Raw genomic sequence first — 274,145 nt, 5'->3', positions numbered from 1 at the left:
CAGCCAAAAATAAAAATAAATATAATTAATTAATTAATTAATTTTAAAAGGCATTCTTAATATCCTTTAAAACCCTAGTATCTATTTTCTAATGAGTCAGATAAGTGTCAGTTTCATTTTTAGAATGTACACACAAAACCTGTTAGCGTTGTAGTGTAGTTCCCTGCCCCAGGTTAATTTTGTGGCTATTTCAGAAACCCATAGCAATTCAGTTTTTCTTCTTTCTGTAGTTACTTAATTGAAACATGTATAAAGCAGATTAATCATAGAAAGTACTGCTTCCACGTTGAACAAAACAAAAAACACAAAAAAACAGACGTTTGAATAGATGTGTATTTAAAGCTTATTTGGGATATTTTTCCTTTTAACAAACTAGTATAACTTGAATTAAAAGTACTATACGTATTTTAAATTATTAACACATAGGAAAGGAAAACAGTGTCTTCTGGCTAAGTACCGTGGTTCTGTCTCATTATCAGCACCTTAACTGCTCTCATCATCTGTGTCAGGATTACTGACGATATTTCTAATTTCTTCCCTCATCTTTCTCCTGAAGTCCATTTTGCGAATAATGTTAGATCTCTTTCCCCTGCCCAAGTGTCTGTGGTGGCTCCCAAATGCCTACAGAAATAAAAGACTATTCATCGGAGTTTTAGCACCCTCTGGAGTTGACTGCTTGGTTGCTCAGTACAATTTAGTGTGTGTGTGGCCCCACCATTGGCCATTGTCTTCACTCCATACCCATGTCTGCTAGTGTGCCTTTGCCTGAATGCCTCACCCTGTTCTCTACCAAGCTGGGCCTTACACATTCTTCAAGAACTAATTGGAGTCCTCTTTCTTCCAGCCTTTCTTGAAGACTCCAGCACCTGCTCCACCCTTTTCTCCCTCAACTCCTCAGCACTTTTGTCTCTAAACCATTCAGTTAAGCACTTAAATGTTTTGCCAATGTTCTGTGGCTCTTTAGACTGTAAGCTCCACGAGAGCAGGGACCACTCAGCCTTTGTAACCTTAAAGGTGCCTAGCACTGTGCTGGGAACATCATAGGCACGTCAATAAGCATTTGTGTATAAATTGACACACACGTAATGTCAAAGCCACCTTATTTTTAAAGTTGCATGAAGCATTAATTCTACTAGAAAATGACTTGGAGATAAGGTAGGGCTGTCCTCTATTTAAAAGGATTTGCAGAATTTTTCCATGAATATCATTGCTCAAATATTATTCCAGTCCAGGTTATAATCTATTCTTTGATAATGAAGAATTCTGATATATGGAGTTAAACCTGTTTCCTTCCACAGAAAGTCACTGCAGGATTCTCCATTTCTACAAGACAAGACTTTAGTGTGAAAGGCTTTGTCTAAGTGCTTTGCATATAGTAATATTCAGTAAGTATGTACTTAAACTTGGTATTTTTTTTAAAAAAAGAAATCTCACATTCTTGACTCATTTAACATATCTTATGAATTATATCCAAGTAGATGGAAATCACATCCAAAAGAGAGCTTTTGCAGTCTGGTTTATATCAGCTGAAAGTTTGCTTCTCTTGGACATAATGGTTTTTTTGACACTTTGTTTTTTAAACTAAAAAAGGTTGATATTATCATTTCTTGGTCTGCTGTCTTTAACAGGCCCTCTGTGGCTTCTCCCTGACTCTCTGTTCCCTCCAGCCCCACTTGAGGATATAGTTTTGTCCCATTTGACCAGTCCACTCTGTAAGCCAACCTTCTGGGACTAAGGACCTACCTCAATTGTGCTGTCATGAGGATAAAAAGGTATACCTGGCACAGACTAAGTGTTCTACAAATGCTGTCTGTTGTCATTACTATCCATCCTATTTGGAACCTTACCATCTAGAGGCAGGGACCTGCCTTACCACTAGAATATCTTGGGGTTCATTGTTGCAGAACCACACAGCCTGTTCCTAAGGGCTCTTTCATTAAAAAGGAAGGAAGCTAAGCCTTATTGATTGCCTATTTATGTCAAGCACTATTTCACTTATCATTTAATCTTTCCAGCAAATCATAATACCAAAGGATAGATAGGTCTCCAAATTTGCAGACCTATTAACTGTTCTGCTACTGGGGCCATAGTTGTCTTTGAAGTGGGATGTGGTAGAGCATATTCCTGCCACCAGAGGGCAGAGGTGAGCTACATAAGGGAGACAATTCAGCCAACTGAAGAAACTAGGAGCAGCCACTTGTAATTTCTCTTAGTAGAGACTGAGAAAGTAGTCGAGGAAAGAGAGAAGAGACATGGGATGTGGGACTTGTTCAAACAACTGACTTTGAAATAACTGTACCTCAAACTACCCAATTCACCCCATTATACACACCTATCCCTTCACCTACTGATAACCACAGGCCATGTAATTGACCCTGGGCAGATAATTGATGTGCCCTACAAATGAGCCAGTGTTAGAGAAATAGCCACCCATCAAACATATCCATGCCTTCAGTAATCACTGAAATATTGGACCTTATAAAATACCCACTGCTGGCCAGAGAGGCTCTAAGGATGAATTAAGTTCATGACCCTACCCTCAAGCAGTCCAGTAAGCAGAGGAGATAGATGAGAGGGAAAAAATAATAATACAGAGTGGTAAATGCCATTTTAGAGAATCATCAGAGAATTTACAGGAGTAGAGATAGAGCCCAAAGGAGCCCCTGCATGAGAGAAGAGGAATTCAATAGGAAATGTTGCCAAGAGCAAGGGACACTTAATATGAAGTATCTGGAAGGAGGAGTAGGGAGTTAGGTATATGGGGTGGGGAAGCAATTCCTGGCAGAAGGAACAGCATATATAAAGGTCTGGGGTATTAAAAAATGGCCCGTTTGGGAACAGTTAAGGTCAGAGGTAGGCATGTCAAGCAAAGGATGTGTGGTAGGACAAGTGACTGGAGATGTAAACAAGATCATAGTTTTTAAGGTCTTGTTGGCTAAAGCATTCATTTTGAACTTACCCTGAAAACATTGGAGAACGACTTACAAGTAGCAAACGTCAAATTATTTTTTAGAAATTAATTGATAACTAGTGTGGAGGCTGAGCTGTAGAGATACAGGTAAACTAGTTAGGCTATGGCATCATCCTGAACAGAAATGATACACATTGAGGGCACGAAAGAGATGTTGGATTTGAAAGACTCTTGCCAGGTAGATGGATTTGGTGTGTGAGTTGAAGAGGAATATCCTAGAATTTCCCAGGATTCTGGCTTGAGTAGCTAGCTCATGCCATAATCAAGATAGATAAAACAGGAGGAGTTTGGGGGTATGTTGCTTATGAAATGCCCCTGGGCATCCAGGTTGAACTGTCCAGTAACAGCTGTGGAGATTTATATATAGACAGACAATGCTGGTTGGTGTTCTAGAAAGGTCAGGCTGGAAATCATGTTTGGCTGCCGTTAGCATGCATACAATAAGGTAGTTGAAGCCATAAATGTGGATGTAGTCATCTGGGGAGAGCTTACAATGCAAGGTGTTTATGATATGGGGTCCATGAACCAGACTTTTTAATAATCACGTGTATGTATATACATGCACATGTGAATATATCTCCAAGAAAAGCCATACTTTCATCAGTCGCAACTGGATCTGAAAATTAAAACCTTAAGCAGCAGTGCTATATGAGAGACAAGGCCAAGGACATAAGCATTGAAAGGACAGATGGGATAGCACAATCCTCCAAGTTGGTTGGAGGAGATGCTAAAGAATGAGTGTGTGAGGCGCTTCAGGGGCTCTGGATCCCAGATGCTGCATGCAGACAGAATGGGTGCACCCTCCTTCATTCTGTGGGTAAGGATGAGGTTAGAGGCAGAATGATGAGGGTTACAGAAGTACTGCAAAAGGAAGACTGAAAACTATCCTTAAGCCTATACTCACACTCCCACTTCTACAGAGTTGAGAAGCAGAAGAGGGAGGAAGGACATTCGAGAGAGGCTCTCGGCAGGTGTGGGGCGGGGAGGGGGTGCGGGGGGGCGGGCGGGGGTGGTGCTTATTAGTCCTTACAAAGCCGTGTGCTCCAGTTAGGAGCTGCACGCCCACTTCTCTCACTTAGCTGGTATAAGGTGTTAGCCTCAATGTACTGATGGGGAAAATTGTGGCTCAAAATTCAGTGTTAGGACAGTAGTAAAACCTAAGCCAGATTTGGGTTTTCTGATTTCAGCACAGTATGGAATAGGAGTCATGCAACATAAGAACTTGAAGGGTCTTCGAGCAATCTAGTTCTCTTCCCGCTTTCACCGATGGAAAAATTAAGTCCCCAAAGGGTTAACTGACTCACTCAGGACCCCAAAGCAAAAAGGAAAGAACTGGGTTTCTTTATGCTTTAAGACTTTCTGTAAGGACAGATACTTTTGTCTGATGGGGAAAATGAATGACTGAATCACCCTCCAAATGTAAAGAGATGGTATTGTAAAGCTCACTGGTGACCTGAATGTGTTTCTTAGTTAGAAACCCTCCCCCCTTGCACTTGAATAATTTATACACAGTAGTATTTTATTAGCATAACAATTTATTAGCAGACAAATGAAATGACGCCTCTAGATCAAAACACATATAGGATCTTATATAATAAACATCACAAATAGATCCCAGATGAAAAGGATCTGCTATTAACCAATTCCCTCTCTCCTGCAATAGGCTGTAATCCATCAATAACTCATCCTCATCTCATAGAGGGTTAAGCAAGATTTATGTGGAATAGCATCAAGGCACTTGCTTTAATTTAAAAAGATATACATGGTATGAAACATATTCCCAAAAGTCATTAGCCTTAAATAAATTGGAAAAAAAAGGCAGCATACTTTTTTAGTGAATAAACAAGACTGAGATTTTAAGTTCATTCACCTCTCATCCTGATATTGTCTTGATTTGTATACAAAATTGCAGAGGAGACCAAAAATGGTAGCGTTTTATACAGACTGGTTTGTTCACACTAATTTTTAAGAAATCATGGCAGCATCAGAACTCAAACAGTAACTTCCCAACTGATTTGAATTGAAAAGGCAAGAGCAGTTTCATTCCAAGTAACTTATTATTTTAGGGATGGGGAATGGGCTGTGGGAAAAGAACCTCCCTAAAATAAGTTTTTTAAAACTGCAGTTAAAAATCCTTTCCGGCTAAGGCTGCTTGTCTGTTTGCCAAGTAAAAACCTTCAGTTAGAAATTCTGTCATTGGTATTTTTAATAAGATTATAATTATTTGGCCTATTTTGGATCCATAATTCAAATCCAAGAAAGGTTATACAATGTTCCAGCGTAGATTTACAAACATGGTAGCTCCAATAAAGGCATTTAGTGGCCTTCATTATTCCAGTTTTCATAATTCAATATTTCCTTCCTATTTTATATCACTAGGAGAAAAATAAAATACACGCCAAAAAATCCACTATTTGGTATAACTGTATTTAACATGTTTACTTTAAAATTTCAGGTGCAAAACCCTTTTTTAAAAAATAGTCCTTGTCAGGATAAAAATAACCTTATAAAAATAAATTTCCCCCACTCCTACATCTAAATTCTCCATTTCTAAAGTTACTAACATTAAAAAAAAACCCTAAAATTGTATACTTACAGTATTTCAATAGTATTTTACTTTAATAATAGGCTATGATAACAAACTAGCTGGTATATTATTTTGGCCTATTGCATTATAATTTTCATTCTTGCTATTAGCACTCAAATGAATGATTCCACTCATGATTATCTAAAATCCTTCCACCAAAAAAAAAAAAAAAAAGGCAAATTAGTTCAGAGCCTAAAAGCCTTCTAGATCCAATTTCTTCCTTTTTGCAGTTCTTAAAGCCCAGTTTCAAATAAGGCATCACTAGAACAGATAAAACCGTAGAAGAAAAAGAGAAACATTAAAGAACAGAAAAATTGAGCAAAGTCTAAATCCTATTGATTGGATTCTTACCTTGTCACTGTGCAATCATTCCTTGAATAGACCAGGGGCATCCTTGTTTGCCTCAGCTGCCTGCCTCCTGCTCAGACCTCAGTCCAGGCTCAGCTTAGTCCCTCCATAAAGCACCTCCAAGTGTCGCCATGTGTTACTAAAAGAGTTAGCATATAGCCCACCTACTGGATTTAGTACTGTAGTCCCAGCACCTGGCCCAGGGCCCTAGACTCCTGCATAGGTCCTCAGGAAGTATTTGAGGTATTGTCTACATTGAAGTTATGGCTCATCTATAGCAACATATAGAGGAAAACAATTCATTAAGAACATTAATAAGGATCACAAAGCTTGAATTTATCATTATAACTTCTAGGCTCAATTTAAGTTCCCAAGAAATTCACTGTAACACTTTTCTTACTTTTATATTAAGATCCAGGCTAACACCCAGACTGTGTGATCTTAAATGACAAATTACTGAGAATACCCATGCAGAGAATTACTGTTCTTGTTAAAATGTGGTCATTAGCATTAGAATAGCCTAATGAACTCATCTGACACCCTGACACAGTTCAAAGATCACCATTTACCATGCTGTAAATTTACCAACAAATTTTGGCTTCAGTCTACTAACGTTTAAAAGCTAAGTCAGACTAGCCAAATTGTGTTTTCCTTTGATCCTTCTTAAAAAAAAAATTTTTTTAAGTCAACTAGGCATCTGTCAATTTTACTACCATCAGAGGCTACGGTCACTCAGTCTAGTGCTCTGGAGTAAGTCAACCCCGGCTTTGGCCCCAACCTTGGCTACCAGCTCTTTCAGCTTTGGTGAATCTGGCCCTCCTCTTCTGGAAGCAGAATCCAGTTCTGAGCTTGCTTTCAAACTAAGGTGTGGCTCTTAATCCTGGTCTTCCTACTGTTGTGCGTGGCTAACCAGGGATTGGATCCTATTCAACTGAGTCCCTCTCTTTTATCCCTTGTTTGGTCAGAGACAGTCTTTGCAATGGTCTATTCCCTTCATCTCTCTCTTGAATGTTACCCTTAGTCTCTCGGTGCACTGGCCCACTCCACCCCTCTGGTTGTTTTAACCATCAAGAGTGTACACATATTTCAATTAAACGACCATTTTAAGATATTCAGAATTTTGTACATTTATCAATAAGCAATGAAAATATGCTTCATTTAGACTCTAAAGTTTAGAGTAAGCATGATATCTTCGTATCAGTAAAGTGTATAAAATATCACCTAATGAATTAAACTCCAAACCCTTGAGTAAGAAAGCAAACAAAAAATATTAGTTTTATTGGTGAATTAGATTTTGGTTTCAGGTTTGATTCCTTTAAATACCAGCAATAAAAAAATCTGAACATGTAAGTATAGGCAGACTTCAAACCAAGCAGAGAAGGTAAGATTTAAATTCTAGTGATACCTTAAATATTTTTACAAATGGCTTTCAAAAGCAGAATCTCGGGGCTTCCCTGGTGGCGCAGTGGTTGAGAGTCCGCCTGCCAATGCAGGGGACACGGGTTCGTGCTCCGGTCTGGGAAGATCCCATGTGCCGCAGAGCAGCTGGGCCCGTGAGCCATGGCCACTGGGCCTGCGCGTCCGGAGCCTGTGCTCCGCAACGGGAGAGGCCACAACAGTGAGAGGCCTGCATACCGCAAAAAAAAAAAAAAAAAAAGCAGAATCTCTTGTTTGTTTGGGTAGGTGGGAGAAGAACAAACCAGAACACAATTCAAGAATCTGCTAACTGCATAAAGTTCCAGAATTGCTTATATCCACATTATGGACAGAAACGGCAGGTAAAAGACAAACCCTGTTACTCTGTTCTTTTAAGAGATTTTCCAAATTCTATGGGTTTTTTTGTTTTGCTGTGGTAGGGTTTGCTAAATTATAGAGTCGTCTTGAACATGTACTCATTACTCTGTCACATGGCATTGGATATCTACAATGATCTGGATTCAAACCTGGCTTGGGGAGGTACAAGAGGGGTTGAAAACAAATGACAACCAAGACACTCTGATTTTACTATTACTATTCATAAGACTGGAGAGAAACAGCAAATACTGGCTACAAACAATAAGCAAAAGACACGAATACAAACAACAGTTAACATTTCTGAAATTCTAGACTTAAGTTCTAAAAGGATGTTAAAACTCAGGACACTATTACATTTAATCATGATGTCAATCACCTCAAAGACAGAAATCTAGCTCCTAAGAAAACTGCTTTGTTTTAATAACAGAAAGGCATTTTTCATGTAAACTGATGGGCAGAGCTCTACCAAAAAAAAAGCAACACTTGGAGTTTATGGAGCCAGCAAGAAAGATGGTTCAAAGTCTTCCACTCCAATAGATGCCCTACACATAGGCTTTGCTTCTTATAAATATTTAAACCGTTTAGAATGTAGGAGTGGGTTAAAAATGGTTTTTCACTTTTGCAATTTTTATCTTGTTTGTTTAAAATGGTGTGCTAAGTGTTTCAAGTTCACATCAACTAGTCTCCTAGTCCTAACTTTGGAAAACCTGTTTTTTTCCCCTCACCCTTAAAAGTACAGATACAGAACTATAAGCTTTCAATGTCAGACATACTTGCTTTTCAAAAGGAAGTACTTCTGGGCCAAAACCTGTGACCAGCTATCATAAATAATACACCCACAGAACTTAGGTCGTTTAAGTGTGATGCTTCTAAACTCTCTTACATAATAGTTTGAGGTGGCCTAAAGAGTTAAACGCTGTCACTGTCATCCATATTTATTGTACATCAATAGGGTACATGGCAGTAAGCATTAGCTTTGTTTCACTAAAACATCTACAATTATTGATGTTCTTTTGGAAGCACTCTTATCACTTCTATGCATTCTTTTCCATTGGTTATAATAAATTTTTCTTGCAGAGTAAAGATGAATAGCAGCTTCTCAAATATGAGAAAGACTGTCAATTCCCAGCTGACCCTTGCTAAAATACAATGGGAAAGAAAAAAAATTCACTGCTAAATAAACAAAGTCTTAAGGGAAGCTGTCAATCATTCCTTTTTGTAATTTGTCCTGAACAGTTTGCCTCAAGCTCATTTAAAAGGCTACATAAAATTGCTGAGTTAGCATTTTGCCTTTTCTCTGGCAAACTCATCACTCACTGGTAATCAGACATAGCAGTTTAGGACAGATTCCATGGGAAACACACTAAATGACTGAAAGTTAAAACAGAGCTTAATGGTAGAGAAATACTCAGAAACAGGGACAGATAGGGATCACAGAAGAGACAGAGGGGATTCTCATTATGTTGGATGATTATGAAGAGCTCTTTTCTTACCTACTTACCCTAAACAAAAACGCTGACTAAAAACATCAAATGTATCACCAAGAGCGTTCTGTATAATATGGGGCTGGCTGGTAGGATTTCACAAACCTGCTCAGCCATCAGACTCCTGATAAGACTGTGCCCGAGAGAAATGGTGCTTTCTTATTAAAAGCCAGAGATCCGACTGCCATCTGGGGGGCAAAGCCAGGGAATAGAGAATTACAAGTGAGAACAAGCTTGTCTAGTTACTACCCTGTACCCCAGAAGCCTCTTGACCTGCTGTTAGGAGAGCACACACAACATTCTCTCCCTACTTCCTTTCTACTCCCTCTCCAAAGAGCCATGCCAAACAGGCTCCAGCACTTCTCATGTAAATGCCAACTTTACCCCTTTACCTCCTGGAGAAGGAACAGTCCAGATGCAAATCTCCTAAAACAGGATGGTAATTAAGTTTTGGGGCTACTTTACAGTTCAATTCAATAGATATTTATTTAATTCCAAGAATATCTCATATTTGCAAGAAAGCTTCAAAGCACAATATTTTCTTCTTTTTGATTCTGCCTAACTAAAAGCTCTGCTGCATCTGTGTATCTACAAAGTCCATCAGTTTCAAAGGAAGAATTCTGTCGAGCCAAAAGGTTAAAATTTCTAGTGTGCAACAATTTCCAGTTCCATAGTATAAAATGTTAAAAAACTTGAAATTTTAACCTCTGGAGCTAGACAGTATTCTTCCTCCTATTTACTTTCTCAGTCAGTCACTGGAAAAACTCAGACCATTGGGAACATATATATCTTTCTGATTTTGAGAGTCTTCTGCAAAAGCCATTGCTTCATATATACTATAAAAGAGAAGGTTTTCTTCTTCCTTTTTGCAGTACTCTCCCCGGGCCAGCGAATCCCTCACAGAGGGATTGCACTGAGCCAGCAGAACCTGGATGCCAATGGCTTCATAATCTCTGCGAACTTCTTTCAGTGTGTGGATCCCTGCTGTATCTAAAAATTGCATTGCACTACAGTCAACCACTATGGTATGGAACTCTAAGGGATCATGGGAAAGTTGCACTGAAACTTCATCCCGGACTCCACTGAGAGTTGCTGTTTCCTTTTTGGTCTTTTTCTTTGCTGCCTTCTTCTGAGCTGCCTTTACTAAGACTGGGTTGACAGTTTTTTTGTATAAGGAAGATTTAAAATATTCTTTGTTTATGTAGTAGAGAGGGGCTACAAAGCGGAAAATCTTGATGCCTGACTTAGCCTGAAGGTTCTTGTAGGCAGACATGGATTCAAAGATTTCAGACTCTTCCACCACACCAAGCAATGAAGTCTTTGGCTTCTGAGTGCGAAGGATGACACAAAACATAGAAAAACAAACCCCAACAAGCAGGCCTATTTCAGTACTTATCAGTGCAGAGGACAGCATAGTAACAAGCCAGATAACTGTGTCCATTCTGCTAATCCTCCACATCTCGGGCAGATCCTTAAATTTACGTAGGGCTCCCCGGAGATTTACAATAGTGATCACACCAAGGACACTTTTCTGAAGGGAATAGAATAAAGGAGCTATTACCAAGAGGACCAACAAAAGAACCAGAGCTGTGACCACACCAGAAATCTGACTTTGACAGCCTGTGGATTCTTTAACCAATGTCTTTGCCAGAGCTGCACTAGTAGCAAAGCAGTGGAAGAAGGAAGGAATGATATTGCAAAAGCCGATGGCATACATTTCCTGATTAGCTTTGACTGTGTAGCCATGTTTCTTGGCAAACATCTCAGAAAGTGATACAGTAATAGCGAACCCAATGATAGAAATAGCTATTGCATCTACAGCCACGTTAGGAATTAAGTTCCAGTCCGGTGCTTTGGGTGGCAGAAACCCAGTGGGAATATGTCCAGCAATACTGGTATTGTATTTCTCATTTAGTTTTCCAAAATGAGAGGCTAATGTGGCTGCCACAACAACAAAGAGTTCAGTAGGAATAGGTGCCTTAAGTTTGGACTTGAAGCGCTCATTGAGTTCTTTGGTTGGCAAAAGAACCAAAAGGCACAAAAGGCTGGTGATGAGATCACAGATATTGGTCTTATGGATGTTTCTGAAGATATGTATCCAAGTAGTGATGAGTGATCCCACGCCACTACTCCGAGGAAGGCTGAGTCCAAGGAGATACTTGGCCTGAGATGTAAGGACTGTGAAGGAGGCACCAGTGACAAATCCACTCAGCAAGGCATCTGAGAGGTAAACTGAAACAAAGCCCACTTGGAAGAAGCCCATCGCTACCTGGAAGGAAGGATATACAAGTGTTAAACATAAATGGAAAAGAGCTTCTAAATCCTGTATTCCCCTGGTATTTCTCTGTATGGAGACATACCATCAGAGCACCACAGAATGTCAGAGCTAGAAAAAAAAACATAATCATGTATCAATCCTCTCATTTTACAAAGAGAGGGCTCATTTTACTGACACTCAGAGGGCTAAGCAACTTGCCCAAGGTCACAGTGTTACTGGCTAGCCCAGACAAGAGCTTAGGATTCCTACCTTCTTGCACAATGTTTCTTAAACTTGAATAAGGTTCAGATCGCTTTGAAAAAGAAAATATTTCTCAAGGATCCATGAGAAATCATAAAAACACAAGTTGGAAAAATTCTAATTTAAAAAACATGTATTTTTCTTTAAATTACGTATCATTACCGTAAAAGTAAAGTTTTAACTGATAAGAAACTAGATTCACATCAAAATAGAATCACACTTTAAAAATTATTATAGAATTCTTTCATCTAACTTCAAACTGAGAAACTCTTTTCATGCAATGCCTATGTGCTTATGCCATACTGCCTCCCGTGTTAATTCTATATCCTCAAAGATATAACATTTTCTTTCTTTCTTTTTCCTCTTCCCAATAATTCCTCAGAATTCTACTGCACCCTTCCTCATTCTTGGTGAGGCATACTAACAAAAAAGCACAAATGAACTCTGAGGAGCACAACTCTTCTGCACACCAGCCCCTTCTCCCTCTCCTTCTATCCAAGCACCGAATAAAGTGAGCTACTCTTCCCCCTCCTATATTGGTTCCACATGTCTGTAACAGAGAAGAGGTTTAATGTTGGCACTGACTCCTGAATGCCAAAAGGCAGAGGCATGATGAAAATGGCAGATTAGTGGATTCTATGGGAGAGAGACCCAAAAGAATTTCATTTCTAATCCTTCTCCTAGCTGATAGCATGAAATAGTGGTCCCCAACTTCTTCCCTTCCTGGCAGTCCAAGAAAACTACTGTCTTTAGTGAGAGTCGCTCATTAGAGCAGCAATTCTAAAACAAGGGGTGAAGTCATCTGTAGTTTGAAAAACTCTTGCACTCTTCCTCTCCCAACCCCCACTCTGTTGCCCTCTTCCCTGTTAGTGCTGATTCCGCCAATAACCAACCACAAATAACTTCAAGCAAATCTGATAGTTCTCGACATACAAAATTAAGAAGTTGTACTAGGTGGTCTGAGGTCCCTTTCTGGTCTGAATTTTTACAATCAAAAATTAAATTCTGGCTGACTGAAATTCATTGGTTAAGAGGCTGCCTAGGGTTGAGAAACTAGAAGCAGCCGTATCTTACCTGTGGAGTCAAACCGGGGTTTAAATTTTGGCTCTACCTCTTCCATATCCTGAGCAGTCAATAAACGGTAGCTTTAATTATTACGATTGCTAAGTTCCCTTAGAGATCTGAGATTTCATGCATAGTGATTTCTTTTGCCAGAAACAACCACTTATTCCACAGTTTCTTACCTGATAAACTCCAGCCATAAAGGTTACAGTGCTGCCAACTATAATTGCATAGCAACTTTTGTCACATATCTTGCCTGATGTCTGGCTTAATAATGTGCTCTCATTTGAAACCACTCCTAAAGAAGGAGCAATGTAGGCAGTGTCATAGCCAGCTTTGTATAGTTCTCGGTCAACTACTTCACCAATCATAAGGCACAGTACTCCAAAAATGCCCACAGAAATGTGACGGGAGGTACCCAGTAGGAAATAAATGAAGCTGGCAAAAAAAGATGTGTACAGACCATAGACAGGTTCTTGGCCAGCCAGGAGAGAATAAGCAATGGACTGGGGCACCAATAAGATGCCCACAATCAAGCCAGACATCACATCTCCTAAAATGTTTTTCTTCAGATTATATTTTGGGAGCCACTGCAAAACAGGAAGGAAGCCGAAAACGGTATTTCTGGCTTTGGTTGAACTGCACTGGCAACTCTTCTCTAGTTTTTTGATGACAAGTTGCTTGAAGTTAGTATCCGGTTTCTCTTGAGGCTCCAAATGGATCCTAGGATAAGGTCTGCATTGATCACTGGTCTCAAATTGCTGGAAGTCATTACGTGATTCCTCTTCATGCTCCAGATGGATCCTAGATGGAGGACTGTATTGGTCATCTTGCTCTTTATTTTTCAAAGACATTTCTGGAGATAGATGTTTCAGCCTCCTACCCCAGAGAAAATACAAGGGTTAACTGATTAAGTAATTCTCAGTACTCACACATTTTAACAGTCCTACTTGTCATTCATGAGAGTTAAGAGGAGTTCACTTGGGGGTAGTATCTTATATTCACTTTCCTTAGTTGAGCCTCATTTGTCTTGATCCAGGAAAAAAGAATCAGACCAAGTTAAAGCAAATAATTCACTGAGTACAGGACTTCCCAAAAGTATAAACTATCAAGGATTCTTCTCCATCTCTGCCTGGCTCACCCTGAAATTTTTTTCTCCAGAAACGGTATTGGGGTAGCCTGTCTTCTCCATTCTGTATGCTACTAACAGTCTTATTTTCAGATTTTTCACTCCCACGAATACTGCAAAAGAGGACCTGGTCTCAAACCTTGACACCTACCTTACCTGCAAAAGTCCCTGAAACAAGGAAGATGGTTTCTTTGTTTTTGTTTTTGTTTTTTCAGGGGGTGGGTCCTTTTTAAGATAACCTACCAGTTGTTGAAAATAAACAGAAAGAAAATGTGAGTGACAGAGTAAAGATACGTTTTGAGAAAAAAAAAAAAACAGCACAGAATACATTTGTGTCTTTGAACAACATGCTCTGGTTTGGTAGGAAAGAAAAGAGAGAAGCTGATAAGAGACTGTTGAAGGAAACAAACATCAACAGCATGCAGTAGGCTAATGGGGTAAGTGTCTGATCTCTGAAAGGTTTTGTTCTATTCAACTTTGTTCGAGTATAGAGTCATGTCTGCCCTATGGGCAGGATCTATATTCATGCAAAGAAAGATTTGCTTTACTATCCTAAGTATACACTCTAAAACATAAACTGAGTGGAGGAATAATGTTGCCCAACACTTCAACTCGGAGGAGATCCAGGTGATCCTGCATCTCCGGGTCCTAAACTATAAAACTACTGCCATAAGACCTACCGCTAAGAACTACAGGAAAACAAAGAAGGTAAAAATAAGCAAAAAGAGAGGAGGGACACCAAAAAATAAGTCTTGTAATAAGAGTAAAAGAGAAGGAAGAAGAAACAGACCTTCAGAGGAACAGAGTGTAAACTGCCAAACACTTCACAAATCAGTGGCTTTGCATTGGCTGTTTGCTTAGCTTAGAATGGCCATCCAACTCTCTATCAAGACCCCAGTCATTTTTAAAACCCTGTTAAAATGCTATCTCTTCTTCAAAGCACTGACCCCAGCCCAAATGAATCTGCGTCCCATAGCACTTCATGCCTCTGTTACAGGACTAACCATACTTCTGTATTAGTTAAGGAAGAGTCTCTCCAGGTCCTGGAGGAAAGGATATCTTGTTCATCATTGTAATCATCAACAATGTACGGTAACTCTGAGATAGCAGGCTTACAAAATGTTTGAATGAAGGAAATAATAAATGAATAAACAAATTTATGACTGTGGCCAATAAGAGATAAAATATATTAGACAAAGGACTCGGGTAGTTTCCTGCCTCAGAACTGACAGGAAGATAGGCCCTTGTGAGGTTCTATAAGCCTAATATTGCCAAGATGCCATAATCCAGAACCCACAACCCACTCAAGAACACAATATTTGTAAAAGTAACCCACATTAATTTTGTTTAGGATAAGAGGGCTATAGCTGGTCATCCCACTGAACAAGAGTAACAAACAGTACTTACATTGATGGTCTTGTTAAATAGATAAGGAAGAAAAGAACAGATTTAGATGACCACTTACCCTGGGCAAGTCAATCAGATTGGTGAATACACACAGCAGCTCTTCATTCCTCAATGCAACTGGTCTATAACTCTCTTCTCACTTCCTACTTTCAGGCCAAGCTAGTCTGAGTGCATTCCTTATGTCCTTCTATTTTGGAATAGTTCTTAGTGAGTTCTGGGCCAAAAGGCTTTTCCAAACCTAAAAGAGGCATAAGAAAAAACTAACAAAATTCAAATCTTGCCCTATATGGCAGCTAGCTGGAAAGGAAAAAGATAAAAATTAATACTAGAAAGTAAAACAGGATGACGGAAACTGTAAGAAAGAACTGAAATGTAATACTAAAAGTGAAAAACATGGTAACAGAGATAAAGAATGCCTCTGACAGGACCATCAAACCTGACAGAGCCAAAGAGAGAATGGATGAAATTGAAGATAGGTCGATAAAAATTACCCAAACTAAAACAGAAAGAGAAAAACAGAATTTAAAAAAATGAAAAATAATAATTTAAGAGAACATCCAAGAGCTGTGGGATGTATTCAACAATCTAACTTATGCATAATTAGAATCCCAAAAAGAGAAGACAGAGAATGGGTGGAAGGAATATTTGAAGACATAATAGCCAAGAATTTTCCAAAATTAATGACAGATACCAAACTATAGATCCAAGAATCTCTGAGAATACCAAGAAGGACAAATACAAAATCAAACCAAACAACACAGTACCACACACCTACACATATCATATTCAAACTGCTGAAAACAAAAGACAAAGATAAAATTCTAAAGACATCCAAAGGGAAAAAAAAAAAAAAACAACACACTACATACACAGGAACAAAGATATGAATTACAGCAGACTTCTTATTGGAAACCATACAAGCCAGAAGATGGAGTGATACCTTTATCACACAAATATAACTGTCAACCCAGAATTCTATCCCCAGAGAAAATATTTTTTGAAGGATGAAGAAGAACCAACACTAAGAGAATTTATTGACAGCAGACCAGCACTACTACACACACACACACACACACACACACACACACACACCAGACAAAAACTCAGGCCTACATAGTACACAACAAATAAAGTCTAAGAAATGGAACAAATGAAAACTATATATATATATATATATATATATATATATATATATTTTTTTTTTTTTTTGCGGTACGCGGGCCTCTCACTGTTGTGGCCTCTCCCGTTGTGGAGCACAGTGCTCCGGACACGCAGGCTCAGCGGCCATGGCTCACGGGCCCAGCCGCTCCACAGCATGTGGGATCTTCCCGGACCTGGGCATGAACCCATGTCCCCTCCATTGGCAGGCAGACTCTCAACCACTGCACCACCAGGGAAGCCCAACAATACTTATTTTTAACTAAAAAAAATATATATCTAATTGCTCTAAAAAAAATAACTGTCTAAAGCAAAAATAGAAATGCATTTTTACAGCACATGCAAAATAAAATGCACAAAACAAGAGCACAAATAATGGTAAGGGGAATTAAGAATTGTAAGGTCTTATACTATATATGAAGTAATATAATACTATTTGAAGGTAGGCTCTGATTAAAGATGTACATTGTAAACTCAAGGGTAACCAATAAATTTTTTTAAGATATAAATAATAAGCTAATTGTGGAGACAAAATAGAATAATAAAAAATTCTCAATTAACTCAAAAGAAGAATGAGACCCAAAACAGACAGAACACATTGAAAACAGCTAGCAAGATGGTAGAATGTAATCCAAACATATAAAAAAAAATCACATTAAATGTGAATAGTCGGGGCTTCCCTGGTGGCGCAGTGGTTGGGAATCCGCCTGCCAATGCAGGGGACACGGGTTCGAGCCCTGGTCCGGGAAGATCCCACATGCCACAGAGCAACTAAGCCCGTGCGCCGCACCTACCGAGCCTGCGCTCTAGAGCCCGTGAGCCACAACTACTGAAGTCCACGTGCTGCAACTACTGAACACTGCACGCCTAGAGCCCATGTTCCACAGCAAGAGAAACCACCGCAATGAGAAGCCCGTGCACTGCAACGAAGAGTAGCCCCCGCTCACCGCAACTAGAGAAAGCCCGCGCGCAGCAACAAAAACCCAATGCAGCCAAAAATAAAATAAATAAATATTTTAAAAATGTGAATAGTCTAAACATGCCAATTAAACAGATTGCCAGATAAGATTTAAAAAATAAGACCCAACTATATGCTGTCTATAAGAAACCCACTTTAAATATAAAGATATAGATAGATCATAATAAAGTGAAATGTCTTGACCAATTTAGTAATTCATTTAGCTTGTGTAAGTGACCGAGCCAGATAATAAATTCCAGATTTTAAGACTCCAAGAATAGCTTTTTGAGCATGTTACTATTCCTATCACCTACCTAACTAGCTTTCTCTAACTTCAGGTACTTCTAAACACTTTGAAATTCAGTTATCCTACACATCCCAGTTTCACCTACCTACTAACCAAAATGACCTGGCACTGACATCTACAAACTTGTACCCAGCTCTCCTTTCTCTATACTCATGGCCATAGTCCTTTTCCATCTCCAGCTCTCAAAAAATTAGGTATTCACTCACAAACAGTCCTAGAAGTGGAAATGATTTAGCCATCAGTCTGAATCCAAAAACCGTCTATAGTCTTTTACTGACCCTAGTCACCCCCTAAAATTCTCCTCAAAACTACTTTTTTCCCCTTTTTTCAAGCCTATTTTAAAACCCCAAACAATATAAAACTACATTAAAAATTATCTTAAACTAAATTGTAGGTATGACCTCCATACAAATTAAGCTTCTTGAGAGCAAGCTCCATTCTGTTTCATCTTTGTATCCCCTGAAGTGTCCAAGTATATGCTTTCGAAAATAGGAATGAAAATATTTGCTAAATAAATAACTGAAATACAGAAAAAGTAGAATGCAAAGCAATATTTATTTTCAGGTGGAAATATCTACTCTGGAACAAATTTTTCAAGTATCCCTTTTTGCACAAAAATCCTCTCATTCCCCCAAGCCTGTTACTGCTTTCAATTACAGTATTCACCAATTGCTTCATGAAGAATGAAGTTACAGTGTTTATCCTTGAAATATAGTCTATAGCCAGACTCCCATTTTCAGAAAGTTGGAATACAAACTACATATTCCATGAAATTCAGTAAAATAGGATTCTCCTGTATCATCTAGGGTAGTTTCTCCCTTTATCAACATTGATAATTGGGAGTGAAGAAGAGAAAGGTTCAAGAAGAAAACACTTGAACCTTCCACATTACCTTGCAGGAACTGGAGGAAAAAACCAACAAAACATTTGAAAAATACATTTACATATTCATATATTAAAGTATAATGGCAGTTCAGGCAACACAAAAAGGAAAAACATTTCTGTACTTTCTTCTTTAATTAGGCACATGCAGTGTGACTACTTAGAAAGCTGTCTTATCCTGGTGACTAAACAGCAGCACTGGCACTGTTTCCCGTGTGAATTACTGAGGGTCTAAGAGAACTGAACTAAAAGAGAGGGGTATCCCTTCTATGTAAGCCTGACAGCGCTCAGCCAACTTCTTTTTGAAATTTTGCAGATATAAGAGAAACAATGTCTACTTTTGGTAAGTAATTACAGCATATAATTTTAACCAATAGTGCATATGAAACAGTTTTGCAATTTGTGAAACTGAAATGCCTGTTTGGAAGGCAACAGTGTTCAGAGCCTGGTAAAGTCTGCCTCTGAAACATAACGGTTCCATATTCATGCTCTGCTCTGTGTATGTATGCCACAACTCACTGCTAAATAAAACTGAAGCTGCCAACTACTGGGATCAGAGCATCTAAGCAGGGAAGAAATCTGCAAGAGACAGCAGTTTAGAAAGGCTTCCAGGGAACAACATATCTCACCTGCGATCTGAAGTCTGGGTCGGAGATGAAAGAATGAGGGAAGGACTTGGAAAACGGATGAGGGAAAAGAAAACACAAATAGCAATAGTTCTGGGGTTGGAGGGAAAGAATGAGAAATAGTATGATACGTTTAGAGCACCAGATGCATATGGGAGATCAATGAGAGAGAAAGTGATAAAGGTACCTAGGGGAGATTCTGGAAGGCTTTTATGCCAGGTTAAGAAAGGTAGACTTTCACCTGCAGACAGTGCATAGGCACTGAAGGTTTTCGAGAAAATCACTTACTGTATCACTCATTTGACAATAATTATCTTATTACATCTTCTGGTCTGTTACGTTATTCAATTCTTTTTCAAGCAAGCAAGTAATATTTTCCTTTTTTGCCCTTTATGAATAAAAATTAGTTTAAGATTTTTATTTTTATAAATTTATTTATTTATTTTTATTTATTTATTTTTGGCTGCATTGGGTCTTCGTTGCTGTGCGCGGGCTTTCTCTAGTAGCGGCGAGCGGGGGCTATTCTTCGTTGAGGTGTGCGGGTTTCTCTCATTGCAGTGACTTCTCTTGCTGTGGAGCACAGGCTCTAGGTGCTCAGGCTTCAGTAGTTGTGGCTCGTGGGCTCTAAAGCGCAAGCTCAGTAGTTGTGGTGCACGGGCTTAGTTGCTCTGCGGCACGTGGGATCTTCCCGGAACAGGGATCGAACCCATATCCCCTGCATTGGCAGGTGGATTCTTAACCACTGCGCCACCAGGGAAGTCCCTAAGATTATTTTAGGAAAAAAAAAAAAAACTAAACCATAAACAGGTAAAACCAAGACAGAATCTCCATTTACACTGTCCCATCTGATCCTCCAACTCACTGTTGTCAGACAAGTTCAGGGAAGATAACAGCATTGTAAGGCCCGGAAAGCTAAGGATGAGCAAAGACTTCTGTATCCATCTCCATCCCACTTACAGGTGCCTGCAACCAGGACGGCTGGAGCCCAGGCCACTGTTCCTTTGCCCTAGACTAGGAAGTTAATACTGTGAGAGGACTGCCCCCTGCCAGAGATGAAAATTCAGACCCATCTTTGTTCTGTGAAGTGCCAACAAGCCTTCCAAGGATGGATTGGTTAACTTTCTATGTGAGCTCCTAGAGACTGGGTACTGGCCTACTTATTACTGTAAGTTAACCACTGTGCTAGACACAATGCATCAGAACCTAGACTACAAATCTAGGAGTCAATATTTCTTTTCCTTATACCCCCCGACTCCCACATACAGTCCGTCAGTAAGTCCTGTCTTCTCTCCCTTGAGTAATATATCCATCCTCTCCCCACTGCCCAAAGTATCTGGAATCCAATCACTTCTCACTACCCTCCACCATCAGATCTCACGTGGGCTACTCCAATAGCTTATAATATCTGAACCCTGCCCACCTCTCCACTCTCATTTCCTACTGGCCTTCTTGCTGTTCCTGGAACATGGCAAGTTGATTCCCTTCTTAGGGTCTTTGCACTTGCTCAAGTTCTCTGCCTGGAACAATCACACCCTCAGATCTCTGCAGGCCTTTTCTCATCCTTCATGCCTCAGCTTATATATCCTCTCCATACAATGGCCTTCCTTGACCATCCCAAATAAAATAATACTGCCACTCCATCATTCCCTAAACCCTCATCTGGCTTTATTTTCTTCAGAGCACTTTCACAGAGACTTTTGAAATTATATTATGTATTTAAACTTTTTAAAAACTATTATTTATAGTCTTTCTCATATCTACTGTATCCCCAGTACCAAGAACAATGTTTAGCACATAGTAGGAGATCAGTAAATTCTTACGATAATGAATAAGAAACCCAGTTTCTACCCACAGTCAGTGGGTTAAGACAGATTTATAAACAGATAAACTATAACATTCTAAGTGCCACAACAGAGGTTTGGCATACTCTGAGAGAGCAGAGAATAGGCTGCAGGCCAATGTGTGGAAGTTGCAAAGTAAGAAAAGAAAGGAAACTCAGACAAGTGAAGGGTCCCAGGAAAACCCAAGACCCAGGAAGAAGTCACCTAGATTGCCAGATTCCTGGGGTGAAATTGCATGAGGTAAGACTGGAGTGAGGGACTTCCCTGGTGGCGCAGTAGTTAAGAATCCACCTGCCAGTGCAGGGGACAGGGGTTCAATCCCTGGTCTGGGAAGATCCCACTTGCTGTGGAGCAACTAAGCCTGTGCGCCACAACTACTGAGCCTGCAACCCTAGAGCCCATGTGCCGCAACTACTGAGCCCACATGCCGCAACTACTGAGCCCGCATGCTGCAACTACTGAAGCCTGCATGCCTAGAGCCCGTGCTCTGCAGCAAGAGAAGCCACCGCAATGAGAAGCCAGCTCACCACAACGAAGAGTAGCCCCTGCTCGCCGCAACTAAAGAGAGCCTGCATGCAGCAATGAAGACCCAACGCAGCCAAAAATAAAATTCAAAAAAATTTTTTAAAAAGACCAGGTGAAAGATCAGTTTCTTATGTAATCCTTGTCAGCCTGGACTTCATCCTGTAAACTATGGCTGACAAAGGCATAAATTCCAAGACAGGGCAGGAATGGAGGTTTGACATTTCAGTGGTGCGATGAGACACGAAATGGTGCTTAAAGGAGATGGACATGTCTAACATGAATTCTGAGGTGGACCACACAAAAGGATGGTGCACAAGAATATGGAGGAGGAAATGGAAAGATAAGAGGCAACAAAAAGTTTGACTTACATTTCATAGGTTTGAGATTTCTATTAGATATCCAAATGAGAATGTCCAGTAAGCAATTAGAAATGGGGGTGTCTGGGCTTCCCTGGTGGCGCAGTGGTTGAGAGTCCACCTGCCGATGCAGGGGACGCGGGTTCGTGCCCCGGTCCGGGAAGATCCCACATGCCGTGGAGCGGCTGGGCCTGTGAGGCATGGCCACTGAGCCTGCGCGTCCGGAGCCTGTGCTCCTCAACGGGAGAGGCCACAGCAGTGCGAGGCCCACGTACCGCAAAAAAAAAAAAAAGAAAAAAAAAAAAGAAATGAGGGTGTCAAGCATAGGAGAGAAGCCAAAATTGAAATAATAAATGGGGAGGGGAAGAGTATATAGGTTATCAGCACATAAATAGTATCTCGTTTTTCTCTGAATTCCCATTGTTTAGATGCTCAATGTCAGATGAATGTATGCTTTATCTTCCTAACTAGATTAAAAATTATTCAAGGAGATATTTTATGCTTTTTGTGAACTCTCACAACACCCTACATAGAACTGGGCACCCAGGAGGCACTTAATAAGTCTTCTGTTGTTTTTCTCAGGGCACTTTGCAAGGGTACTAGACGTGAAATTGCAAGAAGTCAGCAACTGCAGTTGCCGCCGTTTTGTCTTCAGCTTCACGATGTTTCTCTTGGCCAAAAACGCACTAAGTGGTCTCAGAGTTCGAAGCATTCCGCAAACAATGGCAAGGCAGAGCCACCAGAAGCGGGCACCTGATTTCCATGACAAATATGGTAATGCTGTATTAGCAAGTGGAGCCACTTTCTGTGTTGCTGTATGGGCATATACAGCAACACAAATTGGAATAGAATGGAACCTGTCCCCTGTTGGCAGAGTCACCCCAAAGGAATGGAGAGAACAGTGATCATCCCAGCTGGTTTAATACTGAATTGTTTCAAAATCAACTCATAATTGATGCCAAGTAAAAGCATTATGTACCCATTAAAATATGGTGTGATTGAAGAAATAAAGTACATTTGAAAACCTCAAAAAAATAAATAAATAAGTCTTCTGTTGAAGGATAGAGTGGTTTTTATTTTTAGAAGTTATTTTAACAAAAAAATTTTTTTTCAAAAAGAATTAACTGACTTTTGAAAGATAATTAATACATTGCCCTGGGAATGTAAAATGGTACAAACACTGTAGAAAACAGTTCGGTAGTTCCTCAAACAGTTAAATGGAATTACTATATGACCCAGCAATTACACTCTTAGGTATATCCCCAAAAGAACTGAAAACAGGGATCAAACAAATACTTGTACACAAACATTCATAACAGTATTATTCACAATAGTCAAAAGGTGGAAACAACCCAAGTATCCATCAACAGATGAATGGAAAAAAAAATTATGGTCTAAGCCACACAATGAAATATTATTTAGCCATTTGAAAGCAATGAAGTTCAGGGATTTCCCTGGTGGTCCAGTGGTTAAGACTCCATGCTCCCAATGCAGGGGGCCCAGGTTCAATCCCTGGTCAAGGAATTAGATCCCACATGCCGCAACTAAAAAAGATCCCGCATGCTACAACTAAAGACCCAACACAGCCAAATAAATAAATAAATATTTAAAAATAAATAAATAAAAGAAATGAAGTTCTGATACTCTTCATCTATAACACAGATGGGTGAAAGAAGCCAGACACAAAAAGACAAATATTATATAATTCCACTTATATTAAATATCTAGAATAGGCAAATTATTTTTATAGAGACAGAAAATAGATTAGAGGTTACCAGGGACTGGGAGGAATGGAGAGTTATTGCTTAGTGGTTACAGAGTTGCTGTTTCAAGTTTTGGGAATAGATAGTAGTGATAGTTACACAACATTGAGAATGTACTTAATGCTACTGAACCATACCTTTAAAATGGTTAAAATGGCCAATGTTATGTTATATATATTTTAACATACACAAAGCCAGGAGAGAAAGCATAGTATTGCAAGGTTCTTACACTATACATGAAATGGTATACTATCACTTGAAGGCAAACTGTGATAGTTAAAGATGCCTACTATATTGGGACTTCCCTGGTGGCGCAGTGGTTAAGAATCCGCCTGTCAATGCAGGGGACACGGGTTTGAGCCCTGGTCAGGGAAGATCCCACATGCCACGGAGCAACTAAGCCCATGTGCCACAACTACGGAGCCTGTGAGCTACAACTACTGAGTCTTCATGCCACAACTACTGAAGCCCATGTGCCTAGAGCCTGTGTTCCACAAGAGAAGCCACCACAATGAGAAGCCCGCGCACCTTAACGAAGAGTAGCCCCTGCTCGCTGCAACTAGAGAAAGCCTGCATGCAGCAATGAATATCCAACGCAGCCACAAATAAATAAATAAATAAAAATATAAAAAGATGCATACTATAAATTCTAATGCAATCCCATTAATAACGAAGAGTTATGGCTAATAAATAATGGAGATAAAATGGAATTACAGAAAATACTAAATAATCCAAAAGAAGACAGAGAAGGGGATATAAACAGCTACTATATAAAATAACCTCGATCTAAGGTTTGCGGAAAACTTGAGAAGTTTTTTTTTTTTTTTTTGGCTGCACTGGGTCTTTGTTGCTGCGCGCAGGCTTTCCCTAGTTGCAGCGAGCAGGGGCTGCTCTCCATTGCGGTGCGCAGGCTTCTCATTGCGATGGTTTCTCTTGCTGCAGAGCACGGGCTCTAGGTGCGCGGGTTTCAGTAGTTGTGGCAGGCAGGCTCAGTAGATGTGGTGCACGGGCTTAACCGCTCTGCAGCATGTGGGATCTTCCTGGACCAGGGCTCGAACCTGTGTCCCCTGCATTGGCAGGCGGATTCTTTTTTTTTTTTTTTTTTTTTTGTGTGGTACTCGGGCCTCTCACTGTTGTGGCCTCTCCCGTTGCGGAGCCTGTCCATGGCTCACGGGCCCAGCCGCTCTATGGCATGTGGGATCTTCCCGTGTCCCCTGCATCGGCAGGCAGACTCTCAACCACTGCGCCACCAGGGAAGTCCCGAGAAGTCTTAGCATTAACCTAATATTAATGTGAACAAGTCATCTACCAAAAAAATCTCTTCTCCTAAGTGGAAAATTTCAGTTAAACTAGGCTGGAATAGGTGTGGACTATATAGTTCAGAAATAATTTTCCAGTACTCACACAGCTTTTAAGCAGTAGAACCATGACGAGAATCAAGACCTGTCTGATTCAAACCTACTCTCTGTCTCTGGATTGCTTATTTGAAACTTTTCAAATATTCAGAAAAGTTGAAAGAATGATACATGGAACACCTTATTCACAATTCACTCATTTAACAATATACCAATTGTTAATGTTTTGCTACATCTGCACTACTTCTGCACTCTTCATACACTCAGGTTGGTTTGTTTGGGTTTTTTTTTTTTTCCCTCAACTATTTGAAAGTTGCAGACATACTTCAGCCTTAAACACTGAATTGAACCAATGTTTTTAACCACCATCCCATGTTGCCTCTTCTTCAAAAGAAGCATTCGTTAACAACAAGGCGTCAAACCATTTGGATACATTCTTCAAAAATCTGCAATGGCTCTCCACCTCCTACTGAAATATAGTCAAATAACTTTAGTATAGTCTTCTCTCTGTGAATAAGCCTGCAACTGCCTTTCTCTTGCTTCTTTTCATGCACCAGTGTTCCAATCACCAGTCCATGAAAATATTAATAAGCATCCTTTGCCCTTTGGGGCCCTTGCTCATGTCGTTCCTTCAGTCGGGGATGTCTTTCCCTTCTATCTCCATCTATCTTGGTCCTTTTTCTAATCTTTTAAGTCCCACCTCAAATGACGTAGGAGAAGGGGGCTGAAACTTCTTAGGCTATGCTTCCCCAACACATGACATATAGCTATTTAGCACTCAAGTTTACATGTGTCTCAAACGAGAGTATCACTTTAGGGCAGACACCAAGTCATCCTCGTGTCTACATAACCCAGAACCTAACACAATGCCTCCCACTTGCTATGTATGGTTACAGATCTATGTTTATTGAAATGAACAAACAGGTGAAGTTTCAAGTTAATATAATGAAGTCAAAAAAAAAATTCCTTGTTTTCCATTTATCACAAATGATTAACAATGCCCATTTATTTCTGTGATGCAAAAAGAAGAACTACCACAAGGCTTATATCAGTAGTATAAGCACTATGATATACCTTTTCTTGTATAAAGCCCAACATAAGACAAAATAATAAAATACCCAAGAGGAACATAGCTTAATGTAAACCATGGTGAAATAATTAAATAGTTCCTTGCATAGTAATTCACTGCTTTCAAAAAGATTTCATCTAAATAAAAAAACCAAAAACAGAAAGAAAAAAATTTTTAATAAAATTTTAAAAAAGATTTCATCTACAACTCCCACTTGCCTCCTCAGTAAATCTGAGAATCAGAGTATGAATTCCTATTCTCCAGTATGAAAAACATCAAAGTTTAGTCACTTGCTCAACTGGTAGGACCAGATTCTCAGTCCTCATCTTCCAATTTCCAAGCTTAGATCTCTTCTAAAATACCACATGAGGGCTTCCCTGGTGGCGCAGTGGTTGAGAATCTGCCTGCTAATGCAGGGGACACGGGTTCAAGCTCTGGTCTGGGAGGATCCCACATGCCGCGGAGCAACTAGGCCCGTGAGCCACAACTACTGATCCTGCGCGTCTGGAGCCTGTGCTCTGCAACAAGAGAGGCCGCGATAGTGAGAGGCTCGTGCACAGCGATGAAGAGTGGCCCCCGCTTGCCACAACTAGAGAAAGCCCTCATACAGAAACGAAGACCCAACACAGCAAAAATAAATAAATTAATAAACTCCTACCCCAACATCTAATAAATAAATAAATAAATATACTTGCTAAATGAATGAATATCATTAAAAAATAATAACAAAATAAAATAAAATACCACATGACCCCCAAATTTATTTCCTTGATAAGAGCTCTTAGGAGCTAGTTCAAAGCAATAATTTTATGGCCAGTGCTCACCTCATTTCTGAGCCTATTATTAAGTTTAATAATTAATACAGTTCACAGTTGTATCCCCAGTACCTTGAAATATGTAGAGCACCTAATAAGTGCTTAACAAATATTTGTTGAGTGAATGGACGAATAATAATTTAAGAGCTATGTGGTAAAGGGCTTACCTGGCGGCACAGTGGTTAAGAATCTGCCTGCCAATGCAGGGGACACAGGTTCGATCCCTGGTCTGGGAAGATCCCACATGCTGTGGAGAAACTAAGACCGTGTGCCACAACTACTGAGCCTGCGAGCCACAACTACTGAGCCCGCATGCCACAACTACTGAAGCCCACGCACCTAGAGCCCATGCTCCACAACAAGAGAAGCCACTGCAATGAGAAGTCCAGCACCACAGCAAAGAGTAGCCCCCACTCATTGCAACTAGAGAAAAGCCCGCACACAGCAACGAAGACCCAAGGAAGGGAGGGAGGGAGGGAGGAAGGGAGGGAGAGAAAGAAAGAAAGAATCCGCCTGCCAATGCAGGGGACATGGGTTTGAGCCCTGGTCAGGAAAGATCCCACATGCCACAGAGCAGCTAAGCCCGTGCGCCACAACTACTGAACCTGCGCTCTAGAGCCCACGAGCCACAACTACTGAAGCCTGTGCACCTAGAGCCCGTGCTCCACAACGAGAGAAGCCACCACAGTGAAAAGCCAGCGCATCGCAATGAAGAGTAGCCCCTGCTCACTGCAACTAGAGAACGCCCGCGTGCAGCAATGAAGACGCAACGCAGCCAAAAAAAAAAAACAAAAGACAAAAAAAGAATAAATAAAATAAATAAATTTTAAAAATATATAATACAAAAAATATTTTTTAAAAAAAGAGCTATGTGGTGAAGAAAAAGCAGTTACTCCTCCCCCTCCACCCCCATACACCATAACCAAGTTTGTGTCAAGAAATTAGTCTGGGGCTTCCCTGGTGGTGCAGTGGTTAAGAATCTGCCTGCCAATGCAAGGGACACAGGTTCAAGCCCTGACCTGGGAAGATCCCACATGCCGCAGAGCAACTAAGCCTGTGCGCCACAACTACTGAGCCTGTGCTCTAGAGCCCGCGAGCCACAACTACTGAGCCCACGTGCCACAACAACTGAAGCCCACGTGCCTAGAGCCCATGCTCCGCAACAAGAGAAGCCACCACAATGAGAAGCCTGTGCACCACAACAAAGAGTAGCCCCCGCTAGCCTCAACTAGAGAAAGCCTGCGCACAGCACCAAAGACCCAACACAGCCAAAAATAAATAAATAAATAAATTTATAAAAACAAACAAACAAACAAAAAACATACTAAAAAAAAAAGAAAAAGAAATTAGTCTGGCAATCATCTACCTGGGGGTTTATACTCATAAAAAGTAATATCAATGCACCAAATGACCCCTAGTGAATCTAATCTAGTCACCAAATCCCTGAATAGGTAGTCTCTAGATCTTCCTCCAGGAGGCAGCAAATTATAGTACAATACAATGATATCAAACATGAAGATCTGTTAAAATGCAGATTCTCAGACAAATCCAGGGATGAGATCCAAGACTGCTCCCTGGGTGATTCTGAGTCAGTGGGCTGAGGGCCTATTTGGAGAATCACTAGGTATGCTCTGGAGTCAGACAGATCTCTATTCAGATCCCAGCTACACTGTTCAACAGCTGTATAGCACTGACTGAAAAATTTCATTTTACTCAGCATTAATTTCTCACCTGTAAAATGGGGATAACATTACTCAACTTGCAGTGTTGTTCTAAAACTAACCCAAGTAAAGTACCTAGCACAGCGCCTGGCACATAGCATTTGCTCAGTAAATGACAGCTACTAGTCTCCGTCCCTTGAGATTACTGAAGAAAAAAAAAAGGGTTTATTTCTTGCCAACAGCTTTGGCACTCCATTTCTTCTTGACTCAACTTTCAAAGACAAGAACTTCTGCTTAACCCAACACTGGATATCGCATTAGTTCCAGATTTCACATAAAAAGCCTTAGGGACAAGGAGGAAAAACGTACTAGAATGACTGCCAGAAAGGAGTTTAAGTCCTGAATGCGTCTAACTCACCGTGGTCCCCAATGTGTGCAAGGAAGGGCCCAGCCTAATAGTCTATGGGTTTGGTAAAGCTGGGTACAAGTCCTAGTTCTGCAAATGACTTGCTGTGTAATTTTCGGCAACGCTCTGTCCCTCTGTGTCCTTTCAGTGTCTCCATCTATCCAGTGAAAGAATTTCAACTTAGGTCTATGCGTCTCGAAAAACTACAGGTCCTGATTTGTACTTAACCAGGTGTGTAGTTTTAAAAAGCAAGGTAATCAAGTCCTCTCTCCTGCCCAAGCCTCAGTTCCCCCATCAGTCTAAGGTTGTGGTGGCGGCTCTTATCTCCTTGGTCCTGCTCCCAGATATCTGGGTTCGAGAAGGCGCTTCGAGGACTCTGGCGGAAGAGCCGCACCGTTATCAGCGGGGTGTGGGGCACCCGGCGCGAAGTGTGGGGTGGAGGGTGGGCAGCCCTCTGCCGTCGGAGTTGGGTCGGGATCAGCCGGGTTGGGGGAGTGGGGCTTTGACGCTGGCCCTGCCTCCGCCCCTGCCGACAGAGGAAATAACTCCTACGCACACCCACCTCGCACGGCCCAGCCACGACCGCCCGCGGCTACCGTTGGTGCGCGCTTCCTCCCACCACACCTGGGTCACAGGCGAGGACGCCCCCGAGAGGGGCCCGCTGATCATGGGAAGGCCGGCACCGCTATCTCCCCCGCGTCTCGAGTCCCTCCCCTCTCCTCACCTCTCGAGTCTCGGCCGCCCTGTGCGACCAGGATCCAAGGCGCGTCCTCTGCCGCGGTGGGGCTGAGGGGATCGGGTGGCGCGGGCAGAGGCAGCCCACTCCCGGGCCCGCCTCCCTTTAACCCGCCAGCCCCCTTGCCCGCCCATCGCCCGGCCCCTGGAGGAGGCGGGGCTCAGGGGAGCTGCGAGAAGGAACCGGCGGGGAGGGTCTGTAGGCGACTCTAACAGCGAAAGTTCGGCATGCACAGTCACGTGGCACGGCGGAAGAAAGACGCGGCTGTCAGCCAATGACGCGGCCAGGACAGGCAAGGGTGCTGCCCCCTGGCCGCTTTCCTCCTTGCGATTGGCTGCCCTGTACAGAAGGAGCCACGCGTCCCTGATTCTAAATGGAGATTCCTTCTGCGCTTTGCATGGCGATGAATCATCTCCGAAGTGGGCAGATTCCTGGTTCTCCGCCTTAACCCCGAGGGTATTGCGAGGAATCAGTATCAAGGGAATCGAAGAAATGCTCTAACGAGAGCTGTAAGCTGCTCTTTGTTTGCGAGGGGTATCATCTTCATCTTGGGACCCGCGTTCCCACCCACCCTCCTTTATTGATAGAGAAATGGAGGCCATGAATGGGAAAAAGGTCTGCTAGAAAGTTAGAGGGGCTCTTGCCCCAGTGTAACTTACTTTCCACCAAAGTTCCCAATAGCCAGAGGCTCTTTTTAAGATGTAAAAGAAAATATAAAAATAAATATGAAATGTAATTCCAATCCTCATTTAAAATCCTCAGTGGCTTTCCTTGACATTTACAGATAATATCAAATTTCTCCCTATGCCCCCGAAGCCCTGAATGCTCTGGGCCCCAGCCCCTTAGGCCTCACACACCTCACGTGGCATCTCTCCCTCCCTCAGCCCTCTCCCACCCATCCTGGCCTCCTCTGCTTGCCAAGCTTGTTCTCTTTCCGGACCTGAACACTTGTTCCAGTACCTGGTTTCTACTTGTCTCTCGGGTCTCAGGCTAAACCCCCAACCGCCCTTTCCTCAGCGACTTCCCTGCTAGTCACTTCCTAGCAGGTAGTCTTGATTTAATTATCTGCCACGAACTGGGCACTATCCGATATAGAGTAATATGTTAATTTGTTCATTTTTCCTCTTGTACTGCCTGCGGAGGCCCACAGATGATAGGATAGATGGGAGTGGAAGAGGACCAATGAAGGAAGCAACATGGTTAACTTCCTTTTCTTCCCTTGCCCATGAACTTCTTCATAGTCGTTTAAGGAACTCCCTTTCTTAACCTGAGATGAGCCTCAGATTCTGTCACCCACCAGATTCAGAACTTCCAAAGTCACAAGCCATATCAGAATCAGAACACCTGGGTTCTAATCCTGGTGCTGTCCCTTACCACTGGGGACAAATCACTTAATTGATGTTCTCATCTTTCCAAGGGTAATTAATGGTCCCACACTCAGAGTCCTGGAGGGGATCAAGTAAAACAATGGGTGTTAAAATACTTTGTCAACTCCCTATAAGCTGCAAAACAAGCAGAATGACAACAGTTGACAGTTTCTGATATTAATTTCTGGATGCACAAAACTTCACATTTATAATCTTAGTTAAGCCTCACAGAAGATTTTGAGGAGGTGCTAAATTGTGAATCTCCCTTTATAGGTGAGGAAATGAGACTCAGAGATGTTAGGTGACTTGTCCAAGTTAATAAATGACAATAGAATGATTTTAACCCAGTTACATCTGCCTGCAAAGCCCACTGTTAACCTCTACACTCCCTGTGTTAGTCAAATGTAAGAATCGATCCCCATCCTTGCATGTAACAGACACCACTAAAGACTGGCTTAATTTAATAATGGCTATCATTTTCTCTCTCTTATTCCATACATTCTAATCTACTTTACAGATGAGGAAACTGCATCTTGGAATATTGTTACTTAACAAGGCCACTCAGCCGACAAGTAGTGGATTTTGCGGTGGGACAGAGACGGGTTTTCTTACTCGTAGCTGTCAGTCATTGGTGCCTCTCTCCCTCCCAATTCAGCATCCCAGGCTGCTATTTAATGTTGTGGTACCCCCACCTTCCCACATACATATCCCCAGAGACCTCATAGAGCTAGATTTTGGTCTGCCACTCCTACCTTACCTTCATCATGCTCCAGTTCTCTGCAGCAGGAACCTAAGGTGTGAAACAGATAGCCAAATCCCTGCTAATGGAGAGCTGGCTAAATAACAATCTGCTTTTCCTCAATAACAGTACGTCAGCAGCCAGCCAGCCAGAACCCAGATCTCTTCACCCCTCCCAACTAAGCCTGGGCATTTTCCCTCCTGTTGGTCTCAGGGTTCACAGAGGTGACTGGCAGCTGGAGGGTTACATATGGTAGCCATTACTCTGTCCCAAACTGCTTTCCAAAGAGTAACTAATGATGTGTTAACTAGGGATGTTATGGGCCAGCAAAGAAGTCATCTCAGGTTAGAGACCACTTCAGGATTCACTTCCTGAGCCCTTTCTGGCTACCCACTCTTCCCAGGAAGGTCACCTCCTCTGAGACCCCATTATTGAGTGGACTGCTCCGATTTGCTATTTGGGATTCATTCCTGCTGCTATAGCTATTTTTTAAGTTAACTTGATTTTTGGGACTTCCCTGGTGGTCCAGTGGTTAAGACTCCATGCTACCAAAGAAGGGGGTGCAGGTTCGATCCCTGGTCAGGGAACTAAGATCCCATACCCACATGCCATGTAGTGTGGCCGAAAAAAAAAAAAAAAAAAAAAAAAACTTGATTTTTCTTAGAAATAGGTAACATGTGCAAGTAAACAAATTTAAAATATCAAAGAGTTTACAATTAAAAGTAAACCTCCCTCCCATACTATCCATTCTTACCCAAGCATCCCTTTCTGGAGGCAAACACAGCACCAGTTTCCTGTGTTGCCTTCCAGGTTAGTCTGTACCAGCAGTTCTCAACTCTGGTTGCACATCAGAATCTCTTGGGGAAGTTTTAAAAGATAAAGATATTTTGTTCTCATCCCCAGATATTATGACTGAATAGGTATAGAGTGGGCTCAGGCATTGATATTTTTAAAAAGCCCTCCAGAAGATTCTAATGCACATCTAGGGCTGACAAACCAGTGATCTATGCATGTACAAGACTCCCCCAATCAATCAATCTTTTTCTCTCTCTCTCATATATATGCTTTTTTTAAAAAAAATAAAATGGGCATTCAATATATCCTATTCTATACTCTTAAAAATATTAAACCTTGAAAATTGTTCCATCTGAGTGCATAAAGAGCTTCTTTATGGCTATCTACTGCTAAGTAACAAATCGCTCCAAAACTTAGTGGCTTAAAACAACAATAATCATTTTGTTATTTCTCATGTTATAATAATCATTTTGTTATTAGAAATTTGGTAAGAGCTTTAATGGGTCGTTCTGGCTTGGGTCTCTCATAGATCTATAGTCAGATAGTGGCTAGAGTGGGGACAGGGGATGGGGCTGAAGCAGTTGAAGGCCATCTGGACATCTCTCTTCATGTAGTCTCAGGGCCTCTCCCTGTGTCTCTCTCTGTGGGCTAGTTTGGCCTTCCTCACCCATGGCAGTTTCAGGGCAGTCTGTACTTAAAAAACCTCCTAAGGTTTCAAGAGTTCCAGCAAGCTATAGCCTTTTAGGATCTAGCCTCAAAAGTCACATACTTTCAAGTCTCAATGGGAGACGTGTCAAAGTCACATTGTAAGAAGGACTTGTGGGGTGGGAAATATCACTGTGGCTATCTTTGGCCATAGCAGCTGCATGGTATCCCACTCTTTGGGGGAACCATCATGTATTTAAGCATTGACAGACATTTATGTTGTTTCCATTCTTTTTAATATTACAGATAGTGCTTTGGGACTTCCCTGGTGGCGCAGTTGTTAAGAATCCACCTGCCAATGCAGGGGACATGGGTTCGAGCCCTGGTCCGGGAAGATCCCACATGCCACGGAACCACTGAGCCTATTTGCCACAACTACTGAGCCTGCACTCTAGAGCCCATGAGCCACGACTACTGAGCTCATGTACCACAGCTACTGAAGTCCACACGCCTAGAGCCCGTGCTCCACAACAAGAGAAGCCACTGCAATGAGAAGCCCGCACACCGCAACAAAGAGTAGCCCCCGCTCACCGCAACTATAGAAAGCCCGTGCGCAGCAACAAAGACCCAACACAGACAAAAATAAAAATTAATTAATTAAAAAAAAACAAATAGTGCTTTGAACAATTGTAGGTATTTTTCTCTATCCCCTCTCCCTCAATTCCTAAAGGGGGCTTGGCCCTTCGTTTTTGGGGTTTTTTAAATCTATTTACTTATTTATTTTTGGCTGCGTTGGGTCTTCATTGCTGTGCAAGGGCTTTCTCTAGTTGCGGCGAGCGGTGGCTACTCTTTGTTGCGGTGCACAGGCTTCTCATTGCGGTGGTTTCTGCTGTGGAGCACGGGCTCTAGGAACGCGGGCTTCAGTAGTTGTGGCTTGTGGGCTCTAGAGTGCAGGCTCAGTAGTTGTGGCAAATGGGCTTAGTGGCTCCGCGGCATGTGGGATCTTCCCGGACCAGGGCTCGAACCCGTGACCCCTGCATTGGCAGATGGATTCTTAACCACTGCACCACCAAGGAAGTCCTTGGCTTGGCCCTTCTTGATCACTTGCCTCTCAGGGCTGCTCTGTGGCAGGGCAGGAAGTAACTATTCTCAGACTCAAGAAGAGATCCCTTCTTCCTTTTGGCCTTTGAGGGAAATTAGACTGAATTGTCCCAGAGAGGGAAAGAATGGAGGGCCAGGAGTCAGGAGGAAAGGAGATTTTTGAACGCTTCCCCCATGAGGGCTAGGCTTTGCAGAATCTTTGAGTGGCAAGGACCTGGGCCCCTTCCTGCCCTGGAGATGTGGGAGGGTTTGCCACATGGGTGACTGTTGGTGGCTCTGGGAGCCTGGAGCCACAGCAAGAACCTTGGAACCCTGGCAACGAGCAGGACTGTTTCAGGGGCCTCACCAGCTTGGACGAGGGGCACATTTGTGGTAGTAGGATGGATCAAATAAAGGTTACAGGGCTTTTCTCCGGCTGGACTGAGTTAGACCAACAGGTCTTCACGTGACCCTGGGGCGGGGCAGTGGTCACAGTAATTATTGGGATCGGATATCCTGCCAGCACTGTGGGATGGGGGCTTGGAACATACAAAATTTGATTTGGAGAAAGAAAAGAAATGTGACTCTTACACCTGGAGTGAAGCAGTACAAGTCAACCTTGCTATAATATTTAGGTACAGAAAGTGATCTGTTAGTTGACGTTTCATGGCGATCACAAGCCCTGGCATCCCAGATTTGTTCTTTCAGGATTATGAGCTAGATGCTGTGGGAAATGGCCATTCAAAATGTAACATGACCTTTGTGCTAAAATATTGACTTCTCAATATTTCTTTACTTAAACTCTTATATCTTTTGGATAGCCAGGACATCATCTTAAAAGATTAGTAGTTGAAGTTGTTCTTTATGGCCATGTTTTTTATTAAGAAGATAAGAAAATAAGCAAGTGTACAAAGATTTAACAAATGTTCATTAAGAATATCAGAAAAAAATAGAAGCAGCCTAAATAACTGAGAGAAGTATATTAAATAAATTATGGTTACAGCCACCCAATGGAAGTCTATGAGGCCATTAAAAATCATGTGGTAGGGGCCTCCCTGGTGGCGCAAGTGGTTGAGAGTCCGCCTGCCGATGCAGGGGATACGGGTTCGTGCCCCGGTCTGGGAGGATCCCATGTGCCGCGGAGCGGCTGGGCCCGTGGGCCATGGCCGCTGAGTCTGCGCGTCCGGAGCCTGCGCGTCCGGAGCCTGTGCTCCGCAACGGGGGAGGCCACAACAGTGAGAGGCCCGCATACCGCAAAAAAAAAAAAAAAAATCATGTGGTAGGGGCTTCCCTGGTAGCGCAGTGGTTGGGAGTCCGCCTGCCGATGTAGGGGACGTGGGTTCGTGACCCGGTCCGGGAGGATCCCGCGTGCCGCGGAGCGGCTGGGCCCGTGAGCCATGGCCACTGAGCCTGCGTGTCCGGAGCCTGTGCTCCGCAATGGGAGAGGCCACAGCAGTGAGAGACCCGTGTAACACACACACACACACAAAATATCATGTGGTAATGGAATATTTAATAGCACAGAAAGATATTTACATATATTGTTAAACAAACAAAATATATATTGCACAACCACAGTTTTGCTTTAAAAATTATATTTATATGATTGGGAAAGAAGGATATATATCAAAATGTTTCTCTGGATGGTAACTGTTATGTGCTTTTTGTTTACCTGTATTTTCTCAATTTTCTACAACACAATGATATATTACTTTATAAAAAGAAAAATAATAAAAATAGGAAAATAATTATATTTGCATTACTTCTGCTTTCTACCGAATATCACTGCTTCATACTAAGCTTACATTATCATTATTAATGACTACATTTCTTGAGAACTGGCCACGAACCAAGTTCTGTACATATACTGCCTCTAAGCCTCACAACAGTTCTATAAAATAAGTATCATTGGGCTTCCCTGGTGGCGCAGTGGTTGGGAGTCCGCCTGCCGATGCAGGGGACACAGGTTCATGCCCCAGTCCAGGAAGATCCCACGTGCCGTGGAGCGGCTGGGCCCGTGAGCCATGGCTGCTGAGCCTGCGCGTCCGGAGCCTGTGCTCTGCAACGGTGAGAGGCCCGCGTACCGCAAAAAAAAAAAAGTATCATTATTACCCACAATTTGAGACCAGAGATTAAGAAATTAGCCCAATGTAAAAGTCTGAATTACAGGAAGAGGATTCAAATTCAGTTCACTCTGGTGCTAAAGCCCAAGGATACCCTCCTGCCTGTTGCCTTTCTCCTTACTACTGTGGTTACAAAGTATGTATTTAGGACTTAACTATACCTGACTTTTCAGGATTCCCCAAGCTCCTAACTGTTTTTTGTTTGTTTGTTTGTTTTTTTCGGTACGCGGGCCTCTCACTATTGTGGCCTCTCCCGTTGCGGAGCACAGGCTCCGGACGCGCAGGCAGGCCCAGTGGCCATGGCTCATGGGCCCAGCCGCTCCGCGGCATGTGGGATCTTCCTGGACCGGGGCACGAACCCGTGTCCCCTGCATCGGCAGGCGGACTCTCAACCACTGTGCCACCAGGGAAGCCCTCCTGTTTTTGAATCACAGATTGCTTTCAGAATCCAGGCTTTAGAAGAATGATGTAAAGGTTAAAATGCACGTAAGGAAAAACTTTTACATGGCTCCTCCATCACCCAGCTGAGATCATCAAAGTAAAACAAAGAGAACTTCACAGACTAGCCATGCTCCAGAGACAGACTCAACAGGAAACCCAAGTAGCTGAATAAAATCACAAAGTCAATAGGTGGCCAGACACTTAGGAACTGACATCAACTCTAGGTCAGGGTAAGAACAAATGAAATATGGGACAGAGCCAAGGTTAAGTATAAAACGAGGGTGGAGGCTGTCCCACCAGTTCTAAGGCCTAGCTGGTGGGGCCAGAGAAACTCTTCCCTTCTGTGGCTTCACAGAGGACGTGGGGTTTGGCAAGCCAGAGGTGAAAGTCCTCTAATCAGAAAATAGAGACTAAATCAACATGTAACGCCAGTGAAATGTACTGAAGGGGGACACTCAATGCCCAGTGACATGCAAATTACCCAGGCTTGCAGCACTGTTTCTCAGGCCTCCTCCCCAAGTCAATGTCTTCCACACCTTCTTTTTTTTTCTTCTTTAATATCTTTATTGGAGTATAATTGCTTTACAATGTTGTATTAGTTTCTGCTTTATAACAGAGTGAATCAGCTATACATATACATATATCCCCATATCTCCTCCCTCTTGTGTCTCCCTCCCACCCTCCCTATCCTACCCCTCTAGGTGGACACAAAGCACCGAGCTGATCTCCCTGTGCTATGCAGCTTATTCCCACTAGCTATCTATTTTGCATTTGGTAGTATATATATATGTCCATGCCACTCTCTCACTTCGTCCCAGCTTACCCTTCCCTCACCCTATGTTCTCAAGTCCATTCTCTACATCTGCGTCTTTATTCCTGTCCTGCAGGAATAAAGGTTCTTCAGAACCTTTTTTATTTTTTACATTCCATATATATGTGTTTGCATATGGTCTTTATTTTTCTCTTTCTGACTTATTTCACTCTGTATCACAGACTCTAGGTCCATCCACCTCACTACAAATAACTCAATTTTGTTTCTTTTTATAGCTGAGTAATATTCCATTGTATATATGTGCCACATCTTCTTTATCCATTCATCTGTCTATGGACACTTGGGTTGCTTCCATGTCCTGGCTATTGTAAATAGAGCTGCAATGAACATTGTGGTACATGTCTCTTTTTGAATTATGGTTTTCTCAGGGTATATGCCCAGTAGTGGGATTGCTGGGTCATACAGTAGTTCTATTTTTAGTTTTTTAAGGAACCTCCACACTGTTCTCCATAGTGACTGTATTAATTTACATTCCCACCAACAGTGCAAGAGGGTTCCCTTTTCTCCACACCCTCTCCAGCATTTATTGTTTGTAGATTTTTTGATGATGGCCATTCTGACCAGTGTGAGGTGATACCTCATTGTGGTTTTGATTGGCATTTCTCTAATGATTAGTATATAATGGAGAAAAGACAGCCTCTTCAATAATCGGTGCTGGGAAAACTGGACAGCTACATGTAAAAGAATGAAATTAGAACACTTCTTAACACCATACACAAAAATAAACTCAAAATGTATTAAAGACCTAAATGTAAGGCCAGACACTATGAAACTCTTAGAGGAAAACATAGGAAGAACACTCTGTGACATAAATCACGGCAAGATCCTTTTTGATCCACCTCCTAGAGAAATGGAAATAAAAACAATAATAAACAAATGGGACCTAATGAAACTTAAAAGCTTTTGCAAAGCAAAGGAAACCGTAAACAAGACGAAAAGACAAAGACAACCCCAGAATGGGAGAAAATATTTGCAAACGAAGCAACTGACAAAGAATTAATCTCCAAAATATACAAGCAGCTCATGCAGCTCAATATCAAAAAAAGAAACAACCCAGTCCAGAAATGGGCAGAAGACCTAAATAGACATTTCTCCAAAGAAGACATACAAATTGCCAACAAACACATGAAAGGATGCTCAACATCACACCTTCTTCTTGCTTCTATGCCCACATCCTTCCCTCCAGTCTCTCAGTCCCCATCCTAGGCCAGTTCCTCATTCCTCTGGGAAAATTGCAAATCAACTATACTCCAGTAAAGATTATTAAAAAAAAATTGTAACAGCTTCCTTACTGATTGACTAGATTCATCTTCCTATTTAAATGCTGATGTTTGAATCCTCTTTGCCTTGTCCTGGGCTTACCTACCTTCTACGACAGGGACTTTGCTATCTTTAAGGTAATCCAGTTAATCTTAGATAGTTATGATAACTAATAATGATTGAATGACTACTATTAAATTGAACAGTATGAAACTGCTGTCCCTGTAGGAGAAAAACAGTCAAAGAGGGGCAATTTCATATGGTTCCACTTAACATGCACTGGGTGCATAGCTGTGCACTGTACAATATATTATCTCATTTAGTCTCCACAACTGCCATGTAAAAGAATTCTAATTTTACGGCTAAGCAAAGTGAGGTCCAGGGAAACTGAATAATTTAAACACCACCTCTTAAGCACTACGGGTATTGCCTCTTTTTTTTTTTTTTTTTTTCTTCTGGCCTCGCTCTGAGGTGATCTTAGTTCCCCACCCAGGGATCAAACGCAGAGCCCTGGCAGTGATAGCGCCAAGTCCTAACCACTGGACCACAAGGGAATTCCCGGGTGTTGCATTCTTATAATAACTTGTGTCTCAACCTGCTGGCTTGTCTGGCTCTCTGGACCCTCCCTGAACAATCTGGCCCACTCCACCCATGACAGCCTTTCAAAGCTTCCTCCTAATTGAGCATACTCGGTTCTCTCACCATTGATATTAACAGGAGTGATGAACAGTTGGGGGCCTGTGGAGACCTCTTCACCCAGCACTGGGATTTGTGGTGGCCACTGATACGCTAACCAGCCCATTCCCATTCAAGCAGGTCCTGAATTTCCAAAAAGGTGCCTTACAAAACACCTTTCCACAAATACCTCTCCTTCACCCAGCTGATTCCTTGCTGTGTCCTATTTCTTTCCTTTATTCCCCCTCTTTACCTCCAAACTCAGAGTCTTAAAATCACCTGTGGACCTAGCAGTTCCACTCGTGGGTATATACTCAAAAGAATTGAAAACACATGTCCACACAAAGACTTGTACACAAATGCTCATAACAGCCCCAAAGTGAAAACAACCTAAATGCCCATCAACTAATAAATGGGAAACAAAATGTGGTATAATCTATAAAATGGAACATTATTCAGCCATAAAAAAGAATGAAGTTCTGATACATGCTGCAATATGGATGAACCTTGAAAACATTATGCTAAGTGAATGTAGTCAGACACAAAAGGTCACATATTGTATAATTCTATTCATATGAAATGTCCAGAATAGGCAAATCCATAGAGAGAGAAAGTAGAGTAGTGGCCACCAGGGGATGAGAAAACAGATTAGTGGTGGCACAACATAACGAATACACCAAAACCCACTGAATTGTACACTTTAAAAAGATGAATTTCCCAGGCAGTCCACTGGTTAGGACTCCATGCTTCCACTGCAGAAGGCATGGGTTCTCTCCCTGGTTGGGGAACTAAGAGCCCACATGCGGTGTGGCGCAGCCAAAAAAAAAAGATGAATTTTTATGTAATGTGCATTATAGCTCAATTAAAAAAATATTTTAAAATCACCTATAATTTGAGTCACCTAACTTTTCAAAGCTTTCCAGTTTTCTTATATGTGAAATGTGGATCTTAGAGTAGAGATGATGCTAAATAAATAGTTCCAGCTATTCTTCCGGGAGGATCTTTTGGCAAGGCTTGTGGTCAGGAACAGAGAAGTCAGCCATTCCCTGTCAGTCCTGCCTCACTCTCAGCCCACCTGGAGTCAGGCAACCAGGAGTGTTAGAGATATGTTATTCAACCCTCTTGTTTTGTTCTTAGGAAAATCAACAAAGCCTTGAGAGAGGACAGGACTTTTTTCAAGGCCATAGAATGAGTCAGTGGCATTGTTGGGTCTACAGCTGTTTTCTTTTTTCTAGTAGAACATGTTCTGTAGGTCTGGACTACAGAAAGCACTCTCTCCTACCCATACCGGTAGCCCCTGCTTCCAATGAAAGAAGCTTCAACTTTCTTCCACTGACATCTGAAATCAGGTCCATTGAACAGGCATGTTAGGAGGTGACCTGCTACAAATACCAGCTTACCTGTACCTACCCAATAATTAGGACTGAAGTTTTTTAGCAGGTTTGACTGTCTCATTCTGGCATATTGAAAAATGAGGTAAAAGTAGATTTCCTGCAAAACAGTTGTTTATATTCCCAGCCAGAACTAAGCCTGGTGGGCATATTATGGGAAAGGACCTGGGCTGGGCTCTTTTGGAGGTTTTTTAAAAGGGGTAAAGCTTTACCCCTATCCTCAAAGGGGTTGAGTTTGGTGAGAGTACAAATATGTAGAAATAACACAGCCTAGAATGTAGAAACTCCCACTGAAATGGAAGCAAACCAAAGGTTTGGGGTTCTAAGTAAGAAGAGTCTAACTGGAGCATCAAAGAATCCATGGAGGGAATGGCATTTGGACTGGGTAGTAAGGGACAGGTTGAGGTCACAGAAAGAATGAAGGGCAAAAGCCAGAGGGAATGAGAAACACTAGGGTGGAGCTTAGAGTATGTGTAGAGAAACTGTGCAAAACAAAGTAAGAAGGAATATTGGGGCCAAATTTTGGAGTGCTCTTAATGCCAGGATTAAGAAAGATGGCTCAATTTTTGAGGGGTAGGGTAGCGGTAAGAACAGCTTCATGCACTGTGATACAGCCTTGGAGAGCAAAATTTGAATTATTTGCCCAAACACTTAGACAGCTGCAAGCTCTTTGGGCCTGGGATTTCACTTCTAGATGTTTTCACTAAGAAATATGAGTGCTCATTACAGCATTATTTACAATACTAGAAAATTAGAAACAACATAAATATCTAACTGTGGAGCAGTGGTTCTCAACAGGAGTGATTTGACCCCCAGGCGACATTTAGAAACATCTGGAGACATTTTTGATTGCCACGACTTGAGGGGAGGTGGTACTGGCATCTAGTGGGTAGAGGCCGGGGTGCTATACTACAATGTACAGGACAGCTTCCCACAACAAAGAATTACTGAGACCAAAATGTCACTATGGGGACTTCCCTGGTGGCGCAGTGGTTAAGAATCCACCTGCCAATGCAGGGGACAGGGGTTCGAGCCCTGGTCCAGGAAGATCCCACATGCCGCAGAGCAACTAAGCCACAACTGCTGACCCGTGTGCCACAACTACTGAAGCCCACGTGCCTAGAGCCGGTGCTCCGCAACAAGAGAAGTCACCACAATGAGAAGCCCGTGCACCGCAATGAAGAGTAGCCCCCGCTCATCGCAACTAGAGAAAGCCTGCGTGCAGCAACGAAGACCCAATGCAGCCAAAAATAAATAAATAAAATAAATTTATTTTAAAAAATTGTCACTATGCCAAGGTTGAGAATATATATATATATATATTCTCCAGGAAAATATTTTAAAATATACATAGAATATTGGTAATGGTAATATCTGGGATTATGTTTGATTTCAATTTTTTCCTTTGTGACTTCCTGTATTTTCTAAATTTTAATCAAGAATATACAGCACTTTGTACTAGCCAGGGGTCTCCAGACAATTGGCTCATGTGGCTATAGAGGTCGAGAAGTCCCACAGTCTTCTGTCTGCAAGCTGGAGAGCCAGGAAAGCCGGTAGTATAATTCAGTCTGAGTCCAAGCGCTGAAAGTTTAAGTCCTGGTCTGAGTCCAAGAACCAGGAGTGCCATGTCCAAGGGCAGGAGAAGATGGATGTCCCAGCTCAAGCACAGGGCCAATTCACCCTTCCCCGATCTTTTTGTTCTATTCAGTCTCTTGTTGGGTTGGAGGATGCCCACCTACGGTGGTGGTGAGTGTGAAATTCATTACCTTGTCTACTGACTGAAATGCTAATCTCTTCTGGAAACACCCTCAATGACAAACCCAGAAGTAATGTTTTACCAGCTATCTGGGCATCCCTTAGCCCGGTTGACACATAACATGAACCATCACAAACATAATTTAAAAAACATTACTAAGCACCAAGAATTATGCCAGGCGTGTATAACTGATTCACTTTGTTATAAAGCAGAAACGAACACACCATTGTAAAGCAATTATACTCTAATAAAGATGTAAAAAAAAAAAAAAAAGAATTATGCCAGGCAGCCTTGCAAAGCCTCAGGAATCATCCCTGAGAGGTGCCTGCCCTCACTGGATCTCACAGTATAGATGAGAAGACACATAATAAACAAGGAAACAAAAAACAAGCAAAATACCTTTCAATAGTAATAAGGGAAATAAATGGATGACATGACAGGCAGGAACTGGGGAGGGGGTGGTTGAGATAAGACAACTACGGGTGACTAGCACGAGCTGAGACCGTGACGCTGAGGAGCTGGCGAGCTGGGGAAGTGCGTTCCAGACAGAGGGCTCACGTTAGTTATGGAGGGTGTGTTTGGAAAAGTTGCTGCCGTGGTCCGCCAGGCCAAGGGGTCACCTGCGTACACAGTGCTGAATGGGCACAGTATATTTATTACACTCTACAATAAAGGAAGTAATCTACTTTCCACTGAAGTTCATTCACACAGTTCAAAGTGCCAGCCACAGTCTACGATCCTGCATTCCACAGTGTTTACAACACAGACATGCCAGGCTTTCACATATATATCCATAGTAACTAAAGTGTATTTCATCCAGGAAGAAAGTGCTTTTCTCTTCCTGCCCTAGTGGGTTCGGAGAGACACTCCAATGAGGATTCTGGTATTTTGAGATTCACTGGAGCTGATAACATCCATACTATTGTGTGCATTTCTGACTGACAACCCAAGAAGGTACAGATTGTAGCCAGAAAAAAGCACCTTAAAATGCCAAAAGAAAGATCAGGGGGTTGAAGGAAAATAGATTAGAAAGTTAAGCCTCTATGGAAAGGAGAGAAATGAAAATGTTAACTAAAGGTTACCTCTGAGTGGCAGGATTATGGGTGACTTTAACAGACTTCTTTGTGTATTTTCTACAGTAAATATGTATTTTGTAGTAGAAGAAAAAACTATGAAAGGTGTTGTTTTTATTTTATTTTTAAATTATTTTTTATTTTTTCAAGGGAACTTTATTTATTTATTTACTTACTTATTTAGTTAGTTAGTTAGTTAGTTAGTTATGGCTGTGTTGGGTCTTCATTGCTGCGCGGGCTTTCTCTAGTTGCAGTGAGCGGGGGCTACTCTTCATTGCGGTGTGCAGGCTTCTCATTGCGGTGGCTTCTCTTGTTGCGGAGCACAGGCTCTAGGCACACGGGCTTCAGTAGCTGTGGCATGAGGGCTCAGTAGCTGTGGCTCACAGGCTTAGCTGCTCCGTGGCATATGGGATCTTCCCAGGCCAGAGCTCGAACCCGTGACCCCTGCATTGGCAGGCAGAATCTTAACCACTGCCCCACCAGGGAAGCCCGAAAGTATTTGAATCTCAAAATACCAGAATCCTCATTGGAGTGTCTCTCCGAACCCACTAGGGCAGGAAGAGAAAAGCACTTTCTTCCTGGATGAAATACACTTTAGTTACTATGGATATATATGTGAAAGCCTGGCATGTCTGTGTTGTAAACACTGTGGAATGCAGGATCGTAGACTGTGGCTGGCACTTTGAACTGTGTAAATGAACTTCAGTGGAAGCCCGAAAGGTGTTGTTTTTATAAAGGTCCTTCAAATTCTGAAATCAGAGAATTGTTGAAATCTAAAACTGGGAGAGGCTGTGATGTGGAGATTGCAAAATCAGGGCCCATAATGTACACAAGGCAAGCAGTCTGAGTGGTGAGCATTCAGGGTGAAGCCCTGTACTGGGGAGGCCCTGGGAAAGGGGCTGCAGAAGAGTGGGGCCAGAGGACGGGAGGTGGGTGGGCAGTCCCTCTCAGCTCTAGCCATTCCTGCCATGGAAGAACTGGACACGGAGTTGACTCTCCAAGAGAAGCCAAACGGATCTCTTGAACAGTAAATGTAGGCTTCCATGTCGAATGTTGAAGAAAAATACCATACGGGGCAGAGAAAGCATGTCTATAACAGTCTGATGTCTTGTGCTACCAGTTTGCAGCCTCTGTTTCAGTGCTTTCTTTTAGTTGAGCCCACCTCCTGCCCTGTGCAGAAACCTCTTCTGTTAGAAGACCAAGGTGAAAAGAAAGCTCTCACCTTCTCCCATCTGGTACCCAGAAGCATCTGGAACACCCTGATCCTCATAATCCTTGTTCTGAGGAAATATTAATGATTTAATCTCCCAAGCTCACTCTCTCTCCTCTGCAGCCACACCAGTGAGATTCACAGACAAGACCCAGAGAAGTCTGGGTTGGAGCAGAACGCATCCTGACTCAGTATTGTCACAAAAAAAGAGGCCAGCCTCAGCCCCCTCCACAGAAATAGGCAGTAGAATTCCCAGCCATGGGCGAGGTGACGGCAGAGGAGGTGGAGAGGTTCCTGGACTCCAATGTCAGCTTTGCCAAAAAGTACTACAACCTCCGCTATCGGGCCAAGGTCATCTCGGACCTCCTGGGGCCCGGGGAGGCAGCCGTGGACTTCAGCAACTACCACTCGCTGAGCAGCGTGGAGGAGAGTGAAATCATCTTCGACCTCCTGCGGGACTTTCAGGAGAATCTGCAGGCCGAGAAATGCATCTTCAACGTCATGAAGAAGCTGTGTTTCCTCCTGCAGGCAGACCGCATGAGCCTGTTCATGTACAGGGCCCGAAATGGCATTGCAGAGCTGGCCACCCGGCTCTTCAACGTCCACAAGGATGCTGTCCTCGAGGAGTGCCTGGTGGTGCCCGACTCAGAGATCGTGTTCCCCCTGGACATGGGAGTGGTGGGCCATGTCGCACTCTCTAAAAAGATCGTGAACGTCCCCAACACAGAGCAGGTAACCTCTTCCCCATGAGAGGGAGGGCAGGGAGGCATTATTCCATGGGGTTCTGGGGTGCAAGGGGGATGCGGAGCTGCTAGCCACCAAGACCGGGCTGGTGACAACTTGGCACTTTTCTTTCTTTTTTTACTTGTTTACTGATGACTTTCTGTTTTGAAAAAAATAATCAAATGTAGAAGAGTTCAAAAATAGTACCAAGAACTGTATATTTTTCATCCAAATTCACCAGCTATTCACAACTCACCACATTTGCTTTATGTCTCCATTTTTTCCGACCCATTCAGGAGTCAACATATCCTTTTAACCACAGGTACTTTGCTGTGTACTTCCAGAACAGGGACATTTCTTACATATCCAAACACAATGATCAAATTCAGGAAATGTGACACTGATACAATACTATTATCTAATAAACAGTCCATATTCAGTTTTTGCCAATCATCTCAATGATACCCACATAGCACTGTCTCTTTAGTCTCCTCTAATCTGAAACAGTTTCTTGATCTATCTTTGTTTTCCATGATGCTTATGTTTTTGAAGGGTGCGGGCCGACTATTCTGTAGAAATGTACCTCCACTTGGGCTTGTCTGAAGTGTCTTCATGTTTAGATTCAGGCTATGCATTTCTGGCAGGTATATCATAGAGGGGATGTTGTGTTTTTCTTCATGCTTTGCATCGAGGGACATAGGATGGCAGTCTGTCTCATCAAGGAAATGTCAAATTGACCACTTGGTTAAGCACTTGGCTCTGTCTTCTAAGAGTCCAGTGTTCCATGGGATTCTCCTGGTAGCTCTGACAAAGACTTCTTTGATCACCTAGAGCAAATCACTTAATGCAGTTCTCCCCATAGCCCTCTGCCAGGGTCAATTCCTACTCATCCTTCAGATCTCAGCTTAAAGGTCACTTCCTCAGGGAGACCCTCCCAGGTCCCTTTGTTAGTTTCCTTCCTAAAACCATCTATCACAATAAGCCCTGGAGGCCAGGGACCATGCCTGTCTTATTCTTCACTTTATCCCAGGAGCCAGCAAATGTCTGGGACAAAGCACATGCTCAGTGAACACTTGGCAAAAAGACTCACAATCAAGTAATTATGCAATAATCCCTTTAACACCTGGGCCTTTGTGGGAAATGGTTTTCTTTGAAGCACACTGGGCTGGATCTCCCATGGGGTTCATCTCTCCTTGGCCCTCCAGGGGTAAGGGTAATAGTTCTGCACCCAGGGGGCTTCCCTGAGGACTCATCCAACTGGACTGGAGTCTGTTTTCCCTTCGATTCTCTCTAGACTTTAACTGTAGCCAACATGGGTTGTCACAGTCTTATAACTGATTATCCCTGTTTTACAGATGATGAAACTGAAATCCAGAAAAGTTAAGTCACTTTTTCTCCGAGTCACAGAGATAAAAAGTGGCAGAGCAGGCATCTGAATTCAGGCGGCGCTCTGGCTGGTGCCCACACCCTTCACTCCTCTGCTGTTCTATACCTCCGCCTTATCTAGAATACGAGAGCATTAAAGGAAGTGCAGTTTACAACAGGTCATTTCAAATTGTATGGCAGAAGGTTAAGATGTTAAGCTTTGAGGTCAGATCCGGGTGTGTATCAAGACTCAGTCACTTTCTAAGAACATGGCCTAGGCAAATTGTTTAGCCTGTTTGGGCTCACTTCCTAATTTATAAAATGGAGGGAGATACCTAGTTTCTCTAAGTGCTGTTGTAGGATCAAATGAGGGAATTATTTCTCATCTAGCAAAGTTCTTGGCACATAGAAATGGCTTTTACTGGCAGCTCATCTTCCTTGTTAATATAATTACTATTTTGTTGTTGCTGTTAAGGGTCTATTTATTCTAAGGGATGAACGCTGTACCAGGTCTGCGTGGGATTTGGAGAAGAATCCAGTCCTGCTCTTCTGGAGCTTTCAGTTTAGATTCTATTTGTGGGGAAAACAGAGAACAGAGGTGCCGAAAGCTTCTATGGACCCTGGTGTTGAGGGACTGAGGATTTAGGAAGGTTCTCTAATTCTAAAATATCCCTAAGAGTTTGCTGAGCCCTGCGCTAAGGAACAGCTTGCTGTTTCCTGTTCAGCCCTGAAGTTCACTCTGGATGTGATGGCTGTGCTCCCCCAGAAGATTTCTGGACATGCAGCCTCCTTGGTGGGTGCCCTCAGGCTTGGAATGAAGTCAGTCCAGGTCAGCAAGCCTGTGTCCTCCACATGTGCATGTGTTCTTCCTTGAGATATCGTACTTTATTTGGGCCTTTGGATAGAAACTGGGAGTTGGATGGAGAAGGGGCAGGAACATGGTGTAGACTGGGGTCTGGGTCATCCCTGAACCACCAACAAGTGATACTCTTAGCCTTTAGCCCCACCCCCGCCCCCCAAAACCTGGGACATGCTTATAATCATTGAATTTTAAAAATGTGAAACCATGAACGGAGTTTCCCAGGGTTGGAATGTGGTTCCCATGCCCTAGCACATTCCTACTTATCCTTGGGATCTCCTCAGGGAGACTTGTCATTAGGGCTGCCAGATAAAATATAATATGCCCAGTTAAATTTGAATTTTAGATAAGCAAAGAGTACTATTTCAGTATGTGTTTTGTGCCGTCTCAAACTGCCAATAATCAATGTTGTGGTTGGACCAGGCCTTGTGGTTCTTATGATGAATGCAAGATACCCTTCAGCACTAACCATCAGGAAACTTTGAAAAAATAAAGGTTTATTACTTACAAGACCTGGAAATTATATAGCACACCTGGGGCCACACAGGGAGGTCTCAGGTAGAGAGGGAGAGTGGGGTCCAGCCTAGGGTTTTTATGGGGGTCGAGGGTAGGGGCATAGGCTTCCACAGGCTCACTTTTTATTAGTTAATTTAAAACATAAGAGCAGAAATTTAAATCATGGTAAGAGAAATTAGAAAATAAAAAGTGGCCCCAAATGATCAGTTATCGAGATCAACCAAGATCTTCAAAATAAAGGAGCCTCAGTGGGAGGAGGTGGCCTGGCTCTTTATCTCGTGTGTGGCTGACAGCGTGTTTATTTGAGATAGCCAAATAGCCATATTTGAGGTGGATGTCTCAGCAATCAAAGCCTAAGTCATGCACTTAAATTACAAAAGTGAAAATAAACAAAAACAAAAAACTACAAAAAGTGTCAAGCTCACACTACCGTACACCTCTGCAATATTTACGATATACTAAAAAATTACTTACCTGAAATTCAAATTGAATTAGTCATCCTGTGTTTATCTGCTAAATCTGGCAACCCTACTTGCCATTCAGTATTTGTTTGTGTATTTATTCTTTACCCTTTCTCCTTAGGAAAGCCCACAAGGCCTGTTTGTTGCTGTGCGTCTTCTTTACCACTGGTCCCCAGACCTAGTCCAGTGCCTGGGACAGAGTGGGTACTCATTACAGTTTATTGAGTGAATGAATAAATGATGGCCCTGTCCCAGTGGGCTGTGATATTGTGATTTATAAAAAGAAATATTTATTTGGTCTTTGTCCTGGTTCCTGGCACAGAACTGATCCTTGTAATTTCCTGAGTGATAGAACCACCTGGCACTGAGCTCCTAAATCCTTTGGAATTTCCTAGGTGGTCAGTGGTCTTTTGTTCTAATGTGGGGACTCTTGGTGGGCTCCTGGATGGGGGCCAGTCATGAGAAAGATCAAGGCATGATTAGACACTTGAAACTTTCAGCCCATCCTCCATTCTCTTAAGAGGGGAGAAGGGCTGGAAATGGAGTTAATAATCTATCATGCCTTTGTGATGAAACTGCCATAAAAATCCATAAAAGTACAGGGTTCACAGAGCTTCAGGATTGGTGAATACATGCATGTGCTGGGAGGGTGGCGCATACCCCAACTCCAGGGGGACAGAAGCTCCTGCACGCAGGACCCTTCTGGATCTCACCTTATATATCTCTTCATTGGACGGTTCACCTGTACCCTTATTATACAATAAACCTGTAAACGTAAATACTTCCCTGAGATCTATGAGCTGTTCTAGCAAGTTATCAAACCCAAGGAGGAACCTCGATTTATAGTCAGTCAGGCAGAAGTACAGATGGCAACCTGTGACTTGTATTTGGTATCTGAAGTGGGGGCACTCTTCTGGGACTGAACCCTTTCACTGGTAGGTTCTGATTCTCCAGGTAAACAGTGTCAGAACTGAACTGAATTGTTCGATACCCAACTAGTGTCAGAGAATTGGCCAGGGTGGAAAAAAACACCTACTCATCTAGTTTGAGAAGTGTTGTGAGTGTGACAGTAGTGTGAGAGTAAAGGAGAACAATGAGCTTTTTCTAGACACTGACAAATCCCACTTCTGAAGACTGAACCTGAAAACACTGCCATTTCCAGAGAATCTTACATCTGTTGTCTTGCTCTCCTTCCCTCACTATGGCACCTGGAACCCAGCATGCCAGGCCGGAAAGAAACCTCGAGGAGGACCTACCTGGTCCAAACACTCCAACTTTAGCAAAAGGAAAACTGAAGCTCAGAGAGGTTTCGGCTACTGCCAGTTTACTGACTGGCTCATGAAGCCACTCAGACAACAAGTCCCTCCCTCCTAGGGCCCCAGGACATCACCCATCTGGTGGGGGCCTCCTTCACACTATGGTTTGAATTGTGAGTGCATGTTTTACATGATGTCCCCACTGTACAGTGATAACCCATTGATAACTCACCTTTCTTACTGATCTTGGCATATCTAATGCCTCTCACAGAGCCAGTGCTCAGCAAATATAAGTGAATGAATGAATCAATCCAGCAATGAATCAATCAGTGTATCAATGAATAAATTAATTAATGAACACAGTGGCTGTGCCATTTACCAGCAGGGAGATAATTGTCTATAAAACATGGAAGGAGAGAATTCTGTGTGACAGGGCAGATGTGAGGGTTAATGAATTGTCTGGCTCTGGGCCAAGTACATCATTATTATCCAATAAATAGATGTCATCATGGGATGCAACAGAGCTTGGCACTGCGAATGTTTGAAAAGAGGAACTGGGGTTTCCAGGAATGAGAAGCAGTCTTGCATTACATTGGAATAAAATCTAAGCTCTTTACAGTGGCCCTGTCAGATAAGGCCTCTGCCCAGCTCTCTGACTTCCTTACCCTCCCATCTCCCTCACTACACTGGTCTTCTTCCTGTTTTGCAGATCAGCCAACTCACTGCCCTCTCCTGGCCTTTGCATTCTCTGTGCTCTCTGCCTGGAATGCATTTCACCTGCCTGGCTCCTCTGAGCCTTCAGCTCTCCGCTTACCTCCTGGAGAAGCGTCCCTACCCACCATGACTGACCAAAGCAGCTTCAATCTGCCACCACTTCCATCACTGTCTATAGCATCATCCAGTTTCTCTCCTTCAAAGCAGCTGTTTACTTGCTTTTTGTCTGCCCACCCCATTTGAATGGAAGCTTCACTAGGGAAAGACATCCACCCTTCTTGTTCACCGCCTAACCTGAGGGTCTAGAACAGTGCCTAGCCTACAATAGAAGGCACTCTGTTAATGCTAACTGAATGAATGAACAACTTTGGGCTTTCCTTAGCTCGACTTCTGATTCCTGGGCTTTAAAATAAACAGTTTGAGCTAAATTGTTTCTAAGGCCCCTCCGTCTCTGATACGCTGAGGTTCTATGACACGGTTGTTTAGAACACTGTATATGCTGAAAATACAAGGATGACAATGGCAATGTAAACACCAGTCAATTGGCAGCTGTACTATCTGTGAGAAAGTTCCAGGGCCAAGAACTCAGTGGGAGAGAAGGTACTAGTGGATTTAGTAATCTCTGCCTCAGATGAGGGTAAGGCCCAAGTACTGTTTTCCTTGATGGAAGTGAATATTGCAAGACTGAACTGACTTCATGAAATGAATCTGAGCATGCCCCACTCAGGCCTGTGTTTAGGGATTCATCAGTGTCCTTAGAGAGAGACGTGGAAAACCTCTGTGGCTAATGCCTCTTTAGAGATTTTGCTTAATCCTTGAACACTAATTCAAGTAGGGCACTACAGGCTTCTCTTAATTCCTTTACCCTTCACCTGGTTTGAGACAGCTTCCTTGACAATAGTGTCTGCTTATTTAATCCCACTCCAACTGGAAGAAATTAACAGATGCAGAGCAGCACACTCTGAACTTCTACATTGTGGAAAAAGTACCACACACCCGGTTCTAGCAAAGCTCTGTGAAACTGGCTCTATGAAATACATTTCCCTTCTCAGAACAGCATGAACTGTATATGTCTGGGCTGGCTTGTGTCCAAGCAATGCTGACCGTTGGGAAACTTCACAGTGCTACCAGGAAACAGAAAGGTGGATTCTTTGGGATTTAAGACAATTCGGGTTCTGTCTCCCCTTTTTCTGACCACCCGGACTGCAACGCCCTGTACTGGCCTCCATGTTTGCCTTCAGGGTGAGGTGTGTGGGGGGGTGTGCTCCTCTGTACTTCCACTACTTTGAGCCAACACTTATGTCCTGCATTACTATTACTGATTTATCTGTGTGCTGGCCTGAATCTTAGTCTTCTCTGTATCCCTAGCGCTTAGCCTAAGGCCTGACACAAAGTGGGACTTCCATTAAGATTTGTGAAATGGGGGCTTCCCGGGTGGCGCAGTGGTTAAGAATCCGCCAGCCAATGCAGGGGACACAAGTTTGAGCCCTGGTCCAGGAAGATTCCACATGCCGCAGAGCAACTAAGCCCGTGTGCCACAACTACTGAACCTGCCCTCTAGAGCCCGCGAGCCACAACTACTGAGCCCATGTGTTACAACTACTGAGCCTGTGGGCCACAACTACTGAAGCCCGCGCACCTAGAGCCCGTGCTCCGCAACAAGACAAGCCACCGCAATGAGAAGCCCACACACCGCAACAAAGAGTAGCCCCCGCTCACAACTAGAGAAAGCCCGCGTGCAGCAACGAACACCCAACGCAGCCAAAAAAAAAAAGATTTGTGAAATGGGGATATCCATTGGACTGGCTGTGTGGTGCTAGAACTGGATTGGGAAAAAAGCTGAAAGTAACAAACTATTTGGTTCAATGACCTAGACCCAGGTCTGCCCTTATCCAGCCTTCCCTGAAAGGCAGCAGAGCTGAGGGCAGGTTCTGGAATCACACACACAAACAAGTAGTAAGTAACGTTAACTTTCTTGAGTTTCAGTTTCCCCTGCTGTAAGATGGATTACTAATGGTCCCATCTCACAGGCTTTTGGGAGGAATAAAGTGAGCTGATGCAGGCAAAGCGCCACACACAATACCTACTAGCAACTATGATTATTATACTCACTAAGGTCTTTTCCGCACTCAAGTTTCTATTTTGGGCTAAACTGCCATCACCTCAAGAGAGCCTTCTCGAAAACTTCCTCCACAGATAAAGTCAACCCTCCACCCCCATCCTTGGGCCCCTACAGTGCTGTGCTCACTTTGTCTCCACAGCCCTTAGTGGGTCGTATTTCAGAATTTCTTCTACTGGATTTTGGAGGCTTCCAGGGCAGAAATCATCTCTAATTGCCTTCCCCCACTGAAGCGGAGTAGATGGAAATGTCTTCATTCTTTTGTCAACAAGAGAATGGGGAGCCCCCTTACCCTACCCCTACCGTGGGCACCTGGGGCTCTGTGTTGTTTTACTGTCTTTGCTCTTCATCTGCCCACTCAGGCTTGTCTCTGTCTTCCTTCAGGATGAGCATTTCTGTGACTTCGTGGACACCCTCACAGAGTATCAGACTAAGAATATCTTGGCTTCTCCCATAATGAATGGGAAGGACGTGGTGGCCATAATCATGGCTGTGAATAAAGTGGATGGGCCCCACTTCACCAAGGGAGATGAAGAGGTAAGAATGCTTTAGAAATTGCTGGGGTGGCCATGCTAGCACATTCTCCCAGCTCACAAATCCTCTGACCCTTGCTATTTGGCCTGGCCTCGGTTTTCCCATCTGTAACACAAAGAAGTTAGTAGTCTGATGCTCTGTGAGGAAGGCAGGGCAGGATAATCATTAAGATGTTGGACTTTGGAGCCAAGAACGTAGGGAAAATTGTTCTGGTTCTGCTAATATCTGTTTGACTTGGGCATGTTGCATAATTTCTCTGAACCTCAGTTTTCTTATTTGTAAAATGGAGATGATTTTTTAGTATCTCTTATATAGAGTATCTATAGTATCTCTTGAGGTAGTTGTGATGACCAAGTAAGATAACATACATAAGTGACTTATCACAGGGCCTGCGAACTCCATAAATAGTAGCAATTTTTCATGAATACACCCCTATTAACGTAGACATTCTGTAAGTTTTTCCCTCTTATAATGCATCATTTTATGAGTCAGCCTTCCATGATCCATCTGCTCAAACTGTCTCAGATGAAGCTTTGAAAATGTTCAGACTTATTTGCTGATGGTGGAAGTGGCCAGAGGAGGAATTTCTCCTTCTCATCTGTTTCCCCTCATGCTGTTTGATTTTCAGATTCTTCTCAAGTACCTCAATTTTGCAAATATAATCATGAAGGTGTTCCACCTGAGTTACCTGCACAACTGTGAGACTCGGCGCGGCCAGGTAAAGGGCTTGGCTCATTGGAATGGACTGGATGTGTCCTTTTACTGAAGCATTGATATGCTCAACTGGAAAGGCAGTGATAATAAAAGTGCCTGGGAACCATCATACTGTCTCTGCTCAGCACCTCTGGGGTTCATGAGGTAGTAGATGTTTGTAAAGCTGTATCCCAGACTGATTGCATGAACACGCTTTCAAGTCAGGCAGCTTGGATTTGAATCCCTGCTAAGCCATTTACTAGCCCTAAGAGCAAATCACTTAACCTCTCCGAGCTTCAGTCTCCCCATTTGAAAAATGGGGAAACTTATGGGATAATGTATGTAGGGCACTTGTGCTCAGCCAATGTTTGTTATTATCATTCTTATTAACAACCTAGGAGATAAAAGAAATGGGAAGAGTTGGACCCAGTAGAAGCTGCCCAGTTATTCACCTCTCTGAACCTCAGTTTCTCCATCTATAAAATGGGGACAATTATTGTATCTCTTGGTTATTGTGAGCTGCTGCTCTGTGCCTCAGAAACACTGACTATGTTTTTGTATTTTTTCAGATACTACTGTGGTCTGGGAGCAAAGTCTTTGAAGAACTTACGGACATTGAGAGGCAGTTCCACAAAGCCCTGTACACAGTCCGAGCCTTCCTCAACTGTGACAGATACTCCGTGGGGCTCTTGGACATGACCAAGCAGAAGGTGAGAAGACCTCAGGAGCAGACATTTCCAAGAACAGGTTAAATATATAGAACAGGTTAAATAGCAGACATTTCCAAGAACAGGTTATATATTTAACAGGTTAAATATAACAGGTTAAATATATACATTTCCAAGAACAGGTTAAATATATACCAGGTGGAGCCCAGACTTCTGTCACAAATTCAGTTCTCAGGGAAGAGTCTGGGAGGATGTGGATGGTTGTGAAAAGATTTTCATAGGTCTTTTACACTGAGAAGAGGACTACCAACCTTTAAAGAGGAAAAGTCATTCTAGGGCACAGGGGAGTAAAAATAACCTGTATCTTCCCTAGTCTGTTGGAAAAAAAATGAGTATGTGAGAAGAAGGCGTGATGAGGTGGTGAAGGTAGGTGATAAAGAAGTTTCCATGCAGGATGAAAGTCCAGAAAGAAGAAAGTTGCCAACTTCAGGAATTCTCAGAAAATTCACTCAAAGGTGGGCAGAAACATTTCCTATGGTGTATGGAGCCCAAGGCTCATCCAGGCAATTGAAGTGGATGCATATGCTTAGATCTGGTCTCTCAGAATGCTCTGGGGTCACATTGGCTAAGGCGGCAGAGACTCAACTGGCCCCCAGTCATGTTCTTCAGCTAGCTTTTCCCAAACCAACTCTCCCATTGCTCTTTCTCTACCTGTCCCTGCCTCCTGGAGCTAATCATTTTCTGCCTTGGAACGGAGTTCCAGAGTTATCTAGCTATGTGATTTCCTCTCCCAAAGTCCCAAGATCCCTGTCAGTTTCATTTTGCGTGTTTTATCGTGCTGCGTGTGGTACACAGCCCAGTGGAGACCCTCTAAATATTTGGTCGAATGAATAAATGAATTGCAGAATCCGGGGTTGGAAAAGAACTTAGGTCTAGTCCAGAGGCTCCCAAATGTGACAGTAAATTAGAATCTTCTGAAGAACTGTTTAAAAATTGCTGGGCTAATCATCAAAAAGTCTACAAACAATAAATACTGGAGAGGGTGTGAAGAAAAGGGAACCCTCCTACACCACTGGTGGGAGTGTAAATTGGTACAGCCACTATGGAGAAGAGTACGGAGGTTCCACAGAAAGCTAAAAATAAAATTACCATATGATCCAGCAATCCCACTCCTGGGCATATATCTGGACAAAACTATAATTCAAAACGATACATGCACCCCTATGTTCATAGCAGCACTATTCACAATAACCAAGACATGGAAGCAACCAGAATGTCCATAGACAGAAGAATGTATAAAGAAGATGTGGTACATATATACAATGGAATATTACTAAACCACAAAAAAGAATGAAATAATGCCATTTGCAGCAACATGGATGGACCTAGAGATTATTATGCTAAGTGAAGTAAGTCAGACAAAGACAAATATCATATGGTATCACTTATATGTGGAATCTAAAGAAAAAAATGACACAAATGAACTTATTTATGAAACAGAAACAGACTCACAGACTTCAAAAACAAACTTATGGGGCTTCCCTGGTGGTGCAGTGGTTGAGAATCTGCCTGCCAATGCAGGGGACATGGGTTCGAGCCCTGGTCTGGGAAGATCCCACGTGCCGTGGAGCAACTGGGCCCGTGAGCCACAATTACTGAGCCTGCACGTCTGGAGCCTGTGCTCCACAGCAAGAGAGGCCGCGATAGTGAGAGGCCCACGCACCGCGATGAAGAGTGGCCCCCGCTTGCCACAACTAGAGAAAGCCCTTGCACAGAAACGAAGACCCAACACAGCCATAAATAAATAAATTTAAAAAAAAAAGAAAACTTATGGTTACCAAAGGGGAAATGTGGAGAGGAGGGATAAATTAGGAGTTTGGGATTAACATATACACACTAGTGTGTGTATGCAGGGGACACGGGTTCGTGCCCCGGTCCGGGAAGATCCCACGTGCCGCGGAGCAGCTGGGCCTGTGAGCCATGGCTGCTGAGCCTGCGCCTCCGGAGCCTGTGCTCCACAACGGGAGAGGCCACAACAGTGAGAGGCTCGCGTACCGCAAAAAAAGAAAAGAAAAGAAAAGCCCACAGCCACATATTTTCACGGATGAATTCCACCAAATATTCAAAGAAAAATTAATGCCAATCCTTCACAAACTCTTACAAAAATAAAAGAGGATGGAACATTTCCCTACTCATTCTATGAGGCCAGTATTACCCTGATACCAAAGATATCACAAGAAAAAACCCTACAGACTAAAAACCCTACAGAATACAGATGCAAAAAATCTTCAACAAAATACTAGCAAAATAAAACCCTGGTCACATATAAAAACCATGGTCAATTGATTTTCAACAAGGGTGCCAACACCATTCAAAGGGGAAAGAATAGTACTTTTAACAAATGGTGCTGGAATAACTGGATATCCACATGCTAAAGAATGAATTTGGGGTCCTACTTCACATCATATACAAAAATTAATTCGAAATGGAGCATAACCCTTTACATAGATGTAAATCTTTGTGGCCTTGGATTAGGCAACAGTTTCTTGGATATGACATCAAAAGCACTAGTAACCAGAGGAAAACCAGATAAATTGGGCTCCATCAAAATTTAAAACATTTGTGCTTGAAAGGACACTAATGAAGAAAGTGAAAAGACAATCCACAGAAAAGGAGAAAATATTTGCAAATCGTATGTCTGATAAGGGTCTAGTATGTAGAATATAAAAAGAACTCTTAAAATTAGGAGTATGGACAGACTTAGAGAATGAACTTATGGTTACCAAGGGGGAAGGGTGGGGAGAAGGAATAGTTAGGGAGTTTGAGATAGACGTGTACACACTGCTGTCTTTAAAATGGATAACCAGGTGGGTCTCTGCCGGGGACATGCGGAGAGTGAGGGGCCTGCGGGCCTGGGTGCACCAGGCTGCTGTGAGGCCCACAGGGGAGGCCACGCCCGGCCCCAGGCCCCCACATGGGAGGCAGCCCCTCTGCAGGCCTCGGCTGGTGGAGTCGGGGGGGACGGAGTGGCATGAATGCCAATGTCTTTGCTGGGACCACGAAAGACCCCAGTGCCTTGGTGCTGAAGATGGGCGTGGACGCAAGGGGCATCACCTCCATCAGGAGAGGTGCCGAGGCCAAGGCTGTTTTGCCCAAGAAGCAGAAGCTGAAGCTGAGGCATAAGAGGTGGCTGTAGAGGAATGCAGTTTCAATCCCTGGTCTGGGAACTAATCCCATATGCAGCGGGGCAACTAAGCCTACGCGCTGCAAATACTGAGCCTGCGTGCTTGGCGCCACAACCAGAGAGAAGCCTGCGCACCAAAACGAAGAGCCCATGCGCCGCAAGGAAGAGCCAGCGCAGCCTAAATAAAATTTTAAAAAAGAAATAAAATAAAATAAAATAAAATGGATAACCAACAAGGACCTACTGTATAGCACAGGGAACTCTGCTCAACGTTATGTGGCAGCCTGGCTGAGTCACTCTGCTGTGCACCTGAAACTATCACAACATTCTTAATTGGCTATACTCTAATATAAAAGAAAAAGTTTTAAAAAAATTAGGAGTATGGGATTAACAGATATGAATTACTATACGTAAAATAGATAAGCAACAAGGATTTACTGTATAGCACAGGGAACTATACTCAATATCTTGTGATAACCTATAATGGAAAAAAATATATATATAACAATCACTTCGCTGCACACCTGAAACTAACACAAAATTATAAATCCACTATACTTCAATTTTTTTTTAAGTGTGATGTTTTGCTCATGAAGAAAAAAAAAACCTCCTACAACTCAAGAATAAAAAGATAACCCAATTTAAAAAAATAAAGTAAAATGAAATAAATAAACATTGCTGGGTTACACGATAGTCTGCCTTTTTTTACATAATGTTCTGTGAACATAATTTTTATCAGTATATGTGGATTTTTTTAAGTCAACATACATACACATAACACACACAGAAAAGAGCACTAATTACAGGAGAATACTTCGATGAATTACCACAGAATGAACATCCCACTTAACTACCACCAAGATCAAGAAATAGAACATAACTGGCCCCTCAGAAGCCCCTTTCTTACCCCTTTCTAGTAACTCCCACCCCTTCCTCCCTAAAGATAACCACTATCTGACCTTTAAAACCATGTTAGTTTTGCCTATTTTTGAAGTTCATATAAATGGAATCATATAAATACATACTCTTTTGCATCTGGATTCTTTTGATCAACATTTGGGTTGTAAGATTCATTCTTATTGCTCCTCATAGCATTAGTTCATTAATTTTCATTCTTGTGGAATATTCCATTATATGAATAATCTGCAAAGTATTTATTTATTCTACTGTTGATGGACATTTGCATTTTCATGTTTGGGCTTTTATGAATATTGCTATTATGAACACTCTAGTACATAGTTTTTGGTACACAGTTGTACCCATTTCCCATTTCAGTTAGGAATTTACCTGGGAGTAGAAATTCTGGGTAATAGCTTTTTTTTAAAAATATTTATTTATTCATGGCCACGTCGGGTCTTAGTTGCAGCATGCAGGATCTTTCCTTGTGGTGCACGGGCTTCTCTCTAGTTGTGGTGCACGGGCTTCTCTCTAGTTGTGGTGCATGGGCTCCAGAGCACATGGGCTCAGTAGTTTGCGACACACAGGCTCTCTAGTTGAGGTGTGCGGTCTCAGTAGTTGTGGCACACGGGTTTAGTTGCCCCGTGGCATGTGGGATCTCAGTTCCCTGACCAGGGATCGAACCTGCGTCCCCTGCATTGGAAGGCAGGTTGTCAACCACTGGACCACCAGGGAAGTCCCTAGCTTTTTTTCAATTGAAGTACAGCTGATGTACAATATTATGTAAGTTACTGGTGTACAATATAGTGATTCACAATTGTTAAAGGTAAGAATTACCTTTAATATTACTTCTCTGGGTAATAGTTTTAATAGATATTGCCAATCTGATTTTCAAAATTATTGTACCATTTTACCCTCCCACCAGCAATGTAGGGGGCGTCCTCACAAATACTTGGTATTGCCATCTTACTAATTTAGCCATTTTGGTGGGTGTGCAGTGTTATCTCTTTGGGTATTAATATGTGTCACCTAATGACCAGGAAGTTTTATGTTTACTGACCATTTGGATATCTTTTGTGAAGTGCCTGTTCAAGTCTTTTCCCCATTTTTTTTTATTCTATTGTATGTTTTTATCTTACTTATTTGCCAGAGTTCTTAACAAATTCTGGATATGGGTCCTCTGTTGAATGCAACATTGCAAATATCTTCTCCCATACTGTGCTCTCATTATCTTATGTTTTTATAAATGTAAGTTTTAAATTATAATGTAGCCCAATTTATCAATCTTTTCCTTTATGGTTATTGGTTTTTATGCCCTATTTAAGAAATCTTTCCTGGCCCCAAGGTGATAAAGATATTCACCTATGTTAACTTCTAAAAGCCTTATTGTTTGAACTTTCACATACAGCTCTACAATCTACCTGATGTTTCTAAAATGTATAGCATGAAGTAGTGTCAACATTAATTTTTCCCATATAGATATCCTATTGACCAGTACTTGAAAAGACCACCCTTCTCCCCCACCGTTCTACTGAAAAGACCATCTTTCTCTATCATACCTCTATCATCAATCAAGTGTCCATATATTGGGTCTGTTTCTGGACTCTCTATTTTGTTCCCTTGGTATATTTATCTATTCTTCTGCAATACCATACTGTCTTAATTATAGTACCTCTATAAAATATCTTGATATGCAGTGGTAAAAGACCTCTAAGTTTGTCATTATATACTAGAGTTTTTCATCATGTTTTACATCTCTTACACTCCTTTCTGTATTTCCTGCCCTCTTATATTTTTGATTTTAGTTTGAATATTTCTTCTGATCTATCCATGAATCTTCAGTTGTGTCTAATTGGCTGTTAAAACTATCTATTGAGTTCTTAATTTCAGGTATTTTTCAATTTTAGAATTTCCATTTCATCTTTCTTGAGGTTTCCAGTGCTCTTCTAAAATTCTCTATTCTGTATTTGATTTCTTGGACAAAATCAATTATTTTAGAGTCTGGGTCTGAGAGCTATAATAACTGTAGATATATTCTATGGCTGTCTTCCTATAGTCTGTTTTATCTCTTGATTTTCAGTTAATCCTTATCTTGTACATGACTATTTATTTTTGTTTGAACATTAGAGACATGTATAAACATTTTAGAGATGATTTGAAACTCTGGGCAATGTTATATTCCTCCAAAGAGGATTTATGGTACTTCTGGCTAGCGATTGAGATAAAGGCAGAGCATCTGAATCCAATCAGGGATTGAGCTGATTTGAAGCTGGTCTTCAGTTTTTGCAAGGGATGTTCTGTTTCTGATTCACTTTTACTACTAGGGTATAAACCTTTAAGAAGGGCCAGCTGAAACCTGGGTTGATTTCAAGGGTCCCTCCTCCTTGGCAGGCCCTGAATTCCAATTTTATCCTACTAGCCCAGTAAATCTGCCCAGCTTCCCAGCTGCTCCACAGCATCTTTGGTATCAGCAAGGGGATCAAGAGGAAAAGCTGAATCAGACATTAGGCTCACATCTCTGGGCTTTCCTTCTCTGGGGGATCTTGGCCCATCAAGTCCTTGCTGCCTTGCTAGCTCTATGATTCCTTCAAACAAATGTTTATATACACATATGCACACATACACATATACAGTCCAGATTTCATAATAATTCTCAGTTGGAGGACTGGTCTGAAACAAACTGGCCACTATTAATAGGAGTAGAAATCCTCTTTCTTTGTTCTTTAGTCCACATAGATTTACCTCATTCTTCTAAATAGTATGGATATATCATAATTAATTTATCCTTTCCCCTATTTTTGGGCATTTAAATCATTTCTAAATAGTCTTGCAATTAAAGGCAATGCTATAATGAACAACCTTGGAGTTAAATTCCTGCACACTTGACAGAGACTATCTATAGGACAAAGCTGTGGAAGTACATTACTAGGAAAAAATTTTTATTTTGCTTTCCCAAAATTTTCCCTCTAAAGGCTAAATCATTTTATACTCTCACTCGCACTGCATGAGAATTCCATTTCTCCAAACTCCTGCCAATTCTGTATATCATAAATCTTTTTATTTTTCCTACTTAAATGGGCAAAAAATGTTATTGGTTTTTTTCTAATTGTTTTTTCACTGATTACCAGGTGAGGGTAAAACATTTATATGTTTATTTGTGAGTTAACTTAACTTTTTTTCTTCCATATATTGCCCAGATTTTTCTGGGCAATATATGCCCATTTTTCCACCTTTAAAATTGAATTCTTTATCTATTTCTTATTAAAATATAGGAGTGCTTTATCCATGATATAGACTATATCTCTGTCACATAGGCTGCAACCATATTTTCCCTTTCTATGGATTATATTTTAACTTTGTTTATGGCATCTTTCATCATACAGAAGATTTAAAATTTCTTTTATGGCTTCTGCGTTTTGAATTTTGTTTAAGAAAGACTTCCACAACCTTAATATTATAGTCTGAAATAATCTGATGTGTTTTGATTAATATATTTTCATCTTTCACTCATCTTTTGAAATTATCGATGTTATGGTATAAGGTAGGGATAAATTTTGTGCCCCCCTCATAATTCCCCATTTAAAGAACAGTCTACCCTATCTCCACTGTTTTGAAATGCCACCATTTTGATATGCCATTTTACCATATAACAGGTTTCCATATACTCATGGGTTTATTATTCTGATTTTTGCCTTTAAAATAGCTCCCTAAGTGATTCTGGTGCAGTTGGGCCATATACTGATTTTAGGGAACCTCTGGTTCTAGTGCAACTGTCCATTTGATTTTTATAAATTCTTGAATCAAGTATTTTGCCAAATATGGCTAAATCCAGCAATAAGCACTTTGATACTCCTTCAGGAAGTAGCAAATGAATTCATACGAATGAATGGCTCTTTTTTTTAATCAAAAGAATTTCTGAGTAGTTGAATTCAAAAGAAATTTGGAGGTGCAAACTGAGCACCATTTTAAAGCATTCAGTTTGCACCTTAAAGGATCTGAACACAGCTCTGAGCTGCAGTGTTCTGCCCTCTGTTTCTTTTGAACTCCCCCTCAAAAGGGAAAGTCCCATTTAAGCAAGAATATCCTGACTTAGTCATCCCCAATAGATGGAACAATCTAGCAATGAGAAGTGGGCTGGGCTGCCTATAATCACTCTAAGAACCTATGCTCCTCCATCTCCCCCCACACCACCCTACCCCAGGTAGCTAAGTTCTTACCTGAAGTATGGACATTATGAAAAAAGTGAATAAAGGTCAGTGAATTGTACACTTAAACTGGGTGAATCATATGGTATATGAATTATATCTCAAAAAAGCTGTTTAGAAATAAGAGAGAGAGAGATTGAGACAGAGGAGGGCAAGCGTAAACATGCCCCACATTCCACCCAACCCTTGGTTGACAACATCTGCTTCTCCTTGGGACAATCTTCAGAATCCCTCAGAGTTTGACCCTGACAGTGTCAGCCCCATGTCCTTCTTCTGGTCTCCTCTAACATTTGTGTTCTCCTTTTATTACTGTTTTGGTTCTTACCCCATCTACCTTACTAAAGTTACTTGAGGGCTTAATTCTCTCCTCCATGACATAGCAGATTCCTCCAGGGCATAAACTGTGCCTTGTCCATCTCTATCTAACAGCAAGCATGTTGTAGAGCTTAGATAAGTCCCCAGTTCACATTTTCACCCAGAATTGAATTGCTTCCTGTTGTTGGTAGTCAAGAGAAGAGCCCAGCTGGGCAGAAGGGTGAGGATGTGAAATCTGAATTTCATGTGGAGTCCCTTCTGCTTGCCCTCCGGATGATATTAGAACAAACCACCATGACAAACATGTTCAAACAAGAGAGAGAGGTCAAGAAGCATCCTGCCCACAATAACCCAGAGCTAGTGGATCACGGTCCCTAAATACCAGCAGATAAATGAACAGAGAGGCACTGGAGGACAGAGGCCTCCTTCACCAGGCCCAGATTTGGCCCAACACAAGCTGTGCAGCTGCGTGTGCGGTAGGAAAACCAGCGGAGAAGTAGCAAGGGAGCGCCTGCATGGCTTCCCAGTTCCTTCTCCTGGGGCTGTGTGACGATGCAGAGCCTTTGCCAACCCTTTTCTCTCCTCTCTCTGCCCCTGACTTTGCCAGGTGTCTTACAGGTGTCATCCTTTCCTGTTGGAGCCCAGATATGGGTCTATCCATCCAGATTTGGCACCATTGTTTGTCCTTTCTTTCTTATCTGGAAAAAAATTTTTTTCCCTATTACAAAAGCCATAAATTTTATTAGGGAATAATTGCTAAATAAAATATAATCTCATTCCAATCCCCCAGAGAAAACCAGTTGTTAATGCTTTGTTGTGAATTCTTTGACAGCATTTTCTATATAAACACTGGGGTCACATGATTTATCTATTTTTGTCACCTCACATTTTTTACTCATCAGTGTATCATGGACATCTTTTTGAATCAATACCTACACAACTGTAACATCATTGTTACTAGATATACCATAATTGATTTAATAAGTCCCCTCCTACTGGACACTTAGGTTTTTCTGATTTTTCACTGCTATAAATGATACTGCAAGAAACATTGTTCCAGCTAAACGTTTGCTCACATGTTTAGCATGTATTAATACTTAAGGTAAATTTCTTAGCCATAGAGTCCCCATTTACCCTCTCATGTCCCACAGCACAGGGAGTATGAGGGTGCTCCAACCTAACTCCCATTTCTTGGTTATTGATTAGATAGATCCAGTTCTTTTTTTTTTTTTTTTGGCTGCGTTAGGTCTTTGTTGCTGCGAGCAGGCTTTCTCTAGCTGCAGCGAGTGGAGGCTACTCTTTGCTGCGGTGCATGGGCTTCTCATCACAGTGGCTTCTCTTGTTGTGGAGCACGGGCTCTAGGCGCATGGGCTTCAGTAGTGTGGCTCGCGGGCTCTAGAGTGCAGGCTCAGTAGTTGTGGTGCAGGGGCTTAGTTGCTCCGCGGCATGTGGGATCTTCCCAGACCAGGGATCGAACCCATGTCCCCTGCATTGGCAGGCAGATGCTTAACCACTGCACCACCAGGGAAGTCCCTAGACAGATCCAGTTCTGATGATATTGATATATCTCAAAGTACAGACATGACTGACATTCTCCAACTCTAGTGAATCTTGTAGCCCTTCCAACCTTTGGTTTCACTGAGCTCTGCCCATCTTCCAGATTTCAGTGATAGATGACTCATACAGGTAGCCTTCTCTTCTTAATCTTTTTCTGACCTACTTTCAAGACACATAATTATTGTTTTTCTCATTCCTAGGAATTTTTTGACGTGTGGCCAGTCCTGATGGGTGAGGCTCCACCCTACTCTGGTCCCAGGACTCCAGATGGAAGGGTAGGTCTCTCTCTAGCCTGTCCAATATGATCAAATGTTTAATGAAATGCAAACGAGTAAGGCACTGTAGGTCCTGCTGAAGTTTCTTTACCACTTCGGTATTTATCTTCTCTGGGTTGGGTTGTCTCCCTTGAAATTATGATAATTCCTCACAATTGCGCAAGCCCTGTAATTTGCAAGTTATTTTAATATCTCACTGGAGTTTCACAATAACCTGGTGGGACTGACAAAGGAGGAATAAATATTCTCATTCCATAGATGAGCAAAGAACTCCAGAAAGATCAAGCAACCTGCTCAAGGATTCACCCAGCAGGAAAACTGTAGACAATTAAAGCTGCAAATAATCTTAAAATCTAATCTAAAATGTACAAATTGATAGCCAGAAGGTCAATTCCAGCCAATAGATAAATATGTTTGGCTACATAAGATTTTTTTAGTTTTTCTTTGTTTTTACTTTAAAACAGTTTTGAATTGGCAGCTTAGCACTTAAAAATCAAGATATTTCTGATAAACATCTAGATTCTCAGTTTCTTTTCAAAAGGTGGCAGATCAGTCAAAACTGGACCCACAGTCCTGCAGGGTAAATTTCATTGGAGCTGAGTAGCGGCCGCCTCCTTGCAATGTGTGGCCTGAACTCTCTAGTTTGCACGGTGCCCCGGACTCCCTCTTGTACACCCCTGGCCTCCTCCTCTCATTTATGTTTCTATCAGGTCTCTCTTGGCACTTCAGTTTGTGACCTCTGGTTTCCTACTATTGCTACATTTTAAAGATGAGGCATGAACACTTTAGAGAAGCTGAAATGAAATGTGTGGGGATGTAAAGATGGAGCAGGGTAAACAGACCTGGCAGTCGAATGGCCTATAGAACCTGTAGAATGACAGAATGACTTTAGCTGAGGCCACATAGAATAGGTAAGCAGCAGAGTCGTGTCCTGAATTGAGTTTTAGTCCAGCATTCTTCCCACAAAACCTTCCAGCCTGTCTGAAATGGTATGTCAGTTTCTGCTAGGAGGCCTGATTCCCCCCAGCCAACACTAACCCTACCCAAAATAAAGATAAAGGACAGCGTGTGTCTGTGTCTGTGTGTGTGTCCGTGTGTGTGTGTGTGTGAGTGTGTGTGAGAGACAGAGTTTTTTTAACCTTAATTCAAACTCTAGGGATTTAGAATTAACACACTGGCCTGTGAGCTTCATATACACACCAGAAAAGATTTCAACCTTGGAATCTAAACTGTCTGTTCTGCTTTACCCAAAATGACCTTTATAACCTGACACTGTCCAGTTTCAAACTACTCTTTTGCCCACACAATTTCATGATTTCATCTGGGAAGACTGAGTCTTCAAGGCTTACATCATGTGCTGCTGTCAGAAAACTATTTGGGGACATTTTTCCTTTTTAAGTACAGTTTTTGTGTCGGCAGAGTTGAGATGTTACTACTGAGCTTTTCATCTAATTCACATATGAGCTGGACTTGTTCCTAAAATTTAGAATTCTAGGAACTATATAGAATAGAGATCACCATAGCTTTCAGACACCACCAACTTCAATTAATTTCAGTTTCCCGGGCTGCTTTAATATTCAGCTCTCTGAGCTGAGCCCTGAGGTCAGAGGTCATCTCCAATTCCAGGACAGCCAGAGAAATATCAGGCTCTATCTAACTTATCCTTTTGCCTTCTAACATCACTCTCACACTTTATCTGCCACATTCACATTAGAAATACAATCTTCATCTGGATTTTGACCAATTAGCTCCCCAAATCTTGGTTCTGAAGTTCCCCCAAAGCAACTACACCTCACTTCATCTCCTCTGAAAAATAAAGCGTTGTGTGTGTTTTTTAATTATGAAAAAGGCTAAGTAGACTTCATGGGGAAAAAAAAAATAACACTTCTTTTAAAACTGGTATATTTCCATGCATGATGATTTGGCTCTGGCTGTATGTGGCTCTTTCAAAGACCCTGTGTTACAGCGTCAGCTGCTTAGGTGCGAGGTGACAAAGGCACTCATTGATGGCTTGGTTTTGACTTTCCAAAGGCTGGTGAATTCCTACATGAATATGGCCTTGAAAGCAACTTGGCTGAGCTACAGGGTGTGGAAAAAGTTCTATTTACCTAAAGCACACTGAACTTTCTGTTGCTTTCTGTGAAAGCAAAATTGATTCTCCTGTGGGTTTAAAAGAAAAAAAGTCCATTTTTCACCTTTCTAAAAGAATCTCATGGAGACCCCTGGGTAGGGCAGTTTACCAGGCCCAGGGAGCCAGCAGCTTCCCTGGGAGAGCAGTGAACAGCCCAGGCCCAAGGACAGGTGGCCCTGAAGCAAGAAGGCCCTCTCGCCCTCCCAGAAGGAAACAGCTCTACCAAAGTCCCAGCAGATAATGTGGCCACCTTTGATTTCTAGAACCTCCCATAGGATATGACCTCACTGTTTTAAAATGTTCTTACCGCAATGTATTTATATTTATTGAAAAAGTAATACATGAGCACAGAGAACAGCTCACACCATACAAAAGAGCACAGCACAGAAATCCAGCCTGCCCTGAGGCAGCCACTGTGCCACTGTGAGTGGTCTACCTTTCCCAAATGTCCATGGACATTCCTGGGTGTGTGTATGTACGTGTGTGTATATGTATACATATATATGTATATATATGTGTATATATATATATATATATATATATATATATATACACACACACACACACATTCCACCACCACCACTGACAAGGGTGATGATTCTATTTTGTGCCTTACTTTTCCCACTTGAGTATATTTGGCATCTTTCCCTATCAGCACAGATACAGCTAGTCGCTCTGGAGACACGCGAAGTATCCACTACCTGCAGGCACTCAGTTTGCTTAACCATCTCCAAGTGATAGCTATCAGCCATCTCCAGACTTTTTAAAGCAGTCTGGTTGAGAGCCCTAGATGGGGAAAATAATGCTGTTACCTACATTTGGGAATATATCTATAGGATTTATTAGCATATGTAGAATTACTGGGTCAAAGAATATGTGCATTTTAATCTATGAGAGACTATCTATCTATGCTAACTCTCCAACCATAGTCTTAGAATCATAGCTGGAAGGGGCTTTAGGGATTCCCTAATTCAGTTTTTTAAATTCCCGGATTATCTTTAGAACCCAAGGCTCCCACAGTGGCTGCCTGGGCCAGGGGTGAATGGGGGCAGAGGAGGACAGGACAGGGAGTGAGGGAAAACCAGGAGAGATGCAGGATCTCCATGTACTCAACTCTGCTTCCATTAGGGCGGCATTACTTTCCTCTGCTTTAGATTAGGGCCCATGCTTTGTTAGGGGAAAGGGTTCTGTTACTTGACACCAACGACAAACAAACACCACCGATTTTACAGCTGGGGAAACTGAGGCCCAGAAAGGACACATAGTGGAACCAAGACCAGAGCCTGAGTCTTTGCACTCTAGATCTATTCCTAACTCCATTTCACTGTGCTGTGGGGTTCACCCGGTCTTCCCCTGGATGCTTCCTACTGCAGGGAGCTCTTACCTACCCTGGAGCAGCCGATGCCCTGGGAGCCGCTCTAGAAGGGTTCAATCGCTGTAGCTGCTTCCAATGCTGGGCGTTGAGGAGGAGAGCCTCTCTCTCCCTCGTGAGCCTGAAGAAGGTCACGACTGCCCGTCAACTAGACACCCTTGACTAGATGAGGAATTTCCTTTTGTGGAGGTTCTGAGTCAGGAGGCCTTGATGGGGCCCAGGTATCAACATTTAAATCTCGAGGGCAATATTTCTCAAAATAACCTGTAGTAGAGGAACAATTTTTTTTTAATTTCCAATTTATCTTGGACTGATACTTTTCAAGATATGATAAAAGTCTATTACGCAAAAAATAAAAATTTTAAAAGACATACAAAACTTGTCTTTTTTAAATTATCAGTTTCAACAGACCTAACCTAACTCAGTCAAATTGCTGTAAAAGTTTCTAAACACTGACTGTCAATTTCTGTTTTTATCTCATCATGGAATAGTAACAAATAGTTTGCAGACTGGTACCAGTCCAGGGACCACACTGTGAGTAGCCCCCATGCTAGGTGAGAGTGCTACAGAGAGGAAAACACTATTTTAAGCTCTTAACCTTAAGTGACAGTAGAAAGAGCTCTGAGCACAGGAGTCAGGGGCCAAGGTTCTGGTCCTGGCTTACTGTCTTACTATAAATGAGTCCTTTCCTCTCTCTGGGTCTCAGTTTTCCTATTTGCAAAATGATTATTACTAACCTGCCCATCACGTTCCAATAAGGTAATGGATTTTTCCCTGGAGAGCTAGGGAAAAGGAACCACCTGCCAGTATCCAACCCCATGTTAGGAAGTCATGTAATTGAACAGGTCTAATTTAAGAGAAAGGGGGTTTTAATGGTGTAAGGAGGTGGGAGGGATGGAAGAGGTGGAATGTGAGTGGGGAAGCATGAGGGATGATTGGGAAGGCAAGTCTGGAAGAGCTGATGCAGCAAAGAGCAGCTGAGTGGAGGAGTGAAGGAGAAAGGGGTCCATGACCATGGAGCTGACCCCACATGGACGATGGCTGGGTTGATGATGATGCTAAATGGGACAGAAGCCTCCTTCCACCTCCCTCTCTCACTAGACTACACCAGCAATCTTTCTCTCTTTTTCCTTATACTGAACCCCCAGATTCCCTTGGAACACTTCCTATGTCTCTACCCAGCCCCAGATCCCAGCCCCTGCCTGGCCACTGTGGGCTGGTTCCAAGGAGGAGCACACTGAACTCTGAGAGTCAGCTGAGGACAGTGAGCTCCAGGGGCAATGGAACACATCCTTAGAAGGTCAGGCTGGTGCTTCTGGAAAACCACAGGGCACAGGGTAAAGAACAAAGCCTTTCTCAAGGACACACTCCTGCTGAAGTAGTCTCAGACTCTGAAGAACTTTCTCTATCTCTTTTGCCTAGGAAATCAACTTTTACAAGGTCATTGACTACATCCTGCATGGCAAAGAAGACATCAAAGTCATCCCGTAAGTCTCTTCTCAAAATATGTAGAATTGCAGGCACATTATCCGTGTCCATAAGATACTCATTCCAAGATCGACACTAACCAAACCCAAGAAGGCCACACACTCTGTTCGAGGCAAGGAGAGCAGTAAGGAGGCAGTGTGGAAGGGTGGAAAGACCATGCAGTTTGGAAAATGAGGCTGGATTCTGACTCAGCTGCTGTGAGTTCAAGTCCCAAGTCCAGTATCAATAAGTGGCCTGGGGACTTCCCTGGTGGTGCAGTGGTTAAGAATCCACCTGCCAGTACAGGGGACATGGGTTTGAGCCCTGGTCTGGGAAGATCCCACATGCCACGGAGCAACTAAGCCCGTGCGCCACAACTACTGAGCCTGCACCCTAGAGCCCACAAGTCACAGCTATTGAGCCCACGTGCCACAACTACTGAAGCCTGCATGCCTAGAGCCCGTGCTCCACAGCAAGAGAAGCCACCATAATGAGAAGCCCGCACACCGCAATGAAGAGTAGCCCCTGCTCATAGCAACTACAGAAAGCCTGAGCACAGCAACAAAGACCCAACACAGCCATAAATAAATAAATTAATTAATTAATTTTTAAAAAAATAAATAAGTGGCCGGTTTGGGCCTCTCTATAGAATGAGGCCACGGTGTCTGATCAGGGCTTTTCAATGATTTTTCTATGGAGGCATATCTGGGGCCTAATGCAGAAGGTGAGGCAAAGGCAGGAAGCTGGCAAAGAAAGTGACTCAGCCCCCAAGGAAAGCTTATTCTCTCTCTCTTTTTTTTAAATCTTTTTTTATTTATTTAGGCTGCCGCAGGTCTTAGCTGTGCCACGCAGGATCTTTAGTTGCAGCATTCGAACTCTTAGTTGAGGCATGCATGGGGAATCTAGTTCCCTGACCAGGGATTGAACCCGGGGCCCCTGCATTGGGAGCGCATAGTCTTACCCACTGGACCACCAAGGAAGTCCCAGAAAGCTTATTCTCTAATGTCTTCTTATATGACCTAGGCGGATAATGAAAAGGCAAGAACTCCCAGAGGGTGAGGCCTCCAACCTACCTGCAGGTGGTGGAGGCTCAAAGGCCATTTAAAGATTTCAACAGTCAAGAACGTTTTTAGTATCAGCTTGTACTTTTTGCTGAGTAGAGCACTCTCCAAAACGTAGCTCTCTTGTTACCTATGTGAATCCTCTGTGGTTACTAAGAGCCACCCCACAGTTCTGTCTGAGGCTCGGCTCTCTTTCCCAACTGAACTGCAGACTCCATGAGGCTGTGATCAGCCTCTGTGGGAGAGCCTCACCTTTGGTCTCTTCTCTGGTCCAAATGAAGGGATTTATAGCAGGTCACCTTAATCCTTAGATAGTGGTTGTGAGAGGTCACAACTGTTGCCAAACAAGTTTGATAATCCTGTCACTCAGTTCTCTGGTTTATCTTTTACTGGTTGGGGATGAGAGACTGCTTCAGGTTCCTGAGTTTCTGGGTTCTCTCTGTTCAGTCTTGTTTGCATGAAGACTGAGTCTTTCCTAAACTCGTCTCTTTCTTTTTCTTATTTTTCCTTGTCAACTGCATACACTGCCACCATTCTGTTTTCTAACCACTTCTCTAGAGGTGCCAGTTTATCAAACTCATTGTCTGTATTCTGAGTTATCACAGATCACAGTTCTCCCCAATGTCTCACCACTCCTCACCAAGTACCACACCCTTCTAGACTCTGATAACATCCACCTTGCTGCCTTCTACAGTGTACCTGTATCCGCATTGAATTTAATATAAATTCTTAGAAGTAACTTAAAGAGATTATACTATGATGCAGCACGGAAACAAAAAGTGCCTTTGAATGGCACAAAAAGCCAGGAAAAAGGTATGAAATATGATAAAAAAATCTATACCTAAATGCTAAAAGAGCTCTGTTGATATTCATAAAGTAATAATTATAAGTTCAAAAAGCACTGCATTACAGATTAATTGGCAGAATATTATCTTTCTCAGTTGCATATAAGAAACGGTTTTTGGGAATTCCCTAGCCATCCAGTGGTTACGACTCCATGCTTTCACTGTAGGGGACATGGGTTCCATCCCTGGTAGGGGAGCTAAGATCCCGCAGGCCACAGAGCACAGCCAAAAAAAAAAAAGAAAGAAAAAAAGAAAAAAACAACCAGTTCTTGTAAGAACTGATGAGCTGTGAGATATGCGTAAAGAAATACCATATATCTTATTTACAAGAGAACTATCTAAAAGATAAGAATGCAGAGAGAATGAAAGTAAAAGAATGAACAAAAGATATGCCTTGCAAATGATAATCAAAAGAAAACTGATGTAACTATGTGACTATCAGATAAAAATAGGTCTCAAGGTGCATTAGTAGAGGGACTTCCCTGGTGGCACAGTGGTTAGGAATCCTCCTGGTAGTACAGGGAACACAGGTTCGATCCCTGGTCCAGGAAGATCCCATATGCCGCAGAGCAACTAAGCCCGTGCGCCACAACTACTGAGCCTCTGCTCTAGAGCCTGCGAGCCACCACTACTGAGCCCACGTGCCTAGAACCCGTGCTCCGCAACAAGAGAAGCCACCGCAATGAGAAGCCCGCACACTGCAAGGAAGAGTAGCCCCCGCTGACCGCAACTAGAGAAAGCCCGCATGAAGCAACGAAGACCCAGTGCAGCCAAAAATAAATAAATAAAATTTAAAAATAAATAAATAAATAAGATTTTTGTTATTAGCGAAAATAACATATTTATAAACCACTAGCATATTTTCACTGTGACCAGAGGACACCTCTGTATGATTTCAATCGTTTGAAATGTATTGAGGTTTGTTTTATGGCCCATTATATCACCAGTTATTGTAAATGCACAGGTATTCTTGAAAACACTGAGTGTCCTGTAGTTTGGAGGTGAGGTGCCATGTTCTATATATATCCATTAGATTAAGTTTGTTAATTATCTTATTCCAATATTCTCTATTCTGTGTGTTTTAGTCTGCTCTATCAATGAGCAAACATGAATTTATCTATATATTCTTATATTTCTGTCAGTTTTTGCTTTTTTCTTTTTTTTGAGGCCTTGTTATCAAGCATATACACATTTGTAAATTCTTCCTGAAATTGAATTGACCTCTTTATCATTAAGAAGTGACTATATCTCTACTAATGCACTTTTTTTAAAAACTAATTTTATTTATTTATTTATTTTTGGCTGCACTGGGTCTTCATTGCTTCACGCGGGCTTTCTCTAGTTATGGTGAGCAGGGGCTACTCTTCCTTGCACTGTGTGGGCTTCTCATTGCGGTGGCTTCTTTTGTTGCGGAGCACGGGCTCTAGGCACATGGGCTTCTGTAGTTGTGGCCCGTGGGCTCAGTAGTTGTGGCCCATGGGCTCTAGAGCACAGGTTCAGTAGTTGTGGCACACAGGCTTAGTTGCTCCGCGGCATGTGGGATCTTCCCTGACCAGGGCTTGAACCCATGTCTCCTGCATTGGCAGGTGGATTCTTAACCACTGTACCACCAGGGAAGGCCCCAGAAAAATCTTCTTATGCTTGGAAACTAGAAACTATTTTTCTGAAAAAAATAAAAAAGAATACACTTCCATATAGTCCATGGGTAAAAGAAGAAATCAATGGAAATTATGACATATTCTGAAAGAATGAAAATATTACATATCAAAACCAATGTGATGCAGTGAAATCATGCTTAAGGTGAAATTTACAGTCTTAAATATTCATATGAGAAAAGAATACAATATAAAGTAATAAACTCTGTACCCACTTGTATCAGTCGGGGTCCCAGCAGATAATAGGCATCACATTCAAATTAGGGTAATTCAAGGAGGCTTTACTTATAAAGGGATGAATTATAGAGGTGTGGGTGGAATGAAGGAAACTGAAAGAGAATATGCTAGTACTGAGGTTGTTGTGAGCATTCCTGGGCCCAAAGGAAATTTCTAGAACCTGGAAGGAGAAAGTGTCATGTAGAGCAGGGCATCTTGAGAGAAGTGTTGCCTTTCAGTCAAGAGACGCAGCAAAAAACAAAACAAAACAAAACAAACAAACAAACAAAAAAAGAGACGCAGCAAACCCAGAGCAACCCTGCCAGGGGGAACCCAGGGAAATAAATAGCCTGACCTAACTGTTCTACCTGCCTCTAGTTTTGGCCAGGTCTCCTCACTGGGTTAAATTCAATCAGAAGCTGGAAGGCCAGGCACCCTATTGATGGAGTCCACACAGATTGGCCTCCTGGGACAGGAAGGAGCAGGTTGGAGAGCGGATCTGGAGGGGCAGACAGAAGCTATCCATCACATCATCTCAAGAAACTAACAGCAAACAAGCAGATAAATAAACCCTCCCCAAAAGAATAAAGATAAGCCCAGAAATTAATGAAATATTAACAGAATAATGAACAAATGCCAAAAGCTGGTTTCTTGGACAGATTAACAAAATTGATGAATTCTGGCAAGACCGAGCAAGAAAAATAGAAAATCAAATGAGCTGTATCAGGAAGAAAAAGGGGGATAACCACAATGACACAGAAATTAACAAGATAGTAAGAGGATATTATGCCAAAAATATTTTAAATCTAGATGAAAGAGGCAAATTCCTGCAAAAATAAAACCTACTAAATATAAATCACAAAGAAATAGAACACCACAATAGTCTTATAACAATAAAATACATTAAAACTTTCCCACAAATACATTCCAGGCCCAGATGCCTTCAGGGGTGAGTTCTACTAAATATTTAAGGAAGAAATAATGCAATTCTCATACAAATTATCCAAGAGACTAGAAAAAGAAGTGGCTAGCATAAACTTGACGCCAAAACTCAACAAAGACTGTATGAAAAAAGAAAATTCAGACCAAGCTCACTTGTGAATATAGATACAAATATGCTAAATAAAATTTTAGCAAATAATAACTAAAAAGGATTATACATCATGACCCAATTGGGTATATTCCAGGAATGCAGGGCTAACATTAGAAAAATGAATAAATACAATCTGCCATGTTAAGAGAAACATGACATAATTATCTCCATAAAGGAGAACTTTCTTAATCTTCTAAAAGTAATTTTTCTTTTAAGGTCTGAAAATACTAAGTATTGACAGAGACGTGGAGTAAAGGAAGCTCTAATATACTGCTGATGGGAGTAAAAATTGGCATGATCACTTTAGAAAACAGTTTGGTCTTACCTAGTAAAGTTGAAGACATTCACATCTTAGGACTCAGTATTTCTACTCCTAGAACTAGCACATGGAATTGAATGCATATATACACCAGAGTGTTGGAAGCAGCAATGCGCATATTAGCCTTGCACTGAGGGAAATGTCCATCAACAGTTGAATGCATAAATTATATGCAACCTAACCAGGGAAAACGGTTGAAGTCAATCAAACAAATGAATTACAGCAACATGAAAAAGAAGTCCAATGAAATAATGTATGCACATTGATTCTACCTAAAACAGATGAAACAGGCTACAGGAAAACAGGCCACAGAAAAAGAAGAATCATAACATTGGGACAATGGTTACCTTTGGGGTTTGGGAGAAGGTTGCGAGTGGCAGGGGGTCAGGTCAGGGATTTCCAAGGTACCAACAAGGTTGTTCTTTCTTGTTTTTTTTTTTTATAAATGTATTTATTTATTTATTTGTTTTTGGCTGCACTGGATCTTTGTTGCTGCACATGGGCTTTTCTCTAGTTGCGGCGAGCAGGGGCTACTCTTCCTTGCTGTGCGTGGGCTTCTCATTGCGGTGGCTTCTCTTGTTGTGGAGCACGGGCTCTAGGTGCGCAGGCTTCAGTAGTTGCAGCACACGGACTCAGTAGTTGTGGCACACGGGCTTAGTCGTGGCTCGCAAGCCCTAGAGCGCAGGCTCGGTAGTTGTGGCGCATGGGCTTCGTTGCTCCGCGGCATGTGGGATCTTCCCAGACCACCTGGCTCGAACCTGTATTGGCAGGCGGATTCTTTTTTTTTTTTTTGTGGTACGCGGGCCTCTCACTGTTGTGGCCTCTCCTGTTGCGGAGCACAGGCTCCAGACGTGCAGGCTCAGCAGCCATGGCTCACAGGCCCAGCCGCTCCGCGGCATGTGGGATCTTCCCGGACCGGGGCACGAACCCGTGTCCACTGCATTGGCAGGCGGACTCTCAACCACTGCACCAGCAGGGAAGCCCAGCAGGCGGATTCTTAACCGCCGCGCCACCAGGGAAGTGCCAGGTATAGTTTCATAGGTGTTCACTTTCAAACAACTGATGAAGTTTTTAATGCATTTTTCCATGTGTGTATATATTTTTTGCAATAAACAAGTAAAAATAATACCCAATATTGTGATATTGCTGTGTGGGATAAATAAGTATGTAAAGCACCTAGCTTAGTGCTTGGTATGTGGTAGGAGCTCATCCTAGATGGGTTTCCCTCACTCTACATGATATTAAGCTAACTCTCTGTATGTAAGTACTAAATGGAGGGAAATGACAGCAACTGTTTTTGCTCAGCAGCCAATAACAATCTGTTGGATGAATTTTGTCTGTTTTCTTTGGGAGTCAAACTCAGTGTGAAATTAATAAAACTGATTTATCACTTTTTTCTCAGTGTCTACATTTGGACATTAAGATGCTTAGCCAAGATTTGGGGCTTGGTCTGGTATAGTAAGTGGGTGCTTGGAGCCACCAGAGAGAAGAGGGAGGGTAAGATCCAGTTTTAAGTTTTTAGTCCAACTGTCCCTACATCAGAAGTTACCACTGGGGGATTCCCTGGTGGTGCAGTGGTTGTGAATCCGCCTGCCAATGCAGGGGACATGGGTTCGAGCCCTGGTCTGAGAAGATCCCACATGCCATGGAGCAGCTGGACCCATGCACCACAACTACTGAGCCTGCACTCTGGAGCCCATGAGCCACAACTACTGAAGCCCACATGCCACAACTACTGAAGCCTGCATGCCTAGAGCCTGTGCTCTGCAGCAGGAGAAGCCATCACACCGAGAGGCCCTCACACCGCAGCGGGGAGTGGCCCCCGCTCGCCACAACTGGAGAAAGCCCGTGCACAGTGACAAAGACCCAATGCAGCCAATAAATGAATGAATGAATGAATGAATGAATAAATAAATCTATTTTTAAAAAAAGAAGTTACCACTGTCTTTGGCCTTTACAGGAATCCACCTCCAGACCATTGGGCTTTAGTGAGCGGTCTTCCCACTTATGTTGCCCAAAATGGCCTGGTAAGTAATACAACTTTGAAGGGGGAGAGTTTTGAGTCAGGTGGAAAGGTGAAGGGATTTCAGATCAAGAGAGTGGGAAAAACGATGGGAAGTGTACATCTCTAAAAGCCTGGTTCTCCCGTTTCTCAATTTACTTGACGGTGGTCCAAGGGGATGCGCAGAGAATTGACATTTGAAGAAATATGAAATACACAGAGAAAGAATCCTCAGATGGAAAGGTGCATAGTCTCAGTGACAACTAAAGATACTTATGCAAATGTCAGGGATAAAGTCACAAGTAGCTGGTCCACCAGGCTCACCATAGAACAAGTCCCAGCCTCTCATCCCAGAGACTTAGTTGCCACTCCCAACACCCCACCACCGTCCCTGCCACATTTCCAGCCACACAGCAGAGCTCAAATGCTCTATCTCCCCCCATGCCCTACCCGCTTGGGTTGCAGGGTAGAGTGAAAGTATCCCCTACCTTAGAGAGAAGGGTCATAGCTGCACATCACCCCAATATTTGAGCCTGCTTATCTCTGTATGCTTCCCCAGGCACACACACTACACAGTGCTGTTCATGTATCAGGGTGTTTATTTATTGGGCATTTTCTATGTGCCAGGTGCTGTGGTTGGCTCTGGGGATACAATGATAGATGAATCAAATAGTTTCTGTTCTGAAGCTCATCATCAAATGGGAGATATCTTTATGAACAGATACTTAGACTATAATGTGATAAGGCCAGATAGAGATGTACATGGTATATTCTAGGAATACAAAGTAGGAAGCATCTAAACCAGCTTTACTTGCCAGAGTGTTTTGGTCTGAGTTTTAAAATAAATAGGGGTTAGGGGCTTCCCTGGTGGCGCAGTGGTTAAGAATCTGCCTGCCAATGCAAGGGACACGGGTTCGATCCCTGGTCTGGGAAGATCCCACATGCCGTGGAGCAACTAAGCCCGTGTGCACTCCACAGCTGCTGAAGCCCACGCGCCTAGAGCCCGTGCTCCGAAACAAGAGAAGACACTGCAGTGAGAAGCCCGCGTACTGCAACAGAGTAGCTTCCGCTCACTGAAGCTGGGGCATGCCCATGCGCAGCAATGAAGACCCAACACAGCCAAAAATAATAAATTAAAAAAATTTTTTTAATAAATAAATAAATAGGGGTTAGGCAGGTGGGGCAGGAAAGGGGACTGCAGGTGGAGGAAACAACATGGACAAACAACTAGGGCTTGGAGGTTTGAAGCGACACAGAGTGTGCAGTTCCGTGTTGCTGGAGTATTAGATTTGAGACAGGAAGATGGCAAGAGATGAGGCTTGAGAGGGAGGGAGGGGCCAGATCACAGTAGCCTTGGACACCAGGTCAAGAGGGTGGAACTTTAATCTACAGGCGATGGGTTTTTAAGTAAGACGTTGGCACAATGCATTTTCATTTTAGAAAGAAAACTCTGAACGCTCCCTAGAAAATAGATCTGAAGGGACTAAGACTGGAAGCAGAGCGAAAAGTGTGTCCTTACAAACAAGAGATGAAGAACACCTCAACAAAGGCAAAGGCAGTAAAGAACACTAACTGTCTTCATTGCTGACAGCCATGGAGTGCTTATGATGAGCCAGGCAGTGAATACATTTGCTCATTTAATACTCATGACTCAGACAGAGATGAGGTGGAGAGAGGGAGATCAGGGCTCAGATCTAACACTGAAAGGGCTTTGTGATTGGTTGTGAGCAGAGAGGGAGGGAGAGAAGGACCAAAGCCAATTTCAGGCTTCTAGACTGGACAGATAATGCTGCCACCAGGTTTGCATGTAAGATGCTGAGATCAGTTTCAGACAAGGTACAACAGAGACTTTTTTTCAGAAGTAAGTGTCCAGCAAGTAGCTAAAGAGATGACTCTGATGCTGTGGAGTGAGAGGACGGATGGAGGTAGAGATTTGTGTCAACAAAAGGTAGAGATCTGTACTGACTACACTACAGACAATATGATAGTATATCTGGTTCTTGACCACTTTGCTCCTAGGAGCAGATGGTACTTGAAACCATGAGTGTGGATGAAGTCACCAGGGAGAGTGAGGGAGACTCGGGTAGAATACTGGAGGATGCCAGCATTCAAAGATTGGGTGGAGGAAGAAGAGTGTGTGAAGGAGAATCAGAAGAAGGGTTGAGAGGTGTCTGGAGGCCCAGGAGAGGGTAGTGTCATGGAAACCAAAGAAGTAGAAAGTTTCAACAAAGAGAGAGAATAACAAATGCAGCAAAAGTGATCCAGTGAGATAAGAACCAAAAACTCCCATTGGGCTTGGCAGTTAGGAGGTCATTGATGGCCCTGATGAGAGCAGGCTTGGTGGCAAGGTGGAGGCAGAAACCAGCGGGTGGTCTGCTGAGGTGTGGATGGGTAATGAGAAGGTAGAAAATGCAAGAGAAGGAGGAGAAAACCTGATGGTCACTACAAAGACCACATTGGGTCAAGGGAGGATTTTGTTTTCAAGGTTGGGAGAGAATCAAGCATGCCCATGGACTGAGGCTAAAGAGCCCTCAGAGAGGTTAGAGATCAGGAGAGAACAATAGCAACTGATGGAATTGGCCCAAGGAGAGGCCAGAGGCGTGGTACAGTGGGTGGGCAGTCTTGAACAGGAGCAGGGACAGCTCATCCTCTCAGACAACAGAATGGTCTGATCTACTGGGATAGGCAGGGTCAAAGCAAGCTCACATGGTACCTTTTTGAGAACTAGAAAAAGGTGTCCCTTCTTGATGGATGAAAAGAGAAAGGCTAGGGCCATTGTTCTGAAAGTCAAGAACAGGCTGGATTTCAACTCCCAGTCACCCCCTCAGCCAGATGCCTTTGTGCAGTGCACATGCTACACAGCTGTATACAGTGGCCCCATAGGCAGGACTCTGGAGGGATCAGATAAGTGTTATCTGCATGATAGGGTAAACTGGTCCCATTTTCAGGAGAGGAATCTTGCAATATAAATACAACCAGAGCTACAGCACCTTTTACTTCTTCATCTGCTGTGAAGTTTACAGCACAAGGAAAAACTCCTTCCTGACAAAACAAATATAATTGATTCAAAGATGTTTAGAGTAGCATTATTTACATTAATTTAAAAAAACTGGACATAACCAAATACTCAACAAAAGGGGGCAATAAAATGGGACACCTTACTATAAAACTACAGTCATCAAAACAGTATGGTACTGGCACAAAGAACAGGAGAGAAAGCCCAGAAATATGCCCACACATACATCATCATACATCATTGTTGTATGATCAATTAATCTACAACAAAGGAGGCAAGAATATACAATGGAGAAAAAGTCTCTTCAATAAGTGGTGCTGGGAAAACTGGAAAGCTACATCTAGAAGAATGAAATTAGAACATTCTCTAATACCATATACAGAAATAAACTCAAAATGGATTAAAGACCTAAATGTAAGATCAGACACTACAAAACTCCTAGAGGAAAACATAGGCAGAACAGTCTCTGACATAAATCACAGCAATATCTTTTTGGATCCACCCCCTAGAGAAATGAAAATAAAAACAAAAATAAACAAATGGGACCTCATTAAACTTAAAAGCTTTTGCGCAGCTAAGATAACCATAAACAAAACGAGAAGACAACATACAGAATGGGAGAAAATATTTGCAAGCGAAGCAACCAACAAGGGATTAATCTCCAAATTTTACAAACAGCTCATGCAGCTCTATATAAAAAAAAAAAAAGACAACCCAATCAAATAAATAGGCAGAAGATCTAAATAGACATTTCTCCAAAGAAGACATACAGATTGCCAAAAAGCACATGAAAAGATGCTCAATATCACTAATTATTAAAGAAATGTAAATCAAAACTACAATGAGGTATCACCTCACACTGGTCAGAATAGCCATCATCAAAAAAAAAAAAGATACAAATGAACTTATATACAAAACAGAAACAGACTCACAGACTTAGAAAACAAACCTATGGTTACCAAAGGGGAAAGGTGTGGGGGGTAGGGATAAATTAGGGGGTTGGGATTAATATAGACACACTACAATATATAAGATAGATAATCAACAAGAACCTACTGTATAGCACAGGGAACTCTACTCAATACTCTGTAATAACCTATATGGAAAAAGAATCTGAAGAAGAATAGGTATATGGGTATGTATAACAAAAAAAGACATAAAAGATGAATGAGATATGAAAAAAGCTAACATTAAAAAGAAGAAAATGAGACACTATACAGCTATTAATAACAACAACTTGTAGCCTTAACTTTCTCAAAGCTTGGAAATGACTCTGAAGTGAAGCAAATGGTAAGAAGCCATGTTTATAAGGCAGTTTTCCTGTTCGGTAGCCTCAGTTAATAATTCGAAACCATCTTAAGCATGTCTGCCTGATGAAAAGAATGTGAATGCCTTGGATAAGGACGTGATATTTCTGAAAATAGCATGCCCATTGCCCTCAATGGGTACTCTATCAAGTCTGATCATAACTCCATTATTCCTCTTTATGGCTTTCAGATTTGCAACATCATGAATGCACCTGCAGAGGACTTTTTTGCATTCCAGGTAAGTTATTTTTTATTTACTCTCTCAGTCATATGATATTTTTCCCCCCAAAGAAGATTCAAATACATTAGAATCCATCTACTTTATTGGGAAGCAGTCTCAACAAAGTCAAAATTTGAGTGCAAAAAAGTCATGTGCCCATGGAAGTGGGGAGAGAGTTAATTTGGTAAATCCAAGGTCCCATTTGGTTTTAAGGTTTACACCCTTTGCTTTCTGGCCTCAGGACCTTTGCTTATGCTGTTCTCTCCCTTACTACCATCTCTTGTCCAAATCCCCTCTGCCCTTCAATGATAACCCCAAATGCTATGAAACTTCTATGAAGTTTTATTCTGCTTCCCCTGGCTGAATATCATTTCTGTCTCCTTAGGATTATCATGGAATGTTGTTTAGTATTCCATTTGATTTTGTTTGTTTGTATTTTTAAAAAATGTTTGCGGAGGGCACGCCCTGGGCCAGGCATGGGCACGATGCTACACCAGCTACAGAAGTAGACCAGACAGGCATGGTCTTTGTCTTCAGGAAGCTCATGATCATATGGGGAAAGAGGCATGTGGAGTGCTGGTCAGGACAAGAGCAGAGAGACAGAGGAGGGACTCTCCCAGGGGGGCTTGACTTCATCTGGGGAGAGTCAAGGAACATGTCCCTGAGAAATTATGTTTGGGCAGTAAAGAAAGGAGAGAGGATTGCAGGAAAGAGAGGGCTTGTTGGAAGGAACCAGAGTAGACCAATGAGACTGAGGGGAGAGTGGCAGGACGAAACTCTAGAGAGGTAGACACAGGCCAGGTCACACAGGGCTTGGAAGGCCATGCCAAGGAGTTTGGCTTTCTTACTCTATTTCCCTTACATCATCTTTCATGATCCTTCCTTGTCTTTTAGGTTAATTCCTCTTGGCAAAATATAGACTTCCTTTGGTCAAAGATCAGAGCTCATCTTTCTTAACATGTGCAGCTCTGGATGCCCTGTCAATATTTCTTGAGTTTAGCATGCTAGGTTTATGAAAACCAAATCATGAGCAGTAAGGAAATAATTAAGAAGGAAATAAAAATGACTCATAGCAAAATTAGTGGGTTTTTTTAACTCCTTAAATGACATTATGAAAGACCTTAGAGAGAATATCCTTCCAAGGTTAAAACCGTATGTCTTGTGTTGTGATGTTGACCACATCAGTGTGACAAGGCAAATTGTTGCTGAGAGTTGCTAACCTGATTATAACCACAACAGAACTTGATCTTTACCCAAGTCATCTGATTAACTGTAGTTTACCCACTTTAATAAATAAAATCTAATCTTGTTTTTAGATTCCAGTCTTCTGTCTCCAACTCATCCTCCACAAAGTAGCCTGAGTGATTTTTAAAAGAAAAAACATAAGATGCATCAAGTAACTTCGCTCCTTAAAAATGTTTAATACTAAAAAAAAAATGTTTAATACTTTCCCATTTCACTTTTATTCACTTCCAATAAAATCTGCTTCTTTATCATGGCCTTCAGAGAGGCCATGATAGAAAAGGTTAGGGAGAGAGCTGGGAACTTGAACTCAAGTTTTCTGACTGACAGCCCTATGCTCTTTGGACTGTATTCCACATCCCTCTGAAGTCACTCTCCTACCAGGTGCTGAGTTCAAGAGCTACTTAAATAATAATAATTATCATCTCACCACCTTTAAAATTTTGGAACTTTCGAGCTAGAAGACTCTCCAACTCCAGGAAGCCTTCCTTGACTTCCTTCCCTCCTCTGGCTCCCACAGTACCTTGCAGAACTTCCCACATGCAGTGTGATTGCCTGTTTACCTTCCAGATGTGAGCAACCTGAGGACAACACCTCTGCGTTATTTTTCTTGGTTCTCCCATCTTCTAGCTCAGGTTCTTGTACATTGTAAAATACTTGATAAATCTTCAGTGAATCAGTGGAAAAAAGGCTAGAAATTGTCTAGTTATCCCCATTTTATAAATGATGAAAGTGAGGCTCAGAGAGATGGGAAATGACTCACAAATGGTACCTTATGATTGATCAAGATATTTCACCTCTATTTTCTCATTTGTTCCATGAGGTACATACTCTTACTACCAGCCCCATCTATAAATGAGAAAATTGAGGCTCACGGAGATAAAACGACATGCCAAAAGGAACACAGAAAGGCAGGTCGGGAGGCAAAAGGTACAAGCTATATCCAGTTGATTAGTTCAAAGTTACAAGCATCACCCACATGGCCCCTTTTAAGCCAGTCCCCTGCAGTTAGCTCCTGTATCTGAAAGGGAAACACTACCTCCCTGGACTGTTTGTTTGCATCATTAGATCCCAAATACACAACTCGCTGCCTGGCACATGATGGCCCTGACATTTTGGGGATGAAAACAGTATAGCTATCTGGCTTATGGCGCTCCCACCAGATGGGCAACCTGCTCATGGCGTTTGGCGACTAAAATCATGCAAAACCCAACAAGGTCTAACCTCTTGCCACCCCCTCAGCCAATCAGGGTCCTAATGCAGCATGAAGTCCATTACAGATGCCTCTGCAGCCTGGTACCTGAAGCAAACTTACTCTGGCTCTTCTCTTGCAGAAAGAGCCTCTGGATGAGTCAGGATGGATGATTAAAAATGTCCTTTCTATGCCAATTGTGAACAAGAAGGAAGAAATTGTCGGGGTGGCCACGTTTTACAATCGCAAAGATGGGAAACCCTTTGATGAAATGGATGAGACCCTCATGGAGGTACGGTTTTTGAGGAGGCCTCTAGACGTGGTATTCAGAGTCGGCTCACCAACGAACTTGGCTTCCAGAGCCGCGTGGTGGGGCCCTTGCGTGCCGCTGCCCCAGCTCAGGAGGGATGGGAGCTCACCTCGTAGACACTTTCCTGACTCAACATTTATTCTCTTTGCTCTCTCTTCTGTACTGCAGCAGTTGTCAGAGAAATCTATATTCCCTTTTTTAAAAGATTAATAAATATTAATAAACTTTACCTTTTAGAGAAGCTTTAGGTTCACAGTGAACAGAAAGTACAGAGAGTTCACTTATATCCCATGTCCCCACATACGCACAACACTTTCCCTTTTTGTGAAATTATTAGACATCAGGATGGTGCTTCATGTGTGTTAGAGCTTTATTCAAAGTGCATTCCCATCCATTATTTCATCTTATCCTAACAACACCTCTTTGAGGAGGGCAGCACACAGCGAATCAAACCCATTTTGTAGCTGAGAAAATGGAGGTTTAGAGAGTCTTGCCCTAAGTTACAGAGGCAGGATCAAACCTGGATGTTCTGCCTCTGATTCTTCCTCTTTCCTTTCAGTCTTTGACTCAATTCCTGGGCTGGTCTGTCTTAAATCCTGACACTTATGAGTCAATGAACAAACTTGAAAACAGGAAGGATATTTTCCAAGACATGGTGAAATATCATGTGAAGTGTGACAATGAAGAAATCCAGAAAATCTTGGTGAGTAGTGTTTTTTTCCTGTTTCTACTCTAGAAATGGCTTCTCTGGGGACAGCTGTCCCTTGCAGGGTTATCTCAGTCTTAGAACCAGACCTTGGCTTAACAGCTCTAGAAACTCCATTTTTCTCTGTGCTCAGGGCTAACATGGTACTAGAGATGGAGTCACCAACCACAGTCCCTACTCTGAGAGAAAGCTCTATCTGAGAGACCAATGGACATGGTCAGTTGCTCAGAGCCTCCCTCCATGAGGTCAGCTCACTTAGAAGACTCAATCTTTCTGAGCAAAGAAATAGTTCAGAGGGGGTTAGATGTTTGTAGGAAGCCCTCACATAGTTTCATCACTGTACAGTATATAAGGTAATTTCACACTTATGATGCTTACAATAGCCCAGTAAGGTGGGCAGAGAAAGGATTTTTTTTTTTTTGGCCGTACCACATGACATGTGGGATTGTAGTTCCCTGACCAGGGATCGAACCCATACCCCCTGCATTGGAAGCTCGGAGTCTTAACCACTGGACCGCCAGGGAAGTCCCAGGGTAAGAATTTTTACCCCCATTGTAGAGATGAAGAAATTGAGCCCCAGAAGGGGGAAGTAATTTGTCCCCAAATCACCCAGCTTGTTAAATAGGTCTCATTTAGCATTCAGGATAATGAGCAAATTATCACTATGCTGAAAGGGCTGCCTTGGGGAGGTAGTGAGCACCCCATCATGAGAGGTATCTAAGCATAGGCTGGGTGATCATATATCAGGGAAGCTATAGAGGAAAATCCCACCTGGGTGGGAAATTGGATGACAGACTTTCAAAGATATGTGAGAATCAGTGATCCACCATCCCTGGGATTTTGGTCTCAAAAAGATTAAGATTTTAGAAGTAAACAGAATTAACCAAAGGGCATTGGATATGATGCCCAGCTGAGTTCCCAAGACTTTGGTTTATACACTGCACAAGTTGAAACAACATAAACCAATGTTTTCAGAGGGCATTTCTTAAGCTGGGAAGATACAACAAATTTGATCATTTTGATCCCAATAACTGATAAATCCAAAGGAGAAAACATCCAGTATGGATGAACTGACCCATGATTTGCTTGTCTCAGTCCATAATTTTAAGCCAAATGATGGATATGTAGACCCTATGGAGGCATAGCTTCAGTGAACCAGTTAAAAGTTAATAGACTATACTCTAGATCAAGAAATCTGAAACCAGTTATTGGGTCCAGCTTCCCCCCTCCTGTAGCACATGGGGAAATAGGCCCAGAGAGGGAAGGAACTTGTCTCAAGTCACACAGTAAGTGAGAGGAAGAGCCAGGACCATGAGCAAGGACTCCAGACCCCCAGTCAGCAATAATAACAATATCAACAACAGCATTACTTAATTTTAGCACTATGTGCTAAGCACTGCTCTCGGTGATTTACATGCGTTATTTAATTTAGTTGCATATATGTTTTTGGAAATGACTTTGCATAAGGGAATTCCCTGGTGGTCCAGTGGTTAGGACTCTGCACTTCCATTGTAAGGGGCATCAGTTCGATCCCTGGTCTGGGAGCTAAGAACCCACGTTTAAAAAAAAAAAAAGTAATTTTCACAATGTTGATTCTTCCAATTCAAGAACATGGTATATCTCTCCATCTATTTGTATCATCTTTAATTTCTTTCATCAGTGTCTTATAGTTTTCTGCATACAGGTCTTTTGTCTCCTTAGGTAGGTTTATTCCTAGATATTTTATTCTTTTTGTTGCAATGGTAAATGGGAGTGTTTTCGTGGCACATATATACAATGGAATATTACTCAGCCATAAAAAGAAACGAAATTGAGCTATTTGTAATGAGGTGGCTGGACCTAGAGTCTGTCATACAGAGTGAAGTAAGTCAGAAAGAGAAAGACAAATACCGTATGCTAACACATATATATGGAATTTAAGAAAAAAAATGTCATGAAGAACCTAGGGGTAAAACAGGCATAAAGACACAGACCTACTAGACAATGGACTTGAAGATATGGGGAGGGGGAAGGGTAAGCTGTGACAAAGCGAGAGAGTGGCATGGACATATATACACTACCAAACGTAAAATAGATAGCTAATGGGAAGCAGCCGCATAGCACAGGGAGATCAGCTCGGTGCTTTGTGACCACCTAGAGGGGTGGGATAGGGAGGGTGGGAGGGAGGGAGACGCAAGAGGGAAGAGATATGGGAACATATGTAGATGTATAACTGATTCACTTTGTTATAAAGCAGAAACTAACACACCATTGTAAAGCAATTATACTCCAATAAAGATGTAAAAAAAAAAAAAAAAGACTTCGCATAATCTAATTTTAACTTGCCAGTTAAGTACTTTTATTATCCCCATTTTACAGATGAGGAAATGGGAGATCCAAGCCAGTAACTGGCAGAGCTCGAGTATGCACGAACGGCTCCATGGCTCCAAAGCACATGACCTTGAATTTACTTGTCAATAAATGTTGAATGACAGCCTCTCTGAGTTGGTAGCTCTGTTGCAAGAACTTTAGTGGAAGAAGAAAAAAGGAAATGGAAAAGTAGAGATATATTTAGACCTTAGATGTAGTAAACTAATTCTTTTCTCTGCTATTTTGGGCCCCGGCAGAAAACCAGAGAAGTGTATGGGAAGGAGCCGTGGGAATGCGAGGAAGAAGAACTGGCTGAGATTCTGGTGAGCTGGGCAGCAGCACTGGCCCTGATCTGTTACAAGCGCAGGGTGTGCCCCAAGCATGGGCGGGGAGTGTCTCTGCCAAGCATGACCCTTGCCACTCTGCTCTGATCCTTCCAGCGGACTCGGGATAGGGACAGGGCTTGGGTGGGGCGGATAGGAGAGGGACCCAGGAACTCTTCGTGTGTCCCAGTCACTTGACTCCATGTTTCACACAGCAAGAACAGCTGCCAGATGCAGAGAAGTATGAAATTAATAAATTCCACTTCAGCGACCTGCCCCTGACGGAACTGGAGCTGGTGAAATGTGGAATACAGATGTACTATGAGCTCAGGGTGGTGGATAAATTTCACATTCCTCAGGAGGTGAGGTCGAAACAAATGTTTGATTTCCCTTTTTCTTTTCCCTGTTTCTTTTTTGCTTGCCTTAAAAAAAAAAATCTGTAAACTGCCTTAAAAAGAGTGTACCCTCAGCTTTTAGGATTTAAAGCATTAGTCACATCACACAGATGCGTCATTTATCAGAAAAGAGACACATGGTTCCTCTGAACTGTGGTGTTTCTCAAGGTGGGTATTGAGGCATTGAGTTCTGAAGACTATGGATAAATGGGATGCCAAAAACGGTCCTACAGTCAAACAGAGTGGGAAAAGTGGGTTAAATCCATTTAAACAGGACTTTTTCCCCTGCAGGATTACTTAGGTGTGCTGTGCATCTAGGGGGACGGGGATGGATCAAAAGGTGGAGGTGGGGGGTATATCGCGTGCAGAATTTCCCAGACTTCTTTGATTAAAGCAGCGGTTCTAAATGTATTGCCCCAAAGCACATCAGCATCACCTGAAAACGGATCAACACGGGCGCATGGGCACGTGCGCCCCACCATCCCCCGCCCCCCCCCCCCACACACTCCTAGCTGTAAGGAATCAGAAACTGTTTTCACAAGGCCTCCCCACAGCCCGGAGCGATTCAGACGTGCACTCAAGTCTGAGAACCAGTGATTTAAAGACCCCTTTGATTTTTCTCCCGTAGAGATCCTTTAAGCTCCTCCCAGGGCCTTGTTTCATAACCACGTCCATTGTCATAGTACCTAGCAGTCTGCAAAGTGCTCTCACAGCCTATTGCATCTATTGCTAGTTCCCACACGTGGTCCAGGGTGGGCGCTGGAGCATCTGGGGTTCAGCAGGCAGCATCCCCCCCGCCACCCAGCCTTGGCGCAATGCTGCTCCCTCACTGATGTGCATGTGTTCGCAGGCCCTGGTGCGGTTCATATATTCCCTGAGTAAGGGCTACCGCAGGATCACCTACCACAACTGGCGGCACGGCTTCAACGTGGGGCAGACCATGTTCTCCTTGCTGGTGGTACGGCGGTGGCGGCATCTGGGCAGCGTGGTGGGTGGGACCGCGGGTGGCTGCGAGCTCCTGCCACACTGGGACGACCTTGTGCAGCTCCCCTAGCAGCAGTGGCATCATTCTTCTACTTACTGCTTTTTTAAAAAAAATGCGAAAAGAGTACATGCTCAGCATAAATGAATTCCAAGAAGAGAGAAGTATATAAAATAAAAAGTAAAAGAAAGCTACATTCTTCTCCCACCCCCAAGCCAGTATTTGGAGAAAACCATGACACAACTCCTTCAAGATTTTCTTCTAAGAAGCATTGAGACATATTTGTTCACACACACATACACAAAGTTGATTTTGTTCATAACCAATTAAATATTATTATTCTGTAACATGCTTTTTTCATTTGAAAATATATAAATATATTGATCACATTCTTTAAATATATTTTTATTGTGGTAAAATATACATAACCTAAAATTTACCATTTTAACCATTTTTAGGTGCACAATTCAGTGGCATTAAGTATGTTCACAATATTGTGCAACCATCACCACTCTCCATCTCTCAAAATTTCCCAACTTCCCAAATAGACACCCTGTCCCCATTAAACAATAATTTTTTTTTAATTAATTTATTTTATTTTTGGGTCTTCGTTGCTGTGCACAGGCTTTCTCTACTTGCAGCGAGCAGGGGCTACTCTTTGTTGTGGTGGCTTCTCTTGTTGTGGAGCACAGGCTCTAGGGACTCAGGCTTCAGTAGTTGTGGCTCGCGGGCTCAGTAGTTGTGGCGCACGGGCTTAGTTGCTCCGCGGCATGTGGGATCTTCCCAGACCAGGGCTCGAACCCATGTCCCCTGTATTGGCAGGCGGATTCTTAACCACTGCGCCACCAGGGAAGCCCTAAACAACAGTATTAATTCAGCTCCCCATTTCCCCTGTCCCCAGCCCCTGGCAACCACCATTCTACTTTTTCAGTCTCTACGAATTTGATTATAGGTATCTCACATAAGTAGAATCATACAGTATTTGTCCTTTTGTGTCTGACTTATTCCACTGAATGTTTTTAAGGCTTATCCATGATCTAATTTTATGGCTTCAGAGTATTCTGCATTGTTTAAGTAGACCATAATTTCTTTACCCAGCTCCCCTATTGTTGGACATGGGGGTTGTTTTCGATCTTTCACTGTTACACACAGTGCTACTGTGTCCTTGGATGGACATACCTATGTGTATGTGTCAGTCTTTTTGTCTCAGAGGGTTTGCAGTTTCTATATTTCATTTAAAAGTGTTTTCCCATCCAGGTTATGACACACATCTCTGCCCTTGCCCAGCCTCCTCATCCTCATTCCTTTCCCTTGTGGCCGGAATGGTCAGGGCAGAGTAAGCTCTAGGGCCAGGAGGCAGGAATTTTGGCTAGGCTGTCATTGAGGGTGAAAAACACACCCCTTAGACTTGATTTATTTCTTAGAGTCACAGAGTTAGCATCACCTTCCCAGGGCTCTTTCCACCCTTGACTCCAACACCCTGCACAAGGAGTTAAGTACTTGCAAGATGCTCAGGGAAAAATTCTTCTGGGCTGAGCTTGAATCGGTAGACCAGGTTTGGAAGGTTCACTTTACCAGTCTGGTCATGTTCAAAAACACTCTAAATCCTAAAACTCGAGGGCTGTCAGTTTCTCAACAATCATCCAGTCTGATGCCCTCCACCTTGAGCGTGCACAATGAGATACTGAGGCCCAGAGGGAGATGCAACCAGCTAAGGTCACTCAGGAGTAAGGTGACGCACCAGCCCCATTTACCTGGGACTGTCCCAGTTCTAGCACAGAAAGTCCCACATCCCAGAAAACCCCTGAGTCCCGGCAAACATCTGGTCACCCTGTGGCGCCAGGGGTCGAGCCAAGATCAGACCTATGTTTCCAAGCTCCAGGCCCTCCCCCTCACACCTGAGCTCTCAGCCCTGCTTCTGACCCCCACAAGAAAGGAGTGAGTGCTATCTCTGACTGCTCTTCCAGACTGGAAAGCTGAAGCAATACTTCACAGACCTGGAGGCCCTGGCCATGGTCACCGCCGCCTTCTGCCATGACATTGACCACAGAGGCACCAACAATCTCTACCAAATGAAGTGAGTCAGTGCTTACTGGCCCTCCTCTCTACCTCCTGCCTCCAGGATTGATTACCTAGATCTGAATGGGTCTCAGATAGACTCGCTTGCCAAGGAGAAGTCCGCAGTCCACAGCTTCCCACTTCCTCCTGCCCTTTGGATCTGGGTAAACTCCTGTGATAGACAGAATAATGACCCTCCCAATGCCTGGAGCCTGGGAATATGTTGCCTTACATTAAAAAAAAAAAACACTTCATGCATGTGACTAAGTTAAGGATGTTGAAATATAGGGATTATCTTGGGTTATCCCAAGTGGGCCCCACATAGTCAGAAGGGTCCTTATAAGAGGGAGGTGGTGGGGATGTCAGAGAGGACAGAAGATGCTACACTGTTGGCTTGGAAGATGGAGGATGGGCCACAAGCCAAGGAATGTAGGGGGCCTCTAGAAGGTAGAAAAGGCAAGGAAACAGATTTTCCACTACAGCCTCCAGAAGGGAAGCAGCTCTGCAGACCCATTTTAGACTTTGAACTCCAGAGCTGTAAGATAATAAAATTTTATTGTTTTAAGCCATTCAGTTTGTGGTAATGTGTCAGAGCAACAACAGGAAACTAATATATTAAACTTCTTCACTCTTCTCCTTCCCTTCCTACCTGTTGAATTAATTCAAGCCAAGATGTTAGCAAAAGAACGGTTCATTTATTCACCTTGGGTTTACAATGCTCCTAACACCATGGTGGTAGGCCCTAGGCTAGGTAAAGGAGGTACCAGGGTGAGCAAACCAGACACAGTCCCTGTCCTCACAGAGCTTATATTCTAGATAGTCTCTGAAGCAGAGTCCTTGAACCATGTTCTGGGGGACCCTCATGACCACCTTGTGGGCTGGGCAGAGCAGGGACGAGTGTGATACCCATATTATAAATGAGGAAACAGGCTCTTCCCAGGGCCCACAGCCTGTAAGTCATTAACAAGTCCTAGAACATGCTTCTCTGAGTCTTCTCAGTTCTTGCCTGCTGCTCCAAGGTTAGAGATTGTGTTTACATTTTACCTCGTGGGAAGCTAAGTACTGATCTCAGTGCTTGGCGCATAAAAAGGGCTCAACAAATATTTATTGAATAAAGACATGAATAAATATATTGCTTGTGGGAATTCAGTGGCTTCTCCTAAGGATCAGGTATGGAGGATCTGGGGCTTTGTGATGTTCAAAGTACGGCCCAGTGCCAATGTCCATGGATTGGCACTGGGCCAATAAGTTTCTAAAATTGCATGTGGCACTGTGTTTGTGTCTTTTTCTGGGGATAAGGGTCCACACTTCTAGGGAGTGCACGACCTCAAAGAGGCCCAGAGTCAAATGTGGAGAAAACTAAAGCCTGAGGGTCAGGACACCCTATATCTAGTCCTATTTCCCACTGTCCTACTGTGTGGCAAATTCCTTCTTATTCCTGAACTTCAACCTCTCTGCCTGCAGAATTAGGAGGTGACAGGAATGGATGATGTTTTTAGCCTTCACCTCAGCCATTTCATACTGATCCTCATTCTCTCTGTGTCTCTCTCCTTCTCTCCCATTCAGATCCCAGAACCCACTGGCCAAGCTCCATGGGTCCTCCATCCTGGAAAGACACCATTTGGAGTTTGGCAAAACATTGCTGAGAGATGAGGTAGGATGAGGGCCCTCAGCACTGGCTTTGGGGCCTGAGAAGGAGCCCCCATCTCACAAGAAGCCTGAGTGTGGCCAGGCATTGGCCTGGGCTGCCTCTCCCATCACCTGGGGCGGCCATCAGTAGTTGAGCAACTTTACTGCCAGCATCACTTCTTATATCTCTCCTATGGTTTTCTCTTTAGAGCTTGAATATCTTTCAAAACCTCAATCGCAGGCAGCATGAGCATGCAATCCACATGATGGACATCGCGATCATTGCTACAGACCTCGCCTTGTATTTCAAGTTGGTGTTTCTTCTTCATTTTAAGAGTAACAATGATTAGGGAATTCCCTGGCAATCCAGTTGTTAAGACTGCCATGGGCCCGGGTTCCATCCCTGGTCGGGGAACTAAGATCCCGCAAGCCACCCAGCGTGGCCAAAAAAAAGAATAGCAATGATTATAATGATAATGAACGCCACAGTTCTAATTGATTTAGTATATGCTCTGCGCCAGGCACCATACTTTTGCTATGGACACATCGACTCTCACTACAACTCTTTGAGTTAGATATTTTTATCCCCATTGTACAGATGGGGAAACTGAGATCCAGGGGAAGATTAGCTAAGATCAGATAACAAATCCATGGTAGAGTCTGAGTTAGAACTTAGGTCTTCACTCCCAGGCGTTGGTTCTTTTCACCTTTTTTTAAAATTACGTTGTTTTAATTAGCCTCTGTCTGAAACAGCCAACATTAGAAGGCCAGGGGTTGCCTTATTCTAAGATGTGCTCCTTTAACAAACTGGTGTGTTTTGTAGGAAGAGGACAATGTTCCAAAAGATCGTGGATCAGTCTAAGACATATGAGACTCAACATGAGTGGACGCAGTACATGATGCTGGATCAGACACGGAAGGAAATCGTTATGTGAGTTGAGACAGGGCTCAAACCCTGATCCCCTTAAGCCCGGGGTCATAAGGAAAAATTCTGCACTGACAGGCCTTGCTGCCTTCAAGAGAGCCCTGGGACACTTTCCATTATGGAGGCCTCTGACATATGAAGCAAAGAAGTTATGCCAAAACAGCACTGCAGAAATTATATGTTTAATCTTTACTCTAACACAAAAATACAAGACAGTATACTATCATTTTACTTCTTAGTATACAAAAAGTACACTATTTGAAGTATTTATATCCTAAAATGCAGAATTTTTGTGGTAAAGTGATGTAACTTTAAAGTTTTTGATAAAACATAGAGCATTATACCAATTATGGTTTGAGTGATAGCTAAATGTCACTCAAAATCTGTAGGCTTAATTTCTTTTTTTTTTTTTTTTTTTTTTTTTTTTTTTTTTTTTTTTTTTTTTTTTTTTTTTTTTTTTTTTGCTGTACGCGGGCCTCTCACTGCTGTGGCCTCTCCCGTTGCAGAGCACAGGCTCCGCGGCCATGGCTCGCGGGCCCAGCCGCTCTGCGGCATGTGGGATCTTCCGGGATCGGGGCACGAACCCGTGTCCCCTGCATCGGCAGGCGGACTCTCAACCACTGCGCCACCAGGGAAGCCCCAGGCTTAATTTCTTAAGTGTTCTTTTATACATGGCAATGGCCTGCAAAACAGCTGTGCAATTCACAAATTAGTTCCATGATTTGTGTGATATTTAGTGCTTTACTGGCAGAGGTCTGGTAATGGGATGCAACTTTAAGTTTTCTGGTGGATGTCTTCTTTTAGTTTCTCTCAGTGTGCTTCCATGAGTCACTTCAATTGATGATGGGGTGAGAAGTGTAAATCTGAGGCTTTTTTTTGAATATGTGGCCCAAGCCAAGGGGTCCCTGGCTCCCCTGTGACAGGTCCTGGGTGTTGATGTCAAAGGAAACAAGTCCTGACCCAGTACCCAAAGAGGTGTTGTTAGTTTATCCCCAGATGCTTCTGTGGAGATGAGGTTTAATTAAGTCACAAATGCTAACGAGTCCCTGCAACAGAGAAGGGGCAGCTGCTGGGACAGGCTCAGGGAAGACTAGGCAAGTGGCCAGTCTTTCCCTCAGCTTTGAAGTTGTCCAAGCAGGCCTCCCCAAAGGTCCTCCTATCCTGGGGAGCAGGGCGACCTGCACCACTGAACAAGGAGGCACACACCGGCTATAGCTGCTCCCGGGCAGACCAGGAGCTGCCCTGCGGGACATTTCAAAATGGTGTTGCAGAAGAACTGAATGACTAGAAAGAACACCAAGTTCTTGGACAGGGGGTCTTATTATTAGAAAAGCTGTCTATTCTCCCTATTTAGTTATTCATTTAAAGTGATTCCAAGGAAAATATCGATTTTATTTTGGGAAGAATTAGGAAGCCAATTCCAAAATCCTTATGAGAAGTAAGTATGCAAAAAGAGCCAGAAAATTCTGAAAGAGAAAGGAAATAATAGGGACCAGCAGAACTGAAGGCAGTTCCATCCTAGGCATGAGAAGGACAGGTCAATGAACAGACTCAAAAGACAATGCCTATGCTAAAAGTGGATTTTCTGCCAGTGGAGAACAGGATAATTTCATAAATGGTGTTGGGACAATGAGGTGGTCTGATTGTTTTTTTTTCCAAGACCAGCAAGCAGTTCTCCAGTTCTCAGTAAGCACTGACTGGTTGTCCTACAAATTTCACTCAATTCTCACACTATCAACCCAGAGATAGTGTCAGACCCCACTTACTAAGGGCTCAGCCCCACGAGACTGGCTTCCTTTCAGACACCAATGGCAAGTTCATGTTGCCTGTGCTTCTGATTGACTAGCTATAAATTGGATGTTCCCATGACCACCTCCTTGGGTTCGATTAATTTGTTAGAGTGGGTCACAGAACTCAGAGAAATGTTTACTTACATTACCAGTTTATTATAAAGGTTATTATAAAGAATACAGAAGAACAGCCAAACAGGTACATAGGGTAAGGCCAGAAGGGTCCTGAATGCAGGGGCTTCCATCCCCATGGAACTGGGGTGTATTCACCAACCCTGAAGCTTATTAAATCTCATAGTTCAAGAGTTTTTATAAAACCTAATCTGCAGCTCCTCCCAACCTTTTCCAAGAGGCCAGCAGGTGGGGGTGAAAGTTCCATCCCTCTATTCACTTAGTCTTTCTGGTGACCAGCCCTACCTGAACCCACCTAGGGACCCTACCCTAAGTCGCCCTATATCACCTTATTAGCATAAATCCAAAGGGGGCTTCTTGGGAAGGGTAAGACACTCCTATCACTCAGGAAATTTCAAGAGTTTTAGGAGCTCTGTGGGCGGAACCAGGGACAAAAACCAAATATATTTCATATTCTACCATATATTTCATATTCTACCACAGAGGTAAATCCCTATTTCACTCCTATAGCAAATAAATTCCAGATGAATCAAGGATTTTAAAATAATGAGAAAACAAACTAAAAATATGGAGAGAGGAAAAAAGCATGGGAGAATTAAAAAGAGTAAGTTTTTCTAAGTGTGACATAAAATTCAAGACATGAATAGATCGATAAATTTGACTACATAAAAATTAGAGATTTCTGCACAACACACAAAAGAACACATAGCTAAAGTCGGAATGCAAATGATACACTGGGGGAAAATATGTGCAACACTTCTGACAGAAAAAGAGCTAATTTCCTTAGTAGTGTTAATACAATTCAAGAAAAAGCCTAATCCCACAGAAAAAAGAGCAAATGGCATGAATAGATATATCCCAGAAAAGGAATTACAGTGGGACGTAAACATATGAATAGATGATGACCTTACCCATAGTGAGAGAAATGCAAAATAAAAGTACCTCGAGATATAATTGTTCATCCCTCTTACTGGCAAAGATTAAATGTTTGCTAACACATGGTGTTGGGCAGTGAGGGGCAACAGGCAATCCTATTCACTGTGGTGGGAATGTAAATAGGTGCAGTTTTTATTGTTTTGTGTGTGTGTGTGTGTGTTTTAAAGTTTGCTTATCTTTGATCTTAGTTCCCCGACCAGGGATTGAACCCAGGCCATGGCAATGAGAGCGCTGAGTCCTAACCACTGGACCACCAGGGAACTCCCCAGTAGGGACAGTTTTACAGAGGGCAATGCCTATCAAAATTGTAACCGGCCATACTCTGACCCAGCCATCCCACGTCTAGGATTTACCCTCCAGATTTTCTCCCACATGTGCTTCAAGGAGTATGCACAAAGTTATTCATTGCAGCATTATTCGTAATCACAAAAAATATTGAAAAAACCTTAAATAACCATCATGGGGCACCAGGTTAAATACATTATGGTATTTTCACACAACGCAATGTCATGCAGACTTTACAAAAAAATGATATTAAGGGTTTCAAAAAATTTTGAAAAGCCAGAGGCAGGACTTCTTCAATCATTGTAAAAGCCAAAGTAGTCTTAAGCGGAAGTCTTCACTGAGCACACATACCCCTCCCAAAGCCTTCCAAGACAAATATAGGCTTGGATGGCCTCAAGGGAATCAGTGTTCTCTCTCTTCACATTATCTTCTGGAGAAAGCACAGTAGGTGAGGCATGGTCAGTTCCTCACTCTTCTCCCATGTTACAAAATAAAGGCAAACTCAACCTTTTTGAAGTCTATGGTGCAAAGACCTCTGGGGCATCATACAGAGGGACAATAAATACTGGTGTCCTCAAAGCTTCTTTTAATCGTGGCATTATAAACCCAAGGGAGGGCTTCTGATAGATAAATTTGGAAGAATTTAAAGAATGGAATGACATTGCGACAAAAATTCCATTCCCAGGGTTTCTAATTATTGCATCTAATCAGTCTTGCAATAAGAAGTATTCATTCATTAACTGATTTTTTTTTTTCTTTTTGGCTGCACCACGCAACTTGCGGGATCTTATCCCCAACCGGGGATTGAACCCGTGCCCTCAGCAGTGATAGCACAGAGTCCTAACCACTGAACCGCCAGGGAATTCCCAATTTGTTAACTGATTTAAAAAAAATAGTCCCATCCTATCTCATCAATAGATGAATTTCCAAAAATATTTGAGTGTTTAGTAATTTATAAAAATAGGTAATATATTTTATTGTATTGGTTAAGCATGTAATAATAATAACTCAATGCAAAATAAAAGTTTTCAACACTTGGAGACCTATGGTCAAAGACAGCATTGTTTAGTTATATAATTTCAACAAATGGACATATTTGGTTGCAAATAAGTATGAAAGGGTAATCAATACATTTCATATATATATATTTTTGAATGTCTGTGATGTGTACAGTTATACACATATATACATACACACACAAAAAAAAACATTAGGATAAAAATCTGTGGGGGAGGGCCTCCCTGGTGGCGCAGTGGTTGGGAGTCCGCCTGCCGATGCAGGGGATGCGGGTTCGTGCCCCGGTCTGGGGGGATCCCATATGCCGCGGAGCGGCTGGGCCCGTGGGCCATGGCCGCTGGGCCTGCGCGTCTGGGGCCTGTGCTCCGCAGCGGGAGAGGCCACGGCAGTGGGAGGCCCGCGTACCGAAAAAAAAAAAAAAATCTGTGGGGGAAGTCAACTGGAAATACAAGTTTATGAAGTAAAGGAAGAATGCAAAATTCCAGACTTTTTTTTTAAATTGAAGTATAGTTGATGTACAATATTAATATGTTACAGGTGTACAATATGGTGGTTCACAATTTTTAAAGGTTATACTCCATTTATAGTTATTATAAAATATTGGCTATACTCCCTGTATTGTACAATATATCCTGTAGCTTATTTTTTACATAGTAGTTTGTACCTTTAATTCCCTACCTTTATATTGCCTCCCCCCACTTCCCTCTCCCTACTGGTAACCACTATATCTCCAGCTTGTTCTTCATATCTGTGAGTCTGCTTCTTTTTTTATCACATTCACTAGTTTGTTGTTTTTTTTAGATTCCACATTTAAGTGACATCATACAATATTTGCCTTTCTCTGACTGATTTCACTTAGCATAATACTGTCCAAGTCCATCTATGTTGCTGCACATGGCAAAATTTCTTCATTTTATGGCTGAGTAATATTCCCTTGTATATACATACCACATCTTCTTTATCCATTCATCTGTCGACAGACACTTAGGTTGCTTCAATACCTTGGCAATTGTAAATAATGCTGCTATGAACATTGGGGTGCATGTGTCTTTTTGAATTAGTGTTTTTGCTTTTTTTGAATATATACCCAGGAGTGGAATTGCTGGGTCATAAGGTAGTTCTATTTTTAGTTTTTTGAGAAACATTCATACTGTTTTCCACAGTGGCTGCACCAATTTACATTCCCAGCAACAGTGTACGAGAGTTCCCTTTTCTCCACACCCTCACCAACGTTTATTATTTGTGTTTTGTTTTGTTTTGTTTTTTTATGATAGCCATTCTGACAGGTGTGAGGTGATATCTCATTGTGGTTTTGACTTGCAGTTCCCTGATGATTAGCGATGTTGAGCATCTTTCCATGTGCCTATTGGCCATCTGCATTTCCTCCTTGGAAAAATGTCTATTCAGTTCTTCTGCCCATTTTTTAATCAGGATATTTTGTTTTGTTTTGTTTAGGTTGCTTATTTTTTTGATGTTGAATTGTATGAGTTGTTTTACATTTTTGGATATTAACCCCTTATTGGTCATATCAGTTGCAAATACTTTCTCCCATTCTATAGGTTGTCTTTTTGGTTTGTCAACGGTTTCCTTTGCTGTGAAAAAGCTTTTAAGTTTAATTAGGTATTATTTGTTTATTTATATATTTTTAATATATATATAATTTATTTTATTTATTTTATTTATTTTTTTTGGCTCCATTGGGTCTTCGCTGCTGTGCATGGGCCCCCTCCAGCTGTGGAGAGTGGGGGCCACTCCTCACCACGATGCCTGGGCCTCTCACTGTGGTGGCCTCTCACGTTGTGGAGCATGGGCTCCAGAGCGCAGGCTCAGTAGCTGTGGCACATGGGCTCAGCAACTGTGGTTCACGGGCTCCAGAGCGCACGCTCAGCAGCTGTGGCGCTCAGGCCCAGCTGCTGCTGGCATGTGGGATCCTCCTGGACCAGTGCTCAAACCCATGTCCCCCGAATTGGCAGGCGGATTCCCAACCACTGCGCCACAAGGGAAGCCCCATTTGTTTATTTTTTGCTTTTATTTCCTTTGCTTTAGAAGACCAATCCAAATATATATATATATATATTGCTACAATTTATGTCAGAGTGTTCTGCTTATACTTTCCTCTAGGAGTTTTATGGTTTCTGATCCTATATTTCAGTCTTTAAAATTCCAGACTCTTAAAGAAAAGCTTGTCTCTTTGTTTTTAAATGGGTGATGTGCTGATGGTTGATATGAAAATGCTATGCTATTTAGATTCCTTTATACTTAAAGAATGATGTAATCATTTTAATAGCAAGATGTCAACTTAAAAATGTACAAGAAGGTAAACATTTTTCAGAATTCTTCAGCTAGGCACTCAGTGAAAAATGTTGAAGATCTATAAAGCAGGTTTCTCAATCTTAACATTATTGACATTTGCGGACAACAACTCTTTGTTATAGGGGCTATTCTGTGCATTTTAAGATTTCACTTACTAGATGAAATCCCTGGTTTCTGCTCAGTAGAAGCCAGTAGCAGCCCCTGGTTTCTGCTCAGAAGCCAGTAGCAGCCCCTGGTTTCTGCTCACTAGATGCCAGTAGCAGCCCCTCCTCCCCAGTTGTGATGAGCAAAAATATCTCCAGACGTTGCCAAATACCCCCAGGGGCAAAAACTGCACCTGGTTGAAAACCACTGCTGTAAAGCAGTCTTGGAGTTGGTCCATCGATTAGGAGATTAGACACATAATTAGAGCTGCTTCATACCTGGGTACATTGTACCTGTTACACACTTGTGGCTTCGGCACCATAGAGTCTGGGTTCAAGTCTCAGCTCTCTCACTTTTTGTTGTTTGACCTTGAGTAGTTTACTTCACCTCTCTGTGCCTCAGTTTTCTCATCTGCTGAAAGAGGGTACTGGTAGTACCTACCTTATGGATTATCACAGGGGCTGAGCTGAGACACGTGGAATGCTGTGCAGCGTTGCTCACGGGGGGTACGGTGTTAGGCTCTTCCTGTGGTATAAAGAGATATACGTATTTGGTCTTTATCCCCATTTCCCAACACAGAGCTCTAAAACCCTTGACAGCAGTAAGAGTCATAGGCTTGGCAGGAGTGTCTTTTGTTCTAATGAAGCAGCTCTTGGTGGGACCCCAGAGGGCTTCATGGTAGGGGCTGATCACCAGAAAGATAAAGCCTTCATTAGAAGCTTGGAACTCTCAGCCCCAGCCCAACCTCTGGGGAGGGGAAAGGACTGGAGACTAAATTAGTTACCAACGGCCAGTGATTTAATAAATCATGCTTATGTGGTAAAAGTGCCATTAAAAACCTCTAAACAACAGAGTTCTTAGAGCTACTAGGTCAGTGAATACATCTACGTGCTGGGAGGGTGACATGTCTGAAAAGGGCATGGAAGCTCTTGTAGGCACCCCTGACCCCATACCTTCTCCTATGCATCTCTTCCACTTGGCTATTCCTGAGTTATATCCTGTATAATAAGAGTTTTCCGAAGTTTTATGAGCTGTCCTAGCAAATTTTTGAATCTGGGGGCTGTGGGAACCCCCTGACTCTGCAGTCAAGTCAGAAGTCTGGGTAACCTGGGAACCTGATACTTACAGCTGACTTCTGAGGCAAGGGTAGCTTTGTGGGACTAAGCCCTCAAACCTAGTGTTAGAAGTGTCTGACGCTAGTGTCAGAAGTGAATTGTATTGGGACTTCCCTGGTGGTCCAGTGGCTAAGATTCCATGCTCCCAATGCAGGAGCCTCAAGTTTGATCCCTGGTCAGAGAACTAGATCCCACATGCCGCAACTAAGAGTTCACATGCCGCAGCTAAAAGATCCCACATGCTGCAACTAAGACCCAGAGCAGCCAAATAAATAAATTAAAAAAAAAAAAGAAGTGAATTGTATTGAATTGAATTGAATCGAATCAGAGGACACCTAGTTGGTGACAGAATTGGTTGTTGTGAGGAAAAAACCCAACACCCCCCTCCTGTGCTCTGATTATCTTGGAGTACTCACCTCAACCCTTGAGGCATCTTAAGCCAATTGACTTTTGTGAGTCTCCTGCATTGCTATCTCTTGGGTCACCCCACTTTAGTGTGTTTACTGTAGGACCAAGATGTTACAGTACCTCCACAATCGGGGTGTGACTTTCACTCGTCATTAAACCCTTTACGTCTCCACCTAATTGCAGGTCTCACACTGGATAGTCTGACCAAACCATGCACTGGAAGGTTTCTGTGCATGGATTAGAGATCCTCTAGTGGTAGAATGTGAGGCCTGACACCTGCCACGAGCTCAGATGGCGATTACAATTTGAAATGGTTGGGAAAAAAAAAATCAAAAGAATAATATTTCCTAACAAATAAAAATGATAAGAAGTCAAATTTCAGTACCCATAAATAAAATGGTATTCTTGTATGGAGGGCCACACTATGACTTTTGTGGGTCATAGGCACCTTTGCCTTCATGGCTTCTTCCTCCATTTAAATAAGTAAATAAAAATAATATTTTATGACTGTGTTGGTATAAAGACAAATATAATCGAGGCTGAAGTCATTCATTATTCATAAATTTACTATATTCTTTTTTTAAAAGAAATTAAGACTTAAATATTTTCATGGGCCCCTAAAAGTATCCTGAACCCTAGGCACTGCCTAAGAGATAAGTGACCCTGTCTTTTTTTTTTTTTACTGAGCAGCCCGTCCTCCCCTCCCCCATCCATCCTTCCATCCATTCATCGATCTAGTAATGAACATTAAGAATTTAGAAACAGTTGCTTGCCCTCTGACGTGGCCCACACTCTGTCTGTGGACTGTTTCTCCCAGGGCCACTCTCACCTTTTGAGATGGACCGCATTCCATCTACGGAATGTGTACCTCTCTAAATAAATCCACTTCTTATCTATCACTTTGTTTCCCACTGAATTCTTTCTGCCACGAGACATAAAGAACCTGAGCTTCAGCAAGTCCTGACACCAGGAACTAAGGCTCCCACCCAGGCGAAGGATGGAATGAGGATGTGGACCCTCCTGACTTCAACTAAAGCTTGGTCTCTGTCTACCTTCGCCCCGATTCTATGCTGAATTCTCCTCTGCTTAAGCCTTCTCATGTACCTTTAGTTTACGCATGCACCCTTAGTTTCAAACTTCCCCAATTTTGCAGTTGGGGGAGACACTACTTTGGGAAAAGATCCCTGGTGTTCTCCTTACTTGCTGCAAGTCATAAATCCTTCCTTCTCCCCCACATCCCCCCTCCAAAAAAAGAATTTAGAAACATTGTTTGCGCTTGAATCCAAAAGGCAACCACTGTGCTAAATACATACTCTAATATACATCTGCCAATAATGAAATAGTGGCCAAGATTCTCAAAATCCTAAATCACTCTCCTCAAGCAGCTGTAGTCAAGCAGCAATTAAGGGCCACTTTAAACCCAATGAGCTCATCACGGCTCCAACCTCAGCTGCTATCTGACATTAGGCACTTACTGTGTTCAAGAGAGTGGAGCTTTGGGAAGGGTTGGACGGAAAGTATAAAAACCACGAAGACACGGAAAACACTGCAAACCAAAACTCATAAATCCCCAACAATGTGGGGCTAATGGATTAAGAATTGTTTCAGTGGTAAACGCCTCCAGGGTGGCGCTCCTGAATCCTCAATCCTCAGAATCTATCTGGGGCCTGGCATGCAGTAAGCACTCAGCAAAGTGTGCTTGGTGAGTTCACAACCTCCAGCCCCTCTCAAACCCTGGGCCACGCAGCTCAGGCCTCACCGGTCACCTACCCAGTCACCTTTCCGGTGACTGGATGCCAGGCGCCAACTGACCTTGTCTTGACTTATGTATGGCTGTTTTCACATCGCGATGATGAAACTGAGTAGCTGCTATTGAGCCTACATGCTCTGTAAAACCTAAACTATTTACTATCTGGCCCTTTACAGAAAAAGTTTGCCAGCTCCTGCTTTAGTGTTTTACAAATGAAAAGAGTGAGGCCCAGAGAGACAAAGTGACTTACCTAGTGTCACACGGGCATTCCTGGAACATCAAGGACTGGAATCCAAGTCAACCCACCCCTCTCCCGGACACCCACTTTCTCAGGCTCCCTTCAAACTTTCCCCGCAGGCTACAGCCTCCAGGCCAGGTGTAATTCCAAGAAGAATCTGAATGCCTCTCAAGGGCGGCTGGGATGCTTTCAGGGGTCAGCCAAGGGTCAGGGAGAAGCGCCACTGAGCATCCCAGCTGAGCAGAAGTAACATTTGCTTTGGGCCAGGTGAGCGGGAGCCCATCCTGGTGATTGTGATGAAGGTGATAACGATGAAGATGAGGACCATGGGGCACTTATAAAATCATCTTATGTGATGGTCACAGTAACCCCTAGGACAGACAAATTGCATTGAACCCTGTGAAGTTGCTGACTTACGACAGTTTTTGACCCACAAAATCAGAATTTCATATGATCCAACCTAATATGCTTATCTCATTTCACCAAAGAACAGAGAAAGACTCAAAGACATTAAGTCACTTGCTCTAGATATGGCAAGTAAGGACAAGAGTGAGAATCGAATTGCTCTAATTCCAAAGCCTTGTACAGAGTTATATACTGTTCTCCCATTCAACTCCACCCCTCCTCTCCTCTCGATGACTCTCACCTACCTTGGGGATAAGGTTCAAATTTCTCAGCAAGTCTTCATGACTTACCCTTGCTCTCTTCTGCATAATAACCCTGTTGTCCTTTACTATCTTTCATCCTAAAATCTTCCTCTTCCTCGCTTTGCATGTCTAATCTATCCCCAAACCCTGTTGAGTTTACTTTTTTTTTTTCTTCTTTGTTTTTTTTTGCAGTACTTGGGCCTCTCGCTGTTGTGGCCTCTCCTGTTGTGGAGCACAGGCTCCGGACGCGCAGGCCCAGCGGCCATGGCTCACAGGCCCAGCCACTGCGGCACGTGGGATCTTCCCGGACTGGGGCACGAACCCATGTCCCCTGCATCGGCAGGCGGACTCTCAACCACTGCGCCACCAGGGAAGCCCGAGTTTACTTCTTAAATGCCTTGTCTATCTGGACACTTCCTTTTATTGCCACGTACATCTCTTGTCTGGATCCTGAAATGGCTTCCAAACTGGGCTCCAGGCTGGCATTCCTTCTATGTTCCTTAAGTGACTATGAGCTCCCTGCAGTCCCCTCTGGATCCCTAATGTGTAGCATAGCATCTTGGCCTCGGAACACCTAAGGCAGTGGTGCTGAAGTGAATGTAATGCCTTGTCTTTAGGGCACGAGGCTTTGGATTGGCTTTTCTGGTGTCCAGGTGTGTCCTCCACGCCCCCTTCCCCACCACATCCCAGGAACGTACCAAATCTCTATCTCTAAAACACTTAGTTGTTTCCCTAATTGCTGGGAGTGATTTTCACATGATATCTCCAGCCAAGGAAAGTAAACCTCCAATGCTCTCCTGAAGCCACACCTGTGGGCTTAAAATGTAGACACTGACGGGTAGCAGGGAACCAGTGACTCCTGGATTCACAGCCAAACATTCATTTGCTTGATGGTAAACATAGCGTCTACAACACAACATGAAGCATCAGGCATGTGTTCCTAAGTTATTACAAAGTATAAAGGTGTTTCTAAGAGATGTATGCATTCCTGAAAACTTACTTAAAGATTTCTATGAGTTTTTGAGGGTTTACTTAATCAAAGATAGTTAAGGGCTTCCCTGGTGGCGCAGTGGTTGGGAGTCCGCCTGCCGATGCAGGGGACATGGGTTCATGCCCCGGTCTGGGAAGATCCCACATGCCGTGGAGCGGCTGGGCCCGTGAGCCATGGCCGCTGAGCCTGCGCGTCTGGAGCCTGTGCTCCGAAACGGGAGAGGCCACAACAGTGAGAGGCCCGCGTACCGCAAAAAAAAAAAAAAAAGATAGTTAAACCTGTTAATATTTCATAACTCCTCAGGCTGTCCAGACCAGCTTATGTAACCTATGCCAGATACAGCTGGTAAATTGTAAAATCATCCAAGCCACTAGTTAGGTTCAGAGCCCCAACCTTCTCCAACTATTCCCTCCCCAGCCCATGCCCATCATCTCACCAAGTCGGGTTGACTCTACCACGTGAGGTTGACCCCATGCTCTTCCAGCCCGCGGGTATTGCTGCAGGTCAGGTCCTCCTGCCATCCTGCCCACATTGCTGCAGCGTCTTCCTTCCTTCCTTCTTCCCTCCCTCTCCTGTCTGCTCCATCCTACAGGTGCTGCCAAGCAGCTCTGATGAGGTCATGACCCGGCCCTCAACCTTCAAAAGCTCTTTCTGCTTATTGGATACACCTACACTCCCCAGCATGTAATTAAGGCCCATAGTACATGGCCCGGCATTCCCATCCCAGATGCTCATGCCACTACACCCCGACTCTGAAACACATTCTCAAATTCCTCCCTCTTTCTCCAATTCTTTTGCCATGTCCCCTCCCTTCTGTCTTATATTATACCTACCTATGTAATAATACCTGTCTTACCTTCCTATTATTGTGAAACTCCTTTAAGAATTTATCTTTTAGGGGCTTCCCTGGTGGTGCAGTGGTTGAGAGTCCGCCTGCCGATGCGGGGGACACGGGTTCGTGCCCCGGTCCGGGAGGATCCCACGTGCCATGGAGCGGCTGGGCCCGTGAGCCATGGCCGATGGGCCTGCGTGTCTGGAGCCTGTGCTCCACAACGGGAGAGGCCACAGCAGTGAGAGGCCTGCATACCGCAAAAAAAAAAAAAAAAAAGAATTTATCTTTTAGAGACTTCCCTGGTGGCGCAGTGGTTGGGAGTCCGCCTGCCAATGCAGGGGACATAGGTTCGAGCCCTGGTCCGGGAAGATCCCACATGCCATGGAGCAACTAAGCCCGTGTGCCACAAATACTGAGCCTGTGCTCTAGAGCCCACAAGCCACAACTACTGAGGCCATGTGCCATAACTACTGAAGCCCGTGTGCCTAGAGCCTGTGCTCCGAAACAAGTGAAGCGACCGCAGTGAGAAGCCCATGCACTGCGACGGAGAGTAGCCCCTGCTCACCGCAACTAGAGAAAGCCCGCACACAGCAACAAAGACCCAACACAGCCATAAATAAATAAATAAATAATAAAATAAATTTATTTTTAAAAAAAGAACCCACCTGCCAATGCAGGGGACACAGTTTCAAGCCCTGGTCTGGGAAGATCCCACAGGCCACGGAGCGACTAAGCCTGTGTGCCCCAACTACTGAACCTGTGCTCTAGAGCCCACAAACCACAACTACCGAGCCTGCGTGCCACAACTACTGAAGACTGTGTGCCTAGAGCCCATGCTCTGCAACAAGAGAAGCCACCGCAATGAGAAGCCCGCACACCACAACAAAGAGTAGCTCCCGCTCGCCACAACCAGAGAAAGCCTGCACGCAGCAACGAAGACCCAATGCAGCCAAAAAAAAAAAAGAAATCAAAATCAAAATATTAAAAAAAAAGTGCTTACCTTTTAACCCTTTCTTTCTTTCCTCAATCCCTTCCTCTACTTCTTAACGTAAGGCTTCCTCACAATGACCAGGGTCGCCCTTCTCCCTGCATCATGCATTACTCAATGGGGCAAAAAGCGGTTCTTGGGAGAGGAGCAAAAAACCTTAGATATTACAATGGTCTGTGGCCCTCCAAACAGATATACAGTATGTCTGTGTTATTAAAATTTCATGGTACAACGATTATAGGAAAAATGTCTAATAAAAAATCTCTTTGACGGTGGAGCAGGGAGGATGATGAGAAAAAGGTTGAGAAACATTGTTCTATATTAGACAGGAGAGAAGGAACTCCAAGGATGTGATGAGATTTAAATGAAATTGATGTCTACAAAATGCCTAGAACAGTGTGTGGCACATAATAGAAACCCAATATATGTTCCTGATCATCGCCAGTGTTTATTGTGCACATACTATATCCAGGCACCATACTAAGATTTTTCACACATTATCTCATTTAATCTTGCACCCACTCCATGAGGGAAGTACCAATATTATTACAGATGGGAAACTGAGGCATAGAGAAGTTGGTTTAATTGCTCAATGTCAAACCCCTGGTAACTGACAGAGGCAGGATTTAAACCTCTATTTGATTTCAAAGCCTGACCTTCAGATGCAATGGGGAAGTGACCCCTCTTCTCACCATGGGATGAGGTCACCTACTAGGAGGGGCAGAGAAAGGAGAGATAGATGGAATTACCCAGATACACAGCCATGACTGGTTCCCGACTGATGGAGGGTGTGCTTGTGTGCAGGGCCATGATGATGACCGCCTGTGATCTCTCAGCCATCACCAAGCCTTGGGAGGTGCAGAGCAAGGTGTGCGCTCCTCCTGACCCGAGAGAAGAGCATCCCAGTACTGGTGACAGCAGCTAATGTGGCTTGGATTCTCCAGCTCCTGAGGCAGCCCACCTTTGCTCCATCCTCCTCTGCCAAGACATGGCAATCACCTGAGGACCTCTCCCATGATGACATAAAGTGGGGTGGCAGGGCAGGAGTGGGGTTCATGTCTTTGCTGAGCTGGAAACCCACGTGGGATGGGAGGATGGGTAGGAGGATTGGGGCTGGGGCTTGACTCCATGACGGGTGTCTGCCTGTTGCAGGTGGCTCTACTGGTTGCTGCCGAATTCTGGGAACAAGGTGACCTGGAGCGCACGGTGCTGCAACAGAATCCCATTGTGAGTAGAGAAGGGACTTCAGCCTGATACTGGGCATGTGATCTCATCCTGGTGGAGAGCAGTGACCTTGCCGTGATGGAGAGATGTGCCTCCTCACCCTTGACACAGGGATGTGTGACCTTACCACAGAGATGACCTTTCCTTAATGCAGTGGTTCTCAAAGAATGGTCCCTGGAGACCACCATCAACCTCGTTACTTGGGAACATATTACAGATGCAAATCCACAGACCCACCCTGGACCTACCTGAACAGAAACTCTGGGGGTGGGCCAGCAATGTGCTCTCTCCTAAAGTTTGAGGGCCCTGCTTTAAGCTGTGTGTCCTTAGCACACTCAGCTAAGTAGTGATTGACAAGTGAACACCAAAACTTAGATTTCCCTTTCAGTTCCGACAGTCTAGGAGTCCACCTCCCCTGGCTCTGTTCTAACAGCACAGACCATGCAAGGGGATGACCTGGTCAAGCTGAGAACCTATGGACATTGAAAATAAACTTGGCTGAAACTGTCAGCGGGCTCCCCACCAGACACAGGGAGACCAGTTAGAGGGTTTTTGTTTTGCAAGAATCTTTCATTAGTAGGGTGGGTCCCGTTGCAGCATCAGGCCAGGAGGAGCCCAGTGCAGTTAACTCTTTCTCCCCCCCCTGACAGCCCATGATGGACAGAAACAAGGCGGCCGAACTCCCCAAGCTTCAGGTCGGCTTCATTGACTTCGTTTGCACCTTTGTCTACAAGGTAAGTCCTTTGCTTTCAAAGGCCCAACAAGATGTCTTTGATGAGCCTGGGATTCCCAAAGGACATCAGGAATTAAAAAACCCTGGCAAGTGACGAGTGATACTTTACAAAGCACTTCTCACCTCCAATGGCATTTGGTCCTCAGGACAGCCCCATAGGAGCTTGTGTGACTGCATACCCAGGCCAGAGCCCGGAGCTTCGTATATCCTAGTTGCTCAATAAATAGTTGCGGGACAAATGACACATCGTGTTTTCAGGCAGAGAAATGGGGAGCATAGCAGATGCATGCCTTCCTAACTTCCTCAGCTTGTGGGAATATGACAGGTCACAGTTACTCAATTGTCAAAAGATAATCTAGAACTTCGTAGTCTCTCTCTTGAGAAACCCACCACGCCCCAATCCATGTTATCTGTGCCACCCCCCTCTCATTTGTTATTTTTATTTTGGCCACGTTACATGAGGAGACAGAGGTCAGAGAGGAGAAATCACAGGGCCAGGTCACTGGAGTCAGCTACACACAGCATCAGAGCCGGGATGCCTGACCCCTAGTCTAGGGCTCTTTCTGCTGCATAAGCTGCAGCCCTTCTGCTCCCAGAGGGCGCACAAGTGCATCTCTGACATAACGCAGACTACCTGGGGTCCTCTGAGCAACAGGGCAGCATAGCTGACACTCTTCATGATCATCAGTAATATATAAAACAACAAAGACTGGGCTAAGTGCTTTACGTGCATTATCACAGCAACCCTCTGAGGTACTGTCCTGATTTCATGGTGTCCTGCCCAAGGTCACACAGCTGGTGGCAGAATCTAGATCTGAACCCAGGCAGCTTTGAGCACAGCTGGCTCTGGCTGAACTCCACGGTAGACCCTGGATTTGCCATTCTTACCTTGTGCAAATCTCCACCAACCTGCATCTCCATTTCTTCACCTAAAAACCTAGGAGTAACGAGTCTCATTTTCCCACCTCGCAGGAGTTTCTGAGGATCAAAGGAGATAAAGCACTTCATAAACTGTCATGTGCTGTGCTCAAAGGCATTACTTTTATTCTTAGAGCTAAGAGACCTTAAGAATCCTCTTCCTATCCCGATTTCACTCGGCAAATATTGACTGTCTTTGTGCCCCAGACCCTGTACTAGGCCAAGGCCACCCCCCAATGAATGAGCAGAGATATCCCTGCCCTCTCCAGCTCACAGCTCCGGGGGCAGACTGGCAAAGGGAGTCATTACAGTGAAGTGAGATGTAGGAAGAGAAGGTTTGGGGAGCTGCTAATAGAGGACCTGACTTACCTTGGGGATCAGAAGAGGCTTCCCTGAGGAAGTGATGTCTAAGTGCAGGCCTCAAGGGAAAAGAAGAGCTAAGTTAGAGTGTTCCAGCAAAGGGAAGAGCAGGCACGAAGCCCACAGAAACTGACAGATTTGCAACGTCCGGAGGCTTCAAGTTGGTGACGGGGAAGAGCGCCGGGTCTGGAGAGCTTGACAGCCTTGGGAAGCAGCTTGCGCTCCATCCTGAAAACCAGGGGGTGCCACAGGAGGGTTTCAAGCGGCAGAGGCATGGGACCTTGTGGCCAGAAGCCCTGCAGTGTCGTCACACACACCGCTGGGGACGGAAGCTGCAACGCGCCCGGGCAGCTCATTCCAGTGCAGACACGGCCCACTGTGCTTCACCTGGAACCCGGACCCCAGGGCTCGACTCCTGCGCCAGAGGCTCTGTCTCTCTCTTCCAGGAATTCTCCCGGTTCCACGAGGAGATCACTCCCATGCTGGATGGGATCACCAACAACCGCAAGGAGTGGAAAGTGCTCGCCGACGAGTATGAAGCCAAGATGAAGATGCAGGAGGAGGAGAAGCAGAAAGGGCAGGCAGCCAACCAAGGTTTGTGGCAGGGGGAGGACGGAGAGCCCCTACCGCACACACACCGAGCTCTCACGGCGTGCCTGGCGGGGCCGCAAAGCCTCACACACGTGGACCTGTTCGGGCCTCCCCTCGACCTAGCTGTCCCCATTCTACATATGAGAGCACTGAGGCCCGCAGAGGTGAAGTGTCATGGCCAAGTCACACTGTGAGCAGTAGCAAAGCCTGGTTGCCAAGACTGAGGCTCCCAGCAAGGATTCCCTGACTGCCCTCAACCAGTGTAGGACAGATTCCAATAATAAAGTGGTAGACATAGGGCCCCTGAAAGCCCTTGAGTTTGCAACTCTTGGTCCAAACCAGGTCAAAGGGAAAGCCGGCCGCAGCCTCCTCTCATCTGGTGTGTTCTCTTTCTTGTCTGATTGCAGCAGCCGCAGGAAATCAGCCTGGGGGAAAACCAGGCTCAGCTGGAGGCGCGCCTGCATCCAAGTCCTGCTGTGTCCAGTAGCGCAAGCGGGGATCCACGCCCAGACGGGCCCCACCCTTCACTGGAGGAGGGTACCCAAGCCAGTGGGAAACCATGAACCTGCTTGAGAAGTCAGAGTTATAGGGTTTGAAGACTGAAGAAGAATTTAGTTTACATCTTCCCTAGTGGCTTTCAAGGCTCTTATCAGCTGTGAGCACTTTTTATTGAGCTACAACCAACATTTTGCCTTTCATAGACTCAGTTAAACATTAGCACCAGACTCACCTGCTTACCTAGAATCATTTTTGTTCTTACACTTTCATTTTACAGTACACAAATTTGCAATCATCCTCAGAAGTAGAGAACTGAACAATGAATCCCCACCTACCCATCACCCAGATTCTAATATCGAGAGTTTTGCCACATTTGCTTCGTCTGTCCTTTTACATTTTTTTCATTTTTTCTTAGCTGAAATATTTAAAAGCAAATTCCAGACATATCATTTACTCCTCCATTATACATCTTTAAAGACATATGGGCGTTTTCTAACATAACGACATCCTTATCACACGCAACACACGCACCCCTAATATCCAGCTGTAGCAGATGCTGTAATGAGCTGCACAGACCCTTTACTGAATGTTGCAGTTGTTCAGTCAGGGATGAAAGTGAGTCCAACACATGAGATGTATGCGTTAAAGCACAGTGGTAGAGGGCTGTTGCTCGCTCAGGCAAAACAGCCAAGCCCTCAGTCCACTATGGCGTATTTATTTAAGCTTTATCTTACATCTATTATACTTTTTGTAATTAAAAGCACATTTTAAGAGCTAGATGTACTTTACTTATAACTTTATCTAATACAAAGAGTTCTATTTAGCGCAGGCTGTGCCTTCCTTGAACATCTAATCAATGCACCTCCTTATTTCCTTATGTTCCCGATTATACTGAGGACATGCGTGGGTCAGTGCCCAGAACAATCAGCACTGCTTGCAGTCCTGAAACATTCGCACGCGCCCAGCTTGCTAGGTGAACCGATTCTTGGGTCACGTCTCTTCCCATGTCCTCAGTTACCCTTCTACAACTGAAGACTTGTGTTCCCAGCAGTGATGAGTGCTGTCAGCAGACAGCTCTCGGTGTCAGCCCCTTCGGGGATTACCTCATCCGCAGGGAGACAGTTGCCCAAGGGTGGTGGCCTGCACCCAGTGACTGATCCATGCCAGGTGTTAAGGCCTGGCCATCTTGGCCCAACACAGGACAACTCCGCAGCAACAGCACACACATGCAAGACGGAAAGTCTTGGAAGATGCCACTCTTCACTGCTCTCACTGGGAGTAAGTGAGCAAAGGAAAATGTTTCAAGTTCACCCAAATATGGCACACAATTCAAGTTTTCCATATCCTCCGACCAGAAACCGTTTCATACTCATCAGTTGGTGACTGTCTTTGTCTGAAACCAAAATGTCAAAATATCTCTTTGAGCACATATATTTAGTGTGCTTGTGTGAAAAAGCGGATATACCAAAACAAGGGAATGGAACAATGTTATGTGAGGCAAGTCTGAATGGCTTATCATGATCCACAAAAGGTGCTATGAAGAAAGGACTAGTGAGTGAGGGGCACACCTGGACTGGGGTCTTCTCTGAGAGATGACACGGCAACTAGAATCCTTTTCCCAGTTAGTAGCTGGCACGACCCTCAACAAGCACGTAGGACCAATAAAGAAAGACACACCTGGGCAGGGCTGTGGGTGGTATTTTCTTTTTAATCTCCATAGTGTATTTGTTAAGTTTATTTATAAGCAGATCACTTCACTATTTACAGTACATGAGCATAGAGATTCTACAGTTTTTGTGATGTAAACAATAACTCCACAGTGGGAGTTTGAGAAAAGAAGCCAGTTCTGAAGTATTTACAGACGTTAAAATAGAACTTTATACTCACGGAATAATAATACATAGAGCAATTTGGTTAAATTATCTATGAAACTATAGAATCTGACAATGTACAAATACAGGAAAACATTTTCTCATTTAGAAGATAAGACAGATAAACCACACCAGAAATAAAATGGGGACGATGACAACCACAATAATTAAAAGCAAAGAAGTTTTCTTCCTTGCCCTCACGGATAATGTATTTATATAAATAAGGACACAACCCAACAAAATGGAAAAAATATATAAAAAATCCTCTACCAATTAAAAAAAATAGCAAAACTAAAAACTTGATTCTCAATCATCAGCAGTGTCCTTTAAAAAATTAAATTTTAGCTTTCTATTATAAATAACAAAGCAGATGTGTCCCTCTGTGTAGGTGAAATTCTTGCACCTTTCTCAAGAAATGCATCAATGTAATTCCACACACACACAAACACAGGCGTGCACACATGCATACACACACACACACACACACACACACACACACACACACAACCTTGCGCTCACGCACCCCAGGCTGTAGTTACCTTGTTGAGCTTCCTAATAAATAATGCCCCCTACAGTAGTACCCCTGGGGATGCCCAAACCTCACAAGGTTAGCCATTCCCTGGTTTGACCCTGTCACAGAGCCAGGGAAAGCCCTGGCTTCCTATTGCTCAGAATTCTCTAGGCTGCATGGTCACACTAAGAGAAAAGGATTTGAGTCCAATATTTGGAAATGCTGGAAGGGACCACAGGGACCACCTTGCCCAGTCGATTAAGGCTAGCTACAGACACTGTTTCTTTAGAAACCTGGGGTTGGGAAGAGGAATCTTGTGTTGGTTTCGACATTAGCAGCTGCCTCTGGAAGAAGCAGATGCTCCAAACCAATGCTAATACCATGGCACAAGTAGGTGAAGGGGGTGGGTGTGAATTTCTGGAGCAGACTGCACTGAGCCAGACTTCTGGATGGTCACCTTCCCCAGAAACCATTTGGAAATCCAAGTGGTCCACTTCCCTGGTCCACTGACCACTCTGACCACACACCCCTTGAGATTTCCAACCTCTTTCCATTGGAATCAGAACATTCCTCCAGAAACAAAGTTGGGAGTAGTTTACGACTTTTTATTCCTAACACAAAAACATTTGACAAGATTTTGAAATACAAAACCAAACAAACAAAAAAATCTATTTGGCTATTCGGTGGACCATACCAAAGGCCATGGCCAGGCCCCCCACAGAATCCTCACACTCAACCTCTTTGCTTGTCCCGAGGGTCCAGTGGGGGGCACAGAGCAGAGGTTCACTTAACAAGGTCAGCAGCTGCGCTGCCAGTATTGCAGTTACAGTAAACCCCTCCTGGGCACCTGGGCACAGGGTCCACTCCTGTCTCTGCTGCCAACAGGATAGCTAGTGTGTTACTTCTCAGTCTGCGTGGCTGCTTCTGGGGCTTCTGACTGGTGTTACACTGTGCTCTAAACACACAGACAGTTTGCTCATGACCTTGCATTTCATTCCCAAAGTTGGTGTTGGACAGCAAGGTAGCCAAAAGGATTTATTTGCCTTCCATCTAGGTAGCTGGTAGATACAGTCTTTGGCCACTAGATGGCGGCTAGACGTTGATAAGGCAAAGTGCTGAGGTGGAAGATGACCAGTCCCTTCAAAAGTCACCCATGAGCAAGGCTGGCAAAGTGAAAAAGGAGGCTTGGAGGATCCTTTGACAAAACGTACAGCAGAGAGGGGGTTCTGGCTATAAAACATGTCTTTGAGACCCTGTTGCACAGCCCAGGGAATGACCACCTACAAAACCCTATTTTCCGAGCCCCCAGTTCAGGCAGTTGGATTTCTGTGCTGCTTCTGAATGTGCAAGGCATTCTGATGAAATGGAGTACCTAAAACTCTGTCCCCTGATCTTGCAGCCTCAGTCACCGCTGCTATAATGAAACAAAAAACAAAAGTTGCCCTAAACATATGCAGTGTGATCCATGCCTCCTGTTGCCCCATATGTTTTACAATCATTTGAAAGAAATGTGTGAGAAGTGCCTACGTTAAGCTGTTTTGAAAAAACAAGTGTATTGCTAGTATTGTCTGCGAGCAAGAGAGAAACAGCCAAGTGGTCACAACATTCGGACTGAAAGCTGTTCGGCGGGGACAATGACGAGGCTCCTGTGAGACTCGACATCGCCACCTAGCCAAGCTGGGGTTTACTTCTCACCACCCCACCAGAAACTATGGCTTAGATCTGTCCTGAGGAGCTGGCCTCCTCAGATAAGGTAACTCGGCCAGGACCATGTGGGTCTGAATCCACCGCGGGTTGGTGACCTTGCAGAGAACTCTCACCTTGAATGTGAGCTGGGCAGTCAGAGAATGGAATTGGTTTCGTGGGTTAGTGATGGATTCCCGATGCTCCAGGATGGGAATCTGAGTCTATCAGAGGTGAAAGGGACTTACTTTAGTGCCCATTCCATCCAATATTCCCATTTGTAAATGAGGAAACAGTGGCCCAAGACCACATAGCAAGCAAGAAACTCTGGGTTTCTCACTTTGAGATGGCTTATAGATAAATGACTTGCTTTGCTAACCCATTTCAATCAGCTGTGTTGATTTCTTTCTTTCTTTCTTTCTTTTTTTTTTTTTTTTTACAGAAATAGGTACCAAGATCGAAAAGCACCACTCCATTTTTAGGGCCTCCAACAAAGAGGCCAGCAAAGGGCTGGCCCTAGAATGGGCTCTCCTGTGGCTGATGCCTAGAAAGGCATCTCTGCTCTCTCCTCCCTCACCAGCCCCTTTCCTGATCCCCTGTTCCAGTCCCCAGGAGAATGCCTCACGCAGCCCAAGGAGATCCATATTCGCCAGTGTAGAAACACGGAGCCAGGCTAAGTGCTGTGGTTTTCTCAAAGTGCTTTTATTGGTTCCATGCAAAGTTAGCCTCTGCCTACTTTCCTGGACATTCTACAGCCGGCTCCCAGGGACCCTCCACCTCAAGTCTGTTTTGGGCCAAGGGCTTCGCTATGCATGAGGGTTTCCCAGCTCCCGAGCTCTCCCTCCATTTACCCCGTACCCCTGGACTCGGCAGACAGCCCTGGAGCCCATCTGTGTGTGCAAATGTCTCAGGGACTTGGGGACCAGCTTAAACATATTGCACGTAAACACAAACCAGTTTCCTTCTGCCCCAATGGGAAGGATCCCTTTTCTTTGGCCATTGAAACCATTAGGTTCACTTTATTTGCTACTGTACATTCAATTTCTTGCCTTGGTCATATCTGAAGACAACTGCTAAATCTCAAATGGTAAGAAAATACTGCAGTTTTGACGTCAGTGAGTCAAATCAACAAATCCTTTGGGGTTGATTCTGCTTCATAGCTGGGATGTCCCACCTCTCAAGCTGCAGGCTCAGCTGTCATTTCAACTGAACCTAAGGCCTGGGATAGGGTTCCAAGCCATCCTTGCAGAAGGGCTGCACTGTCATGCCTTCCCTGCCCCCTCAGTACGTACATTGCATACACCTAGAAAAAATCGCTCTCCAAACATCAACAAGCACAGGCTTTAGGCGAGAAAGATTTCTTATTGCATGTCTTCCCACATTAGGACCTGGGTACCGAGTCTTCGCAGCTTAGAGCATTCCTCCCTTCCTCTTCCCGCCCTGGAACCCCTGAAGCCCTGCCTCTCTGCTGGGCACATTTGACACGCAAGGCTGCGAGAACTCACAGCAGATGCAGACACTTGACTGGTGCTTTGGGTCTCAAAGCAGTGTTCTGGTTGGGGGGCAAGGTATGATGGGGGGAAGGGGGTCACCGCCGTAGCTGCACTCCATCCACTCATATTCTTTACCTCTTTGATGCATTTTCCTTCAGTAACCAGAGCCCCCAGGAGTGAGGATTCTGATTCAGCCTGTACCGACTGAGGAAGGAGATGGAAGAATTCCACTTAGCGTTTAGATCGGACATATTTGGAAAACACCAGCACGGCACAGAGATGGACAGTACAACCTGCCTTGCGTGGGTGGCTACCAACACAGTCTACTGTAAGCTTTTATGGCAATCACATGTAAACATGATCAAGAGCAAATACTAGGACAGAGCTACAATGAGATGGTTGCCAATGGCAGCTGCTCCCTCTGGGTTACTCCTTAATTTGGTAGGAAAGAGACCAAGGTTGACTAGTTGTCCTGGAGAGACCTTGGAGTCTCCTTGGTAAATAATACAGAGCACCGAATGAGTCCTCTGGATGGAGGTTGTCTGCAGGGTTGATCAATTTTAGAACTTGCAGCCTTTTATGTACAGGATGGAGAGAAGAAACTTCTTGATGCCTTTGGCAGGCACCCTCTCCCATCAGCGGGCCCCAGCCCCGACCTTAGGCATATCACGTCCCAGTACTACACTCAAGAGCCAATGTCTAACTACCTTCAAGGGCCTTGTATTAATCTGAAGTGAAAGGGCAGCTTCAGCTGACCCAGAAGAGGGGACAGACTTGTCCTTCACTAAAAATCTGCATTTCTTTACCCTAAGGTACCATCTTCTCATGGTAGAATCTCTAGGCTAGTGCAATCAAGGAAGAAGCAAATAGGAGGGGCTTAGAGATCATCTAGACCGACTCCTTCTGGCACACCAAGGCTCAGGGAGAGGAAGGGACTCTGTGACTTATCAGTCACAAAGATAGTTTTTGGCAGAGCCAGGACTCAACCCAGTTCTCCAGACTCTGAATGTAGAGTTCCTTCCTACTTTTTCCACAGGATGAAATCTCAGTTTACTCCTTGGTGCAAATCAGGACTTAGGGGAGGCATCGGGTGGATTTAAATTCTATTCCATTCCATTCTATTCCGTAACCATTTATTGTGTGCCTACTGTATGCTAGGCAGTGAACAGCTATAAAAGGAATTTAGAATGTGCAGGTCCGTGCTGTGCAAAGTCCCCTTTTGGTCCATCCTCATAAACCCTGCCTTCCCCAAACATGTTCCTGCCCAGTATTCCACTTGGCCCCCACCCCCAAGCGGGAGAGTGTCCGAGTAGTATTCGGAGTCCTGTGTCAAGGAAGGGCTTTAGGGGAATTTTCTCTCATAGATCAGTGGTGGGCCAGCATGAAACCCAGCCACCATATAGTTCTGTATAACAGAAACCATTCAAAGATTAGACCAGAAGGTTAAACAGGTTAAACTTTTATCAGTTAGTAATGGCTGCTTGGAACACTGTGTTGAGGATTCTAATAGCATGACCAAACTCAAAGAACACGAGTACTGTGGTTGATTAGTTATGTCTGCTACTGGCCAAGGATATGGGAGTAGTGGCCCATATGCCACTATGTATTTGCTAGATACCACCTTAGGAGAAGCTAAGACTATCAGACCTGGCAAGGACCTTAGAGATCAGCTTGCCTAATTCTTCCCCTCAGCTCATTACACAGAAAAGACAATTGGGGCCCAGAGAGGTGAAGTGACTTGATACACAGGAACTCAAATTCCCTGTTCCTCTAACACCTGTCTCCTCCAACCTTCTCTGTGGGCTTGGAGTATGCTCACCTCTCAGGAGAGGTTCATCGGCCCAGTTAACCTACTGAGGTATTTTATAATCTTAAAAACAAACAAACAGGGCTTCCCTGGTGGCGCAGTGGTTGAGGGTTCGCCTGCCGATTCAGGGGACACGGGTTCGTGTCCCGGTCCGGGAAGATCCCACATGCCACGGAGTGGCTGGGCCCGTGAGCCATGGCCACTGAGCCTGCGCGTCCGGAGCCTATGCTCCGCAATGGGAGAGGCCACAACAGTGAGAGGCCCGTGTACCGCAAAAACAAACAAACAAACAAACAAACCAAAACCCCGTAACTACCAATTCCCAAAGAACTAGGCCCGGCGTTAATAATAGATTAAATCACCTCGTTTAGTTAAATGAGTCAAGTTCAAACTTTTTTTAAGCAGCAGGAACTTTTTTCTTTTTTTTTCTTTTAAACACAAAAATTTCCCAAGGAACCCTGATGTGTGAAAGAGACCAAGTTGGAGCCACTCTGTCTGAAGCAGAAGCAATGCACTCTTACCCTGCCTGGCCATGCTCTCCCTCACAAACGGCCCCCAAGGCACCTGCAGAACATCCAAGCTGGACATGGCTTTGACATCACTCAAGAACACAAATTTTTAAGTAAAGCCCAATGAACGTTTTCTAAGTCGGAGAGGAGCTTGGAGATTGTCTTGTCCATCCCCATCCCTCATGTCTCCCTCCTGCTCCCCTTGCCCCATGCCACCAAAACAACTTTATAGGTGAAGAAAAGGGACGTCAAGCTGAAGGAGGATGGGCTGGTGACTGGCCCAAAAAGGATGAATGACCGCTCCCAGGTTGCCTCTCTGTGTCACCCCAGATGCGTCACTGAAGCTGTGATGGCTTGTCCACAGGTGTAAGCAAACCACAGGACCCCTTGGATCAAGACTGGTGCCAGAGCCTAAACTTGCCCCATGCTGGTGAGGCAGCCATTGACTTACCCCCACAAAATGAGCCTGGAAGCGTCTAGCCTGTTGTCCTTTTTAGCTGAACCCACCTCTACCAGTCCTTGCAACTTTGCCTCTTTACCCTAGGATAGGCCCGGGCTGGGCCATTCCTCTGTAGTCTCACTGGTCGTGGGACCCTGGGCAAGTCATTTCGCCTCTTGGGGCACTGCCTGGAAAACAGGAATAACACAGCTCACCCCACCTTCCTTCCAAGGTCCGCAAGGATCTGAGCACTCATGGCCAGGCACAAATCCTAAGCGTGTGCTGGACACCAGATGAGGGCTCTGATTGTAAATGGACCCAAACTTGCTCAATGAGAGACAAGGCAGCGCTCAGCAGAAGAGGCCCAGAAACCTCTCTCCATTCCTCCTAGCTGTGGCTGCATGCCACACCTCCCCGGTGACCAGGCTTCCGGCCACCCAGCACCTCTGGGGTGTTCTGGCAAAGGGAGCAGTGCAGCTCAGTGGCAAACACCTCACGACAGTGCATAGTTAAAAAATCAAGGAAGCAATACAATAATCCCAGGCACAGTACATCTGAGCCATAAATACATTAAGGATATACTTTTTTTTTCTTCAATTAAAAATGAGTTTATAATCCTGATTCTATTCACAAGTAACGATTTCATCATCACACACTACAGACAAGAAATGGTATGGTGAACACAGCTGCACGTCTACGAGGGGACGTCGGTCGGGGAGGAGGGGGAGGCGGGTGACGGACTCAGCGTCTGGAGCGCACCCAGGACAACGCGTCAGAAGCGAGGACACTAATGTGGCAGTGGAACGTCAACACCATGGAAACTCACAGACAGAAGCAGCTTTGTTCAATGTAAACATTGATTTTTTTGTTTGTTTTAAAAGGACAGCAGTTCCAAGTCTCTCTCTCTCTCTCTCTCTCTCTCTCTCTCTCTCTCTCTCTCTCTCACACTCCCTCTCTCTCCTTCTCATATACTTAATTTCTTTGAAAACGTAAACATATTGGAAGGGCCTTGTCTGAGGTATTGAGGTATTCCTCGAAGGTTAAGGCTGTTATCAGTGCAGGCTCTGCTGGGCCTCCTTCAGTAAGCTGTCAAAATCCATGGCTTCGTACTTGGTTTTCACTGACGCAGGCAGGGCCTCTTCTGAATTAGAATCTGGGTGGGGGTGGAGGAGGCAGTGAGAGGGGAAGGCAGCGAGCAGCTCAGAAAGGCCTGCGGACCAGGAAATCTGCTGCCGGGGCCAGCACCACAGAGCGGATGCGGCCCGAGGCCTCAGAGAGCTCTGGGCTCTGCCCTCCTGCTGGGACACCTCTGTCGTGTGAGCAGTGTCTCAGGGCCTCGGCCGCCCTGGTTGTAGGATGAGGAGGTCTGAAGCAGAGTCCCCCAGAGCTCCTTTCCAGCTCCTTTAAAAGCCTCTAATTCTACTTCCCTTAACAGTTTCTTGCCCATTAGGAAACCAGTGCGGAGGTCACGTAAGGCAGCCAATGAAACTATGAATCCCTCAGCGCATGGCCAGGGAACTGGGTCCCCGCGGGGGACATGCAGCCAGGAGTGCAGCCTGGCCGGGCGCCTCCGGGGTCTCCTGACACTCAGCCCTGCGCTCTGGAGGCTGCACCGGACTCTCCCCTACAAAGAACTCTCTCCTAAATGGTACTTTGTCCTTCTTCATTGACTTGTCCCCAGACGGCTAGGCATGGTGACAATAGTTTCACTGCGGCCCATTAATGGACAAGGCTGCTGCCTGTCGGGGCCGCCATGGATGCCCCTCAAGGGGGCAGGTCAGCTACTGGCCCTGTGAGGTCAAAGAGACGGTAGCCCTGGCTCTGCCAGGTGGCTGTGAACACGAGATTGGACCTTCCAAGAGGCCACGAGAGGCTTCATCTCTTTGGTAGCAGTCCTGGCACGGGACAAGATGCACCAGAGGCCAGCCTCTGGGCCAAATGGCTGCCAAGTTATACTCACCAGCACAGGGGAGTCCGGGTGTGGGAGCCGTGTCCAGAGGGGGCTTTAGGTTTCAATAAAGGAGGTCACTGCCCCTGACGTTTTGGGTCTGCCTGGGATGTGCGGGGCCTACGTACTCACCGTAGTCAGTGTAGCGGGGCCAGCAGAAGTGCTGGAGCCCCCCGTAGCTCAGCTGGAAGGAGGGCTCGCTGCGCTTCCGTAGGGCAGCGCCGTTCCTCAGAGAGAGGGCGGCGTGCTCAGAACACCGGTAGGTGATGAAGCCGTACTTCTCGCCTCTGGTGGGGAGAGGACAAGGGGAGCGTGTCACTGGGCCAGCTCGGTTGACATCGTCAGACCACCCGCCACTAGGTGAGGAGTGGAAAGCCACGAGGACGCCATAACTGTCTTGCATGGCCCCTTGATAGACACAATGACAGTCACGGGGCTGACCTGCACAACGGAGTAATAGTAAGAGCAGGCAATTTACTGCATGTTTGCCCGGGGCTGGCCACCACCCATCGCCCCACACGCTCTTCAGACCCCCCTGTGATGGGGGGCTGTTGTCATCTCCCCCCTCTGGGGTGAGGAAACAGGCTCTGAGTTCAGAATTTGCCCAAAGACAGGTGGCAGAGCAGGGAAGTAAACTCAGGCCTCCCGCCACAAACACTGATCCTCTTCACACTCCCCTCTATTTCCCTCAGGATTCCCATTTTCTAGGATTTGCCACACCTATGCCCCCATCCTACCAGTCCCGCACCCTTCAAAGCCAGCCTCAGCCAGCCCTTCCTTGGCTGCTAACTTGGCCTTCACCTTCCCTGAGATCGATGGTACTCCGTACACATCTCATCCTTCATGGGAGACGTGTCGTGCCTGCCTGCTCAGCCTCTACTCCCCCTCCTCTGACAACAGCACCCTGTGCTCAGCTGGGCTCAGGGCGCCAGGGTAAGTCACACAACGGTGGCCCTCCTTGGCCACAGTGATTTGTTCAAGGATGAACCTGTCAGCCAAAGCAGAACCCCAAAGACTCCATCCCACGTCTTTGCTGGAACCGTGAGGGAGACTCCTGCTTCCCCGAGGAGGAGACAAACTTAGAGCTGGAGGCAGCCACTTTGCTACCAGGAGGGAAGCCTGCCTGAGAAGGATGCCGAGGTGAGGGGGACCTAAAGTCAGCTCTACCCCTGACTCATCAGTTCCACAAACAAGAGAACGAACCCCGACCTACCCATCTGCCAGACAGACTCCTCACGGACAGCGACCATGTGGACCCTCCTATTACTTAGCACAGGCCTAGGGACAGCAGATGCCTTGTAAACACTCAGTTGTATCACATTTCCTGACACCTCTCTGAACCAGGCCAAAGTTGGGACCCTTCTGATTCTTTAAATGTCTGAGACTCATGCATGCTTTTTAAATCTTAACAAATTGACCCTTCTCCTTAGAGATTAATTTGATTGCTTTGTTTTTACAGGTTATCTTCATTTGACATCCTGAAGACTGCACAGAACTTAAAACAGGTCTATTTGTGTAATGACTTTTTAAAAAAATTGTGATAAAAACACATAACATAAAATTTACCATCTTGAAGTGTACGGTTCAGTTGTGTTAAGTTTGTGTGATGGATCTCCAGAACTTTTTCATCTTGCAAAACAAACCCTGTAGCCATTAAACAACAACTCCCTATACTCCCTCTTCCCAGCCCCTGGCCACCACCATTCTACTTTATGTTTCTATGAATTTGACTACTTTAGATCCCTCATGTAAGGGGAATCACACAATATGTGTCTTTTTGTGACTGGCTTATTTCACTTAGCATAATGTCTTCAAGGTTCATCTATGCTGTAGCATGTGACAGGACTGATGCCCATCCTTTTTTAAGACTGACTAATATTCCATTGCATGCATATACATTTTGTTTATCCATTCATCTGTCAACGGACACTTGGGTTGTTTTCACCTCTTGGCTATTGTGAATAATGGTGCTATGAACATGGATGTGCAAATATCTCTTCAAGATCTTCCTTTCAATTCTTTTGATTATATACCCAGAAGAGGAATTGCTGGATAAAATGGTAATTCTATGTTTAATTTTTTAAGGAATCTCCATACCGTTTTCCACAGTGGCTGCACCTTTTATATTCCCACCCATAGTGCGCAAGGTTCTAATTTCTCCACATCCTCACCAACACTTGTTATTTTCTGTAGCCACCCTAAGGGATGTGAGATGTGTAATGATTCTTATGCAGAAACTGTTTTCTCGCCGAAGTTTTTGAAAATTATTATTAAATTAGAATTTTAAAAATTTAATAACTTAGTTTGCAAGTATAATGGGAGATACTTTAGAATTATTTCAAAACCGACAAAGCTTTGACATCTAAGTTGTGCATTTATATGCAACCTACTCTTGCAGATCCCCTGACAGATGAAACACTGCTTCCCCAGGTGAGTGAGATACCTGGGCCGTAGCTGCAGAGGAACAGAGGGATGGAGCAGCGTGGGGCTTGCAGCGAAGTAAGACTGCAATGCAAGCGTGCCTTCAGCCACCAGGAGCTTTTTGCAGCCCTGTACCAGGGTCTAGGATGGAAAACCAGAAGCTGACACATGGGCTGCAGATCTGGCTCTGCCACTAGGTAGCTATTCAGTTAACTTGTCTGAGCTCCCCAGAAAGGAGAGCAATAGAAAGAGTAAGAGTGCATACATCACAGGCAAGTTGGAAAGTTAAGTAAAAGAATGCATGGAAATTGGCTCGCACTTTAGCAAAATATCAGTACATGTTCCCTGCTATTACTGGGTTGCATGATGGTTACCGGTCCTTCCTTCCCCTGAGCTGGCAGTAGATTTGTTCTGCAAATCTTCTCAGGCATCTTTTATGCTTCCAGACCTGAATTGGAACCTCTGTGCCCTCCACTCCCCTCCTCTGCGAGAGCCTGACTCACCTCTTGCTTCTCGTGAGCACCTGGCACTCCACAATCTCGCCAAACACCTCGAAGCGCCTCTTCAGTTCACGGGAGCTCATGTCTCTGGAGAGATTTCGAACGTACACCACGCGGCCTTCACCCTGCCCGAGGGGGACACAGAGGGACCCGTCATCATTGCCTGGCTTCCTGGAGCCCCCTTGGTGGCGGGCTCCCATGGAGTCCTCGTCCCCAGTCCACATCACCTGGCTAAGCAAGCGACACCAGCTGGGGCTGGAGTCAGAGAGAGGACAATGACAGTCACTATCCCAGAGGACCTGCCTTGTGAGAGGAGGGGGCTGTTTAGCATCGGATGGGGAAGTGGCCCCAAAGGAAGCAGCTGTTTACTTGAAGGGAATGAGCAGAGACTGGGCGCAGACGGGAGAGGGAGCCATCACTATTGATGTAACTGCACACTGAGTGGCTTCTGTATTTGTTCTGAGTCTGACTTTTTCTGGTAGTGGGGGAGGTCCGAGGATGGTAATGGACGAGCACTGGGGGCCAGGTCGCTCGCTACGGGTTAGAGTGGGCTGGGAAAAAAGCAATGGGACAGGGGCATAGGGCTTGGAGCCACCATCATCTTTGGTTTTGCCAGGGTACTGTGTAGACACTGTGACCAAGAGGTGACCTTCAGGTGAGCTTGGTGCCAGGCCCCTAGAACTGCCCAGCAGGGGGAGGGGAGAGGGGAAGCCCAGCTGGAGCCTCCCCTCCTCCTCTACCGTCTGTGATTGGAAGTTAAAGCCACAGCTATGGGAAGAGTGGCTTTGATTTGTTGGAGAAACTCCAGCTGTGCTCCTGTGGGCACAATCACCAGGTTCTGGTTTAGATGGGCTTTCTCCGGAACAGGTTAAGGCCTGTGATTCTCTAGCCATCCCCTTCTGTGCCACTGAGGGCAGGGAGGAAAGCAAGGGCCCGCAGCAGGGCGCTGCTGTACGGTCACAGGAACTGTGCACGCTCCCTAGGATGGCCTAGGTTCAGCTGCGTATAGCAATGTCCTCTCCCAGCCTCCTCCGGCACCTTCAATTCCCAAGGCTCTTTCCTGCCTCTGCCCCACTGTCCTCCAGAATTTTTGCTTCATTGGCTCCTTTCATCCCTTGGGGCCCAGCTCCTTGAAGATGCCCCTCCTAGACGACCATATAAATACATCAGCCCCACCAGTCAAAACACGACTGTTTCAGACATTTTAGTCATGACATGATTAACTTCATCACCTCCCAGTCTGTAGTTACAGTGTTTATTGATTTGTTTATGAGTCTGTTGTCTCTCTCTCCCTTCTGGCCCAACCATGGGAAGTGGGGACCTTGTTTGTCTCGTTCACTCGTGTCATCCAGCACCTAGAACAGGGCATGTCACAACTGCTGAATGGCCACACATGGATTCCAAGAAGACGCCCCACATGGTTTTAAGTACCTGCTTCGAGACAGCTGCATGCGTACCTCTGGGGTAGGCATGCCTCATGTGTTCCCTTCCCTGAAGCACCATACTGGGGCGGAGGTGGACAATCCAGTGAGAGTCTGTCTGTCTGTTCGTGCTTCTGTCTTACTTTCCCTTCCCTCCTTTCTAAGTGATATGGAGGAGATGAGTCCAGCTCCTCACCGCAGCTTCCTGATGAATTTTCCCTACGGGGTGCTTTGCAGTGGGTCTACCAGGCACAGCCTGGCCTCTGGACTAACTCTGGGAGAAGATTAGGGAGACGGATCAGGAGGAAGGGACAGTCTCTCTTGGTCCCTTAGCCCCGATCGCACCAGGGGACCCTGTGTACAGATGAGTAAACTGAGGCTCAGGGAAGCTGGGGAGCAACTGACGGTCACACCGAAGTGGAAGCAGGGCCGGCTCTGCTCCCCCATCACCGCCTGTCCCCCGGGCCCTGTCAAGCCTCTGATGCTGAGCCCTACGTGCTCACCAACTGCACACCTCCCAGCCAGTCCCTTGGCTGCATTTTGCACGGTGCCACCTTTGATGCCCTTTGGTGACCCCTGTGCTTTTTTAAATGAGAGAAATATAACTACCTCTTGCAGGCCACAGGTGACCTCAAAGGGCTTCAGGTCTACGAAGCCCTAGCACTTCCTGACGCCCCTGCTCATCCCCATTCACTCTGGCCTCTGGGGCCCCATTTCACTTACAATGGCCTTTTCCCGCCGCTTCCTGGTGTGCCGGGCACTTGGCGTTCTGTCTGAACACGACCCTCTGCTCTCACATCTGTCAGTGAACAAGCAAAGCAGAGGCACTCACTCTCGGCAGGAACCACAGGGGGACGGGGGAAGGGCTTGCTCAGGAGGCAAGGGATGCTTCCTCCGCTTCTTTCGGACTCGTTCGTGAGGGCAGAACTATGAGAAGGCCCTCCTGAGGGAGCCCGGCTTTCCCCCTCAGCGGTGACCGCCCGGGGTCGCCTGTGGGTCTGAACACGTGACTGACACATACCTTCTGCCAGCTTCTGGGACGAGATCACTGAGAACCACCACTTTGCTAATCATAACCCTTGTGAACCTTTCTATGCCAATGGGGGTGGAAAGGCCCTCTCGCTTCCTTATGGTATTTGACCTAATGAAAAAAAACCATCCTCTGAGGTATCATGTTTCCCCACTTTCCAGATGAAAATCCTGAGGCTCAGGTTCCGTATGAAATTCACGCAAAGCTAAAAAAGTAAGGAAGCCAGAGCTAGCAGGAGGTCTGCTGATTCCAGACCCACTGCTCTCCCTCCAGTGGTTGGAGCCTGGCCAGGCAGCAGCCCCAGTAGCCATCACAGCCCCCCAGGTCTTGGGGGCCAGCAGGCCAGTCAGCCCAGATGCACAGCCTGAGAGGCTCCTGGGTGCCGCGCGCCTGCGCCCTCCTGACTGTCTGCACACTGCCCTCTCCTCCTGAGGGCCAGGCTGCTGGAGTGGAAGCAGCAAGGCGTGTAGGGCGTGGGTGAGTCCCAACTCGGCCACACGCTGTCTGCGTCCTTGGGAATAAAGCAGAGGATGAGAGCAGGGGCTCCGGAGTCAGAGAGCGTTCTAATGCTGACTCTACCACCTCCCTGCTGGTGACCTTGGGCTGGCTACTTAAGCCACCTCAGCTCCAGTTCTTCACCTGTAAACTAGGGAGAATCAATTGTATTTGCCTCCTAGGCCATTTGGGAGGATCAAATCAGAACATGCCCATAAATGCTTAGCCCAGGAACAGCTCAATACTTGCTGGCTATATTTTTCTATTGAACGTCTTTGAGCCTCAGCTTCCTCATCTATAAAATGGGGATAAGAGGCAGACACACCCTTCCAAGTGCATCTGTGAAGCTCACATAGGGTAAAGGAAAGGGATGTGACTTGCAAACTTTAAAGTACTATACAATAATAGTATCATCATCCATTTGCAATGGAATTGGCAGCCTCCCCCCATGAAGAGCTGAGAGTGACCGGAAGGTGCTGTAGGGCTTGTTAAACCAGCTCAACGTGCTTCCTGTTGACTGTTGTTTGGTAGCAGAAGCACAGGTAAAGAAATGCTGGTCTGGAGAAGACTGATGACTAGTTTTTCAGGTTTACCAGCCACCCAGCTCTGCCAGGCAGCTGAGCAGGAACCAAGTTAACCAATTAACTTTCTCCAGTGGCCGAGAAAGCCAGCCCTGAACTTGGCCCAAAAGGGAGAAGAGGAAGAGGAGAATCCATGGGGGTTTCAAGAGAGGCCCCCAACTCTTTGCAGACAAGCCCATGGGTACAGGCCCTGAACAGCTCAGGAGGGGAAGGAGGCCGAGAAACTCCAGCTCCTGCCTTGGGGGATGCGCTTCAACAGGACAAGAACCGTAGCAGCTTCTGAGCAGATGCTGCAGAGGAAACTGCCTAATGAGAACACAGATGGGCTAGCTCATAGCGACCCCTGGAGAAAGGAGAACGGAGCTGGAAGGAGGGCTCAGAGACGTCTGACGGAAGATGGCTGGAAGGAGGGCTCAGAGAGGTCTGACGGAAGATGGCTCTGACTGATCGTCCTGGCTTATTACGTAGAAGGGCTTTTAGAGAAATTGCTCAAAATAAATTCATTTCGAGTGACAGATAGTTCAGGGCTTCAGCACGTTAGAGAGTCTGGGGAGTCCACAAATCCCCTAAAATTGAATGCTCAGTTAGACGTCTATGCTCATTTTAATGGGGAAAGGAGGCCTTGCTTTTAATCAGATTTTCAGTTAAGTGCTACTGGTATAGATAAGGAAATATAAAGCGGAATTTTCCTAAGAAAAGCTATCTTTCTATTACCTGAATTCTGCTTCTCAGAGCATGGCACTCTGGCAACGTCATCATTCCCTGGGAACTTGTTAGAAATGCAAATTCTCCACCTCCACCCCCAGACCTACAAAACCAGACATTCAGGAGGTGGGGCCCTGCCATCTGCGTGGTAACAAGGCCTCCTGGTGACTCTGCACTGCTCCGGATCCAAGAGCACCATCTGGTGGTCACTCAGGTGCATCTCGGGCAGAGGGTTTGGGACCTGCACCCACCCTCCTCAGGCCTCCCCCAGGAAGAGCCAGGTCCTGCTGTGAGCAGGGAGAGAAGCAATCTATCTCCACCAAAATATGCCAAACTTCCATTCTTTCTGCCCAGCCCCCCACGGAATTCTGGACCAGCTCCTTCTACAGTCCGGCTCAGTGAGCAAAGATGGTAAGAGCAAACAGGCTCATGACACATCATCCCTGTGCGAAGGTAAAAGAGCTCCCACGGGGGCGGCTGACTGCCGGAAGACACCGTGCAACGCAGCAGCACTGAGAAATGGGAATAAAACTTATCACTGCTTTAAATCCCGGTACTTTTTTTTTTTGAACATAGATTAGAATTATGCTAATCTTTCTTTCACATGTAAACATCACATAGGTATTACACTGTGTGGGTATTTTGACCCTTGAACAACATGGATGTGAACTCTGTGGATCCCCTTACACTGGGATTTTTTTTCAACAGTAAATACTACAGTACTACACTGTCAGCAGTTGTTGAATCTGTGGATACGAAGGAACCTCGGATAAGGAGGGCCGACTATAAATTACACGGGATTTTTGACTGTAGGGAGGATTGGTGCCCCTAACTCTCCCCTTGTTCAAGGGTTAACTGTATATGTTTACACAAAAACCTATCCATTTTACAAATATAAAAACAGAAACAGATGAATAAGGGGCATGTTCATTTAGATATCAGGCCACAATAGGCCAGAAAGTGGGTTTTCTTCCTCCCCCGAGGCCAGGAGATTTGGGCCGCTCCTGACTGCCACACAGTAGGCTTTGCCTGGATACAGGACTTGCCCACAACTCCCCAAGGAGTCCACCTCCAGGGCTCCGACCAGGACACTGACCACACAGGGAGACGCAACCCCAGTTTCAGGGCTCCTCTCTCCCCTGACATCCTGAAACTGGGGGGTCCTCAGGGGTCCACCATCCATCCTGAGGCCACCCGTCTATCCATACCTGAAGGTCCTTCGCGTGGCTGGTGACCGGGAGCGGCAGGACGAGGAGCCAGAGCTGGAGCGGCTGCGAGAACAGAGCTGCCGACTGGCCTTGTTTGGTGGGCTCTGGTAGGGGCAGTGGTCAGAGCGAGGGGGACTGACCCCTGAGTCCTCTTCATCATCCTCCTCCTCGTCGTCCTCCTCTAGGAGGAAGTTGCTCTCGCCACTGCTGCTGCTGCTGTCCTCAAAGACGGTGTCGTATTCGGGGCTCTTGCAGGAGGCCAGGTCTTCATCCTCCAAGGCTGTCTCCAGGAGGCCAAAGTGCTTGGTGAGGCTGGCGCGGATCTCGTGGTCTCTCAGCAGCGTACTGTCCTTGGTGGGGGCACCGACATCACAGCTCCCGTCTTCCTCCCTGCCAGAGGCCTGTGCCTCAGCCCGCGGGGCCCCTTGCTGGGGCCAGTCCTCAAGGTGGACCCCAGATGGCTCCCAGGACCTCAGCACCTTCCTCTGCAGGGCGCCGTCTGGCTTGAGCACCTGGCAGTAGTCGTGGTCTCCAAAGGAACAGGAGAAGGGGCGCTTCTGACCAGCCTGGGAGGCTGGCTGGGCTGTGGCATGCCGCAGGTGGGACAGGAGCTCGCTCCGCTCTGGGTGCTTCTTTGGCAGCTTGTGGGCAGCCTCTGCGGCGGCCCTGAGCTGGGGAACCTCCGGGGTGGGAGCTATGTCTTTGCCTGAGCTGTGCTTGATGTCTGGCTTGAAGGGGTCTTCCTCTGTGGGCTTGTACGGAGGCGTAGTGGGCGGAGTGAGTCCTACCCAAGCAAGAGGAAACACATGTGAGGCAGAGACAGATCACTTCTCCAAGGAACACTGAAACCCTAGTTTGGGATGGCAGAGAAGTAGCGTATGTGTCACCACTCCCCAGAGCCAATGGATGGCAGGCATCACTAATCGATCACTGCACTGCTGACTTGAGCCTGGACGTAGCCTGGGACTCCTTCTCACACAGTCCATCAGTAATTTTTCAGAGCTGGCATGTGATGAAAGCCCTTTGCCATCCCTTCTGTAGTCTGGCAACGGCAGCCAAAGCCTCCAGATCATCCAAGATCTCTCTTCCTGCTCCACATCCAACCATTCCACGAGCCCTCCCACTGGTCATTCCAAATGCCTCTGAAGTCTCCCAGGGTGCAGAGGGGGCAGGTACCATAGGTAAAATCTCCCACCTGGATTTGACCACCACAGTGACCTTAGTGGTCCTGCAACTGACCTTGGACTCCATCATCCCCTGGGCATCAGCCAGAGAGCTCTTCCTTTCTGGTGCTCCTGAAGCCCACAGGATCTAGACGAACCCCTTCGGCCTGGCATTCCTCTCAGCCTTTGGTGGTTGTGTTTGCCTGACCCCCCAGTTCTGCCACAGAGCAACACCGGGTGGCCAGTCTCCTCTGATGCACCTATACTGCCGCTCCTCGGTGCCTCTGATCATGCCAATTCTGCGGCCGGGGATACCCTTCCCTTTTTTTTTTTGTCTCTCCAACTTCTACGCATCCTGCAAGCCCAGCTCAAATGCCTGCTGCTCTGGGTACTTTGTGAATCTTCTCAAGCCACATCCTGCCCCTCCCCACTCTTCCCCCTCGTCTGTGCTCCCAGAGCTCTTGCACGGTCTCTGGAACAAGCACATATCAAACAGTACTTGTCATGGTGTGAGTCTGTCACCCACATAAGACTGTGGGCTCCTTCAGGGGAAGACACGTGTCTCTTTTTATGTCAGGTCATGTGCCAACTGTTGGCAGCTAAACAGCTGAGCCTGGGCCCTGACTCTCCTTATAACGCCCTCAATGTGTAGCTCAAGACCCGGCGTAGCCTGTGCAGCGGTGGCAAGGAAGGCTTGATGGGGTACTCCCTAACTGCCCGAGGGGCTGCATCCCCAAGAGCACCCCACCAGCTGAGCCCCCGGCTCACCTGCCGTGCCACAGAGCTCCACCGTCAAGGTCTGCTCGAAGCTCTTCTTGCCAAAAGGAGGGTCGCTAGTGGGGCTGGGGAGCACAGGAAGGAGAGAAGTCAGTCAGCAGCAGGCTCCACCTCCCCGAGCATGGCAGGAAGGCAAGGGGACATTGTGCCAGACCCTGGTTCTGCCGCCCACGAAAGCGATGCCTGGGGAGAATTTTCAGGGGAACTCTCTCCTGGTTGTTGGAGGAAATCAAAGCTGTACAGCTCTTTTAGGAGACACGGGAGAGACTTGAGGGAGGTAGAGACAGGACAAGCATTGTCAGCCTCCTTATTTTATGATGGAACACCTGAGGCTCAGAGAGGAGAAGACACTTGCCCAAAGCCACACAGCATTATCAATTTTTCCCCATGAAATTCTCCATCTTTCCCCTGGGCCTGCTTCTAAAAACAAACTCCCTTTCAAGGGAGCCCAGATCCTAAGAGTCCCATATGGCAATGAGGGCAGGGGTGTGGGGACAGGACCAGGCTCAAGGGCCGATGAACCACCCTACACCCAACAAGATAAGGTGTCCTGGAGTCATAAATCAACAATTTCTAAAAATCTACCTTTGCGACAAGGCCAGCATGAGGCACCTGGGAGAGTCTGAAAAGAAGACAAAAAAGAAAAAAATAAGATTTTCCCCAACATGGCATGGCTAGCAGATGTTTCCCTCTGAACTTCATTGGTACCAAGCACAGCTTCTTTCAGGCGTGTGACCCAAAAGCCTCTGCCACTTTTACAGACTGGCAGGAACAACTCAAATCCACCTTCATTCCCCCAGACTCAGCAACATTAACAGCTGGCAGATCTATTGATTCTGCAGAGTTGATGGGCACCAGGGCGACCCCTTCTGGCCAATCAGTGTAGCACAATGGTGAAGCATTCCAGCTTCCAAGGCCAGTGGCTACCAACCATTAGCTATCTCTGTGCCTTTGCTTCTGTGTCTTAAAACGGGAATTAAAACAGCACCCACCACATGGGCTTCCTGTGAGGATCAATGGGGATAATCCGTGTTAAGTCTTAGACCAAGCCTGGCATAGCGGAGTGCATAACAGATAACTGCTGTATTATTATCCCCACTATTGCTACCATTTAAAATGTCACTTCATTGTGGAGCTGAATTTATAGACTCACACCCTCCATCACATTGCTACCCAAGAAGTCTTCTTTAGAGCACTTATCACAATTTATAATCACTTTTCCTTTCTTGTTTTTTTTTTTTTTTTTTTTTGGTGGTACGTGGGCCTCTCACTGTTGTGGCCTCTCCCGTTGCGGAGCACAGGCTCCGGACGCGCAGGCTCAGCGGCCATGGCTCACGGGCCCAGCCGCTCCGTGGCACGTGGGATCTTCCTGGACCGGGGCGCGAACCCGTGTCCCCTGCATCGGCAGGCGGACTCTCAACCACTGTGCCACCAGGGAAGCCCCCCTTGCTCACTTTTTGATTGCCTGTCTCTCCCACTGAAACACAAGCGCCAAGAAGGCAGGCATCTTGCTCCTCGTTCATTAAGGACACCTGGCCCATGCATGATGAGAAACTCAGAGATGTGTAGGAGGTTCCTGAAGATCTGCCCAACTAGCCTAATGTATAGGAAGGGAAGCTGAGAGCCAGAGAGGGAGAGGAATTTGCCCAACCCAGGGCTCCTGGCTCCCGGGCAGTGGGGTCTGCCACACCCTGGCCCTGCCCCCTCTCTCGGACCACCGACTCCGACTACCTCCAGAAGAGAGCTGTGGACAGCTGGGGTCCTCATCGGTGTCCCCACACCCACTCTCACAGGGGCTCTCCAGAGCTGAGATTTGGGGTCCCCGTCGGAGCTGCTGGTCTTCGCAACTGTCCTCGTCCGCGGGGCTGCCCAGCTCCCCCTCCACGTGGTAGGCCTCAGGGGCCAGGCGCAGTGAGGGCAGAGCGCCTTGGGGCTTCACAGGGACCATCGGCTCATCGGTGAACGTCAGCCAGGGGCCCAGCTCCGGGTTCAGCCTCCTGGAACGCCGCACGGGGCACACGGAGCTCTCCTGCTTCCTCCCCAGCTTGGTACCCGGCAGGCCCCGGCCTGGCCTTTTCCGGCCCCACTCCTCCTCCTCCTCTTCCTCTTTTTCTTCTTCTTCCTCCTCCTCTTCCTCATCTTCCTCCTCAGTCTGCAGCCTGCCCAACCGGCTGATGTGCCCTTTCACCTCCAGCCGCAGCGGGCGCAGGCTGGGTCTGGGCCCTGAGCTCTGGGGTGAAGCCGCGACCCGCACCTCCTCCACGGGGGAGGGGTGGCCCACAGAGGCCTGGCTGTCTTTGGGCCTGGGCCGGGCCCGGGGTGTGAGGGAGGCGTAGACAGGCGTGGCCAGGCGGTAGGGTTTGCTGACATCACAGAGGATATCTTGAGCCAGAAGTTCCCTCAGGATGGAGAACTCAGCCCAGGTGGCTTTGGAAGGGTGCTGGCACCGAGGCCGGGGTCTGACCTGCTTGGCGGGGCTGCTGCAGGGCTGGGGGTCTGGCTCTGGGGCCTGTGCGGGCAGCTTCCTCTGGGGAAGGCAGTAGGTGTGCATGTAGCGAATGAGCTGCACCATGGCCTGCATGTCCTCCTGGGAAACCTGGGCACCAGGGTCTGCCCTGCCCGGTGCTGGGGAGTCCCAGGGAGAGGCTGGAGCCGGCTGGGGACTCGGGCAGTCCTCACCCGCCTCCTCATCCTCTTTGGCAGAGACCCAGGGACTCAGGGGTGGTGGTGGCTGGAGGACCCTATCAGGGGAGCGGGCTTTAGCCTGGGGGCAGGACGGCACCGAAGTGAGGTGCTTATGCAGCTCTGTGCAACTCCGGGTCTGAGACTGCATCATGGGGGCCTTCCTGTCTTGGGCGCTGTCCATCTGGAGAGGAAAAGAGGCCAGAGTGAGGAAGGAGACCCACACTGCTTCTCCCCGCTGCCCACCCCTGCAGCCACTGGCCAGGCCCAGCGTGTCTCACCTGGATGGTCAGAATTGCCAGGTTTCACCACTTCATCCCCAGCTTCCAGCACAGAGCCTGGCACTTAGCAGTGCTCAGGGGATGAGGAATGAAGGAATGGCCAGCCTCCTAACAGGTCTCCTAGCTATGGATTTCGCCTTTTCTAGATTTACTGCCAAAGCCCTGCTCTGACTACCCCACTCCCCTGCGCGGAGCCTTCAGAGAGCGCCAGGAAGTACATTAGTGGTTGCCTGGGGCTGGGCGTGGGAACAAGGATTAACTGTAAACAGGGACACTGGGGATCTTCCTGGGATGATGGAAATGTTCTAAAACTGGATTGTGGTCGTGGCTGCACGACTCCGTAAGTTTACTAAAAAATCACTGAATCATACTTTTAAAACAGGTGCCTTTTATGGTATATAAGTGGCACCTCCATAAAGCTGTTAAAAAAAGAAAAAGAAAAAGAACAATTCAGTAACTTCCCAGTACCCGTGGGGTAAAGGGGAGGCCCCCTGGCCAAGGGCGCTCTGCAGTGTAGCCCCACCCGACTGCTGCCTCCAGCCTTATCTGCCCCCACTGGTCCACACAGGGGCTTTGCTCCCAGTGCAAATGTTTCTTTGCTGGGGCCAGACTGGCTATCAAGGGTGTCTCACGCCCCTGGTGTGCCCCCTAGCACTCCAGAGGGCAGGCTGGCTCAGGAAGGAGCTTAGCTGCTGCCCTGTTGACAAAATGGAACATGAGGGATGGACCTCTGTTTTGGGAGGTCAGCCAGGACAAGTAGGGAGAGGGGGCACAGGGACAGGGTCCACCCCTCCAGGGGAGCCCAGGCAGGGGACAGACTCCTACACAGAGCCACTGTCTGAGAAAGATGCCATCCTGATTCTGCCCCAAGGGGTGGGACTCTCCACAGCAGTCCCCTGCAGCAGTGTCTGGGGACAAGAGGGCTGGGTGCAGGCTTTGAGTAACAGGAACGCTGGGAAATTACCTCTAAAACCTCTCCTTGGAAGTCTCAGAAGATGGAGCCCAAGGAGGAAAAGGGACTTGCTTCCCTCCTGGGTGTTCAAGATAAGCTTTCAGCTCTCCGATGGCTCCCCACAAAGAGAAATCCAAGCTCCTTATGGCCTCCATGGTACCAGTGAGGACCTTATGTTTCCTTCTGTCACCTAATTAGCATAAGCTTCCTGAGGGCAGGCCACATCCTCCTTGTCCCTGCTCTAACCCAACATCTAACAGTGCCTGGAACACTGAGGTACAGTTGACTCTTGAACAATGTGGGGGTTGCAGGGGGTAGAACTGCTGCGCAGTGGGAAATTCACATATGACTTCTAGTCAGTCCTCAGCAGCCACGGTTCCTCTGCATCTGTGGATTCAACCAACTGCGGATCCTGCAGTACTGTAATATTTACTACTGAAAAAAAACCACGTGTAAGTGGTCCCATACAGTTCAAACCCACGTTGTTCAAGGGTCAACTGCACATGAACAAGCCCAAGGCTCTTTCTAGAACCCCAGGCTGGCCTGGGTCTCAAGCAGTGCCCAGCATATCAGCGACAAGGGTTGTGTGATGAGCAAAGGGGGAAGCTGGAAGTGGATTGAACTTGAGGGCCTCTAACAAGAGCGGAAAGGTGCACACCGCCCTCCCCAGAGACCCCCCAGAGGCCTGGGTGGGTCTGGGGGCCTATGCAGAAATACCTTGACCCAAGGCCGCTGACTTCTGGACCTGAGGCCTGCCTGGCGCCAGGCGGTCCCTTCCTTCTGGCTGTCAGAGGTCGAGGCTGGGTAGGACGTGGTGAGAAGGAGTTTCTGCAGCTGTGGGAGGAACAGAGAGGAGAGGAGCCGGGGCTGAGCTGCAGCCAGAGACAGGGGAAGTACACCTCAGGGAGAAGCCTGGCCCAGAGCCAGCCCCTTAGGACCAACCACACCCTGACCCCAACATCACAGGGCCATGGCGGAACACAGGGAGGGCACTTGATGACCTAGAATATGTTCCCCGTATATTAAGTACAGAAAGCAGGTTGTCTAACAATCCCAAACCCACACAGGCATCCCAATAAAATGTAAGTCCTTTTGAGAGTTAATAACCTAAGGGGAGTATCTGTGATCTTGAGAAACCCAGACAGATGTTGGGTGATGTCTACCCATCCTACTGTTGAAATATGATGCACACACTTGATTGGGACATTCTGCATATACTCGTAGTACACGTACACCACTTTCTGTGACCTTTCATGAGCTGGGATTCAATCATACAAGAATATATATATATATATATATATATATACACATCACTTCCAACCCAGCCAGCTGTTTTCACACAAGTGGAAGCTGCTTAAGCTTGTCTGGCTTTTCTAAATTTTCTATAAAAGTTGCTGAGCTTCTGTACCCGGAGGAAAAGTGCTCAGTGTATCCCAGCCAAGAAAGCAGGGAGCTGAGTATGCCTGGGGGTTTCGCCAGGGATCCTACCACAGCCAAGGTTGAGAACAAGTCAAGAAGCATGATGGGCTTTTGCTACAGCATCAAGTGTTTCCTCAAGGGACATGACCCACAGGAGGACTGCCAAAGGCCTGGGAACCAAAGTAAAGGCCACTCCCCTAGGAGCTGGATGAGCCACACCACCTTACCTCAACCCCAGACCAACACACACATCTGTGATTCTCTGGCGTGGACAGGAAAAGATTCTTAGACCAGAGGCAAGGGACCTGGTTCTGATTCAGTTCAATCCCAGCTCACTGTGAGACCTTGGGTGAGTCCTTTCCCTCTCCCAGCCTTGAGGAAGAGGGAAAGGACTGGGAGAAACCAGCCTTGGTTTCTCCAAGGTAGTGTGTGTGTGTGTGTGTGTGTGTGTGTGTGTGTGTATGTATGTATGTATGTGTGTGTGTGTGTGTGTCTCTCTCTCTCTCTCTCTCTCTAAATGATTGGGTCTCTTTTGACTCAGGGGTCCCTCTAAGAATATGAGAGAAGCTACTGACCTCAGAAAAACACACATATATGTAGAGGTCCACGGGTCCCCATTAGTCCAGAGGTAGACTCTCTGGGACCCATGTCTCCAGGTTAAAAACCGGGTGTCTGTATAAATTCTCAGGGCCTTTCTAGAACTCTGTTGGTATGCGGGGAGTCTCGATGGTGAATCTGTTGCCTGTGTGCCTAGCCCAGTGCCTGAAACAAAAGTGCCGTCTAAGGCATGAGAGGGAACAACCGGTGACCAGCAAGGGTCACTCTCTACCTCTTCCAGGGTGGTCCCTCTCCAGAGTCCCATACAGAATTCCTCTTGTTCCATGACCACCACCACCAGTTGTGCTGGGACTATCACTCAGATAGCACTTTTTGAGCCACTTCTTTGTACCAGGCACTGTTCTAAGTTCTTTTTTTCTTTCTTTTTTTTTTTTTTTTTTTTTTTTTGCGGTACGCAGGTCTCTCACTGTTGTGGCCTCTCCCGTTGTGGAGCACAGGCTCCGGACGTGCAGGCTCAGCGGCTGTGGCTCACGGGCCCAGCCACTCCGCAGCATGTGGGATCCTCCCGGACCAGGCCACGAACCCATGTCCCCTGCATCGGCAGGCGGACTCCCAACCACTGCGCCACCAGGGAAGCCCGTGTTCTAAGTTCTTTATATGTATTAATCTGCTGTACTCCTCTCAACCGCCTTTGAGATAAGCACTATTATTAACCCCACCTTACAGACCAGGAAGCTGGGTCAGAGAGAGGCTAGGTGCCTAAGGGACACATAAGCATTCATTGGTGGGGCTGGGAATCAAACCCAGGAGGTCTGATTCTAGTCTGAAAGGAAGCACAACACTTATCAACAGGAGCCACAATGTGGGACTGAACATATGCTTGTATCCGGCACACATAGGTGCTTACTAAATATTTCACACTGCTTTGGGGAACTTGCAGGCAGTGGGAAAGAGGGAAAGGAGTCCTGGACCAGGAGTCAGAGTACCTGAGTTCTAGTCCTTGCTGGCACACCAACTTGCTGTGTGACCCTGGGAGAGGCCCTCCCCTCGCTGGGCCTCAATTTCCCCAGAGTCGCACTTTATGGTCACCAAGGGCCTGTCTGGCTCTAACTCTTCACGACCGAAGACCCCTTCCACCTCCAACAGGCTCTGATTTTCCAGCTAAGTCTTGCCAGCCCCTAGGAGCTACAGTGTCAAGGTGAGGAACCCAAGACAGATGAGCTATTCTTCACAAGACAGGACATCTGGCTTTCTGGCACCCTAAGCCCGAGTCAAGGGCAACTGCTTTCAGCAACTTCTGAGGTCTGGAACCCTTTGGAATCTGAAAAAGCTGAGACCTTCTCCCTAGAAACCTGCAATGCCATGTGTACGTTTCTACATTCCACGGACACTCAGGTAGCATTTAACTTTTGCTGGTGGAAGTACGAACCGGTCCAACCTCTTTGGAGGGCAGACTGGAAGTATTTGTCTAAACTGAAAAACCACATATCCTACGACCAAGGAATTCCTTTTCTAGGACTGTATCCACTTACAAGTGGCAAAGGCCAGTAACAGGACACAGACTGAAGCAATGGAACAATAAAGGAGTTGAAACAATGTACATATCTGCCAACCAGGGAACTGGTTAAAGAAGTATGGTACATCCTTATGAAGGAACACTATGTAGCCAACAAAAAGGATAAAACAAAGATACCTCTGCTCATTTGAAAGAGTTCCCAAGACACAATTCACTTGAGAAAAGCAAGGTGCAGGGCAGTATATAATGGAGGCTTCCTTTTGTAGTTAAAAAGAAAAGTGGAAGAGGAAAGTCACACAACAGATCAGTAGCCATGGTTACTTCTAAGGAAGGAAAAAAACAATTATAAGATGGGTAAGGAGGTTTTGCTTTTAACTATCCATACTTCCTGCTTGAATTTTTACTGTGTGTGTAAGCATAATCTTTAGGAAAATGTTTGCATTTAATTTCAAGGGTTTAACACACACTTAGGGTCAATCCATGAAATCCCAAAGGGCCTACAGCATTGCAGGCGAAGCCCAGGGAGGCCTCCCATGGCCAGTCCAGGCTGCTGCCCTGAACTCTTGCCAGTGATGCACAGAGATCCCTGCAGGGGCTGGAGCTGGTTTCCCAGCACCCACCACCTCTACCACCAGACACCACATCTCAAGCCACCACCATCACTTCAGTTGGAAACAGATTCTCACCAGCGAGAGCTCATCCACTTCAGGGGCCGAGGCCGGGGCCCTCTCCAGGGAGGGGCTGGGGGGCGCAGATGAGGGGACAGGCGAAGCAGAAGCGCAGGAGGGTGCGTCTCCATCATCCAGGGCTGGGAAGGCGGCCAGATGCACAACATCTTCAGGGATGTCATCCAGGGTTTTGGTGAGTGCTGCCAGGAGGGCCTCATTGTCACTGTCGATTATCTGCAGTGAGCAGAGAGGCAGAGAGGGGACATGCTTAGTCAATGCCTTGGGCTCAGCGACTTTGTGTAGAAATCTGCTCTGTACACACAGCTGCACTGCCATCATGCTCCCGCCAAATCCACTCAGATCCTCTCAGTTTGCTGGGACGGCAGATGCCCAAGAAATGTGCTATGGACTCCAAGAATCAAAGAAGTTTACGAGAAGGCAGCAGGTGGAAATGGAAAGGGGCTTGGCCTAGGAGCCCCAGTCTGGACTCTGCTGCTCATCAGCATGTGACCCCAGGCCCAGGGCTGTGCACGTGAGGGACGCCCATCCCCTCCTCTAAGAACAGCCGCTTCACACCACGGCCTCCTGCGTCCAAACCCCTGGACAGAGCCCTGAGGCTGGTCTATGCCAATGGTAGCCCCAGGTCAGTCTCTCTGACCCTGGGGCCCAGGCAGGTGGTAGAAAGGCTGGAAGCTTCAAGGTTCAACCGTGACAGTGAAAGCAGAGCAAGAGGAAAACAGCTACCATTCCCTTGTGGGTTCCTGGGGCTTGCTGCCTCATTCACTCATGGAGGGGCAGTTAGTGCAGTGGCTAGGAGCCTGGGCTCTGGAACTGGGGCTGAATCCCAGATCTCACATTTATCAACTGTTAACAACAGTACCTACTTCATAAGGTTATTGTCAAGGACTGAGTTAACATATGTAAGATGCTTAGAAAACAGTGCCTGGCACCTAACAAGCACTCATTACTACTACTACTACTACTATGATTCCTGCTATGATGATGATGATGAAGAAGATGGGGATGATGATGTTGGTGGTGGTGATGATGGTGGTGGTGATGGTGGTGGTGATGATGGTGATGGTGGTGGTGGGGATGATGGGGGGGTATGATGGTGATGGTGGTGGTGGTGGTGGTTGTGGTGGTGATGATGGTGATGATGGTGGTGATGATGGTGATGTTGTTGTTGGTGGTGGTGGTGATGATGATGGTGGTGGTGGTGATGATGATGGTGGTGGTGGTGGTGGTGGTGGTGATGGTGGTGGTGATGTTGGTGGTGGTGATGGTGGTGGTGATGATGGTGATGGTGGTGGTGGGGATGATGGGGGGGTATGATGGTGATGGTGGTGGTGGTTGTGGTGGTGATGATGGTGATGTTGTTGTTGGTGGTGGTGGTGATGATGATGGTGGTGGTGGTGGTGGTGATGATGGTGGTGATGGTGGTGATGATGGTGATGTTGGTGGTGGTGGTGATGATGGTGGTGGTGGGGGGGGATGATGGTGATGATGATAATGATGGGCAATTCCTCCCCTCCTCTTCCCCCTCCCTCCCTTCTCCTAGCACATATGTACTGAATGGCTACTCTGTGCCTGGTGCTGTCTGGGCACTGGTGACACAGCATCCCAAGACTGATACAGCCCCTGTCCTCATGGAGTCTACCCTCCAGTGGAGAAAAGAATTAAACAAGGAAACAAAATCAGATCATTTCAGAGAGTGAGAAAGCCTGGGAAAAAAATAAAAGGAAGCTGTGATGGAGAATAAGAAGGCGATGAAGATTCATAGGCTCTTTACAGTGGTCAAAGAAGGCTGTTCTGAGCAGCTAATACTGAAACTTAGGCTTGAAAGATGAGAAGGAACCAGCCAGGCAAAGAGCTAAGGAAAGAAGATTCCAGGCAGAGAGAAAACCTAGTGCCAAGGCCAGGGACAAAGAATTTGGCTGACGAGAGGAATAGAGAGGCTTTGTAAATACTGCCTCAGGTAAACCCCACAATAACCTCTGCGGGGAAGGATACTACTCCCATCACCATTTTGCATTTGAGGAAACTGAGGCTCATAGAGGTTGACCAATGTGTCCTGGGTACGTTGCATTCATCCACACAGCAAATCCAGGGCAGAGGCAGGGCTTACACGGAGCACAGCACACACACATGAACCAAGAAGCTTCCTTCCCTGATGTCTCAGACATAACACAAGGGTCAGCGTGCACACTCCCAGCCCACCGACAGATACCAGCCCACCGGCCCTGGGGCACAGAGATCACACTGCTATTAGGTGAGGCACCAAGCGCCTCATTCAGTAAACCCTGGCTCCTGGGCCTGTTCTGGCAGGAGGCAATTCTGTCACATGATGCCTTCCCCAGCACTCTTTCCCATCCCAGGTCAGGATGTTTATCCTTTCTTCAGGAAGTTCATTCGAAATACGCATGTCGTGACGGCCTTTTGGCTACACGAAATCTGTTCCAGGCCTTGCAGCCGGATCAGCAGCTGAGTAATTCGAAGGGGGGACATGGGGAGAAGAGAAAAAATGTGTTTGTAATTTTGGAACAGAGCTAAGAATAAAAGAAAAGGTCAAAAAGTTTTGGTTGAGCCTGACCTGGGCCCTGGGGATGGGAGTCCAAGGGCAGATCCAGGCCCAAGAACTCTGGCTCGGGAACGCAATCGGGCTCAAGTGGCAGCCTCTCATCCCCATCCTCAGGCCAGAATCCCAACCCTGTGTTCCCAGAGCAATCTGCCCAGCCTGATGGGGAGTTAAGATCTTGGGAGCTGGGGCTCAGGGACGACTCTTGGGGCTGACCGTGGCAGCAGCTCTGCCACTGACAGGGTGATCCTGGGCAAGTCATTTCCCTCTTCTAAGCCTTGCTGATATCTGGTCAACGGGAAGACAGGATCCCTGGTTGGCTTCCCTCCAAAGGCTACTAGGAAGGCCAGTTTGGAGGCAGTGACACAAGGGCTCTGTGCAGTGTTCCTGGGTCTAGCTCAGTGCCTGGGGCATGGGAGGCTCCAGGCAGATCTGCTGAATGGAAGAATGAGTGAACCAAACAATGAACTCTGACCACCGGGGAGAGACTGAGATTAGTGTCTCAAAAAACAGATTCTAGAGGGAAGTTATTCAGAAATGATGTCATCAGCACTGGATGGAATGAGGGTTCCCTCTTTCACAGGAAGAGAAGCATGGCCCAGAGATATTCTGAATTATCACAACTATCAGAGCTGGAAGGGCCTTCAGGGATCACGTAGTGACCAGGGATGTCAAACACGCAGCCTGCGGGCTTCCCTGGTGGCGCAGTGGTTGAGAGTCCGCCTGCCGATGCAGGGGACACTGGTTCGTGCCCCGGTCCGGGAAGATCCCACATGCCGCGGAGCGGCTGGGCCCGTGAGCCATGGCCGCTGAGCCTGCATGTCTGGAGCCTGTGCTCTGCAACGGGAGAGGCCACAACAGTGAGAGGCCCGCGTACCGCAAAAAAAAAACAAAAAAAAAAAAACAAAAACATGCAGCCTGCGGGCTACTGTCCCCATCCCTCCCCCCAACTCTGCCATGTCGCTAACCAATGCGGCTCTTGTTCCTTCCACCTTTCTGACCACAACCCTCCAGGCAACACTGCCGATAGATACGTCTCAGTGGGAACTCATGAGGAAGCCTGTTTGCCATTCTTTTGGGGGTGGGGGGAATGAAGGTCCAGGAAAGAGACTTGCCAAGGTCACACAGCAAGTCAGGAGGGGCTGGGGAGGATGGTCAAGGACTTACTAGGTGCCAGGCATGGTGCTGAAAGGAATGCCAGATGGCAGAGACCCCAAGGAGCCCCAATAGGTTGAGTAAAAACAAAATGACTGACAGAAGGTCTCCCCGCTCTCTCCTCAGCCCTCCCTGGGCTGCTCCAGCCCTGGAACAGCCAGGCAGGGTTGGGGGTCCTGACCCTGTCTGGGAAGAAAGTCCATTCGTGCCCTTGGCATCATGCCATCAGCACCCTAGGACAATACATCACAGGGAGCCGCCCCTCTCCTCTTCCCGGCCCGTTAGCTCAGCTCTCCCGGCTCCGCTTAGAAACAAAGTGCAAATTAATGGAGAGTTAATCAGCTGAGGAAGGGATATTAATAGACTTGGCTCCACCCCCAACCTTCCTGAGCTCTCTTAGGCTGAAGGAAAAGGAACCTGCAAGAAACCTGAGGGAGAACGCTTCATTCTGGGTGCCTAGAGGAGCTTGAAGGAATGACACAGGACAGAATTTAGGCTATCAGGGCCAGAAGAACACTCAGAAATCGTCTGCCGTTCCAGGGCTTAACTGGGGTGCAGGAAACCCAGGAAATCAGTTTCCCTTCCTTTTTTCTCGGGGTGGGTCCACCGATGTCATCAGGGTCTAAAAGGACCCAGTGACTCTCTCCCTACAACAGATTTAAGGATCACTGATCTGATCCATGCTCGTTCCTCATTTCTCACCTGGGGAAACTGAGGCCCAACAGTGAGGAGGTACTAGCCCAAGGCCACGTGGCTCACGGTGATAGAACCAAACACCTGCTTCCTCCAAAAATACTTACTAAGTTTAGCCTATTGTGACCCTGGCCCTAGGACTCTGGGCACACAGAAACGGAAGGCACTGTCCCTGCCCCCAAGCAGTTGTCAACTCTTGTAAGGGTAGCTGTTCTCCACTCTGTCTGTTTCCATAGTGATGGTACCACCTGACTTGTGAGAACACAGCTCTGACACAAGGCAGCATGGCTCTATGATTGCCACTGGTCAGATAAGGACTCTGTCCCAGTTACTGGCAGAGGGGGTATTAGAACCTCTGGCCCCTGTATCCCAGCTCAAGGACTCTGGAATGGGTCGTGTCGGGTCCTTGGCAGGAAGGAAACTATTACAATCAGTTTCTTCATTCAACACGTATGATTGAGTCTTTTCGCTGAGCAAGGGCCCCACAGAAGAACAAAACTCTATTTGTGCTCAAGGAGCTCGAAGTCTGAAGGTCACAGGCATGCACATACACAGGATGGGAGCCCAGAGAGGAAGTGACTGACCACCTGCCTTAGGAGGGGCTAACATGACAGCTGGGTGTGGAAGGATTTATTCATATGACAAATATTTTTTAAGCCCCAAGAAAGTGCCGGGCTCCATGCAGAGCCCTGGGGATATAACAATGCACAACGCTGTATCAGCCCCCAAGCTCAGGGGGTTTATGATGGGGGAGTGGGGCAGGGAGGAATCAGGCACTAACCACATAATCACCGCACAGAGGCGCACCAGTGTGTAATGGGTGGAGCAGAGGTGGAGTGCGGGCCATGAAGGGGAGAGGGGCTGGGTGGGCAGAGTTCCAGCTCAGTCCTAACCATCTGTGAAGATTCTCCTACCTTCCTTGCTGTGCTAAGAGCCCAAGGGCCATACCAAGGCTGACTTGTGTCTGAGACCACTTCATGCACATAGTAGGACCTTGGCAGGAGCTTACTAGTGGGTCTGGTCAGTCTCTGAGTAGGTGAGGCCTGTACAGTTTAGGTGGGGATGGTCTCCCCGCAGCATCTAAACCCCTCTCACTCATCAGCTCTCCATAACATGAAAGCATTTCCTGGAAGTTGGCCCCCTCTGAGGGAGGGGTAGCATAGCGTAGCTAACCTCATTGTTGTGAGAAAGAATGAAGGTCCTGGAAAAGAGCCAGAATCAGAGCCCAGCCCTGCTGATCCTCATAGGGTTGGCAAAGAGGTTATACAACAGCGAGGGGTTTGGGGTCCTGTGTTAGAGTCTACACTCTGACCCTTCCTAACTGTATGGCCTTGGGCAAGTTACCTAACCTCTCTGAGCGTCACTTTCCTCACCTGTAAAATGGGTTACTAATAGTTTTTCTACCGACAGGTTAGAATAATCTTGGGAAAAATCCAACTCCTTAACATGGCCCGGAAGAGCCTGCATGATCTGGCCCCTCCTAGCCCACCTCCACCCCCCAACTATTGCCTGGCACTTTCCCCTTAGCTACTGCTCCAGCCCTTCGGGTCCCAACACAGCAAGCTTTCCTGCTTCCTGGCTCTGTGATCATCACTCATCACATGGCTCCTCCTCCTTCAGCTGAAGCATCTGCTCCTCGGAAAGGCCTTTCCTGACCACCCAGCCTTTAGATGCTCTTCTCATCCCAGGTTTATTCTTACTGTGCCCATGTCACAAGTGACCACTGTTTGTTTATGTATTACCTGATCTAGGGTCAGTCTTCCCTCTAGACCATAGAGTCCACTGTTGAACACAGTGTCTGACACATACAGGGAGTTCCGTAAACATTTCTAGAAGGAATGATACAATCTGTCAGGAGTACTATTTGAGATGGTGCTCATGGCACACTGACTTAGCACATGGTATGTTATTATTATTGTTTTTGCTATTGTTATTATTATATTGCCAGGCATCACCATCATCATCATCATCATCATCATCATCATCATCATCTTGCCAGACAGACACAGGGAACTATGGCTTCTTCCTCCAATCTTTACAGGGGAGCATATTTCAAGGAAAGAATAATGAGTCCAAATGTACCCATCACCCAGCTTCAACGTAGCCAATCATATTTCACTTATTACCCTCCATGCCATGCACCCACACCCACAAACGCAAATGCATGTAGGGATTACTTTATTCTGATGCAAATCCCAGACATCACATTACCCCATGTTCGAGGCCTTCTTAAAGGAAATGCGCCTCCAAAGCTGAGAACAGAGGCGGATGCATAGATATGCACTGCAGTTCTTGGCACTGCCTCTTGTTAAAGAATTGCTAGGCTCCAATTGAAAAATGGAGATAACTATACTCCTGTGTGTGAGTTGTTAAGAAAATTAAGCGAGTTAATATACACAAACAGAGAATGTGAGTCATTCCCATTATGGCTTCAGCATGGTTATAAAGCTCTGGCTCAGGAGGCACGCAAACTGGTTTTAAATCTAGTTCGGCTACCGACGAGGTAAATCACCCTAGACCCATGACTAAACTTCTTCAAGCCTCAGTTTCCTCATCTGTAAAATGGGGGAATAATCTCACCTGCTTCACAGGGTGGGAATGAGAGTTCACTGTGACCATACAGGGAAGGGAGGCCTTGGAACCCGCTCTGGCTCACAGAGGGACTCGGTTCTGACTGGGGACATAGAGAGAGCAGCTCTTCCGAGCCCTCACTTCCCAGGGGCGATAACACAGCCTGGCAAGGGGGGCAAGAGCTGCCCAAGATCAAGTGCAGACCCGGGACAAGAGACAGGGTCCCAAGAGCTTTGGTGGATGAGGAGACTTCTTTGCATGAGCAAGTGTAGAAGATGGCTCAGGGCAGAGCCGGGCTTTTAGGGGGAGAGAGAGGCAGCGAGGTTCCAGAGGGCATACCTGGAAGAGCTCCGGATCGTCGGGGCTGTACTGGCTGGATTCGGTCTCGGAGTTCTCCGGGCGCCACTGCAGCTCCTCAAAGCAGGTGGCCGAGTCGAAGTCGCTGGCGTCCAGCTGGGAGAGGTCTAGCTCTGGAAAGTCAGCGCAGAGTTGCTCCTCCCCAGATCCCCCGCCCTGAGGAGACAGGAAGGAAGGAGGCGGGTCAGAGCTGAGCTTGGTTAGACCCCAGCAGGGACCCTCTTACTCAGGATGCTGCCAGTCTGAACCTGTGGCTGCCTTTGTCCGAGGCCCGATTTTGCCAAGCGACCAAGAAATGTAAAGCCGCATCCTCTTGCAACTGTTGAATCTACCACGAGCTAAGTCAGGCCCTGGCAGTACAAATCCCCCTTCCTGCTGCTCCGTCCCCGCCTCCTCTGCACTCCTATACACCCCTCAAAGCCCTGCCCGCATAGCACCTCTATTCTCTTACCAGAAATATTTTGTTGAAAACTTTATTACAACCTATAAATAGAGATCTATTCCTTTATACAACTGCTTCCACCTGAAAGGGGATTTCCGGAAGGCAACAACCCCTCTATAGGAATAATGAAACAACAAAAAGCAATAACAACAAGAGATGACATCATTGAATGATTGCTGTGTTTTGGAAGAATGCTCACCCATGTTCCCAGGAATATTTGTAATGTCTAAAGTGTGGAAGACCATCCATCAGTAGACAATAGGTAAGTAAAGCTATAATCACCTATATCATAGAACAGTGCTGTTGAAAAGAATGAGGCCGTTATGTATGTCCTCCATGGCATGTTAAATAAAATACTAAACTGCAGAATATCAGCAAGTAAAATATTACCCCACATGTGTAAAAAGAATGGGACAGACTCAAGCTACACATTTCTCACGATAATACGTATGAGAATACTGCGCCAGTACACAGGAAAAGGTCTAGAAGGCCATAAACCCACCTGCCAGTGGTGGGTGGGGTAGAATGGAGGACCTGGTAACAGTACCGACCGAAACTGGTGCTTCTCAGAGGGTGGTCCCAGGACCGGCAGGGGCAGAACCACCTGGGAACCTATAAGAAATAATGCAGATTCTCAGGCCTAACCCCAGACCTGTGGACTCAGAAGGTAGTCACCTTCGCACCCCGGTCTCCCAAGTTTAACAGTTACCAACAGAAGGGCTGCCTTGCAGATTCAGAAACAGCCTGAGTAGGGAGGCTAACACAGAAACAGGACACTACAGGCGCTGGGGTCTGGCAGACCTGAATCATAATCCCCATTCACCAGCTGTGATGCCTTAGGCAAGTCCCTTCACCTCTCTGAAGCTCAACTGACTCATCTGTAAAATGGAACAACAATTGTCTCCTACAGTTAATATTAAAGGAGGCAATGCCGTAGCCTGGCTTGGTAAGTTGCTCAATAAATGCAGTAATGACAACAAATTTTTAAAAATAATAACAACAGAGTTTCATGGCAGGCAGAGGAGGGTGGAACCTCTTTAGAGAACAGAGACAGGCTTGTGTGACACTTAAGAGAAATAGGTTTTATCCAGACCTTTTCCTTAATTGTTCCCACTTACTAGGCCTCATAAATTATGAATAAATGTATATTATTAGCTCAACTTGACACAGGAAAAAGGCTTTTATCCGAATTTGGGTCAAATGTCTTAATTGGCATTTTGCAAGAATCCTGCACACACGGGCAGCACCGGGGCTGGGTTCTCCCAAGCGGTCAGTCCCTGCTCTCAGGCCAGGCAGCACGGTGCCCAGAGAGTATGTCTCCAGGGACATCCCTGACCACGCCTGCCCTCCATCTGCCCGGTGTTTCTCCTATCCACTTGTGTTCAACATCCATGAATATTAAGTCCTGCGTCGCTCCTGTGAGGATTCGCAGCTCCCTCCGGGGGCTGCGGATCTTCCCCTGCCCAGTTGGACTATGGCGGTACAGTGGTCTTGCCTGTTCTAGACGGATGATTGGTTTGTTTCTAGTTTTTGCCTGTGATGAACAAGCCTACAATACGTGTGTACAAGTCTTTGTGTGGACCTATGTTTTTATTTCTCTTGGGTGAATCTCTAGGAGTGGAATTGCTGGGTCCTGTGGTAAGCGTATGTGTGACTTGATTAAAAACTACAAAATCGGGGCTTCCCTGGTGGCGCAATGGTTGAGAGTCCGCCTGCCAATGCAGGGGACACGGGTTCATGCCCCAGTCCGGGAAGATCCCACATACCACGGAGCGGCTGGGCCCGTGAGCCATGGCTGCTGAGCCTGCGCGTCCAGAGCCTGTGCTCCGCAACGGGAGAGGCCACAACAGTGAGAGGCCCGCGTACCGCAAAAAAAAAAAAAAAAAAAACTACAAAATTGCTCTCCAAAGTGGTGGTGCCATTGCACACTCCCACCAGCCATATGAGTTTCTATTGTTCCACGCCCTCAACAGTACTTGGTGTTGTTAGTATTTAAATTTGAGGCGTGCATGATAGCGGGGGCCTACAAGCATTTATTAAATGCTACTGTGAGCCAGGCACTGTGATGTATAAGACTCAGGTCTTTCCTTCATTTGTTGACATCTCAGTGGGGGAAGAAAACACATAAATATTTCATTACAGATTGTGCTAGTGCCACAAAAGAAACAAACCAGGTGCACTGATGGAGGACAAGAGGAGGGGAATCTACTTAGATGGGGTGACAGAAGGCTTCCTGGAGGAGCTGACGTCTGGTTTGAGACCTGAAGGAGGAGCCAGGCAGTGGAAAATGTGGAGAAGAAGCTTCCAGGCAGAGAGCTTCCAGCAAAGTCAAAGATCCAGGTGGGGACCAAGCGTAGAGAATGGGGTACTGACCAAAGCCCAGTGAGGCTACAGCTCAGCCCTAGAGTAGGGGGAGGGAGAGGATGCCTTCAGAGAGGCAGGTGGAGGCCGGATCAGGTAGGGATTGAAGGGATTTGGGTTTTGCGCCAAGTGTGATGGGGGTGGGAAGCAGGCAGATGGGTTAGGCCAGTGTAGCATCCAGGAGAGGAGCAGGTGGCGGGGCTGGGAGGACAGCACCGAGGGCCTGTGGAGCAGGAGGGAAGGCCAAAAGTAGACAGACAAGGATGCTAGGCAGCCAGAGCCTCCCTGGCCAGCAAAGCCCCAGCTATAAGCTCTCTGGGGAGCTCTTTCTATATGTTCTAGAACCAGCCTGTGCTAGAAACTCAGAGCAGCCACCTCTACAGGACTTGCTTTTTGAGTCTTAGAAACAGCTTTTAAATCAGAGTTCCAGAATCCCAGACCAGCCAGGAACCAGCAGCCCTGAGAGGTTGTCCATGCAAGTCTTTGTGGACAATTCAGGAGACCGATGCACCTTCAAGAACTAGCTATGGATACGTGTGCACAGTGCATGTGCGTGCAAGGAATTTAGACTTAACTTCTAGCCCTTCACAGACACAGCTAAGAACTCCTGACCTGGTTGGTCTACCTCCTTCACTTTGCACCTATGGAAACTGAGGCCCAAGGAGGATAACGGATTTGCTCAGGGTTATCCAATGAGTGTCCTTCCCATGAAAGCCATGCCACCTCCTTTACAAAATGCCCATCAAGTGGCCATGACTACTGCACTTAATGATTACCCAGAGCAGCTTGACATACTCAAAGTGTACCCAGGGCATAAAAATAAAGAAACCTCAGGCTTCCCTGGTGGCGCAGTGGTTGAGAGTCCACCTGCTGATGCAGGGGACATGGGTTCGTGCCCAGGTCCGGGAAGATCCCACATGCCGCGGAGCGGCTAGACCGGTGAGCCATGGTCGTTGAGCCTGCGCGTCCGGAGCCTGTGCTCCGCAACGGGAGAGGCCACAACAGTGAGAGGCCCGCGTACCGCAAAAAAAAAAAAAAAAAAAAAAAAAAGAAACCTCAGCTTCAAGGCCTTGTCAATTAGGGCTGAGGCCACTCTCCAGCTAAAAACCATTAAGGATTGCATTAATAGTGATTTCTCTGGCCCTCTCCATATTTAGAGAGGCTTTTGAAGGGGTGCCTCGGGTGACCCAGCTCTCTTTGAAAGGTCTGACTTGAAGCCTTCCTGTTCTGTACCGGGCAGCCCCAGCAGGACCCACCCACGGAATGGGAGGTAGGGGGGTCACAGCACAGGCTAAGCCACTGCTATTACTGAGCACTTTCTATATGCCAAGGGCCACACTAAGTGTCTTATATACATCCTCTCAGCAGATTCTTATAACGATGCTACAGGGCAGGGGTCACTGTCCCCATGTTACTAATCAGGAAACTCAGACATCCAGTCACTTGTATTAGTTTGCCAGGGCTGTCGTAAAAAAGCACCACAGACTGTGTGGCTTAAACAACAGAAATATTTTTCTTCTCCGTTCTGGAGGCTAGAAGTCTGAGATCAAGATGCTGGCAGCGTTGGCTCCTTCTGAGGCCTGTCTGGTTGGCTAGTGGATGGCATCTTGTCCCTGTGTCTCTTCCTATTGCCTTCCCTCTACGTGCGCCTGTCTGTCCAAATTTCCCCTTAGATTAGGCCCACCCTAATGACCTCATTTTAACTTGATTGCCTCTGTAAAGACCCTATCTCCAAATAAGGTCGCATTCTGAGGTACTAGGGCTTAGGACACCAAGATACCTTTGTATGGAGGACACAATTCAACCCATAGCACCCAGGGTCCCAGAAAGGTAAAGCTGAGATTCAAACCCCAGGTCTCCTGGCTCCCTAACAAAGCCTGTGCCATTGCCCGACATCCTGCTTCTGAACGTGAGAAGGAACGTTTAAGACCATTTATTCCCATTTATGGATGGGGAGATGGAGCTTTGGGAAAAGTTTGAGAAAGACCCAAGTCACAGGGCTAGTTTGTAGCTGAGCAGGGACAGGTCTGGGGCCACATGTGCTGCATTGTGCACCAGCCCCGCATGCACAGCCCCCTGTGGTCCCCACCACCAGTCTGCTCACACCCCTGACACACTCGGGACACCCCCCTCTGGTTGCAGAACCTTCTGTATCCATTCCTCCAGGGACACCACACTGCTGATCTGAACGGGCTGTAGCTGCCCCAAGCCAGGGAGATAAAGGCCCCGGCAGTGGATTAATGGTGCTTCATCCAGATTCTAAGTTGCTTCACTGGAAGCCTGGGTATCTAGTCGCAAATCGATTCCCTGTTTAAGAAAGAATGCATCTTCAGGAAAAATTGGTGGCTCCGCTTTACTTACAATCAGCAAATCACCTAGCTTAGCGCCTGGCCCAGAGCACATTCTCAGAGTTGTGAGTGGAAGGAAGCAGGAGAGGGGGAGGGGTGGCTGCACTAACAGAACTTGGGTTCTGGGCCTGTCCGCACTCACTAGGCATCCTTCAGTGGGTCACCTCCTCTCTCGGGTTCTCACTGCCCCCTCTGGAAAACAGACCATCAAACACAAAGACCCTATGGACCCCCTCTTGCACAAGCATTTGCAAGTACAATTCCGTACTGCACTTATCCAGTTTCTGTGACCCACATAGGCTTGGGGTAAGTATTTAGGTAGAATAAATAAATGAATTTACAGAGGGAGAGACAAAGACGCAGAGAGAAGGTCTGTATAGAAATGGAAGGAGGCCTAGAGAAGAAGGATAAAGGGCTAGGCCTGGCTTGGCTACTAACACTCATCATTTGCGGTCAGGAACCTAACTTTTGCTGGCTTAGTTTCTACTGACAAAATGGGGATAATAAAAAAGCATCCTATCTCACGGTGTTCTTAGAAAGATAAAACATCACAGGTCAGGAGCCTGGCACGTGTCAGACACCCCGTGAATGGTGGTCACAGATACAGCATTTATAGTTGACATTCAAGAGATGTTCACAGCTATGGTCTCATTGGTACCTTCCCAAGATGCAGGAAGTAGGCAGTGGTCAACGTCCCCACTTGACTGATGGGAAAGCAGGACATTTCAGAGGGTCAGTGCTTCACGACCCATATGCTCAGTCCTAAACCCGCTGATGCCCTCAATCCTACGTTCTTCAACCTCCACCAGCCCCCATTCCAGCGTTACCATCGCTCATGGTTTCTCTTGGCGGATGATCTTGCCCTAACAGCCAGACCACGCTGGCTCTCTCTGGGCCTGCCCTGGAGGGTGGGAGCAGGCCTCCCACCCAGGCCTCACACACTTCTTCTTTTTTTTTTTTTTCTGTGGTACACGGACCTCTCACTGTTGTGGCCTCTCCCATTGCGGAGCACAGGCTCCGGACGCGCAGGCTCAGCGGCCATGGCTCACGGGCCGAGCCGCTCCGCGGCATGTGGGATCCTCCCGGACCGGGGCACGAACCCGTGTCCCCTGCATCGGCAGGTGGACTCTCAACCACTGCGCCACCAGGGAAGCCCCTCACACACTTCTTTACTGCCATCTTGGATGCCCTAAATACTGCCCTACAAAGCGTCCTTCACTGACAAGAAGTTGTATTTGATGGTCTGGGGCAAGTTTTCCCTTTAAATTACTGTTAGGAATGCCCAGACTGGCCTGGGCATGAGATCTGATAGGGTGGTAGGTACCTGGCACTCAGCTCACCTTTCCCGCCTCCCTAACTTGGCGGATACCAGTAACCAAACAGGGCTCTACCTGCCACTGAGCCCCGAGCCTTCGCAACCCGGAGCCTTACCTGCCACTGCTGATTCATTAGACCCAGCCTGCTCTAGACCTATGACCCTGTACCTCTCCTTGCTTTCTAGGAAGGAAGTGAAGTAAGTATTCATGATGTCCCCACAAAGCCATTTCATTACACAGATGTTTTCCTTTTTCTCCTCCTATGTCTGTTATTTGGCTGGCCTCCCACCCATTCCCCTTCCTAATGGTGGCAGCCCACTGATCTCCTTGGGGAAGTCATCCCTCCCCCGAATCCAGGTGGTCCAGGTAAGCACAGCCTGGCCAATTAAAGGGTCTCATCCAGTGATCACAGCAACTGGTTCACAGGGGTGGGTCAGAGTGAACACCAGGAATGTGCTGGAGCATGTGGACAAGGGTGCTCAGCTGGTTGGATTTAATTCTGGAGACGCTGCGAGCCATCTTTGCTTCCACCTGGGAAGAGCCTGCCCAAGAATGAAGCCAGCACAGGGAGTGCAGAGTCAAGAAGCAAAGAGAGATGTGTTCCCGATAAAAATAATTTAAACACTTGGATACAGCTGTGCCTGAAGCCAGTCTATTCCCTGTACTCCACAATTATGTGAGTGAATAAGGTCCCTTTCCAGATTATGTGCCAGCTGGAGTTTGTCACCTATCAATGAAAAAGTTATGACTGATTCATCTCTTTTACATCCAAAAAAAACAAAACAAAAAAACAAAACCTAAGCTTCCCACTGTCTTCCAAATTAGTACAAAACTCCTGAAGATGCTTCCAGGAGAACAGTAGGAAGAGTAATTGATTTTTAGACCTCAGAGAAATACTACAGCATCCTCATAAGCCTCAGGAGTCACAGACAAAATTAAGCTCCAGGAAGAATAAGTAGAAAACACAGGGGCTCTGAGCTCAGCCTAAAAGAACAAAACACCCTGAGCTTAAAGATAAATCAGACCATTGAAAGGATCTCCCGCCAAAACACTCAAGGCTAAGTGTCTCAAAACATCATGGAGGCCCTTTCCACGCAGGAGCATCTGGCCCCAGGCCTGCCGAGCACAAACTCAGTGATGCTCAGCGCTTTTCAGCGGGGCCCCAAGCCCCAGCTACGCAGCTACCCGCTCAGGGCTTAGCGTAAGGTGATCCGACAGAAGGTCACCAGGCCTGGCAAGAGTGTGTCCTCCAGCCCAGAGAGCAAAATGGGTCCAGTGCTCAGAACTGGACTACAAGGCCAGGCTGAGAGGACGACCAGTTACCAGTGACCTTGGGAAGGCAGCTCTGCTTGGTAGGCGAGGCAATAGGATGGAGGAAGTGGGGTCCCTGATATTTCTAAGTGCCAATCGGCCCTGGGATATCCACCTCAGTACATGAGGGAGGACTCAACGTGGAGCCTGTCAAAGTCTTCATCATTTGGGGCAGTTTTCTGTTACTTGCCACCAAACCTAATCCTAACCAGGCCCTCTCAGGCCTTTGGTACAACAGACACTCCCCTGAGCAACCGCCTGGGTTAACCAACACTCTTCATCCCCTCCTGTAACAACACACATTACTAAGGCCCAAGGCGCCCCAGAGTCTCAGAGACAACCCTCCAGATCATGCACACATCTGTCTCCAGCAGCTGGGTTGTTTGTTCAATGTCATTTGTGTTTCTTCCCAAACCCATTTGTTACTATAATTACAAAGTCTTGTTTTTTGGTTTTTTTTGGGGGGGGGGGGGGCGCTCATGCCACCTGCAGCATCCTAGTTCCCCAACCAGAGATCGAACCTGTGCCCCCTGCAGTGGAAGCGTGGAGTCCTAACCACTGGACCACCAGGGAATTCCAATAATTACAAACTTTAATGAAATGGTTCATCAACAGAAAATCTGAGTATAAAAGAAGAGAATGTGATGGAAACTAAGTTGAAGGCTGTGGAAGGACTCAATAAAGTTGAGCTGTTTTAAAAAAAAAAAAACATACAAAAACCCTGCTGTCAAATTATGTGTGGGTGAGCTAACAGTGAAAGATTAGGGAGGCCCTGGCAAGAATCTGAAGGATTCTGCACTTAGATTGCTTGAGTCTAAATTCTTAATCCAATTGAGTGAACCCCCAATCTGGAAATAGGAGCCCTGGCAGCGTGGGTGTGGACCAGGCAGGAGAGAGAGCTTGGGATTTCAGTGTCGGCAGCACAAGCAGTCCTAGAGCAAAAGACTGGCAATAATGAATGTGCATGCCATATGGCTTCATTAAACAACAACGTTAGGTATTATGTTTTATGATTTCGTACTCTCACTGACTTTTTCCGAGGAATTCCCCTCTCCAGCCCTCCACCCACCCCACCAACCCCCAGCTGTAGTTCCTGCTCTTCATCGAATAAGGTGGCTATTGGACATGGATTGCAGCTTGCATTGTATAGGAAATAAATCCTTACAATGGACTCCCAGAACACAGAACTGGGGCTTTTGGCACTGGAAGAGCCTGTGGAAATACTTCTAGAGATGACTCTCTTATTTTGCAGATAAGGACACTGAGGCAGACAGTCTCCTGGGACAGGTGTTATCTTGGGCATCTCCTTTTCTCCTCCCTGTTGTCTGCAAGCAGCCCCTTATCCAACAGAGATCCCTAAGGTCTCTCAGAGCTGTGCCTGGGCCAGGTTACCTGGGGTGGACAGCTCCTGGCTGTCTTGGCAGGTGGTGGGCACTGAGGTCTCAGAGGGCGCCACTGGCGCCCCACACCCCTGCACCCCACTGTGGCTGCACAGATCCTGGCACCTGTCAGCCAACACGGGCTGCCCCTGGCCCAGGAAGGTAGTGATTTCATTTCTTTTAAAACAGTAAAAGGGTGAAGTATATTCTGTGACACGAATGAGCGAGAGTGAGTGAAGGTGTTTCAGGGGCAGTGTCGTCCGCATACTGTGTTCGCCTACAATTGCCATCAATTTTAAGCACTTGAATTCAAGGGCCTCTTCAATTCACAGGGGAGCAGCAGGAAAAGCGCTTTGTGAACTGCGAAGCGTGTGCAGGTATCCACCTGCTGTTAAGACTGGTTAACAGTCCCTTTCCAACTCCAGAGACCAGCCTCCCTCATGGAACTGCTGTGTGGCTTGAGTTTCCACCCTGGGGCCTCTGTGCTGGCAGCTCCCTCGGCCTGGGATGCCTCCTCTATCTTTCTTCTGCGCATGGCTGGTCCTTTCTTATCAGCCCCATCCCAGATTAAATGTCCCTCTGAGATGAGCCTTGCTGACCACTGTATCCTAAAGTGGCTGCCCATCTCGCTCCCATCACCTGCTCTAAGTCCCTCAATTAGCACGTTTCACTCTCTGATATCCCCTCCCCCCTTTGCCGGTATTTTTTTTAATTGTGGTGAAATACACATAATATAAAAATTTCCATTTTAACCATTTTTAACTAGGCAATTCAGTGGCACTAAGTATATTCACATTGCTGTGCAACCATCACTGGCATCCCTCCCTCTTCAGAACTCTTCCCCCTTTTTCATTTATCTACTTGTGTATTGTCACCTCCCCCCGGCTATGAGTTCCATGCGGGCAGAGGCAGTGACTGTCTTGTTCCCCAGAGGCTCGGTGTCTGTCTTGTTCCCCCCCCCCCACCGCTGTTTCCCAGCGCCTAGCACAATGCCCAGCATATAGTAGCTGCTCAATAAACAAAATGAGATCCATGTGGAAGTGCCCTGTAAACTGGAAAGGGTGGTACACAAGAGCAAGAGACTGCAACATGGACATTTTTTCTGTACAGTCCCAAGACAAGGCCAAATTGCCTGGCAGCCTCAGTTATTCGACAACGATTTTGAGTTTTGTCCAACTCTGTGGGGGCAAAGGCATTGAGAGCTCCTTTTCTTTCCTGGTTCCGGGCCCCTCTGAGAGGTCAAGAATGAAGATATATGATCACACAAACCACCTGACATTGACACTCACCATTTCAACACATCAGCTCTACCCAGAGCAACATTTTATTAGTCGCTGAAGGGCAGGCACAAAAATAGACTGCAGGGATCAAATGCCGCCCTCTACAGTGGTTGAAAGGCCCTGGCATATGATGATTTGAGGCCTGGAGACCTGGGGAGGGGGTCCTCTGTCACAGGAGTGCACAGACATTGGAAGCTAGAATCAGGGCTAGGATTAGGCTGAGGTGAGGGTACCAGCCTTGGGCACCAAAACATTCAGCAATCAAGACAGATCATATTTAATGCAATATTGTGAAAACAATCAAAATTAATGCCCCCTAAAAATCCATGATGAGCAACATATCAAAATTCTAAATAAAGACAAGGTCAGTGGTGCTGATTTTTCCTTTTGCTTCAGGTGACTATTTGGCTCTGCATGGCATTCTTCCCTCCTTTATTTAAAGATGTGGTGTGTTCAAAATGGATATTTTGGCACTGACTATTAACATATTAACTATTGCAACATATATAAATGTTGCAGTAAAATATGATTTATCTTGATGACTGAGCTTTTTGGCATCTCCTTAAATTTTGTGTCTGAACCAAATGTCTCCTTTGCCTCACCCTAATCCCCACCTGGGTGGAATGAGGGTGAAAGAGTTACTGTATGCTCAGGTGACTGAAATGAGATCAGATCCTGTCCTACACCCCTTCTCCCTGGGGCCTCAGTTTCCACATCTCTACAATGGGGCACACGACCCTAGGGTAGCTGTGGAACTGTCCCAGTCTTGTCCAATGAGGCATTTGGGATGGGAAGTAGGAAAACTCTAAAGTGTTGGCTGTATGTGAGGAACTGTTATTACATTTTTATCAAAGGTAGTAAATGATCCATCACAATGGTGAGCAGCATTCAGCTTTGAGATGAGTTGCAACACACTTGCCTGATTTATAATGAAAGGAGTGAAGTTTGCTAAATAAATAGGTTTTACTTAAGAAAAGAGATTAGAGCTGATTCATGGATCTCTCAGCAAGTAGGAGCTCCCCTCCCATTCCAATGCCTTTACTGAACAGGAAGGAAGGCAGAGGGCTACTAGCCCTGGGAAAGCACCCATTTCACGCAGCTGAATGGGGGGACCCCAACTCCCTAATCATGCTGCGGGATCATAACCTAACAGGCGCTTTCCTTTCCCCGTCACATTTTGCGGGGTTCCCTCAAAATCAGAATATGCCCAAGGGCAGGGCAAGAGGGACTGGCATGTGTCAGCCATCCTCAGGTGTGAGATGCATGAAGAAATGCCTGGGAATGGATAGTGGTGACGTTTGTACAAAATCATGAATGCACTTAATGCCACTAAATTGTACACTTTAAAATGGCCAATTTTATGTTATGTATATTTTACCACAAAAAAATAAAAATACATTTTAAAAGTTCCGGAGTCCTAAAATAAAGTGCCTGGCACACTCCTTCTGGAGGTGTTCTCCGGGGTCCTACAGTCTCCATGTTCTTTGGTTCTATTTATGTGTCTCTTGCCGTGGCTGGCAGGAGACACGGGGGGAAGCTGGGCCAGGGCTCAGCTGAGAAGCCCTTTTGCCTGTTAACACTGTTATAAATAACGCAGAAAGAGGCAGAAAGAGGGTCCTGGCATGAGAGTGAAGGTCAGGCAGCCCCTTCATGGCATTTGAGGAAATGTCATGCCCATCGGGCCAGCAAGGTGCTTGCTGGCTCACATCTCCAGCCCCACGCTGCCCAGGGCTGATGGCAGCCGTGCTGGGGAGCCCATGGAGCATCACTCCCACTCAGGAAGCGCAGCCCCAAGGTGGCCGGCTCCGGGGGTTTGAGCAGAGAGGGGACCACGGGGTGGATGGAGGAGCAGAGGGTAGCTGAGAATCCCCCAGCCCAGTGGGCAGGGGCTAAAGTCAGCTTCCCAAGAACCCAGGCCAGGGCTCAGCCACCAGCACACCAGCCTCAGCTTGTCAGCCAGTACACACAACCCGCCGAGGGAGAGATGACTCAGCAACGCTCAACCCACAACTGCCCCCGCTGGGGCCGCTGCACAGCGTGGGAGCCAGGAGGGGCCTCACGGCCCATCTGGTCCTGTGGTTCCCATGCTGGGCTCCCTGGGGAACCCCCTGCATGCTCTCCACCCCCGCGGCCCACCAGCACCCTGGGCTTTGAAGTGGGAGGGGTTATGAGGGAGTTCATTAATTAGGTTTTCCATTTTTATTAACTAAAAACCATACAGTGGCAACCCATCCTACTCCTATTTAACCTGGGTGAATTCAACATTATGAGCCTGGCAAAAACCAAATTTCTGTTTCTTTCTTACATGTTAGAAATACGATGACATTCTATTTTGCACAGAATTTTATATTTTCCCATACCCACACACTCTTACCTATTGTTCATACACGCTATTTCATCAGCAATTTAAGGGCTTTACGGAGTTCATTTGAATCCTCAGAGGAAGAAGCCACTTCCCAAGTAAGTGGGATCCACCACTCAGAAACCAGCAACGTTGGTATTTCCCCATTTTACAGATGAAGAAGCTGAGACCCAGTGAGGTAACGTGACTTGCTAAGCAGAATATGAATGTTTGAGAGTCTTTATGGGCTCAGGAAGCCCAGGTAACAAGTTGCTGTGTAGACCACAGAAGAGAGAGTCGAAGCTGGGTCTCGCCCACCATCCCCAGGATGCCGGAGGCGTAGCTGAGACTAGGGGCCGTCGCTCACTCGCCTGCTTACAAGCCTTGACTTGTCACTGCCCTTGACAAAAACCCAGAGTCCTCACCGGGCCTGTGAGGCCTGGCGCGGCCTGAGCCTGCGGCCTCTCCCACCATTTCCTGGGCCCTCCCGTCCTCCCGACGCCGCAGACACAGCAGCCTTCTTCTCCTGGAACAAAATTCTCTCGGCTTGGGGTCTCCAGCTGGGACACTTCCTGCCTGGTTCTAGGCCACTTATCCAGCACTGGATCTCAGTGAGAGAGGCCTTCCCCAACATTCAACCCCCTGAACACTATGGGTTATGTCCCCACGTGCTATCCACAGCATGAACCCAGGGACTGTCTGTCTCCCCTCCAGAATACCAGCTGCACGACGGCAGTGGTCCAGACTTGTCCTCTGTTGAATCCCAGTGCCCGGAACAGTGTCTGGCACAGAGTAGGTGCTCACTAAGTCTTTGTGGGATGAGTGGAGGTGGGCCGGGAGAGTAGAGCTCCGGTTTCCCAGGTCAGTTTAGGCATCGCTGCCCCACACTGCCGTGAGGCTTGCAAGGTCTCCCTCTCACGCACCCGCCTTTCCTGGGGAGGGGGCGGGGGAGGCAGGGGTGTGTCCTTCTGCATCCATTTATTCCCTTAAGGAAATACATTTCACAGTGGTCAGATGATGAGAAACCCAGACCCGTGGGCTCCCAGATGAAGCTGGTGGGAAACAGATTCTCTCTGGCCCCAGCAGGCCCTCCCTAGTCATGTGGTCAGTGAGGGCCCACTCACTCACGCCCCCCATGCCTGAGGCACTGGCTGCCTCCAGCCACAGTAAACCTGCCTCACGTAGAAGTATGTTCACCGGGCATGTAAAGTGAATTTGTGTCAAACAAATCATACCTTTCCATTGCCTTCTTCTTAAGTAACAGGGAGGTGGCCCACAGGGTGATATTGCCACTGGCTCCCCAACCAAAGCCAGGGCCCTAACGGTGGAATAACAGGCACCTGAGCTAGAAAATGGACGCCATCTGACAATGCTTGGTTATCACCGCAGCTTGCAGAGAAACAGGCAGGAAGTGGGGAGCTCTCCAAGAGAGAACAGTGAGATCTTTCAGGGAGTGAAGTTCCCATCACCCCTGCATGTAAGTGCCACCTGAACCCACATCTCTGACCTACTAGGTTCCTTCCACCCTGCCAGGATTAGGAATCCTGGGGCTCATAAAAATCTTTTATGCCTGTAAACTAGACGTTCTCCCATTTGATCCTCACAACAGGGCAGAGGTTAAGCCATTTTTCTGATGGGGGAGCTGAGGTTCATAGAGGGGAAGTAACTTGCCTAAAGTCACTAAGCAAGTTAAAGAGAGGAACAGCACTAAAACTCCCAGACCTCTGACTTAGTTGAAGCAAAAATATCACTGATTAGGAGGCACAACCTTGAACTCTCTGCACTACTGGCAGTGGGGAACTTGGACGAGTCCCTCTACTTCTCTGAGCCTCAGTTTCCCTATATTCCCAAACTGGGCAGGCTTGGAGACCGTGATCAGTCAGCTGGGGCTTCAGGACATGCAGGGTCAGCCTGTGACATCCTGGGCATAGTAGCAAACCTTCAGGTGCCCCATCAGCAATCCCTAACAAGGGGGAAAGATGGTGGAGATGGAGGTGATGATCACTGAGGGACACGTCACATGGTGTGTGTCTGCCATGGTGTCACGGGAGGACATGTGGGAGATCTGCTAGCCCCTCACTCTGCCGCTCAAAGAGCGGTCCACAGACCAGCAGCATCAGCAGGGCCTGGAGCTTGTTCAATTCTGCAGAATCTCAGGCTGAATCCTCCTGAATCAGAATCTGCACTTTAATAAGATCCCTAGGTGATTCGTAGGCACATTAAAGTTTGGGGAACAAAAGATTTTAAATCAGAAGACCAATTGTAACATGTGACCTTTGGTTCAGCACCTAAATCCTTCAAGCCCCAGCGTCTGCATCTGTAGAGTCAAGATAATAATGTGTACACTTCACGGGACTGCTGTGAGCGTTACGTAAGATCACACATGCCAACAGTCTAGCCCAGTGCCCCGCAGGTGACAGCTGCCCAGATTGCTAGTTTCTTTCCTTCCTGAAAGGCCAGAAGGAAGAAGGCCTCTGTTTCCATTCCAAGTCCTGCCTGTACATCTGGGAGGCAAGGAAAAGACCCCCATGGGGCAGCAACAGATGGGGACAGGGTGGGAGCAAAGGGAAAGGAGGAGAGCAGAGGAAATAAAGAAGCAAAATAAAGACAAGCAGCAGAGACCATCTGAATCCCCAAGAGGCAGATGAACATGTGAAACCCAGAGACACAGCCGTTTCAGCTCATGTCAGAAGCCAAAGGGCTGAGGATGGAGGAGCAAGGGCCACTGGGTTGTGTCCCCTCAGGTCACATACTGCCTTTCCAGCCCAGCTCTGAATCAGTTCTTGTGGCCAGGGTGGACACAGCACCAAGGGTCACTGGAGCAACCAGACAGAAGCTGGGGGCTCAGGCTGCGCCCTGAGAAGGGTCAAATTTGGCTGGAGGACACCAATCCAAGGGACTGTCAACCCAGAGGAGCTGGACAATGGGGGGGCTGAGCTGTGTGATTTAACCTCTCCGGGCCTCAGTAAAATGGGAGATAGTAATAATAGCCTTAGGGTTCTTACGAGGATTTAATGAGAAGAGCTTGCATTGTGTCTGGTGCAAAGTAAGTGCTCAAAAGATAACGGCCAATTCCTGAGATTATTACACAGGCGACCTGAAGCAACTGCTGGAATAGAAGCAGCCCTCTGGGCTTCTCGAACTTCCTCTACAGCCAATCACTGCGTTAACCCTTCAAGCTCAGACTGTCCCAGTCCACACCACCATCAACTCACAACTTATCGGCAGCCACGGCTTCCTGCTTTCACCCCAGCCCTCTCCAGGCTGCTGGACACAGCACAACCATAGCCAAGTTCTCAAGATAGAGATCTGACATTACTGGACCCTGTTTAAAATCCTGCTTTGCCCCCAACTCCTCCCAGGTAAAGAGCAAAACCCTTCATGAGGCCTGTAGTGTTCTGCGTGATCTGGCTTCCGTCTACCTATCCGGAATCATTTCTTAGCATTTACCCACCATCTCCCCACCTTTAAGCCCCACTGGCCTTCTCTCTACCCCTGGCACTTGCCAGGATCTCTTCCCCCATAGGACCTTTGCATGCGCCGTTCCCTCTGCCTGGAACACCATCCCACACATAGATGCTCTGTCCAGTTATCTCGTACCGTACCCTTCACTCTTTACCTCCTCGAGCTTTCCTTGAGCCATGCAGACCACACAAGGAGCGCTGTCGTACCCTCTCCCAGCCTTCTGGAGGTCCTGAGCCTTCCTTCAGAGCTTATCACAGTTGGTAATTTATTTGCATGGACATTTATTAGTGCTCACCAATGTATCCCTGGCACCTGGCACATAGTAAGTGCTTAATAAACAAGGAGAGTAAGTGAATAACCTCATTCTCTGGCAACCATCTCACCCCCCTATCCAAGTCCCACCTTCCCTCTCACCTCATCCCCTAGGCCTTAACTCTCCATATACACACAGGACAAACCCCAGTGTTCCCTGATCCTCAACCTCCATCCCTGACTTGCAGGACTGGTGCCAGAGACCCAAACGTTTCTAGATCTGATTTTCTTGAAAGCAGCTTTGGGCTATGGCCAGGGGAGGCGTGCGCTGCTGGCCTCGGCAGTAAACACTGATGAAGCTGTCTGGACCAGCTGAGCTGAGATCAGGAAATGCCAAGATTTAAAAGCATCCGGAACCCATTTATTTATTGTTGTTCTTGCACTTCCAGGCTATTTTAAGCTTCAGATCAATCAGATCCTCTCTCCAAATATCGCTCCAGAATCAGCCAACATGCACCTGGCCCTACCTGTCAGGGCCCCATCTGACACACGACCTCAACGACAGCAAAAACAGGCAGCTGTTCTTGTTTATTGGGTACCTCTGTGAGTGGTAAGTGAAAGTCGCAAACAGTCTCAAAGGGAGGTAGTATTAGCTCCATTGGGAAGATGGGGAAATTGAAACTCAGAGAGGTGAAGAAAGTGGCCCAGGGTCACACAGCTAGTAAATGCCAGAACTGGGATTCGACCCCGGATCTTCCAAATCCAAACGTCAGTCTGGGCTCCTAACTGCTCAGCAATACTGCTTCCCTCATTCCCCTGCCAAAGCTCTTCATACATACTGTGGGGTTTCTCATCTTGCCCCTGCCCTTTCAGCCACCTGCAAGGACCATCAGTGTTCTTATGCTATAAGTCAGAGCCACCCGCCCCCACGTGCATTGCTATGGGAAGGTCGCCAAGCTGGGCTGTTAAAGGGGGAAAGTAACATTACATCATCACGTTTGTATTTTTTAGAAATGATGGATGGATGGAAAGATGGACAGATGGTTCATATATTCATAGATTATTGCTAGAAGGACATAAATGAAAGTATCAAGAGTTTGGGGGAGTAAAGAATAAGGAGTTGATTGGGGATAAGGGATGTCAGAGAATATTTACTTTCTATTTTATGTCCTTCTTAAGGTTTTTATTTTTCTTTAGTCATGCTTCAACCCATCCTTCAAAGGCCAATTCACAGGCCGCCTCCCCTATGAAGCCTACCCTGATTGCCTCCACCTGTCCCTCCTCTGCATCCCTACCACATTCTGCCTGCATCTCTCAGGGCACTTAGGCCACTGAGCCTGCGTCCTCAGTGTGCACATACCCACAGGAGTTCCCAGCCAGGCAGGAGCTACAGGGCCTGGATCAGTGTCATGAGCTTCTGGGGTCTCTCCCAACACTGAGCCTCTGCTGAGGCGGGGGAGTGGAGAGGCCTGGTGAATGAATAACTATTTTGCTTTCTATCTTGGTCCACGGCCTCCTGAAGCCAAGGAAGTTGGAAGCTCTAAAATGGAGCTTGGGGGTGGGGAAGAGAAGAGGAAAGCAGAGAATCAGAGGGTAAATTCAGCTCCCGGAAACCTGCCCAGTGCGCATCCCTGGGAAATGACTCAAGCACAGCTTATGCCAGCAGACAGTCCATCTGGGCCCTGAGGTCACCAAACCTCATCAAGGTCCTGCTTATTAAATATAGAGGCACATGAAATAAAGCCACCAATCTGGAGCTGGGGCTCTGAGAAAGGGACAGTGATGAGAGGAAGGGAATCTGTCCCCCATTCCCCACCCCTGACTGATCACCCAGGAAGCTCTGGGCTGTGGCTGAGGCTGGACCCCTAGGTCAGACTTGGCTCTTCGCCTTGACAGGAGCTTTGGTGATGGTCCCACCTCACCTCCCATGCAGCAAGGGGGTTCCCTGCCCTCCTCAGCACCCAGCCCTGCCTGAGGACCAAGGAGAACTTGGTAACCTTTGGCCCATGATAATCACAAGCTTTGTTGAGCCTCTATTTTGTGCTGTACACTTTACAACCATCTCATTGATCCTGTCCAACCAAATAGGCGGATACTGTCCAGTCCATTTTACAGATGAGCAAACTGAGTCCCAGGGATGTAAGTAATGTGCTTGAGATCACACTGCCAAGTTAAGTGATACTAGAACTAGACCAAGGCTGCAGCAGGGGAAGAGCCAGAACCAGAAGTCCATTGGCTGGAGCGATGGGACCACAGCCACCCAGTGACGAGAGGCCTCAGTTTTCTCATTTTCTCAGGGGCTGTCAGGCTACATGGCAGCATAAGAGTCACTGAGCTAAGGCCATGCTTCCCTGTCTCTGATCACATACCCACTGGGGGCGCAGCGGTGGGCTGAGAAACACTCAAAGGCACAGGCCAGGCATGGTGCCTCTTCTCAGAACTCTATTTCCCTCTTAAGATCTGGCATAATAGAAAGTTAAATCATTTCACTGTTAAGGGAAACTTTCTTCCAGTATAAAAAACAAGGGTACAGGGCTTCCCTGGTGGCGCAGTGGTTGAGAGTCCGCCTGCCGATGCAGGGGACACGGGTTCGTGCCCCGATCCCGGAAGATCCCACATGCCGCGGAGCGGCTGGGCCCGCGAGCCATGGCCGCGGAGCCTGTGTGTCCGGAGCCTGTGCTCCGCAACGGGAGAGGCCACAGCAGTGAGAGGCCCGCGTACAGCAAAAAAAAAAAAAAAAAAAAAAAAAAACAAGGGTATGCTAGGGACTAGAATGTAAAAGTTGCATTAATTTTTTCGTATAAAATAAGAACGATTTTTGTGTCACGGATTCTGTTTAAATTGGTTGTAGGTTTAGCTGACAGGGCTACTTTGGAGGCAACGACAGGACTGTTAAGAACTGACTGTGGGGAATAAAGATGCAGACTTAGAGAATGGACTTGAGGACACGAGGAGGGGGAAGGGTAAGCTGGGACGAAGTGAGAGAGTGGCATGGACATATATCCACTACCAAATGTAAAATAGATAGCTAGTGGGAAGCAGCTGCATAGCACAGGGAAATCAGCTCAGTGCTTTGTGACCACCTAGATGGGTGGGATAGGGAGGGTGGGAGGGAGACACAAGAGGGAGAGGATATGGGGATATATGTATATGTATAGCTGATGCACTTTGTTATAAAGCAGAAACTAACACACCATTGTAAAGCAATTATACTCCAATAAAGATGTTAAAAAAAAAAAAAGAACTGACTGTGGGATCAAAAACATCTGCATTAATTTGGGCTCAGCCACTCAAACAGCTGTGTGACCCTGGCCAAGATACTCGACCTCTCTGAGCCTTAGCTTGTAAAATGGGAATGATAAGATCATGCTTGTAAAGCAGGAGTCCTTAACCTTTTTTGAGTCATGGGTCCCACTGGCAATCTAGTAAAGCCAATAAACTTCTTCTCAGAATGTTTATGAATGCATAAAATAAAACAGGATTATTAAGGAAACCAACAATATCAAAATACATTTATACAATATTAAAAAGAGTAAATTTGTTACAGTAATATAACATGCTTCCTTATTACTGTACTAAATAATAAGATCTAGTAGCAAGGGTAACAATTATCAGTAATTTCAGAGTAGTGATGAGTATAAATATTTTTAGATATCTGAAACGACTGTAATGTGATATGAAAATATCTGTGATTTCCATTGGTGACAAAGTCACAGGTACCACTAATACTTTTACAGTTTGTCACCTACACTCACAATGGGAGGAAATGCTAAATTTCACTTGGAGATTAGCAAAAATAAACATGTAATTTTTTTTTCCGTCCAAGTTCACAGACCTCTGAATTCTATCCCCTGGGGTTTAAGCAGCTCAGTTGTAAGGCAATCTACACAGTGTCTGGCATGCTCTGTAAATGTTCTTTAGGGTAGCTGGTTTGAGCTATGCCAGACTCTGGCCCCCAGACACAACAGGGCCCAAGGTTTCGCCTGCGTGCTATTAGGAGTCCTCTAGGGGAGGGGTTTGAGCAGCCCTGTGCCCATCAGGAGCTCAGGGAGGGGTGTGGGTTATGCAAAGCTGTTAGGTGAGTGAGGGAAGCTCTTAAATTTAATCCAGAAGCTTAGGGCTGGAAGAGGGTTAAGCCCCAGCTAGATGTGCACTCCGGCTGTCTCAGCTCAAAACAAGCTGTGTCCTTCCGCGCATTAGCTTCGTCCTCGAGACCACTCTGCAAAGGAGCCCTTTCAAATCCTGCCTCCTTGACATCTCTACCGTGTGATTTATTGGCATCTCAACCTTATGTCCAAATGGAATTCTATTTGCACTCAAGTCAGTTTCTCTTCAGTTTTCCCAATGTCAGTAAATGGCAAACCCTTCACCCAGCTGCTCAGAAGAAAACTTGGGTTTCCTCTTGCCCTCACCCCCACATTCAATCCATCAGCCAGTCCTGTCCACTCCCTCTCCAAAATACAGTACTCTTCTCTCCATCTCTGCTGTCACCAAACTAGCCCATACCATCGCCACCTCCTACCTAGACTTTTACAGTGCTGCCTAACAGGACTCCACTTCCATACTTGTCCAGCCCACCCCAAGTTCATCCTCCACATAGTAGTCCAAATAATATTCAAAAACTGTAAATCAGATCATGTCACTCACTCCCTACTCAAAACACTCGAAAGATTCTCCTACTGCACTCAGAATGAAATCCAAACATCCATGGCTTAGAAGGCCCTTACCTATGTTGCCAGCATCCTCTCTGGCTACTTCCTGCCTTGCTCACCATGCCCCCGGCATCCTGACATTCTTTACATCAGAGTTCAAACTAGTCACTGCACCAGGGCCTTTGCACAAGCCATTTTTTGCATGGCTGGCTCCTTCCTGACACTTAAACCAAATGTCACCTCTTCAGAGAGGCCTTCCCTGACCACTCACTATAAAGTGGACACCCTTCCCCACTCTGGCACACTCTCCATCACATGCCTGCATCTAACTTCTTCATGACCCACATCGCTGTCTGAAATAAACGTGACCATTCTGTTGATGTGTTTGTTATCTGTCCACCCCTACTTGAATGGAAGCTCCGGATTGCTGGGGACTAGTCTGTGTTGCTTCCTACTCTATGTTGGCACATAGTAGGCACTCTTCAGATTTTACTGAGCGAGCTTATTTTGTATGCAAAAATGGGCTGGGCTCTGGACAGGCACTTGACATGCAATCCTTACAGCTGCTATTCTTTCCCTTTTACAGAAGAGGCAACTGAGGAGGCCCAATGAGGTTCCCCAGCTGGTTGAGTACTGTCTAACCCCCAAGCCAGATTCTTTATCACTGCAACATACTCTTTAAAAAAAATTACCCCTTCACCCACCCGCATCCTGTCCAAAAGTCTTCCCCAAAGAGAAGACAAGGAAAGATGCAGAGGTATAGGGCTGAAGTGATGGTATCCCACGCCTCATGACGCTGTGACCTCATGCTGCTCAGAGGCTGTTCCCCTGCTGGACTGCTCTGCCCACGGAAGCTAGCTGGCAGGGATGCAGCATCCACACCTGGACTCATATTTGCCTGCAGCACCCTGGAAACTCCCCATGGCTCCTTTCTCCTCAACTGCCTTTTCTGGGCCTCTAATCTCCAGATCAGGTTTCCAGAGCTGGGGAGTGTCCTCCTGCTTAGGAAATTCTCCAGTCAACACTGGGGGGAAGGGGGAGACCTACCTGAGAGGCTGGAGATCTGGAAGCCAGAACCACAGAACCCCAGATAGGAAAAGACCTTGACAGCCATTCAGTCCAACCCTCCTCCTTATGCTTTAACCAAACAATAGCTGCAAGTACCTCGTGGGATAGGTTCCCTTTTAGCTCCATTTCACAGATGAGGAAACTTGAGGCCCAGAGAGGTTTGCTAACTTCCCTTGGAGACACCCAGCTAAATAAGTCATTGAGCTGGGATGGGAACCCAGAAAATCTGACTCCCTAAGCTGGGACATTTAACCTCCGTGCTAGAATAAGAACAAAACCCTTTTTGTTTCAGAGCCCCGCCAAGGGAGGCACAGGTGCCAGAATTACAAAACAACAGAGTGAAAGGGGCCCTTAGATAGACCTGGCTCTAACTCTCCTATTTTCCAGGGGAGGAAGCTGAGGTTCACAGTGGGAAAGTCTCTGACTGCCCCTCTGACTACATCAAGCTGCCCCTGGTGAACTACACGTGGCCCTGACACCAGGCAGGGTGCACAGGCGGCACGCATGGGGTGGGGGGTGGGGGGGCAGTGACCCCTACGAAGGACCCACTCCAGGAGCGCGCTCCCCTGGAGCCCGCATTCCAATCTGGTTACAGCAGGAAGGGCAGGTGCTCGGCAGACAATGCGCCATCCTCCACCCGTGGCGGGCAGGAGGCAGCTGTTGTGCGGGAGCTTGCCTTAAACAGAACTCCCTGTTTCCATTTTAGCCCTGTTGCCATGGGATGGGTCTGGCTGGGACAACAGCCTCCTTATATAGGGCAAAGCAGAAATCCTTGCCCCCCTTCTCCTAACACAAAGGCAATGGACACAAAAAAAGACAAAATAAGCAACTGCTCTTTAGAGGCAAACACATCTCTTTGCCATTTTACTGCTTACAGAATTTTGCTTGTGTGTGAGTGTGTGTGCACGCGCACGCATGCACGCATGCGCACGCATGCAAGCCACAGAACAGCAAATCAGAACAAAGTGCTCTGGCCTGGGTTTGACACTGAGAGCTGCCACCATATGCTTCCAAGGAAGTCCCCTTGCCTCCCCGGGCCTCAGTTTCCCCATATGGATACGCAAGAGTCAGACTAGACAGTGTCTAACATCCTTCTTGCCCTTAACATTTTATAATTCTATGAAATCCAGACAATCTGAAAGCTTTTCCATTCATTAAAGAACCAACATGTGAGGGACAACACCATCAGCCAGTCTGTCTGGAAATCCTTCCCCAAGAGATTCCACTCCTCCTGGTGTTGCTCTAACACGGGCTGATTTTTCTTTTCTGTTTTTTTTTGGGGGGTGGGGGGCTGCGCTGTGTGGCATGCGGGATCCTAGTTCCCTGGCCAGGGATCAAACCCGTGCCCCCTGCAGTGGAAGCGAGGAGTCTTAACCACTGGACCACCAGGGAAGTGCCCAGGCTGAATCTTAACCCTTCCTTGATAGCTCAAATCATCAGGGGTTGGCCACCTTTTTCTGTAAAGGGCCAGATAGTAAATATTTTAGATTTTTGATCTATACAGTGAACTACTCAGCCCTGGAGTTGTAGTAAAAGGCACAGACGTGTGAACAAGTAGGCATGGCTGGCTTCCAATAAAACTTTATTTTCAAAAACAGGCAATGATTGGATGTGGCGCTCAGGGCCTTAGTGTGCTGACCCCTGGGACCATCATCTTAACCATCACCCCCTCCACGTGGTCCTTTGCTCTGACACAGTGCTGCCCCTCCCCTCATGGCTCTAGTGTCTTCAGAGCTGCTGGTCTCTGCCCTTTGCAGTCATTGCCTCTTGGCAGTTGGGTGCTTGGCTGACACATCTTCCTGCTGTGAGTCTGCTGTCTTCAAGAAGTTCCACCCCTCTCTGCTTAGGTACTACTTATAATCTGCAGTGGACTGGTCAACCAGATCTCAAAGCTGAAGGCTGTAACTGAGACAAGAATCAGTGGGCTCTGAAGGAGACTTGTTTGGGGAACAGCAGTGCCTGGTCCCTGAGATAATGATTTTGGCTACCAAAGGCTCTGCAATAGACTCCAGACTGAGTAGCCTGCTGGACGATGTGTCTGAAGCTATGAGGAAACTGGGGTGTGATGTGTCCTCCCCACAAATATCTGTTGCATGGGTGCCAAGTGAGGCAGTTCAAGGGCATTCTTTTTTTTTTATCTTTTTAATTTTTTTTATTAATTAAGAAAGCTTGAGTCTGTAGACAGTATGTAGACATTGATTCCTCCTATCCACTTTTTTTTTATATAACAAATTTAATCAGCTATACATATACATATGTTTCCATATCCCCTCCCTTTTGCGTCTCCCTCCCACCCTCCCTATCCCACCCCTCCAGGCGGTCACAAAGCACCGAGCTGACACATATATATGGAATTTAAGAAAAAAAAAATGTCATGAAGAACATAGGGGTAAGACAGGAATAAAGACACAGACCTACTATAGAATGGACTTGAGGATATGGGGAGGGGGAAGGGTAAGCTGTGACAAAGTGAAAGAGCGGCATGGACATATATACACTACCAAACGTAAGGTAGATAGCTAGTGGGAAGCAGCCGCATAGAACAAGGGCATTCTTTTAAACAATGGGCTACTTACACTATTATTAACAGCGCAGTGGGATTTTTGGAAAACAGAGGATGCTCGAATGAACCAACTTCCTTCTGTCTTTCCCCTGGACTTGTTGATAGAACCACTTGTCCCTTCTGACAGGAAGGCATCTCCTATGAGTCAGGGGCTCCTCCTGGCAGGCAGAAACCACTCCCCTGCCCAAGAAGAGCTTCCCCACCTTCTCCACCCAGTTCTTAGGGAGGCAAAGAGGAAAGAGGAGACAGGCTTTTTGCGGGGGTGGGGGAGTCACCCAACTGCAAGGGCAGGGAGGCCCAGAGGGATGGAGGACACACCCACCACCAAACCCAGTGACCTGGGCTCTGACTAGAAGTCTGCGGTCACTGCTGGTTTATCTGCATGTCTCTGATGGTCAAGGAGAAGACACATGAGCATCTTTATTGGGGTCCCAAGGGCGGATCCAAGATACCAATGGGTGAAAGTCACAGCTTTTCCCATACAAGTAAGAATGAAGGCAGTGATTTCCTCTTTGCTGGGATTTACACAGAGGCCAGCAGTGCACACTGCAGAGGGGACTCAAGCACCCAAGAATGCAGATGCTTTAATTAATCAATATGACTAGGTACCAAGTCTGTGTTCCATTCTGGTTCTTATCCTTCATCAGCAGATTCTTTAAGCCTCACATCAATCCTTGAGGTAGAAATGAATGGTCCATTTTGCAGATGGAAAAACTCAGTCACAAAGGCTGTTACAGAGAGGCAAAAGTAGTGCAGCCAGCCAGGATTCGACTCCAGCTCTCTAGTGGCAGTGTCTCCAAAAAATCACATTCCTTAAATGACACTCAGACTCCGAGTCCCGTCCCTACTCCATCCCCAAAGTGGGATGAATTCATTCTGGGAGGTGGTCTTGGCCTTTCTTTGACCCTTCCTTCTGGGGAGCTGCTGTGAAGAGTGAAGGGGTGGGGACCCCACATTTTAGAGGTCCCAAGAAGGTAGAATTCTGCCTCCCCCTGTACCCATCCCATCCCTGAAGGATCAGAAATCTCCCTCAGGAGAACTGGAAGGACTCTCCATGCCAGACCTATTTGCTAATTCCCATTTTACAGCCTCCTGCCCTGACCCTCCCCACCCTTTACTCCAAACACCCTAAATGGTCCTACCTCAGCACCTTTGTACACGGTGCTCTATCTTCCACCACTCCACCCGCCCCCCCCACCTAGTACGGTCACTCTGTTCTCTTCAAAACCCTGCCCTCCCAAGTCTTGCTGGAGGACACCATCTGCCCAGCTCACGTCCCTCTGTGGCTTTAGCATCACTTCCCCGTGGGGAGGCTTTGAATACAAGGTCAGGGAATTATGATGTGTGTCCTGGGGTCCCCTGGGGCCAGCAGGCGCTCATTCATCCCATGTTTGTTGAATGAGTGAAACTTTTATAGATGTATCCTTTTATATTTGAACAGAGAAACCACAAGGCACTGGGATAAGGTCCCTCATTATCTTAATCTGTAAAAGGCTGCAAAACGGGGGAACGGGGCTGCCAGACACCAGGCCAATGAGAGTAGCTCTCCTAGTCTCCTGTACTCATCGGGCCTTCGGTTAAGAGCATCTGCAGAGGGGAAGAAAGTCCTACAGTGGAAAACTCCCTTCTAGCTCTAATATTCGCTAATTACCATTCATTCTGCAGAAATTGACTTTTGCTATAAAAGACTAGCCTCTCCAGGCAATGAAATCACGGAATCTCAGCACCAGGAGATCTGCACTGGGTCGGCTCACTGGCGCCAATCCAAGCAGGCAGTCTCTGGAGCCCCTTGCACACCAACAGGGATGGGGAGCTCACGAAGAAGCAGAGGGTCATCTCTAGAAACTTTTAAGCGAGAGTTCTGCGGGGGGGTCTTGCAGGGTCTTTCACCTCCCCCAAGAGTTGAAGGTGGGGTGGCTGAGAAAGGGGAGTTAAGGAGAAACCTAATAGCATCAAAGGATATTCTAAAGAAGGGCTCAGTATTTCTCAAGGTGGTTCTCTGACCACCTGCTGCAGAATCTCCTGGGGAAGCTTGTAAAAATGCAAGTTTCCTGGGCCTTACCCCAGAGGCCCTGAATCCATCTCTGGGGGAGACCCAGGAATCTACATTTTAAACAAGCTTCCAAGTGATGAAGCAATCATTACTGTCTACTGTCCAGATTCCTGCCCCAGCCCTAGGAATCTGTATATGTCACACATTGCCCATGGATTGCCAGGTCCCACTGCACAGGTGGAGTCACTGAGACCAACTCCCAACAGAAGGGAATGCACCCAGAGTGACTGACAGGAAAGAAAATCCTCTATAAGCTTTGTCACTCATTTCTTTATTTCATCAGGTGCAAAAACAAGGGCACTTGTATACTTCCAGATGCCTCATCCTAGAATCAGAATCTCTTCCGGTTGTGCTCTTTTTATTATAACTTCTAAGCCTCAAAGGCCCCCAGGAAATGCAGGCTGCAGATCAGCTCACCCTGGATTTGGCTGGATGGGGGCTGCGGCAGGATGGACGGGGAGTACAGCTGCCGGCTGAGCGAATGTGTCGGGAAGAGCTGGCGGAGACATGCAGGGGTGAGGAAAGAGGCACCCCCAGAGGGGTTATTGAGTCCAAAGTGTGGGGGCTGAGGGTGTGGGTGGTAGCTTTTACCTGAGAGGGGAGAATTTGCTCAGAGCTGACCAGGGCATCACAATAAATGATGCTGCAGAAAAAAAGTCCTGGTGTTCTGCCCCGTCCTGAGACGGGCAACCCAGGCCCACCATTTCAGGTCCCTTTAACCTCTGCACCGCTCCCTCCACCGTCACCCATACTGAGTATTTAATATGTTACCAAGCACAGCCCTTACATTATCTCATTTACTCCCTACACTAATCCTACACAGTAGGTATGACTACCACCCCTATTTACAGGTGAGGCAACTGAAGCTCAGAGAGGTTAGGTAACTTGCTCAAGGTCACCCAGCTAGGAAGTGGTGGAGCCAGGAGATGAACCCAGGCAGTATGACTGGAGATCAGGGGCGGACTCTTAGATTTACACTGCTTCCCCTTCTTAACCCCCAAAAGGTCTTAGAAAGGTGTCATTGAGCCGTGAAGGTTCACACATAGACCATAGCAACCTCCATGGGTCTTAATGAGAGAGTAGACATGTGAGGCATTTCCTAGCAAGAAAAGAATGAGAGGTGCTGCTTTAGGTAATCCCTTTCAGGTGCACTGCACTTTACAGTTTACAGTGAGAAGCGACATAATGCATAATTAAGGGATTCAAAGCAGTGACATCGTAACCAGGCTGCCTGGGTCTGAACCCTACTCCCAGAGTTATGTGATCTTGAGCATGTGACAATGTCTGCACCTAAATATCATTTCATATAAAATGAGGATAACAATAGTAGCTCCTTCACCGAGTTATTTTGAGGATTTAATGAGGATATAAGCAAAGCACTTAGAACAGTACCTGGCCATTAAAAGTGTCATTTAACTGCTTGCTGTTATAATAAGTATGATAAAATGATCTCACATTTATTACTTCATTTGATCCTCATAACAGCCCTGCTTGGTCCACAGGACTGGATCATTTGTCCCAATCTGCAGATGAGAAAAGCAAGTTTCAACAGGGAAAATGAATTCCACAAGGACACAGAGCCAGCATCATGAGTCTCAATGTACCCCCTAGGCAAGTCCCCATTTTGCCTTTGCTTCTCTTTTGAGACCTGAAGTTGCCTCCATTTGTTCTGTTGACTCGTATCTAAAGTGAGAAAGCTAAAAAAAAAAAAAAAAAAGGATAGGAATGTCTACCACACAACAAACATGCCACCTCTTTCAGTGCCTTTGCCCATGGCAGACACTGCTAGTCAATCATAGGCCTCTTTCCTACTGAGCCTGAGCATAGATTTGGACTCTCCCACACAGTATTCTTGACAGTCATTACCAACTGATCACACATGGTAGCTGATCAAACCTTTCATTGTGTAGACAGAACCTTCTATTCAAACTCAGATTATTTCCAAATTTAGTTATGATTGGGAGACAGGGGTACCCATAGCCTAGCCACATTACTACATATGTCAACCTCCCTGCAGTTCCTTCTCATAGATTATAGTGTCCCTGTGAGTAGAATGTGGTCACAACAGCATCCATCTTTCCCTACATCCAAGAAACTGCTCAACAAGGATGCCTTGCTTACAGCTGACCCTACAGTCTCACCATCATGACTGGCAATCATGTCAGCTATTGGGGGAGGCATTCGACATCAGCAGGTCTCCTCTGTGTGGTTATGGACACTGGTGAAAGGTACGGTAGGTAATTACTTACTAATCCTATTTTAAAATCCCAACCTGGAGGATGATTTGGTTTTTAATGTAAAGTGGAGCAATTCAATGGGCACAAGGGTTTTTATCCCTCCACCATCTCTCCGGAGAACAATACATTCCAATGTTGGATCTCACCGGTCAGTGACGCTGAACCTACATACACACTCTTGCTCCAGAGGTGGGCCCATGACCTAGTCCTGGGCAGTCAGAGAGCCATACTCCCAGACATCATTACTGGCTCAGGGTTGAAAATATACCCCCCAATCTAAACAATGAGAGTCAGTCCCAGGATGTTAGCTGGTGCTATTGGAAAAGAAATGCTCTCCTCCGATTGCAGGTGCTAAGCTGATCCATGAGAGGCCTTGTGGCCATTTTTTCAATTGACTGGGAAGAACCTGTATGAGAATGGAGCCCCAATAGAGGAAAGCTGAGTTGGGAGATGGTGCTTCTGGATCAAACTGAACCTGAACCCCACATTTCCAGTTATGGGACCCAATAAATTCCTTTTTGGGGGGTGACTTTGAGTCAGCTCTCTTTCATTTATAACCACAACAATCCTAACAGTTGAATACTCACATTCTGATGTGGGTAGAAAAGATCTCCAGCGGGCACATGGCCCCTGCAGCTTCTCTCACCCATGCCACAGCTGATAAACTGGGCAGGCATAGAGGAGTGAGCCTGTGTTCTCTAACATGCATGTTGGGGTAAAATTTTAAAACGTTGAGAATCACTGAGCTTAACTCTGTGGTTTTCTACTGATATCTCTTTTCTACTCTAGGAACCTAATAAAATTGATAAGGCTTGAGCCAAGGGAGTTAATGGTCTGCTTCTGAGGCCTGGAAGGCAATTTTGCTTTTATTGGCAGAGGACCTTTCTTTATTCGTTTGTTCATTCATTCCTTTATTTATTTCACTGACATTTACTACTGTTTGATGGTCTCCACTCCAACCCTCTGAATTCTCCTCCAACCCTCCTGCTACCTAAGACATTCCTCCCCTGACCGTCTCAAATTCCAGCTTCTGCAGTCTGCAGCATGCATGCCGCTGGGGTTAGACATAAGGCCACCCTGTGACAGGGTGCCCAGGGAGACTTGGCTGCCGCCCCTGGGGCATCTTCCCATCAACAGTGGTTGTCAGGGGACTTCCCCGGTGGTCCAGTGGCTAAGACTCCGCGCTCCCAATGCAGGAGGCCCGGGTTCAATTCCTGGTCAGGGATGCCGCAACTAAAAGTCTGCATGCGCAACTAAAGATCCCACACATGGCAACGAAGATCCTGCATGCAGCAACTAAGACCCGGCACAACCAAATAAATAAATAAATATTTTTTTTAAAAAAAGAATGGGTGTCAGGCTTGGTTCTTGGCTTGCCTTTGCTCTAAGCCCAGCCCAGCCCCTTGGGCAGCTAACCTAGATGTGAGGGGAGGGTCAGCAAATGATTCTATATTCTGGCCTCATTTAATGCCAACCTGAGTTGGGGCACCACAAGCCCCCGACAGTCACAACGCTAACCACAGCAGGCTCCACAGACACATCTGAACCACTTGTGTGACACCACCAGGAGACCAGAAGGTCTTTACGCTGTGTGTGAAGAGGGAGACTGGGATCTCAGGAGAGGCAGGGTAGAGGGCAAGACCAAATGCACAGCGGTCTTTCTATAAATACCTGGCACTAAAAGTTAAGGGGAGAAGAAAAGAACTTTTCTTGATGATCAAGATTTGTGAGTCATTTGAACTGCCACGTTCCATCATCAGGTTGTAAACTAAAAAGGAGGGGCCCCTGTTTATTGTGTGCTTACTAAGTGTCAGGCAGCGCACTGTCTCATCTGAAATGGCAGAAAGGAGTATCTCCACCTCCTTCGCGACAAAGAAACCAAGGTTCAGAAAGATCACCTGCCCAGCAAGTGATGAAAGCCAAGATTCAAATCTGGGTCAGTATGGCTGCAAAGTCCATGCTATTAGCCTCTTTGTCTTTTTTCTGTCCTACCTTTAGAACTGAAATGGCCCTCAGATGACGGAGTCTGGTCCAATCCCTGTTGGACCGATGGGAGACTGAGGCCCCAAAGGAAGAGGCCTGCCTGGGACCTAGGGTTCTTGCTACCCTGGGTGGGGCTTCTCTCTAGGCCCCTGAACCCTGAACACCAGTATGGAGAAAACCTGTCATCCTGAGAGTACACACACTTTCTTCTTTCCCGAACTGTCATTTCAATGCTAACCTGATCCATGCTTCTAGGGATATAGCAGTGATAGAAAGATGGGGTCCCCACCATCCAGTCAGAGGGTGCTCCAGACCAGTGCCCAGGCAATTAGAACACAAAGAGAAGGAACTGAGAAAAGTTCAGTTGGCTGGAGTGAGGGTCAGGGGCCCCAGGAGGGATGATGGGGAAGCATCCTGAAGGACTTCTAGGCCATGATGGGGAGGCTGGCCTCTGCCCCAAGATCATGGGGCTCCATTGAGAGGATTTCTGCAGGAGAGTGACAAGATAGCTCTGTGTTCTGGCTGCCACGTGGAGATGGGGACAAAAATGGCAGCAGGAGGCCCAACTGGGTGGCTGTCCCATAGGCCAGCGTGACAAAGTGGCTGCTAAGTGAAAGGAAGTAAAATTAAGAGAAGCGAATGGATTGGACTGATTGTTTGCCAGCAGGGCAAAATGGGGTAGATGGGCTGATTGGTCGTGACAAATTCCCATTATAATTCTGCTGGTGGCTGTGCATCTCAGTGGAAATTAACTAATGGACTTCTGGGGTGTTGAGTGTGGCAGGAGGGAAAGAGATGTGTCCCAAGGTTGAGGAAGGCCTGAGTGGGCCATCCGTGTCTCTCTCTCTCTCTAATTCCCATGTGACACTGATACTGTGACCCAGGAGTTGCGATGCCCATCCCAGAATCTCTGCCCTAAGCACCTTGACCTTCTGTCCACCCTGCGAGCTTAGAACCACTGGCCAGGACAGCCCCACCAGCTGCCTCCACACTAGGCCTTTCTTCCCTTTCTCTTTTCTGGCCCCCCCCCACCACCTCTGTCCCAGCCAGCACTTGGCAGCCCCCCAGAGGCCTGCTGGGAATCAGGAGGGAATGTTGAGCATCTGGCCAGAGCCCAGGCCAGCTCTGTGGGTTCACATTAGGGCACCTGCTAATGTGCAGGACTCTAGGGCACGCCGTCCCGTGATTGGTTGGTGAGGCCAGGCATCAGGGCCATCCCAGCACTCAGGGCCGCATGACCCCAAATCCCAGCTATAAATAGATGAGAACCTGTCAGCCCTCCTGCCCATACCCAGCCTCCCCTCCCTCTTGGCGAAGAATGAAAGGGCGCCTTGAAAAGGTGCAGAGGCCCAAATACCCAGCTCAGCTGCTCTGGACCCAGACCTTCTGCTGATCTCAGGGAAAATACTCCATCCTCTAGAAATCCAGGGATCTGTCAAGCTCAGTCCCCACTCAGCCCACATCTTGCTTCCATCCTCAATAACAATCCTGGTGTAGTTACTGCTTCCAGCCCCCAGATTTCTGAGTCATTTGGGTCGCACTTTAATATGCTGCTACCAACAAGGCATTCAATAGGAAGTCACTGCCTGGGGAGAAGGGTGCAAGCGTGCACCGGTCTTTGCAGCCATGTTTATTTTTTAAAGCTTCTTTACAGCTTTGAGGATATGAGACCAACACTCGCCCCTTCCTTACACAAAAGGAACACAAAACGAACGGGCTTTACCCAAGGTCACATAGTAAATGGACAACAGAGCAGGGACCAGACTCCCAGGCCAGAGCTCACCACAGCCCCGAGGTGGTCATGAGCCTCACTCACAGCCCAACACCACTCGGGTTTTTGCTTATGCCGTGCCAATGGCCTGGAGTGCCCTTCTTGCTTCTCTCTTCTCTCCCCTCTGTCTTGGACTCGGCCCACTACCACCCCCACCAAGAGGCTTTCCCAGACATTTAATTTAGTCCACAGCTGTCCTGGCCCCCACTCCCCACCAGTGCAAACACTTCCCTTAATGCATTTACTGAGTCACTTGCTTGGCACTGACCAAGAATGGCATTAGTAATTATTTTCCTTTATTTAGGGGTAGCTAAGAGTCTCTCTCACAAGCCAGATACAAGTTAGTAGTAGGTATCATCGTGTGGGTAAGGATCTGCAGGAAAGAGTACGGTGACTGATTAGTGATGTCTGCCCCGGCCAGACAAAATGTCAGCACTCATGCCAGCTTTTGCCATACCTGCTTTAGTATCTACTCTTCACTCTGCTGCCCGCAAAGACTCAATTCCTTAAGGCAGAAGCTCACTATATAGATCAGTCAGCTTGAGCTATAAGAACAGGAATTCTCCACTCCCTGCCCACCACCAAACGTCAGCACGGTGGTAAGCAGACAACGCGGGGGCGGGGGCGGGGGGGGGGTGGGTAAAAACTGATAATTATCCCTTGCTCACGTCTGTGGCTGTACCACACAAAGGACTCCACAGCCATCACCTCAGCTAACCTGAACAACAAGGCTGAGAGGCAGACAGGTATTCTTTCTCCTTTTCACATAAGGAAACTGAGGCACATGGAGGTTAAGTGACTGTCTCTGGATCACACTACAGGTGTCGGACCTGAACCCAGGTCATAGAATGGCAGCCATCTAGAACCAGCAAGCCATAAAAAGGAAAGAAATTGGCTTGTTTGTAGGACATGGATGGACCTAGAGACTGTCATACAGAGTGAAGTAAGTGAGAAAGAGAAAAACAAATATCGTATATTAATGCATATATGTGGAATCTAGAAAAATGGTACAGATGAACCGGTTTGCAGGGCAGAGATAGAGACACAGATGTAGAGAACAAACGTATGGACACCAAGGGGGGAAAGCGGTGGGGGTGGTAGTTGACGGTGTGATGAACTGGGAGATTGGGATTGACATATATACACTAATATGTATAAAATGGATGACTAATAAGAACCTGCTGTATAAAAAAATAAATAAAATAAAATTCAAAAAAGAAAAAGAACTCAACTGCTAAATAAAATTTTAAAAAAGAAAAGAATCATCACAGCCAACCTGCCAGGTATCCATCCCACTTGCCCTCTCATACCTCCCATGATGGGAAATGCCATCCAAGGAAGGCCAGCTCATTCCATCTGGGGAAGTTCTGGGCATTTGGAAAGCTCCTTCTTTGCCTGAGCTGGAACCTCTTCTTATGACCCCCATTCTCCATTGCCACCCCTCTCCATGTCAAATATTTGCGGGCAGCTCACGCCCTCCCCGAACCTTGTTTCCTCTGGTTGCACACTTTACAGCTCCTGCCATTTGGAAGAACATCTGGTTTCGAGTTATCTTGCCTTTTGTTCCTCTTTCTCTGAGAGCACATCTGTTTGCCTGCTTTGTTGAAAGAACCATCTCCTCCCTAGTTCTAGAAGCCAGACTTCTACTAATATAGCCAAGCATTCAGAAGTATCCATAATTTTTTGAGATTCATCATGCTTCACACTATACACCGCCCTCCCCCTCAAATATCCCTCCTCTGCAAAACTAGAAAAAACTAGAATAACAGGGAATTCCCTGGTGGCACAGTGGTTAAGAATCTGCCTGCCAATGCAGGGATCACAGGTTCGATCCCTGGTCTGGGAAGATCCCACGTGCCGCAGAGCAACTAAGCCCATGTGCCACAACTACTGAGCCTGAGCTCTAGAGCCCGCAAGCCACAACTATTGAGCCCGCGTGCCACAACTACTGAGTGCGCACACCTAGAGCCTGTGCTCCACAACAAGAGAAGCCACCACAATGAGAAGCCCGTACACCACAATGAAGAGTAGCCTCCGCTCGCCACAACTAGAGAAAGGCCGCGCGCAGCAACAAAGACCCAACGCAGCCAAAAATAAATAGATAAAATAAATAAATTTATAAAGAAACAAACAAACTAGGGCTTCCCTGGTGGCGCAGTGGTTAAGAATCTGCCTTCCAACGCAGGGGACGCGGGTTCAAGCCCTGGTCCGGGAAGATCCCACATGGCATGGAGCAACTAAGCCTGTGTGCCGCAACTACTGAGCCTGCACTCTGAGCCCGTGAGCCACAACTACTGAGCCCGCGTGCCACAACTACTGAAGCCTGTGTGCCTAGAGCCCGTGCTCCGCAACAAGAGAAGCCACCGCAATGAGAAGCCCAGGCACTGCAATGAAGAGTAGCCCCCTCACCGCAGCTAGAGAAAGCCCATGCGCAGCAGCAAAGACCCAATGCAGCCAAAATAAATAAATAAATAATAAATTTAAAAACAAACAAACACACAAACTAGAATAATAGACTGTCAGAGCAAGAAGGACCTCAGAGACTCCGAGGTCAGACCTCTCACCGCACAGATGAGGGAGAAGGGCCCTGTCTCAGGTTCAATGGCGAGAGGGTGGAGAGCCAGACCAGAACCCAGATATCCTCCTCCCACTCTTGGACTCTGCCTACCAAACACTGGGTAATGTTTGACTTGAAACCCTGCACCCAATTCAAGGTCAGGCGAGCCAACCTGGGTCTTACGGAGGACTGTTGAGAGGTCAGGATGGGAGTCTGCACCCCACAGGCCTAGGGCCACACTCAGCTCCCACTCAGTTCTCCATACAGGCTCATCCCCATGTTAGAACCCGTGCTGGGGGCTTCGCCTCTCTGGGTGTGTGGGCTGACCACGTCCTAACCCCACACGGCTCTGCGCCCCACTCCTGCCCACCCCCAAACTCTGCAGCAGTAACAGGCCTGGGAGTTCATCACAGGCTCCACTCCCTCCACCCCACCCAGGACGAAGGCCCTTTCAGCCAGTTCTCCTTTCAGCTTTGGGTGCAGGGAAATAGTCACCCACCTGCTGCCAGCCAGAGGGTGTTAGCAAATGCCAAGTGAAACAGGAGAGCTCCCACGTGGAAGGGCTGGGAGCGGGCTCCGTGTACACCCTTATCAAACATCACTGAGTACTGAGTGGCCCTGGAGCCAAGATACTGGGACACAGCACCACGGGGCTCAGTGCATGCCCTGACCTTGCCTCCTCTGGGACCTGCCTCACGTCTCCCTCCCCTGTTCCCACCACACCACCCTCCTCTCAGTAACCCTCCAGGCTTTCAAATGCTCTTTCTTGCCTGGAGGTCTCAAAAGTCAATCCTGGAACAAGCCTTTCCTGATGCCCATCCTCTCCACCATTATTTCCTCTTTCCGCACCCATCACTGTTCCAGTTTGTCACCAATGTCTCCTGATTTGTTTCCTTGTTTCTGTGTTTCTAGAGAGCTCCATGAATGCAGCGGCCTGTCAGTCTTACACTGTTGTATCCTCAGTGTCCAGTATACAGTAGATGTTCAATAAAAACCTGAAGGCATGAATGTTGTGCAGTGCCTGAGGTGGTCCAGCAACACTCTGGGGGCAGGAGAGGCAGCCCCTCCCCAGGCGTGGGAATGATTGTTGTTTTCTGGTTACTGAGCACTTATGATGCACCAGGAACTTACATGCATCCTGCGGAATTCTTACAACCCTCAGCCCCCATCTAAAAGATGGGGAGACTCAAGTTCAGAAAGGCTTAGTGATCTGTGACGTGCTCCCAAGATGCAGCAGAGACAGGATTCAAAATTCAGGACTCTTCCATGGACTGCCCTCAGATTTGGGGCCTGGCTGGGGTCAGATGGTGACGGGGCCTCTCCTGGACTTCATCTAGTAGTTAAGAGAAATCCAGGGAAGACCCTTCTGAGGAAGGGCCAGCGTGGGCCCTTCAATCTGTGACATTCAAACACTGGGTCTTGTTGCAAGTGATTTCTTGGGCACCTGCTCCCTAAAAGACTGGTCTGCGAGTAAACTCCTTGTCAAACGCAGACAATGGGCACCAGTCACCTCCCTGTGTGAAGTTTCTAGAACCTTCTGGATAATCTCTTTCCATGGAATTCTGGAAACTTGGGCGTGGTTCTGAGGTCACGCTTCCCTTTTTACTAACAAGGAAACTGAGTGCCGGCTCTTGCCTGAAATCCCCCAGCCATAGCCAGGCAGTTACAGATCCCGGATGTCTGGCCTGGGGTGTTGCAGGGGAACCTGGGGGCATGAAGGGCTGTGACTTGCAGGAGGAGTGAGCAAGAAGGTCCCAAGGTCCCTCAGCTTCTGTGAGGTCCCAAGAAGCTGAGCCAGGGCCAAGGGTGGGAGCTGAGATTGCAGCTTATTTATCCTACGGAAGTGCTTGTGACAATCAGAGCTGCCCAAAGATGGTCACAGGCAGCCTTGTGAGATCACGAGGGCTCTGTGACCTGGTGTGTACAAACACAGGCTGCCTGGTGGGACAGCGGGGGATGCAAGCACGAGATGGTGGGCGGTCTCAACGAGATAGCCTTGCAGGCTTCTTGACCCAGAAAGCCTGGGAGCTCTGCTCCGGGCCTCTTCTCGCCATGTCCAGGGTCTCTCTGGCCACTGGAGGTCTAGGAGGAATCAGGGAGCCTCACAGACCTCATCCCCCCCTGCCGAGTTGCAGGCTGGGGCTAAGAGATAGACTGAAGTCTTCCTGCTGGGAATGTGGGCCTCCTCCCCCCATCTTGGTTCAGGGGCTGCCCCCCTTATGCCACGCTCTATGATGTGCACAGGCATCCACAGAGACCCAGGTGATGCTGGTCCATGCGTGTGAGCAACTGGACACTGTGTGTGTGTGTGTGTATTTTAAGAAGAGAGTTTTAAATCTCTACTTCCAAGTGCTCCTCTCTTGGGGAGCTACAGCTCTGGGAGGAGGATGGGGCAGTGCGGCCCTCATGGGGAGAGAGGACCAAAGAAGGCAAGAAGCTAGGATGCAGGGGGAGGGAGCAGGCCACAGGCAGTTTCCGAGGAGACCCAGGCTGTAAAAGGAGTGAAGATGCCTCCGTGATCCATGAGAGACAAGGCAGACACTTAACTCTTCCCTCCAAGCAGGGGAGGGCAGCGTGGGAGGGTAGTGGAATTTCCCAACACATTCCTGGGCATGGATCCCAGCAAGCCCCCTCCCACTCCTGGCTGTCAGCACATCTCCGGCCAGGCCTTACTACTGAGCGGGGCTGGCAACGGCCCAGGAGGTGGTGGGCTTTTGGAAGGAGATAGTAGAGTTCGGGGGCGAGGCAAACAGGCTCTGGAGACAAAGAACGGCCTTAGATCCTGGCTGTGCCAACCTGGGTGGTCTTGGCATGTGCTTCGGGACTTTGCTCAGAAGTTTCCGCATCTATAAAGTGGGCAGACTGTGTGTGTGAGAGAGAGATGGCTGAGAAAATTACTCTAAAGCCCTGGCACATACTTGCTTGACTAATAGTAGATGCAGCAAACCACAAAACTGCCTCGGCAATAAAGTCAACAGCAAGAATGCATTCAGACTGAGCTCCAGCCTTGGCCTTGCTGCTTCACTGAGATGAGTTTTGTCACCTTTTCTGAGCCTTAGGACCTACATCTGCAAAGTGGAAATAATAACTTCCCTCCAGCAAACTAAAAAGTGAAATACACCGGGACATGGTTGTCCCTACCGTGGAAGAGCTGGGCGGAGGGGAGGATAAGGACTCGGGCAGGAACAAGGCGGGAGCGTGAGAGCGTGAGCATGTTCATGTGTGTGTGTACAGGGTACAAGCAGCCTGGAGAGCCTCGCCCTGTCCGCTGCCAAAGGGAAAAGGTTACCGGGCTATTTCCATCCTCCCCTGAGAACCACACACAGTCCTATTCAAACCTGTCTGAAGCCACAGAGCCAGCAAGTGGCCAAAGAGGGATATGAACTCAGGTCTAACTGCTGAGGCTACGGTCCCTCTGTTACTCTACAGTGCTGGCCTCTGGGTGGGTCATTCCCAGGGCCCTGGATGAATTCACTGCAGCTCAGTTGCAGCTGGTACCAACGGCCTGCCCAAGTCTCCCCAGGCCAGCATCCACCTCATTCATGATCTCAAGACCCCTTGGTCTATGGATACCAACCATGGGGGGAACCACTGCCAGGGGCATTTGGGAGTTCCAGGTTGGCACAATGATTCAACTCAGGGGCGTGGGAAGCTATATGTTCTGCATAATGAAAGCTGTTCAGCCTAAAAAGTTTTTGGTACCCCTTTAGGGAAACACACAGGCAAAATTTCCATAGCACAGATGGGGAAACTAAGGCCCGCAGAGGAAAAGGAATCTGCCCACGGTCACACAATAAGCTAGCAATGGAAATAAGGCTGTAGTTCAGCTCTTGCTACTTCTAGTGCAGTGGTCTGCCATCACCTTCATCACCTACACTCTGCTGTCTTTTCTAGGATATCTGTTAGAGTTAGAACAGAGTGCAGAGAGGGTCCAAAGGAAATATCCTTGAATGAGGATGCTAATAACAATGATGGAGGAAAAGGGGTGGGGTCCTGGCTTGGCAGGGAAGAAAGGAGGTGGTGGGAAGAGGCCTGGGTAGCCAGTGCTCTCTCGATGCCAACCACTAGGGGGCAATGTTGGCCTCAGACAGCTTGGTTGTGTTGGAAGCTGTTAAGAGGAGGTCAGAGAGTGGAAATGAGGACAACTCTATTAACTGATTTCTATCTCACTTGACTTGCTTCCCGTATAGACCAGCCAGTGCACCTAATGCCACAATTCCCTTCAGTGCTACCTGTGGAGGGAGATACAGGGGGGAAAGGGAAATGGAAGAAGGAGGTCCAAAGGCAGATGCAGATCAGATAAGCCACAGAGATCCAGAGCCCGGAGGACTTCCTAGCTTCCATCCAGGGACAGAGGAAGAGGAGTGGGTATCACTAGCTAAAGCCTTCAAGGCAAGACATGCCCAGCTGCAGACTCAGCATCCCTTTCTAGACCTCTTAGAGAATGTTTATCTCAAGTGCCAGCTCCAACTGATTGGGAGGACTGCCTGAAGCACTGTTCCACAAAGGATTCTGAGGCCTGTCCAGGTTCATGGGGAAAAGTGTGGTGATTGATTAGTTCTGTCCACCATAGGCGCTGAAAGGAGAGTTTCAGCTCCTGTGCCATCTCAGTCATGACCTTTCTTCCTTCCAGGAAGCCTCACTCTACTGCATCTTCCAAGCATCCTGAGCAGTGGACAGGGTAAAAACGATTGAGCCCCTTTGAAGGGAAGGAAACTGAAAAGTCAAAGAGCCAGCGAAACGGTCCCAGTGATGCAATAAGTCAGTGATGATAATGGGGAGGAGAACCTGGGTAGGGGGCTCCATCTCCCCTCTTACTACTGCTCTGCTTTCTGGGGACCCACAGAAGTGCATTCTCTGATGCCTCTGCCCCCAAGGGACTGTAGTTAGGGCTTCTGCAGTGAAACTGAAAACGGGTGAAAGTTCAGCCACGTGAGGCTGTCCAGAGGGTGCCGGGGCACTCACAGCAGGAAGCTGCCCTACCTCACCCCTACACACCCTTCACACACCCCTCAGCTGCCCGGGAACACACCCCACCAAGGAGGAGAGGGGAGGCCAGTCCAGGTGAGGTTGTGTAACCAGTTCCATCCATCTGTGTCTGCCTGACAGCTGCCGGCACCGGCTTTGGCTCTCCCTGCTCTGACTGGAGGAACATGTCACTCAGCTGCGTCATGGCCTGAGTCTCAGATGAGCCCACCTAGACCCTGGAAAATGCTGAGGTGGAGCAGCCACCCCCAAAGGCCACGCTGGACAATGGGAAGAGCACTGGACTTGGGAGTCCAGAGTCTCAGACTGAGGCTTCAGCTCTGCCACTCACCCACTCTGGGGCCTTGGCCAAGTCCCCACCCCTACCCCCGGGCCTCAGTTTCCTCTCCGTTCAGGGATTCATGGCCTCCAAATGCCAGCCTGTGGACCAGAGGCATCAGAGCCACCCAAGCACAGGGCCAAATCACAACCCCAGACCCAAGCAAATACCTGGGCATGGGGCCTGGAACCTACACTGTGAAGCAGTTTCCCACAGGACTCTGAGATCTCGAGACAGAACTCAACCCCTGGGCAAAAGGCCATCAGCTGCCAAACCAGCAGCCTCCTCTCAATGACTCCCTTGAGCGGGTCCTAAACAATCTCAGCCATTTTCTGAACAGGCTGACAGGGCCTAGCTACAAAGGGGAGTGCCCAGGATCAGCGCAGGGCAGAGGCAGGAGGTGGGGGGCGGCTCAGACCCTGCCCAGCGGTAGGATCACACGTGGGGTAGGACCCAGCCATGCTCATCTCTGAACACCTGGCACCCCGAGAAGAGCCTGGCTCACGAAGGGTGCAGGCTGCATGCTGAATGAATGAACAAATGTCAAAGCTGGGAGTCTGAGAAATCATCCAACCCCTTCTCAGTGCTCAGATGTGATAACTGTAGTCAGGCAGGTCATCACGGGACCAACCCCAGAAAGATGACGGTAGCAGCAAATTCTTGTGGAGTCCTTACTGGGTGCCAGGCCCACGGCTGAGTGCGCTACCCGTAAACTTTACAACCCCCAGGAGTATGTGATATATTTAGCTCCATTTTGCAGGTGAGGAAAAGGGGGGCCAGTGTACACAATTAGTAAGCAGCAGCACTATGGGGCTCTCTCACCAGAGGGGGGCAGGGGGCTCCCCCAGGCTCTCTGCTTCACGGATGCTGTGAGGTGCCAACCCCAGACATCCCGCCGGGGCTCAGATGCCCGTACAATTCTGGCCTCTGCCCAAAGGGCGTTCAAGTCAGAGCTGAAAGAGGGACCCAGGACAAGCGCCCCATTCACTCTCCTGACTGGTGCTAAAATGGCCCTGAGGCACACCCTGCAGACACCTGCTTTCTAATTGACGGGATGTTGCAGGCTGCCAGTGGGGCCCACGCAGGGCTGGATGGGATCCTGGGGACAGAACAAGCTGGGACCCGTCCGCAGTCACCCGGGCCTGGAGTCACCATCAAGCCAGACAGTTGGGTCTCTTCCTTCAGAAGTTCACGATTGGCTTCCTCTGCAAAAGGCCTGTCCGCTCTCCCCTACCCGCTTCCACCTCACTCCAGTCTCCAGTTTACGGCCACCCTGCCCGTCCCACCTCAGGCCACTTCCCTGGCTGCTGGGCCTCCAGCCACCATATCTTTTTAGCTTCATAACACCCTCCCAGTGTGTAATTACACACTGATGTGGATACTTGATTGGTGTCTGTCTCCCTCCCACGAAGGTAGGGACACTGTCTTATTCACCTGCTTGTCCAGTGCTGGCAAATTGTGGGCCCTCAATAAATGCTTATCAAGAAAAAAGGAAATCCAGGGGGGAGGCAAAATGCAAAGTTGAGAGTGAGCGGTCCCGGTGGCGAGGGGTGACAGAACCCCAAATGGGCAGAAGAAATCAATCAGGGTTGGGGCAGATGGAAGAGAGGGAGTCAATCAGGGAAGGTTTCCTGGAAGAGGAGTTAGGCTTCAAAGCATGAGTAGGAGTTCGGCAATCATTTCAAGAGAGTGGACCCTCACGGGGCAGAGGTGGGGCTGCCCTCGGTTGGAGGGTTCCGGGAGGGGGTCAGGCTGAGAGACAACCTCTGAGGGTAGACGCTGCCTCACCCAACCCTGCCCACCAGCCAGAGAAGGAGCGGAGGTGCCTTCCCTCCCGTGGGCAGCAATGGTTGAGAAAGGTCAACTGCCAGGTTCATACACACGCCAGGGCCCACAAGACACTCAGCATCCCCGCCCCCAGGATACGAGGGTGTGCAGGGCTGCTTCAGTTATTTAAGCTTTGGCGAGGGGCGCTATTGTGTTTCCTCTGGAGGCTGTTTTGATGAATAAAAGGCGCGGAGGTCTGCACGAGCCATCACCACAGCAATCCCTGTACCCCAATTACTATCACAGCCTGTGTGGGTCCCCCCAAACGCCAAGAAGGTACAAAGGGAGAGCATCAGCCTAGCCAGCACCGTAGCCAAAAACACCAAGCACTGCACCCAGGAGAAAGCACCACCCTGCAACCACTACAGCCAGGGCTAAACCCTTGAACACCAGATAGTCGTGTTATGTTGACACATCATACCAAACCTTAACTGCACCTTCACCCAGTCCCAAGCACTGGTGCACACAACACAACCACAATGCCACCACCTCCCTCACTCAGCAGTTACAGAAAACACCAGGAACGCCACAGCGATACCACGCAACCCCACAGCTGAATCCATTACACCAAGCACCGTAATGATGCATCATTAGCACAAACCCCATATCCCATGACAGCCGGCAGGACACAAACACCATCACACCCTAACCCACCAGCGACACGTCACAACCATGTCCCTGCAGAACATGCTCACAGCCACACATCACAACTGCCAGCCCAACAAGCTCACGGCAAAGGCCTTCCCCGCCAGAGCTGCTAAAACACACTCAGACCCAACATCCAGCATTGCCCTTGCGCCTGCTCATCCAAGGGTCCCGGGGCAACCCCGATACAGAGCGGATGGGGCAGGCCCCTTGGAGGGTCCTCACGGCCTGCGTGATCTGGTTCTAGACTCCACCGGTGCCTGCCCCACACTGTACAAGGTCCACCCTGAACATACACCCAGGCCATGGCTGACCAGCAGCTGCACAACAGTGGTTTCCCATCCCAGTGCTCCTCTAGGCCCCTTTGGGACCTGCCTTGTCCACCCCACTCCACCCACCCCAATGTGCTCAGTCACGTTCTCCAGATACACACTCGCATCAGTCACCCTGCCTGAATTCTCAGAGGAGGTCCTAGGAGACCAGAAGGGTTGTAGTTTTTGAAAGCTCCCAGAGGCTCTGATCCTGAATCCAACCCCTTAAGAATCCCTGCGGTAGAGCGAGACACCAGGGCCTGGGGGAGAGAAACGCTCCTTGCCTTTGAGGTGATATCCAGCCCTCGAGAGGCTTGGCATGGCTGGGGAAAAGGAGGCCTGAGGTCCACAGTGGCAGTCCCACTCACTGGGAAGGAGACCTTGGGGGAGACCTCATTGTCCCTGTCTGCAGAATGGGGACAGCCTTCCTGTCTTTGCCCCTGGTCCCTGCTGAGCACATGCTCCTCAGTACCCCTTGCAGGGCCAAGCCTCCTGCAAAAAAGCTGGCAGGACACTGGCTATAGCCCTGGGGCCTTAGAGCCACAGCATTAGAACATATTATTCAGCTAGGGCTGCCATAATAAAATACCACTGGGTGGCTTAAACAACAGAATTAATTTTCTCACAGTTCTGTGGGCTAGAAGTCCAAGATCAAGGCCCCAGTCAGGTTGGTTTCTGGTGAAACCTCTCCCTTGGGCTTACAGATGGCTGCCTTCTCATTGTGTCTTCACGTGGCCTTTTCTGAGTGTGGAGAGAGATCTCTGGTGTATCTTCCTCTTCTTATAAGGACACCAGTCCTATAGGATGAGGGCCCACCTTTATGACCTCATTTAACCTTAATTACCTCCTTATAGGCCCTATCTCCAGTACAGTCCCATTGGGGTTTAGGGTTTCAACATATGAATTTTCAGAGGGATGCAATTTAGTCCGTAACAGGAGGAAAGGCTCAGTATAGTGTCCATGGGCTTGGCAGTCTGGCAGACCTGGGTTAGAAAACTTAACCTTCTGACACTGTTTCCTATCTATAAATGTGGGATGATGACACCTAAATCACAGTGCTGAGGATTAAAATGAGAACGTAAAGCAGATGAAAGCTGGAGCCAGCTTGGAGAGACATCCCACTGGTAATGTGAAATTGGCCTTGGGTGGGAAATTCCATCACTTGGCAAACCCTAAACATTAAGGCCCCCATCCACACCCCAGAGCCCACTGTTACACATTTACCAGGACACCACTGAACGGAAGACAGAGTAAGTACAGAACTTCCTACTCAGTGCTGTCAGACAGGCAGACCGAAAGAACAAGGAGAAAGGAATATCACTTGCTATATCTTGCTAAGCAAAACTAGCAGAGGGAAGGAAAACACTTCTCTTGCTATAATTTATGTGCAGCATAATAGGTGTTTCCCGTTACTCTATGCTTTTGTTTTGATTCTTCTCCACTCCCCATATCTGACCTCACAGATCCAAGACCACACCCTGCTAGTTCCCACCTCCATGCCTTTGCCCACCCGCCTGCCTGCAGCACCCCCATAGTGTCCCCAGTAGCCCAGCAGACCTGGGCAATCAGGGCCCCTGTGCTGGGCTTTGCATCTTAGAAGGCTGATTGTGGCCCTCCTCCAGCAGTGCCCTCCCCACCTGGAAACAGCAGCCTCCTCTGGACCCCCAAATGCCCTGATTAAACGGCCCTGAGCCTGCTTACAGGGCCCGTGCAGGCCTCTCCCCTGGATCCATCATCCACGGGATGACTGTACGGCGTGTGTACACTCTGAGGCCCAGGGGTTACTGAGGAGTGGCTCTCTGCAGTCCCCTGGTGGATGGAGCTTAGACATGCTGCTGGGGGCATCCACATGTGTGTGCACGCAGGCTGGGGGCCTCCATTTGTACTCTTGTCCTAGCCTCAACAAACCAGCCATCCAATTTCTTCAAGGTTCTAGAACAAGAAATTTGTCAACGTTGATGATGATGACGATGATGATCCTTCAAAGCCCAGAGTCCTCATTTCTTCCATAAACCATAAACCATATCCAGCCCTGCCCCTAGAATAATTTTGCATCACATTTAATCTCGTAAGTCCTTATGACTGCTTTGGTGTCACTCAAGGTATCTCATGCTGTTCCAATAAACCTTGGTATTTCCATAATATTCTCTGTTTTCATTCTTAACACAACCCTTGGGGGAAAGGAACATGCTACTATTTCCACCTAACAGATGAAGACTTAGAGCTATTTAGTTACTTGCCCAAGGTCACATAGCCAATAACTGCCCTGAGGTAAAAAGTCTTGATTTTGCATGGGTGCCCATGTCCTCCCCTAACTGGATGATCAACTTTTTTAAGGGCAGGGATAGTGTCTTATATTTCTTTGGACCTTGATGAGCTAACGGACAATAGAAATATGGTTCCTAGAACGGTAACAATTGGGTCTCCCTTTTTTTTTGTAACTTTATTCATACGAAACTGAACAGAATTTGACAGCTGGAGAAGGCAACTTCAGGACTTTCGAGTTCCTCCCCAGTAGGAAGCCAGACCCAGCAAGAAGGCAGGGGGTTCCTGCAACCCTGAGGGGGCTATGGTGAAGCTGAGGGGGACAGCTGAGTCATCACAGAGCTGAGGGGGCTCTGGAGATGGTGTTATGTCCCCCAAAGATGTCCATGTCCTAATCCCCCAAACCTGTGACTAGGTTATCTTACATGGGATTTTACAGATGTAATTAAGTTAAGGATCTTGAGATGGGAGATTATCCTGGATTATCTGGGTGGGTTCCATGTAATTACAGGGTGTTTATGAGGGAGGCAGGAGAGTCAAAGAAGGGGACGTGACAGATAGAAGTAGAGTAGAGGTCAGAGCAATGTGACCAAAAGCCAAGGAATGTGGACAGCCTCTAGAAGTTGAAAAAGGCAAGAAAATAGATTATCTCCTAGACTCTCCAGGGAGGAATGCAGCCCTACCATTGATGTAAGTCCAGTGTGACCCATTTTGGACCTCTGACCTCCAGAACTGTGAGATAATAAATTTGTGTTGTTTTAAGCCACTGAATTTGTAGGAATTTGTTACAGCAGCAATAGGAAGCTAATACAACTCCTTCAACATATAAGTGAAGAAACTGAAGCCCAGAGAGAAGAGAATGGCCAGCAGTCCCTCGACTATGAGGACAGGCCCAAGGAGAGGCAGCGCTCGTGGTGCCCTTGACGGGCTTCTGGTCCCAGTGAGAACCACCTCTCCTGCAGTTTATCATTTAGCCATCTTGATTATCATTTGTAAGGAAGCAACATAATATGTTATATAGAAGAATATAGACAAATGCTAGAAAGTTCCAGGGGAGCAGAGTTCACCTCAATGAAAGGAATACCTGAGCTGTCAGATGTAAAAAGGTAATGGGATACCCACAGTGGGAACGAATGTCCTGTCCCTGGAGGTGACAGCTCAGTGGGTACAGCATTTTCAGGGATGCTAACAGAAGCCTTCTTACTTTGGAAAGTTAGACCAAAGGATATCCATGAATTCATTATTTGAGTGGGTCCTAGATTTCTAGAACTCCTCTACATTGAGTCTCTAGATTCCCCTGCAGTTCCGCCATCTCACTCTACCCTTTAATAAAGTCTGAGACCCCATGCTTGTAAGATGTCTTAACGTCATCTCTCCACACATCCTCAAGGCTTCCTGGTGTCTCTGTGGAATCAGAGGGAAAAGCAGGGAGAAAACTTCCCCTGGGAGCCCTGAATTTCTAAACATTATTTAATTACCACGGAATCTTTCTAGCCAGGCTCACTCAGACCACATCTCCTGGATCAAGGGGAAAGGCTGGAGACACAGGAATGCATTTGTGGGCTCTTGTACGACCACCACCCTCAGGTCCCAGAGCCCACCTCTGTGAACTTTTACACCCTAACCCACAGCCTTCCCTCCCAGCTAAGCCAGCATGGGAAATGGGCTGAGATGTCTAACTTCACAGAAAGAGGACTGTTGTTTCCTAGCGCAGGCAGACTTCCTCCCCTGGCGCGGGTGGACATCCTTGTCGGGGAACAGGGTCTTGCCAGGACAGTTTTCCACCAGCTCAGTGCAGGGACCCTGTCCTCATCTCCACGCCAGCGCCACCAGCCAAACTGACTTGGAAAGGAACATGCTGGTTGTGCTTCCTCCTCACACCCCTGCCACTCCCCACCCCAAGCTGGTTCCACATGCAGGTTCTCAAGTGCAAACAGGCAACCTGCTTCTCTCTCAGAGCCATTCAGAGAACATCCACTATCCTCAAAGAGGCCAGCCACCTGACTCTGTGGGGGAAGGGGGGCGGGAAGCGGGAGAACAGATAATTCCATTGTCTCACATTTGCCTTCAGCGGGATCCAATGAAACCCTGATGGGTGCTACCATGCTCTGTAAAGGACACAGGCAGGACTTAGGGCATAAACCCAGGCCCCAGGGTGACGTACTGCTTCTTCAGGCCAGCTGCAGGCAGAAGCCAAGAGTTCAGCCTATTAAACTCTCTGGGATCCAGAGACAGGATATAGCTGTTTGGCCTGGCCTTGGTTGAGAGGCAATAAGAAGGTTAACACTTCTGGGTATTTATCTGAAGGAAACAAAGGCACTAACTCGAAAAGATAAATCTGCACTGCCATGCTCACTGCAGCACTATTCATAATAGCCAAGACATGGAAACAACCTAAGTGTCCATTGACAGATGAATGGATAAAGATGTGGTATATATTTTATATATATATTTATAAATATATATAAATATAGATTATGTATTTTTATATATTTATATATATGTATTTATATATATATATATATATATATATAATTCAGTCATAAAAGTAGGAACTCCTGCCATTTGCACAACATGAATGGACCTTGAGGGCAATATATGCTAAATGAAATAAGTCAGACAGAAAAAGATAAATACCATAGGATCTCATTTATACATGGAATCTAAAAAAACCAAACTCATAGATACAGAGAACAGACTGGTGGTTACCAGAGGCTGGGGGCTGTGGAATCAGTGAAGACGGTCAAAGGTAATAACTTCAGTTATCAAATAAGTCCTAGGGATATAATGCATGGTGTGGTAACTATAGCTAATAATACTGAAATTTTTTAAATAATTTTTTGAAAAAGAAAGGTTAAGATTGCACACAAACTTTGGAATCAGACTGCCTGTTAAACTCCAGCTCTGCTGTGTGAGGTGAGGTGTGTGTTGTCAAGCAAGTTAGTTACTTTGGAGCCCCAGTTTCCCCTTTTGAAATATGGCACTAATAAAATTGATCTGAGGAACGGACTACAAAGGAGGTATGCAAAGTGCTAATCAACTTGCCTGGCCTATTAAGAAAGAGCTTAACAAGTGATACCTTTAAATACATAGATTTGTGAATCATTAAGGCTCTACCAGGTCTGGTATTCTGTAGTTAACCTGGTAAAGATACCTTAGCTTGTCTTTCCTGGTTAACCTGTAACGACATGACTTTAGATTTTCTGGTCTATCTCCTTTCAGACCACCCCATTCAAGACAAAAATAAAATATGATGATAAATAAAAAACAAAACAAAACCCAAAAAAGCCCTGAACCTGCAATTTGGGTGATCTGCCACAAGGTGGAAGACTTCTCGATGGCAACGTCTCTTATAAGGCCCAAGTTTGCCTGAGGATTCAGAGGTAATACCTCTGCTCACGTGACAGATTAGCAATCAATAAATTTCTACATGTATTCATTTTTTAAAAAGCTCTTTATTAAAATAGCAGCCTTAAATAAATTGAGCAATATCTGCTAGGTACTGTCAAGTGCTTAACCTCATGTAACCCTAAAAACAATCCCACAGAAGCTAGCATTATTATCCCCGTTTTTTGGCAATAAGGAACTGAAGGCTCAAAGAGGTGCTGTGGCATGCCCAAGACCACACAGCCTGTACCTCTTAAAGGCAAGAGGACTTCAGGTAAGAAAGACCACCTCTCTCCTCTTTCCACCCTATAGTTCTGCCCTCAGCTGCAAATGGCTCCAGTCCCAAGTGCCCAAGGCAAACAGTAAAGACTTACCAACAAGACCAGCTGACTGCCCCGGGGCCTCCCAGAAGGGAAGCAGCACTAGCCAGGCTGGCCTCTAATGCCTGTCCCTCCCTAATCTAAAGGAGGTATTTCCTTCATTTAATAAACAAAGACGAAGGAGAGAGCTCTTCCTTCCTTTCCTTCCATAGGATTAGTCTGCCTTAAAAAGAAAGTTCTGAATTATCTCAGGGCACCCCCTTAATACTTCCCTACCTCTTAAACAGAGACTTCAGTTAGTTTCCTTCCGGCAAATCCTAGGGGGGAATTCCCTTTCTTGCACTTTGACCATCAATAACTCTAGTTCCATTCATTAATAAGCACCTTCCACTTGCATTTTCACATTTCTCCCTCCCCCAGCACCCTGATGAAGTTGACATTACGGTGACAGAAGGGACAGTAAGCAGTACATGCATACTGATGAATCAGACACCATCCTGATGGTCACCAGACTTGGCTCTGACCAGCAGACCCTCCTGGGAGGAGCACCTCCATCTTTTCTTGCCACTTGTATACTGGCAGCCCCGGTCCACCACCCTGACTGAGCCTGTCTCACCCTCCAGGCCCTGAGACAGCCGAGGCCTAACTGAGCCCATCACTGGACAGGCCCTAGGCAGCTCTTCCAGCCTCCATATGTCACGGATCAGCAAGGCATGCAGCACTGTCCCTCTTGTTTTCTGAGTCACAGAGCTAGGAGCAACCTAAACGAGAACCCAGCCCCATGTCTTTGGGCTTCAGCTCCAAGCCCGTTCTGTTCCATCAGCCTGGAAGAGGTCAAAGCTCAGGTCCTGGAGAAAAGCCCTAAGTAGCTCCAGCCCCGCTGGGTCCCTCCTTCACTGCACCATTCTTGGGAGAAAGCCTGCCCCAGGAGGGAAGTAGGGGGCACGAGTGTTTTGGGCCTATGCTCTGCCCTAAGGGGAGCCCATCGTCAGGGCTCAGGGATCAGCCCGGGTCAGTCATTGGTCATTAGAGTGCTATGCTTCCCATGCCAGCTGCCTGATCCTACCATATCTTTGTAACCCCTCCTACTAGTTTTTACCTAATATCTTTCTTTAAATCCACTCATTTTTCTCCTCAGATTTATCCTTATCAATAAGTTATATGTAATAGCTACATTTTCTCAAACGTGCATTTAAGTAAATACTTAGCTACTTAAATGAAGTAACCTGATTTACTTGCTGCCCCAAATCACCAAGTAGACCACCCACGAGCCCCTCTGACCTCTGAGTTCACTCATTCACACACTGAACTTATCCCAGCCGCCTGCCCTTAGCTGGCCTCAGTTCCTCCCCTGGAAAATTCTGAAACAGTGGCATCTGAGCTCTTTTCAACTCAGCAACTGGTCTTCCTTGGTCTGGCAATTTCACCGGCCAAGGATCATGTCATCCTTGTACTGGAGCCTGTCTTTTTTTTTTTTTAAATATACATTAGTTTATGTACCACTAAGAAAAAACCCTGCCAATTAAACTGTAACACCAGGACTTCCCTGGTGGTCCAGTAGTTGAGAATCCACCTGCCAATGCAGGGGACACAGGTTCCAGCCCTGGTCCGGGAAGATCCCACATGCCGCATGCGGAGCAACTAAGCCCGTGTGCCACAACTACTGAGCCTGTGCTCTAGAGCCCGCGAGCTACAACTACTGAAGCCCGCAAGCCACAACTACTGAAGCCCGCATGCCTAGAGCCCATGCTCCACAACAAGAGAAGCCACCGCAATGAGAAGCCCGCGCACCACAACAGAGTAGCCCCCGCTCGCCACAACTAGAGAAAGCCCGCACGCAGCAACAAAGACCCAACGCAGCCAAAAATAAAATAATAATAATAAATTATTTTAAAAATACAGTAACATCATGCTTTCTTGTTTTTCTACAAGATCAATATACAAAAATCAATTTATTTCTATAGACTAGCAATGAACAATATGGAAATGAAATTAAGAAAAAACCCCATTTAAAATAGCATCACAAAGAACAAAATACCCATGAACAAATTTAACCAAAGAAGTGTAAGATTTTTACACTGAAAACATCATTGAAAGAAATAAAGAAAATGTAAATAAATGCAAAAACATTCTGTATTCATGCCTTGTAAAACAATACTGTTGACATGGCAATATTCCTTGCTTTAGTTTTCATGTTGCTGCTATAAAAATTTACTTCAGCTTCAGTAGCTTAAAACAACACAAACACATTCTCCTATAGTCTGGAGGTCATAAGTACCCCAGAGAACACCAAGAACATAGGTCTTACGGGCTAAAATCAGTATGTTGGCAGAGATGGCTCCTCTGGATGGAACCCGTCTTGAGAGCACCATGAATTCACAGGTTCCATATCTTTGACCAATTCCCACCACCCCTCTCCAGTCCCCATGTTTGATCCAGCCTCCTCGGCGGGGCTGGAGGACATCACACCCTGAGCCTCCATGAGGGGCTGCTTCTCTGGATCTCAGTTTCTCTGTCTGCACAATGAAAGAGGAAAGACTCAGATAGAAGTTTTTATCTGGGGCCTGCGCCTGGCTTTCAGTCTATGAAATCATGCGCACACATTTTTGTTTTGACATTCTTAACTAATACAAGTCCACACTATCTTCAAAGTCCCAGACGAGGGCTCTGACCCTGTTTTGGTCAGAGCCCCAGGAGTACATGGTCTCTGAAGGCCTTCGGGCTCTCACTCTCACACTCACACTCTGAATCCTCTGGACGTACACACTCCCCCTTGTCACACCCATGGCCCACTGTGCAACGGACCTCAGTAAAGACCTAAAACACCCTCTCTTTTCCGTGCTTCGTGATCAACAGCCCCTGACAACAAGAAAAAAAAGAGAAACACATCAAGTGTTTGATGCCTTTTATTCAACTTCAGAACCAAAGAAAGTTACAACTTTTATAGGAAAAAAAGAGAAATGTTCAAGAGTCACCCCAGGACCTGGGCAAAGCCCTCACTCCACTGTGGCTCCCCCAGGAATCCAGACTGAGAACTGCAGGACCAGGGCCAAAGGCTAGAGGGAGAGAGGCTGCAAGGCCAGGGAAGGGGAGAGGGAGGGAGCAGGGGCCAGTTTACCTCTCTAAAGGGACTGGAGGGGGCTTGAGGTAGAGCCCACAGGGAGAGCCAGAGGATGGAAGTCACAGATTCAGCTCAACAGCCACATGTCCCCAACACTGTCCCCCCAACAAAACGGGGGGGCTCCGGTGACAGCGAGGGCCCTGTCCTGCATGCACAAGCAGCAGCTGGGAAATCCAAGCCCTGTCCGGGAGGGGATGGCCTCTAAAATCTCTTCTATTCTTGAGACTCTTGGAATTCTTCCTCAGACAAAAGAGAGGGCTGGGGCCTGGGAAAGCGAGAGAGCCGTCTAGAGAGGGGCCTGAGTGGGTGAGTCAGGCCGGGATCAGCAGAAAGGCATGTGAAGGCCACTGTGGGGACCTCCTGACCTAAGTCACCCCATCTGCTCCTCTGCTTGTCACTGCCCTTGCGCTTTATACCCATCACCTCACAAGTCCTCGAAGGAACCCAGGAGGGACGAGGGTCTGGCCAGAGAACAGGATGGGGAGTCGACAGAGCTAAGGAGGGAACAGCAAGGCAGAGGCAGAAATCCTGGCTGGGAGAGCAAACAGGAGCGCTCAGGGTGACAGGCACTGAGCTGAGCTCTTTAAACACGTGTTATCTTGTTTTACCCTCACAGTCCCGTGATGGGGTGGCATTGCTAGCACCCGCGGGTCCACGGGAGAACACGTGCTCCCTCCCTCTGGACGAGGAGACCGAGGACAGCGGGGACCCGCCGCCTGTCAAGTTAATAAGCCACAGAAGCAGCCCCTCCAGGGCCCACGAAACCAAAACAGCACGGTGGCGTGTGCGAAGGGGCCAGACGCCGAGCCAGCATCAGTCACTGCACAAAACCCCCAGAAGCCTCATGCTGTTTTAATAACTAGAGCAGCAGGAAATACCTGCCCCCACTTCAGGGCAAGAGCCTTTTCTTTTATCTTTACTTCAGGGGTGGGCAGGCTCTCCCAGAACGCTCAACGGGACAGGGTGTGCACTGGGGGATGAGGTCACATGGGATCCTGCTACACCTCAGGGCAAATTCCAGAAAGGACTCTGCTCCTTCGCCTCTACCAGGGGCAGCCAGACACAGCGGGCCTCAGTGGCTTCCTTATTTGTGTGGCAGGTGCATGAGATTGTTAGTAGGGCAGTGTCGGTCATATTTGCATAGCGTTTGGGCTCCACTTACATTTCTCTCCACAATGTACAAGCAATGCCAATCCCAAGTGTGTCCCAGACTTCTACACACCTGCTACCACAGCCATGAGGGACCATGGCAATGGAGAAGCTGGTGACGATAACCACATGACTGCTAGAGACACATTATGTCTGTTTATTCTCATTTTATTCTTGCGCCCTTTTTAAACGGGGTAGTAGGCTCAGAAAAGCCAAGCAACTTGCCCAAAGTCACACAGCTTGTTAAACGGCAGAATCCTCAGACCCGGCACTCCAGTACATATGAGTCAAAAGCCCTGCCTTTAGCTATCATTCAAAGCCAAGGCCCTGCCCCTGGCTTCAGGGGCACTGCAGCGGGGGGTTGGGGGGGAGCCCAACCTCAAGTCCCACCCCCAGCAATTCTTCCCAGGAACTGCCGCCCAGGGCCCTCTGGCATCAGCACAGTGCTCCTTCCCTCACTGGGCTGGCTCATCAGCCTCGACCTTCCGACAGTTTGCTGGTTGATGTGGTCTGCTTGCTGACGGCCGTGTGCACAGCGCTGAGCATGGGTGTGTGCTGAACGAATGAATCAGTGGACGTCCCTGCTGCGTCCTTGGCTCTTGCTGCATCTCTTGCATTATATGTGCAAGGCCCGCACCCTTCTTTATCTGTCCCCCACAGCTCCTTGCGCATAACAGCTGTTCCATTGCACTGGGTGAAAATCTAACATGGAAAATGTGGTAGGAAAATTCTGGGTCCAAATCCCAGCTCTGCCACTAACACACTGCCTAACGTGGGCCACCAGCTCAGTCTCTCTGAGCTTCAATATCCAGGGCAGGGCCTCCCTGGTGGCACAGTGGTTGAGAGTCCGCCTGTCGATGCAGGGGACACGGGTTCGTGCCCCGGTCTGGGAAGATCCCACAGGCCGCGGAGCGGCTGGGCCCGTGAGCCATGGCCGCTGAGCCTGCGCGTCCAGAGCCTGTGCTCCGCAACGGGAGAGGCCACGACAGTGAGAGGTCTGCGTACCGCCAAAAAAAAAAAAAATCCAGGACAGGTGTAAGACCCCCAGCTTGGGGAGTCCTTGGAAGCCAAACCCTTCACCAACGCCCAAGGAGCAGCCCTGCAGGTGGCCCTCGCTGCTGCTGAAGCATGCCTGGTGACGGATGTGGGTCATTCTTAACCAAATGCACTTCCTCTGGTTTGTGAGGACAAAGGGAGGGGTGACAGCCCCCTCTCTGAACCGGCCCACGTGTGCCCAGGGAGCAGCCCAGCAGCCCAACTTTTTCCTTTACATGCTGCTGAAGTTCAACTCCAGTCAGCAGCCACTTAAGGCAGGAGACTTAAGTCTCACAGTCTCCAGCTCCTGGCCACTGAATCAGGAATGGTGGTATCCCCTCCCTTACTTCCTGCTCCGTGGTGGCAGCTATGGGTATGGCATTCTTCAAGCACCAAGCCCATCTGCTCATTCACCCTGCACATCCACTCCAAGAGGCAGGTACAAGAGGTGAACAGGAGTCAATTACCTGCCTGAGGTCATGAGTAAAGCATAACTGGCTCTCCTCAACAAACTGCAAAATAGAATCTCTAGCTCCATCCATGAGGAGCATTACCCTGCTGGCATCAAAACAGTGAGTTAAAAAAGTTAAGGCCAGGGAAAAGACCTTCTATAAACCTTAATAAAGATGAATGAGACCTTAATCAAGATATATCATCCAATATAATGCTAAGTGAAAAAGTCACAAAGACAATATGATCTGATCTTTTTTTCATGGAAAAATGTTTATGGGAAGAAAAAAAGAGAAGCATTCATGGTGGTCACTTCTAGACAGTGAAATTATGGGTGGTTTTTATTTCCTTTTGGAAGATGTACCTATTTCTTTAATTTTCTTCAATAAAGATTTAATTCTTTTGTAATTAAAATTTTAATAAATCTTTGTTTTATACTTCAAAACAAAGCAGAAGTTAATCTTATGTGAACCAGAGGAATTGTGGAAGTACAAAATTAATGTTCAAATCTTTAATTAATTATAACTGCTTTATACTGGAAGTAAAATGTGAAAAATAATTCTAAATATTTATAATTATTTAAATATTTGTTGAATTAAAATAAAAAGCAAGATACGACCCCACGGAAGAGACACGGCATACCTTGGAGCCTTGAAGGAAGGCTCAAGCACATGGACAGAACTGGCCTGTAGACGTCTTTGAATCCCAGAGACAATGAGCTCCCAGACAGGACCCCTGCTCCCACAAGGTGGCACCTGGCCCAGCACATGACCACACGGGAGATCCCACCTGGATTCAGATCCCCCAGCCAGCTCCAGGTACCTGTCTTTTGAGGTCCATCTCACAACAGTAACTGACAGCTTCAATGACAAATACAATCCTAATCATGATGCACGCAATGCATGGGTCTACTTCGTCCTCTTGCCAGAGGACTCTATGCTTGAAGAGAGTGGGGACAGTCTGTCCTGTTGCGCCTGTGCCCCTAGCACCCAACAAAGAGCCTCGCATACACTATGGCTCAGTAAGCCTTTGTTGAATAAATAGATAAGTGAAAGGATGGATGATGGATGAGGTGAATGAGTGAATGGATGAATAAGTGAATTCTGACCTAGAACAAGGTAGAGGCTGGATTTGTCCCAAGGGCAGGGTTAGCCAGCCAGAATCCACTCCACAGTGGGACATGACTTGGCTGAGTGTATAACCTTACCAACGTGAGCTGTAGCCTCACATGGCCATCACACGGTAGACCTGTCCCCAAGACCAGCTGGCCCTGACCACAGACATTACTATGTATGGGATGCGGGGGGCAAGGGTCATGGTATAAAGGGGGTGGAAGGAGAAAAGTTTTCCACCCCCCAGGCTGTTGCTAGGAGAGATTAATCAAGACCAAAAAATGCCCCAAGCTGCCCACCTGGTCTTTTTCTAGAACGCAAACTCCTGGGGCAACAAGACTCCCTCCTAGGGCAGCGGGGTCCATGGGAGTCCAAGGCCTCTACATTAATCTGTGTCACTCCAGCTCTGTGACCTGCAGGTCCCTCTGGCTGGGCCTCCCTTCCTCCTCCTGCCTTAGCCCCCTAGACTAGCCCTGCTGGTTTCTCTGCACTGTGACCCTGCCCTGGGCCCAGCTATTCCAATTCTAAGAAGCCCCCTCTTATTAAGCAACCCAATTAGCCCCAATGACCTCGACTCTGCAGCACTCCGAGCAGCCGGGCGTTAAATCGCAGATCCAAGAGTGGAAATTGACTTTGCGTCGAGGGTGCCTGAGGACGCTGACACCATTTGATGGAGAGCCAGTGAGGAAGCCCTCATCTGTTAGGGACAGCCTGCCAGAGCTACTCTGAATTAGAGAAGGCCTCGATTCTGTAACTTACAAAGGCTCTGTGGATTTTACTCATTTCAAAGAAATACTGTAGCTTAAGTGATGGTCTAAAATATATCTATATGCTCAGCTCTCCCCGGCGGATCCCCTCAGGCGGGGCCTGCTCTGATTTATAACTATCACATCACCTGCTCTGAAAAGTTGCTCAAACACCAGGTCTCTATGCAGCCTCCCCTGGGATCCTGGCTGCACAAGTGGTGGGTGTATCTTGTGGAGTGACAAACCCAGCTGCTGGAGGCCTTTGCCCTTGTTGTTCCCCACTACCTAAAACTCCTCCCCAAAAGGTTGCTTCCTTTTTGATTTCTCGGGCCTCTGTATGAATATCATCTCAGAGGGGGTACCTTCCGGACCACCCTCTCTGATGCAGCTCACAGCCCCCATCACAAGACCCCATCACAAGTGGGTGTCTCATTTATTCTCTTCTGAGGGTTTATCCCGGGCTGAAATCATGCTTATTTTCTGCTTCCCTATGTCAGTTCCCCACGGTCAGCACTGGGTCTAAGCTCACTGCTACATGCCCTCGTCCAAGCACAGGAAATGGACATTAAATATAGGTGGAGAGGGCTTCCCTGGTGGCGCAGTGGTTGAGAGTCCGCCTGCCGATGCAGGGAACACGGGTTCGTGCCCCGGTCCGGGAAGATCCCGCATGCCGCAGAGCGGCTGGGCCCGTGAGCCGTGGCTGCTGAGCCTGCGCGTCCGGAGCCTGTGCTCCGCAACGGGAGAGACCACAACAGTGAGAGGCCCGTGTACCACAAAAAAAAAAAATATATATATATATATATATATATATATATATAGGTGGAGTGGGATGGAAACTCCCTGAGGCCGACAGAACAATGAATGATCCAGGGAGACCCAGGCCCAGGGGTCAGGAAGCCAGATCCCACCTCAGTGGGACGTCAGACAAGGCACTGGACCTTAGGGCTGCGGCTTCAGTCAAGGAAGCTCTGATCCCCTCCACTCACAGGTCACCAGATAAGCCAACCCCCTCGTTGGGGGGGGAGTGGGAAGGCAGGCTGAGTCAAATTCTCTGAGGTTATGGAAAAAGAACGTCTCACAGGAAGTGACCTACAGAGTCTACAGGAGTGGGAAAAATCCCCGAATCCCCTCAGAATGCGTGTCTTAGGGGTTCTAGGCCAAGCAGAATCCACATCAGGACCTAACTACGGCCAGACTATGCAGCCCTTACTATGACCAAGACCACAATAAACTAGGATGTAAGCTTCCCAAGGCCAGGGACCCTGCTTCTTTCTGCTAAATCCCAAAGCCTGCACCAGTGCCGGCACATAATAAGCACATCAGTAAGTAGTTTTTAAATAACTTATTATTCAGTTTTTTAAATAACTTATTATTCAATAATAATAACTTATTATTCAGTTATTTTTTAAATAACTTATTATTACACAGTAAGCATTTTATATACAAAGTCCATTGATTCCTCAAATCCACCCTACATAGCCAGGACTCCTATTACTTCCTCAGAGAGGTGAAGTAAGATGGCCAACCAGCAAGGGAGGGCAGAGCAAAGCGTTGAACCCAAGGTGTCAGACGTCAGACCCCAGCTCCCTGACTACTGGGCCGCCACACCTGCAAAGCCAAACAGTAATAATGACACCATCTACCAAGCCAGATGGGCAGGGCTCTACCATTGTGGTCTCGGTAATCCTTTCAACAGCCCTCTATGCTACACAGAGAAGGCAATCATGGCCCCAAAGGGTGAAGTCACCTAGTGTGGCGTCTGCAGCTAATGCCTTGCAGAACTGGGATTCCAACCTAGATACCTCTCAGCTCTGAACCACAGGCTCTTGGGGTTCAACAGAGCATTCCCCTGAAAGGGAGAGGCTGTCGTGGAAATTAGAATAATTTACGATAAAAATCAGGATGCTCTCGAAGAAACGGCTCATAACCTGTGGCTCCTACTGTAGCAAGACAACTCAGGACCCCATTCCCCGTCAGACCAGCCTCTGAGGCAGGACCCTGGCCGCTCTACGCTCTCTGGGCCTCACTTTCCCCACCTATTTAACCCCTATTTAACCAGATGACACGGCTCTCAAGTTTTAAGAATCTAAAATCTTTTCACCCATCTGAAACTAAGTAAATATTAATGTGGTATTATGTTTGTACAGCTTTCTACAGTTTATAAAACACTTTTTATATTGATTATCTCATCTATCCAACAACCCTGCTGCTGAACTAACATCCTCACCTTACAGAGTGGGAAAGGGTGACTTAAGCGACTTAGTCAAGTCACACAGCAGGTAGGTATCAGGACCAGGATGTGAATCCTCACTCTAGTCCACTGGGCTTTCTCCTTCAGCTGGGGTGCCAGAGAGGAGGGTGGAGCCCAAGAAGGTCCCAGGGTACTGTAAGGGAAAGTGGAGGGAAAACAAGCACACCCATATAGAAAAAGAATCAGCAACACAATAGGCAGTTCATTGGAAAGGAAACACAAGTGACTCTTAACCATGAGAGAAAGACTGCAAATTAAAAGTTCAACGAGACCGCAGATTAACAAAGATCAAAAAAGTTTAACACCAGGCTGTGTTAGTGAACAAGCATTTCCTATTCATTTCTGTGGGAAGGCAAAACTGATGTAAGTTCATGAAGGGGAATGTGGTAACATTCACCAAAATTTTAAATGCATACACCCTTTAACTGGGCAATTCCACTTGGCAGTATTTATCCTACATATCCATTCACACATGTGCAAAATGACGCTCATACAAAAATGTTCACTACAGACTAGTAGCAGCACTAAATTAGGAATAACCTAAATGTCCAATAGAAAACTGGTTAAGAAAACTACAGTCAAGCCAAAAAATGAAGCAGATCTTTCTTTATATACTGATATGAAATCATCTTTAAGACATAATATTAAGTGGAAAAAAAGCAAGTTGCAGGGCAATGATCTTAGCTGGCTACCATTTGAGCAAAAAATTGAGGCAAAAGTTAGACCATATATATGGTGGTTGCACAATTTTTCTCTGGAAGAACATTTTAGAAATTGGTAGCAGGGCTGCTGTGGGGATAGGAGCACAAGACTTCCATTTGTAACTTTTACAATTTTTCAAGGAGGATCATGTATTACATTTTCAAAATAAATGCAAAAGCAAGTCTATTGTCTCTTTCCCATTGAACAATGCTCTATGTTGAAACCAGCATGAAAACTTGCTAGGTAGCTGGATCTTCCCAGGGCCTGTTCCACATGACCCCCACCAAATCTCTTCCCCTTGGGCCAGCTCCGATAGCAGCCTCAATCACAAGGTGGATCAGTTAACACTTTAAATGGGCTGGCTGAGTAAAAGATTCTAAGTCAGGAAGTCTGGGTTTAAATACCTTCTCTACCAGCACGGGTGTTTATCTTGCTCTGCACATATTAACAAACGTATATCTAAAAAGATGTGATGCACAGTGTGTGGAATAAAAGCCAAACCTCTGGGGTGATTAAATTCTGGGGCGTAATGGTGATCAGTCATGTGAAATACTTGGAGATGATCAGATATTGTCCAAACTTGATATGGTCTGAGTTAAAACAGTAATGGTCACTGTAGGGGGCCCAGGCTGGTCAAGTAATAACACTGCCTTACATCTGTTTGTGACTCTAAAACTTGCAATTAGCTTTGGAATCCATGATACATGCATTGTCACAGCAATGCAGGGATTGATCCCATTTTATGAAGAAGGAGAGAGGTCACATGGTGGGCAACATTTAAACCAGGACTTCAGTTGAAGTTCTCTGTTTCGCAAGGTCACGGGCAGAAATCAGTCCATAAAGGACCAGAAGGTAGAAGTGAGCCCAAGGAGGGAAGTTTGGTTGGAGGTGGAACAGGCCAAAAAAAAAGGCACTGCTTTTGACTGGTTGTTTCTGGGTGTGGGATTTTTTTTTCCTTTTGCCTATTTCTAGTCCCTTAAATTTCAATAAATTAACACCTGCTACTTTTATATTAATAACAAGAAAATACAATGTATATATAAAAGTAAAACAGAGAATGATATATTCAGTTGAAAGGCATTTAAATACACCAAACTGCTAAGAGTGGTTGTTTCTGGAGGGTAAGAGATTTACAGGATGGAGGTAACCTTACTTTGTCTGACAAGTTAGCTCCTAACGTTGGAAATGCTTTAATATTTTAAAATTTTTATTAAAAATGTTTTAAATATTAATTTAAAAATAGATACATTTGTTGAAAAACCAATGAAAATATAAAGTGAAGAAAAAAATTTTAAGGCAGTAAGTATTTCTCCAAAACACCTTGGGATTAACGGTGAATTATGGATCAATTAGACAAATGTCTGAGTTACAGAGATATAAAATTTGTTTTAAATTCCATCATTTTTAGCTTCCTCTATTACCCAACAAAACTGCTTTTCAATTAACTTGTTCTGTAAGGCTCAGAGCAGAGCCTCCCCTGGATGCAGGCAGATGTCATCTTCCAGGCTGAAGCAGGGCCAGGCTGCCTGCGCACACCCAGCAAGCGCACATGGACCTGCCTGTCAGTCCCTCCGTCACCTAATCCACCCGGCTGCAAAATGCAAAAGAATCCGGCAGCTGGTGAGGGCTGGAGGGAGTTGGGTAGCTCTGGTGTTGAATTGCCTGTTGGCCACATGGTACGGTAAGTGTGGTCGCTCTTTTTCCACTTGCTGTGAGCTTTCTTTAAATAATTGCAGACCTCGTGGTTGAGCCAGCAGGATCTAAGCATGAAAGGCACCAGAGACCAGGTGCCCAAGAATGGCCATCCTGAGCCTCAAAGAGCACCCACAGCCAAGTGTGCAGACCCCCGGGGTACCTCAGAATTCACTGACACCTTCCCTCCCTTCTTAAAATATTTTTTAACGAAAACAGAGAGGAAAGCTAAAAGGAAGTTTTACAGATAAAAGAATGATTCAAGATAGATAAAACAGTCCTGTGGAAAAAAAGAAATCAATTTTCGATATAATCTATCAGTGGAGGATTTTGAATAATTTGCTCCTTTAAAAAAATCTGGCCCCCCCCCCAAAAAAAAATCTGGCCCAAAGTTCCTGATTTTCACCCAATCTTTCCACCCCCATGAGTGACTTATCCAAATGTTCCGTGATTCACTGGGGAGGTTGGAAACTGGGGATTCTCTTGCCTGGAGTTCCTCCTCCACCTTCTCCTCTTTCCAAACCCACACGTTTAAGGCACATGATCCCATGACAAATTTCTTCCAACTTGCAGTTCAAATAAAAGTCAGCACCTGTCACCAGCAAAGGGGACACACCAGGGGAGTTAAGGACCTGTCACTGGCTTTGCCCGCTGGATGGAGGGAAATCATGTTGCCCATCTGAGATGTGACCATCTCCCAGCTCCAGGCGTCTCCAGTAACCAACCTTCTCCCTCTCTATCCAGTACCTGGCAGTTCTGCCTCAAACAGAATTTACAAAACAAGACAGCCCCTGCGACAGAAAAAGAATAAGTCACAGCACGGCAGAGATGGCGAAACTCAAGCCCAGAGAGGGGGCCAGACTTGTCCAGGGTTACACAGCAAACAGGGACAGGCAGAACCTGAACCGAGGCCTTCTTCCAGACCGCCAGGTACAACACTCTCACCGTGGCACTCTAATCTCCAGGGCAGCTACAAAATTCTCTAAACAAGATTTTCTCTTCCCTACCTCAAACTTAGAGGAATCGATGGAAATTACACTTTTGGGGGGGAGTTGCAGCTATTGCAAAATCACACAGTGGAAGGCTGCTGCAACTCCATAAAGACTGGGGATCATTGCTCCAAGGAGAATTCGAGATAATCTTGGGAGCTCAGTCTAGACAAGGCACAGACATCAAAGGGCCCTAGACAAGGGCCCTTTCAAACACCATCCCTTCTCGACCTTGCAGACTTGGGGGCCACAAATCCCACATTCCTCTCAAGTACCTGCAACAAGGACCTTATTGGGTAAGACATTTCCATATCTCTGGGCCTCAAGTTCTTTGTCTATAAAACGGAAATGAAAATCGTCACGAGGTTGTGAAATCTGGATGTGAAATGCTATGAGAATTGTACAGTGATATGCCAAAAGGGATAATAGTAGAGGTGAGACGAGTAATAATAATTATTATTATGGCAATAATTATCACTATCATCATTAAATTTACTGAAGGCTTCCTCTGTAAAGCTACTAGCCTTCTCCTTGTCCATCAAGTACCCAGTGGTTGTGCGAGGTCCCACCTCACCGTGATGGAGATTGCCGCTTCATTGGGCGAAAGGACCTCGGTCAGGGCTGCAGGTGAGAAGCTGTGCCCCCCAGCCTTGTGCCTCCACTCCACACCTGGGGCTGCACAGACCACAGGGTGACACCACTCACTCCATCCTGCCTATGAGGCTCGGGGAAAACCTAGTCACCTCCCCACCCAAGACCTCCCCACTCCTTCAGAGCAGCCTCCTGTTAGTTTCTAGGGCTGGAAATCTTGGTGCTCCTACTTGTGATTCTTCTAGACACTTAGTTCATCCTCTATGTTCTTCCCCTTCACAGGAGTCATCCAGCCAGCTCAAACCCTCCACTGATGGGGAAGGAGCTCATGCTCGCCCCCCACTGCACCTCTGTCACTCACTGCTCATTCAACAGCCACAGGACGTGCTGGGCCTTATGACAGGCTGGCCTCTCCCTAAGATGCCCTTCCCCACTGAGTCAGCCAGTTCATCCCTCAACACTACTCTTTCTGCTACACAAGCTGCCTGGATACTCCCTCTGCCCCGGTCACCCTCACGTCCACCTGCGGATCTGATTTTCCCAAGATGGGAAGCAGGGCTTGTCCAAATCTGCAATCCTAGCTTCCTGCGCAGAGGGAGTGATTGCTGCATGGATAGGGAAAGGAAGAGGTATCAACTGATAAGCCATGATTCTGTACCTCATGAGGTCCACCAGTTTTTGTCACCCATCTGTCATCAAACCAGCCAGTCACTGATTGTCACTGTTAAGGAGAATAACCACCCCCAGGCACTGCGCTAAGTTCTTCAGACATTATATCATTTCAACCACTCATTGATATACTTACTATTATCCCATTTCACAGGTGAGAAAACTGAGGCAGATTAAGTAACATGCCCTAAGCCATTCAGCTGCTAAATGACAGATTCTGGACTCAGACCCCAATTCAGAGCTCTAGTCATAACCACTATTCTAGCTGTCTTCCACTGACCCTCAAAATCCAGACCCCAGGCTGAGTCCCTCACTGGAACCAGCTGATACCGTTCCACCTCTGCTTGTCCCACAACTGAATCCTTGAAAATTAACTGTGCGGGTCACCTGAACAAAGTATTTCTTCTCATTCTGGAGTGGATTCTACATCTCCCTCCTCCCTCTCATGCCTTTGACCTCATCCTCTAGCCCACTCTGCTCTCCCCATGACTTGATCCACTAATCTGGTCCTACTTTGTCTCTAGGGAGAGAAGCTTCCGGTAAGATACCATCATTGTCCTTCTAGGCTCGCCTGCTGCAGTGTCTAGCCTGAGACCACCCCCAGAGGTGGGAGATTGCCACATTCCTGCTGGGGGCTGGTCCACAAAGCGCAAGCCAGGCAGCCACTCCCTTGGCCACCAGGACAAAGAGCAAGTGCTCGAGGCCTGGGTGCTGCTGGCAGGTGACACCCACAAGATAGGGAGGAGCTGCTGCCCAACCCTAGGGAGCAAGTAGTGTGAGGTCACTGGGGCACTGAAGCATGACTCCTTGGGGGCAGGGCACTGCCGGGCCCCTGGGGGCCTGTGCCTGGCTTGGTCAGCAGAGGAGCTATTCCCCCAGCCCACACTCACCCTCTAAGCCTCACGTCCCTCATCTGAAGATTGGGGCTCTATCTCCTGGGGTTGTTGAGAGAGTTAAGTGAACTCAGCACAGTGACCAGTACAGATTAAGGGCTCAAAAAAAATTGAATTCAGGGCTTCCCTGGTGGCGCAGTGGTTGGGAGTCCGCCTGCCGACGCAGGGGACGCGGGTTCGTTCCCCGGTCTGGGAGGATCCCACATGCCGCGGAGCGGCTGGGTCCGTGCGCCATGGCCGCTGAGCCTGCGCATCCAGAGCCTGTGCTCCGCAACGGGAGAGGGCACAGCAGTGAGAGGCCCACGTACCGCAAAAAAAAAAAATTGAATTCATTCATTCAAGAAATATTCAGTGAATGCCAACCATGCCTCAGGCTCTAGGCTAGCTTCTGGGGGTACGGTGGGAACCAGATAGGCAATGTCCAGTCCTGGTGGAGCTTCCTTTCCCACAGGGGCAACAGGCAATCAATGAGGTACAAATTAATAAATAAGAAAGTATCTGGGATACTTAAATGCCTTAAAGAAATGAGAACATGGTACTGTGATAGAAAGTGGCCAGAGCAGGAGGATCGGGAAGGCTTCTCTAGGAGGAACGTCTCAGCAGATCTGGAGGAGGTGAGGGGGCAGCAAGCCATGGTTATGCCTGGAAAGAGCATTCCCGGCAGAAGGAACAGCATGTGCAAAGGCCTCACTACACTAGCTGGAAGATTACTCCTATTATCACTGGAGCCAAACCCTGTCCTCTCCATAGAAGCAGAAATATAGCTGGGAGGACAACTCACAGGGCATCAGAAGAAGTGGGTTCTAGCTCTAAACCACCATATGTCCTGACATGACAACCTGCACCTGCTGATCTTTAAGGGTCTGTAGATAACCTGCATTCCCTTGGGCTCCCTCCTTTCTTCCTCTTCCAACCCACACCCCTCTTAAAGTCATCACGATCCCCACCTCCTGAGTTGCCCTAGAGAGGTGTGTGTGTGTGTGTGTGTGTGTGTGTGTGGTGTGGCGGGGCGGGGCAGGCCCTGAGGCTGGAGGACAGACGGAGGGATGAAGACAAATATCTGAAAACTGATTCACTGCAGGATCCTGTCAAATCACCCTCTGGGGGCTCCACTTCCCTCTCTGTAAAATGGGAAACCTGCTCTCCTCTTGCCCATGACACGAGATTGATGTGAAGATCAAATAGAAATGCCAGACAAGGAAGCCGCCCTGCTTTACACAGGCATCATATAGGGGCCTTCTATCTGCTTCTCCATCATCTGTATCCTGTGCTCTGGACTAAGGCAGGAAGGACAGAGAAGGGAGGCGAGACAACAGAGTTAATTCCAGACACTCTACAAATAGTATCTGATTGTTCAGGCCCAAAGCAGGGGTGCTATGACAGGGAGCTTTCTAAAAACATAGACGCTTAAGGGCTTGCTCTCAAAGATCCTCATTCAGTAAGTCTGGGATGGCTTCAGACGTATAATTATTATTTTTTTAAAACTACACTGATGATTCTGATATGCACTCATGGCTCAGAACTGCTGATTACTTCTACTCTGGCAGGTAGAAGCTATTATTATTCCCATTTGGGAGCTGGCTAACTAGAGCACAGAGAGGCTAACTCCTTGGGTCACACAGCTAATAGTCATAAAGCTAAGATCTAAACCAGACAGTCTGCTCTCATTCATCAGGAGTTTACACAGTTTCTTGAAGCCACGCAGCGTTTGTCACAGGCTCTTTCTACTACTCCATGCAGCCTTGGAAACCCAAAAGACAACATCTCACCAGAGGAGACGGCACCAACTTTCAAAGAAACTTTTATGGCTAGACTAACTCCTTCTTCATCTGGCATTATCGAGAAATAATGTGTGCTCACAATAAGCAGAGTTTATATCAACAGATAACTTTGAAACTTTTCCTGCTTTTGACAGACTTCCTATTTTAGACGGTAACACCAAAATACATTTCACTTTCTTACTCCCTTGAACAGAGAACACTGATCAGAATATACCTTTCCTCAGGGATGACACACTGTCTCTACCATGCATTAGCTTTGTACGTTTGTACAGTAATGTATTCAGAACAAGGGGCCTGGGCTTCCCTGGTGGCGCAGTGGTTAAGAATCCACCTGCCAATGCAGGGGACATGGGTTTGAGCCCTGGTGCGGGAAGATCCCACACGCTGCGGAGCAACTAAGCCCGTGCGCCACAACTACTGAGCCCGCGAGCCACAACTAGAGCCCGTGTGCCACAACTACTGAAGCTCGCACACCTAGAGCCTGTGCTCCGCAACAAGAGAAGCCACAGCAATGAGAAGCCCACACACCGCAACGAAGAGTAGCCCCAGCTCGCCGCAACTAAGAGAGCCCGTGCACGACTAAGACCCAACACAGCCAAAAATAAAAATAAATTTATAATTTAAAAATCATTAAATTACCCATAAATGGTGGTAATTTAAAAAAAAAGAACAAGGGGCCTCCTCGCCCCTTCACTAAAAGGCCCCAAGTGGTTTTCAGTGCTGAGTCCACGTGTTTCTGTCTCTGGTGGAACCAAACGCTTGCACGGACACATGCTAACAAAATTGGTTTGCTGCTTCTAATGTCCTGAGGCATGGACAAGACTGCCAAGCTTGTAAGAATTGTGTGTAAAGGAAGAGTGAATTGGCCCTAGGCAGGAAGGGTAAGGAGTGATCTTCTGTGGAACAGACTGAGTCTTGAGGGGATCCTGAGCAAGGAATGATGCATATGGCTTAGAGCTAATCCTTTTGGGCTGGAGAGTACAGTCCTTGGTCCCTGAGTGATCCCTCCCCCACTTTACCTCCCTGGATTCCCTCCCCACTTGCTTCCTCCATAGTGGAGGCTAGCTTGCCCAGTCCCTCTGGAAAAAGCGGCTGGGCAAAGGACATGAGGCCCAGTGTAAGGTGTTGGTTTCAATCTCCCTGGAAGGCATAGGGACATTTGACCAAATCCCTCCCTGTAGATAGCAGAGAGACTCCTAAAGCTTTGAGCCCCTCCCGAATTGGGCCAGAGCAACGCCCTGTAACAGACTGGATTCCTAACCTGTGGTTTAACATTCCACAAAGACCTGCCCACTGGAGGTGCGTTCTGATAGGGGTTTCTGGAGTCTCCAAAAAAATGTTTGCCTTTGATTCCTTTGTGTGCAAGGCTTATCTTGGAGATGACGGCAGTAGGGCCCTTGTGGGGACCAGTGCAATCCCCACACACACCCCTCACCCACACATTCTAGCTCCAAGCACAGAGAAGGAGCTTCTGGGGCCAGGCAAATGACTGGTGACTTTCCTGAAAGATCAAACAGCATTTGTTCATTCATTTAGTCATTCAACAAATATTTATTGGGGGCCTACAGTGTGCCAGCCACTGTCCAGGCACTGGGGGATTTGATGCTGAACCAGCCTGACGAGACCCCTCTCCTTAGGGAGCTCTGGTCCTGACTGGTTACAGAAGAGAGAACAGCAGAGAATAAACACATACACAAAGGTTATCACAGGCTGGGACCAGAGTTTTGCATTTAACAAGCTCCAGGGAAGGCCAGGGATGGGGGCGAACCTGGCACACAGTGGGCCCAGAATAAATAGTTATCTACTCCCCATACAAATCTTCCCCCAAAGCAAATTCTCTTCTGCCACCCCCTCCACCATGTCAGTTATAGGGATGCCACTCTGAGCCCCCTGTACTCTCTGTCACTTCTCTCCCACATCCACTCACTTCCATTGAGCCCCCCGGCTGAGGGCAAGTTTAGATGCCTCCTTCCTGCTGTCCATCACCCCCATTCCAGTCTTTTCTATATTCTCAGCCAGATTAGTCACACTGCAGTGGTTAAGACCATGTGTTCTGAAGCCAGGCAGACCTAGGCTCAAATCCCAGCCTTTCCACTACTTGTCTGGGTGATTGGGGGTGAGTCACTGAACTTCTTATACCCTTAGTTTTCTGGTTTGTCATAGGACCAACCTCACCAGGTAGCTGAGACTCCTTTACCTGACAATGTACCTGAAGGTCCTAGCTTAGTACTTGGCATATAGTAAATGGTCATTAAATGTTACCTATTTTCTATGGTTACTGTTATAAATACTACTACTAACAAAAAACCTTTGCTGACTTCTCACCAGGACATTCAAAGCTCTCCCTTATAGCCAGTTTCCCTGCGTGTTTTGTTTTGGAGTGGCTGAGGGGCAGATATAAACGAATCAGGGTGACAGAATACGGAGTGAAGGCAGGACATGCAAACGTCTGCCATAGACTGTGGGATCACAGAGCGAAAAGGGGGCATTTCTCAGAGCAGGATTAGGGGAGGCAGCACTCAAGCTGGCCTTGAAGGACGCTGTTGGGGACTGGGAGGGGCAACAGATACCTCAGGGTAGGGGCCCTGGTGGTTACCAGGTATAGGGAAGGAACTGCAGAACAGTGCCAGCACCTCAAACTGGGGAGTCAGCCTCAGTCTACCCAAATGTAAGATGGGGGTAACAGCGGGGACCACTTCATGGGGTTCCTCTGAGATTAAATGCTGTTGCTTGAAAGGGTTAGCAGTTGTTAACTGTTGTCATCCCCGTCACGGTTGAAGGATATGGTTGAAGAGCAGGGTGGCCTAGGAACACCTAACATCAGGATCCACGTTAAAAATAATATATTGTTCTACTCTTACGGCAATGGGTACACTGTTGCATGATCAATAGTACCGGATGAGTGGATGGATGGACGGATGGATGGAATGATGGATAAATGGGTAGGCATCTGAGGCCCCGAATGCCATACCAAGGAGCTTGATTCTGCAGGTCATTGAGGGTGGGCCTGCAGACGTTTTGAGCAGGGGCTGCTGGGGCCTGGGGTTACTAAGCAGCATGGAGGCTGGGCCATCCTCCGTGCCAAAGAACCAGGCCAGGGCCTTCCCCAGTGTCCTGGGTACCACACTTCTCTGAGAGGAGCCTGAGACCAGAAATAAAGGCTCAAGCAGCCACGTTGCCAAGGCTGTTTGCCATGGCAACATCAGGGAGCCACTCGTGGGCCGGCTGCTGCAACTGCTCAGGGCCTGGTTTCTAACGTCTCCTCGCTCTCCCTCTGCTAAATGACTCTGTTCTGCCAGGCAAGCACAAGGGAAAAACACGGCGGCAGAGCTGCCGGGGAGCATCAATCTCAGCCAAGCAGGGCTCTCCCGGCTGAGTTCCCAGACAGTGGGTCCCAGACAGCTGAGTCCCTGCTATGCAGAGCCAGCCCTGGCCAAGCAGACAGCAGCCAGGGGTCCTGTCCTGCCTCTGCTGGGTGATCTGAAGGCTTTCCCTGGTCTGCTCCCTGTCTCTTTCTTTACTTCAAGGTAAGGGCATTGAGCAAGATGGTCTCTAAGGCACTCCCAACTCCCTGGAAGCTCAAGTTTACCTTGGTGTATTTACATAATAACCATTGTCATCTTCACAGAGGTTACCATTTATTGGGTGCTTCCTATATGTCAGGCAATGTGGCAGGCATATTTATCTTCTGCAGTTATCCTAAGAACATACTATAATTATCCCCAATTTTGCATGAGGCAACTGGGGTCAGAGAGGTTAAGACACTTGCTCAAGGTCACAGAGCTAGTAAATGGTAGAATGCTGATTTAAACCCTTGGCAGTTAAACTCCAAAGCCCAGAGTTCTTAATCACTATCTGATACTTCTCCTCTCTTCAAGCAGCATCTAACTGGATTTACTTTCCTAAAAGTCACGTTGGAACACCTGGCTAAGGCTGGATGGGATTCCTCTTCAGTCCCCCCAGAAGTACAGGGGAAAGGAAATCATAATACTAGGAACCTCAAGGCTAAGACAGGATCAAGGACCAAGAGTTCAGTGAGAAGATAAGTAACAAGATCTGAATTATGGGCTTCCCTGGTGGCGCAGTGGTTGAGAGTCCGCCTGCCGATTCAGGGGACACGGGTTCGTGCCCTGGTCCGGGAAGATCCCACATGCCGCAGAGCGGCTAGGCCCGTGAGCCATGGCCGCTGAGCCTGCACGTCCGGAGCCTGTGCTCCGCAAAAAAAAAAAAAAAAGATCTGAATTATATTTGCCTGTTTTTATTATTAACAATGGCTCCCATTTATTGGGCATTTCGAAACACTTTACAGGCATCATCTCAAGTAGCCTTTCCTAAAACCCCTTAAGGTATCTGCTACTATCAGTCCTCTTTCCTAGATAAAAACGCTGAGGCACAAAGAAATTTTGTGCCAAAGGCCACAGGGCTTGCCCCAAGCATAGTACAATCCTAGGATTCAAAGCCCTCTCAGCCACTGAAACAAATAATTAGAGAAAACATTTGTTTTCTTTCCTAAAAGACTGAGCAGTAATTACAGGCCTTTGGGGATAATTAATCAATGACTTTGCCAATGACTTGTAAAAGTCTTGTCTCCTACTCAAGACCTCAGCTGCAACTCAGGCTCTTCCCTAAGGAAAGAGCAGGGCGGGGAGCCCAGGAGTCTTGCTGCCACCGTGGCCTAGCTATGTAACTTCAGGTCAGGCCCCTCCTCTCAGCTCTGTCAACTCCTAACCCAGCAACCCTGTCTCCCTCAAGGGATGGTCCTCAGCATCTAATGAGAAAACCAAGGTCAACTGCAAGGGAAGTGGGTGAGGCCTCTGGGGTTTAGGAACAGTGAGAACAGAAAGAACGTGCAGCCTGCCCAGGGTGGTGGTGGACTGCACCCCAGGGTCCTACAGCCACCACACAGCCCAGCCACCCTGGGCAGCAGTGTCTCTCCAAGGACTATCACCCTGTCCGTCTCTGAGAGCCAAGACCCACCCTCCCCTCAAGTCCTGATACTGGAGAAGAACTAGTCAGAGAGTCAGAGACCTGAGCTTCCTCCAGCAAGATGGCTTCTTCTCCTGTGCCCCAGTGTCCCTTCTTCTGAGAAAGGCAGGGGTAGATCTGATGCACTCTAAGATCCCTCCCAAGCTGAGGAGAGGGAGCTGCTCAAGGACCAACGTTCAAATCCCAGGTTAGACACTCAACTAGCTCCAAGACCCTGAATGACTTAACCCCTGTGTCTCAATTTCATCACTTACAAAACAGGAGAAACAGAAGCAACCTCACCATTACTAGAAGAAACCCATGCAACAGTACTCAAGTCTCTTCACAGATACACACTGAAACAGCCATAGATGACATGTGTTCTGTGGATGGATGAACAAGAGTGGCCCCTGGTCCAACATGGCTGAATCTGGGTGTCAGGGGCATGGAGATTCCCTATTCCCTTCCCACCACTGGCTTCTGCTGTGTATGTTCGACATTTTCCATCATAAAATGTTTAAAATACAAAGTTCTTTGCAGAGAACCTGACACCTAATCACACAGAATATTCTTCTGCTCAAAAACTGCTTAATGGGTAACCACAATGCTAGACCAGGATAAAAATTATTTTTTCTTGCCCTCCCTGAGCTGTCATCCTAGTTGTAGGGTTAAACGCATACACGCAGGCAGGGACTTCCCGGGTGGTTCAGTGGTTAGAACTCTCCGAGTTCCCACTGCAGGGGGCACGAGCTTGATCCTGGTCAGGGAACTAAGATCATGCATGCCAAGCAGCCCCCCCGCCAAAAAAAGCACACAGGCACCAGGAGATAGTAAGTAGCACCCTCCACCTCAGTGAAAGAGGCAGTACAGTGTGCTTCACATGCCTTCCAGAGCAGTCAGGTGTGACCTGGGGCTTGAAACGTGGGTAAGCTATGAATACATTAAAATGGTGGGGTTGGAGGCCTGGAGAGGACCTTTCAGGTCATTCCACAAGCATTTTATTGGTCAGTCTCTTCTCAGGAACACATGCTCTGAAGAGGCTCATAGTCTCGCTCATTTGTTCACTCAGTGAGGATTCTGAACTGTGTTCCAGGCAGTTGTCTATTCATTGCGGGAAAAAATGGTGAATGAAGTGAACAAAAAGCCTTGCCCTCATAGAGCTTAACAATCTGGAGTGATTTCCTAAACGCTTAACAAGACCTATGTTAGAAGAGATGCATCTATTATTGGGTGCTTCTATGCCACGCATTGTGTGAGGTGCTTTAACTCCACTTTGTCCTTTGATTCTCATTGACTTCTCAAAACAGCTTTATCAGGGAAGTACTATTTATCGTTACCTTTACACATGAGGAAATGTAAGTTCAGAGAAGTCACGTGACTTACCAAAGGTCTCACGGCTAGTAAATCACAGAACCAGGACTCAAACCCAGCTAGGCTTCAGAGTGCTCCCTGCCACACATGGGATGGAGTAGTGGTACCTGGAGGTGAGAAGGCATCACCAAAATGATGGCATGGGAGCTGAATCTTGCAGGATAAATAATGGAAATAGTGGAAATGGAGACAGAGGAGACAGAAAACAGCTGCATGAGCCAACGTTTCCTGGAAGAAGATTCATGACATAGCCTGGGGCGGACCAGGATCCCAAAGGGAAAGCAGACAACTCAGGATGAAGTCAGGGGCCTAACTCTCCAACTTCAAGAAACTGAAGGCCCTTGCACATGAAGCTAAACTTTGGCCTTTAAGTTAAAAGTACTGGGGAGCCATGGGTGATGTGTGAGCAAGGGAGTGACATCAGACATGTACTCTAGGAGGACTGATCTTCCATCAAGGCTGAGGACAAGTAGGAGAGGGCAAAGTCTGGTGTGGCAAAGATCTGTCTGGTAGTAAATGCAGGAATCCAGTTGTCAATGGACAAGGACCTAGACCAAAGTCGGGACAGAGGAACAGAAAGGTCAGTCCAATCCAACTGATTCCTCATCAGCTGAGTGTCCACAGGACATATGTGAGGCATTCAACTATGTTGGAAGAGGAGAGACAGTAAACAACACTACTCATTCTCTTCTAAATGACTTTATTTGGGTTCCCTCCACCCTTATATCCCAAGAACTATGCTTCCCTTTCCTACAGAGAAAAGATTGCCTGGGCAGGAGTTAGTTCCATCCTTGCTCTTGCCCTTCTAAAGTGTTTCAGAGAGAGAAAGATTCCAAGTTTTGTGAACAGCAGTTGGATGTTCATTTTTTATACATTCGATTATTTAATTCCCAAACCTGAGAGTCAGGGCCTAATATCCCCATTTCATAGACTGAGGAACAGAGGCCTAGAGAAGCAGACGGACTTATGAGTTCTGCCTTCTCTCTCTACAATTGGCCTTCATTTGCTCAAGGTGCTATGAACAGAACTATGAACAGAAGGAGAGTAGTCCGTGTCTTCATGGAACTTGGGGTCAAGGGGTCTAGGGACCTTGCCCACTGATCCTGGCTCTTCCACTTATTCCAAGGTAATGTAGGTAGAGCGTCTTCAGCAAGTCAGTGAGTTTTCTGAAACTGTAAATGCCTCATCTGTAAAATGGGAATAATAGCACCTACACTTTGTAGAATCTTTATGAGAATGAAATGTAATAATGCAAATAGAAGGCTCAGCAGAGCACATAGCACATAGAGGATGCTCAATAAATTGCATTGATGATGACGATAATGCATCATCGTCATAGGAGATAGCCATTAATTCTGCAGTGCTCGTATTAGGGACTCACTTCTAAGCCCAAATCCAAGCTCCCATTTGCAAGGCTGCTTCTGACTCAAACCAGTATTCCTTCTATTGTTCCAGAGACAGAAAAAAAAAAAGGGTGACTCACCTTTTTTTGGCAACGATGAAGCTTCTGGCTGGCCTGCACTAGCTGGGGAGAGGAGGACCCTAGGGTGAAGGGGAAATATAAGCCCCCAGGGCCCAGTTGCTGGGCCATTGCCTTTCCTGGGTTTCACAGGCATCCTGATCATTAGCACCAGCCAGGAAGCCCCAGTGAAAGTGAACCCTGGGCCTCTGGTAAACAAATCCAGCAAACGTGTCCCCTTCTGGGCTCAGGTGAAAAAGTTACTCCCCTGGGTCTCAGACAGGTGAAGAGTAGGTAAAGGCACCCAGCAAAGGATTCACTTCAACCTGCCCCTATAGATGGCCAGAACCCTGACTTGGAAAAGAAGTTAACCCTGGCTTCAGGGGCTGTGGAGGCAGCAATATTCCAGACTTAGCAAGTCAACATTAGTCAATCCATTTCCCCCAATTCTCCATGTGGCATGAGCCCCTTCTGGTGCTCGGATCCAGTCTTGGAACAATGAGGAGATAGAATACCAATTGAAAAATGGGCCAAGTTCACCAACACAACATTTCACAGAACAGAACCACAAATGGCCCATAATCATATGGGGAAAAGGTTCAGCATCACAAGTCAGCAAAGAAATGCACATTAAAACAATAAGGTGACAAAATTTATTGATGAACAGACTGGTAAAAATGAAAAACAATTAAAATACCAAGAGTTATCGGGGTATGAGGAACCAGGCATTCCCACACAATGCTGGTGTGAAATTAGCACAATCTTTCTAGAAGGCAATCCAGAAATGTGTTTACCAAACGCCTGCATAGTTCCTTTGACAGAGTAATTTCATTTCTAGGAATTCAAATGAAGAAAAGACATATGCAAAGATATTCATTTCAGCATGGCTTACAAGAGCAAAAAAAAAAAAATTATAAACTACTTAAGTGACTAACAATAAAGGATTGATTAAATGCATTATGGTTCAACCCTTAATATTATATAACCATTAAGGCATTAAGTAGAATACTTGTTGATGTGAAAGACAGTGACAGCATATTGTTTGGAGGACAAAAAAAAAGCAAGCTACAACAGTGAGATTCCAAGTTACAATTAGTATGTAAAGAATGACTCCATTTTTGTACAAAAGATATAATCCATAGGAATCAATAGGAAAAAGTCAGAAAATATATATAAAAATTAAGAGTGGTTATGTTTCGGTAAGATTACATGTTTTCAATTTTTTTCTTTATGCATGCCAGTATTTCCCAACAATTCTATAATTAAATATTTTTAAACGATAACAGGTTGGACTTAATGATTTAAAGTTCCTGCCAACTCTGGGGCGGTGGTGGTGGGATGAATTGGGAGATTGGGATTGATATATATACACTAATATGCATAAAATAGATAAGTACTAAGAACCTGCTGTATAAAAAATAAATAAAATTCAAAGAATTTTTTAAATAAATAAATAAAAATAAAGTTCCTGCCAACTCTGACATTTTGGGCATCTATGATTGATGCCCCAAGTGACTTGGAACAACCCATATTTAGTGTGGGCTTACTGTGTGGCCTTTGGAGCCTAAGTCATTGCCCACAGCTGCAGCCCTCTGCATTCCTCTCTTCCATACTCTGCCCAGCTGTCTCCCCAGCCAGCCTGAGAGCTTCCCTCGTCTGTAATTCCTGTGCCTAGCCAAGAGCTGAGCAAAGGAGCTCAGCATGGTGACAGGTGCCAGGGGCACAAAGAGATGAAAGGCACAACTCTAGTTCCAGAATCTTACTGGGACAGAACGCACACACAAAGTGCTTGGTTGTATAACACAGACTAAGAAAACCAGAGGCTAGAGAAAGCAGGGCAAGCTGGGTTGGGGAGGCCTGCTAGAGCAGAGGGCCATGCAGGAATGGTGGGTGAGGGCACTGCAGGCAAGGGGCACAGCCTGAACAAAGGGAAGCCAACCCAAAGTCCTTTGGGAACATGCCCCAAACCTTTCCAAAAAACTTTCACAATCCTTGGTCTACCGAATTTCTGAACTTTGCCCTGAATGGGTAAAAGTTAAGTCTCCTAAACAGGAGCCCTCCCTCTATCTAACCCTGGGTTAGCCACCAAAGACAAGTCTTTGGGATAAAGCCGATAAATTACTTTTACTCACTCTCCCCACCTCTTCCAAAGGGGGAGGGGAGGAGGGGAGGGCCAGGGAGGGTCTGGGGGGAGGAGGGGAAGTTGCAGGAACAACAGACATCTCACATGCAAACAGTGCTCACCGCAAGCAACCGAGGGCCTTCTCTTGCGGCCTTCTCTTGCGGCGCCACCAACCCCATTTGACAGATGGAGGAAAGGAGGCTCAGAGAGTTCAAATGGCTTGCTCCGGGGTCACCCAGCCAGAGAGTGGGGAAGGCGACTCCACTCAGGCCTTCTGACTCCAAGTCCAGTGCTATTTCGAGGTAACACACAGGACCTGGAGTCAGGAGCCCTGGATGGCTCTGTCACCCACTGGCTGCGTGGTCCTGTACCAGCCGCTCAGCCCTCACAGCCTCTATCCCCAACTGTAAAATGAGGAGGCACGCGATGACCCGCCCAGGTCCTCTTCCGGCTGGCTCTATGAGCCTTCTAGGGGCGGCTGCAAAGCTCCCCCTATCAATTACATTTCCCAAGTTGGGCCGGCAAAGATCACCAGAAGAGCCTCAGCCCATCACGTGGTTAAATAAAAAAAGCAAAACGTCCCGGATTAACTTTCACTGCACTGCTTCTGCTGATACCTGATTACCCAATTTTCAAGTTTCCTTAGGTGAAATATCCCTGCCGGGTAGGCACTCCGGACGGCTAAAAGGGCAAAAAATTATTGGTGAGCCAAAGAACACAGAAGATGGAGTTAAACCCAAAACGGACAAGTTCTTGCTATGGGTCTCTGAACAAATCTCTGGCACTTTCAGGCCTCCTTCATTCGCGTCTTAGGGAGAGGTTTGGAGTCACCCCCAGACAAGTAAGAGGGCCGAGGGCAGAACTTTCCTAGTGGCAACTCGGTCCACCCCGCATCCAGTCCCCCTGGCCCCAGGCTGTCGGCTGGGGGGCTGGGGGCGCCGTGGTGGTGCCAGGGCTGGGATCGGCCTTCGGAGCAGACATGGGAGCGGGGCGAGTGACTGCGCCCGGTGACCGCCGCGGGAGCTACACTGCAGTTTCGTCAGAGGTAAAGGTACGCGCCCGGCGCGCGCGGCGTGTGCACACAAACACACACACCCGCGCGCGCAGACCGTTCATCACACTCTTCCCCCGGCCCGGAGAAGCGCGATCACACGCCACCAGCCGCTTCGGCCCCTGCCCGGAACCCCCCCAGCGGGCCCGCCACCGACCACGAGGCCCCGCGGCTCCCTGACGCATGGACGTCCGCAGCGGGCGAGGACCGGCCTTCTCCTGCGCGTGGCGGGCTTCCTCTCGGCGACACCCCGCCACGCCGCTCGGTTCCAGCAGCCAGCCAGGACTCGCCACCCAGAGTCCGCCAGAGCTGAACGTCTTGGCTGCTGCGTCCCCTCCAAGTCGCATCTCAAGGCAAGAAGTCAGCTAGCAAGCCTCTCCCCGCCCACCCGGTCCCATGACAGCTGCTGCCGCCTAAAGACAGGCAGTTATAACAAGAAGCAAAGTTTCCCTCTCTCCCCTCCCACATCCCGCCCCCCCCACTTCCCCCTCCCTTCCAGTGTTATGCAAAACAAGCCGGCAACGGCGCTCCGACTCCAGGTACCAAACCAGCCCTAGCGAGCCGCGCCCGGGAGCGCCCAGCGGCCCCTCTCGGAGCACAGGCATGCGCCCGCATCCGGGGTCTCATTCTCGGCTCCGCCGCATCCCCAGCCGCCCTGCTACCGGCAGCGGGGCGGCCGTAGAAAAAGCCCTAACTATGGGGCCAAACTTTATGCTTGCAACAGGCATGGGGTGGGGAAAACCGGGGAAGGGGTGGGGGGCGCGCACGCCTTGTGCTGGCATTTTCGGTGCAGCTTATCCCAGCAGCAACCCTCCCCGCCCCTGTCTCCAAGTCACCAGCTTCCTCGCCCCCCCCAACTCCCGGCACACCAGGGCACCCTCTCCTGTCACGCGCGTGTCTCCGGTGGGGCTCCCAGGCGCCGCCAGAGCCCGGGACGCCGCCTCGCCTTCCCTTCCCCCAGCATCGCCGAGCGCGCACCGGGGCCGCGCGCCGCAGGGGGACCCAGGCATCCCCAGACAGTCCTCCGCCCCCATCCTGCCGTGCTTATCCCCCCGGGGGCTCCGCCGGATAGCGAAACCAGGAAGGTTTTATCCCCGCCCGCATGTCCACGTGCCCCGCAGACCCCTATGCCTTCAGCGGGCAACTGGCAGGAAACTCCGCGCTGCTGGCGCTTTGGGGGAGCCTTGGTGGGGGGGGCAGCAGCAGAACGCGGGGTATCCGAGACTGGAGGATCAGGGGACTCCGGGGACCGGGGCAAGCGCCTGTACCCGGGCCACAAGTCCACGTGAAAGTACGGCAGCAAGTGCCGGGAGCCTGAGGGCGCGCCTCCCGCACCCAGAGCCAGCGTAAGGGTTCCCCACACCTTGGCGGGGCTCAACCTCCCCAAGGAAGCGTGGAACCCCCCAGGTCTGCGGGCGTGGGGGCCGGACTCCAAGCAACGAAGGCTAGACCCTCCCCAGCGGCCGTAGCGCCCCCAACGCTCCGGCACGCGCGGGGGGACCTCCAGCTCCCAGTCCCTATAACGAAGCGCATCGCAGGGTGCACGGAAGCGGGGCTCTGCAGCCTGGAACCCCGGATCCCCCCAACACGCCCACCGCTGCCTCCCGGCCTCCGCGGCTGCGGCGGCAGCCCCCGCAGCTCAGCAGCCCTGGCTCCGGGCCCGTGGCCCCTGCTGGCCGTACCTGCGTGTCGGCGAGATAGTTGAGGAAGAAGGAAGAGAGCTCTTCGTCCAGCAGCGCGCCGCAGTCGTTCCCCGCCATCTTCCAGCCGCGGCTGCAGCGTGCGGCGGAGTCAACGCCGAGCCGGCCGGGGGGGAGGGAGCGAGCGAGCGAGGAAGGGAGGCGGGAGGAGGGAGAGAGGCCGGCGGGAGGAGGAGGGCGGAGCTCGGGCCCCGGCTGCCGCAGGGCAGCTGGCTGCGGGGGCGGGGCCGCGCGGTGCCCGCTCGAGCAGGGGGTCGCGCCCTCACTTTCCTGCGCAACGTCTGGCGCCGCGATCCTCGCCCGCTGCCCCCTGCCCGGGAGGAAAGCGCCCGTAGCCTGGTGACGGTGCCCCAGCCGACAGTCCGATGCCTGCGCAGCAATGCGGGCAGCCCACCGCTCCTGCCAGAGCGAATCACGTTGCGTTAGCACTGGGCGGGTCCTTCGAGACAACCTGCTTCGGCACAGCTGGGGAAACTGAGGCCTGCGAAGGCAGAGGACCTCGTTTGAAGCCACAGTGCAATTCAGTGCAGGAAGACAAAGCCCAGGTCTGGCTGCCCTGGAGGCTTGAGTTTGTCATGCCGGGCTGCAGGCCAGAGAGGGAGGGATGCCATAGGTCAAAGGTAGAGAAATCCGGGAAGGCTCCTCAGAGGGAGTGGCTTTTAAAAAAATCTTTTCCTTAGAAGATACGTTGACCCATATTCCAAATGTAACCCTCTCTCTCTCTCTCAAGTATCCCCTCACTCCCTAATTCCCCCAACCCCCCCCAAAAAAAAACCCAAAACTGGGCTTGCCTGGTGGCACAGTGGTTGAGAGTCCGCCTGCCGATGCAGGGGACACGGGTTCGTGCCCCGGTCCGGGAAGATCCCACATGCCGCGGAGCGGCTGGGCCCGTGAGCCATGGCCGCTGAGCCTGCGCGTCCGGAGCCTGTGCTCCGCAACGGGAGAGGCCACAACAGTGAGAGGCCCTCGTACTGCAAAAAAAAAAAAAAAAAAAACTTCAATGACTTCTCTTACCGTGGCCCACAATGTCTTCAAATGGCCAGCCTCCTGCATGCTTCCCCAAGCCCACTGGCCTCCTCCCAGTTTCTTGGGTGAACCATCTCACAACAGGGTGCTGTCCCCTGCCAGCGGACATTCATCTAGTAAACCACATCTTCACCGCATCCTTCCTTGCTGCCCCTCAGACTGTCAACCCATTCCCTCTCCCCCCACTCCCACCATCCTGGGCTCCTTTAGTTCTGCAGGCCTTTAAAACACTGGTTAACAGTTGACATTTTACATTAGTTTCAGTGAAGATTTGATTTTGGAATCTCTTCCTACTAGACTCTAAGACCCATGAAAGCAGGGCCTGAATCTGCTTTTGCACATGCTATGTCTCCAGTGCCTGGCATATAGTAGGTTCTTAATAAATAATGTGTTAACTAAAAATCCCAGAGGATTTTGATCCCCCATTACCACCACCACACATTGTGTAGATAAGGAAACTGCTCAGAGTCAAGGGTGCACATGGAGTGAGTGTCAGAGCCAGAACCAGAGCTTGGGTCTCCTGACACCAACCTTGAACTATCATCATGCCCTGCTGTTTGCCAGGAGATGAGGGCACCGCCTGGATAAAGGCAGGAAGGCGGGAAGATTTAGCCCTGTTTTATTGGGCCCTCCTGCCTCCTGCTCTCCTCCCACCCTGCACTCACAAGGGCTGACCCACCCTGCCTGCCCTACCTGGGCTCCCTCCCAAGCCAGAGGAGGAAACAGGGAGGGTCCACAGTACACCTGCTCAGACTTGAACACCAGGGCAAGAGCTTCCTTCTTCTCCAGCCTGAGGTTCCCAGAACCGCAGGGCATGATTTCACTCTTTGGGCTTTAGACCAATGCGCCTTTAAGGGACAATGAATCCCAAGAGAAAGCCTAGGACTTCCCCGGCAGTCCAGTGGTTACGAGTCCACGCTTCCAATGCAACAGACGCGGGTTCGATCCCTGGTCAGGGAACGAAGATCCCACATGGCACGCAGCCAAAAAAAAAAAAAAAAAAAGCGAGAGAGAGAGAGAGAGAGAGAGAGAGAGAGAGAGCGAAATCCTACATGTAACCCTGGAGCACTAGCCTGGGAGTCAGTAGTCCCAGGTTCTGGTCCAGCCCACGACATCTCATTCCAATATTGGGCAACTCAGGGAGTTAAGAGCATGGGCCCTTTAGTTAGATTGCCTGGTTTTGAACACCTGCAAGTCATTTAGTCTCAGGCCTTGGTTTCCACATCTACACAAATGGGGATCATAGAATTACTTACTTCAGGACTTCCCTGGTGGTGCAGTGGTTAAGAATCCGCCTGCCAAAAAAAAAAAAAAAAAAAAGAATCCACCTGCCAATGCAGGGGACACGGGTTCAAGCCCTGGTCGGGGAAGATCCCACATGCCGCAGAGCAACTAAGCCCGTGTGCCACAACTACTGAGCCTGCGCTCTAGAGCCCGCGAGCCACAACTACTGAGCCCATGTGCCACAAATACTGAAGCCCGCACGCCTAGAGCCCATGCTCCACAACAAGAGAAGCCACTGCAATGAGAAGCCCGTGCACCGCAACGAAGAGTAGCCCCTGCTCACCACAACTAGAGAAAGCTTGCATGCAGCAATGAAGACCCAATGCAGCCATAAATAAATAAATAAATACTTTAAAAAAAGAAAAAGAATTACTTCATAGGGATGTTATGATGATCGAGGAGATGACATATGGAAAGTGTTTGGCACAGTACCTGACTTCATGGGGAAAATGCTAACCTCTCTGGTTCTCTGTTTCCTCATCTGTAAAAATGGGGATAAAATATTTGTCTCTCGGAGGCCCTGGCCAATGTTACTTTCCTCTCCTCCAGCGCTTACAGGTTGCTGGCTACCTTGAACTCCAATAGGTCTGGATTTGAATCCTGGTGCCCACTAACTTTGTGCCCTTGGTTGTTTACTTAACCTCTCTGAGCCTCAGTTTCCTCCAGGTAGGGATCTTGTGAGGATTGAATGAAAAAATGTGTGTAAAATAAATTGCCGAGCCCCACACCTGGCAAAGAGGAAGTGCTAATTCTCACACTCATCATCGTCACCACCATCACCGGTGTCATCAGCATTAGCACGAAGGACGTGAGCTCTCCTAAGGCCCCGCTTTCCTGCTGTTGCCCATAGACACCAGAGTCAGAGCCCCACAGGGGCTTGTTTCCAAGAAGTGTCCCTACCAGATCCAGCCTGGCCTCTGATTGGTGTTGTGCCCCTTTTAACCCAGGGGCCATTCTTGGAGGGTGCCCAAGGCCAGCCATCTCTAGCCTTGGCCTGGCAGAGCTGCAGTGCCAGACAGGGCCTACCAGGGAAGCCCTCAACAGCGCTTGCCCAATGGCTTTTGTCTTTAAAACCCTGATGTTGATAGAAAAGCCACAAATTGCCCAGCTTCGGGGTGTTTCTTACTAACCCCTGTGTCCTCAGAATGGGCTTCTGGCTGGCAAGAAACTCAGGTGAAAAGGCACCTCACCTGAGATATCCAGCTTCTTTTACACCTTATCCCAGGAATTCCTTTATCAAGGGGCAACCACAGAGTCAACCTCATCACCTTCTCTGATCCATAAAAGCCCTCAAGAAACCTAACAGGCTAGATGATCTTATGCAGTTAGCTTCCCCTCTCTGAGGCTGTTTCCCAACCTGTAAAAACAAAAGGGTCGGGCTAAACCAACCTCTACTGAACACTCCAGCCCAGATATTCTGGCAGTTTATAGGTATCAACCTAAACTTAACAGCTTTTCTGTACTGTGCATGTGCCAGACACCTGAGTTTATATCATGTCAGATTGTCTTCAACAACCCTGGGTAGTCGGCAGTGTGATATCCATTTTATGACTGAGGAAACAAAAGCTTAAAAGGGGTTAAAGTGATTAGCCCAAGACCAAGCAGTTAGAGACATAGCTGAGATCTGAAGCCAGATCTGTGCATGGTCTAAGCCACAGACCCTTGAAAGGGATTGAGGAAAACCTCACACCAGCAACCCCTCCCGGGAAGCTGGAATGGTGGCACATTTCCTATTTTATGACTTTCAAGTGAAGGGCAATAATCATGCCAAACTTGGACTTCATGTGCCTCCACTCCCTATCTCCTCTGCCTTTTATTGGCCTTGCCTCTCCCGAGATTAGTGAAAGTTTGCCCTGCCCGTACCCTGGGCGAGGCCCAGACCGCTCCAGGCTCCATGGAAATGGCTACAGCAAAGTGAACCTATTTGACTTGAATATTTTAGTCACTACCAACAAATCCTCAAAAATAAAAAAATCAGTGTTTTCTCCCTTCTGATAATAGGAGAATGCTTTACTCAGATATTACAGCCATGATTCTCAAACTCTGGAGTCATGTCAGTCACCGGGGCCCCGTCAGCAGAGATTATAATTCAATAGGTCTACGGTGGGCCCAGGCATCTGCATTTCATAGGCTCCCCTAAATGACTCTGCTGCAGGAGACTACCCATCATTCAATAGATGTTTAATGAACACCTACTATGTGCCAGCCAGTGTGATCAGGGAACACAACAGCTGCCACCCCTGCCCACATTCTATTCAACACAACTGCTTAGTGAATTCTTGTCGAGCGAATGGGGGAGATAGGACATGGGTCTTGATAATCACCGAGGTTTCCTGCCAGCTGCCCATAACTCTGTGATCCTCTGACCAGACCAGGGAGTCAGACGCACACCTATTTCCCACCTATTTCTCCAGTCCCAGGAGGCAGGGACTCAAGCCAAGAGGAACTAAAAAGTTACCTGGTTTATATTGTTAATTTAGAAAGTCAGCTCCATCTTCTATTGAATTGTAGAACTTGAGAACTGTGGAGGGGCAGTGGAGGGTATGTTATCCACCAGCTTCACTGTACAGGTAGAAGAATGTGGCGGAGGTCATACAACCCTTCAGGGGCAGAGTCAGGACTAGTAGCCAGAGCTCCAGATTGGGTAGTACTCAGGTGTCTTCACAGGACAAACGTCTCAGGGCTGAGGCTGTGGAAGACATCATCCATTTGTGTCAGTCGAGGGTCTCGGAATTGGGGACAGGGGCTTTGGCCCTTGAAAGTCCATCATAAGCAAGGCATTTCTTTGTGTTGCCCTCTTCTTCCTGTAGGGCTAACTTATAAACTCACCAATACATTTGGGAGATACTTACCAGATCACTTTCTCTTTGACACACTACAAATGATGAAAGGGTTTCCAAATCAGCCGGTGAGGGCAGTAAACAGCTGTGAAGTCAGCTATGACTGTTTTGCAGTTTTGCAAGGACGGATTTTCATTCACCCTCCTCTACCTTGTTAATGACTGTGCACAAGTATGGGAATCATGAAGCAGGGTAGGAAGAGAAACACCGGCTTTTTCCCCATCTGCCCACAGAGCAAAATGATCCCAGACATGTGTGACAGATAAATGGGCCCTCCTTATGCCCATTTGACAGATGGAGAAACAAAGGCCCAGAGATGTGAATTATTCTTTTTTTTTTACAGAGATGTAAATTCTACCAGGTTATTATATATATATATATATATCTACCTATATATATATATATATATAGATAGATAGATAGATCAACCTATCTGTCCCACCTGACCTAGAATTTTGTGTGGATCAAGTTCACTTACAAAGGACTTTGAATTTTACATTCACAATCCTAAACCATCAGTAATGCTCCTTTGGAAATTTATCCTAAGGGTCTGATTCAAAAGCTGGGACCACTACAGCATGATGTTTATGTGGATAGATAAATAGATAGATAGATTCAACAAATATTTTTAGAACCTGCTGGGTGCTACAGGCCTGTGCTACAGGCCCACAAACGGTAACCATAATAACAGTCTTTGCTCTCGCTTAACTCACAGCTCTGATCTCCACAACATGCAGGGGAGAGACTAGTTAACCTGCAGCTTGCTAGGGAGGGTGTAATAAGTTCCTTAATGGAGGAAGTTGGGAGGCTGAAAACTGGGTGGGGCTGGGAGAAGAGTCCAGGGGAGAGGTGGGATCCTGAGCCAAGACAATAAAAGTAGTAGGAGGGATATGGAAGAGCGGGTGGACTGAAGCCATATTTTAGCGGGGGGATCAATAGTCTTTGGTCATAGGTAAGAAATGGTGGGGGAATTACAGGGAATGGTCAGGACACCCAGGTTCTGGCTTCAGTGGATGATTGGTCTTAGAAGATAGGCAACTCAGAAGGAAGTCTCCTAAGGAGTATTTTCAGATGACTGTGGGATGTTCAAGGGGAGACATAAAAGGGGAGCACATTGATGCCAAGCAAAAAATTGGAAAGAACCTCAACATCTAGTAAGACAGTTCAATTCTACACCTAGTTACAGACAGTAGACAAAAGCTCACACATGTGCGCAGAGAACTGTGTCCAAGGATGTTCAATGCAGTATTGTTAATTATGGTAAAAATAGAGGTTACAGGAAAAATGAACTGTGTGGTGAGATCACACAATGGAATATTAAATACTTGTGAAAGTCAATAACAGCTGCATGAATCCACAAAGATAAATCACAAAAGCAATAAGTGAGATCAACAAGCAGCCTAAGGATACACACAGTATTATGCCACTTACGTAATATTTTAAAATATGCAAAATAACACTCCATAACGTTGGTCAATACATGTATATGAAGTAAAAGCATAAACACGGGACAGCAAAGACACAGATCATTTTAGGAAAGGAGAGGAGAGAGGGATCCAGGGCTGGCTTCGTGGGTGTGCCACCTCATGCGTGCAGTCACACTGGCCCTGGGCATGCTCTGCTGTTGCCATCTTGAAATTCATAATGATTTTTGAATAAGGGTTCCCACATTTCACTTTGCACCAGACCCTGCAAGTTATGTAGCTTGTCCTGGCGGGATTAGAGTACATTGTACGTGAGAGAGCTCCAATTGTACCTGTGATTTTTTTTTTAACTCAAAAAAAAAATTTTTTTAATTCATTTAGGTATTTATTTTTGGCTGTGTTGGGTCTTCGTTGCTGTGCACAGGCTTTCTCTAGTTGTGGAGAGCGGGGGGCTATTCTTTGCTGCGGTGTGCGGGCTTCTCATTGCGGTGGCTTCTCGCTGCTGAGCACGGGCTCTGGGCGTGCGGGCTTCAGTAGTTGTGGCACGTGGGCCCAGTAGTTGTGGCTCATGGGCTCTAGAGCGCAGGCTCAGTAGTTGTGGTGCACAGGCTTAGTTGCTCCGCCGCATGTGGGATCTTCCCGGACCAGGGCTCGAACCGTGTCCCTTGCATTGGCAGGTGGATTCTCAACCACTGCACTACCAGGGAAGCCCTCAAAAATGTTTTTAAAGTATCAGTATTTGTTAAATCTATGTAGTGTATTGTTCCCTGTGCTTTTTTTTTCTTCTTTTTTTTTTTTTTTTTGCGGTACGCGGGCCTCCCACCGCTGCAGCCTCCCCTGTCGCGGAGCACAGGCTCCAGACGTGCAGGCTCACCTGCCCAGTCGCCCCGCGGCAGGTGGGATCCCCCTGGACCGGGGCACGAACCCACGCCCCCTGCATCGGCAGGCGGACCCTCAACCACCGCGCCACCATGGAAGCCCCCTGTGCATTTTTGTATGTTTGAAATATTTTATAATACAAAAACAATGAAGATGTAGTTATATAAATAGTGGTTTATTCACTTGAAATATGCCACATAAGGTAGAATCTATATGGAAAATGTACAGGAAAACATGTATAACATTAAGTGAAACAGGATTATAAAAATGTTTGTAGAGTGATTATAGTTATATGAATAAATGTACATGTAAAGTGTGTATGTTAGAGTGACATAAGGAGTGTAAACAAATGAAACGTGATTAGGATGGCAGAAATAATTTCTTTTAGTATTTTCATTTGTGTTGTTACAATTTTGTTTTTACAATAAATGAAATAAAATGTAACTTGCTGTCTGCTTTCTATACTAAAAACGAGCTCCTCTGATAAACTATGTTGCTGAGTGCTGTGTTATTTAAGTAACAAATACGCATTGTAGCAGGGACATTTCAGAGACTCAAGATCTCAGCATAAAGGAGTAGCTATGATGGAACTTTTGGGAAGCCTCCCTAAAATGAGTTCTGAACTGGAAGTCAGGTTGGAGTCCCACTCTGGCACTGAACTCACATTTGGACAAATCTCTTCTCCAAGCTAACACTCAGATTCCCAGTCTGCACACCAGTGGGCTTGGACTGGATCAACCACCCCAAACATGCCTTGGATGGGTGTCTCCCCGAGACCTCTGCCTTGACCGTGAGATGCTCTGATTCCCTCTCCCCTTTGCAGGGGAGATCATCCCAGCCATGTGTAGTTTGGCAGAAGAGACAGTTGGAGTAAGGATACTGAGAGGAGAATCCAGGTCAGTAGGTGACCCCAGGAGTATTTTACATGGGGTAGAATCTCCTTGGCTCCTGGAGCAGTCAGAATGGCAGAGTCCCAGGGAAAGGGCATGGCCTTACAGGCAGGGCAAAGCATAGAGGGCAGAGCATGGCATCATGGGCACAGCATCATGGGAGCCGCAGAGTATCCTGGGTACAGCATGATGGGTGCAGCCCTGCTCTCTTCAGCTTCCCTGAGAAAGCTGACAGACAACTCAAAAGAAGAAAAATTGGTTGAAAGGGAATATTCCACCTTCTGTCAGTTATTTTATTATTTTTTCATTATAAATTATTTTAAATTACACATGACATAATTATTTTATCCTTGTATATAAAAAAAAACATAAACAATACAAATAAAGGACAAGTTTCTGTCACCAGCCCACCCAACACCACTCCCTCCCCACAGGTGCTGTTAGTGTTTCATGAATGGCCTTCCAGAAAAGAAAAAAAAAGGGATTTTTCTTTGTTTTATATATGCCTTATAAGACCTAGAAACCCTCAAAGTTTCATTGAGACTTTTAAACAAAAATGGAATCCTACTATAATAATTACTATTTTGTAATTTCCTTCTTAATGTGTCTTGGAGGTCTTTCCATATCAGTACATATAGATCTATCTATTCCTTCACATTGATGCATGGCTTTCCCCAGGGTGAGTGTGCCATGGACTTGATTTGTAACTGTTGGTCCAACATGTTTCTAGACTTATGTTCTCCAGGTTATATGGTCCTGGTTATATCACTAAAGAATATGCAAATCTGGGGATAGAAAATAATGACAATGGATGCATTCCTTAATTCATTCAATCAACAAAAGCCTGTGGAATGCTTACTTTGAGTATATCCTTCATCTTTTAATATACAATCAAGCCAGATATGCATATATGAGTTTAGAAAATAATATCAGTCAAGTTGCTACATTGTTTGAAATTCATTCATCATTCCTTCATGAGCAAACTACTTTGTGCCAGGTATTCTGCTAAACTTTGTGGGACTATACAGTATTAGTTGTGACTCCTTTGGTTGCAAATAACAAAAAACTCTACTTAAACTGGCTTTAACAGGTAATGTATTGGCTTCCATAATTAACACATATAAAGAAGGAATGTTGCCAGGAAGATGTGGAAGTTCATTTCTCAGCTCTCTTTTCCTCTGTGTCAGCTTCATTCTAAGACAGGTTCTCTCCTGGTGATGGCAAGGTGGTATGCTCCAGGCCCAAACCCAATCCTCTTAGCAAGTCCAGCAAAGGAACTGTCCCAGTTGTCCAGCAAAAGACTAGGATTCACTCTGATTATATCAGTTTGGCTCAAATGCCCAACACTAAGCCAATCCCTGCTCTGATTGGTCAGTACTGGGTTACATGCCCACCTCTGAATCCAGGAGTCAAGCTGTTTCATGCAACCCCCCCACCCCCAAACCAAGGTTTCTTAACAAGAGACCATTAATTTGAATGGGAAATAATTATATCCTTTTTACTAACTTCAAACTGAAATTTAGCATTTCCTTCTATTATGAATGTAGCAAACAAAGCACAGCAGTATTAAAAGTTCCTATAACTTTGGCACCAATAGAAATCACAGATATTTCATATCATATCACAGAATATCATTTGTGTTCATCACTATTTTGAAATTATAGTAGCTATTAGACCAACTAGATCTTGTGTGTTAATAAAAAATATATATTATTACTATATTAAAATTTCTTTTTCTTATCATTTGATAACTATTTCAATATAATTGACTTCTTTTAAATCATTTGTAGTTAATATTAAGCATTTAAAAACATCAATCTGAGGAGGGGTCCATAGGCTTCTACAGACTGTCAAGGGGTCCATAGCACACAAAAAAGGTCTATATATAGTATGGGGGAGGGTGTCTCCCTAAAAGGAAATCAGGTGCCTTTGCCAGAGGAAGAGGAAAAGGTGCTGAGTAGGCAGAAACAACTGATGTCCACACCAAAGGGATACAGAGATGAATCAGATGTGAGCCTGCCCCTAAGCCAGTTAGACAAGGAGGCCCCTGTAGATGCTCTGGTCCAGCTCCTTCGTTTTATACATAACAAACAATTAAGACCCAAAAGCGTAGGGACTTAGCTAAGGCCACCTAGCAAGTGGCAGTATCAGGACCCAGCAAAGGCTCCCCGACTCTAGACCTGCTTCTTTTACTCCAGCCTCTTCAGGGTAGGTGGGGAGGGTGCAATAGAACCCCAAACTCTTGAAGTTAAACAACAGCACATACAAGAGGGGGACATTTAGAGTGCGAAATGCCTATATTAAAAAAGGAGATATGAAATCATAACCTAACTCTCCACCTTATGGTACTGGAAAAAGAATGAACCAAGTCTAAAGCAAGCAGAAGAAAAGAAGTAAAATGATTAGCGTCAAAATTAATGAAATAGAAGAACAATAGAGATAAATCAGCAAAACCAATAGCTGGCTCTTTGAAAAGATCAACATAATTGACAAACCTTTAGCTAGGTTGACCAACAGAAAAAGAGAGAAGATTCAAATTACTAAAATACAAAATGAAAGAGGGGACCTTACTGCCAACCCTACAGAGATAAAATGGATTATAAGGGAATACTATGAACAACTGTATGCCAATAAATTAGATAACTCGGGTGAAATGGTCAAATTCCTGGAAAGATACAAACCATTAAAACTAATTCAAGGGACTTCCCTGGTGGTCCAGCTGTTAAGACTCTGTGCTCCCAATGCAGGGGGCCTGGATTCGATCCCTGGTCAGGGAACTAGATCCCACATGCCACAACTAAAAGATCCTAAGTGCCACAACTAAGACCTGGTGCACCCAAATAAATAAATAAAATAAATAAATATTTTTTTAAAAAACGAATTCAATGAGAAATAGAACATCTGAATAGACCTGAAACAAGTAAAGAGATCGAATTAGTAATAAAAAAAAAAACTACCCACAAAGAAAAGCCCAGGTCCAGATGGTTTCACTGGTAAATTCTAGCAAACATTTAGAGAAGAATCCATACTAATTCTTCACAAAGTCTTCCTAAAAAAAAAAAAAAAAGGAAAGAACACTTCTCAACTCATTCTAACAGAGCAGTATTACTCTGATACCAAAACCAAACAAGGACATCACAAGAAAAAAAACTACAGACTATCATCTCGTATGAATGTAGATGCAAAAGCAGTACACAGGGGGATTTCCCCAGCGGTCCAGTGGTTAAGACTTGGCACTTTCACCGCAGGGGGCACAGGTTCCATCCCTGGTGGGGGAACTAACATCCCGCATACCACAAGGCCAAAAAACAGGAAAAAAAGAAAAAGCGGTACACCTAAGGACTTAACCACAGGATTAAATATCATAATGAAAAGAGGTGTATAAAGATGTCGCTCATTCTCAAAGGATTCCCATCATCAAAAACAATGAAAGACAATGGTGATTGAATGTAATGTAATGTAATGAAATTAAATGTAAGCATAGAAGTTAGTGGGACCATTTTTTTAAAATATGCAACGATAATTCTTAAGAATATTTTGTTCCATAAACCAGGATTAATAATACTTCTCTGTGACACTCTCCAACCCTTTTAGAATTATCTTGAGGACCATTTAAGACAAAGATGTGAGAGTATTTTAAAACCCTCCAGTAGAATAATTACTGTTGGGACTCTTTACAGTTTATAGAGCATGGCCCTACTCATGAGCTCCATTCCACTCCTTGTGATGAGTCATCTCCTGCCTCAGGGCCCTTGCACTTGCTGTTCCCTTAACTAGGAATGCTCTTCCCTCAGCTCCCCTTGTGTTCTGTTCTCATTCTTCAGCCCTTAGCCCAAATCTCACTTTCTCAGGGAGGCCCTCCTTGACTATCTGATCTAAATTAAATCTCTGAAATTATCTTGCTTGTTTACTTATAAGACAAGCAAAGCAGGAGAGCAGGAATAGTGTCTTGTTACCCACAGTGTCCCCCAGAATCTAGGACAGTTCCTCCCACATGGAAGGATGCTATTAAATGAGGAGTGATCGACATCTCTGTGAAATTGGTAGCCAGGCCTGTGGTACAGAGGAGGAAGCTGAGGCTCAGGGAGGAGAAATGACTTATTCGAGTTTCTGTGGCAGGTATGGTAAGCACATAACTTATTGTCCAGCCTGGAAGGTTTTTACCCTGGACACATGCTAAGCTGAACAGGACACGGGACAGCAGGTGTAAACTGAAACAGCAAACAAAGACACCTGGTCACACTTCAGAAGGGGGACTAAACCCTGGCAAGTGTAAGCCATGTTCTTTCTGCTAAATCTGAAGTTCTGTGAAGGTCAGCAAATTACTTTCCCCACATGCCTCTGCCCCACAGGGAACACTAACGTACACAGCTCAGGAGCAGCTGATCATCACGAACCTGCTGACGTTATTGTCCCCCAGAAGTCCTAAGGAGTTTCTCCATAGCGGAAGCCAAGATTTCTTCTGTGGAAGTAGGTGCAGCGGTAGAATGAACAAAATTAAACCTGGATCTCCTTTGTGAAGAGAAGGAGGAGAAGCTCATGAGATCACTTTGCTCTGCAGATGCCGACTGGTCTCAGCATAGAATCCAGCAATATGCCTGCCCTTTGACCAGGTCTCCCTGTTCCTCGGAGTTCACCTTAAAAATGAGTGAAAGGAAGAGAAAAAGCTAGCCAGGCAAAAATATTCACTGAGGTGGACTGGGGGTGGGGAGGCTGGGTTTGGAGCATAGAGTCAGGCAGGCCTGGGTTTGAAGCCCTGCTCTGCCACTATCAAAAGGGTGGCCAACAGTGCCACCCAACTCCCATGCATGCTGCTCCTCCAGCATCAAGGATGGGGTCTGGTTCTTCCCCTTGATTTCGGACTAGCCTTGTGACTTGATTTGACCAAGAGAATGCAGCAGAGAGGGTGCTATGCCAGTACCAGGCCTAGGTGTCAGGACAGTGGGAGCTTTTGCTTTCTCTCTCCAGGAAGCCAGCCACTGTGTAAAGAAGTCCTGCTAACATGCTAGACAGATCACATAGATAGAAAGAGGCCCTGAAAGATGAGAGACCACAAAGACAGAAACCAGCTGACTCATAGCCATTTCAGCCTCCTGTGCTGTGGCAACAGACATCTGAATAAACCCATTTGGATCCTCTAGCTCCAGTGAAGTTGCCTCAGTCAGTACTGTGTGCAGCAGAGATGGCTCACCTCCACTAAGCCCTGACCACAGTGCAGAATCATGAATAAACAAATGGTCCCTGTCACCTTAAGCTATCACATTTGGGGGCAATTTGTTACACAGCAATAGCTACCTGAATTTTGGCAAATTATTAAAATAATGTGAGCCTCTCTTTCTTCATCTGTAAAATGGGATAACTTGAATACTTACCTTATAGGATTGTGGTGATGCTCAAATGTTACATAGCAAACATTTAGTGATTTTGTGGAATATAATATTATATGATAATATGGTATAATTTCCTGCAGGGGTTAAGTTTCTGTAAGTTATTGGAAGGACTCTACTGGGTAGAATAGTATGGAGCCATTAGAAATCATAAGCATATAAAGTTCGTGAAAAACGAACAAATGAAAACTGGTAGTGTATTTGGGTGGTAGGTTTTATTTACAAATGTACCTTTAGGATTTCTTTAGTGTCGTTGTCAGCTTCTTAATAATAAATCATTTTAATGCAATTTCTACATGGGATTAAGTTTTGAAGAAAACATGGAGAAATGAAAACTGTGTATTTGAGTTTTGATTTTAATGAAAATGTTCTCTACTCAAATTTCCTTTAATTCGATCTTCATAAAAAATCTTAGTGCAATTATTAACTAGAAAACTGGTCATTGTGTAATTTATCCAGCGGTATTATGAGCCCAGCAGAGAACTAGGTGTTTGCATTGCTTTGTTTATTCAACAAATAGCAAGAGCTCAAGGGGAGGGATTTCCATGCTTTGTTCTTTGATGCCTCCCAGCAAATCTATGATGTCAGTGGTGTTATCCACATTTCACAGATGAGGAAACTGAGACTCAGAGAGGTTAAGTTACTTACCAAAGTCATTCAGCTTGGAAGTGGCAGAACTGAGATTTGAATTTAGGTCTCTTGAGACTGTCTTCCATTATCAAAGCTCACTCCTTTGCCCACAGCAGTGCAGACTGCTCCGGACAGAGACTGACCAAGCAAGTCTGTGAGCAGCGAGAGGCAGCACCCTCACAGAACGACAGCATGGAGTCAGGAGACCTGGACTTGAATTCTGGGTCACTATGTGGCCCTTCCCTCTGGACCTTAGTGGCCTCACAGGCTAAATGAGGGATTTGGATAAATACCTGAAAAATTCTGGAGAATAACCCAAACCGTAATCCCTTGGACCTTAACGTTAACTGATTGTAGTTAGTATGTTAGTCCTAAAATTGTGCTACAAATATGCCAGTGGTACTCAGTTACTATTCTAAGCAGTATTTGGAGTTTAAGTCCCAAGATTTGGGTTCAAAGATTGGCTCTACTTTTGAGTGACTTTGGGCCAGTTTTCTAGCTCTCTGACTCTCAGTTTCAAGGACAATAACAATCCTAACCTCTCTCGTTGATCATGTGGACCCAGTGAGGTAACCCCTGTGGAAGAACTGAGTGTTCTATATATAGAGAGAGAATGTTCTATATATATATATATATATATATATATATATATATATATATATATATATATATATATTAAGATATATATATATCTTAAGTGAAAAACACCTTAATGAAATATCAAAGTAAAATTCCATAGTATATACAATTAGCATAAATCTATCTGTTTGGATGTTTTCTAATCACTTAGCAATTCTTTGATAGGTAGATAAATATATATTTTTTGAATATGTATATACTATATATGTGATATAGATGATACATAATATTCAAAATATATATTTTTTGAATATGATATATGAATGGCAACATGCCTGCATCTCTGTGATGACAGAGTTAGAGCTAGGGTGGAAGTTGCCCCCAGCTCCCTGCCCTACCTGCCTCAAGTCTTCCACCTGCCATCACACCTGGCTGGAGAGTAGTCTTCCCTGTATCCTGGGGTTACCTCTCTTAATGCATTAACATCTTGAGTGAGAACATTTTCTCTATTAAGTATCTGTTTCCCACCATGAGACCGTGAGCAAATCAAGGCCAGGGACTGAGTCTTAATTTTAGATACATCAGCCCTCACAGTAAATGACATAGAGTAAGTAAATAATATTTCTTAAACTGACTTGAACCCATAGAGCTTGGAGATTTCTTTTCTTTTTTTTTTAATTTAATTTTATTTATTTTTTTGGCTGCATTGGGTCTTTGTTGTTGCGCACGGGCTTTCTCTAGTTGTGGCCAGCAGGGGCTACTCTTCATTGCGTTGCTCGGACTTCTCATTGTGGTGGCTTCTCTTGTTGCAGAGCACGGGCTCTAGGCGCATGGGCTTCAGTAGTTGTGGCACGCGGGCCTTAGAGCACACAGGCTTCAGTAGTTGCTGCACATGGGCTCAGTAGTTGCCCATGTGGGCTCAGTAGTTGCGGCACGCGGGCTCTAGGGCACGCAGGCTTCAGTAGTTGTGGTGCTCCACAGAATGTGGGATCTTCCAGGACCAGGGATCAAACCTGTGTCCCCTTCACTGGGAGGCAGATTCTTAACCACTGCACCACCAGGGAAGACCTGAGCTTGGAGATTTCTAAAAGCAAAAAGTATTGCTTTAAAATTAGATCTATTTTGGGCTTCCCTGGTGGCACAGTGGTTGAGAGTCCGCCTGCCGATGCAGGGGACATGGGTTCGTGCCCCGGTCCGGGAAGATCCCACGTGCCGTGGAGCGGCTGGGCCCGTGAGCCATGGCCGCTGAGTCTGTGCGTCTGGAGCTTGTGCTCCGCAATGGGAGAGGCCACAACAGTGAGAGGCCCGTGTATCGCAAAAAAAAAAAAAAATTAGATCTATTTTATATGAATAGCAAATGAGCACATGGAAAGATGCTCCATATCATTACTGATCATTAAGGAAACATAAATGACAATCACAATGCAATACCACTACTCCTTTTCTATGATGACTAAAATTTTAAAAACTTGCCATACCAAGCGTTTGTGACAATGTGGAGCAACTGGAACTCTCATACAATATTGACACGAATGCAAAATAATACAAAGGCAAAATGACACCACTTTGGAAAACAGTTTGCCAATTTTTTAAAAAGTTAAACATATACCTTCCACATGACAAAAAAATCTCATTCTAGGTATTTATACAAAAGAAATTTTTTAAAAAATGTTCACACAGGATGCACAGGTGAATTATCATAGTAGATTTGTTAACAATAGCCAAAAACTAGAAAAAATCCAAATGGCAGGCTGACTAAACTAATTGAATGAATAGACAAATTGTGGTAATAGCTATTCAATGAATACTGTTCTGCAATAAAAAAGAACAAACTCCTGACATACGCAACAACATAGATGAATCTCAAATGCATTATGCTAAGTGAAATATGCCAGACTCAAAAGACTGAATAGTATATAATTCCATTTAAATGAAATTCTAGAAAAGGCAAAATTATAGTAACAGGAAGTAACGTGCAGAGGTGGGGAGAGCTGACTGACTGAAAAGAGGACAAGCAAACTTTTGGGCCTGATGGAAGTGTCTAAACTGTAGTGTGGCAGTGGTTACCTAACTATTTATGTTTCTCAAACTAACTGAATGTTATACTTAAATTGGTGCATTTTATTGTATGTAAATTATACTTCAGTAAAGCTGATTTTTAAAACATGTATAGATCTGCATGTTTTTTGTTTTTAAATATGGTTGGCTTTTTGAAGTAGGCAGTGTCCCATCCCCAGAGAATGCCAAAGAACAGCCAAATGGATATCTGTCAGGCATGCTGTAGAAGGGATTCCTGAGTTGGCTGCAAGCCCAGAAGAGATGGCCTTTAGACCAGTTACGGTTATGGAATTTAGACTTAAGTCAGTATTGCCTAATGTGTAGTAGAAAGAACAGTGGTCTAGGAGTCAAGAGCTGTTCATTCATTCATTCGTCATTTACTGAACACCTAACACAAGCCTGGCAAGGCTCAACAGTGTTGAGCTTAGCTAGTTTGAGTCCAGTTTCTATGCAGTCACACCTAAAAGAATCCTAACAAATATAAGCCCATCGTTAGGTATTAAATTGGGTGATACTGACTATAAGGGCCAAAGGAGGAGATCTGTGAGGGCTTGAAGGAGTCAGGCAGACCACCCACTTGTCTCCATCTCCATCGCCACAGCCTTGGCTCAGGTTGCCATTGCCTCTCACCCTGGACAGTTACAGCAGCCTCCTCATGGGTCTCCGTGAGCCTACTTGAACTTCCTTGGGTCCATTCTATACATAGCATTCAGAGGATTTCAGCTGCCACCTGAAACCCAGATCTGATTCTAAAAATTCTTCCATGGTGTCTCCTTGCCCCAGATTAAAGTCCAAATTCCTCAACATGGTTCCCAGGGCCCTTTGTGACATAGCCCTGAGTTGAAGGAAGATCAGCTAGGGAGGTGTGTGGTATCCCGTGGGCTGGAGTGGGGAGAAGGAGCAGGAAAGGATGGAATGGAGAGATGTTTTCGATGCCAAAACCACCTGGGTTCCGGCACTGGCTGTGCTGTTGTTCTGTGTAACCTGAGCCTCAGTTTCCAGATCATCCAGAGATGAGGCAGGTGATCTCGAAGGACCCTTTCAGTTCCAGGCTTGTAGGTTTATGTTTCTAAGTGTGTTTCCAGGCTGCTCCTCTAGCTTTGTCTCTTTGTGTGCCCCTCTCACTCAGTAGACACCTTTATAGAAAATTGTTATCTGAGGATATGAGTCACAGATTATAACTGGTTCAATCTGCAGGAGGCTTCGCAGCCCATCCTGCTGACATGATTCTCTGCCCAGAAGAGCTCGAGAGTCATGTTACTGACCTGAAGTGCAAAAGAAAACCTGGTGAGTGTCCTTTGAAATGGGAAAAGAAGGAATGCACTTATAGCCACTGACACTCCCCTGGACGATGATTGTTCCCTGGAATCCAGCAAAAGGGAAGGAGTAGGAGAGGGAATGGTCCAGCCTTTCAGATGGTTCAGATGCTGTGTGTCCAAAGCACTCAAAACACTACCAGGGGGGTGCTTCCTTCCAGTCAGACAGAAAGGTCACTGAACTGGCTGTGAATCAATGCGCTACTCACTCACTCAATCTTGGCTTGACCTTGACAATGTCACTTCACTTCTAGCTCAATTTTTTTACCAACCAGTCAGACACAGTAAGGACAGCTTAAACTCATCAAACAGTTCACAATTTCAATTTCACAAGCAGTACATGTTCATTCAAGAAAATGTAAAGCATGAATAATCAAAAAGGAAAAATAAATTCCTTAATCTCAGAATTCCGACAGGAACAGATATTTTTCTATTTTAATCAAAGTGGGACTGCACTCGCACATTCCCTCCTGCACCCAATTATTTTCTTTAACAATATATTGCAAAAAAATAATAATAATATATATATATATATATATATATATTGCAAACATCTTTCCACGTCACTACATTTTCTTCTACGTTAGGATACTCAGATGTGACTGGATACCCATGGGTATTCTCCAACTGAGGCCAGTCTCTGTATTTTATTTCACCCTTCAAAAACACATCCAGGGCCTCCCTGGTGGCGCAGTGGTTGAGAGTCCGCCTGCCGATGCAGGGGATACGGGTTCGTGCCCCGGTCTGGGAGGATCCCATATGCCGCGGAGCGGCTGGGCCCGTGAGCCATGGCCGCTGGGCCTGCGCATCCGGAGCCTGTGCTCCGCAACGGGAGAGGCCACAACAGTGAGAGGCCCGCATACCGCAAAAAAAAAAAAAAAAAAAAAAAAAAAAAAAAAAAAAAAAAAAAAACACATCCAATCCCAAAAGAACCGGCAAGCACTGTATCACTGAAGACTTTGTGGGCCGTGGAAGAGAGAGTTGTATTGCTCACCATCCAGCAAACACTCTCAGACCCCACTTGACAGCTCCATTCTCTCTGTAGTCTGACTTTCCTGCTCCCCCAACACAGCCTCTCAAAAACCACCACTAGTGGTGGTTGTATATGCTACTTGGCATATACAAGTAGACCTTCTGGTCTACTTGTATACACCATGTAGCAAAACAGTAGTCAGATGGCATTCCTCAAGGTTGCCCCTTGGAAATTAATTTGACAGTATTATTTATTCACTCATTCCTGCAATAAATACCAAACACCTTTATATGATGGACATTGTTTTGAGTGCTGAGGCATTCTTCATTCAACAGGAGGAAAAAAATCTTGGTTCTCATGGGACCTATTATTTTTCACCGTTTACATTCCTGATGAAGGAAGTCTCATAATTTATTTCAAAAGTCAACTCTTTTTGGACCTCTGTGTTATTTCCAATTCTCCACCTCCTGGTGGTAAACAATGCCAATGTGAATATCTTCATGGCTTAGGTTCCCATTTTAAAGATCTTTCCCTTGACAGATCTTATTTTAGTCATAATAATCTAAAGATGCTCTACTGAAAAGGAAGGTAAGGGCCAAGAAAAATCAAGTAATTTCCCCAGGGTTACATGTTTGGTTATTTGGTGGCAGATCAAACAAACAAACATATTTTCAAGAGGAAAACATGAATTCACAACAGCATGAGCCAGATGACTTTGAGTCCTTTCCCCTTGAACAGCAGTAGCCGACGTTTACAGAGCACTTACTATGAGCACAACCCCAATCCACACATTTCATTTAATCTCTTATGTTATCATCCCCATTCCACAGAAGGGCGATGGACAACAAGTGACAGCCAAGTCTTGGACCCAAGTAGGTCTGATACCAAATCCCACACTCTGAACCTCTCCTCTACCTGGCCTCACTACTCTAGGCGTGTCCAATTCCAATCCCAGCAAACTTGTCTTTGAATCTTAAAAATTGCATAGGAATCTGCTAGTGTTTCTGGCAAATACCTTTTCTGGGCAGGCCAGTTGTCATTAGTCTAAATGTTGTTTAGCATCATAATATCTTTTTTTTTTTTAATTTATTTTTGCCTACATTGGGTCTTCGTTGCTGCGCGCAGGCTTTCTCTAGTTGTGGCAAGCGGGGGCTACTCTTCATTGTGGTGCGCGGGCTTCTCATTGCTGTGGCTTCTCTTGCTGTGGGGAACGGGCTGTAGGAGCACAGGCTTCAGTAGTTGTGGCACGCAGGCTCAGTAGTTGTGGCGCATGGGCTTAGTTGCTCTGAGGCATGTGGGATCTTCCCGGACCAGGGATCGAACCCGTGTCCCCTGTAGTGGCAGGCGGATTCTTAACCACTGCGCCACCAGGGAAGTCCCTAGCATCATAATATCTTAATAATAAAGATCATTCTTTCTATGTGACAATTTTACATTTTACAAACAATCTCACATGCTACCATCTCATTTGATCCTCACAACAAATACTTATCCTTCAAGTCCCAATCAGGCATCTACTTCTCCAGGAAACACTCTCCAACTGTCTCCAACTGAGAAGTTTCCCTTCTTCAGCCTTACAGTTCACCAGACTGCAATTCTTTTAGGTTGTGTTGTTATTCTCTGTCCCTGAGAATAGTGACCAAGTTTTTTTCACCCCCAATGTCAGGCACTATGCCTGGCTTCCTCTGTAAAAGTTTATGAGTGCCACTGCTCACACTAGGTTCCTGGGAGGGAAATGAGGATTAGAAATCAGGGCTCTTCACTCCAATTCCTCACTGTAAGATTTTTCCTACCACACCTGCTTTGAGCTCAGCCACTTCAGGTCATTGGAGCCCTGGTATTAAAGATGCTAAAAATGGAGACTTCCTTGGTGATCCAGTAGGTAAGACTCCTAGCTTCCACTGCAGGGGCCACGGGTTCGGTCCCTGGTCGGGGAACTAAGATCCCGCATGCTGTGTGGTGCGGTGAAAAACAAAAATATTAAAGATGCTAAAAATGAGCAGATGAGTGGAGAGATGGGAGAAAGGAAGGGAGAGTGGGAAGAAATGAAGGGAGGCAGTAACAGAAGGGAGAGTAGATAGATGGAAGTAAAGGATGGATAAATGGATGGATGAATGAATGGATGAATGAACGGACAGTAGGATGAATGGTTGAATGAAAGAAGAAAGGAAGGATAACTGGGTGGATGTATGAAATGAAGGAAAAAAGAAATATAGATACACGATTGGTTAGAAAAGGATAGTGCAAGTATGAGAAGGATGAAGAAAGGAAGGAAAGAAAGAAGAAAGGAGGAGAAAGGAGGAAACAGGAGAAAGTAAGGAAGGAGAGAGAGAAGGAAGGGAACAGTGACTTGGTTGAAGAGGAGATTCAGGGTTGATTTATTTAGAATCTCACTCTGGAAATCACACACCCCTAGGAGGATCAGGTATGGGAGCCCTTCTCCACTGAGATTTTGCATTCCAGCCCTTAACCAATATTTCATATGCTGGATTAACCTAGGGCTCAGAGAAGTGAAGAGTTTGTTCTTATGACCAAGGATTAAGTTCATACAGACAGTCAAACTGGATACTTAGGATTCCAAAGCTAAACCTCTAAAGGACAATGAAATCAATCTTTAAGGAAACATTTGCTTTCTAATCTATAGAAGAGACAAAGTTACATGAGGCACAGAATATCAACAAGGAAACAGGTCTTGCTATAAGTCAAGTAGCCCTAATAAACATCTCTTTGAGTTAGGCAAACAGGATCAATTTTTATTAAACTTATGTGCTTGGCTTTGGGGACCTTCTCTCCCTGTTGCTCTGAAATACCTATACTAGGGCTTCTGAGACCATTTCTGAGGGAGGAAAACACACTGGGGTGGCCATGGCCCGGCCTGGAGCTGCTGCTCAGACCTGGACCATCGGTTTCCCTGAGTCCCACTGGGTGTCCCCATTGCTGGGACCCAGCCTCGGTTGCAGGAGCCCAGGGCAGATCAGGCAATAAGTTCAAATGGAGACTGACTGCCAGCAACTTGCAGCTGCTGCCTCAGAGTGACGTGGGGAGCCGGGCTCCCACCATCCTGGAGGCTATTCAGGGGGTTAGGGCAGGGCTCCAGCTCCCTAGGCCAGGACGGCCCTGACTGCCCCAGAGACATGCCTCACGACACATGAAGCCCTGTACTGGGCCCTAGGGACACAGAGACAAAACAGAGGTGGGGCTGCCTTTACAGAGCTTCTAAGACTGTTTGGGGAGATGAAGCCAACAAACACCTATAAAATAAGGTGGAAAGTGACCAGAGCCCTGTGAGGGCACAGATGGGGAGGGTCTACGGGAGCTCTGAGGAAAGTGAGTCATTTCTAGCTGCGGCTGGATAAGGGAGGCTCCTGGAGCTGCAGCTGGGCCTTAAATGCTAGGAAGGATTTCACCAGGTTAACAGGATAGCAAGGGCAAGGTTGACTGGTCCAAAGGCCCATAGCATATTCGCATGCCAGGAACTTCCTAGAGGGGCTACTGTGGATGGTGAGTGACGCCGAGAGGTGGCGGATGGACTGGGGTGGGAGGACTGAAGTCCAGCCTGCCTCACTCAAGAGCTGTGGCTTTAGTCTGAAGTGTGGGAAGCCTTTGAAGCCTTTTGAGCAGATATCATTTGCATATGTAGATCCCTTTCCTTCATACACTGGCTCAATGATAAAAATCCTCTGGGAGGGCTTGGTAAAATGCAGATCCCCTGACTGAAGTACAGGGGATTTTGATTCAGTCTTTCTGGGGAGTGGGGGTAGAGGAAGGGACAAGCATGGTTTTGATCAGTCCCTCATATCAGGGCTTAGCCTTAGCTCTTTCAAGTCCTCTATTTACCACATGTCTAAACCTCCATCCTTCAGCTGTGTCAGGGATTGGGGCAGTAGATAAACAAAGCATGGGGCTATTTCCTGTGGTGTGATGTGTAGAAGGATCAATGGGGAAATGTCCCCTACCCCAGTGACATCAACCCCAATGAACCCAGCCCAACACTCATGGCGCTGTGATCATCCCCTTTCTCCCCCGCAGCCTCGAGGGAGCAAGAGGGTGGTAGTCTGGCCAACCGGCAGGAACTTTGGCCTAGTGTTATCACTCTTCCTGAGATATTCAAAGTGGCCAAGCAATTCAAAGGTCTTTTATGACCAGGAGGACAAAAGTCAGCTCCAGACATTAGCCATTAATTACTCCTCACCACAACTTGGATGAGATCCTTGTCCCACTTTTACACAGAGGCTTAGGGTTAGGCTAACAGGTCGCTGTATGATGCCAAGGTGTCTTATCAGACTCCCAGGCAGGCTTGTTCAGAGAGAGAAGGCTTCTAAACTCACATCTACTAAAGTTGTGAGTGCCCAGGTTGGGAAGGGGGTGCTCAAGGTCTCGACCAGCAGAGGAAACATTTACACTTAAAACAAGGATCTCCATAAAAACAACAACAAAATAGTAATTATGGGAGGTGACGGATATGTCAGCTACCTATTGTGGCAACATCTCGCAATATTTACATGTATCAGATCATCACACTGTACACCTCAAACTTTACACAATGTTATATGTCAATCATATCTCAATAAAGCTGGAAATAAATAGTAAATCAAACCAGGATTCTTCCTCTCCTGGCAGGAGTGTCGATAGCAATCTATATCAGGAACTTTAAAGAAAAAGCTCTAGACCCTTTGCTTCAGCAATTCCATTTCAGAAATCTCTCTTAAGGAATTAATCCTCAGTGTGGATAAGCCTCCAGACACAGAGGTGTTCCTCATAGCTGAAAAACCAAATCAAGCATGTCTATGCTAGCCATAGACAGATTATTAACATTTATTGCATTGGGCTGTTGGCAAAGCATTTTACCTGCATTATCTTGTTGAATCCTGGCAGGAGTCATGTAAGGTAAATACTGGTATTTAGCCCATTTTGCAGATAAGAAAACCGGGGCACAAAAAGGGTAAGTAACACACTCAAGTTTGCATAGCTAATGAAACCGTGCACCTCAGATTGGGACTTGAAACCACGTGCCGGAACTCGAACCCAGCCTAAACACTGATTGGGACTTGAACCCACGCGGCTGGGACTCAAACCTGGCAAACACCCAGTTTTCCAACTGAGACCACACACCTGGTTTCAGGACTTAGTGAAGCTCAGGTTCTTAATGTCTCATCACAGGAAGAATTCAGTGAGAGACAAAGTGATAGGTAAGAAGTGGATTTATTTAGAAGCACTCCACAGAGTGTGGGCCATCTCAGAAGGTGAGAAAGGCACCAGGGTATGGGGTTGTCAGTTTTTATAGGGGTGGGTAATTTCATAGTCTAATGAGTGGGAGGAGTATTCCAGCTATTTAGGGAAAGGGCAAGGATTTGCAGGAATTGGGCCACCGCCCACTTTTTGATCCTTATGGTTGCCTTAGAACAGTCATGGCGCCTGTGGGTGTGTCATTTAGCTTGCTGATGTGTTACAATGAGCGTATACTGAGGCTCAAGGTCTAGTGGAAGTCGACTTGTCCACCATCTTGGACCCATTTGGGTCTAATCCGTTTATGCCATGTCCTCAGACTATGTCATTCTTTCAAAAGTTGTGCCCTGCCTCCTCCCCTCCTGTTTCATTCCCCACTCAGAGATTTTACTCCCATATTCTTATGGGAAGCAGAAGGGCTATGGTCCAAGTCTTCTGTAACTGCTTCAGGGCTGAGTAGGGGCGTCGACCCTGCCTGTCAGGGAGTAAAAATCTCTGGATGCCTGATCTGGGGGCCCCAGAGGCAGGACAGCTCCTGGTTTTAAGTCAGTATGGGCTAGAATCTTCGCATAGCCATCATTTTGGTGTGGAACTGTTGTAACTGCTTCCATAGCCTTTCTACGCATCTCCTTAATGATGAAAAACTTTTTGTAACAGCATCAGAGTACAAAAATATCTATAAATGACAAAAGACTTAAAAGGCATGGTTAAACCTCTGATTACAGTGTAATCAATAAAGAAACTTGGTTACAATAACCAGAATTACAAATGATTACATTTAACTTAACATACCAAATAATCCTCAATATTTCTCTTTAAGATATCTCAGGGACCCTCTAAAGTACCCCAAAGTTGGGTGGCAATCAAAAGAAACTCAATTAAAATTCGATATTTGGGGCCTTCCCTGATGGCACAGTGGTTAAGAATCTGCCTGCCAATGCAGGGGACACGGGTGAGACCCCGGGTCCGGAAGATCCCTCATGCCACGGAGCAACTAAGCCTGTGCGCCACAACTGCTGAGTCTGCGCTCTAGAGCCCACAAGCCACAAAGACTGAAGCCCACGCGCCTAGAGCCCGTGCTCCACAACAAGAGAAGCCACTGCAATGAGAAGCCCGCGCACCACAACGAAGAGTAGCCCCTGCTCGCTGCAACTAGAGAAAGCCAGCGAACAGCAATGAAGACCCAACACAGCCAAAAAAAAAAAAAAAAAAAAAAAAAATGGTATTTGGGAAGTTTGTCAAAAAGTTTTAAAACACCTGGTCAAATAAGATCATAGGTCACTGTGAAACAATACTTATTCCTTAACCAAAGTTACAAAAGATCTCAAAAGCAAATACAGATCACTTAAAGGCAAAGAAACTCATACTATCTGTTCTTAAAAGCAGGATTTCAAGAAAACTTTGGAGGAAGAAACCAAATCCAGTCTTGTTCTAGCCCATTCCTAACAAAATCCATTTACCCAACTAAATTCAATCCGATCTTAGAAAATCCTGATCATGCATAACTCTTTTCAGTATTTTTCATTCTTCACATTCGTTTACTAAAAACACATATCTTACTTTTCTTAAAAGTTTTTTTCACATTGAGTTACTTTTCTTGTTGACAAATTTGTATCAGATAGAATAAGGTCTTATTTGACCTCTAATAAACCTAGGTACAACAGAAGTATTATACTTAACACTGATGTCTCTTACATGTCTATATTAATCAAACCAACAAGCTTAAGCCACCTTCAATACCAGATAACAATTTAGTATTGAATATTACCAGATAACAATTTAGTATTGAATATTTTCCAGATAACATGAACCTGAAATTCATTCTGGCCAGACTGTTTTCTCTTTCTGAGTATTTATATAAGCACTTGATTTTTTGAAAACCAATTATAGAGCTCTTTTACAAATTAAATTTTGGCAATACCATACACCTACAACACACATATAGATACATATGAACACTCAAACAAACACAGAGGCCTCATAGTTCCCATTCCAAAATTTCAGCCCTGAGTCAGGTACAACATAATAGCCATCAGTTACAAGGGGTTGGATTCAAATTGGGCTTCTAGCAGATGGAAAAAATCAAGGTCACCTACCTAGATGTTTAAACCCTTTTTACTAGTGTTTACAGAAAAGACACTTAAGATTTCTATTTATCCTTGACAAGTCAAGTTCTAAATTACTTTACCCTCTTTTTAAAATTTGCATTTAAAAAGATGGCAGAGATAAGGGTTCCTGAGAAAACCAGATAGGACATTTGCATCTCAAAGGTACAGGCAAGTTCCTCCTAGGATGACTTTGTTTCCCCTTTGTTTAATACTTACAAGCCACTGTAAAACAAATAGGGAAGGTTTGGGGAGTGGTAAAAGGATTGGTGGGCTTTGGATTACTTTTGGAGTCGCACCTCTGGTCCTGTAAAGACCTCATTTGTAAAACAAGGACAGTTTTGTTTTCTTTTTCAAAGAATTGGGTGGTTACCACAAAGATATTGAAGGACTGACATACCCATTCACCTATGTTGGATAGTTTTACTTTTCCACATTTAGCTTAGGGGAGAAGGCCTCTACCAAAATTCCTATCAGGCTCTGAATATCAGCTATGGTCAGTTTAGTCAGACCAGTGGCCTCCTATTTTGGTAATCTACATACAAACATTTTTGAGGATCTTCCCTAGGTTTAAGAAATTTGTACCTTATATTTAGATACTATATAATCCTTTTTACTTAATAATAACCAGCTGGATATGTTTGGCCAAGCCTGGAACCTCGATATTCCACATTCCAGGGCCTACTAAGGCTTCTATTTTAGCTTCAGATTTTATCTGTTCCTTTTTGCTTTTTGTTAGAACCATTTGGTGATGAGGGTGGTTCCCTTGCCCCTCAAGAAACAGAGTGGCCCCTAACTTAGTTAATAAATCTCTTCCCATTAAAGGGATGGGAGAGTCAGGCACAAAAAGAAAGGAATGTAAAAACAGCTGGCCATTGATCTTGCACAAAATGGGTTCCGGGAAAATGTGCCTGTGTCTCTTCTCTGACAACCCCATTATGTATTCCTTATGACTGCTAAGGTTTCCAATCCTTTGGGTTAAGACCGAGAAGGTTGTACCAGTGTTTATAAGAAATTTTATCAAGTGGCCCGCCACATCAATGACCACCTGAGGCTCGACATTAGTTATGTAGATGGTATCTCTAGGCAGAGCCACTTTCTGCCTTGGACCCCTTCAGTCTTCTGATTGCAAAACCATCAATGGCTGAGGGACCCCCATCACACTCTGGCATCTGGGGCATTCCCTCTTCCAATGCCCTGGCTGTTTGCAAAGGACACATGGATTACAATCCTCCCTCCAGTGCCCCTTTTGTCCACACAGGGTACACTGGCCTTGTATGGGTACCCATGGGCCTTGTGGTCTGCCTGGGCCAGTTTGGCCCAGAAAAGCCGGCTTCCCCTTTGGTGGTCTCTGAGTGGACAAAGCCATTGCAATCATTTGGGCCATTTGCATATTTCTCTGGGTGCGTTCAGTCTTTTTGGCCATATCCCTATTACTGAAAACCAAATAAGCCAATTGGAACAAATAATTCACTGGAGCCTGAGGACCAGCAGTTGCTTTCTGAATTTTGCACCTGATGTCTGGGGCAGACTGAGCTATGAAATGCATAGCCAAAAGGGCCTGTACCTCAGGGGAGGAGGGATCCATGTTCATTCGGGATCCATGGCACTGTAGGGTGGGTCAATTAAAATGTACTCTATGTTCTTCCTAGAGTTATCCCTCCGAGCTACACACGCCTCAAATTCCTTTTGGGCTCCACTGCCTAGACAGAAGGCCATGAAAATTTGAACATAGGGTACTTCATTCCATTTTAAATTTCTTAACTCTTATTGTAGACAAACCTGATTATGTAACTTACTAAGATTTTTCCTTTTAATTTCTGTTGTCCAAATCTTTCCCAATCCCGGAGTATAGGGCCCAGAGGGGTACTGGTTGGGATTGATGCAGCCTGACCCATTTCAGACAAGCCTAAGGTGATGTCTTTAACTCCTGAGCTATCCAAAATTCCGCTCTTAAGTCAAAATCCACCACGCAATTTGGTCAAGATTTGCACTTACAATTTTAGATGCTATCCCTTCCAAGGTAGTCTCCCAACCAGGTGTTAGTGCCCAAGAGTTGTAAAGAAACGGCACAGAAGACGTCCCCCGTGGTGTTGATGATGAGCGGGAGTTGGTCTAGCTATAGGTTGGGAATAAAGGGTCAGCACATGTAAGGGTCAGAGGGAGGGGAAGAGCAATAAAAAGTACACCTTGGGCTTCCCTGGTGGCGCAGCGGTTGAGAGTCCACCTGCCGATGCAGGGGACGCGGGTTCGTGCCCCGGTCCGGGAGGATCCCACATGCCGCAGAGCGGCTGGGCCCGTGAGCCATGGCCGCTGAGCCTGCGCGTCCGGAGCAACGGGAGAGGCCACAGCAGTGAGAGGCCCGCGTACCGCAAAAAAAAAAAAAAAAAAAAAGTACACCTTGGTGGTCACACAGGCCTTCTGAGGAGAAAAGAAAGAAAGGAAGAGAGAGAGAAAGAGAGAGAGAACAAGAATGCAAGAGTGTAGGAGGAAAACCTCAGCGTCAAGGAGAAGAGTATAGAGACTAACAATTCTCTCCTGTATCTGTTGTTGGATGTGCATAAGCATACAGGGTTGACCCGCCAGTCAAAAATGAGCAGACATCAGCAGAGCGTCCTCCCCAGTATGCCTGGCTCGCGGCATCCCACAGGCCTCCTTAGGACCAAGACCTAACTCTCAACATTTTCTTACCTTAACACTGTCCCTATGTGGTCACCAGCTGAAACCACGCACCTCAGATTGGGACTTGAACCCACGTGGCTGGGACTCAAACCTGGCAAACACCCAGTTTTCCAACTGAGATCACACACCTGGTTTCAGGACTTAGTGAAGCTCAGGTTCTTAATGTCTCATCACAGGAAGAATTCAGTGAGAGACAAAGTGATAGGTAAGAAGTGGATTTATTTAGAAGCACTCCACAGAGTGTGGGCCATCTCAGAAGGTGAGAAAGGCACCAGGGTATGGGGTTGTCAGTTTTTATAGGGGTGGGTAATTTCATAGTCTAATGAGTGGGAGGAGTATTCCAGCTATTTAGGGAAAGGGCAAGGATTTGCAGGAATTGGGCCACCGCCCACTTTTTGATCCTTATGGTTGCCTTAGAACTGTCATGGCGCCTGTGGGTGTGTCATTTAGCTTGCTGATGTGTTACAATGAGCGTATACTGAGGCTCAAGGTCTAGTGGAAGTCGACTTGTCCACCATCTTGGACCCATTTGGGTCTAATCCGTTTATGTAATGTCCTCGGGCTATGTCATTCTTTCAAAAGTTGTGCCCTGCCCTCTTCCCTCCTGCTCCATTAATAGCACAGCACAGCCAGGATTTACAGAAACATGAAAAAAATACTTCTTTTGAAATGAGATTATTAAAAAGGATCAAAATTGATATGTAGCATGATTATAACTATATAAAACAATAATAACAACTCAGAGATTTATTTCTAAAGACTTCAAAGAAATTCTCCAAAATATTACAGTGGTTGCCTTTAAGTACTGAGTGTGTGGATGTTTCGTGGCTTTGGCGGGGTGGGGTGGTGGGGGTCTACTTTTTTCTACTTTACACAGTTGTTTATTTTTTATAATTCAGGGGGAGAAAATGAACTTCTTGTTCGTCTTTAAACAGAAATTTAGAATCGATAATGCAAAAAGATGGTTCTCAAATGGAGGAATTTTAGGCAATGGAGGAGTTATCCAGGGGCAGTAAGGACCTTGTTGCAGCAGCCGCCAGAGGACCTTGGAAGTTTCGAAACAGCTCACTTTGATCTGACCTAGCATCATCTCAGAGGTGTGCAGGGAATAGCAGAGCAGAGAAGCCAAGATGGGGAAAGGCCCAGAAAACGAGTCCCAGGAGAAAATTTCTAAACCGTTGGTCCCAGACCATGAGGGAAGACCAGGGAGGTTTTCCAACAAGTCTGAAGACAGGGAGGCTGGAGGCATCTTTGTTTTCCTTTTTCCCCTACAGGGTGGGGACTGGCAACCAAACATCAAGTTCCCCCCATTGTGGCCACACCAGTGGGGCAGGGGGGGTGGTCCCGGGCCTGGTCCACTCCTTCATCTCCATCAGTCTCCCACCAACACCTACACATCCCCTTCTTTAAAATGGACAATTAGGGCCTCCCTGGTGGCGCAGTGGTTGAGAGTCCGCCTGCCGATGCAGGGGACACCGGTTCGTGCCCCGATCCCGGAGGATCCCACATGCCGCGGAGCGGCTGGGCCCGCGAGCCATGGCCGCGGAGCCTGTGTGTCCGGAGCCTGTGCTCCGCAACGGGAGAGGCCACAACAGTGAGAGGCCCGCATACCGCAAAAAAAAAAAAAAAAAAAAAAAAAAAAAAGGACAATTAATGTTTGCTCAACCTAACACAAAACATGACTAAAAAATTCTTTGGATAACTTTATTTTTATTTGACTATAATATACATCAAAGTAAAAACCCTGTGCTTGTTGGACAAACACACCTTCAAAACAGCCCTCATGCCCCTCCTAGAGAGGAAACTGGAAGCACCTTGCCCTCTGCTGTGCCCTAATTCCACCAGCGAGTGTCAAGGGTTAAGGAGACCTAAGATGGGGACTAGGTGAACAGTTTGGCAGGCGGGGCAAGCCATCTGAGGGCAGCGGGAGAGGTAGGGCCAAGAGTCTGGGCCAAGGAGGCTGCAAAGAGCTGGGCCAGAGGGAAAGGTCCAGGGCTGCTCGGAAGTCAAGGTCAGGCCAGCACAGCTTCATCAGCGGCCTGAAACTGGTGGCTTTATGTTGAAAAACTCAGTTAATTACAGACCTTTTCCACATAAAATAATAAATGTCATTATAGAAAATTTAGAAAAAAAGGAAAAGGAAGTTAAAAAAACAAATGACCATTTCTCTGACGCCTTTATTTTATTCAAAAATACATTTTATTATAAGTGTATTTTCCCTTTGAAAGTAAGCTAGGACTATTCTGGGTGTACTTTAAATATTTCTGCGTTGTTTGAATGTTTTAAAAAAACCTGTCTTATTTATGTTAAGTAATGTCTGCTGTTAATTTAGTAAATATAAAATAGAGCAGAAACAAAAAGTGTTTTTTTAACCTAAATATTTTTTATCCTATGTTTCAGAAACTTTGTTTTTAATGACATAAAGCAGGTACTCAGGAAAAAAGTATGTATCTTTGAAAGTCCATGCTACCACATTCAGAAGGCACAGAGAGGGATATATACAGTGAAAAGTCAGCCTCCTTCCCTCCCTCTCCCGTTCCCCAGCCACCCAGTTCCCCTCCCTGGGGAAAACCATTTTTGCTACTTTTTATTCATTTTGGCAAAGAGTATCTTTGCATTTACAAATGTATGTATAACCTCCCTTCAGTAATTATGTGTGCACACGTATGTGTGTGTGTGTGTATGTGTGTGGGTGTGTGGGGGTGTGTGGGGGTGTTAAGACTCTATGTTCTGAAACTTGCTTTTTACATAATTTATCTTGGGGATCTTTCCATAGGACAAGTAAAGAATTCTGTTGGCTGTGACCTCACCCCTACTGACCTAAAGCGCCCTTCTTAAAGTCTAACCAGAAACCCTTACAACTCTCAGTCACTCCAGCAAGGCCTGCACCCCCTTGGGAGAGACAAGGAGGGGGGTGGTTCAAGGGCTCTCTTTTCCCTCCTCCCTCCCTTCCTTCCTTTCTTCCTTTCTTCCTTTCCTTCTTGATTTCTAAAGTGAAAGCAGCTCATTGTGGCTTTATTCACTCCAGTTATTAATGCAAAACATGCTTAATTGTAAAATGATCAGGAAGTCCAAAAAAGGAAAAAAGGAGAGAGTAAAAAGTCACTCCCACCATTACCAGGAAATAATCCCTGTTAACATTTTAGTGCCTGTCCTTCAGGTTATTTTTCTGGAATGCACACAATTTGTTTCACCATTTTAGCCATTTTAAAGTGTACAGTTCAATGGTGTTTAGTACATTCACAATATTGTACAACCATCACCACTATCTAGCTCCAGAGATTTTTCATCATCCCAAAAGGAAACCTTGTACCCATTAAGGAATCAATCCCTATTCCCCTCTCCCAGACCCTGGTAACCACTAATCCTGTTTTCTGTCTCTGTGGATTTGCCCTTTCTGAGTATTTTATATTAATAGAATCATATGTACCTTTTGTGTCTGGCTTCTTTCACTTAGCATAATGTTTTCAGTGTTCATCCATGTAGTAGCACATACCAGCACTTCATTCTTTTTATAGCCAACTAATATTCCCTGTATGAATATGCCTTATTTTGTTTATCCATTCATCATTTGAGGGACTTTTGTGTTGTTTCCACCTTTCGGCTGTTGTGAATAGTGAACACCTGTGAACATGTATATATAAGTTTTTGATTGAACAGCTACATTCGATTTTGGGGGATATATATTTAGAAGTGGAATTGCTGGTTAGATGGTCATTGTATGTTTAACTTATTAAGGAAACATGAAACTGTTTTCTACACTGGCTGTAACATCTTACATTCTTACCAGTGATGTATGAGAGTTCCAATTTCTCCACATCCTTGTCAACTCTTGTCATTGTCCACTTTTTTTTATTATATCTATCCTAGTAGACGTGAAGTGGTGTCTCATTGTGATTTTGATTTACATTTCCCTAATGACTAATGATATTGAGCATCTTTTCCTGTGCTTGTTGACCATTCATATGTATTCTTTGGTGAAATATCTTTTCAAGACATTTGCCCATTTGAAAAATTGTGCTGTTTGTCTTTTTATTGTTTAGTTTTACAGTTTCTTTACATATTTTGGATACAAGAGCCTTATCAGATACATAATTTGCAAATATTTTCTTTCATTCTGTGACATTCTTTTCATTTTCTTGGTAGTGAATTTGATATGTAAAGGTTTTTAATTTTATGGGTGAAAGGTGTCAAAGGGTACAAAATTCTAGTTGAAAAAATAAGTCATGGGGCTATAACATACATCATGGTGACTACAGTTAATAATACTGTATTGTATAACCAACAAGAACCTACTGTATAGCACAGGGAACTATACTCATATCTTGTAATAACCTATAATGGAAAAGAATCTAAAACAGAATATATATATATATATATATATATATATATATATATATATATATATATATATATATATCCTTAACCACTGTGCCACCAGGGAAGCCCGCTTTAGGGTATATTTTTATCTTAACAATATTATGTCTTCAACCCACAAACATAGGTGTCCATTTATTTAGATCTCCTTTAATTTCTTTCAGCAATGTTTTGTAGTTTCATTATACAAGTCTTGCATCTTTGCGGTTAAACTTATTCCTAAGTATGTTATTCTTTTTTGGTGCTATTGCACACAATTTTTTCCCAGGTTTTTTTATTATGGTAAAATACGTATAACATAAAATTTATCACCCTGCACATTTTTTTAAAAATATTTATTTATTTATTTATTTAATTTATTTTGGCTGCATTGGGTCTTCGTGGCTGTGCGCAGGCTTTCTTAACCACTGCGCCACCAGGGAAGCCCCACCCTGTACATTTTTAGGTATACAGTTCAGTGGTATTAAATACATTCATAATGTTATGCTACCATCACCAACATACAATTCCAGAACTCTTTTCATCTTATAAAACTGAAAATAGGGCTTCCCTGGTGGCACAGTGGTTAAGAATCTGCCTGCCAATGCAGGGGACACGGGTTCGAGCCCTGGTCCAGGAAGATCCCACATTCCACAGAGCAACTAAGTCCGTGTGCCACAACTACTGAGCCTGCTCTCTGGAGCCCACAAGCCACAACTACTGAGCCCACGCACCGCATTTACTGAAGCCCACGTGCTCTAGAGCCCATGCTCCGCAGCGAGAATCCTGCGCACCACAACAAAGCATAGCCCCCATTCGCCACAACTAGAGAAACCCTGCGCACAGCAATGAAGACCCAACACAGCCAAAAATAATAGATAAAAATAAATTTTTTTTTAAACTGAAAATATATTCCCATTAAACAATAGCACGTCATTCTCCCCTCCCCCGCAGTCCTTTGCAGCCACCATTCTGCTTTCTATCTTTATGATTCTGACTACTCTAAGTGACTCATATAAGTGGAATCATACAGTATTTGGTGACTGGCTTATTACTTTTAGCATAATGTCCTCAAGGTTCATCCACGTTGTAGTATATGTCAGAATTTCTTTCCTTTTTAAGGCTAAATATTATCCCATTGTATGTATACACCACATTTTGCTTATCTGTTTATCTATCAATGGACACTTGGGTTACTTTCATGTTTTATCTATTGTAAATAATGCTGCTATGAACACAGGTGTACAAATATCTCTTGGAGAACTTGTTTTCAATTCTTTGGGGTATATATCCAGAAGTGAGATTGCTAGATCATATGATAGTTCTGTTTTTAATTGTTTAAGGAACCGCCAATCTGTTTTCCATAGTGGCTGCACGATTTCACGTTTCCATCAACAGTACACAAACTTTATAATATCTCTACAAACAACTTTTTGAATCAAAAATTTTAACATTTGGACCTCTTTCCATGTCGGTGGTATAGAGAGCTACCTAATCGTTTATGGCACTTTATGGATATACAACAATTTGTTTCAATAATCCCTTAATATCAGTTATCTTTTTAAAGTTCTAATGAATGTTGCCAAGTTGTCCTCCAAAAATATTAGACCAACACCCACTCTGAAAAGCAGTGGGAGAGGCGCCTGCTCCTCACACAAGGTCCAAATGATTTTTCCCCAATGTCACTCCCAGAGGGGCAGTACAGGGGCTTTCATATGCTCCTTCACAAGGCAGAAGCCTTGAACAAATTAGAAACAGTCCCATTCAACAGAGAGGTCTTGCTCTTAGACCTAGAAGGGCCCTTAGCAAATCTTATTGGAATTTTTATTGTAAAGACAATTTGTCTGTTTTATGTTTTCACCTGTTATTTTTCTTTTCTTCCTCCAGACTGTAAGCTACAGGTGGCATGGCTCTGTGTGTGGCTTGTTCACTGTGAGTGCCAATGTCTTGTAAAGTGCCTAGCACGGGGAAGATGTCAGAAAAGGTTACTTATTATTAGGATAGGTAGAAGACTGCTTACCAAAAGCTGAAATTCCCTGAGAATAGGAACAGCGTCTGTCACTGCCTTTTGTGCTTCTAGGGCTGGCACAGTCTCTGGCACACGGTGGCAGCTCGGTGGGGTATTTGTCAAATGAATAAAGAAAGTGCCTGGCTCTAGAGTGTCAACAGTAGCAGCAGATCTGAAGACTCCTAGTCCAGCACCCTCTCTGCACTCTTCATCTTCTTACTTTTATTTTAATGTTTGCACTGGATTTCTGTCTTTATGGCCTCTTGACTTCTGTCCTCCTGCAAAACAGCCACATTTCTGCTGCCAAACAGACAAGCATGGGACATTACCCGTCAGCAGTTCTGAAGTCCCATCTCACACTCCCAGATGATGTTCCAGTGGTGAGGACCAGGGAGGGAATTTCCCCATGCGTGCCCAGCTGTGACCCATCTGTGCCCCCTTCACTGGGATGCTACTCTGTGGGCTGGAGTCAGCATGAGAGCTATTTTTGACTAAGTGGCTACCTAATCTTACATGACCCTCAGCGATTCAGCCAAGGTCATTCAGCTTAGTGCGTGAAAGACACATCAGAGATAGTGATCCCCCTTCCCCAGAGCCCCTCCAGAGCCTGGGAACTGGGAGGGTAGTGCCAGTGGTTCTGGGCCTTCACTGCGAAGCCCAGCTAGGACCTTCTGAGCACAGCTCGACTTCTGTAACAGTCCCTGGGAAAATTCCCCCAATATCTTGTTTCCCAATGTCTTTGGCACTTGCGTGGAATTACAAACTCAGGATGCAGGGAGTTTGAATCCTCCACTCCCTGCCCCCAACGCACCCAGTTCCTTCCCTAATGTGGAGGTGCCTGAGCTGAGGACACTTGAGAGGCCCCATGGGTGGGGAAGATCTTTGTCTCTCCTAGAGGAGAAGTGATAAGCCCACATTTAAGCCTCAATTTTGTTTTATTGGAAAAGAGATAGAACAACGGCATCCAAGGTCCTCTGGTATCTAATCCCAAATAGCTTTCCTATCTCATCAGCAAGCCCCTAGCCAAAAGCCTGACCAGTAATAGGTGCTCACTAAATGCTTAGTGAATGGACTTCACTGGCTGCTCCCCAAGACTTCCTGCTGCACCCAACTAACTGCCACCTCCAGGTCCTGCCGGTGGACTCTGCACTCTGCATACACTGTTTCCTTCACCCTATAAGCCCTTTGCTACATGTTCTACCTTCAGGGCCCAGTTCAAAGCCCAATGCCTCAACACGACATTTGAAGATGCCCCTAAACAGAATGTGTTGTTCTTTATCTATATTTTCCTAGCATGCTGCTGACACTTCTGTTTTGATTTTCTTATAACATAACTGGTCATGTACTCATTTGTTTCTTCTGCCAGACTGCGAGCTCCTTGAGGGCAGGGTCCGGCCCTCAGTTATCACTGCATCTCCAGCACATATTGCTGCCTGGCACTTATTGGGCTCCCTGTAAATATCCATTTGTTGGATGGATGGATGACTGGAGACATGAGTGAGGTCTGCGGTTCACAGAATTATTTGTTTTTCAAATCTACCGTGGGCTGGCTGAAGGAGAGAGCCATAAAGGATAATGTCCCGAGTCAATGTTCTGAACTCACAGAATCAATTATAACTTTTCTCTTTTCAAAAACTTTAATCTCACAAATAATTGGTGTCCAAACACAGCACAAGTGCAAGAAAATCACTTTTAACATTTTAGAATATCTTTTCAGACTTTTCTCTCCTATGTTTTTACAGGAATGGGACCTCACGGTGCTTACTGTTTTGTTACCCATTTCCATTATGAATATGTAGAGGATAACTGAGATTCTTAGTGTTCTTCTCCGCTTAATTCAGGAGCTCTCATGTTAGGTCAAGGAGAGCCCTCCCCGGTCTTAGTGGATTGGTCCAGAGGCAGGTTTTGATGCAGCTTGGCCCATCACAGTGTCTGGCTGCCCTGCCCACAGTTGACTGGCTGTGATTTGGGCACTTGACCTAAGGTGACCGATATATTCCTTGCTTGGGATTCCTGGATTGAAGGCTAGAGACAGCTTCAGGTAGACTCTTTCCTGTGTCCCAAACCTTGTCCCCTGCTGTCTGGTTGGCAGTGAGAAAGTGACTCTTGTACACAGGGAGAGGCAAACATGGTAGATGGAGAGGGTGTCCTGGAGCTGAGACTGGATTCCATTTCTTTCTTTCTTTCTTTAATTTATTTGGTTATTTGCAGGTCATGGGCTCCTTAGTTGTGGCATGCGAACTCTTAGTTGGTGGCATGCATGTGGGATCTAGTTCCCTGACCAGGGATCGAACCCAGGCCCCCTGCATTGGGAGCATGGAATCTTAACCATTGCACCACCAGGGAAGTCCCAGGATTCCGTATCTTAAGATCTGGCCACACTGTGGTCCTTCCCAAATCTTGAATGTTCAACTCTCCTCTGGATTCCATGGGCCAACAAATCCTCCCCGTGCTTTTCCCATTTTGAGATGGATTTCTGTCACTTGCTACTGAACAGCTCCTAACACATACATAATGTGTCATGGATGTAATTTCATGTCAGCTTGCCCAACATCATTTGTAATGAGGCAGGGTATTATCTGAATTTCTACTTTTAATGAGTCTCCTGTTGTTGGATATCTAGATTATTTTCATTTTTTCACTGTGATAAGCAATGCTACGTAAACATCCTCATAAATTCATCTTGCTTCCATGCACTATTTTATCTAAATGAATTCCTAGAGGTGGAATCGCTGTAACAAAAGGTATTCATATTTTTTAAGGCTTTGTGACACAACTTTTGACCCTCCTGACGCTTTGTGACCACTGCCTCTTCCAGCGACACTGTTCACACTGTCCTTGGACACCTTCATGGGATTACATTATTTTGGACTGAGTTGGTCCCCATGAGTTTGCCCTTCATTGCTCATTGTGGGGCCGGGGTTGGGGGGGGGTGCCCAAGCTTTGACTCCAATCTGCCTATAAACCATGTCCAAGTATTCTGCTGAAAAAATAGGTATGGGGTCAGTCAAGGTCTGAAGCATTTTCAGAGGATTTTGTAAAGACAAGGACTAGTCCCTGAGAGTACAGTGGACACCTGGGGTCTGGACAAAAGAATGTCCAGCTTCAAGCTCATTAGTTGGGTTCTGAGGGTTTATTCCAGAAGGCAAGGGAAGGACATGTCTGGCACCGAACACCACGAAGCAGGGCACAGTCCTCAGTCTGGAGGTCGTGGGACAGCAACAGTCCCTGCGCTGAATGCTGGGCTCAAGAGCCAGGTTACAGGGCAGGAGGCCAGGCCTAGTGGCCTGTGCTGAGAACTCTTCCCTGAGGGCAATGGGAGCTTTGGAGGGGACAGCAGGGGAAAGATGCAGTCCATTTTCCTCAGGGGGAAGCAGGGACAGATTGAATGAAGAAGTAACAGAGTGTGTTTCTGCCACTTACGGCCTGTCCCAGGGGCCCAGGCTGGTGGGAACCTTCTCTGCCCATTACACTTGGATCTCAGACCTCTGAGCTCACGCCCCTGCAGTGAGAGCCAATCCAGGGCCTCAACCAGCCTTCTCGTCCTGGCTGATGCCCTTGTGTGTCAGCCCAGGCTCCTATCCCAGAGCCTTCTCTTTGAGTGGGTAAATATAGCACGCTCACAGAACAGCATACACGTGAACACATCTCCACTTCTTACATAAAGAAACAACATTCCCCCCACCCCACCCCGGCCTTGCCTCCCATACAAACAAGAATCTTTGTCATGAAATTAAATGAAATGAGATAACGGAAATGAAAGTGCTTTGTAAAAGGAAAAAGGGCTAGAACGGGGGCTTTCAGGGTTTTTTGTTTTGGTTTGTTTTGTTTTGTTTTTTCTTTCAAGCAGCAGAAGTCTTTTTCAAATAAAATCCTACTGTACATCCATTTATCCATCTGCTCCCATAATGTGGCCTTTGGGAAACATCTCACATTTCACATGCCCAAAACTAAGGCCTTGGATTCCACCACCGGCTTGCTCATGATTTTTTTTTTTTTTTTTTTTTTTGCCATGTGGCTTGTGGGATCTTACTTCCCCAACCAGGGATTGAATGCACCCGGGCCCTCGGGCAGTGAAAGCACCAAGTCCTAACCACTGAACTCCAGGGAACTCTCTCTACCATCCTTTTCAAATCTGCTCCTCCCATACCTTCTCATCTTAGTTCTGATACCTCTTCTCACACATGTGCTCATGCTGGAAGCTGGGCAGGGGCAAACCTGATGCCCCCTCCTCCCTGCCTCCACACTCACAAGATTTCAGCGCCCCCACCGTCTCCTGTCCCGCGGGCGATTCTCCAAAGTGTCTCTCCAACCCATTCTGAGCTTCTCATCACCACCACCACCACTCTGGGCCAACCACCACTTGCCTGGATTCTGTCACAGCCCTACCTCGTCTCCCTCAGACTGCACCTGCCGGCTTTCCAGTTCAATGCTCACATACTGGCCGAGTGGAACATACCTAGAGAGCCATGCACAAATCATAACAGTTAAGCTTGATGAGTTTGTCTAAACTGCACACACCTGTGTAACGAACACCCATGTCAAGAAGCAGAATATCACCAGCATCCCAGAAGTCCCTATAGGCCCCCTCCTAGTCATCCCCATTACTCCCCCAGGACAACTACCATCCTTATTTCTAATGCCATAGATTAGTTTTGCCCCTTTTTGAACTTTATATACAAGAATTAATACAATGTGTATTATTTTACACCATTGTGTTTGAGAGATCCATCCACATTGTTCTGTATAGTTACAATTTGTTCACCTTCATTCATTGCTGTATAGTATTCCATTGTCTGAATATATCATTATTTATTCAGTCAAGCACTGAGAGACATCAGAGCGGTTTATGGTTTGGGGCTTTCACAAAGAGAAGTTATCAGGATTTTTGTCTTTGGCCCATGTAAATATGTGTTTGTGTTGGGTATCTACCTAGGGGTAGAATTGCTTCATCATAGTGTATCTGTATGTTCACAGAGTGATATCTTTTTTTTGGGGGGGGGGCGGGGGTTACGCAGGCCTCTCACTGTTGTGGCCTCTCCCGTTGTGGAGCACAGGCTCCGGACGCGCAGGCTCAGCAGCCATGGCTCACGGGCCTAGCCGCTCCGCGGCATGAGGGATCCTCCCGGACCGGGGCACAAACCTGTGTACCCTGCATCGGCAGGCGGACTCTCAACCACTGCGCCACCAGGGAAGCCCAGAGTGATATCTTTAAAGCACAAGCAGGTTGCAGCATTCCCTCGCTTAAACCCTCCATGACTTCCCATTGGCTTTAGAATAAAGTCCCGACTTTTTATCTTAATTTACACGGGCCTTGCGTGTTCTGGCACCCCCAACCTCTCCCTCCCCGCCACAAACCCTGCTCTTGCACAGGCTGCTTTCCCACCAGACTGACCTTCTATTCCATTCTTGGGGCCTGCCAAGCTTTTTCCTCTGCCAAGGAGCCCACCCGTTTGATGTGCTGCAGTTTCCAGCTGGCCAGTTCTTACTCATTCTTTACGTTGCTGGTCAGATAGAATATTCTCAGAAAGGCCTCTCCTGATCCCCTAATATAAAAGAGGAATCACCGTTATTGTCTCTCATTGCCCAGTTCATAATTACGCTGAACTGAATGTGAAATTGTCTCGTCGTTAATGACTGCCTCTCCCAGTAGACTGTAAGCAACAAGGGCCTGGGACTGTCATGTTCACTGCTGGATCCCCAACACCTAGCACCAGGCAGGAACATAGTAGGTGCTCAATAAATAGCAATACTCTAATCTGCGGAGTAGATAAGAGGAGGACCGAGGCCTGCAAGTCCCCCAGGGACCAGGGTGCAAATCTTGGCTCCATTACTCACTACTCTTGTGCCGTTAGGCAAGTTATCTAAGTTCCCTGGACCTCAGTTCCCTCCTCTGTAAAACAGGGATAATCCTGTAGCCTGAGAATGTATGTGCGCACATCACAGTGTTGGCGACGTGGCAAGTGCTAATTAAGCAGTGGCTTTCTGTGCACCAGCTCTTGGAAGCCTCACCACAATCCCACAGGCAGGAACTATTCTAAATCCCCATCTCATAGATGAGGAAATTAAGAAACTAAGGCCCAGGGAGGTTAAATACTTTGTCCAATAACTCTGGCTCCAGGTCCTAGGCCCTCCTCCATGACAGTGTTGCTGGTAGCATGTGAAAGATAATAAAAACAGAGGAAGGGGCACTGGTGAGCTCCAAATAGCCAACCCCACTCACTCCCACCCCTTTTACATGCATTCATCCCCATGAAACCCAAAGGTTAGGAGTGTAGCATGAAAACCACTGGGTTACACAAACATCCGTGGTTATGAATAGTTATGAAGGAAAAAATAGAAAGATCTGATTACAGAAAAATTTCAAACTTCTATATGACAAAAGACATCACAAGTGAGGTCTAAAGATAAATGAGAGTGTGGGAGGAAATATTTAAACTTCAAATAACAAAGGCTTACTCTGCCTGGGATGAACAGGCTGCTCCAAATAAACTGGAAAAATACAAACGACCCAATGGAAAAAATAGGCAAAGAATGTGAACAGAAGAGGAAATGACAATGGGTAGCAAACAATGTGTAAGCAGGGAAATGAAAAGTAAATAATGAGCTCCTGCATCTCTCCTAATCTTGGCAAAAATGAAAAACATTGGTAACATTCATGGCTGATGAAGGCATAAGAAAACCAACACTAAAATACCCATCATTGAGCTGTAAAAAAAATTAGAGCCTTTTAGGAAACATTTTCTAAAATATTATGACAAAAATAATGTGTGACAACTTTCAGAAATTAAAGCAATAATAGATGGTGATATAAATAGATAGATAGGTAGATAGACAGATACAAAAACAGTCATTGCAACATTTTTGTAACAACACAACCTAGAAACACCTTGATTGTACCAATACAGTTGTATATTACATAGCTATTAAATGAGGTAGATCCATACGTGCCAACTTAAAATTACCTGTAAAACGCATGAAGTAAAAAAGAATGTCAAGGAGTAATGTCTATGGTTTGGTCCTATTTTCTCAGAAAACAAAAATAAGTATAACCAAATCACCTTGAACACTTCTTTAAGCAGAGAAAAAAGTAGGAAAATCAAATTTCTAATTACAGTGTGTCAAAGGAGTCAGACTAGAGGGTGTTTTGCGTAACATACATCTTTTTTTTTTTTTTTTTTTTTTCTTTTTTTTGCGGTACGTGGGCCTCTCACTGTTGTGGTCTCTCCCGTTGCGGAGCACAGGCTCCGGACGCGCAGGCTCAGCGGCCATGGCTCACGGGCCGAGCCGCTCTGCGGCATGTGGGATCCTCCCGGACCGGGGCACGAACCCGTGTTCCCTGCATCGGCAGGCGGACTCTCAACCACTGCGCCACCAGGGAAGCCCTAAGATACATCTTTAAGTTTGAATTGTTGCAATGAGCATATATTTTATTTAAAATTAATTAATAAGCCCTGCTCATTAATAATGACTTAATAAATGTTGCCTGCCTATCTACTCTTGTAAAACCTTTCCTGCTTTAACACTTACTTTGCTTCAGTTCCTACAAATAAGCTGCTGGTTGGAAAGGTGTTAATTGTCTTCTGAACAACTTCCTCTGATTAACCTCTTGGCTTGCTCTGCTGCCCAGCCTTTCAGGGAAAAGAAACCTGATATTATTATTCTAAAAAGAAATATATGTTCTGAACATGCAGTACATGCACGTAGTAGCAAATTCAAAATGAACAAAAGAGGGACTTCCCTGGTGGTGCAGTGGTTAAGAATCCGCCTGCCAATGCAGGGGTCATGGGTTCGATCCCTGGTCCGGGAAGATCCCACGTACTGCAGAGCAACTAAGCCCATGCACCACTACTACTGCACTCTGGAGCCCGCAAGCCACAACTACTGACCCTGCATGCCGCAACTACTAAAACACGTGCTCCACAACAAGAGAAGCCACCACAACGCGAAGTCCATGCACTGCAACGAAGAGTAGCCCCTGCTCGCCGCAACTAGAGAAAGCCCACGCACAGCAACGAAGACCCAACGCAGCCAAAAATAAATTAAAAAGCAAACAAAAACCAACAACAACAAAATCCCCAAAATGAACAAAAGAGTATATAGTGAAAGGTAAGTCTCTCTCTCTCCCTAGTACCTCAGCCACCCAGTTCTACACCATCTTCTTGTGTATCCTCTCAGAGAGATTCTATGCATATACTAGCATATGCATGTATATAGTCTATTTTTTTAGAACACAAATGCTGTACATAATGTCTATATACACGAATACATTCATAATGGAGACACCTTTTGATTTCTTCTAGCCAGAACCTGATTAGTTCCAAGGTTGCACTTCTTTCCTGCTTGAGAAGCCAAATTTCCCCAGCAGTAGCAGTTTATCCATCCATCCATCCATCATTCTATCTGGCCATCCATCCATTCATCCAATAACACCCGCTAACAAGTATTTGGTGAGCACTCACTCTGTGCCAGGTACTAGCTAGAAGCTGGAGATAAGGTGGTGAAAAGATAAGGTCCTTGTTCTCACCCAGCTGGCCTTCTGGGGAAGTAACAAATTATGTAGAAGAAAACAAATAATAGAAGAAAACTAACACATTTCAGACAATGGGATGTGCCTTGGAGAGACTCATTCTCTGTTAAGAGACGGGGGAAGGAAGAGAGGTGAAAAGGAGAGGGGAGGAGGAGAGAGGGCCTATTTTAGATGGATGGCCAGGGAAGATCTCCTTCAGGTGGTGACATTTAAGCCAAGAACTGAATGACAAGAAGGAGCAAACGTTACTGGTTTCCTCGCTCTGATGACTTTCCAATGAGAGAGTCCACGGGCAGAGTTTCAACCTGATCTGAGCGGTGAAGAGGGTGGGCTCTGAAGACCTGGTGATGTTCATTTGAACCCCAGCTCTGCCGCCGAAAGCCAGGGGAGCCTTGGGCAAATTATTTAACCTCTCTGTGCCTCAGTTTCCTCACCTGTAATATGAGGTTATATAAAAATAGTACCAACTTAATAGGATCACAGTGAAAATTAAGTGGGTTAAGCAATGTGGGCTGCCCAGGCTGGCACAAAGAAAGTGATAAAAAAATGATCAAGTTTTAAAAAAGTATAATGTTAGGCAGAGTTCTTAGATTAAAAGTCAAAAGTATGATCTATAAAAAAGTAATAAAAGCTTTTATCAAAATTAGAAATGTTTGCTCTGTGAAAGACTCTGTTAAGAGGATGAACAGACAATTACAATCTGGGAGAAAATATTTGCAAATCGCATATTGGACAAAAGGCTTATATCCAGAATATACAAAGAACTCTCAAAACTCAGTAAGAAAACAAACAACCTGATTAAGAAATGGACCAAAGACTTGACCAGATACTTCACCAAAGAGGATACATTATGGCAAATAAGCACATAAGAAGATATTCAACAGCATTAGCCATTATGAAAATGCAAAATAAAACCATGATGGGATACCACTATACACCTATTAGAATGGCTTAAAAAGAATCTGACAACACCATGTGCTGACAAGATACAGAGAAACTGCAATCCTCATGCATTGCTGGTGGGAGTGCAAAGTGGTGCAGCCACTCTGGAAAACAGTTTGGCAGGTTTTTATAAAGTTAAGCCTACGCTTAACATATGCTCAGCAATCCCATTCCTAGGTGATTACCCTAGAGAAATGAAAACTTATGTTCACATAAAGACCTATACACAAACAGCAGCTCTATTCATAATCATCAAAAACTAGAAGCAACCCAAATATCCTTTAAGGGATGAACAGATAAACATACTGTGCCAAGTCCATACTACCCAAAAGCTACTCAGCCAAAAAAAAAGGTACGAACTCCCTTTACATGCAACAGCTGAATGAACGGGAAAGAAGCCAGTCTCAAAGGGTTACGTACCATGTGATCCCTTTTATATGACGTTCTTGAAAAGACAAAGCTAGAGCAATGGAGAGCAGATCAGTGGTTGCGGGGTAGGTTTGGGGAAGGGTGTGACTGCAGAGGGGCAACTCCAGGTGGTTTTTGGGCTGATGGAACTGATTTGTATCCTGACTGTGGTGGTGGTTACACAAATCCACATGTACATCAAAATTCATACATAGATACACCAAAAAGTCAATTTCATTGCATGTTAATTTTTTTTTTTTTTTTTTGCAGTACGCGGGCCTCTCACTGTTGTGGCCTCTCCCGTTGTGGAGCACAGGCTCCGGACGCGCAGGCTCAGCGGCCATGGCTCACGGGCCCAGCCGCTCCGCAGCATGTGGGATCTTCCCAGACCGGGGCACGAACCCGCATCCCCTGCATCGGCAGGTGGACTCCCAACCACTGCACCACCAGGGAAGCCTGCATGTTAATTTTTAAAAACAAGAAAAATAAAAAGTGATGAATGATCCTGTCACTCTAACTCAGCCACTCACTTCCAATCCCTCCTGCCTCCTTTCTCCTCATTCTCTACAGCCAGAAACTTCTTAAAGAAGAGATACTTCCACTCCCTAAATATCTGAAGACATCTTTAGTAACTTGGCTTTGTTGCTCTGCATACAAAGGTAATACATTTTTCTTGGAACGAAAAGAAGGAAGGAAGGGAGAGAGTGAGGGAGGAAGAATTCAATCTACAGAAATGCGTAACGTAGAAAGCAAAAGCCCTCAGGAACCCCACCCTCCAGAATTAACGGCTGGGAGAAGCTGCCACCAGAACCCATTCAAAGCGATGTTATACAGTTGCTTCCTCACAAGGTCAGAACCCATATGGTGGGATTACATCTGATTGATTGTTCAGGGAAACATGGAGGGCCCTGGGGTGCATGACCTTGAAAGGTTAACATCCGGGACGCCAGCCCGGCCTCATATCAAGTCAAAGCATTTCACAGCTGGATGGAGTCTTAGGGTGATCTAGTTCATTAAAGGTCATCCAGTCCCTCTCCACCCCCATCCCCACAAGACTCCCTATCTCACGGCAGCCTCTTGCCCACACCCGAGCTCTCTCCCTCTGTGTGCT

General features: G+C 46.2%; 4 protein-coding genes across 7 annotated transcripts; 2 read left to right on the top strand and 2 right to left on the bottom strand.

Annotated features, from left to right (window-relative positions):
- Positions 1-7,575: 7,575 nt before the first annotated feature.
- SLC26A2 (solute carrier family 26 member 2) lies at positions 7,576-29,918 on the bottom strand. Of its 3 annotated transcripts, none has more exons than XM_060093631.1 (4): positions 29,747-29,823; positions 15,359-15,538; positions 12,947-13,643; positions 7,576-11,453 (listed from the first exon to the last, which is right to left on the bottom strand). In XM_060093631.1, exons 3-4 carry the CDS (start codon positions 13,616-13,618, stop codon positions 9,933-9,935), a joined length of 2,193 nt encoding a protein of 730 aa, XP_059949614.1. In that variant the 5' UTR covers positions 13,619-13,643; positions 15,359-15,538; positions 29,747-29,823; the 3' UTR covers positions 7,576-9,932. The 3 variants fall into 3 exon arrangements, with proteins under 3 accessions (XP_059949614.1, XP_059949613.1, XP_059949612.1); XM_060093630.1 differs by lacking the exon at positions 29,747-29,823 and adding an exon at positions 29,035-29,108; XM_060093629.1 differs by lacking the exon at positions 15,359-15,538 and having other exon boundaries at positions 29,747-29,918.
- LOC132485520 (cytochrome c oxidase subunit 7B, mitochondrial-like) lies at positions 22,594-22,981 on the top strand. Its single transcript, XM_060092053.1, has one exon. The coding sequence runs from the start codon at positions 22,616-22,618 to the stop codon at positions 22,856-22,858; it is 243 nt and encodes an 80-aa protein (XP_059948036.1). The 5' UTR covers positions 22,594-22,615; the 3' UTR covers positions 22,859-22,981.
- Positions 29,919-45,403: 15,485 nt separating the features above from the next.
- On the top strand, positions 45,404-112,200 carry PDE6A (phosphodiesterase 6A). Of its 2 annotated transcripts, XM_060092051.1 has the most exons (22): positions 45,404-45,877; positions 53,543-53,695; positions 54,321-54,410; positions 54,955-55,095; positions 65,412-65,486; positions 70,412-70,476; positions 77,606-77,672; positions 82,161-82,208; positions 84,767-84,916; positions 85,494-85,637; positions 88,247-88,312; positions 88,528-88,674; positions 89,558-89,665; positions 91,657-91,766; positions 93,314-93,401; positions 93,586-93,686; positions 94,200-94,307; positions 108,692-108,755; positions 109,040-109,114; positions 109,762-109,845; positions 111,569-111,716; positions 112,121-112,200. In XM_060092051.1, exons 1-22 carry the CDS (start codon positions 45,404-45,406, stop codon positions 112,198-112,200), a joined length of 2,586 nt encoding a protein of 861 aa, XP_059948034.1. The 2 variants fall into 2 exon arrangements, with proteins under 2 accessions (XP_059948034.1, XP_059948035.1); XM_060092052.1 differs by lacking the exons at positions 53,543-53,695; positions 54,321-54,410.
- Positions 112,201-119,849: 7,649 nt separating this feature from the next.
- PPARGC1B (PPARG coactivator 1 beta) lies at positions 119,850-227,551 on the bottom strand. The gene is made up of 12 exons (XM_060092050.1): positions 227,474-227,551; positions 148,186-148,359; positions 140,868-141,083; positions 137,406-137,522; positions 134,505-135,639; positions 133,359-133,395; positions 132,765-132,838; positions 130,834-131,617; positions 127,538-127,613; positions 125,397-125,518; positions 122,605-122,759; positions 119,850-121,677 (listed from the first exon to the last, which is right to left on the bottom strand). The coding sequence occupies exons 1-12, from the start codon at positions 227,549-227,551 to the stop codon at positions 121,577-121,579; spliced, it is 3,069 nt and encodes a 1,022-aa protein (XP_059948033.1). The 3' UTR covers positions 119,850-121,576.
- Between the last annotated feature and the right edge of the window lie 46,594 nt (positions 227,552-274,145).

Source organism: Mesoplodon densirostris, chromosome 3, assembly GCF_025265405.1.
Source record: "Mesoplodon densirostris isolate mMesDen1 chromosome 3, mMesDen1 primary haplotype, whole genome shotgun sequence".
Classification (NCBI taxonomy): domain Eukaryota; kingdom Metazoa; phylum Chordata; class Mammalia; order Artiodactyla; family Ziphiidae; genus Mesoplodon; species Mesoplodon densirostris.
Note: the sequence above shows the minus strand (reverse complement) of the source record. Positions and strands in the feature narration are given on the sequence as shown.

Bases quoted from the DNA above. Each gene is read 5' to 3' on its own strand.
- PDE6A (XM_060092051.1), top strand. From the start codon at position 45,404: ATGGGCGAGGTGACGGCAGAGGAGGTGGAGAGGTTCCTGGACTCCAAT. The intron at 70,477-77,605 runs GTAAGTCTCTTC...TGGCCTTTACAG, and splicing joins GAAGACATCAAAGTCATCCC to GAATCCACCTCCAGACCATT. The intron at 91,767-93,313 runs GTGAGTCAGTGC...TCTCCCATTCAG, and splicing joins AACAATCTCTACCAAATGAA to ATCCCAGAACCCACTGGCCA.
- SLC26A2 (XM_060093629.1), bottom strand. From the start codon at position 29,892: ATGGGCGGGCAAGGGGGCTGGCGGGTTAAAGGGAGGCGGGCCCGGGAG. The intron at 13,644-29,746 runs GTGAGGAGAGGG...TCTCTGGGGTAG, and splicing joins GGGCGGCCGAGACTCGAGAG to GAGGCTGAAACATCTATCTC. The intron at 11,454-12,946 runs GTAAGAAACTGT...CCTTCCTTCCAG, and splicing joins TTATGGCTGGAGTTTATCAG to GTAGCGATGGGCTTCTTCCA.
- PPARGC1B (XM_060092050.1), bottom strand. From the start codon at position 227,551: ATGGCGGGGAACGACTGCGGCGCGCTGCTGGACGAAGAGCTCTCTTCC. The intron at 148,360-227,473 runs GTACGGCCAGCA...CTGTCTCCTCAG, and splicing joins ACTATCTCGCCGACACGCAG to GGCGGGGGATCTGGGGAGGA. The intron at 131,618-132,764 runs GTGAGCCGGGGG...TTGCTTGGGTAG, and splicing joins GGAGCTCTGTGGCACGGCAG to GACTCACTCCGCCCACTACG.
- LOC132485520 (XM_060092053.1), top strand. From the start codon at position 22,616: ATGTTTCTCTTGGCCAAAAACGCACTAAGTGGTCTCAGAGTTCGAAGC.